At 47.0% G+C, this 288,358-nt stretch overlaps 3 protein-coding genes, 1 long non-coding RNA gene and 1 pseudogene across 6 annotated transcripts; 3 read left to right on the top strand and 2 right to left on the bottom strand.

The window, feature by feature from the left end:
• Positions 1-12,030: 12,030 nt before the first annotated feature.
• On the bottom strand, positions 12,031-96,758 carry B3glct (beta 3-glucosyltransferase). Of its 2 annotated transcripts, none has more exons than XM_085685236.2 (15): positions 96,623-96,758; positions 79,795-79,844; positions 72,805-72,844; positions 65,096-65,205; positions 47,210-47,286; positions 46,172-46,283; positions 42,790-42,926; positions 37,421-37,484; positions 35,659-35,778; positions 31,880-31,949; positions 26,752-26,865; positions 25,768-25,867; positions 22,373-22,492; positions 17,544-17,688; positions 12,031-12,459 (listed from the first exon to the last, which is right to left on the bottom strand). In XM_085685236.2, exons 1-15 carry the CDS (start codon positions 96,663-96,665, stop codon positions 12,292-12,294), a joined length of 1,470 nt encoding a protein of 489 aa, XP_085541362.2. In that variant the 5' UTR covers positions 96,666-96,758; the 3' UTR covers positions 12,031-12,291. The 2 variants fall into 2 exon arrangements, with proteins under 2 accessions (XP_085541362.2, XP_048275019.2); XM_048419062.3 differs by lacking the exon at positions 96,623-96,758 and adding an exon at positions 80,879-80,924.
• Positions 67,068-72,375, top strand: LOC125390374 (large ribosomal subunit protein uL2 pseudogene; annotated as a pseudogene).
• Positions 96,759-124,256: 27,498 nt separating the features above from the next.
• On the top strand, positions 124,257-126,450 carry LOC125390498 (uncharacterized). The gene is made up of 3 exons (XR_007228761.3): positions 124,257-124,641; positions 124,818-124,977; positions 125,799-126,450. It is a non-coding gene; the product is annotated as an uncharacterized LOC125390498 (long non-coding RNA).
• A 6,835-nt stretch (positions 126,451-133,285) lies between these two features.
• Positions 133,286-152,485, top strand: Hsph1 (heat shock protein family H (Hsp110) member 1). 2 transcript variants are annotated; one of them, XM_048419033.3, is made up of 18 exons: positions 133,290-133,576; positions 135,747-135,804; positions 137,401-137,541; positions 138,091-138,213; positions 138,720-138,819; positions 139,146-139,279; positions 139,611-139,855; positions 140,440-140,668; positions 142,258-142,364; positions 142,537-142,670; positions 144,651-144,859; positions 146,250-146,381; positions 148,511-148,648; positions 149,239-149,364; positions 150,177-150,284; positions 150,384-150,503; positions 150,692-150,853; positions 151,595-152,485. In XM_048419033.3, exons 1-18 carry the CDS (start codon positions 133,470-133,472, stop codon positions 151,796-151,798), a joined length of 2,577 nt encoding a protein of 858 aa, XP_048274990.1. In that variant the 5' UTR covers positions 133,290-133,469; the 3' UTR covers positions 151,799-152,485. The 2 variants fall into 2 exon arrangements, with proteins under 2 accessions (XP_048274998.1, XP_048274990.1); XM_048419041.3 differs by lacking the exon at positions 146,250-146,381 and having other exon boundaries at positions 133,286-133,576.
• Positions 152,486-156,514: 4,029 nt separating this feature from the next.
• LOC125390412 (cilia- and flagella-associated protein 337-like) lies at positions 156,515-274,515 on the bottom strand. The gene is made up of 30 exons (XM_087902726.1): positions 274,260-274,515; positions 269,990-270,230; positions 260,522-260,575; positions 260,004-260,087; positions 257,500-257,565; positions 255,975-256,205; positions 254,560-254,642; positions 252,256-252,348; positions 235,500-235,545; positions 228,125-228,171; positions 218,514-218,631; positions 214,981-215,050; positions 200,447-200,690; positions 197,566-197,671; positions 189,012-189,163; positions 184,052-184,154; positions 182,086-182,192; positions 181,925-182,004; positions 181,078-181,132; positions 179,732-179,777; positions 178,287-178,346; positions 175,177-175,342; positions 170,916-171,011; positions 169,728-169,786; positions 169,407-169,548; positions 168,132-168,171; positions 167,270-167,358; positions 165,797-165,990; positions 162,443-162,540; positions 156,515-157,466 (listed from the first exon to the last, which is right to left on the bottom strand). The coding sequence occupies exons 1-30, from the start codon at positions 274,319-274,321 to the stop codon at positions 157,229-157,231; spliced, it is 3,270 nt and encodes a 1,089-aa protein (XP_087758852.1). The 5' UTR covers positions 274,322-274,515; the 3' UTR covers positions 156,515-157,228.
• Positions 274,516-288,358: the final 13,843 nt, after the last annotated feature.

Here is a 288,358-nt window from a genome sequence, read left to right as displayed (position 1 = left end):
GCACCTTGCACCACAAGTCAGATGGGCACGATTAGAGTGAGCAGAGATATGCTGTGGTATGGGAAGGGAGAGAGAGAGAGAGAGAGAGAGAGAGAGAGAGAGAGAGAGAGAGAGAGAGAATGACTCATGTCCTGTGGATGGAGGCATATCTGAAGAGGCTAGAGAGGAAGTTGATTGCCACCCAGGGTCAAGGTGATGTCTGTGCCCAGGCTGCTGCTGGGACCCATATCTGGGCTCCTAGCTTGAAAAGTCACAGTCTCTGTGGATGCCCCTGGCACCGAAAACAGAGAGGATATGGTTGTACAGAGTTGGCCCAGACCCCACTGACTGCAACACTAGGGGAAAATGGTGCCACCCCTTACATAAACGACACAATAAGCTTATCCTGTACTCAGGGTCTTGAGAGCTCGAGATGGACTTAGCTGGTTCCACCTTCCCTCATCTGCAGCGAGGTGGTGGGGATGCGGTAAAGATGCCCTTCGCCCTTGCCCCGACCACCTCCAGCCGGGGAGGGATCTGACCGGCCCCTGTACCAGTTGCCACACTCAGGCAAGTGAGCCCTGCACGTCCTCTGGGCAGCGCAGTAGAGCTGACCCTGTTGATAAGGGCACAAGTGAGCCAACCCTGAGACCAGGAGCATGGGAGACCTAGCCCCACCTCTCTCTCATCCACCATAGAGTGGCAAGGGCTGGGGAGACATGCCCTTCCCCCACACCACCCCCACTCGTCGGTGCCAAAGGCAGGTGGGAGGCCTCCCTGACCCCTGACAGCTGCAACATTCAGGAGAGTGAGCTCTGCACCTTGTCAGGACAGCACAATAGAGCCAGCCCTGTCGGCAGAGGGTGGGGGAGCCAGCCCCGAAGCTGTGAGCCTGGAAGAACTGTTCTGCACCTCATCAGTATTATGGTGGCATGGGCGGAGAAAAATCCTCTCCCCCCTCCATCAATGCCTGAGGTAGGTGGAGGAGCTGGCCCTGGGGTCATAAAAACAGGAAGGCTGTCCCTGCCCCTCACCAGCTGCAGCACCCAGGATTGTGGGCCTCTGCTGTAGAATATTATTTTAAGATATATTACATTTGCTTGTGCTGTGGGGCATTTGTTTAAGGATGCAAGAACATGCTGCATTTTTTGATGGTGCATTTGGTTAACTATGTGAAGCTGTGTTACTATGCCTGTTTAAACCTTGATTGGTCAAATAGAGGGTTGGATGGCCAATAGCAGTGCAGGAGAAGGGATAGGTGGGGCTGGCAGGCAGAGAGAATAAGCAGAAGGAGGAAGAGAGAGAAGAAAGATTGAGTGATAAAGAGGAGGAGATGAAGAAGACTCCAGGGGCTATCACCCAGCCACACAGCATGCCACAGAGAAAGAAGTAAGAAAAGGTATACAGAGGTAGAGAAAGCTAAAAATACAGAGGCAAAAGATCGAATAAATTAAGAAAAGTTGACTAGTAAGAAGGCAAGCTAAGGCCATTTATAAGTAAGAATAAGCCACTGTACATTATTTGGGAGCTGGGTGGCAGGCCACCAAAGGACCAAAGGACCAAAAGAATAAAAAACAGCAGCAACAGGCACCCAGAGCCAAGGCACCTTGTCTAGGCAACACAGTAGAGCTGGCCCTGATGGTGTAGGTCAGGGAGAGCAGACCTTGAGGAAGTGGAAGCAGGAGAGCTGTTCCCCCCACCCCCTCCCTCCTGCTCATTGCTGCGAGGCTGAACTGGTCAGAGCAACGTGGGCGAGCTCCCCCTGGTGGTAAGGACAGGGAAGAGCTGGCTGGCTGACCAACCCTACAGCTGCCTAAGCCCAGAACCAGGTAATGACTTGACCTGCCCCAACATCCACCCCATCTGTGATCTGCTGGAGCACATGAAAGGGCCTAACCCACAAACCCAAAGCTGCAGGATCTCCACGACACAGGGCAACAACAGGCTATCTAAGAAGAGTCTCAGTGAGGTCCCAGCACGCACCGTGTAGAAACCTAAGGTCCGGAACCGGACCAATGACTCTTTGCAATGACCTCTTGCAAGTAAAGACGTACGGGCATAGGGCCTTACTGCATGATTCACTGTGTCATACTGCAGCTTCCATGATGAGATTTTTAATTTTTCCTTTTTTGTCTTAAATTTTGTATTATTTGAGGGGATTCCAGGGGCAGAGGATGCAAAGGGATGGGGGAGTGAATGGGATCACGATACATGATGTGAAAAACACATTGAGTAAATAAAAAGAAAGTAAAAAAAAAAAGAAAAGAGAAAAGAAAAAATATATAGACTTAGAGACCCACTGGGTCACACACTCAGGAAACTTAATAAAAACATTAAACTGTAAGCAATCGTATATATATGTATATATATATATACACACACACACACACACACACAAAGCACTTAAAGGGTAAAAAACAAGAGAGAGGAATATATATATATATATGTATATATATATGATAAATTTTAAAAAAAGAAAAATCCCTGATACGACATTATGAGACAAGGGACCTTCTCCGAAGATGCTGTTGGCTTCATTCTCGGTTGGGCATCTACTACAGGACATTCAGCCTACCTTTAAGAGTAGTTTGTCTTCCCAGTAGAACGTCCTTGGTGAAAATTTCATTTTTCAAGTGCTTATCAATTGGAGACTGCATCTAGGTTAGGGATGCAGGTGTGTGCCCACTTCTACTTTCAGCTCTAGAGTCTCATCTGGCGCAGACCTGTGCAGACCCTGAGCTTGCTACCCCAGTCTCCTTAGATTTGCGTGTGCACCAATCCTATAGATTTAGAGGGCCTTGTTTTCTTGGTGTCCTCCATGCCCTTTGGCTCTTCTGCTTTATCTGCTGCCTGTTATTCAGGGTTCCTTGAGCCCTGCAGGGGTGGGGATTTCATGGAGACATTCCATTTATGGATGAGTGTTCCAAGGTCTCTTACTCTCTGCATACTGTCTGGCTATAGGTCTGTGTATTTATACTCATCTGATACAGAAGGAAGCTTCTCTGATGATAGCTGAGCAAGGTTCTGATCTGTAGGTACAGCAGACTCTCATTAGGAGTCATTTCATTGCTCTGGGTTGTTTGCTTGTTTGTTTGAACAATAGTGCTTGGTTTTACCCTTGGTCTCTGGGCTTTCTTCGGGTTCTTGGTCACCCAAACAGTGTTGGGTATGGGTTCCATCTCATGGAATGAACCTTAAGGGAAATCAGTTATTGATTGGTTAGTCCCACAAGCTTTGTGCCGCCACTGCTCTAAGCTGATCTTGCAAGTAGAACTCCTTTGTAAATCAAAGAGTTTGCGACTGACTTGGTGTTTGTATTTACATTTTTGTTTAGATAGCCTGTCTTTTGGCACGAGTGGGGTATTGACTTCTCCCACAATCAATGTGTGAGGGGTCAGTCTGTAATTTTAAGCTGTAGTAGCGTTTCTTCTCTGAACTTGGGTACCCTTGTGTTTGACGCATAGATGTTAAGAACTGCAATATCTTCTTGTTGGACTTTTCCTGAGTATGTAGTGTCCTTCACTGGTGCGGGAGAATTATCTGTATTCTGTCAATCATATTTTAATAAAACGCTGATTGGCCAGGCAGGCAGTATAGGCGGGAAAGCCAGACAGGAAGTAGGGGTGGAGCAAAGAGACTGGGAGTATTCTGGAAGCAGAAGCTCTCTCTCAGCCACTCCTGCGCAGACCGCCAAAGAGGCAGCATGTAACTTGCCCAGCTGAGAAAAGGTACGGAGCCATTATGGCTAACATAGATGAGAATAATGGGTTAATATAAGTTATAAGAGTTAACAAGAAGCTTAACCTAATGGGCCAATCGGTTTATAACCTTATGGAGTCCTGTGTGTAATTTCTCTTTGGGATTTGCCGGCTGTTGGGGTACCGGGCGGGACGGAAACCCCAACAAGCCGGCCCTCATGTTACACTTCACTAGCTCTTCTGACTAATTTTGATTTGAAGTCTATTCATCAGATACTAAAAGTGGCTACCCCAGACTGCTCCATAGGTTCATCTGCTTAGCACATCATTTTCCATCCTGTCACTCCGAGCTGGTGTCTCTCCTGATGTTGAGCTGTGTTTCTCGGATGCACCCGAAGGATGGATCCTGTTTCACATCCACTTTCTAAGTCTGCGTCTTCACTGGAAAGTCGAGATCCTTGACATTGAGAGAGAACAAGGAACAGTGTTTGCTGATCCCTGTTATGTTGTTGTTGTTGTGGTGGTGGTGGTGGTAGTGTGTGTGTGTGTGTGTGTGTGTGTGTATGTGTCTGTGTGTGTGTCTGTGTTTGTGTTTCCCCTCTTTTGATTTGCTGGTCTGGGATTATTTATTCCTGTGCTTTCTTGGGTGTGGCCAACCTCTTTAGGTTGGAATTTTTTTTCTTCTAGTGCCTTCTTTAGAGCTGAATTTGTAAAATAATATTGCTTAAATTTGGTTTTCTCATGAACTGTCTTATTTCTTTCACCTATGTGACTGACAGTTTTGCTGGGTATAGTAGCCTTGTCTGGCATCTATGATCTCTTAGAGTCTGCAATATATCTGCCCAGGCCCTTCTGGCTTTTAGACTCTCCTTTGAGAAGTCAGGTGCAATTCCAGGAAGTCTACCTTTATATGTCGCTTTGTCTTGTTCCCCTGTGACCTTTAATATTATTTCTTTATTCAGTTTGGAGTTTTGATCATTATATGCTGAGGGAACTTTCTCTTCTGGTCCAGTCTAATGGTGGCAGAGAGTGAGGAGAGGCCACAACAGGTAGTTTACCATAGAGATGAGGATGAGACTGGCATCTTGGTCAGCGTTTCTACTGCTGTGAAGAGATACAGCAACTCTTATTGTTGGAAAGTGTAAGGAAGTGTAAGGAAAGTGTTGGAAGTGTAAGGAAAACACTTAATTGGGGGTGGCTTACAGTTCGGAGGTTTAGTCCATTATTATCATGGTGGGCTATGGTGGTGTGCAGGAAGACATAACGCTGGAGAAGGAGCTGAGAGTCCTACATCTTGCAGGCAATAGGAAGTCGACTGAGACACTATGTGGGATCCTGCGCATAGGAGACCTCAAAGCCCTCCCTAATAGTGGCACACACAATAAGGCTACACCCACTCCAACAAAAGCCACACCTTCTAATAGTACACCTCCCTTTGGGGGCTATTTTCCTTCAAACCACCACACTGGGGGGGGGGGGTTGGATTTGGAGGAGAGGAGGCGGAGTAAAGATCTGAAGCTTGCCTACCCGCTTTCCCTGGCTGGACTTTGTTTACTAGGTATTAAAACTATTTATAAGGTGGAGTGGGTGGAAGGCACCCGAGTGCCCCCTAGGTGGGTGCGTGGGTCCCATTACTATAACCGCCCACTAGGACAAACAAATATGTGATGGAGAGGTGGGAAAGACAGAAAAACAGAGCAGACTATGCACTAGGGAGAGAGGCAGAACTGGAGCCGTCATAGCAGTGACCAGTGAGAGAGGGCAGAGGTCTACACGCTGCCATTACCAAGGAAGATCAGTGGGGTGGTGTGTGCCAGCCTGGGGCTCATGCAGATGCAGATTCAGTCTCGGAAACTGCCACCCAGCCACAGGATCCCCCTGGCTCTGGGCAACGACGGAGTCCCCGAGATGAGGAAAGGTTCACTTTCTGGATTGGACTTCCTTGAAGGACCACCGTGGTTCAAGAGACCACCAGAGGCCATATTGGTGTTGGTGGTCCAGGCTGCTGCCCCAGACCGTGAGGATGTATGTCCTGTGGTGCTGCCCAGTGCCTTGGCGATGTCCTCGGGCTTTACTGCCTTAGGAAGCCATGCTGACGGGAGTGGCTTGTGTCCCTACCTGAGACCATGTTGAGGCTCCAGGTCGTACAGCCATGGTGAGTTATGTGTGGGTCAGTGATCCTGATACAGTCAAGGGCCTTGTTAAATCTGCTGCTCCTGTTACCCTCGAAACCTAAACCTATTTGGATGCCCGAGGTGGTCCTGGCTGCTGCCTGAGGCCATGTTAATGTCCCAGGGCATGGGAGAGCAGGTCCTGCCCCTCGAGGGAGAGCTAGCCCCGCCCAACTCAGCCCACCAGTCAGCGCTCCTCAGCTGCTGGCTTCTGGCATACATACAGATGGAGAAAGATTCATCCTCCTTTGGGGGGCTTGCCACCAGGAATTTGACCATGCTCGAGTGAATATACGGACAATACAAAATTTACTATTTTTTTTTTTTGCAGGAGATGGGGTGGTGTTGGAGGGGTGTTCACTGGAAAGCGGGGCTGACATGGAAAGACTGGGAGGTGAGCTTGATTGGGGTACATGATGTGAGATTCTCAAATAAGAAATAAAAATAAACAAAAAATTATTTCAGAAAAAGAAAGTGGTAGTCCAAATGAGAAATGTCATCTCCCCTCCCCCTCTGTCCATTCCCCCATCCTGTCTTGTCCCTGTGCCCACACCCCCCCCCCCCCACGGCCTTGGCCAGGTCCCAGACTGGTGGCACCGTTTGGCGATTGGAGAAAGGCTTCGCCTTTGCTGTTAAGCATGTGATCTCTTAACTTTTTGCCCTGGCCGCCTGCTGCCATGCTGCCCACACCATGGTGAACTCTCGCTTTGGAGCCGTAAGCCCAGATAAACATCTTCTAGAAAGCACTTTTGGATGTGGGGTTTTATTACAGCAACAGAAAAGTAACTGATGCACACACCAACCTGTTTAACACCCAGAAATGGCATTACCTCTGAGCCCCCTTTGGGTTGTTCGGTGCTTAGCTTTTCTCCCTTTCTTTCCCCTGTGGGCAACCAGCATTTTGAACTCTGTATTTATGTTTTCTCTGTGTTTATGTTTTCTCTACTTTTTGTTTGTACATATGTTATGTATGTGTGTATGTATGTATGTATATGTATATATGTGTATGTATGCATGTATATATATGTATATGTAGATAGATAGATAGATAGATAGATAGATAGATAGATATGCATATGCCACCATGCTCACTTTTTCCATTTTTGTGACTTCAAATTAGGTCACTGAAATCCTATGTAAATCTTATTCTTTGATGGTTTAATGTAGCCTGCATAGTGATGTCTCCATAGGTCACTCATGTGAGTCTGTGAAGATGTGCAGGTGTCACAAAGATAAATTTATTTACCCGCTCTTTAAAAAGCAATAGACACATAGGCTGGATGCAGCTTCCAGCCTGAGAAACAGCCAATGCCACTGTGAATACTTAGGTACCTGGGTCCCGGTGTACACACGTGAGTTCACTAAGGCACACACGGAGTGAAACAGTGACGTCAAGGGGGACAAGCACATTCCCCACCACCAGCGGACTTTTTCCACAGTGGCAGAACGAATGTTTACTACTCTCAAGTAGTTTGCTTCTTATTGTCTTAATCTGACAGCACATAGTAGTCCTACAACTCATTCAATAAATAATCTTATTTTGCTTAGTCTAGTCTAGTCTAGTCTAGCCTTAGTCTAGTCTGTGGGGCTATGATATGGTTAATCTGTGATCTCTTCCTCATCTTCCCATGGATCGGCATTTAGAACTAGGCATACATTCAGTCTGGAAAGTCTACTCGTTCTTGATAGACTGCAGAAGGATTTAAACACAAACCCTCTGCCGCCAAAATGCCTACCTAAGTTCAAAATCTAGCTCTGGGTCTGGAGAGATGGTCCAGTGGTTAGAGCACTGGCTGCTCTCGCAGAGGACCTGGGTTCAGTTCCCAGCAGCCACATGGCAGCTCACAACCAGCTGTGACTCCAGTTCCAGGGGATCTGATGGCCTTCTCAGACACCAGGCACACATGTGGTACACAGATATCCAAGTTAGCAAAATACTCATCTGCACATAAGATAGATATTAATTAAAACCTAGTTCCACCACTTGCTGCTGACTGCATGCCTGTGATATGCAAAGGTATCGCAATATGGGCAGTTTCCCTTGGAGTAACTCAGAAGGCTGCTTTCCACAAAATCACACGTCACAAAGTTAAACACAGCAGAGGCGTGTCTCACATGTGACAGACATGAACAGATGGAACGGTCCACACAGTCACTGCAGGGAGCCTTCCTCTACCTGCTGCCATTCCTCACTGCTCAGTAGATTCTCCTAGGCAGCCAGACCCCAGAAACACAGAGCCATGAATTCCAGCTCCACTCACTGACACAGCCAGGGAAGGCGACCTTACTCTCCATGGCATACTGTCATGGACTTTCCGTCATGAAAGCCAAACTCCACAAACCTCAAGTCCTAAGTCATCTTTGTCCCCTTGACTTTAAACAAACCCAGAACACTCTCTCTCTCTCTCTCTCTCTCTCTCTCTCTCTCTCTCTCTCTATGTGTGTGTGTGTGTGTGTGTGTGTGTGTGTGTGAGAGAGAGAGAGAGAGAGAGAGAGAGAGAGAGAGAGAGAGGTTTACAATTGTTTCCAACTTCAGCTTGTGCTTGCTCCTCATCCTGTCTCACTGTCTGGGAGTAGGCGTGTCCAGTCACTAGTGACTTCCAAGCCACTGACTCACAGTCACTTCTGTCCTCTTAATGGACCTCTTGGCAGCCTGAATGCAAAGGAACATTTGTATCTTGAAATACCTTCCCTGGCTTCCCTTACCACACACCCCTGGCATCCAGCACCCACGTCACAGAAACACAACATGTCTCCTTCCCTGCACTCTGCTTTCTCTGCAGCCTATCCTACCCACGCCTTAGATGGTGAAGCCTTTCAACAGCTCACGGTCTAGCTGGAGACGTGGCTTCGGGGTTAAGTAAGAGCACTAGCTGCTCTTCCAGACAACCCGAGTTCAGTTCCCAGCACTGAAGTCAGGAGGCTCATGACTGTCCGCAATTCTAGCTCCAGGGCATCTAACACCTTTGGCCTTCATGAGCGCTACACTCACACACACATACCCACGTGCAGACACACACTACACATAACTTAAAAAGTAACTTTTAAAATGCTCGTGGTTTTCAACGGCTTCACTGAGCCCAGACTTCCACATCCAACTGAGGGCTGCCATCATCTGCCCTTCATGGCGCGACAATGGTGGCTGAGGAACAGCCCCCGCTTGCTTCCATGTCGGAGGCCTGCACTGTACCTAGTCCCTCTGGCTCCTAACACTATAACCACAAGTGAAATTTCAGCTGCCTTGGTCTTTCGGATCGCTGCTCCAATGTCACCTTCTCAGACAGACCCTCCAACTACCCCTCCCCACAGAACTCCCAAGTCTCACCCAGCCTGCTCAGCTCTCCCACCAGCCCTAGGCAGCGAGGGTGTTCACAGCGATACTATCTCAGAAGCCAGCTTCTTGTCAACAAGCCTTATTCCTGAACATCCTCCTCCCCCGCTTGGAATATCCAAGCCTTTAAAGAGAGAACACAGACCAAACCATACGACAAACAAAGCCTTTTTTATTTTATTCTATAGAACGGAGGAAAAACACATTTCACAGGTGACTTGTTTAGAGGGCTCGGGACGTGAACCATAGCACCTTTTCATGCCAGTCATTCGGAGATGGCAGGAACAAGGCAGTGAGTGGGGGAAAGGGCGCTCCTGCAAGTCTGGTACAGCGTACTTCATGGGGTAGGGATTGATTTTCTTCCGCAGAAATGACATCTTTATGAACACGAGCACCACAGGCATCCTCACAAATGTCTACCGCATTGTGAATCTCTGAGTTCTCTACACGCGTCCATACCAACGAGCGAGGCAGAAGCACTGAACGGCTTCAATTAACTGGGACGCGCAGAGAACACTGGCATTTCCACGCCCCTGCGTAGCATCATTACTCAGGCTGGCACGCGATTATGTTTCCAAGCATTCGACAAAGGTTATTTTTGAGTCTCGACTTCCGATTTAGCTGTAAGACGTAAAAAATCCTACACCGCCGGGCAATGTGTTAGGTCATGAGAAACGGCTTAAAAGGAAAAATGGCCTACCAGGTAATTCACACATAAATCCTCGGTGCTAAATCCTTAGGATAAAAATATCCACTGGTAAAGAAATCCCTAAAGGGAAAAAGAACGTCCAAAAGGATAGTATGTACCCTGAAAAATCCAGGCTCCAGATTAAGGTTGCTTTTTTTTTTGTTAGACATCAATTCTCACTTGGTGCTCAAATAGGGCTTGTCATTTGCTATATATCCAAGCATACTAACTTTATAACTGTTTTTAACTTTGTTGCCTTTTCCTAAAGCGGTTAGCTGGCACTGACTGTCTTACTGATCTGCACGTGCTCCCAATTTCTCAATGCCTGTCCTGCACACTCCTCCCCATTCCCTCTCTGGTCTCAACTAAGAGATAAAATGCAAAATCAGAAGAAGTAAAGTGAAGAGGTTTTATTCATGGTTAGACTTCCAAAGAGGAAAGAAATTTGACCACCTATCTAGAAATACCAGGGAAGGATCTCCAGAGCCAGATGAAGGCACAGGTCACAACAGAGAAGAAAGGCTGACTCAGGTCTTCATGTTCAGACTTGCGGCTTCCGTCCTGTTAAAGGGAACTCTCTTCTCTGGCTGGGGACATTGCATGAGCAGAGGCAGACAGGGGTGGGGAGGACTGAGGACTTCCCTGCACTGAACTGCAGTAGCAGTCAGGTGCCCCAGGGCTAATATTGCAATGTCAAGTACTGTGACAGCAATGGTCACACTCACAGCCGTGATAGCAACGATGCTGGAGCCCTCAACACAACACTCAGAAACACTGATGGTCCTTTATGTTCACACAACTGTCCTCAGTCCACCTGCTGGCTGGACCACAAAGTCGGTTCTCACAGACTGAGCCCAGTGCCTTCCACCTAAGACCAGAAGTAGCAGGTACAGGGCTGCCATACACTAGTCCTGATTCTTAATGATGCTGGGAAGAAGGACAAACACTGTTGAATGAACTTGGACATGAGTCAAAGGTAAGCTACATGGAAAATACACAATATTAAAAAAAAATAAACACACAGGAAGTTTTGGTGGTAAGGCTTTAAACCTGTGGGGTTTCGAAGCCTTCTAAGCAAGGTTAATGAACTGAGGACTGAAAACAGAAAGGAAAGCATTAAAATACACAAAACTTACGTGTTTCAGATCAAATCAATGTGCAAATACCTTCTTATAGCACAGTCATCTCGCTTTAAACGTTAACACGCAGTATTTCTTATACATCCATACTGAATTGTTAAACTACTACATTTTAAAAGGTACGGTTTGGAAATGAGGGCTGCTTCAAAACACTCTATTCCAGTTCATTCTTTAAGAACCCAGGGAAATTGCCAAACCCCATGTTGTCCCTTCCATGAGGTCCGAGCTGCAGCGGCCAGGGTGAACGCTGACTATCCTGAGCCAGAAGCAAGTTAATATGCAAGACTCGGAGAAAAACATGCATTACTACAGCTCTGGGTGCAGCTCACATCCTCGGACTCCCACGGGATCTTCGGACTCCCATGGGATCCTGGGACTCTTGCGGGATCTTCGGACTCCCAGGGTTTGCTGACACAGAAGAGACTGTGGGCCCGGCATCTGAACTCTGGCGATGCTCTACACTCACTACAGCAGAGGACTTCCGGGAGACCGTCAGTAGCTATTCTCGAGTCTCTATTTCTGGGGTGTAACCAGCAGAGGAGGTAACATACAGTAACCATGATTGTACGAGCGAGGGGATTTCACAATGACTTTTACATTTTATGAATCAGCCTCAGTACGTCATTCCTACTGAGTTCCCGGGAACTAATCTCCATCAATAGGACCCTTTAAAGCAGTGGTTCTCAATCTTCCTAATGCTGCGACCCTTTAATATCGTTCCTCTACTGTGGTGATCCCCCCTCAACCATAAAATTATTTTCGTTGCTACATTATAACTGGAATTTTGCTAGTATTTTGAATTGTAATGTAAATATCTGTGTTTTTTCTGATGGTCTTAGGTGACCCCTGTGAAGGGGTCATTTTACCCCCAAAGGGGTCACAACCCACAGGTTGAGAACTGCTGGCTTAAAGGTTCATCCCACTAGCACTATCCATATCAAAAGACTCAATGTTTACATAGCATGACAGTCGGTCACATTCTCGTATTAGAATCCCCGTGACAACGAAGAGAACAGAAAACGACTTCGGGTACCATTTATTTCCCGTGACAGTCACAAAGCTGTGGAGTCACAGCCCAGAAAAAAAGAGGCACAGTAATAACTGTGTTACAATAGTGACATCACTCAAAACAAGGAATTGCCCAGGTTCCCCCAAGTCCACCCATCAAAAAATACCCTATTTCCACGAAGGCTGAGAAGTGTCTGTTTCATGTGGCATACCCAAGCAGCTGGACCACAGCTCAGCGCATGGGGTGACTCTCTGTCGGCTCCTCCCAGGTTCTGTTCTATAACTCTTCTCTTGGATCCTTCTGTGTCTCCTGTGTGGCGCTGTCTTCCTCGCTGGGTGCCAGCCACGTGCGATACACCTTGACCGGGTCAATGTGCCAGTGTTTGTGGAACGATATAGGAATCTGATGGGAGAGGTAGTCCTTGGGGTAATCGACTGGCCGAGCCTGCACAAAGAGCACAGTGTTATGGCTTCCCAGGGATTAAGACTGACGGGCTCATTCCTCCTGCCTGATGGAAACAAGGACAGAGATCCACACTCATTCATGGCACAGCTCCCTCAAATCCCTCCCCCTCGGGGCTCAAAGAATTCTGCAGAACAGGAGGCGGAGAGAGCCAGTGGGAATGGAAGACACCAGAGAAACAAAAAGGCCGTCTACACACAGCAGGACTAAGGCACACAGGAACTCCCAGAGGCTGTGGCCTCACACACAGGAACCTGCTTAGTCTAAGTCAGATGGGGTCCCGCTGCTGAGGGAGGGAGTGGACACAGGCCCCCATCCCTAACCCAGAAGGTATCTCCAACTGGCAACTGCTAGCAAAGGAAAGCTTATTTTTTTCCAATGGAGTCTCACTGGGTACACAAACCACCCTGAAGGGTGAGCCCCATGCTTAGCAGTAGATGGTCAAGACAAAATGAGCCATTGCTATTTTTAGAGGGGTTTTGCTGTTGGGTTTTTTGCTTTATTTTTGTCTCGATGCTTTGTCTGGGTTTTTTTTTTCCTTTACAAGTTTTTTGCTTATGGTTTCAATTTTGTGTTTTTAGGAGACTTCTGTGTGTGCAAACGTGTGTATCTGCATCTGTGCATCTGTTTCTTGTGCTTTCCCTTTGGGTGTTTTTTTTCCTATTTATTCGTTTTGTCCTGTTCTGGTTTGTCTGTTTTCACTTTATCTTTTCATTCGTTTGCTTGTTTCTAGAACCCTGTTGGTTTTCTAAAGAGAGAAAGAAAGGGTGTGGATTAGTGTGGGTGCGGAAGCGGAGAGGACCTGGGAGGAATTGGGAGCTGACTGTACTCAGAATGCATTGTATGAAAAAAATCTATTGTCAGTTTAAAAGGATGACCAGTGGAGGTGCCTGAGGACCTGGATCCGTCTCTCAAGCCCACGCGTTGGAAGGACTGATTCGTGCATCTGGGCATCACATGCACACTGTGAAGGCTCCTGCAGCCACATACACAGTAGGCACACAGAAATCTTTACATTATTATTTCAGAATAACATTTGTTCTGCCTTTTGAGACAGGATGTCTCTACACAGCCCCGACGGGCCTGGAACTTTCTACGGTAGGGCAGGCTGGCCTCGAACTCAAAGATCTGCCTGCCTCCGCCTCCTGAATGCTGGAATTTAAAATGGCTGCCACCACAACTGGCCCAAGAGAAATGCTGTTCCATATCGCGGCTACTTCGCTGTAACATGTGATAGTGACTATGGGACCCTTGAAGTAAGAAGGGACACATTTTCCACTATTTTCTCCTGAATTCCCTATCCATGGCCTTTAATTTCTTTAATTACTTTAATTTCTCAACTGCTCTACCTTCTATGGCTGGCCTGCGTTCCACACCTCCCTTCTGGGAGGCTGTTCCAGCACGGTAATAAACACACAAGGTTTCCTTGATGATTCATTTAAGTCAGCGGTATGTGGTATTTGATTTTTTTTTAAATAAAAAAAAAAGGGAAAAAAGATATTTACTGGGTTTCTTCAGAGAAACTGCCAGGCATGGGTTATACAAGACTGAGGCAAGGTGCTCTCAGGTCCTGGTGCCTCCTGCTCCAGCATATCCTGGTGACAGCTTTTCAAAGAAAACACGAGTTCACTGCAGGGAAAGACAGTGTAATTCTGGTCTAGCTGTACTAAGACAAACGAAAACAAGGACTAAACCTAAGAAAAATCAAAAGGGTTTACTACTATGGCCATTCAAATTCTCTGCTACTCAGAAAATGAAACACAGGCAGAACTAGACACGCCCTCAAACGACAGGGTTAGGGACAAAAGCTACAGCAGTCAAAAGCAAATGGAAACCAGACATCAACCAAAGCATTCAGTTTCTGCCAATGTTCTTAATTTGCCTATAAATTTATACAGCGATTTGTTTTATGTAGTAAATTATTTAGCTTACGATATAAAAATTGTCTCAATTTTGTATATGTAATATACATGTAAATATATGTGTAACACACCCTTTTAGATTCCTTTATGAGTGTTTGTCTGCATGTATGTATGTGCGTCATATGCATGCCTGGTGCCCACAGGGGTGAGAAGACAGCACTGGAGCCCTGCAGTGGGAGTTACAAAGGACTGTGAGTCGGCTGGGAACCGAACCCGGGTCCTCTACGAAAACAGTGAGGTGCTTCTCTGAGGAGAGCTGAGGGACAGCAGTGGAGATGTGGCCTATTTTTGTTTACTCTCTATCAAAACTGACTATTTTGGCTGATAGATTTTATGTTCTCATCTCTTCTTCCCCAAGCCACGTCATCTCTTCTGGAAGCAGAGCTTTTATTTATTCCTGATAAATGCGAGGTACATCAGATAAAAATGATGTTCTCTGTAACCAAGCTGAAAGGGTAGGGAACAGGTAGGATGGGAGTGACTTTGGGCAGGAAGGACTTGTACTCCATTATTCATATTCAAAATGACATATAGCAGGGTTTGTGCTTTTTTTTTGGGAAATCAATGCTTCTCGATCTATTGTTTTTACTGTCCAGAGTCCTGAAATCATTATCTATTTTTACAAATCCTTGTCCAGTTTAATATCTGTATTTTGTGCAGAGTTCAGTGGCCATTGCAGATCCATAGCCACTAGTGAGGTAGGATTTTGGAAGGGGTGATCTAGACATTCCTTAGCGTTCCCTTCCAACACTGACAGAAATAGATGCTGCCCCGAGAATGCCCCAGCCCCCCCCCAATCTCTCGCATAGTGGGGATCTGAGGGTGGCACACCTCTCACATCCTCTCAGCGTGGGTACAGTGTCGAGAGCAGGGTGCCAGCACCGCACATGAAAAGCCCTGCTCGAATCCAGTCACGCTCTAGAAGATGAAGACTGCAGATACAGCAGGGTCAGCTGGGAGAACAGGTGACAGACGCACTCTGTGACTTCACACGGGGCTCAGGTTTGCCACAGGGATTAAGGGAAACACCAGGAGGAACAACACAGAACTCTAAAGAAATCATTTCTGAATTATCTTCCAAAGACTTTCCCTTCAGGGTTATGTTATCTTTCCCTTTCTCTTTCATCATTTTATTGACTAATGTATTTTATCCTAGGAAGAAGGGGTTGAGATAGAAAAATCTAATTAATCTTGATAAATTGCTTTCCTTATACACAAACAGTTTTAATTATTTTTCCATGAGTGAAACACTGTGACATAAAACATCATAACATATCCTCTGAGAGGGAGGGACAGAGAATAATTCACTCTCTGAGTTATCGTAAAGATAGCGTAAGACACAGGCTTACACTGGAAAGACCTCTGGAGGCTGGGGTGCATGTGTGCCTTGGGGGGGGGGCGGCAGCAGCGAGGGTTCCCGTGCTTCATGTGCCTTTCCCCAGGGTCAGGAGTGAGGGTGGAGACAGGGTTCCCTTGAGCTTCCTTTCACAAAGGTTTGCTGTTAGCTTCCCTGTGCGTTCCCTGACACAGGTATGGGTTTCGTCTCTGTTGTTAATGTTTCCACTTCCTTTGCGTTGTTCAAAGTTATTTTTCTATAGTGAAATTCTACCATGCTCAATTTTCTATATTGCTGTGGTAGCATTTGCTACTTACTGAGTTAGAAAAAAGAAAGAGAGACTCAGAGGTAGGGGCCGGAGAGATGGCTCAGTGGTTAAGAGCACTGGCTGCTCTTGCAGAGGGCCTGGGCTCAGTTCCCAGCACCTACATGGTGGCTCACAACCACCTGTAACTCCAGTTCCTGGAGATCCAGTCCCCTCTTCTGGTATCTGAGAGAACTGCATACAGGTAGAGCACAGACACACATGCAGGTAAAACACCCATGTACATTAAGATAGTAAATTTTAAATAATTTAAAAAGCATAGAGGCTCTATTTTGAATATATAGCGGGCCCTTTAATATACATGCATTCATATTCAAATTTCAGAAAGCTTCATATTTCTTAAAAAGGATATGTGTATATTAAATGGATATGAATTACAAATGATATATATGGTATTATTTTTAAAACATTAGTTCTTAAAATATTACTAAGATTAATAGAAATAATTCCCTTTTCCAACTCTGAAATTCATATCAAGAATACATGAAACCCATCACCTCTATAAACATCATCTTATCCTTTTAGTGACTAATGTAATTGTTTTATTGATTATCTGTAATCTGGAAAATACATTTAGACACCACCTTGAAATTTAATGGACTCCAGTCACCTGTTTAAAAGTAATCCCAGAAAAATTCAATAAGCTAAAGTAAAAACTGAGGATCCACAGACATATCTACCCAACGGCCTCAAGCCCATAAAGACACAGGCCCTTTTTCCTATCAAGGTCAGCAGTTTCGGCTGACATCTATGGGTTTTCATTTCTTGTCTCCCAAAATAATATGTCTGTCAATCTTCCCCAAAGAGAAGAGAGGGAAAGGGAGAGAAGGGGGGGGGAGGAGAGGAAGGGAGGAAAGAGAGAAGGAAGGGAGAGGAGAGGAGATAGGAGGGAAGGGAAAAGGGAGAGAAGAAGGGGAAAAAGACAAGAGGGGGAGGGAAAAGAGAAGGGGAGGGAAGAGGAGAGAGGAAGGAAAGGGAGAGAAGACAGGAGAGGAGAGAAAAGACGGGAGGGGAGGGGCGGGAATGTGTGCTTCCTAGTCCTACTTGCAAGGCCTCTGGCCCAGTATGGTTTTCTGGGTGTTGTCGCCTCCTCTTTATGATGCACATGAAAAGTACAAGATCTGGTAAGGCCATCCCTGGAGGAAAGGCCAGAGAGATGGCTCAGTGGTTAAGAGCACCAGCTGCTCTTTCAGAGGACCCAAGTCCTCTGAAGCAGCACCTACATGGTAGCTCCCGACCACCCCTAGCTCCAGATTCATGGACTAGGATGCCCTTTGATGAACTCTGTGGGCACAGACATGTACACAATACACATATATACGCACAGGCAAAACACACATGCATGTGTAAAATATGAAGAGAACATCCCGTATGGAACCTACCCTATTCCTTAAGAATATTTCCGAAACCGGAGAGGAGACAGAAACAGACTCAAAGTGGGAAGGACTCTTCCCCTGAGACAGGAGGAGAATCTTTTCCTCACCTGATGGAAGAGGGGGCTGTGTGTCACGGGAACTCCCAGCCCGCTGAAGCACATGCCCAGGACCATGTCGTCGGGAGCGTCGTTGCTGTAGCATCGGCAGTTGCTGGCAAGAAGTCTCTGGATGGCTTCCCTGCTGAAGACCATGCTGGTGGGAACAGACAGGAAAGGGAGTTAGGAGTGGAGCCGTGGAGCGGTTCACCTGAACCGAGGGCTTCTGCTGAGGGGCTGCAGGCCTGAGAACTGTGCACGTTATTCCATTGACTACACCGGAAATGATGGTATTACACTTCACATGAAAATGAAATCACCTTAGGAGATGTTTACCTACCGAACAGACCATTGCACGCCTATCTCCTATAACCAAACACCATGTGACATCATTTTTCTAACATGACATTTGTTTTGTCACCTTGACAGATACTAGAATCATCTAGAAAAAGAACCTCACCTGAGGAAATGTCTCTATCAGACTGGCCTGCAGGGGAGTCTGTGGGCATTTCCTTGATGAATAATTGCTGTGAGAGGGTTCAGCCCTGTGAGCAATGGCAGCCCTGAGCATGCGGTCCCAGAAAGCCATGGGGAACAAGCCAGCTCTCCTCCATAATCTCGGCTCCAGCTCTTGCCTTGACTTCCCTTTGTGATGGACTACAAGCTATAAGATGAAATCAACCCTTTGCTTCCCAAGTCACTTTTGGTCATAGTGTTTGTCTCAGCAACAGAAAAGTAACGCAAGGGTGAACAGAGCGTGGCCTGTCTTGAACAGTGACACCATCCGACCTGGGATGTGAGGCCTTACTTCCTGGGGGAAGCTCCAGCCCTGTTCTGGCCTTTCTATGCTTTCCTCAGCAGCGTAAGCAGCCAACTCCTTTCATACAACCCTCCTGGACTTCCCTTGACAGCTGGGCCCCTGGTTCATCTGACAGAAGGGGACCTAAGACTGAGGGGAGACAGTTAGCTGCTGCCCCCTCCACCTGTTGGTCTGTGCAGCAGGGGCAGCCACATTCTTAGTGTCTAGGGAGCCATTCCCTAGGTGGTCCTTAAATGGAGTATCTGAGCTTAGAGATCCCCAGCAGCTGTGGGCAGAGTGAAGGCACCCATCCCTGGCCGTAGCAGTTCTCTATGGCTGATGACTGTGACCAATGCTTCTTAAAAGAGAAACAGGTCTCTGGCTTCCTTTCTGGTCCCAGAGCAATAAAAATCCTTCTCAGATCACACAGCCTCAGAGGGGACACAGCTGAACTAGAATCCACACACATCTCCCCACAACCCAGTGCATGCACACAGTAGGCAATCAAACAAGCTCAATGCATAAAACAACCCAGAAAGCTTCCTTTGCAAAGATCTTCCACGGGTCCACCCGACAGGACAGAGCTCTGGAGGAGCAGTCTGAAAATGCTGATTAAAAAATGGTAATTCTCCACCACACGGGGTCTGCTGGATGCAGTGACACACCAGAGCGAAACTTGGGGAACAGTGGTGCAAATGCCCAGGACGACAGTGCAAACACCAGGGATGACGGTGCAAACATCATGGACAACAGTGCAAATGCTGGGGACAGCAGTGCAAACACGAGGATGATGGTGCAAACACTGGGGACGACAGTGCAAACATTGGGGACAGCAGTGCAAACACCAGGGACAATGGTGCGAACACCGGGGAAGACAGTGCAAACACCAGGGACAGCAGTGCAAACATCAGGGGACAACAGTGCAAACACCAGGGACAACAGTGCAAACATCAGGGGACAATAGTGTAAACATCATGGAGAACAGTGCAAACGCCAGGGATGGCGGTGCAAACACCAGGGACAGCGGTGCAAACACCAGGGACAGCGGTGCAAACACCAGGGACAGCAGTGCAAACACCAGGGACGACAGTGCAAACGGGGACGACAGTGCAAACACCAGGAATGACAGTGCAAACGCCAGGGATGGACAGTGCTCCTGGTCTTGCTGAAATGCCAGCTGACTCAACAACAGTGAAAACAGAAGTCCTTTACAGCTGATCTATAAGGAAACACAAATGTACGAAACAAAGGCGGGGAGGTAAAGTTCCTGTCAACTGTACACACACACACACACACACACACACACACACACACACGAAACGGTAAGTTTGCCAACTGGAAAGATCTTTCTTAGAGATTCGACCAGTGAGACCCAGGGCCACGTGCTTTCTGGTCCCCTCAGACGCCAGCACAGTTGGCTAGCTACACTGCCCCACCTCCCAGCCCTGGGGAAGGGGGTTGTGTGAGGGAAAAGCATCCCCCAAATACTTCCTTGTTTTCTTTTGTCAGCTCCAGTAGAATGAGGATAAATAAGGCCTTTCATTGCAGTCGGCTTCTCGAAGACCAACTCCATGGGAAGGTAAAAATCTAAGTTCCCCATTAGCAACCATTTTATACTTTAGCCAACTCACAGGGGAAGTGGCCAATCCCAGCTTGGTAGGGAAGAAGACTTGAGGGTTCTACCTGCCAACTTTTAAATATTAAACACTGCGGGGGCTGGGGAGATGCCTCAGTAGTTATTTTTATTGTTATTCTATGTGTATGTTTGAGTATTTGCCTGCATGTATCTATGTGTACCCGGTGAGGCCAGAAGAGGCCATCATATGCCCAGAACTGAAGTAATAGATCAACCATCACGTGGGTGCTGGGAGCTGACCCGGGTCCTCTGCAGAGCAGCTGGTGCTCTTTCCCGCAGGGCCATCTCTCCAGCCCCTGATCTCATTTACTCTTCAGCCAAGTTGTTAGGAAATCCTAAGCGGCCCTGGACAGAGTACACAATACTGTTTGTATCTTTTATCAAAGATTGACTGAAGGGATTGTCTCACGAAGATTACTTCTGCATCTCAATGAAGGAACTTCAAAAAAAAAAAAAAAACCACGAACTTTACGTGAGTCACGTCAACGATGGGGAAATTAAATGCCAGCACTTATGCATTTCTTTATTTACTTGTTCTCTGTACCTTGAAAAGCAATGAGTCCCTTAGCTACGAAGTGGGGCCATAATGAGAAGGAGGACACAGGTGCTGTCTAGGAATAATTCATAACCTAAGTGGGAAATGGGAGCGTAACTAGGCAATTAGATGGTAATGGATTGCAGAATGTACCGTGCAAATGCACTAGAAAGGCGCCCAACTGTGACTACGGGGGCTAGGTAGGCTGTACCGCTGGCGAACGGCAGTGGCAAATGACAGCAACCAAAGTCTGTAAGGAGAACTGGTGATGTAGGAAGCTGGGGTGGGGAGCAGTGAGGAAAAGTGTTTCCTTTCCTTTCTTTCAGAGAGGAAAGGAAACAAAGTGTTTGTGGGAAATTGCAGCAAGTTCAACATGGATCCATTAGGATGAGAATGCAGACAGACCGGGCTAGAAGGTCCAAAGGACACATGCCAAGCCACAAGGGGCCTCAAGAACCTTGATAAGTGGTAGGCTTTACACTCTTGTCATAGGCCATGGGGAAATCAAGTCAGCATGGAGCAGGAAGCTTCCTCTCCGCTGGCTCCCGGGTTATCAGGAGGGAGAAGTCATCCCTTCGACCCCTCGTTTCCTGTCTCAGCGCAGTTTCTCATGCGTGGGCTCCAGTCACCAGAAGGTTGCCACCAAGGCTGAGCAGAAGTCAGGGCCACACTCTGGACTTCTAACTCTGTGAACTAGAGAACTCTCTTCTTGTTAAAAGTTACTCAGGCTAAAGTCTTTTGTTACAGCGGCAGGTAAAATGGTCTAATACAGAAGCATTCCAAACCCAGGTATTAGAACACAGGAAGGAAAGGCCCTGGTCCAACACTTTATATAATTCTGCGTGGCACATAGTACACATGAATGCCTGTGGCTGATAACCAGCTAATGTCCTCCTTAACACCAAATAGTAAAGACTGCGGCAATAGCAGAAAAGATTAACTGCTTGATTGATTTACCCATAAAAAATCAAATTAAAATCTTTCCCCATAGAGTTCAGGCAGGTGCTTCATTTAAAACGATTGATTTTTTTAGCTATTATTTAAAACCTATGAATCCTACACAAATACTATTTAATTGCCTAAGTCTAAGATTCTATATTCTTCTTTCATCAAGTATGATTTATTAAGCACTAGATAATTTAAAAGTTTAATGACTTTTTCTGGAATTAAAGTCTCTAAGCATTTTTTTGTCCATCTAAAAAGACAGGCAAAACTGGTTAGCTGTCTAGAATCGAGCATCCATTCCAGGGAGATTCCTACCACGTACGCTGACCTGAATTTTACATTACTCCTTCGAAGGATAAGCCACTCTTCACTACGCCTTCTGTTCGCATTTCTCAGATGTAATGTTTACATTTTTGTTATAGGAGCAACCACCATTGAAAGGGCCCACGTGTCAGAACAGGCCTCAGGCACTGCGGACCATTCCTGCCTGTGTGAAAAGAGAACTCTAACATCTACAACGGTTCTCTCCACATCCATGGGCTCCACGGATGAAAAAAACCATTTATTGAGTTTTAGTCTTTTCTTCATCCTGTAAAGAACACACGATAAAACCTACTTCCAGCGAGGCAGAGTGGCACAGGCTTGCAAGTCTATCATCCCCCTGGAGGCAGAGGATGGAGGCCTTCTAGGCTCGCTGAAGCCACACAATCAGATCCTCTCCTCAAAAGAGGAAATTCCATAGCATTTGTGTTGTGGCATGTATTAGAAGTGATCGGGAACAGACTTGAAGGTAACACGCCAATGTCACATTGCCTCTAAAGGCCTTGCACACCTGCAGGGGTTCCTGGACCCCACCCTTCAGGGATTAGCAGAGTTGCAGAGAGACGAGAGATGGCCACATCGGCAGAATCACCCTGCTCACTCACCCGCCGCCTCCTGTGACGTAGCTGTAGCCGCCTGTGCCCAGACCGTAGCCATACCGCTCCCCCAGAAACACCGGGTCACTGGAGTTGTAGCAGCTAAGCAAATGTCGGAGCCTGGAGATGCTGAAATGCAAAGAGAAGGCTTATTTAACTCTAATGTGGCTTCAGAATAAATCATTTTGAGGCAAAATTCAAGTGTAGAATAAATGGATTTTAAAAGACCCCCCCCAAAAAAAAATAAGAACACTGTCCATTAGAAGAGAAGGTCAGACGTCAGAGGTACCCTCCATCCAACCTGAGCTCAGCCCTGCCAGGGACAGGGGCCTCCCTTGGGGCAGTGGGGTGGCAGAGGAATGACTGCTGCAGGTGGTCAGGTGGCTGTAAATCTCCTCTCCCAGGCTCTTTCCACATGAGTGTCACCCAAACCTCATCACTTCTCAAATGGACAAGGTTGTTTTAACTCTTGACGGGCATAAAAGAGTTTCCAGGCAAGCGGGCTTGGGGTTTCCTACCAGGCAGAGGCTAGCAAGCATGTAAGGTTACACGGGTTCCCCCACAAATCCTCGGGTTGTGCTGCCTTCCCTCAACAAGGCTTCCCAGGGAATGGACTAAGGTGTACGTGTGCATCCTTTAAATACTTTGGGGGCCCACCTGTCTTTGCCCAGTGCCGAGGACGGCAGCTGACGAAGGCCAGTGCAGATGCCCACAAACCACAAGCACAGCCACAGTGAGGTGAATAAGCCAGACCATGGGAAACAAAGATATAAAAGTCATTTTTAAGAGCCAGCATACAGGTCGATAGGACAAAGGCCTGCTTTTGAGCATTAGACCATTTTGAGCTGGGTGGGTGGGTCATGCTTTTAATCTCAACAGTTGTGAGCAGGAAATAGGCAGATCTCTTGAGAGTTTGAGGCCAGCCTGGTCTACACAACAAGTTCTAGGTTAGCTAGAGAAGAGAGGAGGGAGGGAGGGAGGGAGGGAGGGAGGGAGGGAGGGAGGGAGGGAGGGAGGGAGGGAGGGAGGGAGGGAGGGAGGGAGGGAGGGAGGAAGAAAAAGAAAAGAAAGGAGGGAGGAAGGGAGGAAGAAAAAGAAAAGAAAATAAAAGAAAGGAGGGAGGGAGGGAGGGAGGAAGGAAGGAAAAGAAAGGAAAAGAGAGGGAAGGAGGGAGGGAGGGAGGGAAAGGAAGAAAGGAAGGAGGGACCTAGGGAAGGAGGGACAGACAGACAAAGATGAGGGGAAAGGGCAAGGAAGAGAAAAGGAAACCAATGATAACATTTAGGAACGCCTTTCAGAGGCCTCCTCTACTTTAGAGATTTCCCGGTCATCTACCATCAAGTCTTAACTGTCCCTTATAACACTGACCAGTGATCCTTAGAACTACTTTCCGAATAGCCTGTAACTTTGGGTTAAAATGTGAAAAGGGCTAAGCTTAAAGATGCCTCCGAGACCCTGATCCATGAGCTCAAGGGCTCCTGGCTGGGTGACACAGGCTCTGGGGGGGACATCCTAACACTGGGACGTGAGTACAGGGGCAGCCGGTGTCCCAGACACGCAGGTCTCGCTAGGGGGAATGGAGGTGACAAGGAGGAGGTCAAACATACAAGAGTGACTGGTCCATCACCCTTTCTAGACACCAAAAAACATAAACAAACAAACAAACAAGAAAATGGTGAAAGAAAGTGCAGGGAACGCGACTTTCCTGATAAAAGCAGCTGCAAGCCCTCCACATGAGTGTGCGCTCCAGGAGCTCACAGGTTGACAGGCAGGTTTAGAATGTCTGGGGACCGAGGGCTTGGCTGACGTTGGCAGTTTCTGAGTGAGTATAAAGCACTATCCTTCCACATTCTGTTTTCCGTCATGAGGGCTACACATCCTAAGCACCTCATTTGGAATCTGACGTGAAAAAGCCGTCTGAAAAATTAATCTGTACAAGAGGCTGACTGTGTTTGCTGATGGAGGATTCATGCTTGGGATTTCCTACGGGTTCAGTTTGTAAAAGACCAAAGTCCCCAAACTTTCTAGGGCAGTACAGGGGTTATTTCTTGAGCTTAAACAGACAGAGGCCTGGAGAGGTGGTTCAGCAGCTGAGCACTGGCTGCTCTTCAGAGACCTAGCTAGACTTGGTTCCCAGCAACCAAATGACGACTCCCAACCACTTAACCCCAGGTCCAGAGGATTCAGCGCCCTCTTCTGACCTTGGCAGGCACTGCATGCATGTGATACACAAACATACATGGGGGCAAAGCGCTCATAGACATAAAATATTTTTTAAATCCTAAAAATTTAAAAAGGGAGAGAGAATTGTTTTTCTCTTCTTCCCACATATTGTGAAATTATCAATTCCACCTACGACATTCAGTATTTTAAGGTTAAAGTAATTTAAGATTTCTCTGGGCTTCCTTTTCTTATACCATGGAGCATCTTCAACATATTGCTGCAAGGCTCGGAGAGCGCAAATGGAGTCTGATAATTATCACCTCTTCGCATTCACTAAAGAGTAAGAACGTGGATGAAGCAGAGAGATTTCAGCTCCATCTATGGGGATTTGGCCCAGGGAAAGCATTGCACTTAACAATCTGTTCCCATTTCAGGCACGGCTGAGTCCTAGACGTGGAGGCAAGCAGCACGCCGGGCTCTCTAGCAAGTACTGCCCGTGCCGGATGAGCACAACTTGGCAGTGCAGGCGAGTTTCACCGGCAGAACACCAACCTCTCAATGCCAGGGAATGCTCCATTCTGGCCTATTATGGTATTGCACTTTATAATTATACAAAAGTTACAAAAACAGGATGAAAGCCTCAAATAGCTTTTCCCCAGATTTGCCAATTATCCCATTTACTCTAGTGTCTCATTCACGGGCTCCTCTGAGAATAGAAAAATCCCAACACACAAACACACATAATATGGGCTTTTTTTTTTTCACTGAAAGTGCGTACGTTAGACCTTCCCCAACCATCCCACCGTATATTTCCTAAGGGCAGAAAAAGTCCTCGACCTCAGGAAATTTAACATTGACAAGATACATTTCTTTAAGAGATCAGCCATTCTGCTCCTACGTGCTTAACCAAGAGAAACGAAAGCAGGACTACACTGTGACTCTGTGTGGAAATACACAGGAGGGGTTAGAGCGACAGCGCAGAGTTAAAAGCACTGGCTGCTCCTACAGAGGACTAGGGTTGAGTCCCAGCACCCACACGGTGATTCACAAACATCTCTAACTACAGTTCCAAGGGATCTGACGCCCTCTTCTGAACTCCATGGGCACTACACACATGTGGTACACATATACAGATACAGGCAAAACACTCGAACATAAAATAAGATAAATAAATCTTTTTAAAAATATATAATAGCTTTAATTATAATAAGTTGAAATCAAGACACTGAGAAGGCTCCTACCTGATCAATGTGTCATCGTCCACAATCACTAACCACTCTATTTTGTCATGGCTGCGATTCAAAAACCTTTCCAAAATGGCAAAAGTTTTTCCACAGTGACCTAGAAGAGGGAAGAAGAAAACTGCAATGTATTATTCGCTCTAAATATGTAGCATACATTTTATTTCTTTATTTTTAGCTTTAAAGTGGTAGAAGAGCCTGATACGCACAGCTATCAGTACTCGATACAACTGATACGTACTTGGAACGTTTCCAGAAATTAGCCTCCCCTAATTCTCATGGAAGCTGAATTAAGCCCTTTCCTCCCTCAGGTGCTCTTGGCCATGGTGTTTTATCACAACAACGGAAACGCTAAGTAAGGCAATGCCTATAATCCTAGCACTTGGGAGGTGGATACAGGAGGATTGTTAATTCAAGACCAGCACAGTGGCTTTAAAGGCCACCCTGGGCTACATGAGACTCTGTCTAAAATGTTTTTCACTAGTGAACTCTCCCGTCTAGGAAGAAAACCTGGTAGAGCCGCGACCCCTTTCTAATCAAAATATTAATACCTATAACACTGCTTACTGTATGTCTGAGCACTACGGAATGTGCCAGGCGCTCTGAGAGTCAAAGTATGAACTAGACCGGAATTTGGGAGGACACAAGCTTTGTGTGAGAAGATGGCAGATTAACTTGGCACCTCCCATTCTCGCCACGATGAACTGTGGGGCTGGGAAACCGCTACTGCTCGACTGTATTGTGACTGCCACGTGCTCGGTGCTAGGGTGCAGCCCAGCCTACCTGAAAGGCGGGGCTTCCGTCTGCACTACAAGTTCCCAGCGAGAGCCAGTACGTATCTACAGGTAAAGGTGCTCCGTGGAGACAGAGAGAAAAAACTAACATAAGAAGCCCCGGTCCTTAGATGTCCGCTTATCCTGACTTGCAGAATTTACACAGCTTGGGGATTGCACACCAAGCGGAGAGTAAGAAGCCAGGACTCACCTCTGTCCGTATTGGGGACTCCCAGGTCCACTGTAGGAATGGCGCTTTCGGCGTGGTCACTGTAGTACTCGAGAAGGCTGGCCTGGGCTGCCCATGTCTTCTTTACGATGGGGACTGAAAGCACAAGAGAGGGGGCTGTCACAGGCATGACACAGAGAGAAAGGAAAGTTCAAAGGGCGGCAGGACCCTACAGAGAAGCAGCCAGGCTTCCTTAGGGTCCCAAGACTTGGTGTCTACTCTGCACGCCATGGAACGTCAGTGCCGTCTGCTGATGACCATGGGACGGGACACTCTGCGTGAAGTACTGATGATGGCTCCTCATGTGCACATCCCATTTCACCTCCGTGCAGCAAAACACTGTCCCATACACTGCTTGGCTCAGATGGATGGTGAATCACTTCTCTTCTCCCAAAAGGCTATTTCATTTACCTCATCCATAAATGGATTTTCGAGATATTTCTGGAAGCTGGAGAGAGGCTCAGTGGTTAAGAGTACTGGCTGTTCTTCTAGAGGACCAGGGTGCAGGTCTCAGCACCTACATGGTGGCTCACAGCTGTCAGGTCTCAGCACCTACATGGTGGCTCATAGCTGTCAGGTCTCAGCACCTACATGGTGGCTCATAGCTGTCAGGTCTCAGCACCTACATGGTGGCTCATAGCTGTCTGTGGCTCTGGTTACAGGAGAGCTGATGCCCTCTTTTTGCCTCCTTGGGCACCAGGACCACATCCATCCATGCAGGCAAAGCACTAACACACATAAAATCAAAGAAAAGGGAAATGTATTTTGTGTATATGTATGTATGTACATGCATGTATATGAGGTTTATCTGTATGCTTGTTCATGCGTGTGTGCATCGGTCAGCCCAGAGGCGAGAGGAGGGCTTGGGGTGCCCTCACCTGTCACTATCTGCCTTATATTTTCTGAGGCAGGCTCTCTCACGGAGCCTGGAGCTCACGCTGTTCAGCTAGGCCACACGTTCAAACACACGAGCCGATGAGGGAACACTGCACATCCAAACTTTGCACTACAGAGTAAAATCATAGTGAATCAGGGAAGCTTGCCATGGAGTTATCTTAAATTGGAACAAGGCAAAGATTTAGTATTCAAAATTTATTATTCAAAAAAAAGAAGAAATCCCAGTAGTCCAGACAGTATAAATCTTCCTAGAGGCAGTGGAAGGCATATCTCACTGTAAGGGACATCAGAATAATCCATTTTACCCCTATGAATTAACTTGCAAAATTGCCTCATGTGACAAGTGACACTGGAACATTTTGTAAGCATTCAATCCATCAGATGTGAACGTGCCACAGAGCCAAGAGGGAAGGGCTGCTCCGATTCTAAGAAATTCACGATTATCAACCAGCAAACGGTTGCTAATTCGCCACTTTCATTCTCCAGGTGCAAGTCAGCGCCCGGCAAAGGTTAGTCCTAGAGGTGTTTTGCTTCCCCGAGGGGGTTAGGGACACACAGGTGTGCCCGTTCTTCAGTTTTGCAGACTTGAGTGGCCCTAAGCTGGAAAGCCATCCCTCCTGGCTGATCAAAAACAGCACCTGGAACATCTCAGCCATTCACAGCCACGCAGAGTCAGACAACACGTGACTCCCCTCAGCCAAGGCATACTTAATCACCTTGTCTGATTGGCATGGCCTTCCATCTGGGGGCATTTTAATGCAAGCCTCACCTCATAAGGAAGCGAGTTTGGTCGCTGTGCCTCCAGCCTCTTTCATGAGAGGTGGCACCCACAACACTGTCTAATAAAGCCACCCCCATTTGCCTCCCCTGGACAAGACCACAGCAGGAAAGACAGCAAATGTTTTGGGGGGGGGTTGTTGTTGTTTTGTTTTGTTTTGTTTTTTAAATCTGAAAGCAATGGTGTTTGTTTTTAAGATCTAGGGAAAGCTGTAAAAAAGATTAATGACTAAGGAAATGGCACTTAACCTTTGTAATTAGAGAGAGCCCACAGGAGGCCATGTCACACCCTAGCTAATGTGATGAACAAAAACTGCCTACTCCAGGAACGCGAGACAAGCAGACTGACAAAGAGAAAACACTTAAGGGCTTCTGACAGCTCACATCTCCCAGTGAAGATCCCTTAACACAAGAGGAAGTCATTGAGATTCACATTAAGACTCAGGGGTCTTTTCCCTACTCACATGCTTCAAATGATGTCAACACGTATTACTCCTTGGAGCCAAAAAAATAAAAAATAAAAAAAAGGAAAATACTTTTTGCTATGTTCCGAGAATTTTCTATCTATTCCTGTCAGAATCCATACAAATTCAATAGCTTTTGCTCTTTTGCAACAGTTAGGGATACAAGTAAAATCATTAGATATTTGAACTTGGTCTTATTATCAGGGAATACCTGGGGCTGGCGAGAATACCTGGGGCTGGAGGGAATACCTTTCTCCAGATGCTGGTGGGAGCCCAAGTGTGCTTTGGCTGGGACTCTGCGTTTCTCACACTTCTAAAGCACCCTCCTGGCATGGCTCCTTGTTCATCGTGTGGCTGACCTCTATGCCCACTCAACTCAAATGCCATGGCCTCTTCACTCTCTCCCACATCCATGAAGACTTAAAGCTTGCCTGCTTTGGAATTTTTCTTTTTAAACGCTTAAGTTTAAGCGGTGAGCTGCTTAAGTCTGTCCTTAAATTCTTTTATTAATGAGATAAGAACCCCAAGAGGGGACCCTGATTGCCCTGGTAACATGTGGTTACTGTAGCAGGACTCCCCACATTTCTGGTAACAAGAGGCCGTGCAATATGGATCGCCTGTCTCTACAAACTCAAGGGTATCACAGCTATTGCCGTAGCATAAGAACTGCCAACAAAAGATCACATTTGGGTGTGGCCATAACACACTCAGAGGTGGGGAGGAGCCATAGCCATTAGAGCATTGTCTACCACTGACACTGACAAGGTCAGTCTGTGAGCCAACTGGTGGTAGACTTTTTAACGAAGTTAGTTTTATTATTTTTAAAGTGTGTGTGTGTGTGTGTGTGTGTGTGTGCCTGAACTGGGTAGGAGTACATGAGTGCCAAGGGTATTGAATCCCGGGGAGCTGGGTGTCTTAGGCGACTGTGAGCTGACTAACATGGGTGCTGGAAACTGGATGTAGGTCCTCTGGGAGAGCAGGACATGCATTTAACCTGAGTCACCTCTCCAGTCCTGGACTAGACGTTTACAGGAGGCTGGGCAGAGCCCAGTGGCCAGGCAGCCCTTGTTTCGAGCCAGCAAAAGGGGGAACCAACACCTCTACAAAACTGTCTTCACAAACCATGGCATGGAGTTTAAAGATAGCACACTACAGAACCCATGTGCGACAGCTTCATGCTTAGGACTTGTGTCTCCGGCACACAGATCCAGAAAAGACTCCTAAGACTTTTATAATTTTAAAAAGTGTTTAAACTCCAAATCCAAGTAGAAAAGAATTTCATAGACATCTGAAAAAATGATCTCAATCTTAAAGAATTAATAAAACGAAATTATTCAAATTCGTAACTGAAAATTAACAAACATTCGTAATCTGTAGATTATGAAAAATATAACAGGTGAGATCTTTAATTTTTGTTTCATTATCATCTGAAAATATGCTTTAAAGCAAACATCACAGTGTCATCTCTTACTAGCCACATTATTCTTAACATCAATATTGCAAAAAAAATCACTATTCTGAGGGCACCTTCAAGATCAACTAAATCAATGTAAATATTTTTTCCAGCAAAACAAAATTTTAAAAAAATCTAGCACATTTATCTATCCCCTTTTCTTCAATTTTTTGAAAGATTTATTTTTAGTGTATGTGTACAAGTATGTCTGTGCATCATGTGTGTGCAGTGCCCATGGAGGCCAGAAGAGGGAGCCGGATTCTCTGGAACTAGAATTACAGATGGTAGTGAATTGCTAAGCAGGTGTCGAAAACTGAATTCGGTCCTAACCACTCCAGCCCCTCAAAGATATTTTTCAAAATTGACTCACAGAACCCTTCCAGATATTAAATTTAGGTTAAATTTATGATAAGTAAAAGTCTTATTTCAGCTCCTTTATTGATTCTTAACAGTACCATGGGCCTCCTTGTATAATAAATAAATGTATTACTCAGTCATATTTAACAGATTTGGGATTTGGCATGACAAATTCAGGCAAGTCTAAAGACATGCCTACTGTCTAAAGACATGACCACTTTTCCTAGTTTTTAACTGGTGATGACGCCATAGGTCACACTGTAAATCACAATTAGTATATTCTTTTATTTAAAAATGTCTTCTCCCTTAAAATATAACTTGTATGGATTGCATCACTGCATAAAAATATGTATGAATTTCCCAAAACTCTAATCCCATGATCATGACGGCTGCATTGGGAAGCTTTCTACATATACATGATACCCTGTGTAGTCTTCATAAAATGCACTAAAATTAGATCATGCAAAGGAATGTTTGCTTCTCAGCATGAGAAAGGGATGATTCAAATGGAACATAATAAGAAGGGTTGTGCCAATTATATTTAGTTTGGCTCTCTCCCTTTAACATGGTCACTGGAACTAGCAAAATTCTATAATGAAACAGCAGAAATGGACAAAGCAATGTTTATCTGCATACCAGTGTTTCCATACATCAGGCCACTGTTTCTTAGGCAAGTTTTTTTTTCAATTTTCCAATATAAATAATCAATGAGCAAACCTGTGGATCGTTATTTAAAAAGTACCAATGCGTACAAGAGAAATAAACTTGTTGGGATTGTATTACCTCGGAAGCCCCTCTGGTAGTGTCCTATGGTTCAGACACTGAGCCTGCATATAGTGGGACCCTTTACGGAGCAGACTATCACCCCCACGCCGTCCCCGAGGCTGCCACAGCTGAGTTCCCCCCACTTTCAATCTAAGGTCCTGATCTCAACAATATTTAGAAGAGCTATAACCACTCACGCATCAATACAAAATTGCCTCTTCTAAGTGATCTCGCAGGGACTGGCGTGGCCCAGCGAGGAGCCCTGATTAAACAGCCACTTTTCCTACGGCATCCGCTATCATAAGCTCCCATCTTGAATTTGCACCTGGCTTGCACTGTCTCAAAGAAAGACATTTCGGATCTTGAAAGTTAAGGGAAATGAACAGCCCCAACATACTTCTATCACCATGAAATTTCTTGCATGTTTTCACTGCAACAAAAATCGCCGCCTTCTCCACCGGTGTTCCCTGAAAGGGTGGGAGAAAGAAAAGAGAAAAATTAAATACATTTGTGGGTCGGCATTACCTAGACTTCATGCTCATAGTAGATCTTACATTTTAGTACAAATTAATCCATGCCATAGCTATCCTATCTATGGTAGTTTTAGAAGGAGAGAGGACATATATGGAAACTGACCGTGACAGCTCTGGAGTCAATCAACATAGAAAGTGCTTCCCAGGTTGGTCCTGGACCTACATGGAGTCCAGCCCTGAACCTTTCTCCCAGTCCAACCCTACGTCTGCATCCCAGCTCAGCCCAGACTCCATACACTAGCTCAGTCCTGAAACTGTACCCCAGATCAACCTTGAGCCCTGAACCTGCACCCCAGCTCAGCCCTGGTCCTGTACCCCAGCTCAGCCCTGGTCCTGCATCCCAGCTCAGCCCTGGTCCTGTACCCCAGCTCAGCCCTGGTCCTGCACCCCAGCTCAGCCCTGGTCCTGTACCCCAGCTCAGCCCTGGTCCTGTACCCCAGCTCAGCCCTGGTCCTGTACACTAGCTCTGCCCTGGTCCTGTACCCCAGCTCAGCCCTGGTCCTGCACCCCAGCTCAGCCCTGGTCCTGCACCCCAGCTCAGCCCTGGTCCTGCACCCCAGCTCAGCCCTGGTCCTGTACACTAGCTCTGCCCTGGTCCTGTACCCCAGCTCAGCCCTGGTCCTGTACACCAGCTCAGTCATGGACCTGTACCCCTAGCTCAGCCCTGTACCCCTACCTCAGCTCAGCCCTGGTCCTGCACCCCAGCTCAGCCCTGGTCCTGTACACCAGCTCAGTTATGGACCTGTACCCCAGCTCAGCTCTGAATCTGTACCCCAGCTTAGCCCTGGGCCTGTACCCTGAGCCAGTCCTAAACCTGTATCCCCAACTCAGCCCTGGTCCTCTAACCCAGCTCAACAGTTGCAGACCACGAGTCATATCAACACACCCCTCAAACTCTCTGAACTTCTGTCTGGCCATTTAGAAAGCAGGACTGAGAAGCATCAGAAGCTGCTGTCAGTACTGGTTGGGGACTGTAGACCCTCAGACCCTGAACTTTTTATGACCTCTTGACTGTCCGAGTAAACAACTTGTCTTCCCTTGCTTGCAGCTGCTCTGAGCACGAGACCCTCATGAGTTTCTGATAACAAGGGAATGGTTTTTGGTGGGCTTACAGGTGAAAAATCCAAGAACTAGGGCATGGCCACTAGTCAGGAAGAGCACTATATAAACTGCCCTGAAACACAATAAAATTGGCATTCTTGCTTCGAGAGTGACTCGTGTCTCTGTGTGTTCTTTAATCCCCAGGCCCTTGCCCGACAGCGGTTCCAGGTGGTGCAGGCGCCACAACTGCTAACTAAGCACATGGCAGATAACTAATGAATGCTAGTTACTCCCCTTTCGCTTTCTCAGCTGGTGGAGATTTTGACAAAGGGAGAAGACGAGAGGATGATTTCATGCAGAAGTGGGAGATAAATGTTTCTCTGGGTCTGGCCATACTTCGTACCAAAGTCATGGCTGACCATTGTCCTCTCAAGTCTGGGCCACGGATGCTCTGTCCTCGCTAAGGAGAGAACGGCTTCAGACCCCTGGTGGGAGGGAGACCACGCAGGTGGGAAGCAAGCCCAGAGGAAGCTGATGACAGTGCACAGGGCAGCTGAGGACTTCGGCTGCTTCCTGGGGGCAGGTGTGCTGACTCCACTTATTGGTTAAACTTTTCATCCGTGTGACACCAACTAGAGTCACCTGGGAAGGAGAGTTCCCAGCTGAGGAATTGCTTCCATCAGATTGGCCCGTGGGACATTCTCTTGATTAAAGATTGATGGGGCAGGGCCCAGTCCACTGAGGGTGGTGTCCTCCCTAGGCAGGCGGCCCTGTGTTCTATAAGAAAGTAGGCTGAGCAGGCCATGGGGAGCAGGCTGGTAGGCAGAGATTCATCATGTTCTCTGCTTCGGTTCCTGCCTCCAGGTTCCCGCTTTGAGTGCCCTCCCTACCATCAATGATGGACTGTGATCAAGACGTGTGAGCCAAATCCACCTTTCCTCCTCAACTTTCTTTTGATCAGAGTTTATCACAGCAACTAAACACCCCCTTGATGGAGAACCTCCTCTAGTCAATGGCCTTTGAGGGGCAGGACCAGCGACTTTGAGTACCAAAAAAGTCGCGGTCCCGCTCCCTCACCCCTCTTCCTCATTCACGCCACACCTGGATGTTGGATCCCGTTCCTATTTCCTCATTGTGATCTGTGAGTTTTCCTTTTAAGAAATAAAAACCTTAGTACACCCTAATCGGAGCTAGTGTGGGATTATTTGATTCGTGTTCCCCCATCTGATGCGTTCTGCTTCACCCCCTCTTATCTGTCTTCAGCCTGTAGTGACAGTCATGGCGATGCCACCACTTTGCAGGTGGGATTGGTTCACAGTGATGTCCCCCAGCTCTGTCCTACTACTCAAGGCACCAAGGGCATCACAGAGCAAACAGGTTTGATGTCTAGAAAGAATAGTTGCCCACTGGGAACTGCAAACACTACAAGTCCCCTCTATTGTTACACTGTGTGTGGGGGGGTGTCCGTGTGTGTCCACATCCATCCATGTCCATGTCTGTGTGTATGTGTGTGTGTGTGTGTGTGTGTGCATAACTTTTGAGAACAACACACACTGTATGAGGGTGTTGAATCTATTTTCCCTGACAAGAAAAGAAATTAACAGTAAGTTTCAGAGTCTTTAGGTTCACAGTAGGCGCACAAATACACACACACACACACACACACACACGTGTGACAATGGAGGAGACTTGTAGTGTTTGCAGGTCCCAACGGCAAATACCCTTTCTAAACATACAACCCGTTAGTTCTGTGATGCTCTTGGTGCTTGAGTAGCAGCCCTTTCCTGACAAAGACCAACTCCACAGCACACATATCTGTCCTGCCCATCGCCCACTGCACCTCCTCTCCCTGCCCATCATCCACTGCACCTCCTCTCCCTGCCCATCATCCACTGCACCTCCTCTCCCTGCCCATCATCCACTGCACCTCCTCTCCCTGCCCATCATCCACTGCACCTCCTCTCCCTGCCCATCATCCACTGCACCTCCTCTCCCTGCCCATCATCCACTGCACCTCCTCTCCCTTCCCATCATCCACTGCACCTCCTCTCCCTGTCCATCATCCACCGCACCTCCTCTCCCTACCCATCATCCACTGCACCTCCTCTTCCTACCCATCATCCACTGCACCTCCTCTTCCTACCCATCATCCACTGCACCTCCTCTCCCTACCCATCGCCCACTGCACCTCCTCTCCCTGCCCATCGCCCACTGCACCTCCTTTTCCTACCAACAAAATCCTCTTTACACATTTGCATTCTGTAAGACAGGTCTCTTTGGGAGACAGCACTTCCCATCTTCCAGTACGCTAGCCCTTGAATAACCCACTTGTTCCCTGTCAGCTCCCATCTCCCCAGCACTGGCTGTCAAGCGTAAGCAGATGGACCAGGTCCAGGACCCTAACTCTCCATGTACCTCTCATCTAAATACAGAAGATGGGAACAGCAACCGTGCTTACCTATCAGGCATATGGCTGTAGCCTTCCCCGGAGCAAAAGCTGATTTATCTTTAAGTAAGTGAACTAGGAAAATGTTATGTCCACAACGTATAAATGTTAGACACACAATATGATCCATGAGGAAGTATTGCTGCTGTTACTTACACAGAGTGGTAGGAAGGAATGGAATGTGGTGGCACAGTGGGAGCCAGCCATGGCTGTACAAAACTCAGGCACAGAAGTGAGAGGAGGTCCTCCGCCCTTGTCCCAGATGTAGAGGGCAATCTGTCGCAAGAGAGTGGCAGAGAGGAGAGAGCTCAACCAAAGCTACAAATACAGGAAGGTACAAAGCGCCTAAGGGCACCAGGATACATCTTCTAAAAAGACCACTAGGTTGAACAATGCCAATATGCTAATATTCAACAGAATTTTCCCCACAGATTTATTTTTAAAAATGATAATGCCACATTAATTGATCTGATCATTTATAAGCAATAAACAGTGAACCAGGAACCACGCCAAAAAAAAAATCACACAGATGACAGGAAGGAGTCTGAGGATGTGCACATTAAGTCATTGCAGAAACTGATACAAGGTGGCACGCGGAAATACCACCACAGTCTGGGGTGAGGAACCGCCAGCAGCTGGCTTGCTGGGAACACCAGTGGTGCAGTGAATGAGAATGCACTCATAAGAACCCACAGGCTGTTATGTTAGGATGCTTGTACCCCAGTGGGTGGAACTGCTTGGGAAGGATTAGGGGGTGTGGTCTTGTTGGAGATGAGCTCCAGGAATCTGCCTGTCTCTGCCTCCAGGCACTGGGATGGCAGCCGGGCTGCTGTGCCAGGCTCTTTATGTGTGTGTGTTGCTGTGCGGGAGATCTGAACTCAATCCACATGCTTATACAATGAACACTTTACCAACTAAACCACCTGCCCAACCTATTAAAAACAAAACAAAACATGTATTGTTTAAAGTAAGTTACAATCATGAGAGTTTTTATATTATCTTGCAATAGAGAAACACTCACAGATGATTGTGGCACATACCAAAAATATTCATAGAAACAATGACTGCCATAGTTAACAACCGGGAGCCACGCAAACACTATAAGAGGGAATAATAGTATGCTAATACAAGAGACCACTATATGGAGCTAGAGAGATGGCTCAGCAGTTTCAAGCACTTTCCGCTTTACAGAGGACCCTGATTCAGTTCACAGCACCCTCACGGTGCCTCAGACCTGCCTGTAGTTCCAGTGCCAGGGGATCTAATGCCCCCTTTTGGCCTCTGTGGGTACTATACACACACAGTGTACATGCATACACACAAACACTATACATAAGGTAAAAATAAATCAGTCTTTAAAAACAAGAGAGACAGAGAGCACCAGAGTGAAATTCTGTTAGCTAGAGCTGTATACACCAACATATATCAATTTCCAGTTACAGCAAGGTTCCTGGTACAATTTCACTGCCACAAAGTCCAGAAGGATGCAAAAGCACTTAAGCACCAAGCAATATAGAGATATTTTCAATGATGTTTTGGCACGCATTTAAACGTTCACCTCCAGACCAATCTACTTACCTAAAAAAGCAAGGACTTTGACTCATGAGAGCCAACCTCCCCCCACCCCCACTTCTTCTCCACCTACTGCTGTGAAATTACCTCAGTGGGGAGAACATGGGTGTGTGTAGGGAAAAGCACTATTAGGGAATATTAAAATAAAAAATCCACAACTGTTAGGGAATATAAAATTTAAAACACAACTTTTGCATACAAATACATGACTATTTTCTCTTTGGTACAGAGTCAGTGGCAACAGTCATGACCTTTCCATCTGGGGTGCATGTGCAATCATTGAACTCCGCCTCCAACAAAAGGGGTGACGTAATGATCACTAAGACTTGGTCAAGTCATGACATACCTCATGCTTTAAATCTATGGTGAAGTCAGACTTCAGGGGCTCGCTCTTTAACCTCTTGGTAAGCCTAGAAAATAGAGACATTGTTTTTTTTTAGAAGTAATCAATTTATAAGACTTTCTAATAGTTGAAAACAGATTTAAAAAAAAACAGATAAAAATTTTAAAATAAGAACGTGTATGGGTTCGGAAGGAAAATACCGGTTTTCTTTCAGGTCACTTTAAAAAACAAACAAAAAAAACCAAAAAACAAACAAACAAACGAAAACCCATCTTCATGATTCCTTTCCTACAAGGAATAAAGTCCCACATTTCTGCCTGGCCTGGGGGGCTCTGCATCCACCAGCATCCAAAGTCTTAATCTCCCCATGCTCCCTGGACCACACCCCTCCCTGCCCCATCCAGTCTGCTATATCCAGCCTTCACTGAGTAACCACTTTATTTTTAAGACCAAGCCTAAGCAACCACCCCTGGAAAGCTATCAGCACAAACACTGCCATGACCCCCGAGTGTGACAGTACCACATCAGAGGGAAAACAAGAATCTTCCTCTTTGCATAATTTAGGCCAAGAGAAAGCCAAATGAATTCTCCATTTTCATTGTCTGTCTGTCTCTAACAAAGGACCTAGTCTACATTTATTCAACATTGCAGGGAAAGGGATGGAGAACATCTCGCCTTAATATTTTAAATTTGTATTTATTTTATTCATACGGATGCTTTGCCAGCAGGTATGTCTGTGTACCACTTGTATGCAGTGCCCATAGAGGCCAGAAGGGGGCATTGAATCCCTTGTAACTGGAATCGCACATGATTATTAGATGCTATGTGGGTGCTGGGACCAAACCAGGGTCCTCTGGAAGAACAGCCAGTGCTCTTAACTAATGAGGCTTCTCCCCAGGGCCTTTAATCAAATTTTACCAGAGTTTATTAGGAAAGAATTTTCTGACCCACAATAGAATGCAACATCACAAACAGATGCTATCAACCTATATCCGCATGCTGCTTCCAACATTTATGATGAACAGCTGTTTCCTTTACAACTGCTTTCAAACTATTAGCTGCTTTCAGTGAGTGATCAACACACACACACGCACACACGCACACACACACACACACACACACACACACACACACACACGTGTGTGTGCGCAAACGTGCACAGAAGGTTGGAAGGGGAGGAAGGGAAGGGAAGGAACAAGCTTTAAAAATAATAGTTTAATAAATCTTGCCACAGATAGTTTTCAATACTAGATGGGGATACATTATCTTTTTTTTTTTTTTTAATTCCTTGTCTGCATCAGGGGGAAGTAAAATAGGACCAGAGTTTGGGTTTGTTGCTGTGGTAGAGTCTACTTTTTTTTTTTTTACTTGATTGTTTTGCTGACAGGAGAAAAGGAGAAAAGGCGGGAGAGGGAAGAGACCATGGTTATGGATGCCAGCTCTCATTTGCTGGTCACTATTCAGTGTGGCAAGGAGCAGATGACACTGAATGCTGAGGTCACCTGGTGCATGTTTCTCCATCTTACCAGCATTACAGGGGCATGCTGGGAGCTTCCTGAACTCTGTGTTAAAAAATATCAGGCTCTTGATCCAAATTCCATCAGCCGTAGTTTACTGCAGCTTCCGATGAACGTTTGTGTCCTTATATTCCTATGTTGAATACATAAAACTCCTCTTAGGAGGAGGAGCTTTCATCTTTGGGGAGGTCAGTAGCCACCACAAAGGGGTTTGTAGCCATCTAAAAGAAGCCCAAGGGAGATGTGTTCTTTGTGGGACCCTCACCCCTTATTCTCAAAGGGACGAGAAGGAATTTCCTAGCAGAATGTTTTAAAATTAAAAACACAGACTAGCCTCATGTTCCCAGAAAGACAGCCCTTTCCTTCCCCCACCTCATCCGGGAGATTCCAAGCGCAAAGACACTCAGCTCAGCCCAGCCAGCCACCTGGTACAGGCTGATAAAGATGGCCTGACTCAGGAACAGGGTGGCCTTGCTCTAAGAACAAAGCATTAGCTGACACAGCAGGATGGGGCAGAGCAAAAGACCTTGTACCCGTGCCCAAAGCAGCTTCTAAAGGCCTCCTTGTAGTTACACCTTTAAAAGCCTACCCCACAGAGGAGCTACAACTCCTCTCTACCTCACTGAAGCATGGGTTAGAGATGGGTTCCAAACTAGTTTGTATTACGCTAAATAAACCTTGCTTATTACAGTCTGGGCCTCTCTGGTGGTCTCTCTGGGGGTCGTAATCTGGGCACAACATTCTATTCTGAGGTCAGAGTGAGGGGTGTTAGCACCAAACTACAGGGCAGACACTGTCAGCTTCTGAAACTATTAATTCTTTCATCATGAACTTCCCAGCCTCCGAATACCATGGAATAATCTTTTTCTACTGTGAAGATGTGTCTTTGCCAAGGCGCCTTCTGATTGGTTTGATAAAGAGCTAAATGGCCAATAGCTAGGCAGGAAGTTAGGTGGGACTTTCGGGAAGAAAGAGAAAGAGAGGAGATTGAGGAGATGCCAGAGGACACAGAGAAGAAACAGGAGGTGCAAGATGGAAGATAGGTAAAAAGCCACAAAGCAAAACATAGATAAAAAATTATAATTAATATAATTAAGTTATAAAAGCTAGTGGGACAAGCCCAAGCTATAGTCTGAGCTTTCATAATTAATAATAAGTTTCCGTGTTGCTTTTTTGGGTGTGTGCACTGGCAGCCCAAAGAAAAATCTGTCTACATCTGAACTTACAGACATATACCTTTCTTTCTTACAAATGACCTGGCTTGTGGTATTCTGTTATAGCAGTCCGGGCCAAGATACTTACACACCCAGCTACTACAATGAAACCCTGAGTTCTCCCCTACCTCTGCAAGACCTGTGCTTACACTTGGCCAGAGGAGGAGACGGGAGACACTCTAGAAGCTGCACTTGGCTGTCTCCCCCATCCACAAATGAGTTCCACGGGCTCCATGTACCCACATGCACATGTGTGTGCACACACAAACACACACTCATTATACACACAAGCAAAACCTTCTAAAAACACAATAAAAAATAAAACAAATAAAAATTAATAATTACGTACTGTTGGCATGCTGTGTCTAGGTGGAAGTGCTGTATGTCTTTGATTGGTGTGCTACCTGCTAGCCCAAGTGAGGAGGGACAAGGTCTTTGTGGCACAGGCCTTGGCAGCCTTGGAATGTGTATCCTCACCCCAGGTTTGGCTCTCAGCCTCAAAAGAGCTCATAGGCAATTAGCCATGCATAGCCTTTGCACCCTCTAGGGACCAGATAGTCCCACGGCACAAAGGAAGGTATGCATAGGCGGAGGGTGTGCAGACACAGCCCTAGCACTCCCAGGGAAGTAGTTGTCCCATTGCACGGGAAGGGTGTGTCTTGCTTTTCTTTTCTTTAATCGGTCCACACATCATGAGGTGGGGACCAGATTGGAAAATAGTTTTGCCTTATTGCTCTTAGTAACAATAGAAGGGGGAACTGTAGGGAGCCACCTGGAGGCACAGGTGGTCCTGCAGTTTGGAGGTATACAAGTCCATACCTGGCTTAGCCACGTGGGGCTGAGAACCCTTGCCTGCACATGCGCAGACTAGCAGAATGGCATCAACCAATCAGCATTCAAGCCTCTCCACCGTTTAAAAGCAGCTGCCTCTGGGCTCTGCTTCCTCTCTGACTCTCTCTGGCCTTTTCTCTAATTTTGCTCTCTCTGTCTCTTCTCTCTCTTCCCTTCCCCCAATTTTCCTCAATCGAGTGCTCCGAATAAAGACGTGATCAGGGAAGGAATTTCTCGTTTTCGTGGTGTTCATTCCTGCTGGTCAGGAAGCGCGCCGCATACTGTAATCATTTAAAAAGCTCAGAAGGGTTTTGAATTCTCTTACCATAAATGATAATATTTTAGAAGACAAATGTGTATGCCCTAGATTATATTAATTTTTACTTTGTGTGTACGAGTATTTTGTGTGCATGGACACTAAGTATACCATGTGTGTACATTGAGTACCTAAGGAGGCCAGAAAAGGGTATTTGATCCCCAGGAACTAGAGTTACAGGCGGTTATGGCCTACATGTGGGTGCTGGGAACCGAACCTGGGTCCTCTGCAAGAGCAGACAGTGCTCTTACCTCCAAACCATCTCCCCAGCCCACAGACAGCCTGACTGAAACACTACACAGCCTCTCCGCGCACTGAAGCGCTGTATGTGGCCATCGGTTTGTATAATGTTATTTGCCACTTAAAAACTAACTGAATTAAAAACCTCTGGTGATAGTCAACAGCAGCTCAGGAACTGCCCACATTACTCCAAAAAGATGGAGAAACACGGTGCCAGATAAGTTTCCACATTCGGTGTCTTCTGTTCTTTGCCACAGTGAAAAGTGGCCAACCAACTCTAATTTAAATTAAAATCGTGCAGGCTGGATAATCGCCCGCCACGGAGCTACACCCCTGTTGAAAGGGGCAGCTGTGGAGTCTATACTGGGACGGGGGAAAGTTACAGTGTGCAAAACTACCAACCGTGAATTGCGTCTCGCAGGTGTTTAGTACAGCTGCGAATTCACATGTATGTGCTCCTCTACAGTGGCCCAAAACACTTTCAAGGACCCAAATCCTAGAAATAGAACATGCAATGAAAAACTAGAGAAACCCTTCCATCTCTGAAGATAACAAGGGCCATTGATGTGTTCCAGTCTTCCATCTTCCAAAGAATAAAAGGCACATAATTAATATAAATTAACAAAGACCTGAAGACAACCACATTTCTCCTTGATTGAATTCAGTCACCTTCGTACTCCATGCCACACTGTGAAGCGTCTCGCTGCAGCGAGGCACACAAACAGCCAGACATGATTGCCCAGGGCGTCTTTGGGAGCTGACCTGAGACGTGATTGCCCAGGGTGTCTTCGGGAGCTGACCTGAGACAAGATTGCCCCGGATGCCTTCGGGAGCTGGCCAGAGCCTGGCCACCCAGCATCTACATATCCGTTCCCTTAATTGGCATCCTCTCTGATCCCTGCAGTCACTGTTTCTTCTTACTGGTGATCAAAGATGCGTGGTCACAAATGAGGTCCCTGCACAAAGGTCATGCTTCCTCCGTGTTCTCTGGCCTTTTGCTGCCCTCCCTTAGTCTCCTGACTTATTAGTCACTCTATTTTGCCAGAAACTACAAAGAAGCAGACAGGAGGGGTGTGGTGTATCAGCAGGGCTTAGTAAGGGACCCAGATGAGGCAAGACCCTACTGTCCTTTGCTTTTTTTTCCCTCCTGTGGAACACCTCCGGCTAAAAAACTCATCTGAGAACCTACGAGTCATCAGTAACAAAACTCGGTGACATAACACACACGCCCCAAAATGACTAATAAGCTCTTACTTATTTACAAGTGGGATGCTAAGGGCCCAGCCAGCAGCGAAGTCGGGATATTTAAAGGCTGTAGGGTTCTCAGAGAAGGCGTAATGGTGAACTATAGTTGATTCCTCATCGTGCAAAGCTTTTCCTAAAAACCACTCCTGTTAAATAAAAAGATAAAACATCATCACTTTTGACAAGCCATTTAATGTTCAGACTGAAAGCAAAGTTATAGCACCTGAATTAGCTAACTAAAACATTAAAGCTGAACTATCTAGTTAACTAAATATCTTGGCAGACAAAGTTAGCATAAATTATGTATTTCTGTAGAGTCCAAATAAAAGTATAATTAACACAAGTATGATAATAAATCTATCACCCTCTTTATAGCAAAAATAACCCAGAATCAGGTCATTGGTGTGAAAACTATTACCATCATTATACTATAAATATAAGATTTTTAATTTTCAAAAACTGTCTTGTTGCCTAAATTTTTGTGGGTATACATGTGTGCCATAAATATGTTTTATTAATTTTAAATTGCCTTATTTATTTAGATTGTGTGTGTGTGTGTGTGTGTGTGTGTGTGTGTGTGTGTACACATGTGGTAATCACAGAACAACTGTGGGTCCTTGCACTCAAACGTAGACAGTCAGTCTTGGCTAGAGGTGCCTTTACCCCTGAGCTGTTTTGCCAGCCTGAGTGGTATAGTATAGGATATCCCGCATACAAATATAAAAGATTTCTTTAGTTTTATTTTATGTGAACAAGTCTTTTGCTTGTGCATTTATTTAGGCCAGAAGAGGGCATCAGATCTCCTAGAACTGGAGTTACAGATGGTTGTGAGCCAGTGGATGCTGGGATTCCAACATGGGTCCTCTGCAAGAACAGACAAAGCTCTTAACCACTGCACCATCTCTCCAGTCCCAACCATAAAGGATTTTCAATAAATCTTTGAAAACTTCCTTCCAGAATCATATTCATCCATTCATTCATTCACTCAACATTTATCAAGAACCCACAACAAGCAGGGATGAACTTGCAGTACAGAAGGGACAGAAATTAGAGAAAGCACAATAACTGATGGGGGAGGGGGCTGCCCTGGAAAGAGAGGGAAACCTCTTAAGACAAACAACAGTGAAATAACATCAAGAAGCCCACGGTAAGAAGAAGAGCCTGAAAAAGAACAGTAAATGTTGTCAGGGTGAAGCCCCTGGAATGACAAGACCCTCCTCCTCCCCACCCGGCTCCGCGTGCTGGACTCGAGCACCTAGAGGAATATTATCGCGTTCAAGAGCGATGAAAAACTCCCACATCCAGCCACAACAGGGTGACCTGGCTCAGACCTCCACAGCCATTGAGAAGACACGCATCCAGCAGATGATGGGATGTGTCGGACAACAGCACTGGCAGGTGGGACAGGAAGAGCCGCTCCCAGACCTGGAGGCCATGCTGTCAGGACCCCCTCCCCACACTGAAGCTGTCGCGACAGGATCTCCATGACAACACGGATGCTTTACGCAAAATATAGCATCATACTTTATCTCCTAATTACAATGCCCAGCTATTACAAAGCACATACGTTAGTCTACTAATATTTTTATTGAGGTGATAAATTATCTTAGGAAGGGCTCAGTGGAGACTATGGAAAGAACCATACATCTTCCTTCCTGGCGAATGGCTCTCTTCGTGGCTTCATGGAAAAGACAATAATAAAAAAGAGAAAACCGGACAGACAACTGATCGTCTTCTGCTAGGATCACTTTCAACCGGCACCATGCCTCTTCGCTGTTAAAAATAAATCAAAGTTAACACGCCTCATCAGCCACACCGATATTAAAGGCATGCTACGGAGCGGAAAAGAAGGGGTTCAAGCAATATAGGGGAGGCACTTTAACGTTAGTAACTATTAAACTTATACATTTAGAACACTGAACAAGACCCTGTGTTTGCATTTGTAAGAATGACTCAGAGATAACAAAGAAAACAGTGCCGGAATCAAAATGCCCAGGCCCCCATGCGCGACAGTTATTTTGATATGGCTTATTTGTGTCGGTATCAGCTTTTTTTTTTTCCTCCAAAGATTTCAAACAGTAGAGGAAAAAAAGCCCCATTGGTTTGAAACGACCTCAACATTATGTCATCTATATTCCGTCATGCTACTTTCAAAAGAAATAAATCTTAGCGTTTTCTTTTCTCCACAATGCAGAGTTCAGAAAGGAAGGGCAAGGTCTCCCTTTGCCTCAGTTCTAAACTTGCTTCTCGTGAACTCACTTTGAACTTTTTCCATTTTTTTGCTCTCATTTTCATTAAAAAGACACTGTGAGTCACCATCTCCCCACGGAATCAGAACCATGGGTCTCCAGGTGATACGAATAGCGGGGAAGAGGCTGGAACCCCAACATTCAAGTCAGGAGGAAACAAAAGTCTCACAGATGGTTTGCGTTTGCAGCGAGGCCCATAGCTGGGGAATAGCATCATTCGGAAGGGCTGAACCAAACATGCTCCTAACCCTTCTCTCCCTTAATAGCCTTCCCGTGCAGGCTTATCCGTGGCTTCTCAGAAATCAACACCAGAAAGAAATCCTAATGGGTCCTTACAACACTTAAAAGCCTCCAAACTCAGTGATTTTCATGGCAGTAATGCACTATGCAGTGTTTGGGAAACCACAAGGCCTGCATTTCCCAGACATTAGGTCCCCACACTCCTGTCTGGAGTGAGCCTCTACGTGGATGGAGCCAGTCCTAAGAATACCAGGAAGGTTCCAAGTCCTCTTACCCCAAGTGATCAGAATGTGAGCTGAGGATGTAGATATCAGACCCAGAACCTTAAGACATCAAAATATTCAGTTTGAGAGTTGGAAAGATCACTTGGTGGTTAAAAGCACTTCTTGCTGCTACAGAGGACCTAGGTTTGGTTCCCAGCACCCACGTGATGTCTCACAACTATCTGTAACTTCAGTCCCAGGGGTTCCAACGCCCTCTTCTGGCCTCTGTGGGCACTGCTTGCACATGGTGCACAGACATACATGCAGACAAAACATCGAACACATAAGATAAAATAAAACATAAATAAATAAAATCCTTCTGTATGTTATGCGTGTGTCCTTTCCTGATGGAGAAAAATAACTTATTAATTATACTCCTACAGAAACTTGGTGGGTAACACTAAAAAGGGGTTGTTGTTTTTAACTTCCTTATTCTGTCAACACACATAAATGTAGATTTTTCACATAAAATGGTTTCTTTTATGTTCTTCATATGCTATAAACCTCAGAGAATTTTACAACACAGCTTTCAGAAATCAAGCTTTTATTTCCAATACCTCTTAACTAAAATTACATTTTCCCTAAATTATTGTCTCCCCCCCCCCCCCGCCGTCAAACATGGTTTCAAAGTTTGCGCACCTTAGATGGATCATATCGCCTGAGTGTTTCTAGGAGTCTGTGGATTTGTATTCTCGTGTCTTCTTCACAGAAGAAGATCCACGCTGAATTCTTGCTATATGTTACAGAAAAGCTGATGGGAAGGAACAGGTTAACGCCCATGGATTCATGGTATATATACTGTAGAGTACACAAAATGAATTACAGTAAGATTTTGTTTGCTTTGTTTTTGTTTTTCAAAACAGGGTTTGTCTGTGTAACAGTCCTAGCTGTCCTGGAACTCACTCTGTAGACCAAGCTGGCCTTGAACTCAGAGATCCACCTGAGTCTGCCTCCCCAGTGCTGGGATAAAAGGCATGTGCCACAACCACCTGGCTCTAGGAAATGAGTGAAGGGGAAGGCAAGGTGTCTAGACTGTTCTGTTCTCTGCACAGTCCCCTTGAATCTTAGCTTTGTGTCTTAGCTTTGACTGCAAGGCAAGCCAGGGACTAAAGGACTCCAGAAGGAGAGAGTGCTTACAATTCCCTCTGCCTATAACAACATCAGTTTAGAGGAACAATTTTAAACATGAATTTGAAGCACTGTATCATTTAAGAAAGAAACACACCCAAAACTAAAAACTATGGGGCTGGAGAGATGGCTCAGCAGTCAAGTGCACTGGTTGCTATGGCAGAGGACCTGGGTTTGAGTCCCAGCATCTACATGGCTGCTCTCAACCATCTGTAAGCCAGCTCCTGGGGATCCAATGCCCTCTTCTGGCGTCTGTGGATACTGCATACAGGTAGTACACATACTCACAAGCAGGCAAACATTCAGACATATAAACTAAAGTGAATAATTTTTGAAAAGAAAATAAGCAAAAACAAACTATGATCAAGAACCAATCATTAAAAAAATCTACTTAATCCAGTGAGCACAAAATAGAAAACTCAAACTTACTTCACTTAGCATCTCAGGAAACATACTACCTTTTAATAATTTGAAAACCTTACTAAAGAGTGCAAGAGTGCGGTGGCCCAGATGCCAATGATTGAAACTGTTTAAGTTAAAGGTACCTACTACGGTAACAAGGGAAGGATGGTCCAAGCACCTTCCTGCTTCGCCAGCTGATGGAGAAGGAGGACTCTGGGAAGATCCTGAAAACATAACAATCAAAGAGGAAAAGTAAGACTACGAGAGCCCTTTGAAAACTGCCAAATGGTGCCGCTGTCCCGAGAGCTGGCATGCTATCCTAAGCAGTATTCTGTTTCCCGCTTTGCTTCAGGGGCTACAGCAGTAATGAGCTTCAGAGATCAACCAACTTACCCCCTCCCCTCCCCCAGACCCCAAGAATGTTCATGGAGCTAACTGAAGATCTGTAAATGTAATCAGAGAGAGAAGCCCCCAGGGTTGTTTGTCAGGGATAACTCAGGGGGCGCAGAAACAAACCTTTACACACACGGAAGCAAAGCACGTCCTGTGAAGGCCTCTGTCTGAGCAAAAGGATGCACTGTCCCATCGATCACAGGCCAGCTTCTCGCTTAAAGTACCCAAAATACCCCCTAAAGATGTTTAGCACCATATAAACACCACTCTAAGTCTAAATACTAGTGATATCAACCTTAATTACTCAGGCAGCAGGAATGGCTAACCGAAATTTCGACTTACAAATTGATAAACACAGACTGAACTAAAAGAGCCTAAAATAACACGCCATGGCTACATAAATAGATGTGGATACAAAGTGTGATGAACGCAGGGCTGCGCATAGTAGCTGGAAATTTCACTATGACCTGCTATGTTTCAAGTAGCTGGGAAAGCCAACAGTCAGAATTTCTTATCTCACAGGCTTGAGCCGTCGCCCCCAGCACACGCTATTGTGTCTCCAATTGTGTATTAGCTGTAAGACGAATTCATGGTGACGCCCAACAGAGACTTTAAGGACGAATTCCTAAATAGCTGGAGTGCTAGGGGGGCAGCTGCACCCACCACTGCAACCACCCATGCACACCGCCCTGGAGACACAGGGCAGCTGCACCCACCACTGCACCACTCATACACGCCGCCCTGGAGATGCAGGGCAGCTGCACCCACCACTGCACCACTCATACACGCCGCCCTGGAGACACAGGGCAGCTGCACCCACCACTGCGTCACTCATACACGCCGCCCTGGAGATGCAGGGCAGCTGCACCCACCACTGCACCACCCATGCACGCCACCCTGGAGACACAGGGCAGCAAAACAATTTCGACTCCACGCCACTCTTCCAATACATATAAATGTATTATTTAAAATAAATTGCTGCCACTGGATATCAAATTCACCTCATTTCCTTCTTCTGTGTAGTATTTGTTTCAATTTTCATGTACAAATTCAAAAACCACAATCAAAAGTCAGATCAGACACATGATATGACATGTTCAGAGAAAAACAAGCCTAACAGCTGAATTAACAGTTACCCAAGACAGAACAAAGTCAATAACTCAGGGTCTATCTTCTGTTGCTTCTGAGTTATGCACAAATTTCCATCGCCTTTTAAAAATTGTAATGTATGCACATATGCATATATATTATTCATATACAAGAGCAAAAATCATGTCTAAACTAATGACATTAATATTTGTATAATACTAAAATAATTATATGTGGATGGTAATGTGAACTAAATAAGAAGTATAGAAATACTGTTATAATCTTGAGCTGGAAAGCAAATGCTAATGAGTCACAAAGTAGTCATTAAAATTATGACAAAAGTTAACCAGTGGTGGCGCACACCTTTAATTCCAGCACTAGGAAAGCAGAGGCAGGTGGATCTCTGAGTTGGAGGCCAGCCTGGTCTGCAGAGTGAGTTCCAGGACAGCTAGGGCTACACAGAGAAACTCTGTCTTGAAAAGCAAAACAAAATAGAGTTATGATACAAGTATTATAACAATGGAAGCATCTTAATGTCAAATAGGAAAACTGGTATGAATCCTACAATAAAGCAACTTCCTGTGTGAGCAGGAATTGAAGGATTCAGGAAGTGACAAAGTTTGTTTTGTAATGTCAGAAGGATGACTTATGTGCTTCCAAAGGCTTCAGTAAACTTGGCATATGATTATGCCTTTTTTGTAAACTGAGATGTGTCTTACTTTTCTATTGCTGTGATAATAATATAACCAAGACAACTTATAAAAGAAAATGCCTAGTTTGGGCTTACAGTATTCAATGGACATGTCTGTGTGGGTTCAAACCCCACTCCTGGCACTGACTTCTGTCTTCATTGCTTTTGTATTGCTATGGTAAGACACCATGGCCAAGGCAACTTATAGAAGAAAGCATTTATTTAGGGCTCACAAATTTTAAAGGGTTAGCATCCACAACAGTCATGGCTGGGAGCGTGGCAGGAAGCAGGAAGGCAAGACACTTGGGCAGCAGTTGAGAGGTCACATCTTGAGACAAAAGCATGAGGCAGAAAAAGCTAACAGGCCGTGGAGTGGGCTTCTGAAACTCAAAGCCACCCTCAGTGTCACACCTCCTCCAACAAGATCACACCTCCTAATCCTTCCCAAAGAGTTCCATCACCTGGAGACCCATTATTCGAATATATGAGCCTATGGGGACCATTCTCATTCAAACCACCAGAGGAACAGACCATTCCTCACATCTTCACTCACAAAAATGATTCCACATTCCGGTTGTGGGACATGCACAATATCAACATGTAGACCCAGGCTTCCCTGCCAATGGCAAGACCACTCTGCTGGTAGAGCCTAGATACCAGCTTGTCAATGACTTCCACCACAATACAAATTCAGCAAGAGTTTGCTCAGCACAAAACAGCAGTCAAATCCTCTTCTGAAACAGATTCTATGGATTAACAGTGAACTAACCCTACTCCTGACTTCATTATTTCTGATTCACTAAATCGTCTGATATGTCTCTTATCTACTTCTATTTGTTCCTGCAAGAAGGGCCAGGCTTCTGTCTTTGTTTTGTGGCTGTGTATCTCTAAGTCATATTTAATAAACATGTGTCTTGTGGATTACAGTCCCTGACTACGCGCTCAAGAGTGACAAGCAGGCTCCAGCTGCCACACTCATAAACCTCATCCTGAGTGCTGAGAGAGCAAGGCAAGCTCATCTTAATTATAAAGAAGTTTGTCTACTCTAGTCAAAAAATCCAGGGGCTTTTATTTTTGTCACATACCCAGCTATATCATCATCATATATGATAGAAGCAGATATACACAGCTTCTAATAATCAAAAGTCACAATAGGGGCTGGTGAGGGAGCTCAGCGGGTAAAGGTGTTTGCTGCGCAATCCTGACAATCAGAATTCAATCCCTAGAATCTATATAAAGGTAGAAGAAAAGAACCAACTCCATGAAATTGGCTGCTGACCTCCACACACACACACATCCTAACACATGTGCTGCCCGCACACACACATAAGCAGGCACAATTATATCAAATGAATTGTTTCAAAAGGTCACAATAAGATTTTCTATCAAATGATTCAATCTGTGTTTAGTCCATCACTACAAGATTTAGACCGCCTTTAAAGGTGGTAGGTCACCAGCTCTAGGCACCTGTAGACACAAAACAAATGGTTTTAATAAGCCACTGAAAAGAGAGCATTGTTTGGAGACAGAGAAACAACAGAAGGGTAGAATGCTTGCCTAGTGTAACCAAGACCCTGGATTTGATCTCCAGCACTGAAAAGTAAAATTAGAAGAAGAAGAAGAAAAATTAAAAAGAGGGGCTAGGGAGAAGGCCTAGTGGGTAAAAGTGCTCACTGAAGAAACATGAGACCCTGATCTTAATTCCACAGCATACACATAAAAGCCGAGTGGGGCTGTGCATGGCTGTCACCCCAACTATGTGTGGAAAGCAGAGAGGAGTCTGCTGCCTATCCAGCCTAGCAGAAGAAACAGCAAGCTCCAGGTTCAGTGAGAGACCCTGTCTCAGAGGAATAAAAGGGGGGGGCAGGACCTCACACCTTCCTTTGGCTTACACAGGTGTGTGTACCCATAAACACACACCCAGACACTCTTAAATGTACACACCCACTCATGTACACAGACCCACAAGCATGCACATTCACACACATATGCACACACATGCTCACAGAAAGAAAAGAAAATTCACTGTTGAGAGCCACTCATGGCTCGTGCCTGCAATCCTAGCTCACAGGAAGCAGAGGCAGGAGGACTACTGCCAATTCCAGCCCAGCCTGGGCTACACTGGGAGTACCAAGTCAATGAGAAGATAAGGAGAAGGGAAAGAGAGGGAGGCAGAAGAGAGTTTCCAAATAAAAAATCAAGAAAAGAAAATGCTGTGTATGGTTATTCTGAGGACAGTAGAGGGGCTCCCACAATCTAACACCACCCGGCCCCTAGCCATGCTGCTATTTCAAATCTAAGAGGCTATGAAAACAGGTGCAGAGAGATGAGGCTCGAACAGAAGCAGCATAAAGGGAGGAGGGACGCCGCTGATCAAATGTGGGTAAGTGAAATGGTAGGGGAACCACAAAGAGACTAATTTTAACCTGTCAATACGATCCCTGCGTTTGAACCAAAGCCCACTTCTGCCTCAGTGGGTGTCACAATCTCTGTGAAGACGGTCCCCAAGATGACGCCGCCACTCTTCCTTCGAACTCATCTGTCTCAAGGAACAGGCTCATGCTTCAAGCAGGTAATGATTACTGAAAGCAAACCCATGTAAAGCCAGGGCTCTAACTCACTGGTGGGTCCCAGGACATACACCTATTCATCTTCCTCATTCGGAAAGGGGCCTTGAGGTCGGTGTCACAATAGAGAAACAACTTTTTTGTCTGCTTGATTTTGTTTGGTGGCACTGGGGATCAGACCTGGGGCTTTGTACATACTGAGCAAATATCCTACCACTAAGCTACATCCACAGTCCAAGACCACTATTCTTAACATAGAGAGGAGCCATGAAGATTCCATATCTAGAGATATTAATGGGACAAATAAAGAGGCTAATATGTGAAAATACATCAAGGCAAATGAAACTTTAAACTGTTGTCAATAATTTTAACCTTTCATAGATTTAGCTTTGTACCACTTCATCTTCCTGCCTCTGTCTGGGAAAAAAAAAGTTCAATGATTTAACTCAATTGCTCATCTCTTCATTCAAAAACTTATTTTCTATGTATCTGTTTGTGCCTACATGCATGTATGTGTGTCATATGCATGCAGGAGACCTCATAGGCCAGAAGAGGGTGTTGGATCCCCTGGAACTGGATGTGAACCCTTGTGTGGATGCTGGGAACTGAACCCAGGTCCTCTGCAACAGTAGCCAATGCTCTTACATGCTGAGCCAGCTTTCCAGCCCCTGGTCTCTCTTTGTCCATAGATATTTCTCAGTCTTTGTGATCTGCCCTTACCTTCCTTTACTGGCCTAAGCTTTGAAGAACAAAACTTTATGGTTTCCTCACCCCACGATGCAGACCTGTGTGCTAGGTCAGACAGCAAACGCCAAGACATTTGTGGGTATTAGGTAAAGAGGCTAAGATCCCAATATCTAACCCCAACTCTCGTATAGCCCTGGGACACTGAACTGAGCTGACAGACCAACGAGTAAACTATAATAAAAATCCACATCTGCTTATTATTATAACTCATTCTGTAAGAGATATATACTCATTGTCATAAGGGGGCTGTATGATATGCTTCTTGGAACATATATGAGACAGATTTATACTCTTTGAAATATAGTGCTCATTTATAGGTTAGAACATTATGAGTGACAGTATACTAATATTCTTTCCAAGAACCCAAGTATATGTATATGTGTGTGAGTGTATATATATATCTCCTCCATATACCTGTCTTAATCATTAAGCGTTTTCCAGAAAGAAGATGTATCATAGCATTATAAATTTTATTTACAAGCCATGTACTTTGAACTGAACTACTAAATATACTTTTATAGCACATATATATTTAACTAATCATTTCCTCATAAAAGCAGTAAACCTTGGTGTTTAAAGACCCAAGTTTTGGAAGTCAAGTATTTCCATCTGAATCTTAGCTTTTTTTCCCTCTCAGCCATGTGACCTTCAGCAAGTTCCCTGTACTAGCTGTGGGCCTGTTGTTTCCTGTGATGAGCTAACATGACAGATGAGGAATAAGTGAGTTATTACATGGAAAACCCTTGATTAACTGTTAATATTGTTGTTTTCTAGTGTATTTTGAGCATCTACTATGCACTAGGTATGCTGGCTTGAATGAGATGAGGATGTCCCTACATGCTGATGTATCTGAACACTTGGTCCCCACTTTTTGGTAGCACTGTTCACTGTTTGGGGAGATCTAGGAGGTGTGGCCTTGCAGGAGGAAGTATGTTACCCCAGGCCAGCTTTAAGGCTTCAAAACCTCTGTATCATTCCCAGTAGTCTGCCTCTGCCTCCATCCATCCATCCCTCTCTCACCCCCCTCTTCTTTTTTGTATTTGTCTTTCAAAATACAAGCTCTCAGCTTGCTGCTTCAGCCACCATGCCTGTTGCCTGCGGCCTGCCATCTGTAGCCACGCTGTCCTCACCATCACGGACTCCCTCTGGAATCACATGCCCATACAGTCTCTTTCTACATAAGTTACTCTGGTTGTGTTGTTGGATCACAGCCCCGAAAGGTAACGAGCGCACCAGGCCTGACTATAAGATTACTATCAAGAGCTCCTAAGAGAGCAACAGAGTCCCTGCCCACCAGGGTCTCACATTCCAGTAAGGGTCAAGCCACTCAGAAACGAATCTACAGGAGAATTACAAGGACCTGTGCTAGGGTATAGCATCCACGTAAAGGGCTGGCCTAAGAGACTGCTGTTCAGTAAGGAACACAGAACGACAGCCATGCAGACCTGCTGACGGGTGTGTCTGGCCTGGTTCCACCACAGATGATACAGGCAGATCCCTCACTTCTCAATAGTGGGCTCCTTTCTGCAAAATGTGGGCTGGCTGGGAGTGAAATGCATGCGCTCCTGCCTGCAAACAGCAGAACACAGCGCGCACCAAGGGCCCAGAACAAGAAGAATGGTGATGTATACCCGGATTCCAGCAGGGTTCCCAGCTGTCTCCATCCCAGGCCTGGCCCTACGCACTAGATGTCTCGTGCCACCTTCTCACACACAAGCTCAGCTCCTCAGCTTGAAGTAGCACATTTGTTTCCTCTTCATCTATGCATACATCCAATCAAACATCTTCTCCTGCTTCCATCCACAGGAGCCCAGCAAGCTTACAAACTCAAGGCTTGCTTCAAATGCCATAACTTTGGCATATCTATCCCAGTGTGGCCAGATGTGTCCTTGCCTGTGTTCTTAGAGTCTGATGTTTGCATAGAGCCTTGTAGCCATTCACCCGGCTGGAGGCATGTGTTCCCCTCAGTATGGCAGGTATCCCTGCCACAGAGCAGGGTACGATACCCAAAGAAATGCATCCAAGAGAGGCCGCCCCTGCCGACATCACCTCATCATCTGCATGTGTACACCCATACGTACTGACTCTTAACCTGGTCCTCCTGTCTCCACTGGTACCAACACTGATGTTACCTCTCGAGGACAGAGTCCTAAAGCAATCTGCTTTCTCAGGGCCCTGACTCCAAACCTGACTCCAAACAGGGCAACATCCCACTGGCCACGCTGGATCACAGGGCGTCTTGCATACTACAGTGGTATTTTGTTGGTGCTTTAGCAAACAAAGCTTGCCTGGAGATCTGAGTGGAGAGCTAGCCATACAAGTTAGCCATAGAGGCCAGGCAATGGTGGCACACACCTTTAATCTCAGTACTTAAGAGACAGAGGCAGATAGATCTCTGTGAGTTCAAGGTTATGCTGGACTACACAAGATTGAATCAGTCTAAAAGAGAAACAGAATCAAGCAATGGTGGCTCACACCTTTAATTCCAGAACTAGGGAGGTGGAGACAGTAAGTGATGTGGCTTGGTGGAGAGAGGAATATAAGGGAGGAGGGGGCAGGAGCTCAGCATTCAGTCTGAGGATTTGTAGGGATAGAATCGCCCTTTGGTCTGAAGAGTTAGTAGAGGGAAGAACTAACGGCTGGCTGCTCTGCTTCTCTGATCCTTCAGCATTAACCACTATATATGACCGACTCTGGGTTTTTGTTATTAAGGCCAATTAAAATTCATGCTATAACATACCTGGAAAAATGGAGCATTTGCCTCCTGTTTCCTTCATGGCCTTTCTCATTAATCTCAGCTGCCACTTTGACATCGCCTAGAGGTCTCTGAGGGAGCCTCAAGGAGGGACTGTCCGGTCAGACTGTCCTACGGTCATGCCCGTAAGAGACTGTCTTGATTGGTTGATGTGGAGGACCCAGTCCACTGTGCACGGCACCAGCCCCAGGTGAGCCTGGGCTGTACAAGGAAGCAGACTGAGCAAGAGCCAGAGAGTGAGCCAGCAAGAGTGGTTCTCCCCGGGTCCTCCTTCAGGTTCCTGCTTCACCTCCTGCCTTGACTTCCCTCAGTGACGGACTGGGAAGCAGAAGCCAAAGAAACCCTGTGTCCTCCTAAGGTGATTTTGGTCACCATATTTAATCCCAACAATAGAACGCAAATGAGAACAATGGCCAAGTCCCAGGCTTCTCCAGACTCACACAGGACCGGTATCTAGGACAGTAAATACTTGAGGTACTGGACATCCAAAAGCAGACAGTCAATATTAACGAGATGGTTTCTCAACCATAAGAAGATGTCACTGTTGCTGGGCAACCCCCACCTTGAGTCACAGGCTTCTATTTCCTGGGCTGCACGGAATGCACTAGGTAAAGGCATGTATGTATACAGATGTTTCTGAGTTGGTAATGGCTGAGCAGGTAAAGGCGCTTGGGCACCAAGCGAGATGGCCTGAAATCGATCCCTGAGATCCACATTATGGAAGGAGGCAACTGAGTCCAGCAAGTTGCCCTCTGAGTCCCATGTGCACACAGCATGGCAGGAATGCATCAGACACAAAGCACAAAATAAATAAATACATAATGACATCTTAAAGCATTAAAATGAATAAAAGATGCCTTTAAGAATTATAGTTGTGAATTTTTAAAAAATATTTTAGTGAATTTATTTTAAAAAAACTATTTTCCTCATAGAATATTTTGCTCAGATACTTGCCGAAGTACTTATTATTAATAATACTTATTATTATATTTTTCATTGTATGTTATTATTACTATATTATTGCATGAAATAAATATTTATTAATATTTATCCATAAACTGAATACTAGATACCCAGCAAATGAAAGGATAGATAATTTCTTATTCAACAGCAGTGTAATAAGTCTCCATTATAATAAAAAAGACCTTATATGACAAATTAATACCCATCAATATCGACCCAAAAGAAAGGGCCCTGAGTAATGAAGCACCCATCTCAAAAGCAAAGTATAGTGACCGCATCAGAAAGCTGAGCCAAACCACGCATGGTGGCGCATGCCTTTAATCCCAGCGCCAAGAGGCAAGGGCAGGTGGGTCTCTGAGTTCAAAGTCAGCCTGGTCTACAGAGTGAGCTCCACACCAGCCAGGACTACACAGAAAAGACTGTATCTAAAGAAGAAGAAAAAAAAAAACAGAAAAAGAAAAAAACTAAGGCAATAAAATTGCACGGCTGATGCTCGACACTAACCTTCTAATGAAGTACTTCACACTGTCTCCCTGCCAATAAAACAAAGTCCTAAACCTCCGGAGTGTGAGGCCAGACTCCACCAGCTCACCCGGCTTGTTTTATGGAGATGGGGTTGTTTCAATCTAATGAGCCACAGCCTGACTTAACACAGCCTCAGAAAATGGCAATTTCCACAACTTTCTGTGAACAGGCAAAAGGAATAATTTACTGGCCAGGCTGAGGTTCTCACAGGTTTTAAATAAGGCTTGGAGTCTCCCCACAATAAAGGCAGTGAAATTAGAAGCTATATGGGGAGGAGTGGAGCAGGGGAGAGGGCTCGAACAGAGCTGGTCCAGACCCGCTGTGGCCCGAAGCAGAATGATCTGCCCGGCCCCAAATAAAGCATCTCTTGCTTGCAGTGTGTTTTCCCTATGGGTAGATTGCCTGGAGAAAGGAAAGTCTACGTTGTGGACGGTTCAACCGTTCTTTAGCCTGTGGCATCGTTCTCGGCTTTGTTTCTGCTCCCCCACCCCCCACTACCCAGTCCTCTTAAAGTCACTAACTTCCTTGACCCCCACCTACAGTGACCTTTTCATTACGATACACGTAACAGACATTCTCATCACAGTGCCTTCCAGGAAGACACATGATGTCATTAAGCTTCACGACTCCTTTCCTTTGCTCTTTCCCCAGTGAAACAAACCCTCCGGTCTCCATCATCTTAGGCAGCTACATTTGGTAACTAGATGCCACATTCTGGAAGGTTAACAAAACGGGGGGGACTCAAGTGACAGCCCTTTTCTGTGTCCCAACATAGCTGGAACAAACAAGAAAAGGAGCCTCGCACAAGCAATTCCTTTGAGAAGGGTAAAGAACCAAAATTCAAATCATAATTGGCACCAGATGCCTCGGACCTAACGTGTATTTAAACAGAAGTCAACTCCGGTCCTGATTTATTGGGAAGGCACCACGTAAGTGCTCCCCCGGGGCCCTTCTTCACTCAGCTCTTCGCCTGCATGCCTCTTGAGAGAGGCAATCTTACCGTTTCACATCCCTTCTCCAGCTGTAGAGCAGGGAAAGAAAAAGAAAAAGAAGAGAAGAGAAATCTGTAGGGGACATGGCATTCCTTCGGAATCTGCATCTGTCTCCCTCATAGCTGGGGACTTCATATTTCATCAGCCATGACCCCCCCACTGCCCCAGCATTCTCCTCCCTCCATTCTAACATAAAAGGATCTGACTTTGACCCCAGCACATGCCTGCTCTGCCCCGCGGACGACTGTACAAATGCCAGAACCCGCGAGGCAGCCCAGAGTAGAGCTTTCTGCAAATCCACGTGGTTCCCTCCCAGATCTGTGATCAAAATCCACATCCTTCGGCTGACTTTCCCTGTCTGCCACCTAATTTCACAGAACTCTCGCCCCTCCATCGGCTCCAACCTCAAGTGCAAAATTGGGACAAACCAACTCACTCTCTACACTGGGCCCTGTTTCCTAAACAGTGTTGCGTGGTAACACAGTTTCCCCAAGCCCGTGGGTGGTCTAACATCTCCTTTTCATATAGACAAGCAGGCCTAATGAAGCTACAAATGCCCGCTACATAGGTAGAGTAGCATGTGTGCTCTATATGCCCAATCTCTACCTAATGACATCATGCACAGTAGGAAACAGTTACCACCTGCCTTAAAAGTAAGTCAAAAATTAGAATGCCCCTTTTATAAGACTCCTCTGTAACCCTCCACACCAGAGCAACCTACAGCTGCAATCAGCAGTAGGCAAAACCTGGTAATTCATTGATTAGACCAGAAAAAAAAAAAAAGATGCTAAAAGTTAGAAACTTCAGCTGGATGGTGGTGGCCCACACCTTTAACCTAGCACTCAGGAGGCAGAGGCAGAGGCAGGTGGATCTCTGTGAGTTCAAGGCCAGTCTCCTCTACAGAGCGAGTTTCAGGACAGCCAGAGCTCCACAGAGAAGCCCTGTCTCAAAAAAAACAAAACAAAACAAAATTTAAAAAAATATTAGAAATGTCAAAGTGACTATAAACTGTACACCATGCTTCAAGCGGGAATATTCTAGAACACGAGGAAAATAGTCTCATCGCTCCAGCAACCGGAAGGAGCACACTACTAAATTTCACAGAGTCAGTGCAGGCGCCTAGTTCTTAGTCACACTGTAATAACGAGAAATGTTTGTGGCTTTAATGAGACCATGTTTCAGCACCTTGAGGCAAAGCCCGACCAGGTAATGGCCCCGCCAACTCAAAGAGAGCGGCGGGACGGGGAGTCGTAATCACAGAGCTGACTCCATTTCTGCGCCTTGATTTTTTTGGCAGGCTTCAGAGCAGCGTGCCTGCCACCTGACAGGAGTGATGAATAAATAAACAGCAGTTCTGGGAATCTGCTACTGCGGGAGGCACAGGTATTTCAAGCTATCAGATAAATATCCAAGTGATAAAAAGTTAACCGCTGATTGCCCCTCCGGGGAGGACATTCAGGAATGATCTCAGAAGGCATTCTGAGAGACTGGTTATGGTAAGCTGAAGGCTTCATGCTCAGGTCCTGGGAGAGTGCCCCCAACCCGTCCATCACAGCAGCCATCACTGTCCTGCACACACTGTGGTCGCCATGGCCCCCTTATCTGCGGCCCTTGCACATCCCGCTTCCCGTCCCAGCTCTGAGGCAGGCTGAGCTGTCAACGCTTTCCCAAAAGTATGTCAATTCCTTGAAACAGTTTCCAGTTTGATTTCGACTAGGGAGCATTCCTGCTTTGTGAGGCGTGGTTTCCTTGCTTGGTTGGTACAGCTCGACAATTAATTCTCAGAAAACGACCTTTCTCAGGTGCTCATTGAGTCCCAGGGCTAAGTATCTCATCAGCGTCCCTGGCTCCACCCCCAGAGCTGTCTACAGATCCGGCACTAGCTGTCAACTATTTTAAAATCTCCGAAGTGCCAGTCGTGGAATTAAACCAAAGTTTTAATCCCGGATGAGAGATAAAAAGCTACATAAGAAGAAAAGGATCCAGGACTAAGCGTAGCTGCAAATTCTGCAATCTTTTGACTAACAAAAGCCTTATTAATCCGCATTTGAACCTGCCAAAGGCACATACAGCACACTCCAGTGCTCCTCAGCAAATTAAATCTGAGCGCTACAAATCTGTCCTCTCGACATTACCCGGGGATGTAATGTCAGGGTAACAGTAACAATTGATCTTATAATTAGGAGGAGGGTCTCTTTATCACTTTAGATTCTATTTTACTACCACAGAAATCAAACGCTGGGGGCCGGGGGTACTTAATGGGCCTTACTTAACTACACCTCTTTAAATGTAAAACCAATATCGCCACCTAGTGGCAACCAGTGTCCTAACTCACTGAGGATGTGAATGAAAAGACAATAAAAACTAAATACAAATTTTAAAACTAAAGAGAAGCAAAGCGCTAAAAGAGTCTAATGCTTCAAACAAATGGGTTTGCTTCCAAGATTTAAAAACTGAGACAACACATCAATGGGAACGTGGTCTCTAATACTGTATTTGGCATGCCAGTAGGTATGCGGTGGTGGGGGGATACACACAAGAAAAGTAGAGGTGGGTCCTGCCTTACTCTGGTATCTGAACACAGGACAGAGAGACACCAGGACAAGAGGTACCATGAAGAGGCCTTGGCGGGATGCCAGTCAGACAGCAGGAACAAAGCATCTACAGGTGAAAATCTCCATCACACTGGACTGAAGTCACTAGCCTCAGCAAACACTGACAGCTATTTTTTCATTTATTCGAATATATATGTGTGGTTTTCCTGGCTGTATGAATCACGTACATGTAGTGTCCACAGAGGCCAGAAGTAGGTGTTGGAACCTCCTGGGATCAGAGTTTCAGGTGGTTGTGAGCCTCCATGTGGGTGGGGAACCAGACCCAGGTCCTCTGGAAGAGCAGTCAGTGCTCTAACCACTGACCCATCTCTCCAGCTCCCAGCCATTCTTCTTGAAAAAAAAAAAAGGAGCCTTAAAAACACGATTAAGTAAAACAAGCCTGTGCCCCTAAAGGACTATTCTTCCAAGACTCTCCCAACCCCTTCTAGGACAGCCATAGCATTTGCATTCAGAGACTGGAAATTAGTTACTGGGGGCTACAGGAAATGGGGAGCAGGGAGATGTGTAGAGTTCACAGTATTGGTTTTATGGAATAATGGGTCTCTGGAGATATACTAACAACAGAAATACACTTAGCTGTGTCCTTGAGACATTCATTTGTGGGCTGGAGAGATGACTCGGCCATTAAGTACACTGGTTGCTCTTGCAGAAGACCCGGGTTTGGTTCCCAGCACCCAAATGGGGGCTCACAACCATCTGTAACTCCAGTTTCCAGGGACCTGACCACCTCTTCTGGCCTCTTCATTGTGTGTAACTGGTGCACAGGCAGACATGTAGACAAAATACTCATACACATCAAGTAAAAGAAATGAGTCCTTTTACAATTGCTTTGAACAGAAAAGAAACACCTATTACAACAGAAAGGAACACAACCCAGAGAAGAGAATGAATCTGGGGAAGTCAGAGCAACCCACACAAACACCGCTTGGTTCTAAGTAATCAATCTCTGCTTTCAAAGTCTGCGGAAGAGAAAGATAAACAGGTAGCAAGCAATAGCACACACTGGGAAGAATCCAACGGGTTTGGACATGATACAGACGCAGGGCCAGGATGGAGGGACTCACAGCCGTGGGGCAAGCTGGACAGAGAATCCAGCCATGGTGGCACCTGCTTGTAATCACAGGACCACCATACCACCAATGTGTGCACATTTGTGATTACGTGCACGCGAGTGCAGCTACCCTCTGGGGCCAGAAGATGGCATCAGATCCCCCTGAAGCTGGAGTTGTTAAAAAATGCTTGTTATTCAAGCAGGAGGACCTGACTTTGGGTCCACAGCATCCAAATAAAAGCTGGGCATGTATGGCAGGATGCATCTAAAACCCCAAGGCCAGGAAGAAGGCTAGGAATGAGTGGATTCTGAGGCTAATGCAGTTAGTTTAGCCTTCTTTGGCCTAATGGATAAGTTCCAGGCCAGTGAGCGATCCTGTTTCAAAAAAGAAAGAAAGGAAAGAAGGGAGGGAAGGAGGGAGGAAGGGAGGTTGGGAGGGAAGAAGGGAAGAAGGCAGGGTGGGAGGGAATCTTGCTTAAGATTTGCACAAAGGTTGTCTACTGGCATACACACATACACAGGCCCATATGTACATACATGCACACACATACACACACATATACACACACCTACATGTATGCACACATATACCCATATATACACATATATGATGTGGGATTCCCCTCTATATGCTATGAACATGTTTTATTACCCAGTGGTAATAAATAAATAAATAAATAAATAAATAAATAAAAGCTGCTTTGGCTTATGACAGGGCAAAATAGAACTAGGCAGGAAAACCAAATTGAATGCAGGGAGAAAGAAGGCAGAGTCAGACCAACTGCCCAAGAAGCAAGATGTAAGGCAACAAACCATGAGCCTCACGGTAAAATTTAAAATAGAGAAATGGGTTAATTTAAGATATAAGAGCTAGCTAGGAATACACTTGAGCCGTTGACCAAACAATGCTGTAATTAATATAGTTTTGTGTGATTATTCAGGTCTGGGTGGCCAGGAAATGAAAGCACAGTCTCCATTTACATAATATATACAGACATACACATATGTACACACACCTATATATACAAACACATATATACACAAACATATATACACACATATACACACAAACATACACACATATATGCACATACCTATATATACATACACATATATACACACATATATACACACATATACACATACTCACTCGCACACACACAGGAACTATTGAAGGTCACCACTGTTCTGCTAAATCCACTCCTTCTCTTCAGAGGAGCTGGGAGTGAAGCTCAGCAGTAGAGCAGGTATGTGTCCCGTGTGCAGGAAGCTAATGCTCAACTCCCAGAAACAAAACAAAACTACTGGAGACACAAAGGGGCACACATTCTCCATTCCTAATCACAACTACTGGGCCTCGCTTTGGTGGGAGTCTCAAACCACCCTCTCCCAGAGCCTAGAATCAGTGTTAAGTATCCAGTAACCAAGGCCCCAAAGGAAACAGGCACAGCCACTCCCAAACAGCACTTTCCATATATGCATGTGTATATATACCATATATATATACACCATACATGTGTGTGTATATATATATGGCATAAAGGAGGAACATTTTACAATTTCTATTGCTTCCCATCAACAAATACCCAGAGGTCTCATCACCATGAGCCTAGTCCGAGGAGCATTGCCCTGCTACAAAGTGCCAAGGAGACTGCCAGATGCACATGTGCGCACATACACACATGCACCCACGGACATGCACACACATCAGGACAAGAAGAGAAATAACAAAAGGGTGGGGTGAACGTACAGAAGAGAAAAATACAGAGTGAATTCAACCACCTAGGCTTGTCTGGCACAGCCTAATGTTTGACAGCCACATGATTGACAAGAACCATAGCACCATTTAAACAGAGAATGATCAGATAAACACATGAAACTGCTTCTATGACGGGGAAGGTAAAGTGTGCCCGTGGTTCCCATGAGAGTAAGCGATTCAGTCTCGGTGTGTCTGAAGTCATCACTAACTACACAAGGTCTCACTGGGGAAGCTCACTCAGGCCATGGTTGCCTGAACCCAAGAGTGATTATTCAGGCCACAAGTGTCCTCTTCTCCCTGTGGTACCCTACACTACATCTCAGCAGCTCCTCCAGTAGAGCAGAGTGGGGCAGACCAAGATAAGAAGCAAGAGAGAGCACAGATGGGAAGTCTTGAGGGCCAAAGCAACAATGCAGACAGAGGACTTGGAGGGGTGTGTACATGTGTGCCTGCATGCACGCATGCATGCATGTGTGTTTCAGGGCTTCTTAAAGAAGAAAATGTCTGCCAGACATGTTGATACATGCCTTTAATCCCAGCAGTCGGGAGGCAGGGGTGTGCAGATTTCTGTGAGTTCAAGACCAGCCTGATCCACATAACAAGTTCCAAGTCAACCATGGCTACATAGTGAGACCCTGTCTCAAGGCAGGAAGAAGGAGAAAAGATAGAAGGAGGAAGAGAAGAAGGAAGAGAGGAAAATGAAGAAGGGGATGAGGTGGGAGATGGAGGAGTAAGGGGAGGAAGAAGGAGAGGAAGAGAAGGAAGTAGGAAAGGAATAGGGGAAAGAAGAGGAGAGAGAGAAAGAAGAAAGCATCCAGAGACAGGACATCAGACTTCCTTATCTTCTGTCTCAGCTCCCCAGGGTCAACTCTGGTTGAAAATACATGAAAAATACCATACATAACTGTCAGCCTTAAAACTGTGTGATATTCTGATACATACAGTAAAATATTGTGTTGTCTCAATGCCCTGCCAGACACCCATCAGGTGTCCAGTACATCCTCACAGTCTATGCTCACCCTGGAGACTATCAGTCACGTGATACAGAGCTGACTACTGTCATTCAAGGGCCCCCTGGTCCTCGTCCAAAGCATCATAGGCAACGGGCAGACAGCTCCATTACAACATACTGTTCGAACTACTCTGCTTTTAGACACTGCTAATCTCTTATTGTGCTTAGTTTATAAATTAATTTTACCTTAGGTAATAAAGGGGTGTGTGTTTGTGTGTGTGTGTGTGTGTGTGTGTGTGTGTGTGTGTGTGTGTAAAACATGGAAAATAAAATCTGGGTTTGTCTGTGGCTTCAGATACCCACGAGGAGGCTTGAACTGTGTCCTCACCAAACAAAGGAAATGACCTACAAGAAGGTAGAGCTTGTTCAAAACACCTACATTATTCAGAAGAACCTGAGATTCAGTTCACACGTCTTTTAAATGTCATTAAAATGTAGCTGTGTGTGTATATTTTTCTCTCCATAATCCTGGGGTATTACACTATAAATCAGATCAAAGGTTCAATTAATAGCATCCAATTAAAAAACCACAGAGGAGGAGACTCATAGAGGGAGCGCTACAGTAAGATTAATGAAAATGTTATTTCAACATGAAATTGCCTTAGAACTTATTGCTGAAAAGTTTGCATGTTAATTACCTCTATGTCTTCCATGACAAAGCCATGGTAGTCCTATAGAATTACAGACCTCTTATAATTAAGTATACACATACCATGAGAGAACATTTTCAGCAATATTCAACATGAGATTGGTACAATGAGTCCAAAGGGTTGTTCTCATCCAAATAAAATTGATTTTCTACAGATTCAGGAAAACCTAACTATCTCAATGCATACATAATGACCCCTATGTACCCCGGATCTTCTCTGCATACCTGTGTCAGATTTGCAGCCTGCTTTAAGATGCTCCTTTTCAGCTCTTCTGCTCTCTTGGCGTGAAAAGAATTACTTTGACTCTGGATGACAAACACAATTTCTTTTAAGTCTAAAATAAACAAACAAAAAGTTCTCAAGTTATTTCTTTTCAATCTTGATTAAAATGAACTTGAACGTAAGTGTAAGAGTACAGTTTAAGCATAAAAGCAACCAACTCTGACGAAAAAATTCTATACTTTTTACATTTTTACGTGTAGAGGTCTTTTGAATGCATGTGTGTATGTGTCCCATGTGCATGCAGTGCCCATAGAGGCCAGAAGGGGGCATCAGATATCCTGCAACAGGAGTTACAGCAGCTGTGAGCTGCCCAGTGGGTGCTGAAAACTGAACCCAGGTCTTCTGCGAGGGCAGCCAGTGAGTCATTTCCCTAGTCCTGGAAACCTTTCATTTATATAACTCTAGAACCAAAATCTTCTCTACTTTTTAAGGCAATATCCGAAACCTCCTTCCTTCAAGTGTCAAACAAACTAGCTCACTGCATTAGATGGAGGCTTAGGGAACAAATAACAACTCTGGATCTGCCAAACAAACCTGCCACACCCACCCTGCCACCCAGGGACCTTCCAGTGGTCCCAACACAACCCTACACTGTGCTATAGCATGAACTTTATCCCTCCAAAAGGCACATGCTGAGTTCTAGACTTCACAAGATGATCCCATTTGGCATTGGGTGTTCAAGAATCATCAGGCCAAACTGCAGCTCCTTACCCAGTATGACTCTGTCCTTACAGAGGAGGGGGAAGGGACACTCACACTGCAGGGGAAAGATGGTGTGAAAACAAAGACAGGGTTATCTGTAAGCCAAGAAAGAACCTGGAGAAGATCTTTGTCCACAGCCCTCAGGAGCCAACATGCAGGCAGCTTCACTGCGGATTTAGCCTCCAAAATTCTGAGATAACAAACTATTTTGTTATATGACAAAAGACAGACACAGGCAATTTATAGAAAGCAGAAGTTTCCTTTGGCTCAAGTTTTGGTGGTCCCCACACATGCTCACTTGGCCTTGTTGATTTTGAGACGGCAGCACGGTGTGTCATGGAAGGGAATGTGGGGTGTGTGGTGCCCGTTGGGATTCAAATTTGGAATGTCCCTCACAGGCTCATTCTGAAAGTTTGGGCCCATCTGCCACAGCTACTGTAAGAGACTGTGGAACCTTCATTTCCATGTGGAGCCTCCTGCAGAAGTAGGTCACTAGGGAGAGCCTTTGACATCCCCATTCCTGGTTCCTGGCTCACACTCTGCTTCCAGATTGGCTGTGACCTGCACAGTTCCAGCACTGTGGACTTTCCCACCTGACTAAAACGCTCTGAAATCTGGAGCCCAGATAAATCTTCCCTCCTATAAGCCATTTCTGCCAGGGACTGTGGTCGCAGGGGCACAAAACAACGAACACTGGGCCTATTTACCTCACAGAAGCCCAGGAAACAGAGAGAGCCATGAAGAAGCCAGGATCCCAATATCCCCTTCAAGGACATTGCCCAGTCACTTGGCTTCTCCCCTCTTCAAGGCATCACCAATTCCAAGTGGTGCTGTGGGCTGGCAACCAAGCCTTCAATATACAGCTTTTGCAAGAACACGTCATATTTAAACTACAGCAGCCTTGGCAAACTAATACGCAATATGTAAGAATGTTCTGGGCGGCCTTTTACTGTGCTATTGAAAAGTGGCGGTCTACATCCCGTCAGGTCACAAGGATTTTCAAATAAGCAAGGCAATAATCCCTACCCTCATTCGCAAGGCACCTAGCCAAGACTGAGTGCTATCTCCAGGAAACTAGCCACGACCAACCCACAGAAACAGGGGCTGGTGGCAGGCACCACACAGGAGAGCATGGCACAGGGAATGCTGAGCGCGCTGAGCACGGCGCACGCTGAGCACTGCGCATGCACAGCATGCTGACAGCATTGCACGATGACGGCGCACAGCACGCTGACGGCAGGACTCAGCACGTTCAGCCTTTACAACAGTGAGCAGGGAGCAAGCCTCCAACTATCTCGGGGAAAGCCCCCAAAACCAATGGGGCTGCTCAGGTCACGTGTCACGGAGGTGGATGAGACCGCCTCAGATTCTGAACTTACAATGAAAAAACAAAGCCGAGACAACAGCACCAGGGTATGGCGAGATGTCACTTGTGGCCTTCAGCCTGGTTTATGGCAAACCGATTTGAGGACCTTCCTCCCACCAGAAGCCTCCATCTTCAACATTTCAGCTCAAGGATGCTAATTGGACTTTAATTGTATTCTATTATGTTTTATTGTTTCATTTGGTTCTGGAGTTCCATTCATTTATTTATTTGTCTAAATAGTCACACAACTGAAAGTTCCACAGTGAGCCATCTAGGTCCTAAAAATAACCAGAAATGCTCTTTGGCTAAATAAAACTCAATAAAAACTTTAAAAGGAAATTCTGGACAACCTACTGAATATGGCCAACCTCCTTTCCCGGTTGGTATGAATGGGAACAGTCCACAGATATACTCTTATTTTAAGCTGGCTTCCTGGCTCCATACACTGAGCACAGGGTAAGGTTTAAAGGGGCATCTCCCGTCTCAGGCAAACACTACCTGTGAGCGGCTCACCCTGAAGCACTGATATAAACCAGTGTTTCTCAACCTTCCCTGACGCTGCAACCCTTTAGCTCGTGCTGTGGTGAGTCCCAACCATAAAATTACGTCTTTGCTACTTCATAACTTTAATGTTGCTGCTGTCATGAATTGCAATGTAATTACCTAATATGAAGGGTATCTGCTATGAGATCTCTGTGAGTGGGTCATTTTGCCCCCACAGGGGTCGCGACCCAAACACGAAATAGAGGCTAGAGATGGCCCAGTGGTTAAGAGCACTTACCACTCTTGCAGAGCTAGGGTTCCGTTCTCAGCACCCACACAGAAGCTCAAAAATATCTGTAACTCTAGCTGTGAGGGATTGGGCCCCTCTTCTGGCCTCTGGAGGTACTAAACACACATGGTGCACAAATACACAGACAGGCAAAACATTCATAAACATAAAATAAATAATTTAAAATAAGTTAAAAATACTAAAAAAGGGAATGGAATAAATAAGCCTAGGAGATAGATATGCTTTCAAATTTTAACTAAATTGAAGATGTATTTTCCTTCTTTTTCTTTTTTTTTTTTTTTTTGGTTTTTTGCTTTTTCAAGACAAAGTTTCTCTGTGGTTTTGGTGCCTATCCTGGAACTAGCTCTCATAGATCAGGCTGGTCTTAAACTCACAGAGCTCTGCCTGCCTCTGCCTCCCGAGTGCTGGGATTAAAGGAGTGTGCCACCATCGCCCTGCAAAGATGTATTTTTCTTAGTGACTCAGAATCCCACCCTTTGAGTCACCCTTAAGAAAGCACGGGGAAAGAAAAAAAATGGAAGCGACCTGACTATCCTCCGGCAATATAAATAAATCAGAATACTATACAGCAATAAAAATTGATTAGCATGGTCTAATTAACTACTACTAATTAATTAAAACAGTAGCTAAGACAACACGTATAAATCAAGATACTGTAGATAAATCTCATAGGTAGAATGCTGTAATACTGACAAGACACAAAAAGAGGAGGAAAAAACTGTATAAATCAGTAATTTACAAAACAGAGCAGAAATATCCATCGAGTAGACAACACTGCTCTGATTTACTCCATTGCTGTGATAGACACCACAACTAAAGACAACCTGCAGAGGAAAGGGTTGATTTGATTGACAGTTACAGACCAGTGTCCAGGGAAGCCAAGGCAGGAACTCAAGGCAGGAGCTGATAGAGAGACCATGGAGGGATGCTGCTTAGTGGGTTGCTCTCCCTAGCCTGTTCGAGCTGGTTTCTTATGCAGTCCAGGTCCACCTGCCTAAGCATGGCACTGCCCACAGTGGGCAAGGCATTCCTCCACCAGTTAGGAGTCAAGAAAAAGCCCCACGTGCCCATGAGCCAAACTGATGAAGGCAATTTCTCAATTGATGTTTATTCTCTCTGTTTGTGCAAAGTTTATAATAAAAACTACCCAGTATTGTGGAGGCCCCAAAATGTGAGCCTCTGTCCACCTTGTCTGAAGGTCAGAGAGTTTGGGATTGTTCAAAATTGTTGACAACAACCAGGGCTAGACATCCTGACCCAGGATGGGGTTACTTGGTTCTTCTGACATTAAGATGGCAAACACAGGTTAGATCCACTCTACCCTGACAGATGGTCAGGATAGGTACTTCTGCTCCTTCTTTTGTAACAGGAGGTTTAACCTGAGGAATGGCTGCCTTCAGTGTCTAGGGTGGCTTCACTGCTTCAACAACAGAATGCTAATGACTTGATGTCTCAAAGTGTTGAAGTAATTAACTGTTTGAGTTGTCCTTTGTACCATGTTAAAGAAGTCTTTTGTTGACTTCTTCCCCCTTTTGTATTAGGGTATAAAAGTGTATGAAAAATTAAACAGGGGCAACTTCGGTATTCACTGGAACGCCCTCGCGATACTATCCTATGGTTTCTGTCTTATTATTTTTACTCGCATTTTCGTATTCTTTACTGATTTTTCTGATCTCCATGCCTTTACCCTGGCAAGTGATATTTTGTCAAGCTGGTTCCCAACACAGTATACACACTATGCCTATGTCACGTAAAAGTGTCAAAGCTTCCACGAGCAATAAACATAACTCGTGATATGGACTCTCAGTAATGTTCTACTTCTTAACCTGAGCTGTGGATACACAGGCATTCCTTGCATTAACCCTCATAGCGCCTCCTAAATTCAGATTGTTTCCTAATGAACTCTTTATTGCAGGAATCCACCTGTCAAAAGGCTAATCCTCTGCTCACCATAGCAAGCAAGACCTGCTGTCTCCGCCCGAGGAGCAAAGCTCCCATGGTTCTCACTAAGACAACAGATCCTCAACACCGGGAAAAGACTACTGCAGAAAATCAAAAGTAAACTCTTCCCCTCTCAGGCATCTTCATCATGTTAGTGGTGTTCGCCCCTTGCTTCTTCACATAGCTGGGATCACACTGGCCCTTCCTTTTCTGTGGACTACAATCACGTAGGCTACACACTCCATCTGCAGACATCATCAGTAACCTGCTCAGAGGCAGTGTGGACGCATCAGAGCCCAGGCCAGTACCAGGACCTGGGAACACCGAACTGGATAGAGAGTCTGAGGCAACCATGGGGTGATGTGGGAACAGGGCAGGCAGTGGGGCTGCTCACAGAGGAGCTGCTGGATTTCTTTGGAAGGGAGGACAGTAGCGGAGAAAGAAGTGGGGTTACCCCAGAGCCCACAGCCGACCCTATCTCTGTAGCTTCTCCATGGAAGCATTCTGTACAAAGACTTATGGCACCCAGGTGATGAAATCAGAGGGTGAGTGGGCTCAGCCAAGGCAGATCGTGAGGGATTTATACACAGGCCAAGACGCTTGGACTATAGACTAACTGCCTTCAAAGTAGAAATGGTACCAGGAGTCAAATAAGACCGGAGGCATCAAGGCCTTTCCACAGAGGGGACTAGAGGAACTGTCCTGGGGACAAGATCCATTTGGTAGAGTTCCCTGGGTCTGGGTGGTAAGGCTGAAGGGAGGATACTGAATGGCAGATTACTGGTGTGCTCCTTGTCCCAACCCACTCCAGAGAAGAACCAGATTAATCTAGTTTGCGGCAGCAAAGAGTGCACAGGTTTACAAGTCTGCTGTTCTTTACACCTGAAATAAGAAAAGTTTTCTACGTGTGACCTCAGTGTTCCCTCTGGAGTCACACTCCAGCTGAGGCCAGAGCTCAAAGTGGACCTCCAAAGACTTCTCGGGCTGGGCGGTGGTGGCGCACACCTTTAATCCCAGCACGTGGGAGGCAGAGGCAGGCGGATCTCTGTGAGTTCAAGGTCAGCCTGGTCTACAGAGTGATTCCAGGACAGGCTCCAAAGCTACAGAGAAACCTTGTCTCGAAAAAAAACAAAACCAAAACCAAAACCAAAAAAAAAAAAAACCAAAAAAAAAAAAAGCCTTCTCGGGCATATTACCCAGTCACCTGACCCTGCTGCCTGGGGACAAAGCTGTGAGGAGTGGATCCCCTTTTCCCTGTACACTGTGGCCACTGTTTTCTCAACTCACTACGCTCTGCCTTCAGCAGACATGCTCAAGGTTCGCAATAACCGACAGGGCTCCTCCTCCGGGAAGGAGCAATAAATGGGTGGACAGGAAGTACTTTACTCGTATCAGAAGTCATACGCCACTCTGAAAAGAGGCCTCCCAAGGTCTCCATGATGACAAGCTTTAGGCTAGTCACAAACAACAGCATATACCTCCTAAGTATCATCAACAAGGGCAAGTTTGCTTTGCTAGACTCTAATTTCCAACAAATTCACATAAATACAGGCTTTAAACATTCCTTGAAGGGGACGGGGATGGCGCACACTCTCAATCCCAGCACTCAGGAAGCAGAAACAAACGAATCTTTGTGAGTTCAGGGACAGCCAGAACTACACAGTGAGCCCATATCTTTTTTTTTTTTTTAATCCCTCTTTTCTGCTGTGCTTGCTGGCAGACTCATCACCGGGAGCCATGTAATCCCAGGACAGAGGAAAGACACCGGTTCTGTGTTCCACACACATAAGGGCACCGTGTGCCCGCGTGCTGTGGATTTTGCTGGGAGGCTCGGCAACATTAAGGGCACTGTAAAGCATATCGTTCGTGATCCTGGCTGTCGCACGGCTTCCCTCATGAAAGCGGTCTTTCATGATCCCTACAGATCTAAGAAGCAGATCGAGCTGCGCATGGCTGCAAAGGGAATCCCCACTGGACACTTAGTGTACTGCAGCAATGTTTGCCTGCGGGCACCATGCCTGAGGGTACCTATTGTGTGCTGTTTGAGGGACAAGCCTGGGACAGGGTCAAGTTGGCACGAGCCTCCAGGAACTATGCCACAGTAATCTCCTACAGCCCACAGACTAAGAAGACCCACATGAAGCTGCCTTCAGGGTCTGAGGTCATGTCGATAGAGCTGTTGTTGGTGTGTCGTCCAGTGGCGGCACAACTGACAAACCTATCTTAAAGGCTGGCAGTGCCTACCACAAGTACACAGCCAAGAGGAAATTCTGGCCACAGGTACGGGATGTGGCCATGAATCCTGTGGCGCAGCCGTCGGAGGTGGGAACCGCCAGCACATTGGCAAACCCTTCACTCTCCAAAGAGATACCCCTGCTGGGTGCAAAGTGGGTCCTGTTGCTGCTGGCCAGACTGGATGATGACAGCAAAACAAAACTGTACAGGAGAAGAACTAGAGCTCAGGAGCTGATGAAGTGTGTCCTTTGGTTAATAAAAAAAAAATCTTTCTTAGAGATGATTCAGAGGAGTAAGGGCAGGCTGAGCAAGTACAGGGCTTCAGTCTGGATCCCCAGAACCCACTTAAAAACGAGACTCATTAGGCAGAGACAGAAAAGCCTGGGGCCAACATAGCCAACTAGGCTTACCCAATCAGTGGAGTTACCAGTTCAGGGAGAGACCCTGTTCCAGTACATAAAAAGGAGAGCAAATGAGAAAGACACAAGATGGCCTCCATCATATGCACACACACATACATGTGCATACACATGTGCACCCATACACATGCAAATATACATATGCATGCTCACCACACCACACATATGTAAAAAGAACAAAAGTTCGTCACTTACCTATGTCATGCTTCCTTGATAGACTATTCTTCTCCAAATCCTGGGTTTAAAATGAAAGAAGCAAAGATGAATTCCATCATTCAACTGAACTAGCAACATGGTGAATAAAGATGAATAATCTGGATTAACACGGGGTGACAAGACTTGAGGATGGAGCTAAATGCTTCCCTAAAGTAAGGAGACTAGGTAGAAGGGGGCAAAGCAGTAACCATGAGCACCTGCATTGCTCTAGAAGTTCTACAACAAGGTTGTGCCTTTGATTGCTTTATCTTTATTTTATATGTGTGAGTGCTTGCACATAGGTATGTGCACCGTGTGTGCAGTACCCACTGGGCCCAGTAGATGCATTAAGATCCCCTAGAATTGAATTACAGATGCTCATGAGCTACCATGCAAGTGCTGAGAATCAAAGCCAGATTCTCTGCAAGAGCAGTCAGTGCTCTTAGCCCCTGAGCCATCTCTCCAGCATGGGCTGTGTTCTTTGCATGTGATCTTAGGCAAGTCATTTATTTGGATTAAAAAACTTATTCCTCCTGTATAAAATTACATTTTGTGAAAAGTTAATTCTAAAGACCTTGTCAACTCCAAAATGCTTTATGAATACCAGATGTAGTCCAAATGGGGGACAGGCTCGCCTCAGGATGGAAAGGGCTCCCCCAGCTATTATCTTTTATTTTTAGTGGGTGCTGAGAATTGAACCCAGGTCTTCTGGAAGAGCAGCCAGTGCTCTAAGCCCCTGAGCCATCCCTCCACCCCCCCCCCAGCTATTATCTTTATCTGTGGAGCTCAGTCATCATGTATGGAGGTTGGAATGAGAATGGTCACCATAGGCTCACATATTTGAAAGCCTGGCCCCCGGTTGGGTGGAACTGCTGGGAAGATGACAAGAGGTTGGCCTTGTTGGAAGAAGTGTGTCACTGTGGATGGCCTTGCAGGGTTCAAAAATCCTGCCTATGTCTCTCTGACTTGTGCTTGTGGACCGGAAGTGAACTCACAGCTACTGCTCCACCACCATGCTGTAACATGAGGGGCTGGCTTGTTGGGGTTTCTGTCCTGCCCAGTACCCCACAGCCAGCAATTCCCAAAGAAAATAGCACAGAATCTACATTAGGTTATAAACTGATTGGCCCATTAGGTCAGGCTACTTATTAGTTCTTATGACTTATCTTAACCCATTATTCTAATCTATTTTAGCCATACGGGTCAGTACCTTTCTCAGCTGGGCAAGTTACATGCTGCCTCTTCAGTGGTCTGCGCAGAAGTGGCAGAGGGACTTCCTCCTTCCTGGAATATTCCTGTTCTCATCGCCCCGCCTCTACTTCCTGTCTGGTTGACCCACCTATACTTCCTGCCTGGCCAAACATGATTGACAGAATACAGATAATTCTCCTGCACCACCACGCCAGCCTGACTGCGGCTGTGCTAGCCACCACGATGGTCAAGGACTCTGGAACCGTGAGTCCCAAATAAAATGCTTTCCTTCATAAGCTGCCTCGATCATGGCGTTTTGTCATCGCATAGAGAAGTATCTAAGACACAATGTCATAAAGAATGTTAATACATGGGGCTGGAGAGATGGCTCAGGGGTTAGGCACACTCACTCTTCTTCCAGAAGACCCAGGTTCAATTCCCAGCACCCACATGGCAGCTCACAGCTGTCTGTAATGCCAGCTCACACAGACATACTTCCAGGCAAAATACCAATGCACACTGAATAAAAATAGTCATCTTTAAAAGACCGTTAACATGGTCTTTCTTGTCTGAGAAGCACCCCTAAGGTCCCCAAAGAGCCTTGGCGGACAGATGGCCACTGCTACAGCTTGAACGTGTCTCTCAAAATGTGTGGAAAATGACATCCCAGGCCAGGCGTGGCGGCACACAAACTTTAGACCCAGCACTAGGGAGGCAGAGGCAGACAGATCTCTGAATTCAAAGACAGCCTGGTCTACAGAGTGAGTCCCAGGACAGCTAGGGCTATAGAGAGAAACCCTGTCTCAAGGAGGAGAAAAAGAAAAGAAAGAAAAGAAAAGGCCATCCCAGAGTCTAGAGAGATGATTCAATTATTAAGAGCATTTGCTGTTCTTGCAGAGGACCCAGGTTCAGTTCCCAGTACCCACGTGGCAGCTCACAATTATCTGTTCAGTCCAGTTTCAAGGGACTTGATGTCCTTGTCTGGACGTCATGGGCACTGCAAGCACACACCACACACACATACAGACATTCGTACACATGAATGAAGGAAGGAAAGAAAGAGAGGGGGAGGGAGGGAGGAAGGAAGGGAAGAAAGGGAGGGGAGGAGAAGGAGGAGAGGAGAGGAGGGGGAGGGGAGGAGGAGAGAAGAGGAGGGGAGGGGAGGGGAGGAGAGAAGAAGGGAGGGGAGGAGGAGAGGAGGGGAGGAAGAGAGGAGGGGAGAGGAAGGGAGGGGAAGGGGAGAGGAGGGAGGGGAGAGGAGGGAAGGGAGAGGAGGAGAGGGGAGGGGAGGGGAGAGGAAGGGAGGAGAGAAAAAGGGAAGGGAAGGGGAGAGGAGGAGGAGGGTAGAGGAGGGGAGGGGAGAGGAAGGGAGAGGAAGGGAGGGGAGGAGAGAAGAAGGGAGGGGAGGAGGAGAGGAGGGGAGGAAGAGAGGAAGGGAGAGGAAGGGAGGGGAAGGGGAGAGGAGGGAGGGGAGAGGAGGGGAAGGGAGAGGAGGAGAGGGGAGGGGAGGGGAGAGGAAGGGAGGAGAGAAAAAGGGAAGGGAAGGGGAGAGGAGGAGGAGGGTAGAGGAGGGGAGGGGAGAGGAAGGGAGAGGAAGGGAGGGGAAGGGGAGAGGAGGAGGAGGGGAGAAGAAGAGAGAGGAAGGGAGGGGAAGGGAGGAGAGGGGAGGGGGAAGGGAAGGGAAGAGAAGGGAAGGAAAGGAAAGGGAAGGGAGGAAATATCGTCCCCAACTCTACAGTGCTGAGGTGCAACCTTCACAAGGTAACGGACGCACCATGCTATTGGGGCAGTGAGTTCACTATCAAGCACGGATCTGTTATACATTCAAGTCCAGCCCTCTCTTTCTGTCAGGCACACCCGCCATGCCCTTCTGCTTTCTGCTCCAGAGTGACCCCACACAAAAGGCCTCCACTCCTATACCTTGGACTCCCAGCCTGTAGAACTATAGGAAATAAGTGCCAGTTCTTTATAAAGCACCCAGTCTCAGGCATTTTGTTACCGTAACACGCAGTCACTAGAACTCCTGGGCACGAAAGGGCGCCTCAGGGCTGGTGAGCCCCACCACACAGATCCAGACATAGGCACAGAGATAACTTGATTCCGAGCCTGGGGAGCTCACTGGAGACCTCACGGCTTCTCTGACAACTCGCTGTGCCAACAGTTCAACCTGCCACCTCCACCACCTTCCCTTCAGACGAGGACAACGTTTTCTTCCGAAGAGTTCGTTTTTTCATCTTTGGCAGCTCTACACTGTAATCACAGCAATTAGCCATAACCAATATCCCTCGATTTTCCTACGGGCTGAAATAAGAAACACGGTTGTGAGCCTTGTCCAACAAAGCTCAGGCAAAGCCACAAAGAGGAAGGTCCTCAAAGGATGCCAAAGGGTCTGTGGGACGAGGCAGCGACAGAGCTGGAGGCAGGGATGTGGCTTGATGGGTTGCATCTTACGAAACTGTCCTTGCCCCGAGAGCAGAAGGGCCGCATGAGTAGAGACTATGCCACCGCTGGACACGGCTCTGTCGGACCCCAGGACAAACGACCACTAAATCCTGATGAAACAATTAACTTTGGAAGAAACCTCTAAGACTGGAAAGTTCGACTCCTTCTCTGAAGGTGTTCTTTCAAGCCGGGTTAGCACGCCAAGCTGGCCTGCGCAGACACTAAGAGGTTGCACCTGATCAGGAGACCCTCCCACAGTGCAGCTGTGCCGGGCACAAGGCCACCAAAGGGTCCTACCAGGTCTGCTCCCTGTCCCCTGCCTAAGGAACCTGAGGTACCTGCTCCTTCTCATTAAAGCCCCAGAGCCAGCTGCTGTGTGGTTCGTGGGAAAACAGAACCTTTTCCTTCATCTAGATGAAGGAAAATCAGAGATGATTACAGCCAATTTTCCCCTCTTCCAAACGAGACAACCATTCCTCTCAGGACACAAAAAGGAACTTCCCAGGGTTCAATAATCCTTGGCCACAAACCCAGGATGAAGGTCTGGGTCTCCTTAGTCCCTTCTTCCCTGCAGCACCAGCCTGCAGGTCTTCAGAAAAACAATCAGTACAACACATATTTATGCATAACCGGAGTCAGCTCCCACACAGGGAGAGATGAAAACCAGCCAGACCCAGGGGCTCCAGTCAGCGTCCTTTCAACAGCCCTGGGCACCTGCTGGACTTGCAACCACGCATCTTTGCGACATCAAAGAAGACCGGCCCGGATCACGGATCTTCTTATTTGGTATTAAGCCCTGTAGCTAGGGGAATGATTAGCTTTCTCAAACAACCCAATGGGTAAACTGTAAAAATAAAATAGGAACCAAAATAGTCCTGAGTAATTTCCCCTTTGAGAAAGGAAATTGGGCTCAATGAAGGAACTGACAGAACATTTAAAACCCTGTCTTCCGCTTTTCCAAGGAGGAAGGCGCAGGGCTTGTTTCATGATCTCAGATGCTACAGGTTTCTGCCGCTATCATTATTAATCAAAAACATGCTTGCTTTAATTAATAAAAAATTAATAAATAATTAATAAAACATGCCGACCGCCAGACAAGAAAGAGACCTGTTATTAGCGCATCTGTACCGACTCAGACATGCCGACGAGACCAAGTCAGCCTTTCTACCGGGGCTTCATTGTCTCACGCCACAGAGGTTTGAACAGTGACGATTCAAATTTGTAAAGCTCAGTTTGCACATTTTTCACACAGGAGAGGCTCAGCAGTGAAGAACACTGGCTGCTCTCGCAGAGGACCAAGCTTTAGTTCCCAGCACCCACATGGCAGCTCCCAATCACCGGTAATTCCAGTACCAGGGTATCAGACACCCTCTTCTGGCCTCTACAGGCACCTGCACACATGTGGTGAAAATACATGCACATAGGCAAAACATTCGTACACATAAAAATAAAATTTAAAAATCATCTTAACGTTTTTAAGTATGCATAATTTCTAAATTCATTAAACAAAATTTTAATTCTCTGCTAATAACCCTTGCATAGCACATTAAACTCTCTAGGAGCAAGCCTCAATCCTGTCCAACACACACATTATAATTAAAATGGAGTACAGGCTGAAAATACAGAACTTAGAACATTTAACTTGAACTTCTAATAATCCCATGTCCTTGGTAAAATCGCATAATTGCTTTCAGGCTAAATTTCCTCTGTTAAACTGGGAATATCTATTTTTTTTTTTTTGCTTAGCAATACCAGCGCCATTGAGAAGATCAAATTAAATAAAATGTGTTCAAATGCTTTTATTAGGCCTAAAGAGTCCTAACATGATAAGAAATGATTAGCATCATTTCCCCTTTGGAGGGATCCCAGGGCACAGTTAGATAATGCTCTGTTGATCAAAGAAATATTCTATTCAAAAGACTTTACACCAATTGTGGAGTAAAATGTCAGCTCAATGGAGCCTTAATTACCATAACAAAATGAGTCGCAGGTTTTAAACATTGTTTCTTGCTCACCTATTAAACTAAGCCCAGGCAAAGCTCAAGTGGAGATTGTGTATGTGTGTGTGTGTGTGTGTGTGTGTGTGTGTGTGTGTGTGTGTGTGTATTTGAAATTCTCCAACATCATCAGTGATCAAAAATGGAGGCTCAGAGATTTTGGAAAAGTACGACCCACTCTGCCCAGCCCCAGGTCTGACTTCGGGTTTTGAGTGTCCAAGGAACCCAGCAGCTTGGTCGCAGGTGGAGTCCTTCATCTAGTCCTCAGGACGCTCCCCACAGGGCTCCATCTTCAAGGCACAGTGATCAGGTTTTGCACTTTCCCCAAGAATCCTTTCATAGACTGGAAGATGAAGCCACGGGGAGGATACCCTGAGACTGGGGCAAAACAAAGCTACCCAGGTAGGGCTCCTCGGAGATCTCTCTCTGTATCAAAAATCCTTTTTCCTAAAATGGTTGGAACTATTAAATCCTACTTTTCGAAACAAATCTGGGGCTGAGTACATGACTCCGTGGGCAAAGCACAGGCATGGTGCTTACAGAGCACAGGTCGCCAGAGGCCACAAAAGCTGGGGGTGCAGCACGGAGAGGAAAAGATAAACCATCCCCAGGGCAAGGTGACTAGTCAGACCAGCTGAAAAGGTGGGCCCTGGGACCAGAGAGAGACCCTGCTCAGTACATACGGTGGAGAGTGATGGAGGAACACACGCACATGTACACACATACATGTGAGCATGCATACAACACACATGTGTCCCCCACACAACAAAAACAATCAAATTTAATCACAGGTTGTTAGGGCATCGAAATCCATACTGATAGCCAGAGAGATGGCTCCGTTGGTAAAGCACTAGTCACACAAGTGTGAGGACCTGAGTTCAAATCTCCAGAAGCTATCTACAGATCCAGGTGTGGGGATGTGCGCCTGTAACCTGAGAGCTGCCAAGGGGCAGAAACAGAAGGATGGCTGGGGCTTGCTGGCTGCCCACCTGGCCCCAGGTTCAGAGAGAGACCCTGTCTCCAAGGAATAAGGTGGGGGCTGACAGAGCAGGACACCTGATGTCCTCAGCTGGCCTCCACATGCATACATGGGGAATAAACACACACACACACACACACACACACACACACACACACACAGAGTGAGCCTAAGGAACAACATACAAAGCTCATCTCTGTCTCCACACTCACAACACTTACACACGTACCCACACACAAGCATATACATGCAGAAACATATATTGAACAATAGCTCACTTCATACAAGAGCAAAAAAAAAAGAAAAGTTAACTGTTAAGGATAAAATCTTTACACTTCTCATTAAATCTGAAAGAATGTCAGGAGAGTGGTCAGACTGTACCTGGGAAGGCTTGGCCTTTTCTTTTATCTCCTCAGACACCACAGCAAAAGCTAGAAGGGAAAAGAGAAACATGGTTCCATTAAAATTAGCAATCTGGGTTCATTCGCACATTTAATAATTCTGCTGAAAGTAAGGGGGGAGGAATATTTTAACAAAACACATTTGCTCACTTTCAAACAGCTGTATCGCCACAAACAAGGATTAAAGGTTTTCTCTATCTTAGACCTGAAATTACTATCTCTGTAAAGTCAATGAGTTCAGGTTACCAAGCAGAAAAAAAAAAAAAGTAAAAACCAGAGCAATTAAAATCTTTACAAACGACCAAAAAACGTAGAAAAAATATTTCCTTAAACTCTTGATTTAGATACCTTCTTAACATAGGAAAATTCCTGAGAATGCAGGGGTTGGTAGTATGAATTTCTACCTCCATCTTCCCTGTCAAAGCAACAGAACTATCTTTGGGGTGCATTTGTTGTTCGGGGCTTCAGGGTTAGAATCGCAGATGCTGCTGTTGACAAGCCAGCGGGAGAAGCCGCGGATCCTACTGAAATTCTAGGGCAGGAGACTGAAGGAATGAAAATCATCCTCTATTCAGAATGACTGAACGTTTCAGTTCAAGTCATAAATAGGCAAAGATCTCCTCAGAGGCACACTTAGGCTGAGCATTAAAAATAATAAAAACGACAATGCAAGACAGCACTGAAAATATGAAGCAAAATGCTAAAGACAACGTGTCAGGAAGGGCAAGGACCAAAACAAGGAGAGCATTGCAGGGTGGGGATTCGGGTCCTCCAAGCAACATTCCTAGAGGAAGTGGGCACTGGACCAGGGCAGGTACATGGCATAGAGTGTTCTAGGACACCAAGACAGTAATGAAGCTTAAGAAGCATCGTGGGAGGGTCCTTGGAGAATGTCACTGACAAGCAGGAGACTGCCCAACCACTCGGGTCCACCCTCCCCCGCCACCTGTCTACTCCTTCCCCTCCCCCACTACACCCCAGACAGACATCCACATCGCCCACTAACATTCGCTCACAGGAAATCGTCTACAACATGGCCACACTAAAAAGTAAATGACTACCACGGTTTAATCGTTTCCATTTCCAGGATGACATTTCAAACGGCAGGGTTGACACTGAAGCACGAGCCAAAGACACCTCAGTGTGCGGAATTTAGATAAGAGCAAACAGCCTACGAGGTCCCGTGACTGCCTCAACGGTACACCCGCCTCAGTCCTCCCCACTCAGCCCGACCATTCATCAGAGAACTCGGCACCAACTGGAAATACATATTTGGGGACCATTACTAATAGACTCTTTTTACAAGCGTCACACACAGAAATATAATTTTATTGACTAACTAAGATACAAATAGCACACTGAGGTATGTGTCGGCCATGGGGTCCCCTCACTGAAAGGCTTACCTTACCAGCAACACCTATCTAATCCAGCGGAAGAGAGTCTATTGTCCATGCCCAGCTATTTTCACCATGTGATCTATTTCCACGCTTCACACATACATGCGTGCATGTGTGTGCGCGCGCACACACACACACCAAGGCTCAAATCATTATAACCCAAATGTCATTTCAGTCCTGTTTCTTGGTACTTAATATTTCAGGTTTGTCTTACTTCATTTGCTCCCAAGAGACTCTCACATTAGAAACAGTGGGAAGGAGACTGGAGAGATGGCTCACCAGTTAAGAGCATTTACTGTTCCTAAAGAGGACACAATACCCAGTACCCATGTCAGAGGGCTCACAACCACCTGTTACTCGGCTTCAAGGGATCTGATGCCCTCTACTGGTCCCCACTGACACAAACCCACACACAGGCACAAACATATACACATAATTAGAAGAAAAATTAAATAATTTAATTAATTAATTAAACTCTCAAGGAGATACCAAACCAGAATTACTAAGTAAGTATAGATGCTGGGAGAGTATGTGCTTTGCATGTACAAAGTCATGGGTCTAACTTAAAATAGGGGAGAAACAAACATCAAGCATGGTGACAAGTTAATATCGGTTGGCAGCACAGGATTCTGGAAAATAAACATTCTGAGAACTTACAGACTAGAAAAACTGTGGTCAAGCCATAGCAGTTTATTTTAAATTGTCCTTTGCTGGGGTATGATGGCATACACCTTTGATCTCAGGATTCAAGGGGAAGAGTAGGGTGGATCTCAGCAAGATTGAGGTCAATATGATCTATATAGAGTTCTAGGCCAGCCAGGACTACATAGGGAGATCCTGGGTAGATGGATGGACAGACAGACAGATGGGTAGTATGGGAGAGGTGGAGAGATAGCTCAGCAGTTAATAGCACTGGCTGCTCTTGCAGAGGACCCAGGTTGAGTTCCCAGCACCCACTTGGCAGCTCACAATCATCTGTAACTCCAACTCCAGGGTGATCTATCGCCCTCTTTTGGCCTCTGCAGGTACTGCATACAAATGAAGCACATACATACATGAAGGCAAACACTCATACACATAAAACAAAATAATCTTTAAAAATTAAAAAATAATCTAGTGCTCTTCTTCTTCTTTTACCTTCCCTCTCCTTAATCCTTTTGTGAAAGGAAGAAAAGTCATCCCTCAAATTCTGACTGATGAAAACAGAGAACAGTCCATGGTGAGCTTACCCCTCCCAAAGAAGAAAAAAGACACAAGATACTAGCCAGCACACAAGCTTCCTTGCCCACTATCTGTTCATAACTCCCTGTCTTGATCCCATAAAAGCTCTCTGCCCCCTTAAACACCTAGAGATGGACATCTGAGGCTGAGAGTTGCCTCTATTTTCTTTAGGATGGGATTTGAACGAGCCTGTTTCCATCCATGAATATCTGTCTCCTGGGCTTTCAGCTGCATGGTGAGCAGTATGGGCCTCACATCCCAGGAGCAATGCCAATGTGCTTTTCCATTCAAAGATCCATCTTGCCGAGGCTGGAGCTCAATTGCAGAATATTTGCCTAACATGCAGAACTCGGCTGATCCCCAGCACTGGAAGAAAAAAAAAAACTCCCTTCCTTCCAATCAGTTCTTATTTCAAACCTAGATCATCAAGGGTCTCTTGGTTAACATTTCCTCTGTTATTAAATATAGTACCTTTCTCATTTAAAAGGTCCAACGGCTCCATCTAACATCTGGAATTTTCTTTCATCTGACTTGCCTGCAAAGCCGAAGGGCTATGACTCATGGGGCTGTGCCAGCTGAGAGCGGGGAGCAGACTGAGGGACGGTCTCTTTCTGTACTGGCTCTAGGAGGCACCAAGGTGGAGCCTCTCCTTTTAAAAGGCAGCTACTACTTCCCAGCGTCACCATGTAAAGGAGATCTACGCACCAAGGAACACACCGCCAATAAGTCAAGAGAGCCCCACGGATGCCGCCTGCAGAGATGGAGATGCCAGGCCTTCATGCAGACAAGGCTTACTGTTCATGTCTATCTCTATCCCAAAATACACAGATCTAGACATTTTTAAAAAATCCTTTAAAAATAAAAACCCTGTCATCGTCTCCATCACTCTACTGTGAAATTAAAATCTTTTTTCCACAGCAAAGATGACACAATATTTAAAGCGACACCGTGAGAATGTCCATCGCTCCCCATCTCTCCCTCATCCTGACTCTCTTCTATCACCTAAACCCAACAAACCTCTCCCTCATCCTGACTCTCCTCTATCACCTAAACCCAACAAACAAAACCATGCAAGCACCAAATGTATTTCATAGGCACATAATAAATCAAAGCACAGAATGATGAGTCATTTGCAGCATTCCTCCCAACAAACCCAGGTTTCTTGGGAAAAGATGATGAAAGAGGGGTGTAAATGGGTAAAAAGAGTCAGAAAACAGAGTAAATAAGGCTTTAAAATCTGTCCATTTATTTCAGCGGTTCTAACAAATACTAACTTTGTCTTACCAAAGCACAGATAATTTCCCAATAACTTAAGTGTAAAAAGCTTAAACTACTTTTTGTCTTAAATTAGATCTTGATATTAATAGAACCCAGCATTACATTTTCACAAGTGAGAAGAGACAGGTCAATGTTTGCTTTTGTTTTTTTCCTTTTTTTTTTATTTTTAATTTCAGCATTTTGACGCACTGCAGATTTGGGGTATGCAAATCAGAGGAGCAAGCAGAATATAAGAAACACAAATATAAACAGAGGCTGAATAATCCACAGTGGGAATGACGGGCTCTGCGCACTGCACGCGGAGTGTGCTGTATTGACGCGGTTCCCTCAAGTTGCTGTCCGGGCTTCGGGTCTACATGAGATGTCCTGTATTTCCAATGTTCACGGTTGACTTGATTTTGATATAATATTAAGGTCTGGTGATCTCAGGGGTGGGGAGGACTGAGAGGAAGAAGAAGATGAGGGACCCTCTCCAACACATACCCTGCCAGCCAAAGGGGTCCCGGGAATGGCCACCTGGGGCTCACTGGCCACTGTTTCCTTCCATACTGATTCCTAGGTTTGGCAGGGGAAAGCATTTCTGAAAATGTGGCGTTAGTGCCTCAAGGTGGAGTTGGAGAAGTACTCCAAGGTAAATCACGCTTTTACATGCCAAACTGCTGTTTAAGAGTCATTTTCTCTCCTGTTTTCAATATGAGTTCTGGTGAACTGAGACAGGGAACTATATTTAAAGTGCAAATCAGGGCAGGCAATAGAAATCAGGCCTTTTCCATGATAACGTTAAATAATTCAAGCCAATGAATGTGTGAGCACACCGATAGCGGAAAGATAAATCGAGATCTTACAAGTAGCCTGGGATGCAGTTTTACGGGCTAGATGAAGCCCTAATGCTTGAGAAACCCGAAGGAGTTAACTGCCGTGTGTGTAGTATGCACCACCTGGCTGGCCTGGTTCCTGGGAGTGGATGGGGGACACTGCCCCCGTGCAGGGAACACGCTTGTGCCCCCTAATTCCCAAGTCTTCCAGAAACGTCCATCAGGGAAACCAAACCAAACTAAAAACCACAGAAAACAGTAACACGCTCTGCGTCCAGTTTCCCACCTCAGGAGGTGCTGAGGAGAAGACAGGGACGCCATTAGGGACCAGTTTGACGCAGAGGAAAAACTCAGGGAAGCTAAACGTGGTGGTGCACACCCATAATCGCAGCATTCAGGAGCTGGAGGCAGGAAGGTCATGAGTTCAAGGTTAGCTTGGGCTACAGAGACACAGTCTCCAAAACAACACAAACAAAAACACCAGGCAACAGTGCAAGTTATGTCGCAAACCAAGAGCAGACTGTCCATCTATCTGTCAGGTGGGTGTGAGTCCTGACCAGAAGCCAGGAGGGAGGCAGAAAATCAGATCCAGTCACCAACATGCCTGGGTTGTTCGCTTCTGTGGTCTTGTGGGAGAAAAAGCCTTGGAGTTTTCTTTCTTTCTTCCCTCTGATCCTACTTACCAAACATTTCCTTTCCCCAGGCAGCTCTGGTCTCTGGGGGCTGACCCTTCCTTCCCCTGAGCTTTCTGAATTTCCCTGCAGGTCCCAGGAGGGAGGGAGCCTTCCACCGCAGGGCCACAGCTCAAGGCCCATTTGCGGTTTGCTCATTTCTAATGAAAGCTTTGAGGGTAACCCACTCCAGCTGAGGGCAGAGAAGCAAATGCAATCCCCAGTCCAGCAGACTCGGCCCAGGGAAAGGCTGTAGGCACAGAGCCCTCCTTTTCCTTATCCTCCCTGGACAGATGCATCAACCCCAGTCGCTGACACATTGGGAAGCAGCTCTAGCCGGCACTGTCAACCCACAGGGTGAAGGGTCTATAACACTGGGGCCAACACAGAACCGGCCCCTGAGGAGCTGAGGCGGTCGTCTTCCGCAAAGGCCCTGGAGCGTGCACAGGTGTCAGCAGCCATCTTCTTCAACCTTACTCGCTCAGACTTTCCTTTGTTCAACAGAAGAGAAGAAGTCTGTCTGTCCGTGCCAGGTTATGCTAAAGATGAAGAAGGCCCTGCCCCCAGAGGAGCCAACAGTCCTGAAGCTTGGAAGTGGCTCTCTGCACCACTCGATTCCACGCCCTGAGGGCATGTGGTAAGGTACCACGGAGGCCTAGAAACAGACTTCACACACACACACACACACACACACACACACACACACACACACACACACTGTACAGGTGCAGACGCCTAGCGTTTGGACACCCAAGGGATGACAGAAAGTGTAGGAGAGAGGCTGGGCAGGGGCACTGAGGGAGGGAATGTCGAGGGCTAGAATGACGAAGGAAAGGGGTAACGGCAGCCAAAACAAACTTGTGAGGGGGGTGACTGGTAGCGGAAGTACTTATGTTGGGGATACCTGGTGACTGCAGAGGAATCACCTATGTGGGGGAACTGACTGGGTGAGGAACTTGGGGTATGACTGAGGTGAAAACACCTGAGGGGGTGACTAGGCATTAGCTGGAGAGGGGACACTTGGCTTAAGGGTGTGGCCAGGCAGAGACACATGGGGTGGGCCTACCTGAGAGGGTAGAGTTAATAGAGTAGGAGCACCTAGGGGTTAATGGCTGGGAAGAGTGAAGTCTGATGGGGGAGCACCTAGAGGGCAGGAGTTAAAGGGTACATGAATACAATGAAGGGGTGCCTTAAGAACCTAGTTTCCTCCCCCCCACCTTGGGCATGAAAGCATCTTGAGGAAGGAAATGCAATATGGAGTTGTATTTTCTAGATAGACTTCTCAAGACAGTAAACGGAGCGACTGTTCAGGGGACAAAACCGGGCACACACGTGCCAGCTGGGAGGCTACTGGCGCAAGGCTATCTCTGGGCCTCAGTCAGGATGGGGGAACTGCAAGCCAGCACCTTAGGCTGTCAGGCTGATCTGTCAAAGATACCTTAGAGGCAGATATGCAAGGGGCTACAGTTGGCAGGGACAAGTCAAAAGGCCGTGTGCAGAAGAACAGAGCACGCGACTCCACCTTCGGGACTTGGCAGGAAGAATAGGCCATGGGGTGAGCAGATAGGAGGGAAGCCCGCTCCTGGACACTGAACGAATTAAGCACATGACTCCGAAAGCAGCTTCCTCTGCATGGAACAGTACACAGCATGGAGTCAGAGAGACTGGCACTGCTGGGGTCTCCACAGTGCAAGGAGACTGAAGCCACAGCCTGCCCACTCAGTACTGGACATGCAGTCAAGACTCTGGTCCCTCCCAGGCAACCCCTGGAACACATATACACACAGACACACACACACACACACACACACGCACGCATGCACGCATGCACGCACATGCGCACACACACATACACAACACACATGCACGCACGCACGCACACACACACATGCACACATAGTGCCCAAGGAGACCCAAAGAAGGCATCAGAATCCCTTGAGTTGATGTTACAGACAATTGTGGGCCTCTGGACATGGATGCTGGGAATTGAACTCAGGTCCTCTGCAAGAGCAGTAAGCGCTCCTAACCATGGAGCCACCTCTCCAGCATCCTTTAAGAGAAATTTTTACAGAGTTCTTTAAAGGATCCATGTCCTTCAAATTGACAAGAGAAAGGAGCTGTGGTAGAGCAGACCTGAGGCCCCAGCATTGCGTGATTATAAAAAGTAGCATGAGACAAGGCTGAAAGACAGCCTGGCCCAGAGACCCTGTGAGCCGGAAGATAATTTTATTTACAAGAACAGCACATGGGACAGAAATGGGAATAACCACATACATTTACACGGCAAGAGAATTCGCTTCTCTGATTTACATCCTGATTAAAGAAGTCAGTCAAGATGGGGGGAAGAAGCAAAAAATTTCACTCCAACGGTTTGAGATTCAAAACCTATCTTTATAAGGATGTCCCATGGTCTGAAACAGAATCCAAAAAAAAATTCCTGCACACACAGCCCTCTCCAAAACACACTGCAGCCGAACACAAAGCAAATATCCAAACACAAGGAAATTAGCTCTTCGTAAAAATGCCTTTAAATAGCAATCATATTGTTGAATGATAACTTCCAGGCTTACTCTAGAAAAACACAATGGGCAATTAACTGATGGGCAGCTTCGCCCTCGCAAGAAAAAGCAGACTGAAAGTCCCCAGCAGCAGCAATCCATGTGGCACACAATCTGAGAGCCTAAGCCCAGAGACTGCCTTGTGTCTGCTCTGCAAGGCTTCCCTAGAACAACTCTCGGCTCCAGTTCTTTTTAAAATCAAGGCAGTCCCTTCAGAAGGACATGAAAATCTGCCAAATTATATACGCTGGTTAGATTGCCATCTGCTTGACCCAAGCTGGAGTCATTTGGGAAGAAGGAACCTCAAATGAGAAAACGCCTCCATCTGACCAGCTTATGGGGCATTTTCTTAATGAATGACCGATGTAGGAGGGCCCAGCTCACTGTGGGTGGGGCCACCCCAGGCAGGAGGCCCTGGGTTGTATAAGAAAGCAGGCTGAGCAAGCCATGGAGAGCAAGTCTGTAAGCAGCATTCCTTCATGCTTTCTGCTTCAGTTCCTGCCTTGAGTTCCCGCCCCCGACTCCATAATGGACAATAACCTGTGCGCCAAACCCTCTCCTCCCCAAGTTGATTTTGGTCATGGTGCTTATCATGGTAACAGGAAGCCAACTGGGACATTGTGCTGGACCCAGAGAAAGACTTCTTGGTCTGAGTTCTGGGGTTTCTACTTCTTTCCTAAATAGAGAAACCCCCTTGACTGATACGAGCTGGGGTTCTGTTCAGTAAAACTTACACAGCTCATCTTCAAGGCAGGGCAGTTCTGAGCATCTCTACATTTTACAGATACTCAAGAAAGCCACCCAGTAATGGTCACAGTTGGTACCTGAGCCTAGGTGGACCAGGAAGAGCTCCCATGTAAATGGACACTTTCTCTGACCACCCGTTCCCAAATACCCAGCAGCTGCTTCCCAAATTACCACACAGAGGTTTATATGAATTATAAATGCTTACCTGATAGCTCAGGCTATCTCTTACACTCAAATTAACCCATTTCTATTAATCTATGTAGCACCACATCACTCATGGCTTTACCTGTCCTCTAGCACGTCTGGCTCCCTAGGTGGCTGGGTGGTGCCTCTTCTGACTCCGCCCTCCTTCCCATCATTCTCGGTTTGACTTTCCCAACTAACTTCCTGTCCAGCTACCGGCCTGGTAGGAAAGTAATACATATTCCTAGTGTAGAAAAGGACTGATCCACGCACTCCCACACCTGGGTGGTGCACACAGATAACCCGGGCCCCTTGATAAAATACACACCTGCAAGCCTCATTTGAAATAGAGCTCAAGAAAATCAGTTTCCTGGAAGGGAGGTTTGGAGAAGGTTGACCTCCAAGGCTAATGCACCGGAGGTTTGGTTGCTGCCCCCATTAGGTTTCTACTGCTCTGATAAAAAGCATGACCAAAAGCAACTTGGGGAGGAAAGGGTTTATTTCAGCTTCTAGTCCATCAACCAGGAACATAGGAACAGGAGCTGATGCAGAGGCCATGGAGGAACACTGCTTACTGGCTTGCTCGGCCTGTTTTCTTACGGCACCCAGGGTGGCACCGCCCACAGTCACCTGGACCCTCCCACATCCATCCATCGCCAACCGAGAAAATGCCCCACAGGCTAGCTCATAAACCTATCTGCTGGGGGCCTTTTCTTAACCGAGGCTCCCTCCTCCCAAATGACTTGGCTTGTGTCAGGTGGACATAAAACTACTAGCGCGTGTACTGGTATAGGAGTTCCTTCTGTGTGTGTGCTGCTTTCATTGGTTAATGAATAAAGAAACTGCCTTGGCCTAGTTGATAGGGCAGAATTTAGGTAGGCGGAGAAAACAGAACTGAATGCTGGGAGGAAGAAGGGCAGAGTCAGAGAAGCCATGGATCTTCTGCCCGATTAGAATCTCTCCCAGTATGCCACTGCCACGTGGTGATACACAAATTAATAGAAATGGGTTAAATCACGATGTGAGAGTTAGCCAAAAAGAGAGTTAGCAAATGGGCCAAGCAGTGTTTTAATTGATACAATTTCTATGTGGTTATTTCGGGGCTAAGCTAGTCGGGCGGCCAGGACGAACAAGCAGCCTCTCTCCTACAACAGTGTACAGTTGCTTATACTCAAACACTGAAGACTGGCGAGGCCTAGTGAGAGACCGTCAGTCAGGAGGCACCCACCGAAGAAGGGGTCAGTACTCCTCACTTGGGAGCAGCCTAGGCCTCCAGGTACTGGATCTGGGTTGAAATGTAACAGGCAACCCCGTATGCCCCTTCCCTACGCGCATGCGCGCACTCCTGCCACACCCACCTCCGGCCACCACCGTTCAGCTTCGAGAGCTGACTTTACCCCAGCCTCCTGTACAAATTATCCTACAGACTAAGTTACCTGGAATCTAAATTTGAACGCATGTAGGCGTTTAGGAATATTGATATGACTATCACGTACACTAAAGCCTGACACACATCGGGACAGACAGCTACCCAGGGACTCAAGGGAGCTAGCGAGCTACGTGGGGCTATTTCCATAGCGACCTTGTCCTTTTCGAATCCTTCCCTTCATTCATTTCATAAACGATACACAAACTCGTGCATAACCGCCCTCAAGGATCTGCAGAAGATAAATTCGACGTGAAGCATGAGAAGCCTTGAGCTTCTCACAGCAAGCAGTAATGTAAACGGCAATAGATCACCTTTTCCCTTCGCCAGCGGATTCTATTAGAAGTGCAGATAAGCCACACCCCTCGGAGAAACCGGTGCTGTCATATCTGATATATGCAAATCCCCTCTAATGAGACTTCTACTCTTTTGCCTAAACCCACAGTTTCGTATTTACAAAGACGGCTTTCTTCCCAAACGTCGAAACGTCGCTAGCATGCATACATTTGAAGCAAAGCACAAAAGAATTATTTTGCCAAAGCCTTTCTTCCTTAAAAAAAAGTTATATATATGCACAAACTGCTCAAAATGCCACCTACAAAAACAGCCCATCACATTCCTCAAGTAGGTGAGCTCCTGACCCAAATTATTTTTTAATGTACGTTTGTGTTTGTTGTTTGTTTGTTTGGAGACAGGGTTTCTCTGTGAGTCCTGGAACTCATAGAGACCACCTGCCTCTGCCTCCAGGGTGCTGGGATTGAAGGCATGCTCTGCTCTGACCCAGATTTCTAACCGTTCGTCTGATCCAAAATCTGAACATGCACCCTAAAATCAACTTATCCAAAACTCATCACCCTCACCTCCCAGCCCCCTGAAAATTAAAAGTCAAGCTATGTAACCCCACAGAACTATATACATATATATAGTTATAATTATAGTTATATAGTTATATATACTATATATATAGGTACTATATATATACTCAATATATACTTAATGGATTTTCTATTATACATACTTAACCATAATTAAAAAAAAACCATTTTAATTCTGGCCCTCCTCTTAACACCCACATCAGCACCCAGACACTAGCCTCTGGTCAGTTTCTTACAGAGAGCGGTATTCAGAGCATGGGTGTCGCTCAGTGATAAAGCGCATGCCTACTATGCACAAAGACCCTGGAATTTTGTTTTAAAAGATTGGAGGTGGGGAGGCTGGAGTTACAGATGGTAGTGAGCTGGCTGACGTGGATGCTGGGAACTGCACTCTGGTCCTCTGGAAGAGCAGCAAGTGCTCTTAAACCCAGAGCCATCTCTCCAGTGTGAAGACCCCGGGGTCTGATCTCCAGGTGAAAAATAAATAAATAAATAAAACAAAAAGATGAAACATAACTTTATGGGGGCAGTGGTTCTTACCCCGCTCTACTCTCAGCCCACTGTTCCAATCAGTCATGGAGTCTGGAAGCTTCTCTTGTTGTTTTAAAAGAGTTTTTAAAATTACCGTACAAAGCAATGTGTCTCATTATGGTGTCTTCATACCCATGTGTCATTACGCCGCTCTCTGCTTACCTTTCCCGAGGTCTACACGACCCTTCGAATCCCTGTCTCACAGAACAGCCAGAACGAACATCATGCACGACAGCCCTTCCACAAGGCCACTCACGAGTCTGCGACCTTATATGCAGGGCCCACCTCACCTGGCCCCAACATCTTTCCGCCTCTTTTCTTAAACTCTCCAGGCTGCTGTTTCTCTACTCGGATCCCCCCCCCCCCCCCCCCCCGCTTTCCTCCCGCTGGCATGCTTGTCTGGTTCTCCTTCCCCTGCAGGGCTGAGCTTACAGTGGCCACCACTTCCTCCTGGGAGCCTTCATGGATCTACCAGTTTCTCAAAGCTCAACACTACTGACATTTGAGCCCATTAACTAAGCTGTCTGATGGCAGCAGGGCGGTCCTATGCCTTTTAGGATGCTTCATAAAAGCAGTTCTCAACCTGTGGGTGGCGACCCCCTTGCGGTCAAAAGACCCTTCACAAGCATCGTCTAAGACCATCAGAACACACAGATATTTACGTTACAATGGGGGGGGTGACCACACATGAGGAACTGTACTAAAGGGCGGCAGCATTAGAAAGGCCGAGAACCACTACTTCACAACATTCCTGGCTATCAGTGCTACATGGGTGACCCAGTGACAACCTTAACAAGTGTTACTCTGTTGCGAACTGCTGTACCTGAGCAGACAGAAGCAAGGACCTCCCGCAACACATTCTCAAAGTGTCAGGAACTTAGCAGGCTGCAGTTCGGTTCTGGTTTAATTACTGAATGTTGCTTTCCCTCCTACACAGCCACCTCCACAAGGGTGGAGCTAGCTGTCTTGTTCCTGAGACAGCTCAGTACCCAACACATAGTAGGTCCTCAAATTTTACCTTTGAATAATGAATGCAGATAGTCTTTCCGTTTAATGATCTTCTTTAAATGATTTTGAAGTCAACTCTATCTAGCAATCCAAGTGTATTCCTCCAGAGAATGTGGTTCCGTTGGGGGCTTGGGAAGAACTTTGACATCACGGTTATAGAGTTTGACTGAGCTACAGGGTCAAGTTCATGACCAAGTAGATTATGCCAACTTGCTAGGGGTGCGTCCCAAATGACAACAAATCTATCTGGAAAATTAAAACCACCGTCATCATGATCTACACGCGGCTTAAGAAACGACAGGGGAATTTGCAAGATCAAAAAGAAAAAAAAAAAAAGCCCACACAGAAAACAACTCAGAGTTAGGTTGACTCCATCTTAAAATTTCTGACTCACCATAATGAGAAGAATCTGAGCAAGACTTGGCTCAGAAGGAAAAAAAAAAATCATTCCAATTTGGCAGGTGCTAAGAAATAGAATCTTGGCCCACTCCGAGAACAGACAGGGATGTGAAAGATAAACGCTAATAGCTATTATTTCACCATTGGTTCAAATCGTCTTCTCCACAGAGGTATCAATTAGGAGTGGGCTCGGCTGCATATAATCTCCCGCGATACAAGGCTGCAAGTAGGTGACAGACAGGGCCGGCGTAGCACTCTGCATCCATCTGGTATCCAGGCTGCTTCCTTCCCTCTACCTGCCTTCCATTTTCGAGGTAATCTCAGGGCCACAACGTGACCTCCAGAGTTCGAGCCATCAAGTCCACTCAAAGTCAATGAGAAGGACAATAATACAAGCCCCAAAGAGCTATACCCTGGCTGCACCGGCCACTTTAAGTGAATGTCTCCATAATCCTCACAGATATCTCCTTGATCACCCCATTTACAAAAGCCACTGAGAAATATCTCATAGCAACATCATTGTCATCCCCCCCCCCCCGCCCTGCCATCCTTTTAAATCCCATGTAATACAAATAAGCCTGGCTAGAGAAAGACGAGCCGCCAACAGCTACATTGTAGACAGTCGTCTCTTCTATGATGGATTCTGTATGTTCAAACTGTAGGAGACAGCAAAATTTCCAGGGGTCTATCAAGTCCATGCCTTGGGTTCTATATAAAATAATGAAGGTTCAAAGCCACTAAAAGCCATACAGCTAATGAATGGCAACCAAGAGGTTGTAAATCTCACTCTGGAACTCATTCCAGACACTAGAACTGAATCTGCTGTGAACTGTCTGCATACACAGAGGTTTAAAATCAAATCTCTATATTGACTTTCCTCAAAAAGAAAAAAAAAACTGTGGTAGTGTGTGAGGAAACTGCCTGTCAGACCACTCCTAAAAGGGTGTGTGTAAACCAGGAGGTGGTGGTGCACACCTTTAATCCCAGCACTCCGGAGGCAGAGGCAGGTGGATCTCTCTGAGTTCGAGGCCAGCCTGGTCTATACAGGGAGTTCCAGGACAGCAAGTATTACACAGAAAAACCCAATCAAGAAAATCAAAAGGAGGGGTGGGGGTGGAATATAATGCACGTCTAAACTACCAGAATTATTCAATGACTCCAGGCGCATGTCACATTTTCTCTTCCAACAGATTCCTAACTGAGGGGCCACATCTTTAGACATTTCGATGTCCCTCCCCTGATAGCAAAGAATAGAACAATAAACACCAGGCCTGAAAGAAAGAATTCTCGCTCCTGTACCAGCTCACAGGAGCCAGCTCACAAGACCCAAGAGTCTCACAGGGACTTTGGTTGTTTTAAGGTTACTTTATTTTTATTACACATATATGAATAATTTGCCTGCGTATTGTATGTATGGGTATCACATGTGTGCCTGGTACCCATGGAGGTCAGAAAAGGGCATCAGAAGTCCAGGAACTGGAGTCACAGATGGTTGTGAGCTGCCATGTGGGTCTGAGAACTGCACTCAGGTCCTCTGCAGGAGCAGCCGGTGCTCTAACCACTGGGCCACCTCTCCAGCCTCCCACAGAAACCTTTTAAGGAAGTTTCCGTTTCCTTTATTGTGCTTATCTAACAACTTCACGAGGTTCGGCGGCATCTCTAAAAATGTGTTGACATTCTAGTTCGTTCGGAATATCCTTTCCTGTATTATCAAATCACATCTTCCCTTAAGGGTATTAAAAAGTAGATGCAAAAATAGCTAGCACAGCTTTCAGCCTATATACTGCATCTGTGAGATACAAATATTACTATTAAATGCATGCCGCAAATAGAAGGCTAATTTCAGTCACCACCCACCCGTTAGGTTAGCTGCAAAACCTTCAGGCGATAAGGCGGACGGCCGCAGTCACCCCGCTTCCCACCCTCCTGCCTGCCCTCTGCCAGGGCTCCATAATGCTTTCTTCAGCTAATGATCTCTGGCCAAATTCCCCATGATCAATTGTCACTTTCTGGGTCCAAGGTGCCCTAACATTTTAAATTACAGTGTTGCCAAACTAATCATGAGTGAACAATTAATTATGAGCTAATCTAGCTCAATTTTTGCACACTTAGTGAGCACCTGAAGAAATGCCAGGGGTATTCAGAAGCAAAACAAAACAACAACAACAAAAAAAAAAAATGTCCCTATTCGGAAAGCATACATCCAAATAAAAACAAGCTGCCAAGGCTCTCATGGACTTTCCCTAAACTGCACTATTCTGCCATTTCTAAAAATCTGAAATTCTGCCTTTTCAGAAACGGGAAGCACAGGCAAGTCAGGGTTAGAGAAAGTATTATAATGACAAGCTGAAGAGTCCTTTTTCTTTTTTACCCACGCTTTCAAACTTGAACAAATATCATAAAAAGTCATTCACAGTGACTTTTTAACTTTTTCTCACATCATCTGAGCTAACACGGGGAGGAAACGCCTTCAGGAAAACGGAAAGAAAGGAATGGGTAGCAGCGGGACTGCCTGAGATCAGTTCTCTGATCTTCCCAGGGTATCCTCCCTGAAGCCCCCAGGCTCAGCAGGGCTCTCCCCTTCCCTCCTCGCCCAAATGTATTAGGAAGAAGGCCGGCTTGGGGGGGGGGGGGGGGAGTCCCAGTTAAATACAGGGGCTAGGGGTACAGGATGGGGGGGGACAGGGGACACAGGGGTCATAGTAGGGTACAGAGTGTGCTAAGGGCTGATTGAAGGTTGTATAAGGTTGGGTGGGGTCGTGAGGAACCCACGGCGGGGCACGTGGAGTACTCAAGGCAGGACAGAATGTGCATGACTGAGGACTTGGTAGGTACATAGTGGGACACAGGTCATGCACAGCTGGGAATCCAGGGTGCACACGGTTGAGTATGGGAAGGGGGATGCCCATGGCCGTGCTCTGGTTGCGCACAACCGGAGGAACGGGGGGCACAGGGCCGGACGCAGGGGGTGAACAAGATGCACACAGTGGAATGCGGGGTGTGTACCGTGAGGCGTTGGCGGGGGAGGGGGGAATGGGGATGAACAGGATCGGGAGGGGTAGAACAAGGTAGGACCCGGGATATGCACGGCGGGGCACCAGGAATACACGGGATGCGGTTGGGCGAAGGGGTACACATCTAGGGGGATGTGGTGCACATTGTAGGGCCCATGAGTGAATAGCTGTGGGGAACGGGAGGTGCACAAGGTGGAAAGCGGGACGCACAAGGTGAGGAGTAGGTGCACATAGTGGGGCGCAGAGTGCCCAAAGCGGGCCGTGGCGTGCAAGCAGTGGGGCGCAAGGTAGATACGGTGGGGTGCGGAGTGCTGCACTCGGAGGGACGCGCGGTGCACATGCCGGGGCGGTGGGGACGCACGGGGCGGGGTGCACTCAGTGGGGCGCGGGGTGTGCACGGCAAAGTGCGCGGGAAGCGGGCAGGGCGGACACCGCGCGACCTCTTGCAAAGTTTCTAGCAGTTGCGCGGAGCAGCCTCCCGACCCGGCCGCGCCCTCCCCACCAGCCCGCCTGGCCCGGCGGAAGAAGGCGGAGACGGAGAGGGCGCGGGCCAGGGGTGGCGCCGCTAGAGGGCGCTGCGGCCGGGACGGGGCGGGACGGGGCGGGCGGCAGCCGGAACTGCGCGGGGGCGGCAGGCAGCCCCAGACTCCCTCCCCACGCCGCGCCCCGACCGCGCGCTACTTACCCGCGGAACAGCTGAGCAGCGCCAGCAGCGCGGGCGGCCGCATCCTGACGGTGGAGGCTGCGCGCCCTTCCCGGAGCCGAGCTGCGCGGACGCCCTGCGCGCCTGACCCTTCTCGCGGTCCCCTCCTCCTTCCCGGCACCGCGCCGGCTCGGGCTGCGCCCTCTGGCGGCCGGGAGCGGGAGCGCCCCAGTGTGCTCTCGCAGCAGCTGTGGTTATAGGTGGTCCGGCTGCTCTGCTGGACCGCGCCCTCCTCAGGGCTTCTGACCTCGGGGCCTCCTTTCTGCCTTCATACACTTCCCTCCCCCGTACTTCCTTCCCCATCACCAGCAACAGATCCCTCACTCCCCTTACTGTGCCCAAAGTGAAGGAGGAAGGATCGTTTGTCCTCCCTGTTAATGGACTATATTCTGTTTTTTATAAAAAGCAAAATCGATAATTCAACTCTTAATATTGTTGGCACCGATGTTCCACTTTGATGAAGGTGATTTTAATCAGCTCAACTAATTTACTTAATATCCTTCGTTTAAGTGTAATTTGATCAATAGCTTTGGCCCGGAGTTTTGCTCTTAATAGATGTTGATGTAAAGCTAATTTTTTATAAATGTAATTTTGAGTGTTCACCATGATGTAAGTGGGGGTACACTTTGATTCAAAATACCTGATGAAAATAAATCAATTAAAAATACAGGAGTGTAGCGATGTGGGAAAGGCTCCCTAAACAGAGTCCCTTCTAGCACAGAACCATGAAGAATCTCCTTCCCGCGTAGGAAGAGTTGCCATGTTACAGGCTTAGCCAGTTACATTGTACTGGGCTGAAGAGGGAAACAATTACATGAGAAAAATTGGAGAACCCTTCCCAGAAACAAGTTTTCTCTTGGGTGTCTAAGGACGTGCCTCCCCGGCTTGAGTTTAGACCGTGCAGGTCTGGAGGCAGGCAGAGTGGTTTTTCAGAGTCTGGTCATAGGACAAATGGGCTCAGTGGACATTCTCTGCATATCACAGGTAGAAAGAGTCTCGGAGGACGCTTCCTCATAAGGACTTCGAGAGCACGTGTTTTAGTTTCAAAGGGTCTGCAACTCAACTCTTGGTGCCTAATGCCAATCTCTTGACTGAGAGCTTACATTTAATGAAGACCAGCACTGGACTTCTTTTCTAAATTCTTGACTGACTTGTTTTGACTCCTTGACCCTTCCTGGGAAGTTCTAAAACATCTAGATTGTTTCCCATTTCCAAAATTGTCTAGCTTTCTCCCCATAAAATCTTCCATCCCTATGTTAGACAGCACACGATATGAACAAGATGTAAATCGAGAGAAGAGTCTAGCAGCTGAGTAATTCAACTGAAGACTCTGCTTTGGTGGTACACAACTTTGAGAGCTTAGTGGAACAGAGTAGCCATCGAAATTGAACCTGAGAGGCTGGAGAGATTGCTCTGTGGATGGACTTCCTCTCGCACCGCCAGCAACATGGAGACTTCTTGTTAATTATGAAAGCTTGGCTTTTAGCTTAGGTTGTCTCAACTAGTTCTTATAACTTAAATTAACCCATTTATAGTAATCTCCGTCTGTCACGTGTCTCTTTTTCATCTTGTACCCCCTATTTCTTCTCCATCTAGTTGGCCACTCTACCCTTCTTCCCAGAGTCCTCTCTGCCCCCAGAATTTCCCCCTAATTTCTTTCTATCTAGTGGCCCTTCAGCTTTTACGATGCCAATCACAGCAAAATATCTCCACACCGTGAACAAATAGCCCACAACATGGCCCAGTGTTTAAGAGCGCGCACTACTCTCCCAGAGTCCCTGAGTTCTGTTCCCAACACCCACATCTGTCGGCTCCTAACGGCCTGTAAGTCAGACTCCGGGATGATCTGATACCTCTGGCTCCACCAGCACGCTCCTACACACGTGCCTACAAACAGACTCCCACAGGTACATATAACTAAAATCAAGAAAATGCAGAATTTTAATTTAAAAACCTAATCGTGATACACCTAATTGTTTTCCAGGACAAGTGTGGGGAATTGGGCCATGAGAACAAGAGAGCATTCCTGAAACATCCTTTAAGAAAAGAACTTGCCCATCCTCTGCCTCCTCACAGAGGACAATGATAAATGGCTCATCGCACAGCTCCATAACTCATGTTTGAAAAAGGATTACCTTTCAGGGACTCTGGTCATGTGATAAATAGACGCCCTGGAAGTCGTCCCTTGATCACTAGTAGAAAGACTCTCAGAGGAAACCCGCTTACAGTGGGAGAAACAGACACATGATGAGGCTTGCTGGTAACAGCCACTGTGAGGGGACAGTTCTCCACGGGAAAAAAATAAATCTCCTGAACTCCACTATAGTGACCTGGAGAAGAGCGAGCCGTAGCCCTGTTGTCTTGGGATTCTCACACCTCCTGCTGTCACCTCCATGCTGGTTTCTGGGCTTGTCCGGCTGTCCTCGTTGGAGGACAGGGTGAGAGACGCAAGCTAGCACAGGCCATCTCTTCTCGAGGACCCTACAGACACATGATTGGAAAAGAGCGATGGTTTGTAAAATAATTAAAATTGAAGTAACTTAAAGCAATCTGTATAAATACCTAAGGAAAATAATGTAAATACATATTGATAAAGTCATTGGTAATCAAAGTTTAATTAAACTGTAAATTACCGATTCTCTCTGGGTAGTTGGTCTCAGAGCAATGCCAGGCTCCTAAGGCAATACTCTTCGTTCAAATGACAGTGTACTATTGGCTGATGGGCCTTTGCTAGGCCCTGAGACATGTACTTGGCACTGAGCCCAAGAACTCCCTAGTCCAGTTAGGGAGACAGAATGTCCGTAACCTGCCTTGCAGAAGATGCTGCCGCACAGGCAGATGGCAGGAACATGCTGGAACACAGAGGGGTAGATGACATCGATCAAGCCCTTTGGAACTGATCATAAAAGCAGAAGTGACTTTTGTGTAACTTCTTAAAGGAGAAATAGCAAGTCTCCAAGCCCAGAGAATGGGGTATTTGGTCCTAGGCAGAGGTACGGCATGCATGCGGCAGATCAATCAAAAGCCATATGATGGACTAGAGGAAAGACTTCCGGCTGGGCTCCCCCCAGTGCCGCCTCTCTCTCCCATGAATCTGATGGGCCCTCAGGCCTCCCACTCCTGTTTGGCAAAGGCCACTGAACAGGTTCAGATTCTTGCTGTTCCCTCCAGGCTTAGTTTCAGGCCTGAAACAAATTAGTAACCGGCACATTCCGGGAGGTCCGCTCCTTTCCCAGACCAGGAAGTGCCTTTCTGAGTTATGAGGGATTATTTCCCAAACGAAAATCAGGCCTGGAATCTGATGGAGGACTGGAAAGGCCAGAAGTAGTTCTTTAGGACTTCAGATCATTAAATCATACCCATAATGCAATACCTTAACCACTGACGAGAGCAGCACTTGTCATCGGGACTGCCAGGCCTCAGATAATGATATGGAGACACTGATAATTATGAAAGTTTGATCTTTAGCTTAGACTTCTCTCGATGAGCTCTTATAACTTAAATTGACCCATTTATACTAACCTACATTCTGCCATGGGGCTCATTACCTCTCTTCCATCTTGCACCTCCTGTTTTCTCTTCATGTCTGGCTGGTGACTTTGCCTTTCTTCTTCCCAGAGTTCTCTCTCTGCCCGAAAGTCCCGCCCATCCCTCCTGCCTAGCTTTGGCTTTCAGCTTTGTATTACACCGACCACAGCAATACATCTTCACGCAGTGTAAAATATATACAAAAATATACAGCTTTCCCCTTTTGACTAAATAAAAAGAAATAGTTTTAACTCTAACACAGCAACACTATATACAATAAGAACAATTATCAAGTAAGAATTACATTCACAATGTCTAGTTCATCTGTATTTGACAAATTTGGAGAAGTTACTTTATTATCTATTGTATCTTGATGAGTCTAAAGTTTTATACCTAAACTAAGTCCTAAACCATTTTTATCATAACTTGTATCACCATCCTAAAAATATCTTTTTAGACCTTAAAACATTTTCTTAAATAAACAACTTAAGCTTTTATGTTTCTCAACCTTATTAACTTTACACCTCTTTTGTGAGTTTCTTTTCTGAATTTGGTAACAAGGAAAACTGTAACTATAACTACCTAGTCTTCAACCCCATCAAAGATCCAAGAATGAGATAATATTGTCTCAGTAAACAGAAAGTGCAGAGCAAGAAATTTCCAAAACTGACAGACATGACAGAAACAGCTAGCTGCCTGGACAGTCACCCAAGGCTCTCTGCATTGTTGGGGTATCTATCTTCAGCCTATAGGCCTAGAATATCTGACAAACTTTTCTGTGAAGCAGGAATTTTGAAGGACTATCTGACCTTGTCTTGGCAAAGTTTGGCAGTCATCTTTTGTTTCCTGCTTGTCCAGTTTGTACAACATACTGTCAGTATTCAAGGCAAGGGCAATTTCTTGCCAGTGGCTAACTTTGCCAGCAAAATGTTTCATCCTGTGAGCACAGCCCACAGCAAGTGCTTATGAAAATTACTTGGATGATCTACAATGATGTCTCCAAACACAAGGGTCTTGTCTCACTTTACTTCAAGTGTCATTTAAAATTCATAGGCCTTCTGCCAAACCAAATACTCAACCAAGATTTTCACCCAAAGAGGTTTCACCAAAGTAGTCTCACAACCTACCAACTCCAAACCAAGAGCCAAGAAATACAACCCAGGTCACCATCTCACCTCTAGAGACATCCCAAACAAGCCCTAGAAATACGAAGCCATTTGACAACTGATTCTCTATTCTCTTGATGTCCCAGAAGTGTAAAGTTGTCTGTCCACAGAGGAGCTTGTTTCTAGGACTTCTCATTAAATGATCTACTTTGCTATGTTGTTCTCCTTCCCAGAGTCAGACCCCCTCCCCATTCCCATGGATATAAAGACCAAGAATCCATCATGAAAGGCAGGAGCATCAGCAAGTGAGGCATGTGGTCCACTTATTCCACAGTCAGTGTGAAATTCGAGGCTATTGCTAGAAAGTAGCTGGCCATTTTATATCAACTGCTTGCAAATGTAGGGTTTTGACTAAATAAGCTGACCAAAATTAGTGGGAAGTATTTCCATGCACCCAGAGACAAACGCTCATGGAGGAACTACATGTTCCAGACTCTCCTATGGCTTGACAGTGGGAGGGGGAAGTTCTGTACTGGTGTATCATACCCCATCAGGAGGACCAAGACACACAGAGTGACCATGAGCTCATGTTTGAGCACACATCTTTTGAGGAGACTGGAAACAGAATGAGATGGAAGAGCAAGAGAGAAGGGAAGTCATGGAGCAAGGGTCAGGGGAAGGGCTTTCATGGATGGCACAGTTTCCAGCAAGTTGTGGCAGATAAAGAAAGGCACTCCAAACAGAGGGGACAAGCAGGCATTGGCCTGTATTCTGGACACTGGAACCATCCAGAGACAGGAGTTGAGTGATCTCTTAAGGAACATCAAAGGGAAGCTGGCTAGGGCCACATCCTGGCTGCCTTGCCAAGGAGGCTGACCTTCATGGAAGGGCATTGAGGCCGTCGGAGAAGCTATATCGGCTGCCAACAAGAACACAGCTTCCACCGTGGGTCCATAGCTCTTGATGCCTGTCTTGTGTCCTAAGCGCAGCCTCTCTCAGAGAAGCGATGACTAAATATTTCATGAGGTGATGAAGTCACAGATGATGCCCATGGGAATGAACAATGCATGAGAAAATCAATTCAGCGGTGATGTTATGGGGGACGAGACCAAGGCTGAAGAGAAAACAGCCTGATACATATGAGAAATAGATGCCACAGGTAAGCACTCTGGAAGTTGTTTTTAAGTATATTATTTCATTTAACCTTTACCCCCTCCAATGAAAATCCCAATCCCAAAGACATAAAGTGATTATTTTTTTTCCTCGAGTTTTCCTTTGAGATGGGGTCTTACTGTGTATGTATTCCAGGCCTGCTGGGAACACTCAGTCCATCTACCTCAGACAGATGTCCATTCTCTAGATTAGTAAATGAATCTCAAGGGGGTCTAACAACAGAAACCAGAGCTGCCTGTGATGGCAGCTGTGAAGTGGAAGGAAGATATCACTGACAGTGTGACAGAGGTCAGACCAATTGTACTTGGGAGTGGATACTGGCTGGCGCTAAGAAAGAGCACACAGAAGGGGTTCGACGGAGCCATTAATTAAAGTGGGTATCTGCCAGACAGATGAGTTTATGGAGAAAAATGAAAGGTTGCAATCAACACCAGCACACAGACAGGATGCCTTCCCAGCATCAGTCGGTGTATGGTGATGCTCCGGGGGCTTCTCTATGCCAGGCAGCAGCCTAAGTGTGTTATGCGTTCTTTTATTAAGCTTTCATTCAATTCTCCGAACATTTTATTACTATTGTCGTATGTTGTCTGAGGTGGGTAGTGTAGTGGTTGGTTTTCATTGTTAAAGTAAACTAGACTCACCAGGGAAGAGAGCCTCTGAGGAAGTGTCCAGGTCAGGGTGGTCTGTGGACAAGCCTGCGGGTGACTGTTGTGGAATATTATTTTAAATGTTTTACATTTGTTTATGTCATGGAACATGTGCTTGATGATGCAAAGCTATAATGCGTTGTTTTGGGTTTTTTAAATTGCATTTGTTTAGCTCTGTGAGGCTGTGCTACTTTGCCTGTCTAAAACACGTGATGGTCTAATGAAGAGCTGAAGAGCCAAAAGCAAGGCAGGAGAAAGGAGAGGCAGGGCCGTCGGGCAGAGAAATTTGGGAGGAGGTATGAAGGAGCAAGACAAGGAGAAGGAAAGGTGGACATCAGGGGCTAGCCACCCAGCTACACAGCCAGCAACAGAGTTAGAAAGAAATAAAGATAGGCAGAAATAGAGAAAGGTAAAAGCCCAGAGACATAAGGTAGATGAAATAATTTAAGTTAAGAAAAGCTGGCTAGAAACAAGCCAAGCTAAGGCTGGACAGTCACAACTAAGAATAAGACTCCTTGTAATTATTTGGGAGCTGGGTGGTAGACGGCCAAAAAATAAAGAGTCAAAACAACCAACAGCAAGTGACTGCCTTGATTACATTAATTGAGGTGGGGACCCAGTTCCCTGTGGGCAGCACCATCCCCGGAGTGTGGGTCATGGACCGTGTAAGAACAGGATGGGGCTTAAGCGCTAGTATGCATGCGTACATTCTCTCTTCTTTTGACTGTGGTTGTCATGTGATGAGTTGCTTCAAGCTTGACCTCCCCACAATGGGGGACCATAACCTGGAACTGTAAGCCAAATAAACTGTTTCCTCCTAAAATGTCAGGGTGTTTTTACCACAGCAACAGAAACAAACCTGGGATGGTTGAATAATTTCCTAAGGGGATTCCTGAGATCACTTCAGAGTATCTGGGTTTGCAACGTGCAAACTATTTTTTTTATATCAATGCAAAATTGTTAGCTTGTTCTATGCAGACTTTCCCAGTAAATGGCACAGAAGCAACCACAAATGAAAGCATTTTGGCCAAGGGAGTGACACCAGGCTGGACCAGGAAAGGGCTGAGGAGCCAAGTTGTAGGTCCTTGACGAGCAGTGGAAATCACCTGGTTTATTAAATTGCACTCCTGAATACACATTTTTTCCCCTTGTAGTTTGGGCAACAAGTTGAGAGGTAAACATGGAAGTCCTCGCATGTCACAGATAACGTGAGGTCCCTTGAAGAAACACTGGCAAGCCTCCTTGAATTACAAGCTCAACTGGCTGCTTATTTCTCGGAAAGTTGGGTACGACTGAGAGAAAGGCCACAAACAGAAGTTGTCTGGGCTTAGGGCCTAGCCAAGCATTTACATGCTCAACAAATAATGTGAGCCTGTCATTGCAAGGAAAACAGTTGGTAAAATTTGTGGCCAGTGATAAAACACAAATCTTGGTGCCAAAGTAGAGCTTCCGAGAAACTTGTGTATCTGCTGCTGAGTATGCAACACCTTCCCAATCCTTAAAGGCCTTGTGATGGGACCAGTGGCTGAGTCAAAAAACCAAACCAACTAAACTATTCATACCACACTGTGAAAAGCATCAACATCTGAACAAACACCATGCTTCAGCGCCGTGTGACTCTGCTCCTAGGGAGGTGTGAATACACTCCTACTCACCCCAGCATTTCAACAATCACAGCACTTCAGTGCTGTGTGACTCTACTCCTAGGGAGGTGTGAACACACTCCTACTCACCCCAGCATTTCAACAATCACAGCGCTTCAATGCTGTGTGACTCTGCTCCTAGGGAGCTGTGAACACACTCCTACTCACCCCATATAGGGAACTCTGGCAGATCAACCAAAGCCCAGCTCGGTGAACCAGTGAGTCTTATTGGGGTTACTTACAGGATACAGGTGAGGTGTTCCTTACAGGAGAAGAAACAACTCAAGGCAGCTGTATCGCCAAAGCCCAACCAAAGACAGATAACAGCAGGAAGCCGGGAGAGCACTGCACAGCCTGCAGGCAGCTCCTCGGGTGGAGACGTAGTATTCAGGTGGCTCAGGTGGCCTGAGGCTCTTGCAGGCTGCTTGGCTGGTCTCTGTCCCTTCCTTCAATTCTGCTGATCTGAGCCTCTAGGCCAGTAATTGTCATCCTTCCTAATGCTTTGACCCTTTCATACAGTTCCTCATGTTGAGGTGATCCCAACGAATCAATTATTTTTGTTACTACTTTATAACTGTAATTTTGCTACTGTTATGAAATATCATAAATGTCCGTTTTCTTTTTAAAAACATTATTAATGATTTATTTATTCTTAGTTTATGTGCACTGGTGTTTTGCTTTCATGTATGTCTGTATGAGGCTGTCAGATCCCCTGGAACTGGAGTTAAAGATAATTGTGAACTGCCATATGGATGCTGGGAACTGAACCCAGGTCCTCTGAAAAAGAGTCAGTGCTCTGAACCTCTGAGTCATCTCTCCAGCTCCCTAATACCCATGTTTTCTATGGTCTTAGGAGATCCTTGTGAAAGGGTCATTCAACCCACAAAGGGATTGTGACCCACAGGTTGAGAACCACTGCTCTAGGCCGTCTGGCTTGTGTAAGGGTTTTCTAGGTAGCTCTCGGCTGGTCCAAAAGTGTCTCTGCAGCAGTACTTGCTGCTTATATGGACTTATGGAGGATCCCTGTGAATCCAGTCCGTTTCAGGAACTTCCTAAAACCTCTAAGTTGTTTACTTCCCAGACTTTACGAGATTCCCTCTAAAATGGAAAGTTTTATCTCAGGGGAAATTTCTCACAATATTTGGTGAAATGCTAATATCCAAATGAGCTATAAAAGCACGCACAGATAAGATTTACATTCAGTTATAAGAGAGATAAATGGACTGTAAGGAAACAACAAAAAATAGTAACAATTTCATACTGTACATTGGAATAAACCTGAGATTTTCAATTGTCTCACGTTTGGATGTCAAATCAAAGGATTCTCATCACCGTAGAAAGATTGAGGAAGCATGTTCAACTTCTCTCAACTGCATGTCTGCACGAATCAGGACTTTTTCTTCGTCTACTTCATCTAAAATAATATAGCACAGCAGGTGAAAGGCCAGTTTGAGAATGTCTAGTAAATCAGACACTGAAGAGAGTTACAAGCTGTAAACCAATGGACTTTCTTGTGGTGATATCTTGTTTGTACTCTAACAAATAAAGCTTGCCTGAAGATCAGACAGTAGAGCCAGCCATAACCATAACCGACAGAACCATCGAGGCCAGGCAGTGGTGGCACCCACCTTTGATGCCAGTATTTGGGATCTTATGCCTTTGATCCCAGTACTTGGGAAGTACTTGCCTTTAATCCCAGCACCAGGGAGGAGGAGACAGGAAGTGATATACTGGGCAGAGAGGGGACTATAAGGTGGGAGGAGACAGGACCTTGTCCCTTGTTTGGTCTGAGGATTTTGTAGAAGTAAGAACTAGTACCTGGCTACTCTGTAATCTTTCAACTTTCACCCCTAATATCTGACTCCCGGTCTTATTACTAAGACCAGCTAGAATTCACACTATACTATCTCACTAACTTTGCCTCTTGAAAGACTATTTTTCATAAAAATAAAATGTACTTATATGATGCATTTGTACATTTAACTTTGGGTGATTTGAAGAACATATTTAAATTTCTGAGTTTTGCATCTAACAGTAAATATTCCCAGAAACAGAACACTTAAGCAAACTCCCTTTAGGAGCCTCAATTTTTTTTTCAGAATATAAAGAGGGTTTTGAGGTGAAAACCTTCTTTATTTGGGGAGGGCCAATTCAGGAGGCATAGTTTAGAAATTGATGAAGTGGATCTGGATCCACTCCAAGGCCTTCCTCTCCCTCACTGAACTGGGCTACACCACACTCCGTTTCAGATCTGTTGTGTTTGAGGGACATGGTTCCCACAAGCTTACTTTGGCTCACGGCCACTCAGTTAAAGTCCCAGTCACCACAGAGTTAAAATAACAGCAAACTGTTAAATGGGCAAAGTTATACCAAGATAACAATCCCACATAACAGAACCTGTCTTGGTCATGCTAAGTCGGCTGCCATGGTGACCTTCTAGCCAACCATCTCCTGTTGTTAGGGACCAGGCTGACGGCCATGCCAGCTGCGTCTTTTGCCATCACTGCGGCATGGAAAGAGGATACTGAAGAGCCAAGCCTCGGCAATCAAAAGCTACCAGTCAGAGTGCCATCGTCACTTCAGACTCCGCTGTCTTGAAGAATGAGCAGGCACTGCCAATAGCCCAGAGTGGCATAGGGGAGCCTGCTGCTGGTGAACACGATACTGCCAATTGCCCACGTCTTCTCTCCCTGCCAAGCAGCGTTAGTCAGTGTTCCTTCGCTCTCCTGAGATCCCTGAGGCAATCCACGGCAAAGATGAAAGCTCATTGGGCTCACAGCTTTCTGAGGCTCCAGAACTCACTGCACCCCATTGCACATGGAAAGGATATGAAGTGACAGAAAAGACAGACAGACAGATGGACTGACAGACCGGGGTGGCTCTTCCAACCTCCTTCAGGAGCATGCCACCAGCGACCTAACTTCCTCCTACCTCTTAAAGACTCGACCACCTTCCAGTGGCTGCATGCTGGGAGTCAAACCTTTCACACACAGGCTTTGGGGCTACACTTAATGTGCAGGGGCTGTGGTTGTAGTTCAGTGGGCAAGCACTTGCCTGGTGATTGTGGGGAAGGCCCTGGCTAGCATCCCTGGCACCAAAACCAAAGTAAACTAATCAAGAACAAAGCCCTAAGAGTACAATTGAAAATGATCGTCTCTCTGAAAAGATACCATGCTAAATAAATCTTGGGGAATAAAACGAGATTGGAAGTGTAGCCTTCAGGAACCCGAAAACACTTGAGAAGATAGAATACCACCTTGTTTGCGAACTATCTCCCTGGTAAACACACAGACGGCTGTCGACAAAGCAGGACTAGGACTCCAGGTGACTTGAACAGCCCTGGGTATTCACAGGAGAAAGAAACCCCCAGACCTAGCAGGACAGTTCCGAGGAGAGCGTGGCATCAGAGCAGAGGTCATCCCATGCCAGGAGCATCCAGACCGGCAGAGAAGAATGACGAGACATGACAGGCCCTGAGGGGAGCGAGATTCGTGAGCCTGTGGCTAGACCAGTGTGGCTGCAATTAGTCACGCCAGAGAAGCACTGCTTGTACTCAGGGGTGATGCTGGGGATGAGAAGGCATCAGCCTGGGGAGGTCCCACATCCCAGCCAGAGGAACAGTATGCAAACAAGTAGACCACAGAGATGGCAGCCACAGGGATCTGACAGCCACTTATTTGTCCACAAGAGAAACATTCGGATGAGAGGTACGGGCATCGTTTATTTTAATTGAAAATTCAAGCCAAAGCTTGCTTTATGTCTTTTTTTTCCTTCTCCTAAAAATGTATTTTCTTCATAATTTCTCAACTTCAATAACAATAAAATAGCTGTGGCATAATAGTCTTACACAAACAAAAACATCATTTTCAGAAATAGCATTTTCTAAGCATTAAGTCAAGCAGATGTTGGAAGCATCTTGCTTAAATCAAATTGTTGTGTGTTTGGTCTCAAGTGGGAGTCGGCATGTCCTCGTCTGTGTGTGTCTGCTTTGTGCATTAATATCTGTCTTTGGAAGAACAGAGGAGAAAGTAGAAAGGAAAACCTAAATGTTGGGCCACACGTTATATGTCCATTTGGGAAAGTCACCACAATTTATTGAAGGGTGTGGGGTCAAAAACGAAAAGAAAGAAGCCAGTCTGGCGAGAGGCTCAGGGGCGATGGTACTTGCCACCAAGCACATTGAGCTGCGATAGAACCCTTGGGAGGACAAGCCTAAGAGAAGGAACTTGGATCTCTGGGGGTGTGCTCTCCAAGGGGATTGGAGAACCCTGATATTTCCTCTTCTGCATCATGTCCGTGAGATGAGCGGTTTTGCTCCCCCATGCCCTGAGGTCATCCAGAGTAGCCAGGCCAGTGGAATGTGGATTGTAATTTCCAACACGTGGACCCAAGTAAGCCTCAACGGTAAGGGGACTGTCTCCGCCATTTGTTACAACGATGGAAAGCTGACTGCCGCCATGCTTTGAGAGCAGAACACCCACGAAAGCATGCCCTCATGAAGACTCTGAGGCAGAGTGCAGATCGCGCCAGGAAAAAGTCTAGTCAGATGCCTGTTAGCCTGGCCTGTGCCTACTGCAACAGCCCGAGAAGTTGCATAAGCCAACAAGGAGTTGAACTAAAGTGGTGCATACAGCATTAGAGAAACACATTCACGGCAAAGATCAATGACATCACACAGGATTAACCAGGAAGGACTAAGAGGCAGCTTAGCTATGTAAGGGAAGTGGTCTGCCTTTCTGTGTTGGACAACTGCATTTGGAGTGAAGGTGGAGCATCTGGGTGTAAGTATTCAGGAATTGGGGCGACTTAGGACCACAGCATGGTGAAGAGTAAATGGATCACAGGTTTGACATTACCCGTGAAAGAACAGGAAAAGAAACTATGGCAAACAGCGGGGATTAAAAAAGAATGGTGCAGGGCTGGAGAGTTGGCTCAGTGGTTAAGAGCACTGTCTGCTCTTCCAGAGGGCATGAGTTCAGATCCCAGCACCCAGTCAGGTGGCTCACAGCTACCTGTAACTCCCGTTCCAGGGAATCTGGTGCCTCCTCTGGCCTCTGCAGGTACCGCATGCAAGCGGTGCACTTAAACTAATACATACATGTAAGTAAAAACTATGGTTTTAAGGGGGGAGGTGGAGGAAGAGGAGTTAGGGAAAGACAGAATGACAGAGAGGGGGAAGAAAAGAGTTGCAAGTGTGTTGGGGCTGATGGACTTTGTTCGGTTTTGTTTTCCTTTTTACAGCTAATATTTGATATTTATTCCATCATTTCTCCAACTCTCTGACACAAACTGGGTATTTAACGATTCAAAGTAATCCTGACGTCATCTGAGTTAACATCAGATCCTACAGATGACACAGCTCAGTCCTATACTAATGCCATTCCTAAGTCCCAGGTCACCTGCAGTTCTCACAGTGGCTATAACTTGGGAATTCCCAACACCCTCTCCTCTGGTTCAATAATTTCAAAGAATGCCCCAGGGGCCCAGGCAGGCACTTTGATTTGTGCTTATTGTTTTACCATGAACTGCCAGGGCAAACAGTGTACAGAGTGGGGTCCAGCAGAGTCCTGAGTAGAGAAACCATGTCCCCATCGAGTCGGCATATGCTGTCCTCCAGGCTGCAAATCAAGAAAAACACAAAGAAATTCGAGCTGAAACCAAGGAAATCTAGATTTATTTGGTAGCAGCACTGCAGTGGGAACAACACGGCATTGCAACAAGAATATAGATGCTGTGGTGAACTGAGGGTGTCGTCCAAGACATGGAGACCAGGGGAAGTCTTTAGAGAGCGTAGTCAGAATCAGACACGTACTTTGGAAGGTAGCTGTGCATGCCACTCGCTGAATCACCAGCACTGCACCTATGCAGTGTATTTTGAAACAAGCTCCGGTCCCAGTAGTGCATTCAGGATTGATGTCAGGCCGAGGCTGAGCAGGCAGGTGGTAAAGAAGCACTCTCGGAGGCTTTTTCTGGCCAGGGCTGCTGGGAATTTTATGCTCGGCGGGTCCGTGTTGCTGGTGGCCTGTTGCGACAGTTACTATCAGGCAACCATGCACCAAAGGCCTCCTTTAAAAATTTATTGGCTTTATTTATTTAATAAATGTTGACCCAAGCAACGCCATCTTGACACTAGGAAGTTTTACGCCGCATGTGGATGTGTTTGCCATCTCGGACGCTCTCCAAACCCCATCCTTTCATCACCCCTTAGGCAGAGTTGATTAAATAATTGGTCACTGATGGTTAACTCATCTTTCCTCCTTCTCCCCTCATCAGAGAGCATGGGGACAGGCTGCAAGGCCTAAGCTTTTAATCGAGCCTGGTCTTCCTGGTTTACCAGCCTTCATCCTGAAGCTATCTATCCGGAGGCCCACCATGAATGGCCTCATTAGAACCAAATTGGGCTCTCAAGACCAATATCACTCCAGAATTTTCAAGGATTTGGGGAGCGCTGCGCTAGGAATGAGAAACACAGCCTGAGTACCACTCTGTGTTGTCCTGGGTACTATTCTAGCAAGGAAAAGAAGCCGGGAGAAAAGCTAGTAGAATGGTGTGGGGAGCCAGGACCAGCAGTGCCATGGGAATCGGGCAGGAGCAGCTCAGAGGAGTGCATTTTAACTTTCTCTTTGGACCTCAATATCTGAGACTTGTTGCTAGTTTAGAGAATTCCCTGTCTTATTAGGCAGAAACTGATAACTTTCCCAGCCCCACCTGCAGTCAAGCAGCAGTGGCAGAGACTTTGGCAATCAGTGCAAGTGCTCTGGTTCTGAGGCAGAAGCAAAGGATGCTACAGGGTACACCCTTCCCCCTCCCCCCAAGTGATGACAGCAGGAACAGGTGCCCCCAACCACGTATGCTCCAACCTGAAGGGCTGGCAGAAGATCCCCTGGATCTATCCTTACAGTGATTTGTAGTTTTCTCCTTAGTTTTCTGGGTTCCAGCTGGCCAAACTCCGTGCCTACCACCCCAGATTATCAGAACTGGGTCAAACCTTTCATTTTCTTTCCTGCATAAAGCAGCTAGTCATTTCTGTTGTTCGCCACCTCTGTCCAGGCTGTCAATCATGGGAAGCAATGGACCATTTGTTTTGGCAGTTTCTTTAGTTGTGACTCTAGGCAGGTGTCTAGCAGCTGGAACAAACTCATACCTGGGGTAGGAAGGAAAGCCAATTCAAAACCTGTCTAATCACATGTCTAAAATTAATCCAGCACCAAGCAACACTAAAGATTTGATAGCAGGTGCAGAAAGGCTATTTATAAATGATTTATTTAAAATTGTGAGGACCTGGGACTGGGGAGATGGCTCGGTCGGTAGTTAAGAGCACTGGCTGCTCTTGCAGAGGACTTGGGCTCAAGTCCCAGAACCCATGTGCTAGCTCAGTGTCATCTCTACTTACAGTTCCAGGGGATAATGACACCCTCTTCTGGCCTTCTCAGGCACTGCGTGTCTATGGTGCACACACATGCAAGAAAAATACCCATACATACAAAATTTAAAAATAGCTGAGTGAGGTAGCATACACCTTTAACCCCAGAACTCGGGAGCAGAGGCAGGCAGAACTCTGTGAGTCTGAGGTCAGCCTGGTCTACAGAACTAGATCTATGACAATCAAGGCTACATAGAGAAACCCTGTCTTGAAAAAACAAAAACAGCAACAAAAAAATTAAAAATCTTTTTAAAACAAGAGGGCTGTCTTGCTGTTAATTCTTTGTTCTTGCTCTAACAGACAGAAGAACTCCTCTAAGTATCAGACAAATGACAGTAGAGAGGTACAGTAAGCCACAAGCCCACCATGTTCTTCTGCAGTCCCCTCCCCTGCCCCATCCAGAGGAATAAAATGTGTGTGACAAGCCAAATTCCTTACTCCCATTAGCTCTACCTCTTTTGTTCTTCACGTGCCCCACCAGGGCTTCAGGACTCTCTGGGCACACATGTGTCAGTCTTCTTGCCCATGGGAAAAATAGTGCAGGGTTTTTATTTTTGCCATGTAGCCCTTTATCTGTGGGGAATACAATCCAAAGTGCCCCCACCAGAGGTATCAAAAACCCTGTGTAATACCAACTCCAATGTAGTATGTTGTTCATCTATTCTATTACGTATGAAAAAATATGTAACAAAGAGATTAACATAACTAACAATAAAATAGATGAGGATAATGATACGATGTTAAGAAAATTGCTAGTATGCTGGGTATAGTTGCATATGCCTGTGATCCCAGTACTTGAGGCTAAGGTAAGGAGATCATAAGACTGAGGTCACCCTGGGCTATATGGTAAGTTCAAGGCCAATCTGGTGTATATGGGGAGACACCATCTCAAATAAAATAGGCAGGGAGAAGGATAGGAAAAGGGAAAAAATTGTGAGCATCACTACTGTGGTGTGAGACTTTGGAGACATTTTACAGTAAAATATGTTTTACTTGGACGTAAGTCTGCAATGTCACGGAGATGGCTATGAACTGACCATGAGGTCATTGGCCCGAATAGTGTGCATATGTTAGACAAAAGGATGCTTCACATCCAGGTGGACAGAACACAGTGGTAGATACTTCATCATAATCTCAGAGTGATATGCAATGCAACATTAGCTGTTTTTCTGGAATTTTCCACTTAATGTGCTTGAACTGTTGAGGTCAGATAATTGATCTTCTCACTAGTAGGGGGTGTCACTATGTTATGGTTTCTGATTCTGTTCAGCAATACTTTCTAGACCAGCCATTCTCAAAATGTGGGTTGCAACCCCTTTGGGGGTCGAATAACCCTCTTATAGGGGTCACCTAAAGTCATTGGGAAGCACAGATATCTACATTACGAATCATAACAGTAGCAAAATTACATTTACAAAGTCGCAACAAAAATAATTTTTCAATACCACAACATAAAAAACTGTACTTAAGGATCACCGCATTAGGATGGTTGAGAACCACAGCTCTAGACTGTGGGATATGGACAACATCTACTTATATCTAACTACATGTCATAAATATGTTGTTGTATTAATTGTCTATACATAAAAGCACACAGAAAAAGAAGGCGAGGCAAACAGTATAAAGAAGTCTAATTTTTTTTCTACTTGAAGTTAGGTACACTCACTCTGTATCTATCTGTCATGTTTGTGGCATCGCTCACAACCATGATGTTCCTGTGTCAGTACGCTAATTTGTCTTTGTATCTGACTGCCTAACACATGTGGGGGTCGCCATTCCACGCCACCCACCTCCCATGAGTTCCATATTGTCCTAGGGGTTAAAACACAAGGCACACACACACAGATACAGAGTTCCAGTCATCCTCAAGAAGAGAATGCCCAATTTATTCAACTTAATCCAGGGTTAAATACTTTTGGTCCCAGTAAAGAAAAACTCCTCCCACCCAGAGGGGGCTGGGGAAACTGACGTCTGTGGGAGCTTCTCTGCAGGCAGGTGGTCGAGGGTGCAAGGCAATGTCAGACAGGTTAGATGGGCCTTGGCGCCTGAGCTTCTTTCAGGCAGGTTGAGAAATTACCATTTTAAAGTAAACTAGACCCCTCAGGCTAATGTACCAGGCTGTAGCAGAAGCAAGGATGGAACTTAGCAGGAAGCTTAGCTGGTTAGCATAAACATTACTTGCATCCTGTGTTTTGGCCTCAAGGAACAGGGAGGACAGGGCCTCACATGCACACCGTGCTTTTAGAGACTTTTTATGTACACTAGTATTTTGTCTGCATGCCTGTATGTGCACCACTTGAGTGCAGTGCTCAAGGAGGCCAGAAGAGGGCATTGGGTCTCCTGAAACTGGAGTTATAGGTGGCTGTGAGCTGCCATGTGGGTGCTTGGAACCAAACCTGGGTCCACTGGAAGAGTAGCGAGTGTGTTTAACTGCAGAACCACCTCTGCTGCTCTGGAACACGCTTTCACATAAAACCAGCTTATGGAACATTAGAAATAGGGAATATATATATATATATTCAAAACGTAGTGATTTTTTTCTCAGTAATGAGGAACTCAGGACTTGGTGTTCTGGGCTGCCTCATCTGAAGAAATGAAGTTTCAAAGTCAAGTGAATGACGTTAATCTCTCCATGCTCACCAGTTCTTCCTTTTCTCTTTTAGTCTCAGTTTGACTCACGAAGGCATAAATGAATTACAAACTCTATCCACAACCTAAGGTTATAGTCGAGGTTCATATAGAGGTTCTAATAGACAATCTAAGGTTCTAAGATTAAAATAGGGAGATACTGTTTTTCCAAACAACACATTTGAATATTACCTAAGACTGAGCCATTCATTTCTACACTTGAAAGTATTTTCCCCAAATAAACCAAAAGCCCAGTTATGTGTGTAGGTCTCGACGCAGGGCAGGGAGAACAATAGAAATATACTTTAAATGCTCACAATTCCCACTTCTGAAAATTCTATTCAGTTTGGCCATTCAAGGCTCAGTGGTTTTGCTTATGAGAATTATCCAACTGTGCAATTCTACAGAAAATAGAATCTCTAAAAAGTACCGTGTGTTGAGGTCCCCTGCAATGTCCCCTGTACTTGCTGAAGTTGTTTGGTGGCAGAACTATGGGGGTGCAATGCATTATGTCGATAATTAGCTGGGCGCGCGCTCTAATGGTGGCCGTATCTGCCTGCTCACAGTGTCGCAGTGTGGTGCTGGTGCGCTGATGGTGAGGTGGAGGGGCACTCTGTGCTGACTCTGTGTGATGCTTTGTAGTTTCGTCAGTTTCATCTCCCTCCTAGGTTTCTCAAACGTAACCTTTTGAATTTGAAAGCAAAACTAGTTTGGAGGAGATCCGCCAAGGGTCTTGACCTCGTGTTTAATTCTTTGTGTTGTTTTCCAGTTACTCGCTCCCGAGGACAGCATTGAATTTCTGCCACAGTCTAGCGGAGGAAGACAACCTGGGTAGGTCCAGGGGCTGCGGTCCAGATGCCGCTTTGCTTTGGTGGACGTGGATGGACAGATTAAATGCGGTTAAAGCCTTATGGCCCAGAAAGGAACGCTCCAAAGAAGCAATGATGTGGACATCAAAGGAAGGGTCCAGGGACGAGCAGATGCAGAGGAAGGCTCCTCTGGGTTCTCTTATCTACCTAAAGACCAGATGCACTCAGGAGAGCCCGATTGCTGTTTCAATCTTCTAGCTGAAATTTCATTAATGGAGGAAGATTAAATTTATCTCACTGAAGAAGAGACTGAAAATCCAACATGACACTGGAGCCCGAGGGACCTTTCCCTCAGGCCATTGTGTGGTCTCCAGACTCATTCATCCTCAAATCGTTTTCCATACCCTCCACAGCAATGGCTCTCAACCTTCCTGAGGTTGCGACCCTTTAATACAGTTCCTCAGGTTGTGGTGACCCCCAACCACAAAATGATTTTCCTTGCTATTTCATGGCTTTAATTTTGCTACTGTTCCGTTAATAGTAATGTAAATATCTGATATGCAGGATATCTGGCATGTGACCCCCAAAGGGATGACGACCCACAGGTTGAGAACCGCGCTGCTCTAAACCTACCCTTCTCTGTCTCTAGGAAGAGGGTATGTAGGCTTCATCCATCTGGTCCCCCTTTTGACTTTTTGTGTATGAAATGGTTCTTGGGTGTCCTCGTCAGAATTTCTTTAGCTCTGATGAAACACCAAGACTAAAAGCAAGTTGGGAAGGAAAGGGCTTATTCAGCTTATTTATTTTTTCAGTTTATTTATTATTACACTTCCACATCACAGCCCATCACTGAAAGAAGGCAGGAACTTGGAGGCAGGAGCTGATGCAGAGCCCATGGAGGAGTACTGCTTGCTGGCATGCTCCCCAAGGCTCGCTCAGCCTGCTTTCTTACAGAACACGGGACCCCCAGCCCAGAGATGGTCCCACCCACCATGGACTGGGCCCTCCCCCATTGATCACTCATTGAGAAAATGCTCTACAGCCTGATCTTATGGAATAATAATCTCAGTTGAGGCTCCCTCTCCTCTGATGCTCTAGTTTGTGTCAAGTTGACGTAAAACCACCCAGCACAGTGTGCGTAAACTAGTTCTTACTTCTCCTGTGAAGCTGTCTAGTTAGCTAATGGAAAAAGATTGAGACTTCAGAGGGGACGTCTGAACTCTCTTATGAGATGAGGCTCGAAGGGTTTTCGGGAAATGAAACCACTCGTTTGTCCTTCCATATAGGATATATTCCTAAACGTCATGCATCTACAGACAGGGACAGTAGCCGTTGTACTACTAACTACCCACAATGCTTGTCTAGGACGTTGCAGGAGTACCATTGGCTCTTAAAGATGGCCTCTTGCTTTCTGCTTCTTCCTTCCAGGTCTGAGCACGCTGACTATAGAGAGCAGCGCCCACGCACCTCCTAGAAAATCAAACAGCGAGGAGCAATAGGCGTCCTTAGCAGTGGATTGTGGCGCTGCCCCTGTTGGTTCCGACCTCTTAGACAGGCTGAAGGACCTGGGTCAGCAGACTTCTCGAGGCTAATTAGTCATGACAAAAATGAGTGAGTGAGAAACAGATGGGCCAACATATTCCTCCCACGGAAGGGAGAGGACTCTAGATGATACAAAGGTCTAATGGTGTGTTTTCTCCTTTAATAGTGGTATTTGATTCTGGGGTTTATTTGGGACTTTGAAATCATGTGGACTTGAAGCTGTGCTATGTATCTGTCTACACTGTGATGATAAACGATCCCTAAGTGCCCAAGGGCTTCCATAATAAGGCTTTGTTTCTGTCTTCCACGGTATGCCTGTTAAGAACGTAGCTCTTCACTCTCAGACCCATTAGAATGCCAGAGAAGCCTCTTCCTGGGACTTTAAAACTTGTCCTGGAGAGGGAAGAACCCCTGAACAACCACACACCATTTTCATATTATTTCACCGTTCAAATCATTTGCACAACCAAGTATAATTTCAGCAGAAAGAGTGTTTCATCCCATCATTGCATTAGAATACAGCTTAGTGTCTAACCTGCTGTTTTGTTTGTTTTTTATCTAGACGTATTTCCTCACATTTCCGGAAGCGGGGGATCCGAGTGTGTGATGATAGCATGTGGTTCAGCCATGACAAGTCTTTCTGCTGCTCCATGATTAACACGGCAGAGGGCATCACATGCCACGACAGAGTGATCTTGCTGTCTCAAGTCTCCCTTAAGACACTTCATCACATCTTTACAGGTCCAGGAGTACCAGACAGCTTGCTTGGGAACCCCAGAAGATACCACCTTAGAGCCTGCTCCCAGCGACTCACTTCCGCTGCCTCCGATACCACCCATAGCCTCTCAAAAGGCGCTACCAACTGGTGACCAAGGTGTTCTACAGAGGCCACTTCACGTTCACACTCTAAGAGGGACTTAGTTTCTCAGACATGAACTTTTAGGGAACACATTCAAACCAAAGCTGGAGGGGGGGGGTGTTGCATCTTCTAGGTGGTAACAAACAGGGTCCCTACCATGAATAAACAATATTAGAATCTGGCTCATTCTGTCACAGCCTTGGGTTTCAGTTTGACCTCTAAGAACTTAGAGAAGTGAAACATGAGAATTACCTGAACCTGAAGAAACGAAGCAAGTATACGTGCCAGTAGGCAATGCCCATTATAAGATAACCCTTAAAATGTTGAAAGAAAGGAGGGAGGGAGGGGGGAGACAAGGAGGGAGGGAGAGGAAAGAAAGTAAGCAAGGGAGCTGGCAGGCTCATTTTGTTCCCTGTAATTGTCTTTTCAGGCCATCAGGAGGCGCTGTTCCAACACCCTCATAGACACAGACTCCTGCCTCTACCATCGCTGACCTAAGGGACCCACAGCCGGCAGAGTAAAGAAAGCTGCATACCCAGTGTCTTCAAGACTATTGCCATGAGGAGACACAGAATACTTCCACTCTCATTCTGTGCTACCTAAAGCAGGTTACGGGGTAATGCACAAATTAAAAAGCAAATGCTCTATCTACCAATTTACAGGGGAGTTAACCAAGATTTTCGACGTGTTGCTTAAGGTGAAGGGACAGCCAGCTCAGGAATAAACGATCCAGAATCTACCAGGCCCCTGACACAGAGTGAGTGTGTACACTAAAAGAAAAGGAAGCAAACACGTGAAAGAATACGTACGTCTCAGAGTTTTCCATACCAGTACAAAGTGTTACTTTTCTATTGCTGGGATAAAATGCCACAACCAAGAACACATATGGAAGGAAGTGTTCATTGGGTTTATGATTTCCAAGAGAGATTCCATAACAATTGGGGGGACACATGGCAGCAGGCAGCTGGAAAAGCTGGAAAAGGAAGCCGAGAGATCACTTTTAACTACAGAGTAAAACAGAAGTGGGGTGAGGCTATAAATACTCAAAGCTCACTGCCAGTGACATACTTCATCCAGCAAGGCCACTTCCCAAACAGCATCACCAGCCAGGGACCAAACATCCAAATACCTGAGTGTCTGGGGGACATTGCTCATCCAAACTACCAAGCCTGCTATCTGCCATAGAAACTTGCCAGATTCACTTGGTTGGGTTTTGAAAGACATTACTGGTGACACGCAGCCTACTGTAGAGTATGACATTCAGTATTATGATGAATGTCCTTTCTTGGAGGCCTGTGGAGACACATCTAACATTCATAAAGGCTTTGGGAGGCTCAGACAACCATCTTACTGATTATTGAAGAGGGAGAAAGGGTAGATAGAATAATCCTATGGTGGAGCAAGGGACAAATTCCCCCATTAAACCCAACAGTGTTTAGGGCTCACAGTACTTTTTAGGGGGCTAATGACATTATTTTGTATTTCCTTAAAATCAGGAGGAAAACTTTGTTGGAGAAAAAAATTAAATATGCTATTAATATATTCATCTTTGGCCTACATACATGTGTGAATATGTGTGTGCTTTTGTTTTATTGCTGTTCTTTGTGTGGTGGGAGGAAGGGGGTATGGAGGCAGGAGTAGCTAAGGCCCTAAAGTCTCACAGCATCCTTCCCCTCGGAAAGGCAAAGGAAAGATGGCTGACTTTTCCTTACTCATCAGAAACACAGCGCTTCCAAGGCCAGAACAGAGAAAACTCTGACTTCCGGGGACAGATGGCACTCCCTCAGGCCCCCACCCCAGGATGCCCTGGGCAAGAGCATTGGTAAAGATAGCCAAGTTTTACGTAAGAATTTGGGGTGGAGAGGTAGAGGAAGCTTCTGGGTGCTCGAGGGGCTTCCTAAGTATCTCAGGAACCTCCAGGGTTCTGATCTAGTCTCCCAAATGTTGGGAAGCTCCTAGGTTCTGTGGGGAGGGTAGTGGGGTGGCCGGTTTCTAGGTGCTAGGAAAACCTATAGGATGTCAGGAAAGGCTCCCAGGTGCTGGGGAAATGTGTATGGTGCAAGGGAAGACTCCTGGATGCTGGAGAAACCTTGAGGATGCTAGGGAAGGCTCCTGGATGCTGGAGAAACCTTGAAGATTCCAGGGGAGGCTCCTGGATGCTGGAGAAAACTTGAGGATGCCAGGGAACGCTCCTGGATGCTGGAGAAACCTTGAAGACGCAGGGGAAGGCTGCTGGATGCTGGAGAAACCTTGAGGATTCCAAGGAAGGCTCCTGGATGCTGGAGAAACCTTGACGATGCTGGGGAAGGCTCCTGGATGCTGGAGAAACCTTGAGGATGCTAGGGGAGGCTCCTGGATGCTGGGAAAACCTTGAGAATGCTAGGGAAGGCTGCTGGATGCTGACAGAGCTTTCTGGGCACTGGGTGGGGACATTATCAGGACAGTTTTAAGCACTAGCAAAGTCAGGAAGAGATTTCCATCAGGATTATTTTCTTTCAAGCAACTGTCCTGTGGAGCCTGGAATAATTCTCCTTTGAGGTTTCCATTCCCTCAGGAAGCTGAAGTGAGTCAGTCCACAATTCCACACTGGACATTAGCAGACACCATGCTTCTGGGTCAGCCCTCCCCGTGCTACTTCTGCCCCAGCCTTGCCTTGCCTTGTCATTCTAAACACTTCTGAGAACATTCTCCCCGCTGACCTCCCTTCCACCTTCCCCCTACAGTGTGGACCTGTTCCGTACATAAGCACACAGAACGCTTATGATGCTCTACAAAACGAAAATACACAGCTTTCAAGAATGTCGTGTATTTAAAACGATACACAAACCCATACCATAATAACTTAGATTGCTTTGAGCTGTTACCAACTTAGATATATTAAGTTAGCTCAAATATACTTATTCTCCCATTTCTTTTTCCTTTTAATGCAACAAATAGAAAATAGGGTTTGCAGGGGGATTGGTGAATAGTTTTTTTGCTTCTGTTTTTTGTATGTTTGTTTTCTTTTTTGAGACAGGGTCTCACTACATAGACTTGGCTGGCCTGGAACTCACAGAGATCCACTTGTCCCTGCCTACTGAGTGCTGGCATTAAAGACATGTGCCATCATACCCAGTTTTAAAAAATAAATGACATACATGATTCACACTTAAGGCTCATTGTATGTGTATGTGTGTGTGTATGTGTGTGTGTGTGTGTGTTTGTGTAAGATGTGTGTGGTGGTTTGAATGAGAATGACCCCCGTAGGCACATATATGTGAATACTGGATCATCAGTTGGTGGAACCATTTGGGAAGGATTAGGGGGTGTGTCCTTGTTGGAGGAGGTATCACTGGGGGGCAGACTTAGTTTTCAAAAACCTTCACCATTCTCAGCTATATTCTATCTCTCTCCATCTCTTCCTCCCCACATCACATCCCAACCCACCCTGCCCCCTGCTAATGGATCAAGATGTAAGCTCTCAGCTACTGCCCCAGCACCATGTCTACCTACCTGCCACTATGCTCCCCATCATGACAGTCATAGACTCAAACCCGCTGAAAGTGTAAGCCTCCAATAAACTCTACTAGGAGTTTCCTTGATCATGGTGTCCTAGCACAGCAATAAAAAAGGAACTGAGATAAAGTGTGTGTGCATGCCTATGTACAGAGGCCAGAGGTTAACAGCAAACATCTTCATCCATTGCTCCACACGATGTCTTTTGAGGCAGGGTCTCTCACTGAAGCTGGAGCTCACTGAGTTGGGTGGTCTTGAGCCCAGCAAGTCCAGGGATCCTCCTGCCTCTACCTCCCCAGTGCTGGGACTGCAGGCCTGAGTCACTCCACCTGTCTTCCCATGGGAGTGTTGGGGACTTGAACTCATGTTCCACACTTATGCAGCAAGCCCTTTACCGACTGAGCTATCTCTCTGGCCCTCAAATTATGTTTCCATCAGCCATTGCTCCTCAAGACTTTGTGCAAGCCAGGCATGGTGGTATACATAGGTGGCACACACCTTTAATCCTAGTATTGAGAGGCAGAGGCTAGTGAAGCTCTCAGGTCAGCTTGGTCTACAGCATGAGTTCCAGGCCAGCCAGCTCCACAGAGTGAAACCCTGTCTCAAAAAACAAATTGACAAACAAACAAACCAAAGACTTCATGCAGGATTGGCGCCTTTAAGAATCATGTCATGTTACGCTTCTGTTCAAGGCCCTCCAATGGCTTGGCATTTTACTCATAGGCAAATAAAATATCTTATTGTGGGGTCCGTCGGGCCTCCAATGACTTAGATGATCCTAGGTGCCTCCCTAACCCATCCCGTATCACCAGTGCGGTTGCCTCTCTTTGCAGAGCAGACCGACCTTGCTAGTGGGGAAATGCCACATCATCAGGCCTTTGAGTGGTTCCTTAATGCTAAGACTTCCTTTCTTTAGATACCAGGGCATCATCCCCTCACTTCCTCAGGTCTCTGCTCGTTTGATACCTCCTTATTTAAAGCAGGGAGTGCACACACTGATACATACACACGTGTACACACACACACACACACACACACACACACACACACTTCCCCATTATTCCACTTTAGTTTCTTCACAACACTTACCATAAGCTGTTCCTTCATTTTTCTGTAATATTCGCTAGGGCAAACATTTTGTCTGCACTGTTTACCACTAGAGAGCCAATTCATAGAACAATGCCTGGCACTGAGCAGGCACATTCTGGACACTCAATGACTGTGACGTGCCGATGGGAGAGCCGTAAACGCTTGCAGATGCAAAGGCAAGAAGCCTCCTGGTCTGCTGCTAACCTAGGTAGGACCCCCTTGACTGCTGTCCAAGACATCCACTCTGCAATCCAAAGTAACAGTCTCACAGAATGGAGTGCTGTTGCCTAACTTTGCTCTCCATGGAAACTAACAGAGGTGGCTGTGCCAAGGCCGGACTATGGGGTGCTTGGTGCCACCAAAAAGCCATCAACCCTATACAATTTATAAAAGTCATTTAACTACCTTTTCTTTGTATTCTCTTTATAACAGCTGAAGCAGTGTTTGATATTTCAAAATTCTTAGGCAAAACCCAAAGACACCTAAGGCATTACAAACAGCATAAAAGCAATTTCCATGGAGCCAGGCTATGGTCCTCCAAGAACTAGAGTCAAGTCAGAGATGGATTAAATTTTTATGAGTGAGGCCAGGGTTCCTCTGGCTGCGGCTTCTGTCTGTCTCCAGGTCGCACGGACTCACTGTTAGCTCATTTCCCATGCACAGGTGCCCTGGAACATTCTCCTCCGTTCACGGAGAATCTGGGACACCAGCTTTCTTGTTGCAGTCCCTCGTTTTCCAGAGCCCTTTAGCTCATGGCTTCTAATCAAACACTAAGAACAGTGAACTGCTTTCCTCCCGGCTAATCCGGCTCCTCCATCCCAGCTGCCTTCTAAGCTATCTGTGCTAAGCCCCTGTCCCCACGGAACTCTGTACAATCCCCTGTAAGGGTTACTAACTTGATCTAATTAACAGGGAGCATGAGGAATGAGACTAAAGCCACCAGTGGAAAAGGAGCCTCCTGGGATTGGATTTATCTTCTGAGAGCTGCCTCCAGGCCACTCTTAGGGCTGTCTCCCTACCCCACCCAGACTCAAAGTTTTATCCTCTATCAGCCCCACTACTTTCTGATGCTAATGCAAACCTAAGCGCCACCATGTCCTTCTGAATTTACCTGTCCAGAACCAGGGGCTTAAGTATGCCTAAAGATAGGGTAACCGGTCCTCAAAGGCACTTCCTCTCACTCCCCACACCTGCCTGCCCCAGTCCTCACCCACTCTCTCCCTCCCCTTTGATCAAGCGCGGGCTTCAGAGTTCAAATTTGACTCAACCTCTTGCCCGGATTTCTGAAGCTCTTCACTCTCAGATATAAAACAGAGTTGAGCATGGCAGGCAGCTGTCTACGAGGGCTCCTGAACGGAGAGCTGAAAACGCAGGCTTGGTACCCAGCAGTGGGCTGAGATGCTACCGTTTCTCCCACCTCGGTCACCCAGGGCTTTATTCTCTACATCTGTGACACCACTCCTACCCATTCTGCAGGAGTCCTGAGGTCCTCTGGGGTTAACACTCCTGCACCCACAGAGGCCAAGTGCCCCTGCCTGTGGCGGAATATTTGTATGTTGTGTGAAGATGTACTTCCTGTGACTGGTATAATAAAAAGCTGAAAGGCCAGTACCTAGGCAGGAAGATGTTAGGTGGGACTTCCAGAGACAGAGAGGACTCTGGGAAGAAGAAAGGCAGGGACGCCAGGAGACACGGAGAGGAAACAGGAGGTGCAAGATGGAAGAGAGGTAAAAAGTCACGTGTTACAACATAGATGAATATAAATTGGTTAATTTAAGTTAGAGCTAGTTAAGAACAAGCCTAAGATATAGGCTGAGCTTTCATAATAAAAAAGAGGTCTCCGTCATTATTTGGGAGCTGGCTGGAAGGACACACGAGGGAGGCAGATGACACCCGCTTGGTCCTGTCTTCCCGGCTATAAGGGTGTTACCCTGGAGATCTCGGGGATGGACCCAGCAAAGCAGACCTCAGAGAAGTGGACACAGTGAGAGCCGAGCAAGCCCTGAGCCCCTGGAGAGCCAAGGCCGAGAATAAACCACCAGCTCCCTGGGAGCTCCTGGTGTGTGAATGAATGCCTTTCCTTTTCTATCGTCATGGTTTTTGTTGTTGTTATTGCTAGTGTTGCATTTTGCTTTGTTCTGTTTCTTTGCTTGCTTGGTTTTTTGTTTTTTTCTTTATCGCCTGTGACTGAGTCCAAAGCGAAACACTGCTTCTCCCCACCCGCCTCTTTGGCAGATTGTGCATGATGTTCATGAGTCTCTGGCTCCCCTGAGTGGCAAAGAAAATAAATTCACGTCTCCAGGATTCCAGCTCTCTGCACAAGGATGATCATTTCCACTATTTATTTACTCCCCTGCTCTCCAGTCTCCGGAGGAACCAAGTCTATCCTCAGCCCGTAAGTGCTTTGACAGAAATCTGTTCTCAGTTGTGGTTGGGGGTCCTTCCAAACTGGTCACAGCTTCTCCCTGTTCTTGCTTTGGGGTGGTCACTGGGTGTGGGTCAGAGGTATGGCAAGTGGCTTGAAGCTGGGGACAGTGGGTCACCCTTCTCCAGAGGCAGTTGAAAAGAAAAAAAAAAGCACCATGTTGGCATGACAACAAGGTTGGGCCAGCCAACCAGACACCAGCCCAGACTCCAACAGGGGAACAGACTCCTTCTAGATTACTCTGAGGAGGAACTGACTAATTAGAAAAAAAAGAGAAAGGAAGGAAGGAAGGAAGGAAGGAAGGAGGGAGGGAGGGAAGGAGGGAGGGAGGGAGAGAGGGAAGGAAGGAAGAATTTTAAGCTTCTTCATGGTATAATCTTTCAGGGCTGTTTGAAATAAAGGCTTGTCCATATTCCTTGTGTCTTGTTGGCTTTACGTTATTGTGGTTATTCCGTGGGGATTTCCTGCCCATGCAAAGAGACCCTCGGGACCCCTACACACCCTTAAACACTCAGGGATAATCTCCTGCCTGGAGGCCTTAGAGCGCTGGGGTAAGGATTTTTTTAAAGGAGCCCAAGTAAATGGCAGTGGCGTGTACCTAGGACAAAGTGGACCTGGCTGGATGAGGGAGGAAGCGCCCTTTAGAGCTGAAAATGATGGAAGTGAGTCAGACTCCATCAGAGCTAGCTGACCTCTCTAGTCCCTGGGCCACCAGCTTCCCTGGTATCTACTCATAAGTTCGCTCGTTATCTGATGATGCTACCTTTTTTTTTTTTTTTTTTTTGCTGCAGGGGATCAAGCCTACAGCCTCCTGACGTGCCGCTAAGTCCTCTACCACCATGTCACCCCCCAGCTCTACACTGCATCTCTCTATCTCTTACTCCAGCAGGCAGCCTACTTTAAGTGTTGACAATGATGACCTTTGGATGGCTGCTAACACTTTTTCAGAGTGCCTGTTCGTGGGAGGAATTCCACAGGCATTAGCTCTGTGAATGCATGAATGCATCAACTCAGGAAACTTCCAGGGCTGGCTGATCAGAGAGGGTGGCTGGCTCATTCATGCATGATACTACAACATTCTTTTGGAAAATTTATGATGTCAGTGTAGCTGTTCATCCACAGGGCACATGCATAATGAATGTGTTTTATTTTGTTTTGTTTTTATTCCCAGAGACAAGGTTTGTCTGTGTAGCTCTGACTGTCCTGGAAATCACTCTATAGACCAGGCTGGCCTTGAACTCACTGAGATCCTCCTGCTTCTGCCTGCCAAGTACTGGGATTAAAGGTGTGCCACCACTGCCCAGCTACATAATGCCTTTTAAGATAATACTGAAAATAGGGCCATAAGAGCAATGTCATTAAAACAAAGGCAGAGGGTAAAGATAACTCTTTACCTGCTAAAACCTGAGTTATGCAGAATTTGCTTGGTAATCTTGTGCAACAGAAGGTGTTTAGAATTATGTGCAACACAGTAAAACAGACACGTCCTTTTAAAAGGTTTATTTTATTCTATGTGTATGTGTGTGTGCCTGAGTGCCCAGTGTGGACAGTACCATTACCGGCCAGGTGATTGTGGCTGAGTGAGTCACGGGGAGCAAGCCAGTAGCAGCATTCCTCTGTGACCTCTGCTTCAGTTCCTGCATCCAGCTCCCCACCTTGAGTTCCTGCCTCGACTTCCCTTTTAAAGGGACTATAGTACTAAGATGAAACAAACCCTCTCTTCCCCAGGTTGCGTTTGGTCACGGTGTTCACCATATCAATAGAAAGCCAACTAGGCCAGCCCTTCATCATAGAATTCTAGACACAAGGTCATGCCAGGTGTGCTAGCAGTCTGGGGGTGAGGCAGGTGGGGAACAGCAAGTTCAAGGCCAACCTGGGCTACACAGTGAGTGTGAGGCCAGAATGGGCTACAGGGAGGGACTCTGACTCAAAAAAAAATGAAACAAAACTAAAAAGGCAAAACAAAGCCAAGGTTAGCAAGTGCTTTTACCTACCGAGCCATCTCCTAAGCACACCTCTTTCTCGCTGGGACCACCAGCCCCCAAATAATGACACAGAGACTTATTATTAATTAGGAAAGCTGGGCCTTTAGCTTAGGCTTTTCTCCAACTAGCTCTTATAACTTAATTAACCCGTATCTTTAGTCTGCATTCTGCCACATAGCTCTTTATCTTTCCTTAGTGTGCCACGTCCGACTTGCTCTGAGTCTGCAGGCAAAATCCGTGTGCCTAGATTCTTCTCCCTGAGTTCCCCCTTTCCTGGAAATCCTGCCTATTCTCTCCTGTTTAGCTATTGGACATTCAGCTCTTTATTAAACCAATCATAAGGCACCTTAGGCAGAGGCACATCTTTACAGTGTATATAAAGATTATTCCACATATGTGTGTGTGTGTATACAGACACACATACATATATACATATGTGTGAGAGAGAGGTATTTTGATTATTAACAAAAACAGACTAATACAGTTTGTTAGGAAAAAACATTTCAAATTGAAGGTGAAAATTACACAGATGAATTGGAAGTCATAAAAGTTTGACTACATTGATATTGTTATGACGAATTTCGTGGAGCTCTGCAATGCTGAGGTTTGCGTATGAAATGCCTCCACAGGTGCTGTTTGAGAAGGCTGAGGAATCCTTAGGTGGCGGAGGCTCACTGTAGGAACTTAACCAGAGTGGCAAGAGTTCTTAAACCACTGTGCCATCTAAGGGCCCCTCAAGTCTTCTTTTTTTTTCCCTTGTGTTTTTGAGGCAGGGTTTCTCAGGGTAGCCTGGGCTGTCCTGGAACTCGTGCTGTAGACCAGGCTGGCCTCGAACTCTAGAGATCCGCCTGGCTCTGCCTCCTGAGTGCTGAGATTAAAGGCATGTGCCACCACTGCCCCACGATCAACTCTTCATTCTTCAAAGCAGCCTCATTATCGACACCACCACTGCTCTGAGCTGCTCTGAGCATCATAATCTTATATGTATCAGCACTCACACTGAGCACTGTGCGCTGGGTTGCACAAAGAACATGTCTTTTTGCACACATCTTTATACTGGTTTATATTTGAGTTGGGACCTCATATAGCTGAGACTGGTTTAGAACTCTCTATGCAGTTGGGGATAACCTTGAACAGGTCCTCCTGCTTCTACCATCCAGGTGCGGGGATTACAGGCATGTGCCACTGCACCTGGCCTGGTAACTTTGCCCAGGTTGAAGATGTGCATGCATAGCCAAGCTTTATTCCTCTCGATTGGCTTCCTTTCAATGCTACTCTTTCCTGATGCAAAACGCAGCCAAAAGGCACTCGTACCTATCTTAGAGCGCCACACCATTCCAGATTGGCAAGAAATTCCCTGTGTGCTATTTTCCCTTTGACCCATGGACTTAATATAGAATTTTGATTTGTGTGGCTTGATGTCACTTCTTTCTCACCTTATTCTAGCCATGTTCCATTCGACAAGTAACGGTGATTGCATCCATCCTTGCCTGCCCAAACGGGGCTCTCCCCGCAGGCGGTTAGGTCTCTCGAGTGTCTGGAAGGAAGAATTTTATTTTTCTTGGTACAAATAAGGTAAAAACAGCCAGATGTGCTGGATAAGAACAGATCTTGGCTGTGAGGTAGCCCCTGTCACCACTGGCCGGAGTTGATCCGGCTGGCTGGGAGTTGTCCCCTTCCTCCCTCACCACTCCCAAAGCTGCACACTGGGTCAAAGAGAGTAGACAGAGCACTCCTCTTTGGTCCAAGGTGTGTGAGTAGCTGCACTCTTCTGTGGGACAGTGGAGGCCCAGCTTCAAGACTCCAGGGGCATCCATGCTGCGTGCATGTGGCAGTCTGCTTTCCTCTTGAAAAATAAACCCCCAAGGTGTTTCTCTTTTAAATTCTAACACTCCCATTTTCCTGTGTGAATGATTAATTTGGTTGGGGAAGTGAACATGCCCTTTCTTCAGAGCACACAACATACCACCCCAACAAAGGTGTCTGTACATGGCTGCGAACATCTGTAGTTAGAGGACAAATCCCATCCCAGACCCGCACCCTATCATAACAAGCCCAACAACACTCCAAGAGTCTGCCTGCGTACAAGGGTTTTCAATTTGCCAAAAGAATTCAGAAAAGACCCAGGCCACTCACTCTCCTGTCTGCTCCTTTTTTCTCACACGCGCTGGTGAAACAAAGCAAAGAGAAGAAGAGCCTCTATTTCTGGTGTGTGGAGTTAGTCCTCAGGGAGGAAACCCAGAATAGTATGTAAGGCACAAATGATCCTGCCCCCCCTATACTTTCTCTTCAAGTGACTGACCAGTAAAGAGCTGGCATTGAATTCTGCCCCTCACTTTCTTACTGATGAAATGCCATGCAGGTGTCCAAATGACTATTGAGAAGTAAGAAAGCAAAGAACACAATTCCACACTCTTGCCTTGGAATGGGTTGGGGATATCTTCACAACTGTGGGCATGTCTTGGGACCAAATGAGACATGGTGGGAGGTTCAGGGTGCAGCTGTCTGGCTTGTCACCTCTTTCCACCTCCGTGGTCCAGACAGCAAGCCTGGCTCTTTTCTCTACACATATGTCTTAATGTCACGCCATTTTGTCAATCAAACTATCCAGACTGAGGCAAGGAGTCTCGGGCACAGCAAATGTGCCTCCAGGACATTCAGCAGTATCTGGGACAGTTTTGGCTGTCGTGGTGCAGCTAATTTCCTATGGGTAGTGACCTGGGATGAACTAAAACTTGTAACACACACAACAAAGCATTGTCCAGCCAAAGATGTCCACAGCTGACTATAGAAGGAGCATACCATCCTGCCCGTGATGTATGCTGTGAATATGTTTTATCACCATTGGGTAGTAAAGAAGCTACTTTGGCCTATGGCAGGGCAGAATATAGCAAGAATATAGTAAGGCGGGAAATCCAAGCAGAGATAGAGGAGGAAAGAAGGCGGAGTCAGGGAGACGCCATGTAGCTGCCTAAGAAGCATGTGAGGTAACAAGTCATGAACCTTGTGGTAAAATATAAAATAATAAAAATAGGTTAATTTAAGATGTAAGAGCTAGCTAGGCATATGCCTGAGCTGTTGGCCAAACAGTTGTAATTAATGTAATTTTTGTGTGATTATTCAGGTCTGGGCAGCCAGGCAACGAAAGCACAGTCTCCCTCTACAGGGCCAAGGTTTATAAGCTTGGCTTAGACCAGTGGTTCTGAACCTTCCTGTTGTTATGACCTTCTAATACAGTTCCTCATACTGTTGTGAACCCCAACCATAAAATTATTTTCATTGCTACTTCATAACTGTAATTTTGCAACCGTTATGAATTATAATGTAAATACCTGTTTCCCAATGGCCTAAGGTGATGCTCTATTATATTTTTCCTATGTCCGCATTGCTAGAGTATAAAATAAAGTGCCTTAATTTTTAAAAAATATTTATTTATTTATTATGTATACAATATTCTGTCTGTGTGTATGCCTTCAGGCCAGAAGAGGGCACCAGACCCCATTACAGATGGTTGTGAGCCACCATGTGGTTGCTGGGAGTTGAACTCAGAACCTTTGGAAGAGCAGGCAATGCTCTTAACCTCTGAGCCATCTCTCCAGCCCCAAAGTGCTTTAATTTTAAAAAGTTCTATGATTTTATGTATTTTTATGTGTTTGAGTGTTTGCCTGCATCATTTATGTGCACCACATGTGTGCAGTACCAGTGAAGGTCAGAAGAGGGCATCAGATCCCCTGGAACTGCAGGTACAATGGTTGTGAGCTGCCATATGGGTACTGGGGAACTAAAACCAGGGTCCTCTACGATAGTAACAAGTGTTCTTAACCACTGAGACATCTCTCCAACAGGGTTTGCTTTATTTGATTAAGTTTCCACCTAAAATTTTTAAAGCTAGGGGGCTGGAGAGATGGCTCAGTGGTTAAGAGCGCTGACTGTTCTTTCAGAGGTCCTGAGTTCAATTCCCAGCAACCACATGGTTGCTCACAATCATCAGTAATGAGATCTGGTGTCCTCTTCTGGCCTGCAGGCATATATGCAGGCAGAACACTGTATACACAATAAATAAATAAATATTAAAAAAAATTTCTAAAGCTATATCCAAAATAGAATGGGGAATTACATAATTTAAAAAAAGAATGAAAACTTAAGTAAAACAGAATGAAGCTAGCAGAAAATGACAAGTGTTTAAATTTAAAAAAAAGGGGGGGATGTCTAATGGCCTCTCGTGATTGGAATCATTCTGTATATAAGCAGATAAGGGAGCTGGCTAAATCAAAGGAAGGCAGGATGATGGCACCTCTCTGCTTCCAAAGCAATTGGAGTTGAGACTTCAGTTCTGGCATAAAACTAGCTTCAACAATTTTTCTTACAACAATCTACTGAATCTCATTAGTACACTACATGTCTTATTAATTACATCTACTCCTTCCAAAAACCCAGCAAGAATGGGTGGTATTGGCATTTTATGGGTGTGCCCAGGATTACAGACATTAAGCACGAATACATGATAATTATATGGTTGGTGCTTTGTGTAAGTTTTTGATCATGACAAAATCCTGTGAGGGAGTACACAAGAAGGGCTGGTAATAGCAAGTTCACACAGCTCACAAACTAATAAGGACAGTCAGAACACAAGTCTGTGAAGTCCAAATGTGGGTGCTGTTTTTTATGTAATACATATCAGTGCTAAGATTTGAACCTGGCCCAGATCTGTCCAGGTCCACATCTCTCTGCAGTTTCTCATATACAGTCTGAGAGGTAGAGCAAAAAATTTATAGGTCCTCTTTGTTAAAAATAGCTACGATCCTGTCGAGTTTAATAAAAGTTTTCATATACTAAAAAAAAAAAAAAAAAGTTAGGGTGTGTAAGTTTCGGAGATGTATAACAAAAAATAATTACATTAAATGGGTTTCAAATTTAAAAATGCAGCCGCCCCGAGATAACTATGACTCTTCTCCCATTTAAAATACGACAGCTTAGTGTGACAGGTGCAGTAACTAAAGTGACAGGTTAACCGAGCACCGCGAAGCATTACTGACTCTGTAGTTTGTATGTAAAGCCTCCGATTTAAACAGCCGCACTTGTCTTGCTGGAGGAAGTTTTTTAACCTTGGGTGCCAACTCTTTATTCAATTACACACTTACTTAGCAGCACGCATTTGAACTGCCTTTATTTCCATATTCTGGGTGTCAAAGTACACACGGGGTTCTCAGGCAAACTTTTAAGTGTTTAAGTAAACGATACATAAGAATTGAAAGCAAGCAGGACCCGTCTTCCTCAGTCTCTTTATGGAACCAAAGCTCACTTTCCAAGGGAAGAAAACAGGAGCTTAAACAAGGCTTAAACCACACTGATTTATATTAATAAGGTTAGCGGTGGCAGGTTAAACAATGGCGGCATAAACTAGTACCCAAAATAAGCTAAAGCGACACCACCAGCAGTCTCCCAAATTGCACAGCAATCAAAAGCTGCTTACATTAAAAGAAAGAAAGAAAGAGAAGAAAAGAAAAACCTCTGGTGTTTTATTCTGCAAGAATCTTGTCAGCAGATACAAACCGTGCTGCTTACACTCGGCATAAAACTGACACTTCTAAACCGGAATTCATCAGTTGCCTAAAGAACTGACAAGGACAGAACACAGTACAAAGCCAGGGAAAGCGCGCGAATAGGCAGCATCAAGCTGGGCCTTCATCTGAGTCCTCAAGACAAAGGCGGGTCCCAGTACGCACCGCGGTCTAGACTACATATCCCAGCATGCAAAGCGCCCAGGCATCCACGCTGGACTTCACTCCCCGGCATGCAAGGCGCTCTGGTCTCCCGGCCAAACTACGCTTCCCGGCATGCTCTCTTCCGATAGCATGTCGGCAGCCCGAGAGGCCTGGAGTCTCGGAGCAGTGGGTTTTATCTTCCTCCGTTCAGTAGTTCTTCGGCGTCTGGGAGCCGGACACTGCCGCTCGGTGTCATTTCATGAGCGACAGTAGTTTTCGGTCCGTTATTCATCGTCAGAATCAACTGGAGCGCAAATTGCCCCCGGGGTGGGGAGGGCGGGATGGAGGGTGGGCAAGCTCGGTCTGCGGCAGCCAATGGCGTCCGAGCGGCTGCCCTGTCACCATGGCGACGCAGGCCGCCCGCGGGGGCGACCATCCTTCCATTGGGTAGAATCTTTCTCGAAGGCTCGAGAAGAAGGAAGCGGAAGTGGCACGTGGAGGCGCCGGTGAGTAAATGCCGCAGATTCTGGAAAGTTCTCCTCAGTAGGCTACATAAGGCTGAGCGATTGGGACCTCCCCTTTTGGATTGGTAGCTGAGCGGCGGCGGCGGCGGCGGCGGCGGCGGCGGCGGCTGCGTGCGAGAAAGGCGAGCTGCGAGCGGTGGCAGAGGCTGAGCGCAGTCTCGCGGGGTAAAGCCTGAAGCATCTTCCCGGCCGGTCGGGAGCAGGAGGCGCACGCAGCAGACCCGAGGCGGAGGCTGACCGGGCCAGCCATGTCGGTGGTGGGACTAGACGTGGGCTCACAGAGCTGCTACATCGCGGTGGCGCGGGCCGGGGGCATCGAGACCATCGCCAACGAGTTCAGCGACCGCTGCACCCCGTAAGTAGGAGCCTGGGTGGCCGGGGAGGGCTCGAGCTCGCCGCTTCTCGTGGGAGATGGTGGCCCGGGGATTCGGAGAACCGTGACACCCGGCGACCACCTGGCCTGGCTTGGCCTTTCCCGGGTCTTCCCCCCCCCCCCCCATCCAGCTCCCCACCCAGCTTCTTCCAATCTGGCACCGGTTCCCACCTCGGCAGGAATCTCTACGGAGCCTGAGCTGCCGAGCCTTTTCCGCATGGTGAATCTCCAAATGACCTAGAAGGTTCCAGAGCCTGTGCGCTGCTGCTTGCCTAGGGAGCGGGTGGACTGTTGTTAGCGACCACAGAAACACTATGGTAGAGGAATCCACCGCCTCTGTTTTCATCGACTCTCGATTTGCTAATATTGCCCTAGTGCCCTGAATCGTTTTTTGGAAGAGTCCTTTTTAAAGCTTATCGTGAAAGCCGTTCGTGAGTTTCCAGACCGAATGTTTGTTTATTTTTGGCAAGGTTTAGAAAAAGCAGTACAAATTTCACGTTGTTGTTGCTAGCACGTTGCTGTGCAAAAACCTCGTTGGGGAAAGTGGATTTTTGTCTCTGAATTAAATATTCTGCAGTACCGTGGGTGGGCAAACGGAAGCATGGCAAAGAGCAACTTTTTGAGGGGGTTAGTTTCTGAAGGTTATGTAGGCAAATAGACCTGCGTGTGCAGTCAGTGACTACAGCTATTTGCTTTTATAGGCAGTTATTGTAGGTTTTTTTCCTCAAGTGCAGAGTCCAAAATTATTAAAACCTGAAGGTAAAATCATTCTGACCTTAGATGATTTATGTGCAGAGGAACATTTATGAGAGTGAATAGGAAATAAGCCTTGCTGGTAACTCACTCTCTGAGCAACGCAGTGTGATACTCTGTCTACCTCTTTACAAAGCCGTGGTCGTCTTTTCTTTGGCGGCTAGTAGGAAAGATGCCAGCCTTTTGCTGTGCCTCTCTTCTGTGAGTGCTTCTGTGCTTCTACAGGCTCTGGATTTTATTTATTTATTTTTTTAAAGTGGCTCAGAGGAAAGCAGGGGAAATGCTCGAGTCAGTGTTGACCAGCATTTTCGACTGGTGTATTATATTACTGTTAAGCTACAGGGCTAACAATTGGATTGGCTACCGATTCTTATTACAGTGGGTTAGTTGATTTGGAAAATGAGAAGATCGAATGTCTAGTCTCTCTGAGCTCAGAATCCCAGGATTTGTAGACTGCACCTTAAAAGACCCAGCCATTGCTCGAGGATCCCTGACTTTTAGGGTGACATTTGGTGTACCTGCTTAGACCACTAGGTCCAGGCTGTTTCTGACCTAGCAAACTTAACCATTCTCAGCATAGTTCCATTTTACTCAGCTCATTTACCCACGTAGGCGCGCGGAACTGAACCAAAATTAGATTGGGTTTGGATTAGTAATGCACAACGGGTTACTCCTCTAATCCAAAACCTTAATCACTGCCTCCTCCACACAGCCCTCTCCATCTTGTCCCTGTTACTACGCGTTCCCTCTCCATCGCTGAGAAAGCTGTCTCCTTGCAGGTCGCTCCTCATCTTGTCAGAGCAGGCTTAGGTGACTGACTGGTCATACTCCTTTCCCTCTGCATTTGTGCTTCAGACTGCAGTAACTTTGGCTGTAGCTTTTTCTTGCCTGACCTCCTTATGGGAGCCTCATCCGTATGCTCTAAACTCTACAGGCAATGCCATAGACCTCTTAAGAGTTACATAAAACCTTTTAAATTCTAAAGCAGGTGGTAGATCGGGACAAAAATAAGTGACAGTGACATTTAGGGTTGTATGAAGCTGATGACAGAGGTACAGTTATGTGCATAATGCCAAGTTTAATAATACTCTAAATTGAGAGCTTGCAGAATTAATGTTGTTCCATGTTCTCTGTGACCTGGTGACACTGTCTTAGCACTCGAGGTATTGAGCAACAATGCCTGAGCTACCAGTAGACTAGCAGACTTGGGGTGAGCAGGGCTAGCAGTTGTCAGACCTGTGGCTTTCAATTATTAATATCCCCAGACTAAGTTTGGAGTATCGGGGAAAGCTAGAAGCTGCAAAACTGGGCTTCGTTTCTGTTGGAGTTTCCTCCTGTCGGTTTGGAAACGGTTCCGTGTGCTTTTGGACAAACGTGGACCGTTTGTGTTCTGTTCTAGGTCAGTCATATCATTTGGACCAAAAAACAGAACAATCGGAGTTGCAGCCAAAAATCAGGTATGTTCCTGAAGAGAATGCCCATTTGGCTTAAAGGGAAATCCCGGCAGCACCAATCCCAGAATGATGCACCAACGTTTACTACAGTTTTGGTTTTAAGCCGTAAGTCAGCTGGAGAAATGGCTTAGTCAGTCAGAGAGAGCACTTGTTGCTCTTACAGGTTTGACTCCCAGCGCCCTTTTGGTGGCTCATAACTGCCTGTAACTACTTCTTACATCCTCTCTGGCCTCCATGGGAACCAGGCACACATTGCCACACATCCATGCAGACACTCCTATGTGCACACTACAGATGAAAATGGTAGCTCTTTAAGATACGGTGTCAGGTGTTCATTTGGAACCTTTGGGTGATTGCTTCATCATTCCCACCCTTGTCCCTTTTCTCTTGTTTCTGTTCTTAGGTTTTTATTGGCAGCCTTAATTAGGGTAACTTCATTGCCTGTGTGTGTGTGTGTGTGTGTGTGTGTACATACATACATACATATGTGAATGAATGAGGCTTCTTAGCCGCTGCCTCCTAAGTACTGGGATTAAAGGGACATGACGCCATGCTTGGCTTTAAAATGTCTTAAATGACAGACACTTTATTAAAAAAAAAAAAACCTGGCTAGTGAGGCTCCTCGGTGGGCAGAGGCACCTGCACCTGCTGCCAAACCTGACAACACGAGTTCCATCCCTGGGACCCACGTGGTAGTGGGAGAGGAGAGGACCCGCTCCCACAGAGGTTTGTCTCTGTTTTACAAGCTTATTGAATGAGCACACCCGCTGGTGCTGAGCCTCGGGCACTGCCCAGCTGTAGAAGATGAAAAAATAGTAGTTCCCTTGGTGCTTCTGAGTTTAAGTGACTTCGTTGTTAGTGAGGAGCCTACGTTTGAGTGACGTGTTCTCTGAAGTAGGTTGACCCAAGCAGTAGATGAAGAAAACACCTTCTCAGAACAAGTTGACACATTTCCATCTTGTTTTCCTGAATGTCATGCCCCTTCTTAGCATGTGTGCCTGAGAGCAAGACCACATCCCAGGGAACAGGTTACTGAAGTACTGTTTGTAACAGGCACGTCCAGCAGTGTGAGATGGGTGTGGAGCTGGCGATAGGATCTGTGTATTACTTCCCCCACCTCCCATAGTCATTAGAAACTTTTGAGATGACCCTCACCTCATCTACCTCTGGCATAGGCCAGTTTCTAGGCAGACGTGCGTACGGTCCTTAACCTGGCAGTGCCCCGAGTCTGACTTCAGTGGACAGTGAGCTTGGGCTTATTTGGGGGAGAAGATGGGGTGCAGCAGTGCAGTTGCTGAAGCATTGAGAGCTTTGGAGACAGTTGCACCGTCTTTTCCTTTATCTTGCAGATTTTGAGATCTGCCCCAAGGTCTGATGACACCATTGCCTTTCACCATTGCCTTTCCTTCTGGCATTTTCCATAGAAGAAAGTACAGTAGGAGCTATGTATGCTTTCATGGAAAATCGAGGAGTCTGAGGGAAAGTTAGGTATTACCCCCAGAGTTGGTCTGAGTGGCACAGGTGACGGGCTGAAGCTGCTGTAGGCACTGCTAGGTTGTGAAGTTAGAGAGAAGTCTAAGTCTTCCCTTTGTTTTGCAGCAAATCACTCATGCAAACAATACAGTGTCTAGCTTTAAGAGGTTTCACGGCAGAGCGTTCAGTGACCCCTTCATTCAGAAGGAAAAGGCAAGCCTGAGCTATGACTTGGTCTCAATGAAGAATGGTGGCGTTGGAATCAAGGTAATGCAACTGATTGTCTGGGCTCTGACGAAAGCGTCTCTAGAGGGGAGTGCTCAGCTTACTATCTTAACCCGAGTTGACTGAACAGAGTGGGGTCTTTCCCTCATATCTGGCTCCTTTTCAAGTATTGTTAATAGAAGCTGTCTCTTGAGCATTACTTAGCCAATAATACATACTTACATAGATTATTTGGTGTTCCTTCTAACTTTCTAGTAATTTTTTGGTTGCTTTGGTATTTTTTTTAAGAAAAGAAATTCAAGTAATGTTGATGGCTCAGACATGGTCAGAGAGCCTTTGGGAGCCTCTGAGAGCAGCGGAGTGCCAGCCAGAGGGCTGACAGAACTGCTGTCTGTGGGCAGCCCACACTGGTGACTCAGCCCTAGCTTTTCCCTCCTTTTCATCTCTAGGGAAAAGTTCTTCCTTCTTTTCCTCCCTTTCCTTTTTAGTTCCTTTTTTCTTGCAAAACCAATAAACTCAAATTATGTGGAAGCAGGATCCGTGCTAACAGTGAAGTGTTGGAGTATGTCAGCATGTCCCACTGTGTCGTAGGTCATGTACATGGATGAAGAGCACCTCTTTAGCGTGGAGCAGATAACAGCCATGTTGCTGACTAAGTTAAAGGAAACTGCAGAGAACAACCTCAAGAAGCCAGTAACAGATTGTGTCATTTCAGTAAGTAGAACCCAGCCAGGCAGTGTGTGTGCTTGCAGCTTGCCTTTCTTTGCTGCAGTATTGCATATATGCATGCTCTTTCCTTCCAAGGTATTCTTAGCTGAGTGTTCAGGAGCATTTCAAAGTAAGCTCGAGTGTTAATTTTAGCCAGAAGCTGCAAGGGTTCTTTACTATAGTGGGGTCTCCTGTGGAGCTTTCTGAAAATACAGGTTAACTGGCTGCATCTGGGTTTTCTCTGGGGCAGTTGGCTGCTGTAATACCAGGGGTTGTTGTTCTGAAGAGCTTCTCACAGTGAAGGATTCCTTTTCTTTTCTGAAAACCAATGCTTTGGGAATTAGTTTTGTTTGTTTGTTTGTCTTTTAAGGCAACTCTGAAAGCCAAGGAAATCACTAGAAACAAAAGTCTAGATTTATGTTTGTGTTTTGGGGGACTGGCCAGGCCACCCACTGTGACTTTATGCTGGCTTGCGAAGGTCCTGTGTCTAGAGTTGCCCCTCTCCTTTGCAGGTCCCCTCCTTCTTCACAGACGCTGAGAGGAGGTCTGTCCTGGATGCAGCGCAGATTGTGGGCTTGAACTGCTTACGGCTCATGAACGACATGACAGCTGGTAGGAGACAGCCCCTAGTGGTGTGTTCTTTACCGGTGCCTCTTAAAGGCGGCTGTGATTTAGATCTGCATCTGTGTTGACTGAGCACTTTCTCAGTTAAGGAAAACTAAGTTTGGATAACCAGTCTCCTAGCAGGCTTGGTAGTGTATATAGTCTGATGTTTGTGACTTTTGCTTTATCATATCTAACGTTGAAGAGTGGTGGGGCATTGACCGACAGGAAGAAAGGAGCAACTGGTTCTTTGTAACGTGGGGTCTTCCTGTGACAGTAAATCCCTGAGAAAATGGCCTGGGCATCTCGTGATCACCTTCTTGTTTCCCTTGCAGTTGCTTTGAATTACGGCATTTATAAGCAGGACCTGCCGGGCGCGGATGAGAAGCCTCGGGTGGTGGTGTTTGTGGACATGGGGCACTCCTCCTTCCAGGTGTCTGCCTGCGCCTTCAACAAAGGGAAACTGAAGGTAAAGTGGAAACTCCTGCGCTGGATCATAGTGTGTGAGCCGTGAAGCTGCTTCTTGAAGATGGAGCTCCCTCTTGGCAAACTCTGGAGGGGGTTGGTGGTCTTTTGTGTTTAAGAAAAATAATGTTAAGGTTCTCTTCAGCACAGATGGTAAGAGTAGGCAATACCATAAGAGACTTGCAGAGACTGGCGTTCCTTCAGTTGTGTGCCTCCTGACCTGGATTTACGTAGCTCTGAGCCTATTAGCCTTTTGTTTGAATAGGACTATCTAAGAGTCTAATTGAAGTGTGATCGAAAGTAACCTGATTCTCTTTTTTTTTAAACAACCTTAGGTTCTGGGCACAGCGTTTGACCCCTTCTTAGGAGGGAAGAACTTTGATGAGAAGCTGGTGGAGCATTTTTGTGCTGAGTTTAAAACCAAGTACAAGTTAGATGCAAAATCCAAAATCCGAGCCCTCCTTCGTCTGCATCAGGAGTGTGAGAAATTGAAAAAGCTCATGAGCTCCAACAGCACAGACTTGCCACTGAACATTGAATGCTTCATGAATGACAAAGACGTCTCTGGGAAGATGAACAGGTACTTGTGTCTGGATTTGTACACATGAAGTGGGCAAAAGGTTTAGCCCAGTAGTCTTTGTTACCCTGTCTTGGCGCATGTTTTACCATATGGCTATTGACTGTAAACACCATTGTATATAACTTAGAATTTAGGGATATGACTGTGAAGGATGCTTTTTGTAAATGTGCGTGTGTGTGTGTGTGTGTGTGTGCACGCACATGTGCACTAGCTCACGTGTTCCTGCCATGGTGCACATGGGGAACTCATAGGACAACTCTCAGGAGTCAGTTTTCTCCACCTGGGTTGTCAGACTTGGCAGCAAGTGCCTTTGCCGGCTGCGTCATCTCATCAGCCTGTGGGACTTTGAGAAGTACCTTTCCTCAGTGTGATTAGCTTTTTCTATGTTAATCAACAGGATTTTCTCCCCATCCTCTTTATGCTGTGACATGTATGTATTTACATATATACGTGTGATATATACATTTTATATAAAGCCAATAATGTGGCCCGTGTGGGATTTAGGGTGCTGAGGAAAAGGCTGGATGAGTTGGTTGGTAAAAACTCATAGTAATGGTTGCCACTGGCTCCTTTCATTTCCTAAGGTCCCAGTTTGAGGAACTGTGTGCAGAACTCCTGCAAAAAATAGAGGTCCCCCTTCATTCTCTGATGGAACAGACGCACCTCAAGGCCGAAGATGTGAGTGCCATTGAGATAGTTGGAGGTGCCACGAGAATTCCAGCTGTAAAAGAAAGAATTGCCAAATTCTTTGGAAAAGATGTCAGCACCACACTCAATGCGGACGAAGCTGTGGCTAGAGGATGTGCCCTGCAGGTGAGGTTCTGCTGGGCTTCCTCCTGGGGTTCACACATGTGGAGCCCCGTGCCTGCTTCCCTTCCGGAGGAAGTTCCTTTAGGTGACCCAGTAAGCTTAGCAGACTTGGGGTACTGCTGTGGAGGTGAGAAAGGGGAAGGCACAAAGGACTGCCCAGCTGATGCTGTTTTTGGTGGTTTTTTTGTTTGTTTGTTTTCTTTTGGTTTATTTATTAGGTTGGTTTTTTGGTTTGGTTCTGTTTTTTGAGACAGGGTTTCTCTGTGACTTTAGAGCTTGTCCTGGAACTAGCTCTTGTAGATCAGGCTGGCCTCAAACTCAGAGATATCCTCCTCCTTCTGCCTCTTGAGTGCTGGGATTAAAGGCGTGTGCCGCCTCCACCACCACCAGGCCCCAGCTGGTGTTCTGAGACGATGACTAGAAATGGGCCTGGTTGGGAGATGGCAGAAAACAGCTGACGAACGCTCGTCAGTGTGTGGTGCCGGCAACTCCTGACTTCAGGCACAGGAGGGAATAGACTATTAATCAGCTGTAATGATTGTTTTGATGAGGAAGAACATGTGTAGGGGTTAGGAGTATTAGTTACCAGGTGGTTCTAGAAAATAGTTTTTTCCACCCCCAAATGAAGCTGAAGGGTTACGCTGATGACACAGAAGCACCAAATGTAGATGTTGGTAGAGAACAGAGGATGTCTGACAGTCGTTCACATGTAAAGGAGTCTGTGAACGAAGGTCTCTAGAGAACTTGCCTTGTATGACACAGAAGAGAGTGGGCAGTCTTGCCCATCGTCTTATCATGGCCTAGGCTGGCTTTGGGGTTTATTAATGTTGGTTAATTGTACAGAGTAGTGGGCTTCCTTATAACATTGTCGTGTGTCTATCGGTACATGTAGAGTGTTTGACCCTTGTTGCCCGAGCTAATCTCTTCCCATGGGTCATTTACTCCCTAGTAGCCCTTTGTAGGGAGGGCTTTGTTCTTGTTCCTCCACAGTGGAGTGTGCGCCTTTATCTCTGCTTCCCCAGATGGAGGAAATTCCGAGTTCCTGAAAGGGAGCTCATTCTGGCCTCTGCTTTGAAGGAGACCACTGATGAGATCTCCTTGTGGGTCTGTGTGCTTTCTTCATTTAATTAGTTTTGTGTGTCCTGTGTAGACAGGCTGTCCTGTCCCAGTTTTGATTTGACAAATGATATTGAGAATGTACACATTTTGAGTTTTACCCCTTTTGGTTCTTTGCCATGTGAAAACAATAAAGCAGAACTTCTCGTGAGTGTTCACATCTCAGAGAGAATCAGCTTATAATTGGAAATGCCACCAGCAAGGCATTTCTGGGAAAACCTGTGTTTTCAGTCTGTGAAACTTGGAAGTCAGGATTGCTGGTCTCAAGACTCATGATTTGTCTTTGGTTGGTGATTAGCATAATGCTAGGATGACACATTCTTTATTCTTTTTTTTTTTCCACATTCTTTATTCTTAAGGTGACAACATGCTGCAAGCAGTTTAGATCTGCCCATCCAAGTAGAATTGTCATAGTGAAAGGTGTATGGAAATACTGTGCTGATATTTCTAACGTTTGAATACTTTGTCTTTTCTAGTGTGCGATTCTCTCCCCGGCATTTAAAGTCCGAGAGTTCTCCGTCACAGATGCTGTTCCTTTTCCAATTTCTCTGGTCTGGAACCACGACTCAGAAGAGACCGAAGGGTATGTAGCCACAGATAGCTTTCTGATACTGTCTTCAAATAAGAGTTGAATGACTGAGGAATTTTCAGGGGCCAAACCTTTCCGCCTTTGCATTTGGTTATTGTGAACGACAGGCAGAATCAGTAAGGTTGTCAAGTCTGAGCTGTGGATGTCTTTGCTGCCTTCCTCCTAGTGTTCATGAGGTGTTCAGTCGGAACCATGCTGCTCCTTTCTCCAAAGTTCTCACCTTCCTGAGAAGGGGACCTTTCGAGCTGGAAGCGTTCTATTCGGACCCTCAAGGAGTTCCCTATCCAGAAGCCAAAATAGGTAAGTCGTGTGTGCACCTGCCCTGGGACTTAGAGCTGCGGCTCGTTGTTAGCGTTGGAACTGCTTCTGTAGAAGAGTCGTGAGGAGTCTTTCTTTCATTGGACGCCTTGACCTGGACTTGCTGGCCTAGCTGCATTGTTGCAATAGAGTCTGTATTTGCAGAATACTGGCCACTAACTGACCTCCCAGCAGGATTAAGTGTTGTTGGCAAGGTGTTACTTCAGATCCCACAGCAGGGCGGCACTTGCCAGGCCGTCTTGTGTACTTCACCCTCTCTGAAGGGGCGCCTTCAGGTGCATTTTCCACGGGGAGGCTTGTCATTGTCCCTCTGCTTTTATCTTAGTATTACTAACTTCGTGGTTTTTATATTGGAAAAGCTGCTGATACTGCCAGGCCTCTAAGAGAAAGCATTAGGAGGATTCGAGTCTGGCCAACTGAGTTTTCTTCTGCAGACTAAGGTGTTGTGGCCCATCACCTGTTCACAGTGTGGCAGGAGAGCGGCTGGAGAAGCTGTTGACTGCGGCCTGAGGTTGTCAGGGTTGGGCTCGGCACATCTGTCCCCTTCCCAGAGATGAGCTGTTGTTACATAAGTGTCGGTGTTCTGCTCACTGATGACAAGCTGTCCGTCACGTGCACTTTCACATTCCATACTCATGAGTGGCGTGCCCAGAAGGGTTTCTGTAAAGGACCATTTGGCAGTTACTTCCTGACTTAGTGGTTTGTGCCAGCCGCCATGCTTGACTGACCTAGAAGTTAAATCTAGCTGTATGTGCTGTGTGGACGGCTCCTAGGTTAGTGTTGCCTTCCATGTACCTCTTGAGTATAACTGGTTCGAACACTTACTTGTGGAGACCAGGTCTGTCTCTAGTCCTGGCTATTCTGGTGCTTACTATGTATTCCTGAGTGCTGGTACTAAAGGCATGTGCCATCATGCCCAGAAAAGTACACATTTTTAGACTATTATTTGTGTGAGAGTACATGTATGGAGGTCACAGGAATTCTGGGAGTTGGTTTTCTTCTTGTAATGTGGGCTCTAGATTTGAACTTGGGTCACCATACTTGCACAGCAAGTCCTGAGCTGCTGAGCCGCTTAGCAGCCCTCGAGAGACTCATGATTTAGTGGGGGATGACTGTTGACACTTGACTCTGCAGTAAGTGCTCATTAAAAGTGGCTCTCCAGAGCAGTGATCCTCATCCTTCCTAACTCTGTGACCCTTTAATACAGTTTCTCATTGTGGTGACCCCAGCCAGAAAATTAATTTTGTTGTTACTTCATATCTGTAATTTCACTATTGTTGTGAACCATAACGTAAATATTTGTGTTTCCCAGTATTTTTAGGCCACCCCTATGAAAGGGTTGTTCGACCCCGGAGGGAGTAGCAGTCTACAGGTTGAGAACGCTGCTCTAGACTGGTTCACAACAGCATTCTCTGTGTTACTCCACGAGGCTGTAGGACTACCCTAGCAATGCGCTGCTCTAGACTGGTTCACAGCGGCATTCTCTGTGTTACTCTGCGAGGCTGTAGGACTACCCTAGCAGTGCGGGCTTTGATGTGTGCTGCTGCTCATGTCCCTATTTAAAACATGACTTAAATAATTTTGATTATTCCATCAGAGGATTAGTATTTCCTAAAAGACTAAAAATTTAGCATGTGCTTGGTCCCCTGTCTTAGATTTGCTCACAGATTCTCGTGTCTGGTGTGTGCTCATCCACCTGGAGATGAGGAGGAGGCAAAAACTGTTTTGCAGTAGTTCCTGCCCCTGGTGTTTGCCCAGTGGGTATTACCAGAGGAGTGTGCTTCCTTCCAAAAGTTTAATGGCATGAGTTGTAATAGACTCCCTAAGTGTCTGCTTACGGGACTTGAAGTTGGTTGGGGATGGAGAAACAGTTTCGGCTTGATTTCTTAGCCTTGTGTTTTCTTGGCTGTCTTTGTAGAGATAAAAGTTCATCTCTAAACTGGCAGTTTCTTTTTGCTCTAGGCCGTTTTGTCGTTCAGAATGTTTCTGCACAAAAAGATGGAGAAAAGTCTAAAGTGAAAGTCAAAGTGCGTGTGAACACACATGGTATCTTCACCATCTCCACGGCATCCATGGTGGAAAAGGTCCCAACTGAGGAGGACGACGGGTCTTCTGTCGAGGCAGACATGGAGTGTCCAAACCAGAAACCCGCGGAAAGCTCGGATGTGGATGTAAGTGGTTGGAGTGATTGTCAGTTCAGAAGTAAAATTGACTTCATTCTGAGCCATAGAAGGGGGAAAGGTTAAATATGTTTTAATAACATAGCATTGATCAGAAGTTGTGTAATGATAATCGGTCCTGCCAATTAATGGCAGGATATTAGAACATGATACATTGTGACTGAAGTGCATGACTTCTTGAAGAAACTGGTCTATAACTAAGACAAGCTGCCTTTTCTTTTCTTGCTATGTTAAATCAGATGTTGACTGGCTAAAAACAACTATAAAAATTGAAATGGAAATGGTTTTGTTTTATTTTCATTGTATGGCAAAAATTGGTCTTGGTATTCCAGCCCCCAGTTTTAGTAGCATAGCTTTGTGGGTTGGGAGAGTCAAGAAGAACAATGTCACAGATAATGGTGGCGTTGTGACTGCTGAGCTCACACTTGCAGTTGATTTCTGGGAGCAAGCAGAAGTGGCTTACAAGAAGAGGCAGGCAGACAGTGCAGTGTCGATGTAACGCTTTGGTATCCACTGGTCTCAAACACTGAAGGACCATTAGAATCACAGGAACCTTAGCTTGTTCTCATCTGGACACTGTCACAGAGTGAGTGGCTAGTGCTTCATCCTCTCAGGGTCATAGTGCCTTGGATGTGAGTAATGACTTACCTCGGTGCTTGCCTTAAGTTCTAGAAGCTGTAGGTGGAAAATGTGGAAGACCTGAGAGGCTTGGACAGGGAATAGAGTAGTTCAGCCTTGGTTCTCTAGCCGTGGGGAAAGGTTATAGCAGCACAGACTTGCTGGGAACTGAGGGGGCTACCAAAGAGCTTCAGGGGTAATTTCCTTCCCCTTTCGTCTTGAAGCCATATTTTTAGGCAGGATTGCTAGTTGGCGTGTAGTAGTTATTCTTTGTTCTGAGATCCCTTGAGGTAAGATAGCTGAGTCATGCAGCTGGGGGTGATGAGCCCTGGGATACGCCATAGTTGTCGTTTCTGTAACTCTTGAGTGATGCCATTGAGGTACGTGCTGCCGCTGCTGCTCGAGTTCAGACACTGGTTTTGGAAAGAGCCTGGGCTAGTAGCCGGCCCATTTCCTGTGCTGACGAGAGTCAGATCGTAATGTACAGGGTTAGGAGAAAGGCTCTTCAGGGGACTCTGGGTTGTCACCATCGGGCACAGTCCCTATCGATTATGTAACTGGTTATAACACTGTCATTCATAAAATTTCTTACAGGTTTGAAATGTCTAAAGTTTCACAAACTTGTTTTATTTTTATCTAGTACCTTTTCTGCCCACCTACTAAGATTTCAGAAATTGAGAGTACTGTCTTTGGTGCCCTGTAACTTTCAATTCATACAGTACACCTGCTTTCTACATCCTTTGTGCCTGGGCTTTCATTTCAGAAAAATAGCCAGCAAGACAACAGTGAAGCTGGAACACAGCCCCAGGTACAAACTGATGCTCAGCAAACCTCACAGTCTCCCCCTTCACCTGAACTTACCTCAGAAGAAAACAAAATCCCAGATGCTGACAAAGTGAGTGACTCTTCCAGTTCCTTCCATTAGACAATGGTGCAGCATGTGATGGTTAATGGTGTAGGCCTGGGGTTTCGAGAGGAATCCATGCGACTGTGGGCTGCAGGGTTTGTTCTCTGTTCGTTTTCTGCACATTACTTGGCTAAAGAGCCGTGAGGAGTACTCGGACTTACGCTGGGAACCAATGTTTTCCTTTAAATCTCAAAGCCTCTGATAATGCCACTCCAAGATGAGCCTAAAGCAAAAGTCTGCTAAAGGCAGAAGTACCTGCTGATGCCAGAAACAGAAAGATGCATCCCAGCACTGCAAGAGTTACTAAAGAGTTGATTGATTAATTAGCTAATTCATGGATTTTAGGAGTTGGTCAGCTTTTTCTCCTTTCAACTTACTCTCAATTTTGAGTTAATTTGATGGTCTGCTAATAGCTGGCTATATATTTCCAAGTGCTTGTTCCTTTACCTTGCTTCCAGTATTGGAAGCTAAATAAAACTAATGTGTCCCTTGGAAAATGGCAGCTTGTAATCAGACCTTTCAAAGTAGTGGTCCTGTTGGTAATGAGAAGCCCGAAGCCCCCATTGTTTCCAGCGCAAGCTGTGCTTTGGCGTTCACATCTCTGCAGGCTTCCTATAAGTGATTAACTGTCCATCACAGTCTGGTTTCCTCTCGCCTTCTGAGGATACCTTCCCCCACTCAGGCAAGTTACAGAAGGGAAGGACTGCTGGAGGCCACAGAAGATTCTCGGCCAGGTTTTCGTTTGCCTCTGTCCTGAATAATTCTGCAGCCTTTAGCATTGTCCTGTGTCCTGACTGAGTTTTGAAAGCTGCTTTCATTTTTTTCCCCTTACTAGAAAAGAATTGAGGTGGTAACATTTGTTTAGAAAACGGGTCCTCACGTTTCAATATCTTCCCCTTGATTTAGAGTTACATGTCAGCAGACTTCTGCAGATAGTCTCAGTACCTTTCTAGAAAATGACACTGGGTTGGCTCTCAGCCCTTGAACATGTCTTGGAGGGTTTCTCATCTGGGTTGGAATGCCACTTTGTGGTTGTGTTGGTTTGGCCAGGGGTTGGTTGAATTTTGTACTCCTTCTGTTTCTGTTAACTGCCGTAGACAACAGCTTACTTTGATCCTGGATCAGTTGCACTCCCGTGTCTCGCCAGCGATAAGCAGTGGGTTGGCTTTTCTCTGTTGGGGTTCAGGGCGTTGTGCATTGTCACTGCAGGCCGACTGCGTGGTCCACAACAGTTAGCTGAGGTGTGTCTGGCCCTGGTAGGTTGTTCTGCACACATAGCTTAAGTCTACCCTGTAACTGTGTCTCCTCAGCAGTGTGTCATTTGGGGCAGAAAGCATGGTAAGAATCTGAAGACAGTGTTTGGAAAATTGAAGGCCACCTCTAGAATTGTATTCCTATCATGTGCGTAATCTAGAGTAAATACACTGTGACTAGCTAGCCTTTCTCCAAAATATTTGCTGGTAATGTTTGAGTTAATTTTCCTTTTGGTAGTCACATACACACAGTGATACATCTTAAGGTTAGGATGTCAAGCGCTTGTTTTTTATACTCCTTGCATAGTCCAAAGCTACTTTCCTGTACTGCTTTTGTTTGTAAGACCCTTTCATCTCCATCTATGGCCCAAGCTGGCCTCAAAGACATAGCTACAGGCTCCTGAGTGCTGAGGCGGCAGGTATGACCACTGTGCCTGGCTGTCTTGAGAGTTCCAAATGAGAAGTGATACGGCCGAAAGGCAGGTCGTACCTCTGCACGTGATACACAGACTTGTAGAGGCGCTCTGGCACTAATTCTGATGGGAACAGGTACTGTGCTGGGCTGGAGGGAGTAAGATAGTCGCTTCAGCACTGACTGAAGTCTAGCATCTCCAGTGGTGTTGTGAGTGTGTGTGACAGTGTCGTCCGGCTCTAGACTTAGAGACTGGTGAGAATAGAGAAGGTGGTGGTGACGCAGGAAGACGATGCACACAGCTACTGCCGTGGTCTGTGGTGGGCGGTGGGCGCAGATGCTTTTCCACAGTTCCAGCCTGAGAATTAGAGATCTGTACATGAAGCATCAGTCAATGTGGTAAGTGTTTGTTTTCCAAGGATTAAGAATTTTTATTTTTCTTAACCCTCAAGGCAAATGAAAAGAAAGTTGATCAGCCTCCAGAAGCCAAAAAACCTAAAATAAAAGTGGTAAACGTTGAGCTGCCTGTGGAAGCCAACTTGGTCTGGCAGCTGGGGAGAGACCTTCTTAACATGTACATTGAGACAGAGGTAAGCGTTTTTATTGGGTATTTCTGTTTGTTTCTGCATACTGCATGGGATGAGTGACTAATCCTCACCAGGAGTGAAGTTTAACTGAGTTCAGAGAGCAGAGAGAGGCAAAGGGATCTGGTCTTCCCGATGAAGCTATATGGAGTTTGTTGGGTATGGACGCTGTGGAGGTCTGTGCTTCGGTAGTTGTGTTTGGTTGAGAATAGCTCTGCTGTTTGACATAATGTGGACAACCTGAGCATAGGCACTGTAGGAAGCAGGCCATAGGATTACCCTCTTAAAATACCTATGCATCACAGGTGTGCAGTCATAGTCCCAAAGTCAGGAAACTGAGGGGAATCACTGCATTTAAAAACTATAAAAAATTACCCTTTTGTAAATTGAAGAGTATATTGAAAAGCAGGACGGCCTAACGTTACACTAGAAAACAACTTCTCCGTGTGTGTTTCTAAGTCGAAGGACCATGGCATTCTGTAGAAATGTTTCATGAGGTGCAGATTAGAGTAAAATGGTTTTATGTGGTCATCGTGCCAACATGTTGAGGTGTGGCTTGAGTCGCTGGAAGTCGGCTGACCTCTGCTTCCTTACAGGGGAAGATGATAATGCAGGACAAACTGGAGAAGGAGAGAAACGACGCTAAAAACGCAGTGGAGGAGTGTGTGTACGAGTTCAGGGACAAGCTGTGTGGACCATACGAGAAATTCATATGCGAGCAGGTACGCTTAGGGCTCTCTTACCAGGTAGGCCCAGGATGTTTAGCACTGAGCCCTCTGTGCTTGTGGTCACTTGAGTGTTCTGAAAACAAAAGTTTGAGAGCAGAACTGAACAGAGGTCAGTCGCCACGCGTGTCGCCTGTCACTCGAGTAGTCTTCATGCAAACATCTGCTCTGGACACACGCATGGCATCGAGGCAGGAAAGATGAATAGGAACCCTTAGCCTGTATGATGGTGTTCTCTGGGCAGCCGTCTGGTGCTGTCACCTGTGCGGCATATGTTCAGCACTGTTACTGTCACTAAGCCCTTCGCCCCTTCCTTACCTAACTGAAGCTCTGGGTAGATCCAGAAGCACAACTGTGTGTCAGGTGGAACTTGGAAAAAAGACTGGCCGGACTGTGTAGGGATCAACTCTTAAAGATGGTTTACCCTTGAGGTAGCCTCTTCCCCACCTGCAATCCTTGACCCCTGAGCTGCCCTACAGTGTACTTTGATTGTATCTGTGCCAGGCATAATTGAGACAGTTGCTTTGGAGAGTAGGGACATAATCGCTCTTCCATCACCCAAGCATGACCTGGAGCTGGGTTTCTTGGGTACAGCATTGTGAGGCAGAAGTGGTGTTAAAATCATGTAATAAGACAAAAGCCCCAATGCCTGTGCCTCACGTGACACCATAGGACTCTAGTTAATGTGAGGGGAACCCAGTGTGTCCTGTCCCCCTCGGGTGAGCTGCTGGGGTCATTGCCTAAGATGCCTACTTGGGTTAAGAACCTCTGAGGTAAGGCTGCCACTAACCTTTATCTTTCATATAAAGGAACATGAAAAGTTCCTGAGGCTTCTCACGGAGACAGAAGACTGGCTGTATGAGGAAGGAGAGGACCAGGCCAAGCAAGCATATATTGACAAGTTGGAAGAGCTGATGGTGAGCTCTTTGCCCTGACAGGTGCAGCTTGCTTTGTAAGCCGTAGACGGTTACTAAAGTGTGAGGTTGGCAATTGTTAACCCCTCTCTTACACTTTAGAAAATGGGTACTCCTGTCAAAGTCCGGTTTCAAGAAGCTGAGGAACGGCCGAAAGTATTGGAGGAGCTGGGGCAGCGGCTGCAGCACTATGCCAAGATTGCAGCAGACTTCAGGGGCAAGGTAGGCGCTGCTGTTACCCCGATGAGTGACCTGGACCTAGCCAGCACGTGACCTCGGGATCTCTAGCCTAATCAGTGTTGAGTGAGGAGTAGTGGTGTTTCACACCAAGGTGGATTTGAACTTAGGGAAAGTGGGTCAGAGTAGATGTGTCTGTTCAGAACTCTCTAGTGTCTGTATTTTCTGTCCAGGATGAGAAATACAACCATATTGATGAATCTGAAATGAAGAAGGTTGAGAAGTCTGTTAATGAGGTGATGGAGTGGATGAATAATGTCATGAATGCTCAGGCTAAAAGGAGTCTTGACCAGGACCCTGTTGTGCGCACTCAGGAGATAAGAGCGAAAGTCAAGGTGAGTGTGTCAGCTTTTGTCTTGACACATGGCGTTTTACCTATAAAACTTTGACCTCATCTGTACCAGTACTGGCTTCCCTAATGCATTATTGCCATTACATACATTTTTCCTAGTTGGCTGCAGGCAGTACATTGAACCCCTACATGTCCCAGCAGGTGCTGTTTGTCCTTCTTTTGAGGAAACAGACACCATTGAGGGCAGTCAGTCCTGCCCCCCATGGAGGGGAGACCAGCAACATGCGTCAGGTGTCAGCATTAATCTTGTAGGAGAAAAGTACAGTGGGACGAACTGGGTCAGGATGCTCAGCTGTGGAGAGCAGCAGGTTGGGCATTTGACCAGGGACACCTTTCACGGTGCTAAAGTCCCGAGTAGAAAACAAAGGGCTTGTCTGGGTAACGTGAGGAAGTCCGGGGAAAATTGGCCATTTCAGCCACTTCGTAGTTCTGAGCTATAAACCACATCTTGAAGTGACTTAACCTCGAGTCCCTTCCATATTATGGAATTCATGATTCCTACATTTTATGTTGCAGCCATAAGATAGCGTTTATAGCCCACCTAGCAAGTCCCCAGGAAACCCTGGGAGCTAGTCACTTTGATGAGGCTTGTCACTATGATTGTACAGGTTTGATGACACAGATGAAATTAGGTAAGAAAAGCCTGAATCAGGAGTTTGAGGAAGTAGTTGAGTGAACTGGGTGGATCAGAGCTAAAACCTAATGGCGAATTTTGTCTTCTCAGGAATTGAACAGCGTTTGTGAGCCTGTTGTAACTCAACCCAAACCAAAAATTGAATCACCTAAACTGGAGAGAACTCCCAATGGCCCAAATCTTGACAAGAAAGATGATTTAGAAGGCAAAGATAATTTTGGTGCTGAAACCCCGCATCAGAATGGTGAATGCCACCCTAACGAAAAGGGCTCTGTCAACATGGACCTGGACTAGGCTCTGCACAGCTTCCCCTCCAAGTCATGAAATGTTTGCCATAGTATGTGACTCTGTACAACAGACTGAGTATTTATATTTTCTTTTTTTTTAAGACTGTCTAGAAATTTTGTGTATTATATGGGGGAAAGGAAAAGCTTGAGTCTGTAGTCTTTGACCCTAAGGGAGAATGACCTTGGTGACAGAGTCCTGTGGCAGTGTGACCCACACTGAACGCTGTGCAGTATTGCTGCTTGGACTGCTGAGGAGTTGTTTCTTTTGAGGAGACAGACTCTGCCTGCTTGTTCCAGCGCTCCGTGATTGGAATCTCGGAGCAGTGCTTCTCGCCAAGGTGGTGTTTTTTTTTGTTTTGTTTTTATTTTTGTTTTTGTTTTTGTTTTTGCATTTTACTCTCCATTTCCGCATGTGTGTGGCTGTGGGTGTTTATAAATGAGATTAAGTCTGATTTGTAAGGGCTTTCAAAAATTAAGTCTGCCCCATAGAGTGATTTTGCTTCCATTATTACACATTCAGCGAGTGCAACTCAGCTAGTGACCCGTAGCAGCATGCAGAGCAAGGCTGTAACCATCACCACAGTGCACTGTCCCGTGGAGGTACGACAGACACGGGAGACGTATGGATCATGTGATCATTGTGACCACGTCTTGAGCTTTAGAATAAAGTTCACCCTGTGGTGTCATTTCTAAATGGCTCGCTTTGTCACTGACTCAGAATGGTATTGGCGGACAAGTACATCTTAAAACATGGCACCTGCTGAAAACCCCACCCTGGAAGACCCTGCTGGCGTCCATGACTGTCCCCTTGTTCTCTGGTGACTGACCAGCTGTGGGTGGGTTGGCGAGTCATTACCCACCCGGGGTTTCTCTATAGCTATAAGCCCAGATGGTTCCTGTAAGTGTTGCCCAATATTAAAAATTCACAGCTGTGGTGAATTCTGGTCTGAAGCCAGCTTCAAATATTTTAGCCAAATCCCACCTTGGGTGGGTTTGAGTGTTCTTTAGATGTTCTGTTGTCCTTCAAGGTTTTGCTACGTAGAGTTCTTTGAACTCAGGGTGGCATGGCTCCCTCGGGCAGGGAATCAAGGATGGTTGTCAGCAAGTGGCAGAGGAAAATTCTTCACCTGCTGTCAGTCGGGAAGCCCAGAAAAAACAGATTTGGTCAGTATCACCTTCAAAGGCACACCTTCCAGCAAGGCCCTATCCTGTCTCCTCAGCCGGCTGCCACAGCTGGAGACGTCACTCAAATGCAAGCCTGTGTATTTGTGTGTGTGTGTCTGTCTGTCTGTCTGTCTGTCTGTCTGAAATCTGATTTTGGTGTTGGGAAACTTAACACCTAACATGCACAGACACTACCCTGGAGCTCTCCTGCCATATTGGTTGAGTTTTGGTGTCTGGTGTATGTACATTGTAAGCAGATCCATTTTGGAAGCTGAAATAGAATTAGCCCAGGACTAGCTCTGGAAAATTTCCTGATTGCATTCCAGAATGGTGATGTATCACTACTGTGTAAGGAGCTGGGGAGACTGGCTCCTTCTCTGACGATCCTCTCTGCAGAGCTAAGTGTAGCCCCCTGTATGCCTACCAACTCCTGAGAGCAGCACCTCTGGCAACTTCACACTTGGCTCTGATATTTAGGATTTTTGAAAATGACAAGTGAATTTAAGGGCATGTGCTTATCCATAGAGGCTAGTAGAGGGCATTCGAGCCCCTAGATTTAGGCTGAGCCACCATGAGGGTGCTGGCAACTGAATGAACTCTGGTCCTCTGCAAGAGCAGCAAATGTTATTAATTGCTGAGCCATCTCTCCAGCCCATAGCACTTAGCATCTTCAACATCTGTACTATTTGTTGCTTGTGGCTTGACACAATTCCTTTTGGATTCTGACAGCTTTCACACAAATGTAAGAAAAACTCCCTTAAATAGTAAATTAGCGCTTATTACCGTAAGGCTCTCATCTTTATATGGTAGTAAACACTGCAGTGGCCAGTCACTCTCAGGCTCAACACATCTTCCCATGCACTTCTCATAGGGGCCTCTTTATCCTGACACAGTTGTATCATTGGGTCCCATTCTCCCAAAATGTCATTTACAACTATTCCTTGGATTTGAGATCCATTCAAAGGGTTAGCCCAATCAACCTAATATTTTGTGATTTAAGTTTTGCTTAAGAATTTTGAATGCTTTCCTCCTACCAGACTAAAGTGTTTAACCAGGTGTGTGGGGGGGTGGAGGGTGGCTTTAAAAGAGAAATTAGCAGCAGATAGACTACTTCAGAGCCACTGAGCAAGTAATCGTAGTCCACTGAAAAAGGTGGACTTGTTAGGTAGAAAGCGTTTGGCACCTGACAGTTAAAGCTACTGGGGCAACTGATTAAAGTCCTATTTGTCCCTGTTGAATGGCACGTATCGCCTGTCAAATGATTCCTGAGCTTACCCGCCCTGAGAATAAAGCCTGTGGTGGTCCCTCTCAGCAGCACATGCATAGACAGCAAAGCATGTCCATTCTGCAGTCCTGAGCTGGTGTGTTTCTCGAGGGTCCCTAGCCATTTGGGATTTCTCTGTGTAGGTTTGAAACCTGGCCCTCAGGGAGGAGGAGGCAGCTTACTCTACGGGACTGGCCACTAGCTGTGCGGGGAAAGAAACCCCAGCTGAAGTGTGTGCTCTGAAGAGTGGGCCATAGAAAGAACGGTGGTCAAGCAATTCAATGCAGCAGGGTTCTGGACGCGAAACTCAGAAGGTCCAGCTGAAGCAGACCAAACAGTGGTTCAGGTGGCAGGGGTGGGTACTCGGATGCGGTCCACAGGAACCCAAGAGGAACCTGGGTTATACAGACTCTCTCAGGTGGAGGAGTGTGGCAGCCTTCTTCGTTTTGGTAGAGTCATTTGTTGAATGACTAATAGAGTGAGTCCATACAAAAACCTTCAGAAGGCTAGTAGTGAGGATGTCAGGAGACACCAAAGGACCGGCCAGACTAGAAGGGAGAGCAGCCTGTGAGGACACACGGGGCACTGAACGGGAATACCATAGAACATGCCCTGGTGATTTCTGCAAACGGTTACAGTGTCAGTCACTGCTGCATTCCAAACACAATGGACAGGCAGAATTCGGAAAGCAAGTGGTCACCTGGGGGCAGTAAATGACCTCCAGAGTCCATGTGGAGCCTGGGGTGGGGGTGGAAGGCTAGGTCTGATGATTTCTCTTAGCTCAATTTATCAAGGAATTGTACTTGCCTTTTGCCCATTGAATCAGCAAGACCTGGACGTCAGAGACGTTAACACCACAAACTCAAGGAGCCTTTGAGTGCCCTGTGTCTCTCTGTCCATCTGGCCTCCCCCAGGTCTTGCTCTCTGTTTCCTACTTGGTACCTTCTGGAAGGATCAGTGGCAGCCAAGAGCTGACGTCATCCCTGATGCACTTACTACACAGCTGTCTCATCACAAAGCATTTCAAACTCCATTCCTCAGAGAAACAGGAAAATTGTGTGACAAAGACCTAATGGGTTGGCCCGGAGAGATGGCTCAGCGGTTAAGGGCTGCTCTTCCAGAGGTCCTGAGTTCAATTCCCAGCAACCACATGGTGACTCACAACCATCTATAATGGGATCTGATGCCCTCTTCTGTCAAATACTCTCTTCCATCATGCAGACATACAAGCAAATAGAGCATGCATATACATAAAATTCATAAATAAAAAAAAGACCAAACTGAAGTCTGTGCCGGCCCAGCCCACCAGTATGGTAGGTAGCATTTTGGTTGCTTCCTGGAGACAGGGAGGGCATAGCCAGGACTGGGGCCGCCTCTGGTGAGAGAGCGCACACCTGTGGGCCAAGGCCTGTTGGTAACAAAGCTAGCAGCTTTGCAGAATCACATTCTCACTGTGGTACCATTTCCTTCCTGAGTTAGTCCCACCCCCTCCGCCCCCGCTGCCCATGTTTACGAGAAGTGGCTGGGTACTCTCCTCTTACAAATGGTAAGAGACCTGGGCTGGCTGAAGAGGGTCCTTAAATGGGGAAGAGAATGAGGAGGCATTAAGGGAAGGCTGAGGCTTTGGTGAGAAGGGCCATAGTGCACCCCAAATTCTATTTCCTTGGCATGGTGACCCTGCCTTTCCCCATTTACCCTCCTACCTCAAATGTACATACGTATATTCCCCCCCACACACACACATACACACATGCACACTAGTTTGTGGATGTGTAGCTCCACACAAGGATGGCCCAGGAGTGGTCAGCATTATGGGAGGACAACCTTTACCTCTTTATCACCCCCCTGCTCAGGATCCCCTTTCCCAGCCCCCATCCCCTGGGCCGCGCCCCCACCCCTTGTTCACAGTGATGTGCATCTCTATGCCACCAGGCTGTGTGCTCTTCTGTTTGTGTCCCCGGAGCGTGCCAGGGGCCTGACATGGCATGAAATGTGAACTGCTTGGGAGTAAAATGCATTTCCGCATTGGCTATGCTCCATGTGCCTCAGGGAACTCTGCCTTCCTTCTAGAAAGCATAGTATTTGTGTTAGGTTTCTGGGCCTGCCGCTGATACACAGTAGCCATAGGCTGCCTTCAAACACACGTTTATTCTCACAGCTCTGGAGACCAGAAGTATGAGACCAAGGTGTGGGCAGAACGTGCTCCAGAGGTTATCTCTGGGTATCCTGTCTCCAGCCTCTGGGGGCCACCCTACCTCCCTTCTCCTCTTCCACCTCTCTCCCATGTATCTCTTTTTGTTTTTTTGTAAGGACCCCAGAAATATCCACAGTGACCTATCATCTCAAGACCAGGAGCATAATTTAATCTGCAGAACTCTCACTGGTAGCCCAGGTGTGGTCAGGGTTAAAGAGGACAGAATAGCCACCAGCGCCTTTGATCTGCCACCTGTACTGGTCAGAGGGACCGGTTCCCCCTCCCCAGCTCCTAGGAGCCACACCTAGCCTGAGTATTGGGGTGGAGGAAAGGCCAAGCCCCTCTTGCTAGAGCTCATCTCTTACAGCAATCGACTTCAGGAAGCCTCCATTTCCTCCTTGGTTAAGGCGGCTAACAGTGTCTATTCCCGGGGAACTGTTAGGAATGGATGGGAGACCACATCTGTCCGAAAGCAGGCCTCCTTGCAAAAAGCACACTGTTTCCCAGCAACCTCCCTGCTCTGCCCTACCCTCAGCCTCCTCAGAGGTGGTCGGTGGAGGAGCTGTTCGGGGGCCACTGGCTGTGACCACCTGCTTTGGCTTTTCTCCATCCAGTGAGACATTGACTTCCCAGAAAGAGCGCTGTGATGGCTTGTTCTCTGAGATTTCAGCTCTAATTGCTTCGGGAGGAGCCCACCTGGGCTGAGATCATTTCTTCATTTTGTCCTTCGTTGCTCCCACAGGGCAAAGCTTAATCTCAGTTAGACCTTTTCCATTACACAGGAAAGAACTGGCCAAGCAAGGAAGGCAAGGTCCTTAGCACTCAGGAAAGAAACTGCCCCAGGGTGAGTGTTCCTTCCTTCCCTGCAGCTCCGCTTCTCTTTCCTGGCCGCAGAAACTGTCGGTGAACACGTCGGAGCCAATGACGGACAGATCTGGCTTCTCCCCGAGAGCAGACACACAGGGGACCTCGTGGCACCGGAGGGCCTGGTAAATGCTGGGCCATGTGAGCTCGGGCAGCTTCCAGCGAGGCTTTCTTTGTGCTGGTAGCAGCCTGGGGGAGGAGGACAAGGGTGAGGATTCTTTGGGTGTCTGGAGACTGGCCGCTACAACAGCCCCAGCTGAGCACCCCAGCATCCCTTCCCCTTGGCCATCGGTCACCAGCTTTTTGCTTCTGGTCATTTCTAGTACCGTGGAAGGCCAACTGCTCCCACCTGTTATGATTCTTCTCTAGTTCCAGCCACTCCCCCACCCCGACACCATTTCAGTCACACTGAACTCGAGCGCAGGACTTGTCCCTTGCTCTTCCTTTAGGATTTTGTTCTTCCGTATTCTTACTGCTTCTCTTTTTAATTTCTTGAAAAACACTTTTGTTTCATGCGTATGGGTGTTTTGCCTGCATGTGTGTCTGTGCACCATGTATGTGTAGTGCCTGTGGAGGCCAGGAGAAGGCATCATATCCCTGGAACTGGAGTCACAGATGGCTGTGAGCTGTTGTGTGGGTGGTGGGAACTGAACCTGGGTCCTCTGGAAGAGCAGCAAGTGCTTTTAACCAGAGTCATCTTTCCGGTCCCCTGGTTCTTTATTTTTAATTGTGGTATAAAACACATTGTATAAGTTGGCCACCTGAACCAAATACATATTTAGTACATGCATACTGCTATAAGGCGGGCCACCGTCAGCATCCATTTCCAGAACTTTGTTTTTCTTTTAGTTTTCTGAGACAGGGTCCCTATGCAGCCTAAGGCTGGTCCCTGGCCTTTTAAACTCCCTATAGCTGAGTGTGACCTTGAACTCGGATTTTTCTGCATCCACCTCCCAAGTGCCAGGACTGTATCTACATTCCACCATATTTAGTTCCCAAACTCATCCACCTTACAAAACAGAACACACACATTAAACAACATCCCCCATCCTCCGGTCCAGACAGCAGCCATCCTGCTTTGACTCTAACGAGTCTGATTGTTCTGAGTACCCCGTGCCTTGGAATCAAACAATGTTTGTGATTTTGTGGCCGGTTGTTTCATTTAGCACAGTATCCGTAGGTTCATCCACGTGGTAATGCCTCTGTCTCCTGTTAAGCCCCTTTCAAATGGTCACATCCTAGTGTTTGCCCTAATATCACTTGGGCATCAGCATGAATTCTCTCTCTCCCAGCATCCCATGTACCAGTGTTCCCACAGTGCTTCACGCTCCTCCCATTGTGCAAGAGCCAAATGATGAAGCCTTGGAGGCTGAAGACCTGTCTTTCCCTCTTCTGGACAGACTCCTCTCAGCTTATGGATGTGTCCCCGTTTTGGATTGCAGTATGGTGTAGGCACAGAGCGGTGCCCAACAGATCCAGTGAAGCCAGTGTCTGACAGGCTTTCCCCAAAGGCGCTCAGGGATGACTTAAAAACAAATCTGAATGTTGAGGGAAACGAGGGGTATGAAACCCTGCTTCCTGCAGCATGGTTTGTCTCTGAACTCTGCTGCCATCTTGGTCCCTCGTTCTCTGGCCTGTCCTTTAGTCTCTGCCAAAAGCTAGTCTCTTCCTCCCTGCACTCCATGTGCGCACGTCCTCTCGGGCCATCTGGTCCTGGTACCATCGCTTTGGAAAGGATTCCCAGTCATTTTCTCGTGCCTCGGCTCACGCTGCTGAGCCCGGGAAGCACCCTCCCCCAGACATCGTCCCACCATTCTGTTTCAACTTTAAAGGGACCCCAGGCAGCAGGTGTATCAGCGAGTTGCTTGAGTGCCACTGCTGGGGCTGCGGTCTGTAAGCGATGGATGTTTGATTCGTAATTATCTGCCACTTGCCCAAGGCATCCCCATGTTTAGAGCAGGTGCGTCTCTGTCTTGCTTTTTTTATGTTCACCTAAAAGCCCAAGGCTTGGTCTCAGAGGAGAGCTGTAGGGGAGCTAAAGAGCAGCGAGGCCTTACCCATGCCTGGCCAGCTACCAGTGATTTAACTTCAGATAAACAGCACGGCTCCAAGCCTCAGTTTCCTTTTCTGTGGAGATCACCAATTGGGTGTTCTCCGGGGATATAATGAGGACGGAACAAAGTCCTTGTTGTGGAGTAGTCCTTTACACTGTGTGAAGATGTGTCACTGTGATTGGTCTGATAAAAAGCCAAATGGCCATTAGCTAGGCAGGATTTTCAAGGCAGAGAGAATGCTGGTAAGAAGAAGGGTGGAGACGCCAGGAGTTGAGAGCCAGACTCAAAGGAAACATGGCCTGTAGGCGACGCCAGAAACATAGAGCAAACAGCATGGGCATCACAAAGGAAACCGAGCCACGTGAAAGAGCGTAGATTAAAAGATATGGGTTAACTTAAGTTATAACAGCTAGTTAAGAACAAGCCTAAGTGGGGCTGGAGAAATGGCTCAGTGGTTAAGAGCACTGACTGGTCTTCCAGAGGACCCGGTTCAATTCCCAGCACCCACATGGCAGCTCACAACTGTCTGAAAATCCAGTTTCAGGGGATCTGACACCTTCACACCAATGCACATAAAATAAAAATAAATAAATCATATTTTTTTTTAAAAAAGAACAAGCCTAAGTGACGGCCCAAGCTTTCATAATTAATAAGTCTCTGTTGTTGTTTTTGAGAGCTGGTGACCCAAAGAAAAACCCATCTATAAGTCTTATTGAATTTAACGTCTGAGATGGCCTCTGGTGGGCGACCCTCCACACGTGGGCCTCAGTAAGTCAGTTATGAGGAGCACCTTGTCCTATGAGCTACAGATGAAGTCCTCCTACCCCACCCCCCAGCCTGTGATCTCTCCGGCTTTCTGTGTATAGCCAAACTACCCCTGGAAACTTGATTTGACTTCCAGGGAAACTGCTGTGTAGAGGATCAGTGCAGTAGACGCTTGCTCAAAGGAAGTGGTGGTCTGAGCAACTTCATCAAGACCCACCCTTCCAGCGCTCCCAGCTCTGCGAACGCTCCCGTGTGCTAGACAGCAACAGTAGCCTTCTGCCTGAATGGGGAGAGCCGTGTGCTTCCTACCCAGAGTGAGCTGTGTCTATTTCTAAACCTGCCTATGCCTCTTGGACACCTGGTTATGATTATAAATGTATCTGAACAGAGTGAAAATTGTATGAATGGGAAAATAACGGGAAGAGCAAAGAAGTTTCTGTGAAAGCTGCGGAGGGGGCTTTGGGATGAGTAGCTGGCAGATGACGGAATCGAGGACAAACGGCTGTCGTAGTCTGGGGAACTTCTAGACCCTGGGAAGGACACTGCAGCTCCATGCTTTGCAAGCAACTCCACCTTCCAGCTTTGCTTTTGTAAAAGCAGAACTTGAAACTCATTCATGGTGCAGTGGGCATTCAAAGACGGGCGAATCAACGTACATTCTTCACATTGCAAGCTGAAGTAAAAGTTTGGTGGAATGTGTGTTTCATTTCTAAAGTTTCCTGCCTTAAAAGGCAAACATGTTAAAATGTGCCCAACAGCCACCAGTGTTGATGGGGTAGGACCCACCCAACAAACTCAGCGCCCCCCTTTTCCTCTACCACTTCCTCGCACTTCACATTCTGTTCTTTTATCCTTGCCATAAGCAAACACGGAGAAGCAAATTTAGAGCTAACTCCGCTTTGCCATTCTGTGCTGCCACTGTTTGAACCCAAGAGTCAACTAACACCTACCGTTGTGGCCTTTGGCTGCACTTGCTCTTAATGACATTGGGAACCTTTGCCCACCTCATCTCCCTACACCTCTCTCTTTGAGGAGAGAGGCAGCTGGAGGCAAAGAGAGCCTGTAGATGTGTATAAAGATCGCCCTACAGCTGCTGGCTCCCTGCTAACCGCATCAGTCAAGGGTGGAGATGCTCACAGTGTCAGTGGACAGGGAAGGAACCTCCATTTCCAATCTCTAACTCCAACACACCATCATCATGTCCGCTGTCTTGGTGTACCCCATACTTTCTTGGGAGATCACCAAGTATACAAATAGGAGGTTGAAATGACTTACAGTCACATTAACTACAGCCCAGGCCTTTGTAGTTTTACCACAGGCTAGCTATTTGTTCCAGTCAAACTTTGGATTCGTGGCTTCCAGACACATTCTGGGATGCTATGCACGGTGGGTGGAGCTTCCATGTGACAGTCCCTTTAATTCTGACAGCCTCCAAAGCATTTTTACATTTTTAGCATCTGGGCCAGAGCTTGTTAGTTGTCTACCAAAAGCCCCTTCTCGCCCTTCGTGCCTTGCTTTGTCTTTCATGGCCTCTGTTGTGACTACCCGTGGTCATGTGCCTAAGGGCTGCCTGTTAAGAAGTAAGCAGAAACTCCTAGAATATTCCATAAAGAATTACCCAGCTGGAATGCCCTGGACCCCCACTCTTATGCCTCTGTTTGCAGTTTTGCTGTATAGGTGGAAGGCAAGGGGTTCCTGTAGCTGTCTTCACTGTTGACCAACTGTAGAGATGGAAACAGGCCACACAGGGAAGGAGCCTGAACTCTTGACGACTGTCACACATGGTGAGGATGGAGCCATCACTCACCAGGCTCTAAACCTAGATTCTACAGGGAGAGGACACTGAAGAAGCTATTTCCCTGGGTCTGCTGGCAGCTGGGACCTCGAGAAGAATGCCTCAGGGAACCGGAGGGAGCATCACTCACTCTACTTCTCCTGCCAGAGTGCATGCAGGGCTTTAAGGTGGCCTGGGATTTGCAACTTTGGGAGCTCTGGGGCCTTCCTCTTCACCCCATGTTCTCAGGGAGCCAGAAGGGCTATACAGGGCATCCGTGTGAGAGAGGGTAAGGCCAGCAACACCAGCTACAGGGCTGGCGGCAAAGATGGATGGATGTGTGGGCCTTGGCCATGTGTAGCAGTCAGATAAAATAGGGATGGGGGCATTAAATCACATCGATAAGACACACAATGGGTGACACTTTGGTAGTGATCCCACAGACTGGGGGAGCTTAGGGACAAGGCCCCCATGCAGGGAACAGAGAGGGCTAGCAGGCCTCAGCCAGGAATGGCTGCAGCCGTATTCTTCCCAGGGTGGCTTCTTGGACCGGCCTGATTTTCCAAACTGACCTGCCCTGGCAAAATGCAGACCAGCGGCTTTTATCTTCTTTCGTCTCTGCTTCACCAGTGGGACCTCCTGGGGAGGGAAGGTTCTGGGTCTTTGCAGTCTGGAGGAAGAAGACAGGGATGTGAGATGTGAGGACAGGAACTGTGACCTCTCCGGTAACTGGGACTAAGAGCCACCTGTGCAGCACGTGGCTTTCCTGTGTTACAAGACTCAGGCTGGCTGAACTGTCCGGATGACAAGAGAACTTTCCGCGGAGCTTTAGTGCCGTGTCCCGGCACCAGTTAGCAGGCAGCATTTCCCCGTGAGCTCTTCTTCTCAGCATCTAGCCAGGTTACTTTGGCTGGGCAGATACTTTCCAGTGTCTTGCCATCTTGGAAGAGGAACTACCCACATTTAGAGTCCAGTGAACACATTAGGTTTCTCCTTAACAGAGATTTAGACAAGCACACATTTTTTTAAAAAAAAAATTTATTTATTAATTATGTATACAGTATTCTGTCTGCATGTCTGCTGCAGGCCAGAAGAGGGCACCAGATCTCATTACAGATGGTTGTGAGCCACCCCGTGGTTACTGGGAATTGAACTCAGGACCTCCGGAAGAACCTCCGGAAGAGCAGTCAGTGCTCTTAACCTCTGAGCCATCTCTCCAGCCCCCAAGCATACAATTTTTAAGGCTGGAAAGAAACTTCTAGATCATCTAAACCCACCCTTCGTTTTATAGCTCAGTAGAAGGGACTACTGGAGATCACATGACTAACGAATCAGTTTGAGATTCGAACTCAGGGATCCCTCTCTCAGGAACAGCAATAAAACACCTTATTCTGCAATTTTAGCCTTTCGATTTCTGGTCCAAATATACTGTACAAGGGCTCAGGGGTTTGTTTTCTGCTTTTTATCTAAGAAGTAACTTTGTGGTGTTTTGAATGATAAGTTTTGGGCATTTGAATACTTGGTTCTTGTCTTAGTTATAGTTTCTATTGCTGCAGTGAGACACCATGACCAAAAAGCAGTTGAGGAGGAAAGGGTTTATTTGGCTCACACTTTCATATCACTGTTCATCATTAAAGGAAGTCAGGATAGGAACTCAAGCAGGGCAGAAACCTGGACGCAGGAGACTGAAGGCAGGAGCCGATGCAGAGGCCATGGAGGGATGCTGCTTACTGGCTTGCTCCTCATGGCTTGCTCAGCCTGTTTTCTTACAGATCCCAGGACCACCAGCCCAGGGAGGGCACCACCCACAATGGGCTGGGCCCTCCCCAATCAATCACTAACTGAGAAAATGGTCTATAGCTGCAATTATGGAGGCATTTTTTTGTTTTCAATTGAGGGTCACTTCTTTCAGACGATTTTAGCTTGCGTCAAGTTCAAGTTGTTCTAAAGATAACCAGGACAGTCCACCATTGGCATGCTGCTTGGAAGGCTTAGCAGCCGCGCCCTTGTCGAAGGAATTGTGTCATTGGAGGTGGCATCTGAGACTTTGAAGACTGGTACCATTTCTCATGTACTCTCTTGGCTTGGTGGAGTCTTGTTGCTCACTTTTCTTCTTCTTCTTCTTCTTCTTCTTCTTCTTCTTCTTCTTCTTCTTCTTCTTCTTTTTCTTCTTCTTCTTCCTCCTCCTCCTCCGTCTTCTTCCTCTTCCTCTTAGTCTTCCTCCCCCTCCCCCTAACCTCTTCTTCTTTCTTTCTTTTTTTTTTTCTGGAGCTTGCATTGTAGACCAGGCTGGCCTCGAACTCACAGAGATCCGCCTGCCTCTGCCTCCCAAGTGCTATGATTAAAGGCGTGCACCACCACACCTGGCTTCACTGCTCACTCCTGGTGTTAGGACGTGAGCACCCAGTTCTGCTCCAGTTGTCACGTCATTGGCTGCCATGTCTCCCTGGCATGATGAACTCTTATCCCTCTGAAACCAGTAGCCAAAAAAAAAAAAAAAAAAAAAAACCAACTTCTGCAAGTTGCCTTGGTCATGTGTTTTTATCACAGCAGTGGAAAAGTAACTAATATGAACTTTTGACTGGTTTTCCAAGTACCTGCTGCAGTCCGACTGATCGGAATGATATTTTCTTAGACAAGATCAAGATCCCTCAGGAAGACTTTGCTTGCCCTGGAGAGCAAGCACACTGCGATTATTTTGTCACACTGAGCACTGAGCATCCTCCTCCCTCCTCCCTCCTCCATCCCTCTTCCTGCTGCCCCCTCTCTCCTGCCTTTTCCCTCCTTGTCCTCCTTGTCCGCCAGGACCTACACCCTCATGCCCATCCATCCCCCCACACCGCCCTTGAACCTGAAGTTTGACTTCTCCCTAGGTCTGCCTCTGAGCACAAGAACTGGCTGGGGCATTGTCTTTTTTCTGCCTGTCTTTCTTTCTCTCTTTCTTTTATTTTTTTTTCTTTTTCTCCTTTCTCTCTTCCCACCTCCTTCTGAGCTTTTGTTTTCTAAATTGCGGGCCTATCAGCATTAATGAAGACATTAGCATGCTCCATATTGAACACCAGCTGAAATGACTGTTTCTAAATCAGCCAACAATGCCAGCAGCATTCTAAGTCTCCCCAGACTGCCACGGTGTGGATAGCCTTGAGAAGGCGATTGGAGCAGTGCTCCAGGTGAGGCGGAGGCTACTCCAGTGTGCTGGCCTGGATCCTTTGTTTCTATTTTGAACACCTCTGGGCCTCTAAGCTGGAGTCAGTGGCTGGGTTATACTGGGGAGTCTGTATTCTGTGAGGCTGCCGAGGAAAACCCGAGTCCGTGATTCTGCCGGCAGAGCAGGTGTCCTGCTTTGAGCTGTGACGGAGCTGGCAAGCAGTCGCTCATGAAATGACCTTCTTTTCAATTTATGAAAGGGCAGGCATTTCTTGGAGAGCCATATATTTCATGGGAGCTCTAAATCAAGGCTGCATCAGCCAGGGCCCTCTCCAACCCTCTTGCTCCAATGGTGACTCTCATAGGCTGGTAACTCACATAACGCTGATCAGCGCTTCCTCTCAGTTATTAGGAGCCCCTGCTTTTAAACACATCTCAGCATAAAGTATGGGCTGTGTGTGCAGGGTCTGCCCTTCTCCGATGTGGCCCTGGGGTTGAGCATGCTGCTGTGTCTCCTGTGTTCTAAAGCCAGGGACAGCTGCCTTTCTACAGGCAAACAGAGGAAAGTGCTGGGAGAGCCTCTCCTTCCTCCCACAGAGGGGTAGTATGCCCTCCTGGTCCATATCAGTGCCACTGCCCAGGATGGAGGGGACACGCCCTCCTTCCCCTGTTGCCTAGGTTCACCAGATCGTACTTAGATTCTCTTAGCTCATGTGTGCACCCCGCTGACCAGCAGAGAACCCATGAGGAGAATACAGGTGGCTGGTTCAGGCACTAACCTCAAACAGGACCTTCTCCTCCTTCACACTGTGTTGCTCCTGGTGTCCTCCCGGGCACCCGGCGGGAATATCTGTTTCCAGTACTGGGTGGGTGGGCATGCTTTGAGGGTCTGTCAAAATCTCAAAGGGGACTCTTGGGTGACTCCAGGAGGCAGGGGTGAAAACATCCCAGGGGCGACTCTGCCCAAAGGTCCCTGGAGGAATAAAGATAAAAGTAAATACCAAGCAAATGACAACGGGTAACCTGTCTCCTAACCAGAGCGGAGCTTACTGCTCATGGGGGTAGACTGCCTCAAGACTGGCAAGGCCACCTCAATCTGGCTAAGCCATGCCCTGGCAGTTTCATAGGAAACAAACATAGGACAACTAACCCTCCAAAGAGAATCCGAGAAGGCCTCCTGCCATCTAGGTGTGCAGTCTACTCAGTAATATACTAAGAACTTGAAAGATAAACTCAATCAGTTGAGACACCGTACTCAGACAGACCACAGTCTCTCTAAGCGGCAGACTAGGCTATTCTTGGTACCATGGTCAATATATGCCAGGCATTTGCCCACCAGACAGCTTGATGTCCCTGCCTAGATATGATTCTCATGACAAAACAGTCAGTTCCTTCCCAAAGTGACGACGTTCAGCCCACTGATTTCAGTGAGTTCAAAGGTCCTTGATTTTTGTCTTTCTAATTTTGGAGACAGGAATCTAATGTTACAGTATAGACCAAATCACATCACCCCAAAACGTGTATGTTGAAGCCCTAGCCCCCAAGGTGACTACATTTGGAAACAGGGACCCTGGTGAGGTAATTAACTTTAAATAAAGTCATAATAACTAATAGCATTAGTGTTCTTGTGGAAGCACAGTTAATAAAAGCTCAGAGAGAGACTTATGCTGGGGTTCAACCTGAAGACCCAAAAAGCAAAGCAGGCAGTCACTGGTTTTTATGTTGACCTCAGTCTGAAAATGGCAATCCTGCCTCCAGGAACTCAGAATGAGACTGTATCTGAGAGCTGCCTCCTTCCCATTTTATAATCCTCTCTGGGGCTGAGATTAAAGGTGTGCACCACTACTATCTGGTTTCTAAGGCAAGCTAGTGTCTACTGGGATTAAAGGTGTGTGTTATTGCTGCCTGCTCTATAAGGCTGGCCAGTGTGGCTGTTTTGCTTTTCTGATCCTCAGGCAAGTTTTACTTATTAAAATACAAGTTAAATGCCACTACATCTTGTTGTAAGAGACAATAGAGAGCTGCTCCCATCATGTGTGGATCAAGAGACCAGTGCTCTGATACCCAAGATTCCTCTCCAGAACCTGGCCATGTACAGACAACCATCCTGGACTTCAAAAGCCCAGAGCTGAGAGGAAATTGTGAGCTGCCCAGTCTAGGGGTACTCTGTTTATGGCAGCCTCAACAGAAGAGCTATGACTCCGTGGAGGCGTGGCTCCTTTGGCTCCAAGCGAGCAGAGGTGGAACCTTACCTATGTATGCACCATCTTTGCTCCAGAGGCGCACAGTGCGGTCAAGGGAGGAAGACAGTAAGATGCTATCATCCTCTGTCAGCTCCAGACTAGCAAGATAAAGGGGGAGAAGAGGGTCAAGGGTCAATAAAGGGGTCAAGGCTGCTCCGCAAGAGGGCGAGGGACGTTGGGTCCAGTAGAGTAGAAGAGAAAAGCCAGATTAGTTTTTTATAATTATTTATTTTTATCTCATGTGTGTTGGTGTTTGGCTTGCATGTATGTCTGTGTGAAGGTGTTGGATCTCCTGGAATTGGAGTTACAGACAGTTGTGAGCTGCCATGTGGGTGCTGGGAATTGAACTCGGGTCCTCTGAAAGAGCAACCAGTGCTGGTAACCACTGAGCCATCTCTCTAGCCCTGTCAGATTAATTTTTAAACGCCATTCTTTCCCCCACTTCCTCCCACACCACGTGCCCTCCAAAATCCCCAGTCCACTTCCAAGACATCAAGTGGGATCCATATGGGAAATCACCTTGCAGGTGATCAGGTGGGTGGAAGAGCAAGCGGTCAAAAAGAATGGTCTAGCAAGTTTGGCCTCTTTCTCAGCACGGACTCCAAACCCACTAAGGTCATAAACTTGCGGTAGACTACCAGGTCAATACAGGGAGAACCGCCCATGGACAAGAAAAACAATGACTTGGAACCTCTTCCTTCGTCTCCATGTGGACCACATTCATCTTACTTCATTGGGAGCAGAATGAAAATGCAGTTTTTCTCCTTCGACAAGCTCACGGGGATTTTGAGAGGACTGCGTTGATCAAAACTTAAACAACTATTTTCCTTCCTATAGAGATTACTGAGTCCTTCAAAGGGATGGTACTCACGATGTCACCATGCTGACGTGAGCCCTCCAGGATGTCACCGCTAAGTGAAAACAAAGAAGACATCTGAGTATAACCCTGCAGGAAGAAGTCCAGCACGGATGTGTGCCCAGAAGGAAGTGGCACTGATGGGCTGTTAGTAATCTTTCTGCTTTGGTGAAGACCAAGCGCCTACTATGTGCAAGCCCCCCGCCACACCAGCTCAGTGTATGAATAGGACCAGTGTAACACACTAACACCATGATTTTCCTTGGTGATTTTTATGTCGTGCATGTATGTACATGCTGTGCTTGCATGTTTGCAAGAATGTATACAGATGTGTGTGTGGTGTGTGCACACATGTGTACAGATGTGAAGACTCCAGGCCGATGTTGGGTGTCTTGCTCTATTGCTCTTCATTTAACTGAGGCAGGGTTCATCGACGAGTCTGATCTAGCTAGCTGGCTTGCCCCGGGGTCCTCGGTCTCTGGTTCCTGAGTGCTGGGATGGCAGGTGGGCCATTATGCCCACCATCCTCTTAGGAGAGAAGGGATGCACGGGTGTGTGTGCCTGGCTTTTAAGCGAGGGTTGCAAATACAAAGTGCTGCGGGAGTATCTTCCGCTGCTTCAGCGAATAGTCGCTGAAGCACGAGCCCACGGTGCTGTGGGAGCGCCTTCCGCTCCGTCAGCCAATAGCCGCTGAAATACCAGCCCACTGGGGTGTGGTATATTTCTCTTTTAAAAAGAGCCACAGAGCTCGGCTCGGGCCTCTTGGTTCCGGCGCTTGGTCCCGGCTCCTGCTCCAGGCTCCTGCTCCAGCTACTAGGCTCCCTTCCTGATGGTTTATGGTGTATGTTTTACCCCCCAAAATAAATAACCCCTTAAAACATAACTGGTGTGGGATTGATTCGCCGTTAACAAACTATGGTCCTTGTATGAGCATTCTGTCTCTCTGATAAGTAATGTGTTGTTGTGCAATCTTGCAAGCAAATCTCTGTGCACGCTTGTCATTTCCTTCACTAGAAGCAGAGCTGCCATTTGCAGCACTAGACACGGGTGGTCAACGCGCCCCTCAGTCACCATCCAGCAATCACCCCTTGTTCGATGCTATCCGATGCCCCCTTCCCTGCATTCTTGCTGGCATCAAATGCTCTCAGGAAACTCTCTGTGAATCTGCTTTCCAAGGGCTTTAAGAGTAATCCCTCCCCCATGGGGACAACATAATTTCCCCACAAGACCACCACATGAAAACCAAAGCAATCTTTTCTGAGGCTTAACATGAAGAAATTCACTGCCTACTCTTGGGAGCCTGCAGCTCTGGTCCCCGGAGGCCGTACTCCTGAATGTCATAGACACGCACAAAGCCCTGCTGGTCGGCCAGGTAGGTGAGGGTGTCTCCTGCCGTCACCGCGATGCTGCTCACCTGGGCTTTCCCTTTGGACTGAGACACATCGAAGGCAAAGATAATAAGGGGAGAAATGTCAGGAGGATATCAAAGCGAAGCATTAGAACCCGGCCGACAATCCCGACTTACAGGCTAGTGTCAGGGACCGACAAACAACAGTAGCAACAACAAAAAACCCGGAGTCAGGAAGTTACCCAGTTGTTCCCCCGACTTACCGGAGTGAAGTTTGCAATGAGGCCAGCCCCACTAAAGAGCTTCCAGAAAGTGACAGAACCTGAGTAGGAGGGAAGCTGTAAGAGGTGGGCTGCCCAGCCAGCCAAGGGTTCTGAGCGGGTACCGGGCAATATTTGTTTAGCCAGGTAAAGATGCTGCATTTGTTAACCACGTAAAGCTGAGCTGCATTTTCTTTCGTTAATTAAATCAAGTTAACCTGGGCTCAGAGAGGTGCCTTTAGCAACTGGTTGGCAGGCAGTCGCAGGGAGGAGTTTAGCATGGGTTTTTTTAGGTAGGGGCGGTGTGGAAGGAGCCGTTCCAGGATGCCAGCAAAGGGAGGGTGGTAGCCAGTTGCTATTTTAACTCTCTGAGCTCACAGGTTTTCACTCTAGCCTTTGAATCTGAGTTTTATTAGAGCGATAGAGATTTGGTTAGTTTGAATTTGAGTTTTATTAGAAGCAGAGTGATTTGGTTTCGTGGTAGTAACAGCCATTGTGGGGGGGGGGGGGGTAAGAAAACTCCTCCAGGCTATGTACCACCTTAGCACGACAAGCCACTAGCAGTTTCAAGTGCAGCCATCACAATGCAGGTAAAATGGCACCTGGTGGTCTCACACCCGGGAGGGGGGGCAAACATCTCTTCCTTCTTTGGTTTATTTTCTTCTGTTAGAACTGTATTAGGGAGGGGTTTTGATTTTGGTGATTCGGTGGTGTCTCCTCCACTAATCAGCGTGGCCTCCTTGGCAGAGGAGGGCTCCATCTTTGGCTGGTAAGGATGGGGCAGTATGTGCCAGGCTGGGAATTAGTGTGTGGGAGTGCGTGCACTATTTTAATTAGTTACTTGTTAGAATGGACCTGGTCCAGTGACCACATTTTGTGCCTGTGGTTTATGTGTGGGTTTAGGTAGCCAGGCTCTGTGAAGTGGGGGCCCCATGCAGGCCACCTCCTCTTCTCTTAGGAGAGAGGGGGCCGCACTCCCACAGGTAAAGCAGAAAGGATGAAGATGACTCAGGAAGGAGTCAGAGACAGCTTCCCCCTGCGCATCCTCTCTCCTCTCTGCAACAACACCTGATGCCAAAAAGAGCTACAGCAATGAGATAGCAGAGGAAGCCTGAGGTGGAGTGGCACTCAGGGGCCTAACTCACCCATCCTGGACCAGGGATGACCTTATCTTGGAAGTGAGAGGCTTACCTCCAGGCCCATTGCTGATGAGGGAAGCAGCTGTTGAGTCCAGCTTCCTTGCCCGAGTCTTTAGGAAGGCCAGTCGGGAGACACTTCTGTCTGGGCCTGGAAATGAAAGTTTCTTTCTCTTTGGCTTATTTCACAGTCTCCCTGCCTTAACGTTCTCCCCCCACCACCATTGTAGCTCCCCTATCGATTATGTGAGTGTGCCTGTGTTCTTCTCCCTTTCCTTCCACGCTCCTCCCCCCGTCTCTTTCTCTCTGCCTTTTGCTCACTTACTCACCCTCACTGACACATATATTCAGCTCTCTTGCACATAGCTGCCCCGACAGCATTTGGAAAGCAAACAGAGAAAGGTGGCCCTCCTGGCTAGGAACCAGTCAGAAACAGAAGGATGGTGGCTCCGGCAGTCTATGGATACTCCAATCCTTCCTCCCCCAGCCCCCAGGACTTCTAGAGAAAGAATAGGAAAGTGACATAAGATACAAGAACAGATTGAGAGATCTGAGAAGCCCAGGCAAGCACCCTGGGGTCAGGGTAGGCATTAGCCCAGGATGCCCAGATACTTTCCCCAAAACGCCCTTGGCTGAGTAACTTTGAGGACACCTGTTGTTAAGCAGAGACCTTCACCTCACAGTGGGCTGTGTCAGGAGAACAGATTCCCAGTTAAGCGAATGGAAAGATTTGTTCCTGACCTGAAGATCCCCATCACCCCTTCCTGTTTCTTTTCCACCTACATCTAAGCAGGTCTTAACAGTTACAGCCTGTGCTGGATGTGGGACAAGCGGGAACAGAGACCCAGAAGGAAACTAACAAAAACTCCCAAGAAATGAACGAAACCCAGTTGGCTCATGCAGGAGGGGACAGAGCTGGGGGAGCTGTCTCCAGTGGGCTGTGTTGCCTCTGACCCTTGGAAGATGGCCTAGGCAGCAAAGACACTGTGAAGGGGACAGGTGCCAAACCTGGACTCAACAGACACTACCAATTCCCAAATAAATCAGCCCAGGTCTACATTCCCAGAGCTCCCTCCTCTGCCAGAGTCTGGGACTCTCTATCTCTAGTCTTCTGTGTCCCTTAGGATGAGAAGCTCAAATATTTGCCATTGAATAAAAATCTTAGGAATCCACCCCAATCCCTGCCTCCAAGAAACATAAATAAGACTGTGGAAAGGGATCATGGGCAACACATGGTCCTTGTATGACCTTCTCTGGGCCAGGCCAGGGTGGGGACCCCAGAGAGGAAATGGGGAGCGACATATAAATAAGGGGCTGCTAGGTACCACATGCTTACAGCCACCAATGTTCAATATAAGGGTATTTGGAAGTGGGTCTTTGGGAGGTCCAAAGGTGAAGTCCATTCACCTGCCCACATCTGTCCCAGGGATGGTGGCATAGGAACACAGTGTGGTCAGGATGCCAGCCTCTTTCTTTCCCATGTGAAGTCCAGGGATGTGTTTCACCTCCTGGCACCTCAGCTGGGTCTATCTGCCACATGGAGACACCCTTCTCCTTCACAGGGTGGACTACATGAGACCCTTATATGGCCTTGCTGTGAAGGCTGAAGGGATTAACGGCCCCAAAGTGCCGCTCTCCGAGTTGCTCAACCCAGGCGGCTGTTAATGACGATTACCCTTTAACACTCAAGTGTTGGGGTCCCGTCGTTGAAAGCAGATAAATAAGCTTGTGGGAAGCTGGCTGAAGACAGAGCTAACCCCTAGGTATTGGTGGCCTCCCTACAGAAAAAAAACTCCTCCATCTCAGAGGCGACAACGTTCCTAAACTTTGGCCTGGTTGGAATCCCCGGGTCTCTCTCACAATCAACTTCTTTTTGATGTGGACGAGGAATCAACAGCTGAAACATTAGTGATTTCATCTAGTCCAGCTTTGCCTTGAGACCACTGCGAGCCCCTTTCCCGAGAAGAACTACAGTTTTCCATACACGATGACATCCTCCTCGCCAATCCCACGTGAGAAAGACCACTGCGCTTTGGGATGCTTGTTAAGAAGCCGCCAGGCTGCTCCTTCGTGGAAGGGAATGTGTGTGAGAGAGAGAGAAACAGAGAGAGAGAAAGAGAGAGAGAGAGTGTACACATGAAAGTGTGTGAGAGTATGTATGTACATGCATGTGTGTGAGTGTGGGTGTCGGTGTGAGCATGTGTGTGAGTGTGTGTGTCGGTGGATGCACATGTGTGAGTGAGAGTGTGTGTGCGCGCGCGCGTGTGTGGTGTGTGCGTGTGTGCGTGCATGTGTGTGTGCCTGTAAAAACTCTGCCTTGCAGAAGTGGCAATAGCTGGATTTGTATTTCTGTACCAGAAGGGATTCTCAAACAGCGACTGCTTACAATGTACAGCCTCATGGTAACTTGGAGCAGGGATTGCTACTGTGAACAGGGCTTTTGCATCAGAATTGCTTCCTGAAACGTCAGCATCACATCCTTGGCCAGTGACTTTAATTTCATTTTAATGGCAAAGAAAATAAACTTCTGGAATGCAATGAATGTCATCTTTTTCCTCCCAGACGATTAAAAACAACAACAACAACAAAACTCCAAAAGGGATGGGCTAGGTGGTTAGATGTTCTCGAGCTTTTGTTTGTTTGTTGGCCATGGCTGTCCTGGAACTCACTCTGAGGACCCCTGGCCTCGAACTCACAGAGATCCACCCGCCTCTGCTCTCTAGTGCTGGGACTAAAGGCATGTGCCACCTCCACCCGGCTGAGAATAATCTTTTTAAATACATAGAGAGATGGGGTTAGGAACTAACTTGGTGATGAGGCTGCAGGTAAGAATTCCCTGTTGTCCAGGTTGCCAGAGGCTTTAGCGACTTTTCTAGATGGTGCTCAAGCCGACCACATGACTTAACTGCTATTTTTAACTGGCGGTGTACCCACAGCTCGTCTCTGCCTTCAGACCAGGAGCTCCCTGATTTTACTTCTCAGAGTGTTCTGCCTCTTCGAGCAGCTCAGAAGTGTTTTCCGACTGAATGACTCAGAGACTTTCTTTTCCTCCCTTCCTTTCTTTTTTCCCTCTTTCTTTCTTTCCTTCCTTCTTTCTTTTTCTTTCTTTCTTTTTGTAATAGTTACTAAGGTACCAGATGCTTAAAGCAGGGATCTAATATTCACTCATGGTTCTCTAAGGATTTGTGGGTTAGACCTCAGAAAATGAAGACCCTTCATAATTCTATGTGCAAACAATGAACTTCCTGCATCTCCTCCTCTCCCTGTGGCTCCACAGCAGACAACTGCTCCTGGGGAAGAGTTTCCCTTGGCTGTTAGGCTTCCTCCTGCCCCTCCCCACCTATCTGGCTATCAGCTATAGCCTGTTTCCCACCTTGCACTCACAGAAGTAAAACTGGTAGACAACCCAGTTTGTGCATTGTACACCATGCATGATTAATAACAGGTTCCGGACTCAGGAGAGGACTGTAATTTTTAGCACCAGACCAGGCACATGGCAGGTGTTCCTCATCATTGCTTTGATGACTACAGAAAAATGAAGCCATGATCGTTAGCAGACAGAGAGGAGCCTGAAGAAATGGAACCAGGCTAGCCGGGTGGTGGTGGCACACATGTTTAGTTCCAGCACTTGGGAGGCAGAGGCAGGTGGATCTCTGTGAGTTTGAGGCTAGTCTGGTCTACAGAGTGAATCCCAAGGACAATCAGGGCTACACAGAGAAACCCTGTCTCAAACCAAACCAAAAACAAACAAACAAATAAACAAAAAAAGCACCACGCAAACAAATCCAGCACATGTGGGTGAAGTTTTGCAATCAAATACTCAAGCAATAAGGTCGGATTGAGGTAGGAGATCTGTGGGTCAGGGGCCACCAGAGGAGGCAGGGGATGGGGACAGTATGGAAGGAAGCCTGAAATGTTGAGGGGGCGGTGCCTGGGCTGGCCGTGGGGAACAGGCTTATGAGCTGGGTGGAAGAAGCATGTGTCAGGGAGACGATAACAGAGAGAAGGGGAGGAGAAAGGATGGTGGCAGCAACGCTGGCGAGCTCAGTGGGAGCATTCTTCAGGTTGGGAACAGATAAACCAAACCACAAAGAGACTATGAGACAGACTTCGACAGACAAGCATCCAGAGACAGTGCCTGGATCTTTGAACTCTTAAGCTTTCTCCCAGCTTTGGGGGGGGGGGGGGAAACGTGACTCAAGGCCAATCCCTCCCGAGCAGGAAGTGGCCCCCAAATGGAGACTCCTTCAGTTTGCCGAGTTCAAGCTGATGGGGCGGTCTGTGCACACAGGCTATGGTGCCTGCCCCGTCCCTACCTTCTCCGTGGTCCTGGCCATCCACGGGACTGGGAGCGTTCAGCTTGCAGTACATGTGGCCCGAGACGACATTCCAAACTATTATCTCTCCATCATAACTGGAGGTGGCCAGAAGACACGGGGGACACTGGGCCACACAAAGGATGTCCTCTTTGTGCCCGTGGTTCTAAGAAAGAAAGACAGATCTGAGAAACGAGATCCCAGCTCACATAAGGCAACTTTAGGGAACTTAAAATCAGTCGCACAGGGGTTCTCTGGGACCTCTGTTTCTTCAGTCAGTCTCTGTGCATCAGTCTCTGTGTTGCTGTGTTTCCCTGTTGGGCCATCGCCTCTAGGGCCCCAGCTTTCTAAGGGAAGTAGCATGTCCTGAGTTCATCATCCCGCCAGCGTGCAAGTTGTTGACAAGGTGCATGTCAGGTTGTATGTGGGCAAGAGAACCAAGCTAGGGGCTAAGGAGGTCTGGTTCCCGCCAGCCAGAAACCCACAGGCCAGAGGAGAGAGGAGCCCACGACTCCCACCTGCCCTCCTGAGGTGAAACTGTCAACGGGAGTTGAAGCTATGGGCTTCTCTCAAAAGAAGGCGCCTGGCACAGGTGCCTCTGCTGAAGACGAGAACCCAAAGCTGGTGTGGGGAGACCAGCGCTGCAGCGTTCCCGGGCCCCTGGCCATGTACGTTTCCCATTTCCCACTGTGAGAGCTTACTATGTCACGGCATTGGGTGGCACTCAGCCGCATTAAGATATCCTTCTATCTTTGTTCTTGTGTACTGGCCACAAGGTATCCCTTGAGGACTTGACTTGATGGCCTAAGAGGCTCTGTCTGCTTGAACACAGATTATAATGTGAGACTTGGGAAAAAGAAGACAAATAGCTATCTCCTTCCCATGATCCTCTACTGCTAGATTTCTACTCCTGCCTACCCTATTATTCCACAATGTGTGCTGAGCACTTGGGTCTGGGCTTTTCCATGTCCTGCCCCAACTCTAGAGAGACTATTGGTGCCAGATGAGCTCATGAGGATGTGGTCCCCATGTTGGGATTAGGGTTCGTCTAAGAACAGGAAGAACACTGCTCATGCTCTCTCTGTTGTCTGAGGACATGGCAAAGAGTTGCTGACAGCCGCCACTCTCTATCCGTGAGCCAGAAAGAGAGTCCTCACCAGAACCTGGCCAAGCTGGCACCCCGACCTCAGGACTAGCCCTCACCAGAACCTGACCAAGCTGGCACCCCGACCTCAGGACCAGCTCTCACCAGAACCTGACCAAGCTGGCACCCCGACCTCAGGACTAGCCCTCACCAGAACCTGACCAAGCTGGCACCCCGACCTCAGGACCAGAACCCAGGGAAATAGATTTCTGCTGTTTAAGCTTTGTAGCATGCACGTTCTGTTGAGGCATCTCATTAGCATATCTTCCCTCCCACTTCTAATGTGCTAGCCAATCAGATTCTCCACAGTCCTTCCGGCTGCCACACTTCTATACTTCCATACCGCGCTCAAGCGTCTCCTCTCCGTCCTCATAAAGTCTATCTTTCCCTCCTGAAAAAGCCCTTGTGATCTTTAATCTCCCAGATACGGTGCAGCAAAGCTCGTGGCACTGGAAACGTGGCCGTTTATCACTTATCATCATTTTGTTTGTTAGGTTCCATGCTTCCTCTCTCCTCCATGCCTCGCCTGTCTGCGAGCATCTCGAGAATCATAGTTGTCTCTTTTATGCCTGCCTACTAAGTGCATGAGCAGGCCAGTGCTCATCAAATATGTGTGCAGGATGGAGGACTGGATACATGTGCACTTCACTGACCCACGTGTGATATCCAAATGCCATGGCTCCCCTGGGGACCTGGCATATAACTTCATTACTTCCACCATGCCCACTAAACTGTAAGCTCTGTGAAGGTAAGGCCACGCTTGCTCACCATTGCAACTCCCAGAAACAAGAGTGCCCACAAGAGGCATTCAGTGGATAATGAATGAATGAAAACATCGTCACTGGGCAATTATTATAAACTGGGCACTGGGTAAAGTTTTTCAGACCACGGAGGCTTAGTTACATGGATGAACTGGTTAGCTTTATGTCAGTTTGACACAAGCTAGATTCATCAGAGAGGAGCAAGCTTCAGTTGAAAAAAAAATGCTCTAATAAGATCAGGCAGTAGGCAAGCCTGTGGGACACTTTTTTCAATTAGTGATTGATGGGGAGGTCCCAACCCATTATGGGTGGTGCCATCCCTGAGCTGGTGGTCCTGGATTCTATAAGAAAGCAGGCTGAATAAGCCATATGAGGAAGCCAGTAAGCAGCACCCTCCACGGTCTCTCCATCAGCTCCTGTTGCCAGGATCCTGCCTTGTTTGAGTTCCTGTCCTAACTTCCTCCAATGGTAAACAGGGATGTGGAAGTGCAAGCCAAACAAACCCTCTTCTCCTCAAGTGTCTGGTCAAAGTGTTTCATCACAGCAATAATAACCCTGACTAAGACAATGAGGTAATGTATTCTAGTGACGTGTGCCCTCTGGAATATTTGTAGGGCACAGAAGGTAGGTGGGGCCGTGACAGACAGCTGGGCGGAGTGGCCTTGTTTTCTGGACGTTTGTCTTATTGCCTAGGCACCCAGACAGTTTTGAAGGAAGTCATTCATCCCTGGGAAGCTGTAGGGCACCCAGAACGTTCTGATCTCTAACAAGCATTGCCAGCCATCCCCCAGCTCCGGGCCTCTAACCAGCTACAGCGAGTCAGGAACATCATGACGTCAGGAATAGAATTTGGCTCACCAGGAAGAAATGAATGCTTCTTTGGCAAAAACCCACACCCTCCCCACCTTGAGCTTCCTGCACACGGGCACTCCCAGCAGGCCTCACAGAGAGCAACTTGGAACCTTGCCCTCTGGCTCCACACCACAACTTGAACATGGGGGCCATCACCTTTCCCAGAGAGGAGGCAGCTGCTTGCACCTCAGTGCACCTTGTTCTACACGGGCGGGAATCTTGCCATACATAGCAGAGGCTTCTGGGAAACTGAGCGTGTGTGGCAGGTTCAGGAAATGCAGGGTAGCCCCTTGAGTGAAGGAGATCTCCACTGTGTGCTACTGTGTGGATTGAGGGCCAAACAGTGGGCTCACCAGGTCATCCTGCCAGCGGGGTTGAGGCTTCCAGAAATGATGAAAATCACGAGGTGTGTCCTGTATCCAAAGCCAAACAGGACACATTGTGCGAGCCATAAAGTGAGCTGCCAACACACTCACAACTTCAGAGAGAAGGTGTTGGCACGTTTCATAACCCTACCCCTCACCCCATGGCTGATGCAGATTTTTGAAATGTCAAAGCAAATTCCCCAAGTGCCAGTGGGAAGAAAAAGCAATCCACTCCTGACGTCTGGATGATTGCATTTCAGCAAATCATATGTCAACTGACAAGCTCTTCTTGGATCCACCGCATAACTTTGCCTTCATAATAAGACCCAGAGCCATTTCACGGGCTAAACCCAAAGCCATCAGCCTCGAAAGCTGTAATACCAAAGGACAAATTCAGTGCTGAAACTTCCCAGCTATTCATCTCTCAAATCACTCTCAGGATGCAAGGCTCAGACTGTGAAATATAGTGAACTTTCAAATGAATGAGGAGCCCGGACAGCGTTTAAATGCATTCGGAAATCCAGGACCGCCTAGCATAGCAAGCAGGGCAATAAAATGTCACAGGTAGACTTAAAACTTAGGTTGGGGCAGTACTTTAAACTTCAGTCTCTTAAGCCCCTCCATAAAGAGGGTTTTCGTGTCTGTAGAGATGCCTATGGGTGGCCTTTCATTTCCTCTTCCTGATTGGAGGGGCTCTAGGAAGCTTTAAAGACAGGCCTGGAGGAAGAAAGGAAGAAAGAGTCAGCCTTTCCCTAAGACCTGTGTCTTTGCAAGCCGAGCTGGGAAACCCCTCAGGCTGGGGAGGAGTGGCCGAGTAGGAGCTGTAGGTGGGGGAGGCAGGAGAAAGAGTGAGTCATCCTTAGAACTCAAGACCTGTGAAGGCATCTCCAGGCTCCCAGGAACCCCAGATCCTGACAACTTTCCTAGCTGGTACGTCCTCTCAACGGAACACTGGGAAGATTGTGTGTGTGTGTGTGTGTGTGTGTGTGTATTTCAAAAGAAATGAAGGGAGGAAAGAATAAAGAGAAATAAGAGAGAGAATCCTGTGTGTGTCACTTGTTTTATACCAGGCAGCAAAAGCATTCTCAAATCTTCTCTTAAATGAGAGGCAGGGCGCTGGAGAGATGGCTCGGAGGTGAAGAGAGTGAAGAGCACTCCCTGGCTGCTCTTCCAGAGGACCCGAGTTCGGGTCTCAGCACTTAAGCCAGGCAACTCTCAAATGTCTCTAGCTCCAGCTCTAGAGGATCCAATGCCTCTGGCTTCTGTGGACACCTACACATTCATGCATATACCTATATGCGGGGACACACACACATAATTAAAAAATAATAAAAATACACTAAAAAATGAGAGGGAGGGAGGAGGGAAGAGATAGGAAAGTCAACCCGAGGGGATGGGTTTTGAACCATCTTCATTAGTTACATTTCACTTACAAAATACACATTTATTCTTCTGTCCCATCCAACAGTCACGACACACCTAAGACAGCAACAAGATGTTACATTGTATCACTTCAACTTCCATCCATTTACCTTTATATAGAATTAACTGTATGGTTTAACTCTGCCCTATCCACATGATAAATAAAAAGATATGAACTTTTCCAATGCCTATGAAGAACAATGGGAAATATAATTTGATGAATTAGGGTTCGTTGTTCGAGCATCAGGAGACAGAAACAGACCATCCCATCATTTCTGAGGTCTATAGATCCTCTGTGGGAAGCTGCCTTCCTGGGAATTACTTGATCTTTAGAGCATGTCTGAATCCCCAAGGCAAGACTACTCACAGAAATGGTCCAAGGATTGCTTCATTCTCCCAGTGTTCAGGAAGGAATTACTGTGTTTTCATTCTTTGATTTATGGTGGTTGAAGTTATTTTTTCCGCTCTGATTTGCTACTTTGGATTTTTAAAAATTTTACTAGTATTGTTTTATCTTACGAATGTGGGGTGTTATGCTTGCATCTATATGTGCACCACGTGCATCTCTGGTGCCAGAGGAGCCCAGAACTGGGGCCTCTGCAAGAACAGTCTTAACTGTTGAGCCTATGGCTCACACAGTGGTCATCACACAGTGACCATCAGACGGTGGCCATCAGACGGTGGCCATCATACTGTGACCATCACATAGTGACCATCAGACAGTGACCATCAGACAGTGACCATCTCATGGTGGCCATCACACGGTGACCATCACATGGTGGCCATCACATGGTGACTATCACTCAGTGATCATCACAGTTAAGAGCACTGACTGTTCTTGCCGAGGACCCAGTAGGTTCCCAGCACCCATATCAGGTGGGTCCCAAATGTCTGTAACTCCAGTGCCAGGGCATCCTTCTTAGGCCCTCTGGCCTCCATGGACACCTGCACAAATGAACTCCATATAAACTCATGCAGGCATGCATACACATGCATAATACGTAAGTCTTCTAAAGAAGAAAAAGAGGAGGGTTTTAGTTGGAGGAAGTAGGCCACAGGAAGGCTTTATCTTCTGGCTGGTTTTGTGTCTGTCTCCCTTCTCTTCAGGGTGACCACGAGGTGAGCATCCTTCCTTTACCATTGCTCTCCTACCAGGATGTTTTCACCCTGCCGCAGACCTCGGCTGATGACGGACTTAGAGCCCAGGAACTATGAGCCAAAATACGCCCTCCTGCACCTTATCTCAGGTACTTTTTCACAGTGATGAAAAGTTAACTAGTACAACGGTTTTCCCCGCAACTACGGTAGGAAAAAGAAGGGTCCTATGTAAACACAGCTCCAGCTGAATGGAACTCACCTCGTTTGGTTCACCTCCATGTAGGCACAGTCACAGACCTCACTTTGGTTTCCATCTAGAATACATTATCACCTTACGTCACACATTTTTCTGTATTAACTCCTGCTTAATTTAGCTTTCGCATGGTGTCCTCCTGTGTCTGATGACCTGAACAGATGTTGTCATTTACTTTCTAGGTTTCAGCCCAGGGTCAGCTGTCACCCGGATCATTAAAGCATCGTTCATCTGTGGCCACCTTCCCTCCATGTCTGAGTCTGCCCTTGATTGGCTACAGGAAGAGGTCTGGTTTCTTCTTATTGGACCCACTAGCACAGGACACTGAGTGAGTGAACAGGCAGACCATCCTGCTTCTTTCACCTTGACTTGATTTATGTATTCCCTTTTAATAGTTAAAGAGTGTGCATCTTATCTGCTCTGTTAGCAGTTGACAGGCCAGAATCAGGGATTTTTTTCCCCCCACTGTACGACCTATTTCAGTGTCAATAGCCTACAGGCACAGAGGCTGGGCAATGGTTAGGAGCCAGTTTGCTGTAGCATGGGACAGTATGAGAGGGATTTTTTTTTAAAAAAAAAAAACCAAGAATAAATATAGCAAATGAATGAATGATTAGCCTGGGGCAGTTCAGGAGATTTCTAAGAGACTGGCATTTAGTTTCTGTGATTGTACCCCCATGAAATGCAAGCTCAGAAACATTAAATAACGTGAAATACAGAGAAAGGAGAAGTGGAGATGCCACACGCATTGTAGCCTCTCTCTCACTGGGTTCCTTCCCATCTATGGTAAATGCCCGCTTGTGCATCAGTACATCGTGGGGACCACCTGCTGGAGTCCCCCAGCCTCACTTGCCGTGCTGCAGGGTGTGGAGACAGTTTCCGTTGTTGTAGCTCCATATCTTCAGACTGCCATCTCTGCCCCCCGTAACGAGCCTAGGAAAAGATTACCCCGCTCGGATGACACGATCCAGGTCACCCTGCTGAAAGGTCCATGACACTAGAGAAAAGGCGTACCTTCTTCCGCTGGAGTCAAAAGTCAGACAGGTGACGCTGGCATTGCCGTGACACCCAATAAACTCAGACACCTGTCTTCCTGTTTCAAAGTCCCACACTTTCACTACCTGTATAAAAAGTTGAAAGGAAGATGGCTTAGAGGTAATGGCTCTCAAATCAACGGAAATTTGCACTGAGAAGTCTGGCGACATAAATATCAAAGAGGACCCGCTTAGAGGAGCTGGAGAGATGGCTTAGACGGTGAGGGGTTCCATTCCCAGCACCCACATGGCAGCTCACGACCATCTGTAACTCCAGTTCCCGGGGATCCAGCACCCTCTTCTGGCCTCTGCAGACCGTACACACATGGGACACAGAGCTCCATGCAGGCAAACACCCAAACATATTAAATCAAAATAAATACATCTTAAAAATAAATGTTTACCTAGAAAGTATCTGTACTCCCGGATTGAGTGTATTCATCTGCTAGCACAGCCATAGCAGATAGAAATGACTAGATTGCTTCAACAATTGAAATGTTTGCTTTCACAGTCGGCAGGTTCAGTGTCCAGAGTCAAGGTGTTGGTAGGTGTCATACTGTTGACTGTCAGCTTGACACAATGTAGACGCCCCAGGGAAAGGAGTTTCAGTGAGGGAGTGTCAAGACTTAGGCTGGCCTGTGGGCATGCTTGCAGGGATTTTCTTAAGCTTGGGTTAATTGAGGTAGGAAGAAAGCCCACCCTGAATGTGAGAGGCACAGGTTTTTGCATTGGTGCTGAACTGAGTGAAGAGAGCCAGACTCATGCTCCTGGATGTGGGAACAGTGTGGCCTAAGTTCACACTTCAGGACTGTGGATGTGATTTACCTAAGTTCACACTTCTTGACTGTGGATGTGATTTACCCAAGTTCACACTTCAGGACTGTGGATGTGGGAACAGTGTGGCCTAAGTTCACACTTCAGGACTGTGGATGTGATTTACCTAAGTTCACACTTCAGGATTGTGGATGTGATTTACCTAAGTTCACACTTTTGGACTGTGGATGTGATTTACCTAAGTTCACACTTCTGGACTGTGGAGGCAATGGGATCTGAGCTCACATCTGTGGATGTGGATATGGTGTGAACTACACTCACACTTCTGGACTGCAGATGAGATGTGTGTGACCTAGGCTCACACTTCTGGACTGTGAAGGGAAGGCAGTGTGAACTATGCTCACACTTCTGGACTGTGGAGGCAGTGACCCGTGACCCACTGTCTGCAGCTTCTGCTGTGTCGACTTCCTGGCAACAATGGGTTGTAACTGAAATACCCACCCCCTCACCTCCCCACCTCCTCACCTCCCCACCCCCTCAGTCCCCACCCCCTCAGCCCCCCACCCCGGTCCCTGAAGTTGCATTTGTCAGGCTATTTTATTGAAGCTACTGGAAAAGAACCTGTGACAGTGGGGTCCATTTCCTGTGCCTTCTAAACTCCCAGTCCTCAGGTCTCCCTCAGCACCATTGCTCTTGATTCTAGTCTCTTCCAGGCCCATCCTGGAATGAGATGTCTTGGATGAGAGTCCTCCCCCAGGGAGTCCAATATCCTCTGTCCTGATGGCTGAAGTCAGTCCCCACCCCAGGGACGGCTCCTCTGAGGTAGGCTTAGAGCCTCTTCCCCAAGTCCTCTGAGCAGATTAGCGTTTCAAACAATCCGAGAGAAGTATTTGCTTTAGAACACACAAGATAATCTCAAGGATATAATACTCTCAGGATAGATGGTCCTCCCAAAGAACTCCTACTGGGACCCACTGGGGAGACAGCAGGCTCTTCCACTTGACTCTGAGCGAAGACTGTCTGAAAGATCTGGGATCATTAACAGAGCAGAACTGAATGTCCACCCCACTGTTGATTCCGAGAAACACACTGCTCCGCTTTAACGGGAAGGTGGAGGGGCAAGGCAACTCCACAAGTGTGTCGATGCTAAGACATCACGAGCGAGTACTTACGGATGCTTCACAGCAGCTGACCACGTGCCTGAAGGTTGGGTTGTACCTGCAACACACCACAGGCTCTTGGTGGGAACGCACCAGGTGGGGCTCTGGGACAGATCTTGCTCATGAAAAACAGAGACAAGGAAGAGCTGAGGTGACTGCATGCCAGGGACACCCAGCAGGGGCCTTGTCTACGGCTCCATTATATAGTGACCATCAGGAGAGACTTGGGGCTCAAATGATGGATCTAGGGACCTGGGGATACTGCCTAACTGCTCAAAGTTCCACTCTCTAACCTACAATTTAGGGGTAGTAACGCTGCCTTAAAGTATAACAGGGTGTGCTGGCTGGTTCTTATGTCTGCTAGACACCGGCTAGAGTCATCAAAGAGCAAGGATTGCTCAACTGAGAAACTGCCTCCATAGATCAGGCTGTAGGCAAGCCTCTTGGGCATTTCCTTAGTGATTGATGGGGGAGGGACCAGGCCATTGTGGGGGAGACCATCCCTGGGCGAGTGGTCCTGGGTTCTATAACAAAGTAGGCTGAGCAAGTATGATATGGGGAGCAAGCCAGTAAGCAGCACCCTTCCGTGGCCTGCCTCTGCATCAGCTCCTGCCTCCAGGGTCCTACCCTGCTTGAGTTCCTGTTGATGATGAACAGTGATGTGGACGTGTAAGACACATAAACCCTTTCCTCCCCAAGCTGCATTGGTCATAGAGTTTCGTCACATCAATAGTAGCCCTAACTAGGACACAGAGAATAGGAATAGGAAGAGAGACGTGACATCCTTTTAGAACAGCGCACATAGGATAAGGCACTCTCAGAACACGTGATTGACACACGGTGAGCTTTAATGACTGCTAAAGAAGAAAACAGAGAGCATGCACTTCCGACCGCTTGCCTGATTGCTTGATTGATTGAGACTGGCTCTCCTGTAGCTCAGGCTGACCTCAAACTCAAGATCCTTCTGATTCTGTCTCCTGAGCAAGAACAGCACCACAGGTGTGTGCCGCCACACAGGGCTATGTGTCTCTTCTTAAGGCCAGGGGTGTGGCTGGATGACTTGTGGAATGCTCTGGAGTGCTGAGAATTTAGATTTCCTCCCAAACGCACATCAACGAATTAGCACACTATGAATCCGTGTGCCCAGACGGCCCCGCTTCTTAATCACTGCAGTGATGAGGCCAATCAGGCCGCAGCTGGCCCTCTGCTGTGAGGCTGTGGGTACTCAGGTGCACAGCAGCACAACCAGAGTCTGCTTCCCTACACTGCCTCTGGGAGGCCAGCCCTCAAGAGCAATCCAAGCTCCGTGGCCTGATTTCCTCATCTGCAAAATCCAATCTTTTCTGGAAATGTGAGGAATAATTATGAGGGAAGGGATATAACTGTTGGCATGTGGTGGATGTAATACCAAGCGTTAATTCCATGTGCGGTCTCCCTGCCACCTCCCGACCTCTTCTGCAGTGACTCTACAAGCGTCTCGGGCATGATGCTCAGACTACTCTCTAAGGAGAAGCAGCCTGTCCTGAGGCTTTAGGAGGGGTGTGTGTGGCAGGCAGCGGGAGGAAGGGGGCGTCTGACCCAGACTGGAGGAGCAAGAAGTCCACAGAATGGAGGAACAAAGGAAAAGAAGGGAAAACTCAGAGCCAGGCTGCTGACCTGACCCCTTTCCCAGTTGCTGTGGGAGGTGCTTAGGCAAAGGAGGGTTAGGTAACTCTGGGTTGCACAGCTCTTGAGTGACAGCAGGGATGGGGTGGGCTAGGACAGGGTCACAACCGGGCAGCTACGTGTTAGCACTCGAGATTGAGTCGACCACGAAGCAGACTTCCCATCACGGCATCGCATTCCAAAAGAAATCAATCAAGCGGGCTGTTTGTTCTACACAATTCTGTCATGCAGAACAATCAGCAATTTGATTGGCAGAAGGTTCCCCTGGAAGCAGGCTGTTTTGGCATCCTGAGTGAAACACTCCAGAGCGCTCGGGAGCCTGGCTGTCCCAACCATTTTGCTGTGGCTCTATTTGAGTTTTCTGAGCCATTCTAGCTGGCTGCATGGCGTCACTGAGGTTAGAAAGAGAGTGGATGGCCGAGACCAAGGCCACTCGCGATAATGTGATGTGTGTTTGCTTTTCCACAAAGTTACTTTAAAAGCTATTTTTATTTATGTGTATGTGGGTATCCGTGTGTGGGCTTATGTACACAAGTACAGGTGCCTGTAGGGGCCAGAGGGGTCAGGTCCTTTAGCACTAGTGTTTCAAGCAGTTGTGAACCACGCAGTGTGGATACTAGAAATTGAACTTGAGTCTTTTGCAAGAGCAATGCATCCTCTTGACCACTGAGCCACCTCCAGCTCTCTTGAAATGAGCTCTTCACATTTGCAGTTTGGCTTTTGAGGTATAACAAATGGATTAAGAACCCCGACCTCCGTGCCTCTGTTCCATCAAGAGAAAACAAGGGGAAGGCAAAAAGTCTTGATTTGGGGCACAGGAATCCAGTCACCACTGTGAGACAGTATCTGAAATCCGCGGGCTGTGACAGTCACTGTAAGGATTTTCTGCATCCTGCTCTCGGGCAGTGAATTCTGGCTTTGGATTCTCAGAACTGCTGAACGCTGGTAAAAGCAGGACAAAATGAAAACGTGGCAGGGAGGAGGAGGGTGTGGTGTGAAGCCAGGGGGAATAACAGGATTAAGAGTGGGCCATGTGGGGCTGGAGAGATGGCTCAGAGGTGAAAAGCACTGGCTGTTCTTCCAGATAACCTGGGTTTGATTCCCATTGTCCACACAAACATAACAAACGAAGAATGAGCCACGCTTAGGCTAGGCCGACTGTGACGAGGGCCAAGTGTTTGGATTACAGAGAACCTTGCAGTACTGAAAGCATATGTCAAGCACCCAACCACTCACATATGCAAATCAGGGACAGCTCCTTCTCCACAGAAGGGTGTGGCTTATTCCATAGCCTCTGGGGCTCTTAGTGCAGGCATGGAGGATGCTTTCTTACAGACTGTGGGAATGGGTATCAGAAAGTGCATTTCTTTTTGTTTGTTTGAGATTAATTAATGAATGAATTAAATGTATCTGAGTGATCTGGCTGCACGCATGTATGTGCATCACATGGGTGCCTCGTGTTTACAGAAGAGGATCCCCTGGAACTGGAGTTACAGGTAGCCATGAGCCATGGAGACACAATGCGGATGCTGGAAACTTATCCTGAGTCCTCTGCAGGAGTAGCAAGTGCTCTTAACTGTTGGACCACCTCCCTGGCCTCTTGTGCTTTTTTAATTGTTTGTTTGTTTGAATTTTTTTCATGCAAAGTATTCTGATTGTGGTTCTCCCTTGCCCCAGCTCTTCCAAGCTCCTCCTAGGTCTTCCCCACCTCCCCATCCACCCAAATCCACATCCTTTCCTACCCTCTCATTAGAAAACAAACAGGCATCTAAGAAAATAAGTAAACAAAATTGAATGGGACAAAGCATGCAAAAAATAAACAGAAAAACAAACAACCAAAGGAAAAGTACAAGAAACAATATATAGATGTAGAGACAGACAAATTGGCACACGCAGAAATCCCCTAGAGACACAATACACTCCCATGAGAAGGAACCCATCCCTCATACTGCTAGATGGCCAAGAAACTAGGGACCTAGGGGAAAGCAAATACCACAGCTCTGCTAAAGGAACAGGGCAACAGAACGACTCCTAATGACATTCTGCAATGCTCGTAGATCAGAAGCGTCCTCCTGCAGTAGATGGGAATAAATATGGGGACCACAGCTGGACGGTGTGCAGAGAGCGAGAGGCCTTGGAACGCCCCTAAATGAGATGTCTCCATCAAATCCCTCCTCTCGCAGATCAAGGGGTTCTGTGGAAGAGGAACTGGAGGGATGGAGAACCGGCAGGAAATCAGGCCTTCTAAGCGCACCAGGACTGACGCCTGGAGGATCACAGAGACTGTGCAGCCTGCACAGGACCTGACGGGATCCCAGCGCTGAGCCCACATCCCTACCCCAGGAGCTGTCTCTGATTGATAACCAAGTGAAAACTTAGTTTTCTCTAAAGAAGTTTCACTTGGTATATGAACCACTGTTCAGGCCAGGGCCCGTCCATGTCCAGCAGAAGATGGCCAGCCCAAAACAAACTCAGTGGCGTCTCTGTCCCACAACGCTTTGTCTGGGCATTTTTCTTTCTTTTTTCTTACCCTGCAGGTCTTTTGTTTTTATTTTATAGTTTTCATTTTTTTCTTTTTGTTTCTAGGGAATTTCTGTGTGAGCCAATCTGTGTGTCTCTATGTCTGTGTGTGTTCTGTTTTATAACGTAGGGTTTCATTTCTCCTTTGATTCATCTCATCAGGGGGAAGGAGCACGGAGAAGCCAGAAGACTGCCCTCCCCCAGAGGAAAGTGGCCACTAGATTCTTTGTCAAGGATGCAATGACACTATAGCTGGGGGTTGGGTGGGGTTTTGGGGTGTCAAGGAAGCTAGAAAACATGTGGAATCCAGGAGACTCTACCCTCAAGGCATTACTGGCCCAGGCACCAGGGAAGAGAATCCTCAGAGGTCCCCATTCCAGCCCTGGCTTGTCACTTGGGTGTGTGCTCCCTGTATGGCTGGATTGTTTAATGGGTGGTGGGGGTCTAAGACATGGGGCAGGGCAGAAGCAACAGTATTGTGGGAATACCAGACCCCCCGGTCTCTGTCTGCTCAGCTTCTGTCCCCATGTAACAAATCTTTATGTACTGTACACTTAAGGCTGGTGGGTGGGATAGGCCCAGGGCGAAATCACTTCTGAATAGTCCAGGTTACTCCAGTGTGGGAGTTCAAAGGGCCTCACCAAATATAAGCTAAAGGTCAGAGGCCTGGGGCTGCAGGTTCAGAGCCTGGGACCTGAATGGTAGAGCATTGACCATGGCACTGGAATTCTCTAGCACCCTCTAGAACATTCTGCAAACAAAGCCCAGAGGACAGAGAGCTCCATACCCCACTTTCAGGTGAAGAAAAGCCAGGGTATCTGTGGCCACGCACAGGGTTCTAGGTCCAGGGAGGTAGAGGCAGGCTGTGAGTTCTCCCTTGATGCCACTGGCTTTGGAAGATGCCGTACAGCAGCAGCCATGGGTCTCCAGATCCCAGATCTGTGGAGGAGATGGGGGAGAGAAATAGGTTTTCTTCTTTTTCCTAGCTAGGATCTCCCTGCATAGCCCAGGCTGGCCTCGGACTCTAAATCCTGTGTGTGCCACACGCTCAGCTAGTGGTACTCTTTGCACGTCTGCTGTGCTTCCGCAGCTGTCGCCTGCCGTGGGGTCCGGCTTGACTTGGCCAAGCTGAACCTCTACCCCATGTCCACCCCTGCCGAAAGTCGAAATGCTGGCAGGAGTCCAACTCCACCGTTGTGGAGAAGACAGCGAGGCCTACAGCCCTGGTTCCCCCTCAATCACGGGAGTGTGAAAGGCGATCAGAGAGAAGGGACCATCGTGACCATGAGTCTTGAGGCTCTATTCTTCCCATAAGGACATGGCCAGTCACCCCCCTTCTCCATGGACCCAGCTTTCAGGAGGCTCTGATGTCATGGGTCTGATTTGTGGTAGCCCAGTAACCAAACCTGTTCCCAGTTTTCTTTCTTCCTTCCTTCCTTCCTTCCTTCCTTCCTTCCTTTCTTTCTTTCTTTCTTTCTTTCTTTCTTTCTTCCCTTTCCTCCCTCCCTTCCTTCCTTCCTTCCTTCCTTCTTTCTTTCTTTCTTCCTTCTTTCTTTCTTTCTTTCTTTCTTTCTTTCTTTCTTCCTTCCTTCCTTCCTTCTTTCCTTCTTTTTTTCCTCCCTCCCTTCCTTCCTTCCTTCCTTCCTTCCTTCCTTCCTTCCTTCCTTCCTCCTTCCTTCCTTCCTCACGTCTTTCTTTCTTTCTTTCTTTCTTTCTTTATTTCTTCCTTCCTTCCTTCCTTCCTTTTTTATGTGCATTGGTGTTTTGCCTGTATGAGAGTGTCAGGTGTCCTGGAACTGAAGTTACAGACAACTATGAGGTGCCACGTGGGTGCTGGGAAGTAAACCCAGGTCCTCTGGAAGAACAGCCAATGCTCTTAACCACTGAGTCATCTCTCCAGTCCTCTGTGCCCAGTTCCTAATACAAGAATACACCACCAACCCAGTTGTTGGGCAGATATTTGGAGGATGCATGGAACAGACTCCTGTGTGACTGTTGTTTGAGGACGCGGCAGCCTAGAGTCCCTTTACCTGTGCTGGAAACCAAGTGGTCCCCCCTAGTGCCTGGGTAGCCTCACACAATTTCCTAACTCTTCCACTCAGTGTTGTTAGTAAAACAGGGAGACAAAAATGCTGCCTATTTTATAGTGTTGATTAGAGAAATTTAGAAACTTGACTAAAGAACGGAGTGTTTAGAGAAGTGGGTAAAATATTATATTGGTATAGCATGGCGAGAATAATACTGCTGTCAATCATTGTTATGCTTGTAAATTAGGCCATGGCACTGGCATTCTGTTAGCAGACTGTGAGATGGTGAGGGCTGCATGGTTGGGCCAAACACAAAACTGGGGAGACCATGACCATCAGAGAGGCAATGGTCGCCCTATGAGCTGACAGGCGCCCACAGTGTGTTAACTGCTCTGAGTCCTGGTTCCCTTCACTTGTTGTTATGGGTAAACGACTAACCTCCCTGCATATGCAAATAACCCCAGTTACTCAGGATGGGGCTCAATTTGGAAATGGGTTGTTGAGCTACAAGTAGTGGTTGAGGATGAGGCCATCCCGGAGCACGCTGGACTCCAATACAACATGTGACTCTGCAAGAGCAGGAGAGTGAGAGAGAGACAATGGGAAGCCAGCACATGAAGATGATGGGAGAGCTTGGGGCAGTACATCCACAACCGAATACCAGGACTGCCAGAAGCCTACCAGGAGGTAGTCAGGGGCCTGGGTCCAACCCCCTTCACAGCCCTCCAAAGGACCCAACCCGCCCAACACCTTGATCTTGGACTCTTAGCCTCCAAACTAAAAGCTGTTGTAATCTGCTGGCTTGGTCTGTCAGCTGGGTACCCTGTTCCTTTAAGAGACAAGCTTCACCGACTTCCCCTACCCTTCCACCAAGCAAGTGAGCAAGCGGATCTCCCATCTACTCTCCAATCCTCCCTCTCTGTCTGTCTGTCTGTCTGTCTGTCTGTCTGCCCTTCTTCTGGAGAGGCAGCTTCTGCCTTTCTCTCTCCTCTCCGCATCCCCCACTTATCCCCTTCCATTCCCCCTCCATAACCCACTAAATAAACTCTGTACCCTCAACTCTCTCTGCATGGCGTATCTGCACTGCGTATACCGCAGTCTCCCACACAAGGGGACCCACCGAGGCCTGGGGTCACCCGCCGCCGCTGTACAGTCTCTCCCACCTGCCAGGGGACTGCACACCCACTTATATAAATGACAACATAAGCTAGTACATTTCTGCTATTTAACCCACTCTGCCTCTGGTGCTTTGCTATAGTTACCCGTGTGAGTCAGCTTTTCCATCACTATTATGAACACCTTCAAAACTAAACTTAGATAGAGGAAAGGGTGCAGCACGGATTCTAATTGATCTTAATACTAAAAACCCAGAGTCAGATACAGGGGCTAATGCTGAACGATCAGAGGAGCAGAGCAGCCAGCCACTAGAGAGTTCTTACCCCTACCGATGCTCAGACAAAAGGGGCGATCCTGCCTCTACAAAGCCTCAGACTGCTGCTGTCTCTGTGAAACCTCAAGACTGCATCTCAGACGGAATCCTCAGACTGAGCTCTTGCCTCCTCTCATGCTAGATTCCTCTCTCCCAGCCGTATTCCTCCTGTCTCCACCTCCCTAGTGCTGGGATTAAAGGCATGTGACCCCAAGTGCTGGGATCACCTTTGTGTGGGATCTATTTCTCGGTTAGACAGATACAATTTCATGTAGCCCAGGGCGGCCTTGAACTCACAGAGCTCCATCTGCCTCTGTCTTCTGAGTGTTGGGATTAAAGGTGTGTGCTGCCACTTCCTGGCCTCTATGCCTAACTAGTGGCTTAGCTCTGCACTCTGATCTTCAGGGAAGCTTTATTTGTTAGATCGTAAACAAAATATCACTACTGAAAGGTTTCTTTTGACTCATATGTCCAGAGAATCTAATCTATAGTCATGGTGGCCTTGCTGCTTTTAGGCCTGTGGCAGGGGCATGGGAGGGGGGGAAGGGCACAGGAACCTGCTCACCCTACGGCCAGGTAGCAAGAGAACAAGGAGGGGGACAAGGTCTCACTGTCCCCTTCCAGACCAGGCTCCCAACAACCTGAAGAGTTCCCACTAGGCCCCACTTCTTAGAGGTTCCACCACCTCCCAATAGTTCTGTGCCGGTGACTAGGCCTCTACATGAACATGTGCACATGTCTATGTATGTGCATGTTCCTAGGTTAGAGGCACCCCCTGGAGCTGAAGTTACAAGCCGTTGTAAGCTACCTGATGTAGATGCTGGGAACTGAACTTAGATCCTCTGCATGAACAATACACGTCCCTAACCACTGAGCCATCTCTCCGGCCTCACACTAGTGCTCTCGTAAGCCAGCTTTGGGAGGCAGATGTTATCCGTTGGCTCCAAGCAAAGTTCTGAATTTACAGGCTAAGAAGTAGCCAAGACGGGGAAATCTAACAAGAGTGAGCTCATGAGCCTGGGCAGGGCAGAGCTTTGTCTTCTCCTTGGCTCAGCTCCCAAACACTAGCCCTTTGAAGTCTTTGTCTTGTAAGCTGCACTCTAAGTCTTTGAATTGCATGCTGCTTATTTTCCACTTGCTCTCTGAGCTCTTAGCAAACTGGTCGTGCCTGGATCCGCGTGGGTCTGTAACTCCTGTGAAGTCAGCGTGGGCCCCAGCATTGACGCCCCACGAAAAGGGCGATCCCAAGAGTGGCTTGCAGAAGGGGCAGCCCTTCCCCTCTCTCATCTTGCTGGCTGGAAAGTTAACCCGCACAGTTGTTTCGAGCTCTCCTGTTGCCCGAAGACTTGGCTCATTGATCTCTTCTCACTTCCTGGCCTGAGGTGCCATGATTTGAACATGCTTCCCAAAGTCTCTACTGCAAGCTCAGCCCCTAAGTTTTTATGTTCAGAGTATCTAAAGGTAGGCAGTTGGGATTCGGTGAGGTCATGTGGATAGGGCTCCCAGAATGGAGTCAGTGGCTCCATGAGAAGAGAAAGGCAGAACTAGGGGGTATAGCTTGGTGGTACCTGCCTAGCGTGTGCAGGACCATGGGCTCCCTGCTGGGCACCTAAACTGTATCGGAAAGTAAAGAGGGAGACCCAAGCTGGCATATTTGCCTTGCCTGACCATGTGCTGCTTCTTACGATACTGACACAGCAAGAAGACCACAATTAGATGCCAGTGTCTTGCTCTTGGGTTTCCTAGCCTTAGAACCGTGAACTGAACTAACCTGGGCTCTTTGGTAAATTGGTTTGTCTCGGGTATTTTGTTAGAGCACTAGGAAATGGTTCCCAAGGGGGACAAAGGAAATTCTGGAATCTGGGAAAAAGTCATCTCAGGTAGGATGAGTGGGTGCCTAAGACCCATGAAGGAAAGGTGCCGAGACACTTGTTCCGTAGACATATAGACTGAGTCATCGAATTGCCATCGAATTCCCCAACTAAAAACAGCCACTGCCAGCGCAGGTGACATCGGAAGGAGAACAGCTCTCTGCCGTGAGCAGGGCCTCAGGAGGAGGTCAGCATCTACTGCTGCTTACCCGTTCACCCAGTGACGACCTCTGCGGCCAACAAGCCCTCCATGGCGCTTACCCTGCTGACTTCCACCCATGTCTCTTGGGCTGACATCAGTCTCACAGAATAAACCACTGTGCACTGAGCCCCGTCTATGCGTGGCTTTTAAGAAGGACAATTACTCTACACGGTAATTGTCAATTACTCTACACTCCTTCCCATCTTGGGAAAGAGTAAACCACTCCAGACCTCAGTCATTTCAGGAGGACTGAGTGGTTTGCTCCAAGTACCTGGCTTGTGATTTCTGAGTTTAAACTCCGGGTTGTCTCCGAAGCTTTCTGTCACCTGCCCACTCCCAAATCCGCACATCTTCGTCCACTTGCAGAATTGTTGCTGGCAGGAGAGCAGCCAACTGAGACATGCGCCACTGCCCACTAGCCCATCATGGCCGTGAACTTGGCACAGAGTGTGAGAAGAGGTGGTTGAAGTTGCAGGTGGCAGGTCCCTCTTTATCTACCTGCCTCTTGACATTGGATGAAGAGGCTGGTCCCCTAACCGGGGAGATGCCAGCCCTCAAATGGGAGCGGTTGCTTACAGAATCGCGGGCGCTGGGTTAAAATGGACAGAAAGAAACTTATCTTAGCCTGGAGAAAACCTGGGATGTGCTTAAGAGAGCTTTCCATGTTATGCTAGCTAGCACGCCACGCTACCTTCCTTAGAAAAATTAACTTTCCCTGAATTCTAATTCCAGTTGACGAACGGCAGCCCTGTTTGTGGCTTATGGAGGATTTTATAGAGAATTCCAAATGAAAAAGGCAATCTGAATCTGCCACTTTATTCCCCGTTAGAGAATGCCAGAAGCCAGCAGCCTCCTGAAATGTTTGTATGTCCCCATGATTTGGAGGAGTAAAATATTTGGGCTGAAAAATAATTCAAAGAATGAAGACTATCTGCTCAGCATGCTGGGAATCGAGCTATTTGGCGCCTAGTTGATTAGCTGTTATTCGATAGGAATAGTGCAGTCTGAAATAACTTACGCACCATATTTCCAAGATGGGATTTCAATATATTTTAAACACACATTGGGAAGCTATTCAATATGCCTGACTCATCACCGGCGAGATGCTAATCTTGTAATCACAAGTTGAGATTGGAAGAAAACGGAAAGAGGATGGGGAAAGAAAATAGGACGGAAGACATGTCCCCACATACAAAATTATGATTCTCCAAGAGCTGCAAGATTCAACAGGGAGAAAGAAAAGCTCACTAAAAACTCGGAGTCCTCCACGCGGGGACTTTGGATGAAGCCTTCAGGTGAATTTGATTTTCAAAATAAATCAAACAGTGGAGTTCATAAATCTCCTCACTTTAATCAAGTTTGCTCAGAGAACTGAATGGCTTGCACTAGGGCCCCAGATAAAGCACTGGCTGTAGTCTCCACGCCTCGTTGTGTAGATACCCACTGTCTGTCTCTCTGCGGGACGGACCCTGCTCACTGTGTGAGGGCCATCTTGGACCACATCACTGGCCTGGCACACCATCTTCGGCAGAGTTTTGCTTTCTCTGCTCGTTCCTCCTTACTCTTGTCCTCTTACTCGGTCCAGAGCTGAAGATTCTATCTAACTGCTAACAATGCCCCCTTTTATACCACCAGTCCTGGCCACACCCCTAAGCTTGGGTAGACCCTGTCCAACACATCCAAAGCCGTGTTCCTGGTCTTAAGGCCCCTTGTTTGACACATTCCCTGTCTCTGAGCTTGGCTTGGATTCCAAACCTTGGTGTCACTCTTGAGTCTTCTCTGGCCTCACTCCCTTAAAAACTTCTTTATTGAAACGGGACTCGTCTATCACAAAATTCACACTTTGAATGTTCAGGGGGTTTCAGCACAGCCACAGAGTTTCAGAGCCATGACCAGGGTACAGCCAGGCTATCCCATCAGCCCCTTCAGGACCTCCATGCCCACTGTCAGCCTTTCTGTATTCTGTCCACACTTCGGTTCCTGGTTTCTTCTGGACGGTTCATACAAATAGAAGAAGCAGGACAACATGTGGCTTTGATGACTTTTATCTAACATCACACCTCTAAGGTTCATCCATGTCACAATGTGGACAGGGATTCATTCTTTTGCTCCCACATGCACTGCTTTCATTTCATTTTTTTTTTTTACCATTTATTAGTTGCTGAACACTTGAGTTGCATCTATCTTTTCACTATGACAAATAAAGCTATTATATGCACTGATAAGGACATTTTTGAGGAATGCATGCTTTTAGTTCTCTTGGGGTGGGAGCTCTGAGTCATATGTTAACTATTTACCACTCAAGAACTGATAAGATGATTTTTTTTTAAAAAAAATAGCATTTTTTGATACGAATAGATAGAGGTTTCAATTTCTTCTCATTCTGTCAGTATACCATGTTGGCCTCTGCTATTTTTTTTAAAAAAATTTTACCCATCCTCATGAGTGTGAAGTGATATCTTCCTGTGGTTTTGGTCTCCATTTCCCTGTAACTATGATGTTAAGCGCCGTATGCCGTGATTGGCCACTTTTGAGGAAGTGTCTACTCAAATCTTCTGTCCATGTTTCAATTGGCTCTCAGTATTTTTGCTACTAAGCTCTAAAAGTTCTTTCCATTCTTGATGCAAGTTCCTTATCAGTATGTGGTATGCAATATCCCCTCCATTGTGCAAGTTAATCTATTTCTCATATTAATGATGCCCTATGAAGCACAGATGTTTCTAATTTTACAAAACCTAATCTAATTTCTTTTGTTTCTTGAACTTCTGGTGTCATTTCTTAGAAACTAATGCCTAACCCAAGGTCATAAAGCTATTCCTCTCTTTCTCCTTTTCTCCCTCTCTCTCTCCCCCTTCTTTCCTCCCTCCTTTTTTCTCTCTGGACAAGATCCCCCACCTCCTACTAATTTAGTTCAAATTCCTACCCTGTGGCCCCCAACAGCCCAGTAGGCAGATGGGCTATGAAGCCTGGCCTTATCCTCTGAAGAAACAAGAGTAATGATGGAGGAAGGGAGCCAGTCAGACTGCTTTTTGCATTAAAACAAAACAAAACAAAACAAAAAGCACCCAGCACACTACAGAGGTCACAGGATGACCGAGTCTTAGATGTAGACAGGATGTTCAGTATATGAAGGCAAACAAAGCCAAACCATGATGTCACTGCCTCCATCTAGGTCAGAAATGTTTAAGTTCTGAGGCTCATGGGTAGCATTTCAGGAAGGCACATGTCCAGCGTGCATTGCAAAATAAGAGGTAGCCACTGATGGCCAGGGGCAGAATTCCCAGTTCTACTTATCTGTCTTCCAGACACGCAGGGAAGTGATTGGGACAAGGAGCTCTCTGGACTGTGTACGGACAGGGGCCCACATGCTGGAAGGGCTACATACGGCCCTGTGCACCAACATGGACAGTTTACAACAACTGCTTGTGCACGTGTGCACAGACTCAGACACAGACACACATCCACAAATACCCAAACACACACATGTACATGCATATATATACAGAAACATACACACAAGCACAGGGACACACACAGACACTTATGTAGACTCACAGAGACATACACACATATACACACCCCTCCTGAAGCAAATGCACACATCTAAACCCTGCGTGAACCTTTGCCAAGGCAGAACCCCTCACATTGCCAAAGATGGAGACAAGCGAATTGCTTGGGAGGTTAAGGCAGGGAGAGTTCCAGGCCATTCTGGACCATGGTGGGAGACCATATTTCAAAAATAAGCAAACAAGCAAACAAATGAATAAAACCTGCCTGAAGGATGCATGCATCAAAGCGGGGGAGGGACAGACCTTGACAGTGTTGTCAGCAGACATGGAAAACACTTTATTTTCTTCCAAAGATACGTGGACATATACCACAGCAGCCGTGTGGCCTCTCAGCACACCTGTTGGTTTTCTAGAAAGAAAAGAACAAATGAACACAAAGCCAGTCTATCTGCTGTTTTTGTTTCTCTTTTTAAAATGCAACTCAGCTTGGCCTGGATCTGGCAGTTCTATTCAGCCTGGAGGAGGCTTCTGCTTCCCTCTGATATTACACAAGTATGTATTTCGGGTAATAAAAGGATTGAGGCAAAATAATAAGCGGTTTTAGCAACAGACCTCGGGGTGAGCGGAAGCCTGGGGCTCCATTTCTCCAGATGCTAACAACAGCTGCATAAAAGGAACAGGCAAGGAAGGGTCTGTAGACCCTTTATTAAAATATGATTGACAGAATACAGACAATTCTCCCACACCATTTCCCTCTTTTTTTTTTTTAAACAAAGGAAAATACCCATAGTCCATTTGTTGGGAATGTGGGCGTAGTATTTCAGGCTACTTCCTGCTGGTTGGGGGCGCTGATAACCTTATGGGGACCCAAAGAAAATTTAGACTTATAATCAAGTCCTGACTGGATGCCGGGACACACGGGCACTTTCTACAGGCCCATCTGAGGGAACAGCGTTCAAATCTGGGCTCTGCAATAAAAAGCTATTTTAAAGCGACCTTGAGGGACATCATGGCTGGGTCCTCTGGGAGGGTCAGGAGATAGAGAGAAAAGAAGCCTGGCTGAGGCTAAGGCAGAGAGCACACACCTGCTTCTGACCATAACAGACGCAGGCAGAAAACTGCCTTTCACTTTTATGATGGCTCTTGCTTTGCTCTCAGCCTTGTTATTTTTTTTTTATCTTTGTTATTACCCCAGAGGGTGAGAATCTTGTCACCATTATACATGGGAAAATCGAGTCTGTTGCAGGTGGTTAGGAGAAGCTCCTGGCTGGGGAGTCACAGAGGCACAGCCAGGTTCTATATGCTTGCCCACTGTGCCTTATAGTCCTGGCTATCACCTGTGCCATGGATGGGAACAGGGTCACCTTGTGGATCTCCACAGATGCCAAAGAGAGTGACCCAGACAGCAACCTGGGCATAGCCGACGTGATTTGTGCTCACCCGAACCCAAAGATCAAGTAGGTGCCCTACTTCCCTGTTCGCAGCATGTCTCTGGGAAATGACAGGCCTGCCTGTGGGACTCTGACTCTGTTCTTGCTTCTCTGGGCTCCGGGGGCTTCACTGATGAGTGGACTTGATGCAAGGGCCAGCAAGGACAGATGCTGGATGGATTACAGATGATGCACTACACAGTAGGTCTCAATATATAATCAAGAAGGTAGAACTGGGGAGAACTCAGTGGATACAGCACTTGCTGTGCAAGCAGCAGGCATGACTAATGGAGTTCAGATCCCCAAACCCACAGAAATGTTGGATGGGAGTGGCAGCCTGCTTGTAATTCTAGCACTCAGAGGGCAGAGACAGAGGATCCCCCCAAATAAGCTCGTTAGCTGGGCCAGTGGTAACCACAGTCTCTGGGTTTGACTGAGAGACTCTGCTGTTATGAAGAAGGTAGATGGTGGCTGAAGAGAAGACCCATGTCTTGGCTTTCTGGCGCTGTGATAAGCATAGCAGCCAAAAGTAACTTGGGGAGGAAAGGGCTTATTTCGGCTTACAGCTCCCAGGTCACGCACTCCATCACCGATGGAGGCATTTTCTCCACCGGGGTTCCTTTTCCGCAGGTGACTCTAGTTTATGTCGAGGTGACAAAAATCTAAATCAGCACAAGCCTCAGTGTCAGCCCAGGTGACCACACACACGTGCACGGGCACTCATAAGAGACACGCCAACAAGCATACGCAGGAGTGCACACCGCACACATATGACAATAATAAAGTAAACAAAAAGCTGGAGTGTTTCTGGGGGCCTGCTCAGAAGGGCCTACTGTGTGAAGGGCAGCATATGACAGTGTCCCACTGAGGGGGTGATAGCCGTGGACAGTCAGTGGACCCAATCCCAGCTCCTTACAGGCCAGTTGTGACTTTCTGTGATGTCAGTTACACCTGTTCTCTTACGGTAACTCTGTATGGTTTACAGAGGCATGAGAGAGTTATTCAGTCTGATGGGACTAAAGCCCATGCCCCTCAGGAGGACACTGGGCCACTGCTGTGAGGCCACACGAAGCATGCACTCATTGCATGTAAAATCTCCAGTTACTCTGCCCCTGATCATGGTCCCTTAAAGGCAGGATGCTGTCAGACAAGAGGGAGTCACACTGAGATCTGGGTGAATGACATCCCGTAGTCTCTGTGTCATTGGAAAGTATTTACATTTGTTTTGTTTTGCTTTGTTTTGTTTGAGACACAGTCTCTCTACGTAGTTCAGGCTGGCCGTAACCTTGAGGTCATGATTCACTTTCCCAAGTGCTGGCTTTGCAGGCATAGCCACTGTGTCCTGCTGGGATTTACATTTCACAACAGTTACAATGAAAAAGTTTTAAATATTTTTTTCGCATATGGATGCTTTATCTGAACGTATATCTGTGCACCATGTATGTGAAGCCCAGAAGAGGGAGCTGGATCCCATGGGACAGGAGTTATAGATGACTTTGAGCAATCATGTGGGTGCTAGGAATTGAACCCAGGTCCTCTGGACAAGTAGCCAGTGCTCTTAACCACCGAGCCATCTTTCTAGCAGCCTCTATAGGGAACTTTTAGAGGCTTAGAAGCAGAAACGTCCCAGACTCTGTGTGGGAGAGCCTAATTTTGGACAGGGACTTTTCAGAGATCCTCACAGGAACCCGCAGTCACATTCCCATTTACTTGGCTACACCACGGGCATCCCTAGTAGGAGAAAGACAACTTACCCAGGCAGATAAGGATTCCAGACCCTGACGAGTCGATCCATCCCTCCCGTCACCAGCAGGTTTTTTTCCCTACAGAAGGAGAACGCTTTGACTCCCTTATGGATGCTGAACACAGTGTGATCGCATTCTGTTCGCCTTCGGGGCAGAGCAAGCGATGCTGAGCTTTTCCCTTTCTTGACAGTCTTCCCAACATTCCTTATTTCTTCTAGCTTTTCCTTGACGTTTGTCGCTCCCATTGCGAACCCTAAAAATATTCACAGGAAAACAAGACACAGTCTCTTAATGCAATCGCTCAATTCCCTGACGGCCTGCTGTTTTTGTTAAGGCCCCAGACTTGGTCTCAGTAATGACGCTGGTATTCTCTTTCATCTCCAGGGTTAAATTCCAGACAGCCTGAAAGTAAAAGCGACGTTGAGTAAGAAAAGACTCTTCTCGCTTTTCTAAAAAGGGACATGAAGCACACCTGGGATGGCAGAGGCAGCTTGAAGGCCATTTGCCTTCTAGGCTTTCATTGCCCGTGGCACGGCCCTGCCAGCAATACTTTTATTTGAGTCTTTCAGAAATTCAGTGATGCAAGCACACCCGTCCCCACCTTCTTGTGAGAAATCTTGTCTAGAAAGCACAGAACACCTGCCATCCAGAAAACATGGAGCTGTCCTGGAGAGATGGCTCAGCACCTAAGAGCACTGGCTGCTCTTCCAGAGGACCAGAGTATGATTCCCAGCACCCGCGTTGCCTTGGAGACCCCAAGATGTTGGGAGATGCCAGAACCGTGGGACACCTACTAGCAAGTGCTACTAACAGGGAGTGGAACCAGCCCGAGAGAAAGAAGTGTGCTGCAGTCAAACAAAGCTGAAAGGAGTTGGAGAGCTGAAGAACGTTTTGACATCAGGCATGGAGATGCAGAGTTTGGGGTTTGCCCTGCTGGATTTTGGCCTTGCTTTGGTCCAGAATTTCCCCACTATGCTCTGCTCCCTACATTTTGGAATGGTAATGTATATCTTGTGCCATTATATGTTGGAAGCATGTGATCTTCTTTTTGATTTTGATTTTTACAGGTGATTAGGATTACAGTTAAGAGATTACATGAATCTCAGAAGAGACTTTGAACTTTAGATTTTTAAATAAGTTTGAGACTCGCATAGACTATGGGGATTTTGAGGTTGAACTGAACGCGTTTTTGCAAGATGATGTGGCTACGTGCCTTTGGGGACCAAGGAGTGGAATGTGGCAGTTTGAAAAAAAAAAATGGCTCCTAAAAGGAGTGGCACTCTTAGGAGCTGTGGCCTTGTTGAAGTAGGTGTGGCCTTGTTGGAGGAAGTGTGTCACTGTGGCGGTGGGCTTTGAGCTATCTTTTGCTCAAGTTTCGCTCAGTATGGCAGTCTACTTTCCGCTGACTGCAGATCAATGCAGAGCAGAGCCTTCTCCAGCAGTGTCTGTCTGCACACTGCCATGTCCCACTGTGATGATAAGGGACTGATCCTCTGAAGCTTTAAACTGCCACCTCAATTAAATGTCTCCCTTTGTAAGAGCTGCTGTGGTCGGGGTGTCTTTCCACAGCGATAGAAACCCTAACTGAGACAGTGCCTCATGATCACCTGGAGCTCCGGTTCCAGGACTCTAATGCCCTCTCCGACCTCCACAGGACATGAGAGGAACATGGCGCACATATACTAGGTAGATAAAACACCCACCTACGTAAAAACTAATTTAAAAAATCACAACGAAAACGGCAGAAGGAAGCATTGAGCTCAGGACGGTCTGAAGCTAACACTAGTGCCCTGAGTGTCCATTGGCTCCATCAGGAAACCATGGAATTGCTTCCTACACTGATTTGGGCAGATACGTTCATCTGGATGATTGGTTGATATAAGAATCTCTTCAACAATAGGATCCAAATGGTGACATCAACGTCCTCCTGTGGGTTTCCAGCCAGAGTCTGACCTGAGGATGAAGAAAGAGGGTCCTCAATACACTCAGCAGGGTCCCTGCTCCCTGCAACCTGGATTCCCCTTCATCGCCACTGTGTTCCACGTGACTCAGAAGAACTTTGGAGAAAGCAGGCTGGAGAATAACACTCAGCTCCCCACTCCCCGCTCACTGCTGGTGACTCCATTGGGCTAGGGTTAAGCTGTCTGAGTGTTGTGTCCGTTACTATGACTTCCAAGGTCAACACTTTCCCGAGAAAGAAGGATGTACCATTCTGGAATGCTCCATCGGTCTGATGCAGGCTCCATCTTCAAGGGCATGGACCACTCCTCTCAGCAGACCATGCTCAGGTACAACTCTGCCACAGGCTTTCTGAGTCCTCAGGAGAACCGGGAAGTCTCTGTGGCGGAAACCTGTTGTTTTCAACGTTGCCGCTACTCTGCCTCTTGGCATCGCTAGTTTGAGGAAACAACCCCGCAATGGAGTTCAGAAATGTTCTAAACATGTAGACAGGGCATCCTCCGTTTTCCTCCTCACGTCTCTGGAGCTCTTTTATTTGGCCTGGCCCAAAGCCTCAAAGTTGAGAACGCCAGCCATCCATTCTAGGAGTCCTGCGAGAGAACTCGGAGAAGCGCTGGGCAGCTTGTATATGACCTCCATATGCTTCACGGCTGTCACCCACGTCTGGGGCCACCTTTGGTGATTTATTGACAGAAAGCTAAGATGAGGGTCATGTGTGCCCTTCCATAATAGTGAAAGCCTGCCCTGGGTAGAGAAGTTGTCTACCCCTCCCGCCTTGTAAGATGGCAGAACTAATCAGAGGCTCTGGGTGAGCACTTTAAGTGTCAAAGACACACGGTGCACCTGCCTCAAACAGCAGCTTGACACCTTTGTTGCTCACCCTCCTTGTTGTGAAGCCAGTTCTGAAACTTCTGAGCAGGTGTGGTACTTTATTTGAATTTTACTTTATTTCCCAAGGAAAAAGGGATTAATCCAAGTTCATTTGCATGAACTCTAGCGACTCTCTTCCAATAGAGCCAGACAAGGATACCCGTTTAAGTGGTTGCCATGGGAACCAGAGAGCATAACTCTTCTCCAAGGTCTGAAGGAAAGATGATGAAAAGTTTAAGTGGTCGCCATGGAAACCGAGAACGAATCCAGTGCCGGTTCAGATCTCCTGGCGCATTAGCTAGCAGGCAAGTCTTCAGGGACAAGGGTGCTGGAGGAAGTGAGACTGATTTTCCTCTGTGCCCTTCGCGTCAGGCTGACCCCACGTGCTGCTGCCACAGCTGCAGGCTCACTGTGGCGCCAGCAGCCAGGCGAACGTGCTCCAGGTCAGCCCTTGCCTCCTCCGAGTCCAGCTGCATTTTGAGGCTTCTTTTACGTACCCTGCCCAGTGTTTCGCCCCTTGCTCTTCAAGACTTTCCTCACCACATCAGGTACCCCACGGATGTGGAGGTTACAAATCAGAGCCCTGGTCCTGTTTGTCAGAGACAAGACACTCCTGAGCAATCTAGCTCTGTGTTCCCTGTGGCCTTAGCCAAGATATGCTTCCCTTTGCATATTCATTAACGACAGAAATGAGGCTAGGCATTCCTGCTTTAAATAAACAGCAATATGGACGGCGCTAGAGGCTTGACAGTTAACTGAGGTACTCACAGGCAGTTGCTTTCCTCTGTTACAGTATTCCTTTTTCATAAGGTCCGTCTCCCTGGGAATACATAGTTGACCATAAGGCAAGCTTCAACACCTCCCTCCCACCCCAAGGAAGGACCTTCAGGCTCTGTCCAAGACCTCTTTGCCTAAAGGGGTAACAGGAAGTCTTAGGAATGGAAGAGTTTCCTCTGTGATGAGGCTGTGACTGTCTGTCTGCTACCAAGGAGCAAAGGCTGGTACCAGGTGTGTGTGTGTGTGCACATCATACACTCACACACAGTAGCAGTCTGCAGGCACTGTGAAGTGCATGGATAGCCTGGAGTTTGGGGAGGTGGGGTGCTGTGGGGACAATGACACGTGAGAAAGACATGAGACATGATTGCCCGGGTGCACGACGCTTCAGAGCACGGGATGAGATACAGACGTGGTTTTGAATTCTGGCTGTGCAAATGCACCCACTTGACAAATACTTGCTGAGCACCTGTTTGTTAGAAGCCAGACGCCATCCTTAGCCCTTGGGTGCTAATGATGGATGAAACAGTCGAGAAATCCTGGCACTAAGGGGAGATAGACTATCAAGAGCACAAACAGTATATCCGAAAGGGACTAGTAGATCCATGTATGCAAACAAGGGAAGATGCTGTGGAATAATCAGTCCTCTTGTACACTGTAAAGATTCGTCACTCGAACTGGTTCAATAAAACCCTGATTGGCCAGTAGCCAATTGGGAAGAATAGGTGGGGTGACCAAACTAAGGATGCTGGGTTGAAGAAGGGCAAGCCAGGGGAGTTACTGGGAGATGCAGAGAGAAGCAAGATGGGAATGCCGTACTGGAAAAAGGTACCAAGCCATGTGGCAAAGCATAGATAAGAAATAGGAGTTAATTTAAATGTAAGAGTTAGCTAGCTATGAACCTGAGCTATCGGCCAAGCATATATAAGTAATATTAAGTTTCTGTGTTGGTTATTTGGGAAGCAAAACACAGAAAAACTCCATCTACAGGAAGACCAAGGCCAGTGTAATAGTGAATGTCATTGGCCCCCATAAGCTCCTAGGGAGTGGTGCTATTGGGAAGTGTGACTTAGTTGGAGTGAGTGTGGCCTTGTTGGAGGATATGTGTCATTGTGGGAGTAGGGTGTGAGGTTTCCTATACCCAAGATACTGCCCAGTGTCTGAGTGCCCTTCCTGTTGCCTTCTGGCCAAGATGTAGGCTGCACCATATCATCTGGCATGCTCCCTGACAGGGTGATAATGGACTAAACCTCTGAAACCATAAATGGCCACCTCAATTAAATATTTTCCTTTATAAGAGTCACTGAGGTCATGGTGTCTCTTCACAGCAATAGAAACCCTAACTAAGACAGCAAGGAAGGCTGGGAGAAGGAGGATAGGCAGGTCCCATTTATGACAAAGTGACAGATGAGCCAGGAGTTGAGGGATGTGGAACGAGCTAGGTGAGACTTTGTAGGATCTCCTAGGAAGAGGAAAACATAGTACCAAACGCTGTCAAGAGAGTCAGTGTGGCTGCCAGAGGGAGTACAGAATGGAAATAGACGTAACTAGAGGGTAAGGGTTTGGATTCAGTCACACAGAGCCCTACAAACTCTGGCTTTCATTCTACATGAGATGGAGGTTCACCAGTTACACTGATTGTGGCCAACTTGCCACAAGCTATAGTCATTTGGATAGAGGAAAACTCAGTCGTGAAAATGCTCCTGGAAGATTGGCCTGTAGGCATTTTCTTATTGATGATTGACGTAGGAGGTTCCAATTGGCTACGGGTGGTGCCACTCCTGGGCTGGTGGCCCTGGGTTCTATAAGAAAGCAGGCTGAGTAAGCCATGAAGAGCAAACTAGCAAGTAGTACCCATCCATGGTCTCTGCTTCAGTTCCTGCCTCTAAGTTCCAGCCCTGCTTGAGTTCCTATTACTTCTATCAGTGATGGACTTTAATCAGGACATATAAGCCAAATAAATCCTTTTTTTCCACAAGTTACTTTTGGTCATGGCATTTCATCATAGAAATAACGAGAAAAGGAATGAATCAAGGGACCTCAGGGGATCTGGCAGCTTGTTTTGCCAGTGCATCTTTCCCACCTCAGTTAGGGCTAAACCTGTCTTTCAAGATGCTCATGTCAAGAAACAAATAGTCACCCATGAGTCTTCTTTCTTACAGCTAACATCTGACCTGTTGACACTATGCGCTGGAGGCACCAGGATGTAATCACCTTCCACCAGGGTCATCTCTTGCTTCCACTAGGGATGGCTGTCTTCGCTCTCTGAGTGGCTTGAAGCACCTCATAGCTAGTGTCCTTGCTTCCAGCTTGTACCCCAGCACCATATAATTCTATCCACCACATACCAGAGGTTTATTTACATCACAGTTTTGAAGGTTTAATGTCTAGGATCAGGTAACCCATCCATTCAGTCTCTGGTGAGGGCTCTCTTAGGTCTGATCTGGTTAGCTGGGGTTTTTTTGTTTGTTTGTTTGTTTTTTTATTCAACTTGGCATGAGCTAGAATCATGTGGGAAGAGGCAACCTCAACTGAGAATAACACTTTCCATCAGATTGACCTAGGGGTTAAAGGCTGTGAGGCATTTTCTTGATTAATAATTGATGCAGGAGGGCCCAATGTGCACTGTGGGCGGTGCCATCCTTGGGCAGGGGATTCTGGGTTGTAGGAGAAAGGTAGCCAAATGTCTTAGCTTGGGTTTCTAATTGCTGTAAAGAGACATTGTGACCAGGGCAACTCTTACAAAGAAAGCATATAAGTGGCCCGCTTATAGTTTCAGAGGTTCAGTCCATTGTCATCAGAATGGAGAGCATTGGGGGTGAAGGCAGGTGTGGTGCTGGAGCTGAGAGTGCTGCATTGCAGGCAACAGGAAGGTAACTGAAAAGTCACACTGAGGGAAACTTGAGCAAAAGAGACCTCAAAGGCCACCTCACAGTGACACACTTCCTCCAACAAGGCCACACCTCCTCATAGTGCCACTCCCTTTAGGAGGTCATTTTCTTTCAAATCACCACACCGAATATGAGAATCTGAGCCTGAAGAGCGAGCCAGTAAGCAAGGCTCCTGCATGATTCTGTGTCAGTTGCTGCCTCTAGGCTCCTGTTTGAGTTCCTGATCTATCACATGTCCCTTTGTGATGGACTGTAAGCTGTAACGTGAAGTAAACCTTTTTGTCCCCAAGTTGCTTTTGATCATGGTGTTTCATTACAGCAATAGAAATCTAACTATGGCAGGTACACTACAACACGAGGGATGCCATGGTGGTAGAAGCGTGTGGGGGGGGGAGGGGTGTGGAGGTAGAGGGAGAGGTGATCGTAAAGGGCTAGGAACATGAGAAGATCCAAATAAGAATAAGGAGCTTGAGCAGGAGGAGAGGCTAATCTCTCTCTCTCTCTCTCTCATATACCACACACACACACACACACACACACACACACACACACACACACACACTACTCTGGAACTATCCACGGTCTCAGAAGAACTACATTAATTCCTTCCAAATATGATGCCCCTGACGACCTCACCACCTTCCATTTGACCCCACTTCAAAGAACCTCCAATCTCTTAATGCGACCGTTTTGGTGACCCTGTCTCCAGCACTGGAACCTTTGGGAGACACATTCAAATGAAATCTGAACCACATCATTTATTTAACTATAGACAAGCGAGGCCCCATGCCACTGCTGTGTTAGCAGCAGAGTCAGGGCCAGGACTCACTGATCCTTCTTCTGGAACAATTGCTTTTGATCTTCCCAAACAAACACTGCGTTCTGAGCTGCTGCAGCCTCCAAAGCTTAAGTCTGGGCTTCTTAGAATTCAGACCCACTAGCATTCTAGAGAACAAGCTTTTCTAGTTCCAAGAAAAACCAATCCAAGTTCCCAAGAAAATCAACCACGGCACATTTCTTCCTAAGCCTCTGAAGCTTTAGATGTCAGGGGATCAGAAATCTACAGAAAGGAGGAACTTCCTGGAGAGGAAGCAACCCCCCCCCTTGCCCCAGTCTATGAATCAGGGGGCTGGAAGAGGCACCTGATGGTTTCTATCAAGGAAGCAGCGAGAGAATGTTCACAGGAGGCCAAGGCCCTGCCACAGTCTTATTGATTTTTCACAATTCACCGTGGCAAGTGGAATTAGCTTTCTGAAGATAAAAGGGGGGAAATGGGGAAGTCCATTTTCCCACGGGCTCACAAATGCTCAGGTCTCGCTAGACTGATAGCACGTGGGTGGCTTGGCTGAGTTGCTGCAAAGGTTTGACGTATTCTATGCATTACAAATGGGTTGCATGGTGAGTTCACTCTAAACCCTTCTAGTGGGAGGGGCAGGTTTCAGGTGGAACAAGGAGGGGAAGGGGAAGGGAAAACAGAATTCAAAGAAGAACTTCTTCCTCTGACCAACAGAGTCAAAATCTCTGAGAGTATAGGGCAGGTAACCTGATTTTATAAAGTCCCCTAGAGTACCCCACCTGAAACTGGGGACCATTGACAAGTATAAAACTTTGTCTAAACCTTGAAAGTGATTCTGATCAGTATCAACATGGAAAGGTAAAAGTGATCCCAGTGTCACTGAATAACTGGAAGGAATTTTCCAATATGGTGTTAAGAGTGTTACAAAATAATTGTGCAGCAAAAATGTGAGGACTGAGGATGTCTGCAAGGGAATCGGTATTAAAAGACCAGTACATTACCAGGGCCAAAGAGTAAGTGCTTCCTGTATTTTGACATGCGTGAATTTTGACATGTATTTTGACATCAAGTGATTTAGCAGCAGATCCATGCCATAGCTCTAGGGTGGGACCTCCACGCTAGTCAGCTTCCCTTTCCTGGGACAAAAAACTTCACGGAGGAAGATTCACTTTGGCTCAGTGTCAGGGCTTTCAGTTGGCCGCATGGCTTCCAGGGTGTGGGTAAACACGGTGCAGCAGAGAGCTCACCTGCTGGTGAGGAAGCAAAGGGAGAAAAGTGTGGTGCCAGGGACAAAATAAAAAAAATAAACCTGCTGAATGAAAGCTAGACCCTTAGAATGGCCGCTGCAAGAATGGTTGAGGAAAAGGTTTATTGTGGGTATGAGGGAGAGCACAGCCAGAGGAATCGGGAATGATCCAGACTGAACTGTGCCATAAGAGGAGAGAGAAGAAAGGGGAAGGAGAAGGAAGAGAGGTGAGAGGAGGAAGCCAAGGAGCTACAAGACCAAGAAAGTACATAGGCAAAATGGCTGGATTATGTAAGAGAGAGAGACTGGGGGAAGAGAAACAGAAGCCCAGCCTTTAGGAGGAAGAGGTTTTGGGTAGGGGGCTGGGTAAAAAATGTTGGGAGGAGCCATGGGTACTGATTAAGACTGGTCCAAGGTTTATTTTATTTTTTGTTATGTTTTGGGTTTTTGGGTTTTTTTTTTTGAGACCTAACATCTTTTAAGGGGGTGCCTTCTACCTCCACGTTCCTGCCTTGAGTTCTAAACTTGGCATCTCTTCATGGTGGAAGGTATTCTGTAAAGTGAAATAAGCCCTTTCCTCCCCAAGCTGCTTTTGGTCAGTCCTTGCTCACAGAAATAGAGAAGCAAAGAGAAGAGAGAGAGAGAGAGAGAGAGAGAGAGAGAGAGAGAGAGAGAGAGAGAGTTTGTCTTTCCGTTAGATGTGCGACTGTACAGCGATCATTTCCCCAACTTCCCCCCATTAGTATATCTCTCCTCCACGCCCCACTTCTGGAAAGTGCACACTAGTGGGTGAGCTCCTGCAATTTAAACAGGTATGGTCAGGTTTGTTATGGTTTGCTGACCTGCCTGTCACCTGTGTACCCTGTTCCTTTAAGAGACAAGCACCGCCCTCTCCCAACCCCTCCCCTTCTGCCTAGGGAAGCCAATATCTGCCTCATCCAGCCTGTGCTCTCTCTTTCCCTCTCTCTCCAAAGAGGTAATCTCTCTCTCTCTCTCTCTCTCCCTCTCTCCCTCTCTCTCTCCCTCTCTCTCTCCCTCTCTCTCTCCCTCTCTCTCTCCCTCTCTCCATCCCCGTTTCTCTCTCTCCCTCCTTCCCTCCCTTCCTTTCTCCCTCTCACCTCTACCCCTCTTCTCCTCTCCCCCTTTCTCTCTCTCTTTCTCCCCCTCTGTTTCTCTCCCTTCCTCCCTCTCTCTACCTTCCCCTTTCCCCTTCCCTCCATAACCCACTAAATAAACTATACCCACTTTCTCTGCATAACATCTATTGGTCTCTTACCCCCTGCTGCTCCTCGTGGGACTGGCTGTCCCCCTGACTGGAGGTGTCTCACCCACCGACACCTCCCACCTGCCTGGGACCCACAGAGGCCTCTGGGGTGGACCAGGCTGCCCCTTGGGGAACTGCACAGCTTTTATCTAAACTTTGGAACTTTTCATGTCAGTCAATGTTTCTGCGGCCCAAACAAAAAGAGCCAAGACCACAACTTAAGGAAAGAAGGAGAGAAGGCTTGGTTTTGTTTCCAGTTTAAACGCATGATAGTGTGGCAGATGAAGTTAGGTTTTAAGTTAAAATGACTGCGCTGAGGAGGTCTATGCAAGCCGCCCTCCAAACTCCCCTTTTTGCTTAACTCACTTTGAATTTTATTTTCTTCGGTGTAGAAAAAAGAAAATTGTTCAGGGACTCACTTATAAAATGATTGAAATAGTGAATGCATACCATACCATTGTCAAAGATACTAAGGAAGTGGACTGGACACACTTAAGGTATTTAGTGCTGACCTTGACATTTAAGGAAGTGTTCCAGCTAGAGGAAGCTCCAGGGTCAGGCAGAGGGGCAGTACTCAAGACACTCAAACTACATTATTAGTTCAAATCTAGACCAATGTGACCTCTTGATGTCCACCCAAATGTCACGGTGCATAGTCTGTCTCAGGTTTGCCCATGCCTCCACAGCAGAGTCTACCACTCCACAGAATCACGTGGAATATTCCTTTACACTGTGTGAATATATGTCTCCGTGATTGGTTTAATAAAGAAGCTGACTGGCCAATGGCTGAACAGAATAAGGTTATGCTGGAAAGCCAAACTGAGAATGCTGGGAGGAAGAAGGGCGGAGTCTGAGGAGTTGCCAGCAGATGCAAAGAGAAGCAATATGGGTATGTTGTACTGAGAAAAGGTACCAAGCCACGTGGCAGACTATAGGTAAGAAATATGGGTTAGTTTGAATGTAAGAGTTAGCCAGTCACAAGCCTGTGCTATTGGCTGAGAATTTGTAATTAATATTAAGCCTCTGTGTGGTTATTTGGGAGCAGGTTGTGGGACAGAAACGTTCAAGATCAGGTTGCGGAAATCCATTGCTAGTCTTAGCCATACACTGAGTTCATGAGTTAAGAACCTTAATTCTCAGTGCAGCAGTGCTGGGAGAAGAACGGACGGAGGCATATGGGCCACGAGGGCTTCACTCTCTCAGACAGAAGCAGTTTTCTTGGGAATGGGCTAATCTCACTGGAGCTTATGAATGTTCCCTCTTGCCCATCTGTGTTTCTACCACGGGGCGATGCAGCAGGAAAGGAAGATGCTGCCTCCAGAATTGCAAGCCAAAGCAACTTGTTTTCTTCTGAAGTTATAACTTTCCACCCGTGGTGTTTTAATACAGCACTGTAAACCAGTAAACTGGTGAGAGCCCCTGAACACCAACTCTAGTGTCATCGGTGTGACATGACATATGTCATTATGCCGGACAGGAGCTACGTGTCCTATGGGACCAGGCTCCCTGGACGTCAATGGCAGACGACCCGGTATTGGCCGCCCTTGGGGCATAGACGGGTTTCTCGATTAGCTGGCTATTCAGGATATGGACTTTGCACAATCTCTTTTATAATAATGATAGTCTTTATATATACAAGACAAGGATTACCTCTTCAGGAACAGCTCTAGCATAGGGAAGCACAGTATGGGAATGTATAAGACTACAGCAGAACCTTTGTCATACACGGGGTGTATGATGAGCAAGGGAATAGATGGGTTAGTGTTGATGGACAAAGAGTTTTATATTATACTTTGAACTTTATGAATAGGCTTGCTAGATCCCAAACCCCATGGTGTCCGCTGCATAAGAAGGTACAAGAAAGCATATTTCAGCAGGTGCAGAGAGCTGATTAGGCATATTTGGTCACTAGATGAGATAAAGAAAGGGTTAGAAAGAGGAAGGGCCATGATAGTGGTAATGAGACAGAAACTTTCTATTCATAAGATGAGACCACTTGTCTGAGGTTTGTGTTCCCAAGGACAAGATTTCCTCTTCTAAGGATGCTTTATGTCTAACACCTGTCCCTGATAATATGTTTTTCTTATAATATCGCTGATGTGACTAAAAGAAGCTTTCATACTGTGCCAACCAATGATACATGCATGACCTTCCGATTTGTTCTTTGTTTGAATACAATATAATGAAAACATGAATTCAGTAAAATCGCAGCAGATTCCAACCACTCTCTTGTGTGTTGTGTCTGTCTGTCATTCGCCAAACTTGTGCCTTCCTGTGTACCAAGACCCTGCTTCTCCTATGGTCTGAGTGGCTCCCCTGAGCAGGTCCGTGACAAGCACCCATAACACTTAGAGGTGTGCTGGGAACTAGATCCCCTGCTTGACCTTTCTTGGAATTCTGTAGTTGGGTTTTTTTTTTCTTTCTACTCTTTGCTCTTTGGGGACACCCAGTTCCCAAATAAATACATGGAGGCTTATTCTTACTTATGAATTCCTGGACTTAGCATGACTTGTTTCTAGACAGCTTTTCTCAAATTATCCCATCTACCTTTTACTTCTTTCCTGCCTAGCCATTGGCCATTCAGCTCTTTATTAGACCAATCAGATATTTTAGACAGGCAAAGTAACAGTTTCACAGAGTTAAGCAAAGTTAAGAGTTAGCATAAAAGAACGCAACACATCTCTGCATCATTAAACAAACAAATGTTCCACAGCATAAATGAATGTAACACATCTTCAGCCAGGTGATGGTGGCACACCCCTTTAATCCCAGCACTCGAGAGGTAGAGGCAGGAGGATCTCTGTGAGTTTGAGGCCAGCCTGATCTACAAGAGCTAGTTCCACGACAGCTAGGGGTGTTACACAGAGAAACCCAGTCTCGGGGAAAAAAAAAAAAGCTAACACATCTTCAACTAATATTCAATTTAAAAATACTGATTAATTTATTTTTGTTGTTGTTATAACCAAAGTGGGTCCTCCAAAATGGCAGTGCTGGTGACAATGTCCTAAACAGAAGGGCTCTGACTGGGTAATAGAAGGCTTGGTATTATGTGAACAGAATTCGAAATTCAGTATTCCTCAGGAATCCTAGAAAGCAGACTGCAGATTATGACCTCCCTTAAAGGTCAGCTGCCTCAGGCAAGGGCATCTAGCTCAACCTTCATCAGGTCAAAGACAGTTGTCACCTAAAATCTGCTGGCTTTTTTTACCTTTTGCTTCTCTCTGCACCCCCTCCCCGAAAATAGCCTTGGTAGTGTGATATCACCTCAATAAACCTCTCTTCCTACCTGTTTGTAGTTGAGTAGTGGTGAGCATGAACCGCAGTGTATGACAAACCCACATGGAAGTGGGGTGAGTACAGGGGGTCGTGTGGGGCCTGCCTCGGAAAAGGAAGGGGTGAAGAGAGCAAGGAATGGACAGAGCCTGTTTTTAAAGGGGCCTTGGCGCATGCATACAGAGACATTCTGCAGTCATGTTGTGCATGTGCGTAGATTACATAGTGACTTACGTAGAGCCCTGGACTGACTAAGCACTTGCCTAAACACTGACAACGCATGTGCTGGCGACGTGATGCTGGAAATGCTCACACCACCCATGAACAGAACGTTGGTTGATTTCAGCAGTTTCACTGTGCCCTACGTTACAATTTGATGTGCACGGGTGTTTTGTCGGCACGTAAGTGTACCCTGTGTGTGCAGTCCGTGCAGAGGCCAAGAGTGGACTCAGCCCCTGGAACTGGAGTTGGAGACAGGTGTGAGCCACCAGGTAGGTGTTGGAAGCCAAGCCCCTTCTTCACTGCTGAGCTGTCTCTCCAGCCCTGCTTTTGGAATTCTTGTAAGTTCCTGCTCCTGGCTTCATGCCAGCGCCCCATTACCCGCTGTTTCTTATCTACGTTCCCACACATGTAAAATATGTAGTGTGTGATGTGGAGTGCTCAGATGGGAAGCCTGGCATTGCTGTAAATAGATTTTGCTCATATTTTAACAGAATGCATATCGATTGAGCAGATTCTCTCATGCCACCTCCCCAGCAGCCTCCTGATGTGAGTCTTAGGAACCGAAGAACTAAACAACAGAGGAGGTTCAGCAGCAGCCCAAGGAGTTCTGTGAGAGCCAAAATTACATTGGAAGTTTTACTTCCTATGCCTTAGAGATCCGGGAAACGCAAATGCCTCTGACCTGCAAGCCTCTTGCCCAAGGACGGACAGTTCCTGAAATGCTGTAGACCGTTGTTTATGGGAGATAACAAGCCACGTGTTTTCACTCCCCTAAACAAGTTTGTTTGACCCGTCTGCACCGGATGTGCTTGATCACATGTGGACAGGATGTATGGAGGTAGGAACTATCAGGATGTATGCTTGCCCCTGATTGGGTGCAGGCTGGAGGTGTGTCAGGATGTATGCTTGCCCCTGATTGGGTGCAGGCTGGAGGTATGTCAGGATGTATGCTTGCTCCTGATTGGATGTGATGGGAAATGCAGTGAATTAGGGGTTTTCCTTTTTAAGTCCGTGCAAAGCTGGATTTGCGGGCCATTTTTCTGAGGAACCAGAGTTCGATATCTGGCCAGAGCCCATTCACCTGGCCAGTATTTAATCAAAGCTTGCTTCAAATTTGGCTTTAAACTGTGGTAGTGGCCTTATTCTCGATTGGTGGGATTAACATTTTCCCTCAGGTTATAGAATGTCTGTCAGTGCAGCCCTAAAAGTGGGAGACCCTACCCGCGGTAAGAGTAGACACCGTACCTATTACTAAAGCTGTGGGCTCGTGATTGGAACTGGAAATGACAGCGTTTATAGAGTCATAGTAGTTCAGCTGGAAAGAAAAAAATGAGAAAAAAAGCAATTATTAGAGAGATCAACCACAAGGTGAAATAACAGTGTTCTTACATCATCCCCCCTGCCCCAGAGATCTCAGGGGGGAGAAAGGATCCGCATTACCAGGAATAGAAATGACCTTTCAAATACCCATGTTAGTGGGCAGATATGTAGGTGGCCTGGCAAGTCTTCAGTTCTTCCTTCCTTCACAGTGTTGGGAGCTAATGCCAACGCAATGCTCCCCGGGCATTCTCCGGCTGACAGAGCAGCAGCAGCTTCTACCGTCTAGTTTAGCTCGTTCTGAGAAAACCTGAACGCTGTATGCAGTCTTCAGAGAAAACGATTCTCCTCCTTGGAAACCACCTCTCTATCAGAAGAGACACAAGCAGCATCCTGGGGGAGCGAGACTCCTTGACTCCTTTACTTTTCCTGATTTTGAAGACTGAGCTGCACTTTGGACAGGTGTGTGGGGATTGGACATTCAGGATTTGGGGGCAGGACTCTGAGGGAGGGAGCGAGCCAGTCTCAGATGAAAGGAACCAGATGTGACTGAGTCTGAGTTCCTTGTCTCACTTCCCTTTCTTCCCAAAGAAAGCCATTAGCCCCAGGCTGGATATTGGATCAAGCTGTAATGCTGTTAGAAGACCCATTGTGATCTACAAGATCCATAGACTGTCTTATCATTTGGTCTTTGTAGGCAGGGTGCTAAACTCAGAAGTGGCTGCAAGAAAGACAGTCTTTGTTTCTGATCCTCATGGGGCCCAGAGGCCAGAGACTCAAAGGGACAGAAAGAAGAAAGTAAGCTTTTAGTGCAGAGAGAGCATGGAGCCTGGAACCCTGGGTAATAGGTCAGCATGGCCACAGGACCAGCTACCAAACTAGCATGGCAAGGGCCAGGAGTGCCTGCACCTATTCACTGCAGTGAGTCTTCTTAGAAACAAGGTCAACAATACCCCCCACTCCAGGGCAGGACAGCTGGGCAGCAGGGCCCAGAGAACTCTTACTGTATAGTTCCTTCTGGTCCAGGTCTTAAGCAGCAAGGCGGTGCTAGGCTTTGATGCCTTATTTTGGCATAGGCCCTGCCTTCCCAACCCAGCCCTCTGCAGGTCGCCTCTTCTACTGCCCTAAACCTGTATCTGAGAATTGTTCTGTTGACTTTCAGGGCCTCAAAGGACCGAAGAGGGATAGACAGAGTGGGAAGCTAAAAGATAAGCCTGCCTCTTCCTTCTTAGGCTTAAGAGTCATCTTATAGTAAAGACAAGCTAGGCTCATTTTATGATTAAATTTCTGTTTCTCAAGGATTGGGTATTATTCTTTTTTAAAGATATGGTGGGGGTAAGGCTGGTCCCACGAGGGGGCCACAGCAGGTCACCCAAGGCCTCCGTGGGACTGTGGTGGGTGGGAGACTGAAGTGGGTGAGAGATAGACAGGCCATGCAGAGAGAGTTTGGGTATAAGAGTTTATTTAGTGGGTCATGGAGGGGAAAGGGAAGAGGGGAAAGGGAGAAGCAGGAAGAAGAGAGAGAGGCAGAGAGAGAGAAAGAGAAGGGGGAGAAGAGAAAGAGGCAGAGAGAGAGAGAGAGAGAGAGAGAGAGAGAGAGAGAGAGAGGCAGCAACCACCTCTTTAGAAGAGGGACAGAAAGAGAGATCGAGTACAGGCTGGAGAAAGTGGGAGGTCTGCTTGCCTCAGCGGAAGGGGGGCTTGAAAGTGGGCAGGGCTTGTCTCTTAAAGGGACAGAGTAGCCAGGTGATAGGCCAGCAGATCATAGCATTGGGCTATGCCCCATCTGTCACTTAACTACAAATGGTTTTGTCTTGCCTGTTGCAGGAAACAGCAACCATGCCTTTGTTTCAAAAAGTTCTTATACTCATCCTACAACCCTACCGTTGTTTCAAAAGGTTGTTATGACAGCCTGTTGTTATGACTACCTTGCTATGATCACTTTGCAGTCATGTCTTTGTTTCAGGAGGATGTTATGACCAACCTGTTATGCTTATATTCTATTCCTTTAACCTGACCTGTCTTGCCCACCAAATCCTCCATTCTGAACCCCCTATCCTTGAGCTATAAAACCCTTGTGTTTCTCAAGCCCAATGCTGATCTCTTGAACTCTTAGGGAGAGAAAGCCCATGTACACAAATAAAAACACTTGCTTTAATTAATTTGACCATGGTGATTTGGGTCAGTGGTTTTTCTCCTCTAATCTTTGGGGTTAACATTGTCGCACAGTAGACAGCTGGTAGCAAGGAATCCGAGTTGTCACACTCTATAAGAAGTTTGGCTCCAATTGCACTAACTGAAAAAAACCAGGCAAGAAGGGCACGTGCATAGTGTGACATGTTTCTTCGTTGTTGTTGTTTTCTGTTTTTAACATAAAATAGGCTACGAGTGACAACCTAAATGACATAAATATAGAGTAATGATTGAGTGGGAGTGAGAGCTATCTGATCTCGTGGGGTGATAGAAAGGTTCTGTCTGTTGCAAGATCGGTATTTTCTTTCCTTAATTTGTGTTTGAAGTTTTGTTGGTTTTTAGGTTGAAGAAAAATGATCTTGATCTAACCTTCCCTTCCCTTTAATTTGCCTTTTTATTTACCAAGTTAGTTAGGTGTCTTCCTGATTTTCTTTCTTTTGCTCAACATTATTTCTTCAAAAAAATTTATTACATTTATTCATTTGAGTGTATATATGTGTGCATGGGTGTGAACGTGTATGTGTGTGCACACACACAGCATGGCACATACGTGAAGGTCAGAGGACAGCTTATAGGATTCGGTTCTCTCCTTCCACTTTGTGTGTCCTAGGGATGGAACTCAGGTCCACAAGTTTGGCAGCAGGGAACTTTTACCAGCTGAGCCATCTTGCCAGCCCTCAGTAATATTTTTTTAGCATTCGTTTCTTGCACAAACATTTCTGTCTGGCTTAAGCCAGTGTGTTCAGTGAGAACAGGCATGGTGTGAGATTGCATGCCTTGTGTATCCCCAGGGTTCCTCATGTCCCCCACACACTGCTCTGCACTGAGCTGTAGACTTTCTTAGTACAAAAGGCAGTGCTTGCTTTCCTGTGCACTTGAGTACCCGAAAAGCAAAGGCTTAGGTTCTCAGGGCCAGAGGAGAGCTCAGGGACTCAATCCTACATTGATAACCCCATGATTATCCTAATGCATTCTGGCCAGGTAAGTTGAGTTACTTTTAGCCCTAAAGAGCAAGGGGAAGATATCCACAATCTTCAGACCCGAGGACGCTGGGCAAGGACCAGTCCCACCAGGAGGTTCATTTCACTAGACCAGCTAATTTTCATTCTTATGGCAGTCTCTGAATTTTATGTGACATGGATTTGTTTGCAGTTAGGTTTGCAAAGTCACCTTAGGAGCAGTGCTGGCTTACTAAGCGGTACAGAGGGATCTTACCTGAGCACAGAGAGGGTAGCCTGCAAGCTCCAGTTTGTTTCCTCTGTTTTTACCTGAGTGACACAGTCTCCGTGCACCTTCCAGCGGGTGTACTCTGCATTTGGAGAGGCTGCAGCGCTGTGAATGGCGATGCTCGGCATGTCCTCAACTTTAGGCATCTTCTTCCAAGTTCTAAGGGCAAGAATAGAAGAATCTCCAGAAGCCTCCAATCTTTCAGTTGGAGGCTGCACCTGCCTCCATCCTTGTCCATTCTCCCAGCCCTCAGTACTCTGTCAGCGGGGAGCTCTCTGAATGGGCCATACCCCTTGAGCGCTTCCTTTTCTAGAGTCCAGGAAAAAAAAGTCAGTGTGTGACTGCCACAAGTAATATGTATGGTGCTCCTTTTTTTTTTTTTTTTTAAAAAATGAGATGTTTGTACAAGCTGAAGACAAAGGTATTCGCGTTAGGGCCCTCTAAGTTTCTGTAGGGAGCAAGGAATTAAAAAAAAATCTAGTAGAGCATTCTTTGCAAGAAGAGGAAATAGAAGCACAAAAGATAAAGAACTTGCCAAAGTCAGTACATAGCAACATCAGAATCCCAGCTTGGGCAACCTGGATTTCAGTAGTTGCGAACGGATTGACTACCTGTCAACAATTGCACATGATGGTGGTCTCGTGGTTCAAATATAATATTCCAGTAAGTGTACCCAGAATGGAGATGTCAGGTTGCTGAGGAATAATTCCTTTGTCCACTGTGAAGATTTGTCACTGTGGTTGGGTTAATAAACAAACTGACTGGCCAATAGCTGAACAGAATTAGGTTAGGTGGGAAAGCCAAACTGAGAATGTTGGAAAGGAGAAAGGAGGAGTCAGGAGATGCCAGCCAGCTGCCAAGCAAGCAGGACTTGTAGAAAAGGAGGTAACAAGTTACGACATGTGGCAAAGTATTAATAGATATATGGGTTAATTTAAATCTAAGAGTTAGCTAGTAACAAGCCTGAGCTACTGGCCAAGCATTTATAAATAATATTCAGTCTCTGGTAACTGGGAAGCAGCCACTGGGACAGGGAGTGGGCTGTCAGGACAGGAAATTCCGCCTACACTAGGTCACTGAGACTCTGCAGTTCCTATACTCCCAAGTGATGCCCTGGCTACAGGTCCAAGATTAAAAGCACAGGTTTGGGGGACCAATCCTGATTACAGGGCTTGGTCTCCTATTCTGAAGTATATTTGATTAAATGTCTTGGGAGTTGGCAAGAGAGAACTTTTCAGTGTGCTGAAACATGGAAACTTAATACTTAAAGTACAAAGTTAGTCAAAGGACTGTGCATCTATGTATGTGGATGACTGAAATGTCTAAGGGAAATATTTCTATGATATTCTCAATAAGAAAGAACAGTTACCACAGACTGAACATCCCAGAAATGTCCTCCAATTCCAAAGACCACAAGAGGCAAATCTCATACTTGACCTTACAAGGCAATTGTAACTAAATGCAGGTACCTTGACAGCATTGCATAAAATCTTCTTCAGGGATATGGAGAATATGATCAAACGACATTCTCAAATAATTACTAAAATGTTTGTGAACAATCTGCTCTGATTATGACATGAATAGCCAGTGTCTTGCAACTTCTCTCAAGGTAAGAGAAAATATGCTCCAAGACTCACCGTGATAACATTAGAAACAAATGAATTAGAGGCATTCAGGCATGAATGACTTCTCATGTCCAGAGAGAATCCTCTCCAGTACGCTGCCAGGCATAAATCAGCCACTTTTAGCTGAATGATGCATGTGACAGAGGTTAAAAGGGACAGGAGAGTCTAACAAAACTGAAGTCAAGAGTGCAAATGGCTAACTTAAAAGTGTGTGGAAGACAAGAAAGCATTTCTGAAGTTATGTTTGGTCATTGGGCCAGTAAGACTTTGTTTATCGAAATCCCCTCCTTTTAACTTGATTAAAAAAAAGCAGTCACCACGGGTAACGGATGAGTCCATATGCTTCCAGCTTCCCAGGCAGACTCCTTCAGCCAGCCCCCAGTAACAGAGAAGAAAATGCTAAGCTGTTAGATCTGAACATTTACAAGTGCCTAACTAATTATAAACTAAAAATAGAATGCCTTGAATTCAAGATCAGATTAGAGAGCCAGCATCAATCCACCCAGTACCCACCCTCCGTCTTCCTTCCATCCACTCTCTATCCATTCTTCATTTGTCTGTCAATCCATCCATCCATCCATCCATCCATCCATCCATCCATCCATCCACTAATCCACCCATCTATCCACCCATTCAACTATCTATCACCCACCCACTCACCCATCCATCCATCCATCCATCCATCCATCCATCCATCCATCCATCCATCCATCCATCTATTCATCCATCCATTCATCCAAAGCCTACCAGAACTCCTAAATAAAACTTCTAATTTCTATGCTATAGGAGTTCCAGACTAGTGACAGACTGTGAACAAGACACTCTGGTGTAGCACTGTAGTGCCAGTCAGTGAAGTCTACCCAAACTATGTGGAGGATGTATGATGCAGAGAGAAGAAGGCTTCCTAAGAAAAAATGCTTCATGGAGGCCCTGAGAGGGGCTATGAGCAGGCGGAGGAAGTCACCAAGACAGACACAAAGAGACATGACAGAAGAGGATGCTTGCTAGAAGTCCACTTGCTTCAAACCATGGGGGCTCACTGGGGCTTGCAGGCGTCATGAAGAAATGCACAGGGGAAATTAAGCAGGGTCTCCAACAATCACATTTTGTGGGTTACACGAAACACTCCAGAAAGATTTTAGAGAGAAGAGAGACACCCATCACCTCTCACCATCTCCTCTTCCACTTCTTGACAACACCATGACAGAGACCTATCAATACAGAAGTCACAATACGTACACAGTGATGGACTATGACAAGGCCTCCATCCATCTTGACCTCCATAATGCTCTGACCTCATGTCCCCCACACCTGCAGGTCACGGATCCTGATGTAGTCATTCTAGCATGGCTGCTCTTGTTCAAGTTCTCCAGATATGGCCCACCCATGGGCCCATCTCTGGCATTTCTTCAACAACAACACTCTCCCTTCCCCTAGACAACAGTACCCACCCCTCCACAGCTCCCTCCTCCCCCTCACTCCTTCTCCTTCCTCCCCCCCTTTGATTCTCAAAATCTTTCAATGGGGCCCATCCCGGCTACCTCACCAAACACTGCACTCTTGAGTGTGTGCACCCATTCATATGCATGTGGGTATCGGGCATTGGAACTCTTTTTATTTTTTACATTTATCAGCTTCACAAATATCGTCTAACTTATTATATCTGTTTCATTTTACTCCCACTAGATTTTAACTCCACAAGGGGCAAGACCTCTGCTTTGTTCACTGAGTAAACACTAACGACAAAGGCTGGCCGTAGTAGAGGCTCAGTCAGTGTTTGATGAGTGAATGTAAGATTGGATGTATTCCCCCACCCCAAACCATCCAAATGAAATAAGGGATCAGAAATGAGGGCTAGAGGGGCCAGAGAGAAATTTGTGTCAGTGATAATGAGGACCGATTTGAGCGAGGACCGTGGTCACTGTGAGGTGGCTGTAGGTCAGAGCTATTGCAGATATTACAAGTCAGAACTTGGTGGACGGTATCCGAGCATGAGAGATAAACAAACAAGGATGATTCTTCATATATAAGGAATTAAAAAAAAACTGTCATGATTGACATAAGAAACATCTCCCTCAGGCTCATGTTGTGAATGCTTGGTCAAAGCTGGTGCCACTAAATGTGAAGGGCTTGTGTTGGGCGGGCCTCATGAGGACAGGGCGTGAGGCCCAGTGTAACTTCCTGAGCCTAACTTGAGTTTGGAGAGGATTGACTCTGCACAACCCAACCTAGGCCCACCTCTGCCCAGTCACCAGTGATGTGGCAGGATATTATTGGCCCTTATTCCTTACTCCACCTCACCTCATCCCAAGACTCCTGCCCCCTACCTCAGCCCTGTATAAGTTCCTGCCCTGATGCAATAAAGTGAGTTCCTGCTTCAACAGACTCCTGGCTCAGTGTGTGTTTCTCCCCTCTCCCCGGTGGCCAGGGGGAGGTCTGGGTCATCAACACTCACCATCCCGCTCAGCCCCAGGGAGAGACAAGCGGGACCAGCTCTGCCTCAGCCCTATCTGCTGGAGAACTCGGCAGTCTTGGAAACTTTAGATGTGGAACATGCCTGAAGAAAGTATATCACCTTGGGGAGGATTCTTGGGGACATATTATCGCTGGCTCCTTCTTGTCACACTGGTCGCTGTATGTCAAGAAGTAAGACTGTCTCTCACTACATGCCGCCACCATGGTGCTCTGCCCAGGAGACAATCTGCCATGGGGTGACCCTCTGAAACAGTAGTGGTCAAAAGACCTTCTTTCCTATGTTTATCTGCCAGGTATGCTGGTCATGGTGACGTGTAACCCAAGAAGATTCCAACTAAGCAAGTGCCAAGTATTTATATTCATTCTTTATTTTCCCACTGACATCTGGAGAGCATGTGTTCTGTCCCGGTACGTCCCCAGAAACCTTCTGATGCCCCCTAAAACCAGGGTGTCCTTGACTAGTTCACTGCAGACAGGAACAGTTTCCCAGCAAACTAAACTTGGTGGGGGAAACACCAGATTTGTGAGTGGTCCCACGAGTCCGGCTTCTCTCCAGCTGTGGAAGGCTGGAAACTCCTTCCTCATGATAAGCGGCACCCACTCGCTGGAAATTCTCCCTGTTCTCACGACTCCCAGATGGGGCCCAGCTGCCCAGGGCTATTTCTTGTGTTCCGAGCCTTTTAGCGGGCCACTTGCTTTTCTCTTTTATCCCTTCTGTCTGTCCCCTCCTCCCTCTGCCGCCCACTTTCTAGGCTCTGTTTGAGCGGACCTAGTTTTGAAGGGTAGCTTGAAGACATCTTATTGAGGCATGGCCTCCGGGTTTTTTGTTTGTTTAAATTCTGTAATTTTCGGATCACGGGGCTGTACAGAGCAGACGGGCAGCTGTCTCGGAGGCATGCGCGGCTGTTCCCTGAAACCGCTTTTGCGAATTTTCTCTGCTCCCTTTTCTCAAAAATTCTGACAAAAGAGATGCCTAGCTACCTGCCTCTACCTGGACCGGTCAGAATGATGGGCCCCTGTCTCTGAGTGCTTTCCCGTTCTGTTCCTCTACGTGCTGGAGTATTGGACCTTAATCGCCGTCGTTCACGATAAATGGATGGCAGTGGTGTTCTAGCTCCCCCCTGGAAGACTGAACACTGTAGACGGGAGCCGGTTGTCTGTGGCTGCATGTGAGCATCTGTCAGGCCAGGGAGTGTTCATCTGTGTCCGCCTGGGTTTGAAGGGAGTGTTTCTCTAAAGCCCCCAGCAGTTTCTGTGAGTTCTGCTTGCGGTGGGGCCATTGTCATGGAGGAGGGGCTATTGTGATCACTGTATCCTGTCTGCGCCTGCGTGTGCACAGGAGCCTGTACCACAGGAGCTCCTCAGCCTCTCTCTTTCTCTCATTTGGAGAAGCAGTGTGAGTGACAGGTGTGTGCTTGTGTTTCGGGCACGGTGAGGTTTGGGGGGATTGCAGTGTAATTATGTCTTGCGTTGTGTGAGGATCAGGAGTCTTTATGGGATGTCTTCAAGCAGGGTATCTGCTCTGTGGTCCGTGCCCGTGGAGTGCGTGCACGTGGAGTGTATTTGTGTGTGTGGTGGGAGCTAGAAGCTGTATCTGAACTTGTGACAAAGGGGAATCTGTGGAGCATGTGTGTTAGAGATGCCCTCCAGGGCACTGGGGATATGCTTTGAGACTTTTTTTTTTTTTTGAAGGATGTGGGGATTGGGGCACATGTTAAAGTCTCTGGGGTGGATGTCCACGGAGTATCTTGAGTGATTCTGTGTGATATACGGGATCTTTGGGGGTGACTGTGGGACATCTGTACTATCTGGGCTTCCAGGACCCGGTTCCTAGGGGCTCTGCAGCACTCTCCATGACTCTGTGTGGGGAATCTGCCCCATAGCTTTCCTTGGTCCCAGGCAATTCTCTGCCTCTCTGGAGCTTCAAGCTAGCGGTGAGTACCAGCAGATGCCCCTGGTGACACGAGAAGGCTTTGGCTGAGAGCTGAATGCAAGTGGTAGTTCCCTCCCTGTGGCCGTGAGAAGAGGTGGTATTGATCGTGCGTGCATGTGTGTATGCATGTGTGTTTGTATGTGAGACCTTGTGCACTTGTGGTCAAGCAGTGGCCACACCCATCCCTAGGTCACCTACTAACACTGATGCCTAGTCCGCAAAGGCACATACTCCTGTCTCCAGAGTTACTCAGGGGGAGACTGAAGAGGTAGTATGTCAAGGGCCCTCCCTGCCTGCCAATCTACCGGACTCCAGAAGACCAGGAGCAAGGGATAGACTTGGACTTTTGTGCACTGTTTCCAGAGGAAGTCCGAAAAGCAGATGCTCCCCAGAGGATACCAGACAAGCACATTTCCATCCAGAAGAGTCTCAGATCTCCTCACCAAGAGGCCACTGTAGGACACTAATGTCTCCATCAACTCTGTAATCTATAATTATGATCTGTAGCCTATGGTCTCGTATCCCCCAGCACGTCCAGGCCGCAGCTGGAAGCTAAGCTGAGGAAGCTCACCCTCTGACCCAAGCTTCCACGTGGGATAGGTTCACAGAGCTGCCCGTCACTGTGGGCGATCCCTGCCTCCCCTCCCGTCCAGGCAGCTTGAGCAACATTCCAGAAGCCAGCCAGAGACCCCAGCTTTAAAAGCTGAGAGTGAGGTTATCAAGGCCTGAGCTGAAAACTGCAGGTTCCACATCTCTGGTTAAGCCAACCGAGCATCACACATGCACAGACCAAACCGAACTGCGTCTATCTTGGGTGTATACAGACTTCTTTCTTGACACTGCTCCCTATAAAGCACAGTATGACAGCCGGCTGGTTACGAATCATCTGCGTTCTGTCAGGTCGTACACATCACCGGACAGTTTAGAGCACCAAGGAGGGCGTATGCAGGCTCTATCAAACACTGTGTGTAATTTTAACTGAAGCACTTGAGGGCTTACACATGTTGGTATAGAATGTCCTGGAACCCAGAATACTGGGGGGCAGGGAGCTTACCCTTAGGTCAGCTACCAGTACAGTTAAAGGAGAGATTGAATTGTGGCTCTGTAGTGAATTCTGGCCATCTTTTCTTTTTGTTTGAAAAGGGCACCTAGCTAACTTTGAAGCCAAGCTCATTCCTGACTTCACTTTCTGAGTCACTCCATGAGACCAGAAGTAGTTCCTGCGGCCACACAGCCCTCATAGTCCAACAGTTTGTTCCTCTCCAGGACAGGCACGGCTTTGTCACCCAAGTCCTGACGTCAGGACGCCCTGGGCTACCCCGTCAGTTGTGTTGATCTTTCCTCCTGGGTGAGTCTGAATTACTTTCCCCCACTGTCACTGGCTCTGCGTGGGCGCTCATGTTTTCCAGGTAATCTCCCAAGACTCAGAGGCAGGGGGCGTCCCTCCTGGGAACCACACCTTTGGGCCAGTGTGCCATAGCTTCTCATTACTATAGCTTGGATGGAGAGTGTCCCCACAGGCCTAATGTATTGACAACTTTGTCCAACTAGTGGGAGGTGACAGAACCTTGAAAAGGTGAGGCCTAGAGGGAGGAAGTTAGGTCATTGGAAGGATGCTCTTGAAGGGATATTGGGATCCTGGCCCCTCCTCTTCCTGTCTCCATGGCTGGTAGGCCACCGTGAGATAGCCTCTTCTACCACATACTCCACCACGAGGGACTATGTCCCTGTGGGCAAAAGACAACAGGGCCAAACCCCAGCTGGGCCAAATGATCAAGGGCTGGAATCTCAGAAACTCAGCAAAAAGAACTCCCGTTCTCTTTAAAGTTGTCTATCTTGGGTCTGTTGTCATGGTGATAGGAAGCCGACGCACCCTATCCCTTTGCAGCTGTGAATTGAGAGACCATCAAAGGACAGGTGCTCTCCTTCCTGACAGCACATTTGATGGCAAGAAAGGTGCTGGGTGTGACTCGTGCCAAGGGCATTGCAGAGGGAGGACTATGAACTGTGATTGCCGGAGGAAAGAATTCAGGATGGTGGGGTGGTAGGCCCTGTGACTGGCCTTTGGACTACAGGCAGTGGTGCTTTCAATGGGAAGTGCACCCTATAGGCTCAGGTAGTTGAACTCTGGGTCTCCAGTTGGTGGCGCTGTCTGGGGAGGTGATGCAGCCTTGCTGGGGGAAGCACATGGCTGGAGGTGGGCTTTGAGAGTTGGTAACTTCACCCTACTTACAGTTTGCTCTCTCGGTTTCCTGTCTGCTGTTTAAGATGTGACCTCTCAGCCTGCTGTGATGCCTCCCCCACCATTACGGAACTCACCCCTCTTCCCCAGAACTGTAAGCTGAAATAAACTCTCTCTTTTAGGTCACGGTGTTTGTCATAGCAACAGAAAGGGACTGATACATTAGGCAGGAGTGGCATGCAGCATATACAGGGGACTTGGAAAACTCCTCTGTGGGACCCCTTTCTTTGTGTTTTCCCCACTTTGTTGTTTGGGCATTGGGAAAGCTGGGTGCCTGAATCACCACACAGAGGCTGCCCACCAAATATGTCTATTACTGGGATAATTACTTGAACTGCTACTTGCATAGCAGGTAAGTTTCTGTTGTGAAAACCCACTGAACTTGGTGGACATTTGTTAAAGTGTCTTAGTCATGTTCTATTGCTGTGGAGAGACACCATGGCCATGCCAACTCTTATAAAGGGAAGCATCTAACTTGGGTTGACTTACAGTTCAGAAATTTAATCCATTGTCATTATGGCGGGAAGCATGGTGGTGCACAGGCAGACATGGTGCTGGAGAAGGAGCTGAGAATCTTCCATCTGGATTCTCAGGCAGCAGAGAGAGAGAAGACACTGGACCTGGCTTGAACATTTGAACCCTCAAAGGCCACCCCCAGTGACACACTTCTTCTATCAAGGGCACACCTCCTAATCCCTGTCACGTAGCGCCACTCTCTAATGGCCAAGTATTCAAATCCATGATACTACGGCAGGGGGATGGGGGTGGGGATTCCTATTCTGACCACCACATCCAGCGTGCTCACCTGAATTACAACAGCTGGATATTTTTATGCTTCCCTGAAATATCCATTTTGATCTTTTGTATTACTGATTTTATTATCATCTGCTTTGTTGTACTGAGAACTGTTTCTTGGATGAATGAATAGATTCAGCTTCAGAGGTACAGAGCGGTGTTGTAGTCACGGCAGGAGGATGAGGCCAAAGCTGAGTGAGGACTGTATCATGGAGCAGGGTTGTGAAGTGGAGTCTGAATAAGGAGATTAGAAAGCAGAAGAAAAAGCAAAGCGCCAAGCCATTAAGCTAGCCTACTACAGAGATTCACCTGTCTCCACTCCAGCCCTCCCCCTATTGGGGGTACTGGTGTGCAGCACCCAGATTTTACATGTGTGCTGGGCATCTGAACTGAGGTCCTCATCTTTGGACAATAAGCACTTTCCAGATGGAGCCATATCCCCAGACCCCTTGGCCATCTTCAGAACATTTGGTTGAATCTTTTACCCTATTGCAATACATATATAAAATACTATGAAAAAAATTTACTTAAAAACATATGGCTCCACCTCTTCTGCAATTGCATTTAAACTTTAACATTTACCTTAATAGTTCACCTACAGATGCCAAAACCAGAATGTTCACGCATCCCTGCAACCAATTGAAAAAGAAAAGAAATAAAAACCGAGTGAAAACCCGGCAGGTCCCACTTGTTCCCCGCGTGCTGAAAGTGTGCATTCTCTCAGCAGAAAGAGCGAACGGCATTTCTCCCTGCGAGACCAGTGGGTGACTTTTCAGACAGCCCTACCCCTCCCCAACCAGGTGGAATGTCACGTGCAGAGACACTGGGGCTTCCATGACCTTGAGGGGGCCATCAACTCAGCCACACTGCACTTGTCCAAGTGATAGGTCTCAGAGTCACAGGGCACTCCCCTGTGGCACACGGAGGACCTTGATGCTGCCAGCTCACAGTGAGTTGTGTTCGGAATTGCATTTGATATGGCAGAACACACCGGCGTAATAGCTTGGTGTATATAATAATGGTCTGACGTTATTTTAATTAAAAAAGAAAACAAAGCAACAAAAAAATCCTTGCTGCCATGAGGTGCCTTATAGATTCTGTCACTCTCTTGGTGTCCTAGGGACCTATGTTTGGAGCAAGCTAAGCTAGAATGGTGGGGGAAGCAGCCAGCTTTGTTGTCCCACGAGGTTACATTCTCTTTCCTTTCCCTTCTTCCGCCTGCCTGGTGCGCATGTGGGCGTCAGGTCTGTCTGCTTTGAAAAGGAACCCCAGCTTTATTACCTCCCATTCGTCCCCTGGCTCCCTCTACTGAACTCCTCATCCATCTAACCTGGGGTGCTATCTGGCTTTGGACCCCATCTTCCAGCCTTGCACTTCCCCACTGATCTATCTCGTACCAACCCACAGACAGATTCCACTCTGTTGTTCTCCTGTAAGAAACCGAGATGGCAGCCTGCTCCCTGTTAGATTAAGTTGAGACCCTTTAAAGCCCTCAGCCTTCAAGCCTCCATCAATGGGGGCCCCCCATCATTCATCATTTCTACTTCTGGGGTCTGAGTTAAGCCTTCCTCCAGGCCACCTGGCTCCCACTTCCGTCCCTGCCCACCATCTCCATGTCATGTTTACAGGGGGCCATTCACTGGCTATGCTCTCCCTACCTGGAGCTGGTACTTGTGGAGTATGGAGCTGGCTCAAGAAGGTCTCCTCCCTTGCCCCAGTCCAAAGACTATTTTCTCTGATCAGTCCTGAAGATCCCTGTCTCCTGCCTGCCGTTAGCAGGATTGTGGAGCTCTTACTATATGTAAGCACTGCTTCAGTCCTTCTAAAAGGGATTTAAAGAGGTCCGTGTCCCTTTCCTTTCGAGATGAGGAGACTAAATCTCAGAGACCTTGACCCAAACCTCAGCGGCACTTGACACCAAAGTCTGCGTCTTTACTAGCCACTAACCAGACCTGCTTGTATCTGATTGTCTTCTGAAAGGCTTTGATGGCAAAGCGCATTTATTCTGCTATTTTTCCTTTTTTCTTCCCCCTCCAATGAGCCGAGTTAAGTGCTGAGCACATATGCCTTTGACACACTCACGGATTTGAGTGTCTGCTTTCCAGATTTAATAATAACATGGCCTCAGATGAGCAATGAATGGAAGCCATGGTCACTGAGATCGTTTGTCTTGGTAAATGACAGCTGATAATCCATATCAGACAAAGTGACCGGCAACGTTCTGATAAGAAACCGGCTCAACCTCCGTGGGATCCTTTCTTCTCTTTCCTCTTTTGGAAAAAGAAAATCCAGATCCGGCACTTGAGAACTCATTGCTATTCTGAAGTCATGTTGCATCCGATCCTTCTTCAGACCACCCCAGGGGCCTTGTGACATTACCTGCTAATGCTTCTAACTCATCTTCCCAAACAAAGGGGCACCAGCCTGTCAACCCATACCCTTCCCTCTGCAGAGAGCTGAGGTTCTCTCCAGACTGGCAGGGTGGCTAAGTACTCACCGCGGAGCCAGCCCCCCAGTTAGGCCCCTGGGTGCATATCTGTGGTGTGATATTTACAGTGCAGGATGGCTGGGCCCTGTGGCACTCGATGGGATTCTTATTAAAGGCAGGCTTCATTAAGACAGAGAGCACGGGCGACGCACCCTTGCTTTGGAGGAGAGGACAAGCCAGCACAAGACGGATGCTCTCCCTTGGCTTGGAAATCATGCGGGTCAAGTGCCTTGTCACGCATTAACAGCCCTTTAAGTTGCTAGGCAGACTGAGAGGAGCGACACAGATAAACCGAGGCGGAGGAATTATGCGATTGATCCATCCCGGGCGCATAAATGCTGCCACACAGACGCCGCCTTGAAACAAAGTGATTTGCTAAATGAGAGGCTGGCGATTTTCCAGATGGCCAATGTGACACAGGCTTGGATGAATCCTTTCTTCAATCCCGCAGTTGTCTGGACTGAAACATGAAAGGCCAGGTTGCAGCCACTGCAGTGGCTGCAGCAGCTTCAAAGCCCTTCCATAAAAGCCTCCTGGTGTGGCCAGCGAGGCAGCTGGAGCGGATACCCTGGCATGGCGCTAGGGATGCCACAAGGACAGCTGCTTCTTAGACGGATGCCAGACAGCTCGGAACAGGGCTTTCTGGGCCTACTGCGCCACTTCACACACTACCAGGTCCCTGGATCTTAGTCCCAGATGAAGCTGTAGTAGAGGCTAAGAAACAGAAACACCACTGTGTCCTACGCCATCATTTTAAATATGAATTATTATACATGATTTTAAAATCATTTGCATAGGTTTTGTCTCCCCCACCCCCCCACCCCCCGCCCAGTTCTGGGAACTGAACCCAGGACCATGTATATGTTAGGTAAGCGTTGTAACCCTGAGGCACACAGCCAGACCCTTGAGGTCAGTTTGGAAATCAGCAAGGTAGATGGAAAAAGCCATCTCAATTTGAATACACTATTTAAGGAAAATTTTAATTTTTAAGCCCGGCCTCTCTCTGCTGTGCCTTCCTCCCAGTAAATTTTTAACTCGGCTCGAGGACTTTGCTAGAGACGACGATGATCATTTCGTCCTGGGACCTCAGGGTTTCACGAAGAATAATTGAAATGTTGGAAACAACAAGGCGGTGTCACCCCACCTGTCATATAGTGGGCAACAACAGGAACAAGAACAACAAAAACCCCACAAAAAAAACCAGCTTTATTGACTGGGTCCACTGTGCCAGGCTGCACCCCCAGACAAGTCTGATTTGGATCGATGGGGTGCTTCATCAGTTCCCAGGATTTCTGTTCAGTTGTTAAAGAGTCCAGTTCCACCCCACCAGAGACCCCACCGCCCAGGCGGAGCCTCCGCGTTAGTTCCTTTCTGAGTCAAGAGGCAAAGTTTAACAGGCTGAGTCATCGGTGGAAGCTTCCGTGGTATGCAGGGGAAAACTACTTGCTTGCTGAGGAAGAACCCCGAAGTGGTTTCAGATCTAACATCCGGTGGAAAATTTTGTCGACTGAGTTCTATTTCCTGTGTGCACACAAATGCTTTCTCACTGATGGGGACTTCTCTTAGGAGTTTCCGATCATGGGGGCTAACTGACCCACAGTCAGCCTGATGTAAACAAGTGCACTGAAGAGCTGTTGGGCAGTGGATACCATGGTCCTCTGACTGTCTCGACCGGGTACCATGGTTTCTGTCCATATCACCCCGACCATACGCGAACTCTTCAGATACCATCCTTGCCCTGACTCTTCTGCGGCCGACTTCCTCAACGAACTCACAAGTCCCCTCACGTTATCTACAGGATAATTTCTCAAAGCACCCGCCGTAAGGACAGGTGAAAACTGACTTGCACACAGCGTCGCCTTAGGGTGTGCTTGGCCAAGACCTTCTCATGGAGGTCTGGGTGGCAACAGTCCCAGTCACTAGAAAGGACTTGGTACCGTCCCAGAGCTCCAGGGAAGAAGGACAAGAAAGGCATTAACTCTGACATAGTTCCATTTGTTTTTTTTTAAAAAAAGACCTAACAATAAGAAAATGACATAGAAACTGTAGACGTTGTGTATTGATGAGCTGAGTGCACTGGCCCAGGGGTTAAGAGCGCTCACTCTTCCAGAGGACCCAGGTTCAGGTCTCTGCACCCACATGGCGGTTTTCAGCTGTCTGCAACTCCAGCCTCAGGGGATCCAACACCCTCCTCTGGCCTCCACGGGCACTGCATGCGTGTGTACACTGAAACATATCAGGCGAAACACCACACAAATACAATGAATAGTAAGCTTTTTTTTTTTTTTTTTAAAGCTATGTGCTGGTTTAAATGAGCTGGCTCGGCATGCTAAGGCAGTTGCCACGAGCACATGGTCTGAGTTTTGATCTCTGTGCCCCGTATGGTGGAAGGAGAGGACTGACTTGGGTAAACTGACTGTCCTCGGACCTCCTCATGTTTGTATACGCACACACTCAAGATTAATAAAAGCGTAGTAAAGAGAAGTAGATTTTAGGGGATCCAACTTTGGTTCCCAGCACCCACACCAGGCAGCTCACAACCACCTGTAATTCCAGCTCAAGGCGATCTGACGCCCTCTGCTGACCTCTGTGGGGACCTGCCCTCGTGTGTCCATGCACACACAGACACACATAATTACAAATCGCAAATTAAGGCTTCCAAGAAGAAATAGATCCCTTAATCAGCCTCCCGAGACACCACCCAGCATTGCTGGAAGCCATCTTTTAAGGCGCCAGGAGGCTTCGCTCAGGCTGCAGACATCTCAAGGACAGTCACTCTGGAGCAGTCTTCACAAGGCTCATGACAAACAAGGTCCCCTGTCACAAACGTAGCTTCCCCCCCCCCCCCCCCCCGGTGTCGGGGATAAAGAACAATAAAGAACGGTTAGGAGACAGATTAGATGGCAAAGCGGGGCCCAGTTAGTGCTGCTGTCCTACAAATAATCTTGTTTCTCTGTCGCATAACCCCGCAGCTTAGCGAAATGCCACCCTGAGATATTTAACACTACATTCATTTTAAACCTTTTCCCAGACTAAGGAGAAAAAAAAAATCTTTTTTGAAATGATCGTCAAACGAGGTCTTAAATATGGTTTGAAAATGCCACGACTTTTTAACATTCAAATACAGCTCTCAAAGTCACCCGTGACTGAAATTTTATCCCATCTCAGAGCTGTTAATTAAGAAGCTCAGATATGAGCAGCAGAGATGAAATCAACAGAAGCTGCAAGCCATTCTTAAAATAAACCGCAACCCCGATTTGCTTCGATCCTGAAGCAGCACACCCTGGGTGCCTATCATGCCATTCACATGGAGTCCACTAGGGGGCAGTGGATGATTGCATCTGAAGCAGGAGGGTTTTCAGGCGCCCGAAGTGTGGCAGGCGCTTCACACAATGATCAGAGCTGCAGTGGTGACAGGTAGGGAGCAACCAGTCATCGCTCCCAGCGCGTCTGTCAGAAGGATAAGGTGAGATGGGTCATTTGCATTTTCAGCAATGAGCTTGCATTCTAATGAGCAGCCAGTGCTGCCTGGACCTGTCCTGGCTTCCCTCTTCCGCTTGCGCAGGAAAGCAGTAACCAGGACAGACCATACCCAGGAAAGCATCCAAGAAGAGGCAGAGGCAAGGAAGTCCAGCCACAGGGGCTGGCTGCCACTGGACACCGCGGGCATAGAGAGGCTTCCCTCTGCCATGAAGTCCCTGCCAGTTTCCACTTGGGGAATTCCATTCTGAAGGCTGTGTGGCGCAAATTCAAGACACCACCGTTCCTGTATTAGTCTGTATGAAGGGCACCCCCTAGAGTGGAGCAACACATTGCTTGTGCTCTCTTCCTGCCCGCGGGCTGTGGGCTGTGGATCTCTGTAGGGTTAGATGCTTGCTTCTGGGATCTCTCCTATGAAAACCTGCGCATGAAAACATTTCAAGAAGCACAGAGGGACAAGCCCCTGAGTGCGATAGGGAAGGGAGGCCAGATGCAGTTCTAGGCGAGCGCCGTTCCCTCCTGTCTAAACTAGGGAGAGGATGGACTATCCTGTCACCAGCTCACAGTTCATGCTTGCGTCACTCAGTCTCCTCTGCTGGGGGAATCCGCATTTAAGCCTTATTTCTACTTGTGAACTAAATGCAGGAGAAGAATTTCTCCATCTTGGCCTGGTGAAGACCCTCCACCTTTCCCTAGCTTGTCTCCAGGGATCCCACTCAGGGGCTTCTATTCCTAGCCCATGTCGTCACACATCTGTTTCCCATGGACATTTTTGTTTGTTTACTTGGTCATCCTTAAAGCCCAGAGCCAAGGGCATAGACTAGTCACCCAGCTCAGGAACACAGAACCTTGGGCACACTGTGCTGCTCCACTGTCCCTCAGTTCTGCTCCCCTCCCACCCCCCACCCCCACCCCCGAGATAGGATTCCTGTGTGTAACAGCAATGGCTGTCCTAGAACTCACTCTGTAGACCAGGCTGGCCTCAAACTCACAGAGATCCTCCTGCTTCTGCCTCACAAGTGCTGGGATTAATGGTGTGCGCCACCACCGCCCAGACGGTTTCTTCATTTTCATAAGGAGTCATGGTAACCTCTACCTTTGTGGGGTGTAGTGATGTGAATAAATAGTGCTTCAGGCTTGTTAGTAAACCCGATTTTTATGTTAGTGAGTACCAAACACACTAGAGAGTACCACAGTCATGTTATGGAGCAACACGTGCAAGTTAGGGAAAACCATATGCATTACTGAGCACCAATTACATATTAGGGAGGACCACACACATTACTGAGCACCACTTACATGTTAGGGAGGATCACACACATTAGTGAGCACCACTCACACGCTAGGGAGGCTCACACACATTAGTAAGCACCATTCACAAGCTAGGGAGGCTCACATACATTACTGAGCACCACTCACATGTAAGGGAGGATTACACACATTACTGAGCACCACTCACATGTAAGGGAGGATCTCACACATTACTGAGCACCACTTACATATTAGGGAGGACCACACACATTACTGAGCACCACTCACATGTAAGGGAGGATCACACACATTACTGAGCACCACTTACATGTTAGGGAGGATCACACACATTACTGAGCACCACTCACATGTTAGGGAGGATCACACACATTAGTGAGCACCACTTACATGCTAGGGAGGCTCACATATATTACTGAGCATCACTCACATGTTAGGGAGGATCATACACATTAGTGAGCACCACTCACATGTTAGGGAGGACTATACACATTAGTGAGCACCACTCACATGCTAGGGATGATCACACACATTAGTGAGCACCACTTGCATTTTCTCTGAATGTTCTTGTGTGTTGTTTCTCTTTCCATTTTCCTTCTTCTGGGTTTGTCTCAGGCTCAGGACACAGATGCCCCCCTTCCATGGAAGTACCCCACCTCACCCCTGGAAAGCACAGTAAACATCATTCTGGTAGTTGACTCAGTGGCAGCCCATACCTACCTGGTCATCGCCATAGAGGATCAGGCACTTGTCATGCTCCACTGAGCTAAAGCAAAGACATAAACACAGAAACATCATCTTCAGACAGGACACGGAGAGCAGGAGCCGCCTAGGCCTCCCCATCGAGCCCCGCTTGTCACAGTTTTTGGAACACACTTGCGTGCCTGGATGAGGAGTGTTTTCTATCACTCTTTAATCATCTTCCACTGTGCAGATTCACGATCAAAATAAAAACAAACAAGCAAACAAAAAACCCAGCGCAGTGTGGGAGCTGAGAGACCTGTAGGGAGATGTCTAGGCCAAGAGTCTTTCTGAAAGTCGGCTATGTACCGTTTGAGTGGCCAGGAAGGAGTCTTAAGGACTCCCCTGACATGGCCACTCATCCATCCATCTGTCCCATCTGAAGAAAAGTGGAAAGGGAAGGGAAAAACTCCCATTTGAGTGGCTGTCTGGCTTTGAATATCATTGCTTGTTGGGAGCAACTAGAGACTGAGGGAGCGATTCTCCTAATGGAGAAAGATTTGAGTAGGGTGGGGCTGGCGTGGGGGCAGACAGGACAGGCAGATGGGACAGGCAGATAAGGCAGAGGCTTAGAAAAGAAGAGAGAGTGGGAACCTCGTGGGAAGACACTGAGTGGCGTGACAAGCCCCAGGACTGTGTATCCAACTCCCATAATGCTTGAAGTGACTGGATCCAAGGATGCAAACGCACCAGCTGCATCCGGGAGTCACGCCTACAACCAGTGCAAGCTGGGTGGCCATGTGTGGCTCCACCAAATGGCCCTGGATAATGCATCACTGACTGTCAGCTTTATTCGGTTCCAGAAGGAAAGGAATAAATGAATGCATTTCTTCCTTGGGTCAGCATCAGAGAACTGCCTGTCTTTGAAGCACTGTAGTTACCTCTAAATACCACCCAAACCTTACACTGGATGATGTTTCTGTATGTTTCTGGAAATCTGGGCAGCTCAAGAAGAAAGATGGTGCTGGTTTCATAAGAGTGTTGAGAGTATTAAGGGCTATATTTCATTTATTGATTTTCAGCTTCATGTGTATATTTTAGTCTTGTCTCTATTCATGAATGTGTGTGTTAGAATCCTGTGGTACACTCTCTTCCATGTTCATCACTGTAAACATCTCTGATCCCACTTTTGAGCAATGGGGTGCTTAATAATCAACACCACAAAGAACTGCATTTTGCCTACCTGTGCTCTGGCACCTTAGCCTTTTATTGCATAAAATTAAACAGCCTGAAGTTCTTCCATTGTGAACTCTGTTTCTCACATCTGTCTCCTGTTCCTGCTCTTGCAAACATTTTTTTCTCAGCCCACCAAGAAGAAGGAAGTCTCCTGACCAACCATGGTATCATGGTGCACTCAGGAGAAGTGGCAGGGGGATCTCTGTGAGTTCGAGGCCAGCCTAGTCCATAGAGCAAGTATCAGGCTGGCCAGGAATACACGCAGAGAAACCCTGTCTTAAAAACAAAATAAATAAAAGGTCAGGTGGTGGTGGCACACACCTTTAATACCAGCACTGAGGAGGCAGAGGCAGGAGGATCTCAGTGAGTTTGAGGCCAGACTGGTCTACAGAGTGAGTTCCAGGACAGCCAGAGCTACAGAGTGAGTTCCAGGATAGCCAAGGGTACACAGAGAAACTCTGTCTCAAAACAACAACAAAAACAAAAAAAATAAAAAGAAATTTTTGTGTATTATCTTCAAGAATGTAGCTTAGAAACTTTTATACCTTTGCTTTACTTGGACTTTTTATTTTTTATAATCATGCAAATATTAGGTTTTGGAATTTTTTCCAAACAAATAGCTTTTGTTGCTTTTCTTTCCTCCTCCTCCTCCCTCCTCCCCCTCCTTCCTTTGACCTTTCACCCTCCCTCCTTTGGCCTTTCTGCTTCCAGGTCACCCGTGCCTGTACTTTATTTTCATACATAACACACGGGTTTACTGTCTTTCCTAGATGAAAAGTATTCTAGTTTGCTTCTTTGCTGTCGCAATAAAACGCCGACCAAAAGTGCTTGGCTTTATCTCAGCTTACAGGTCATAGTCCACCATCCAGGGAAGCTGGGGGCAGGAGCTGATGCAGAGGCCGTGGAGGGGTGCTGCTTCCTGGCTTGTTCCTCATGGCTAGCTCAGTCAGCCTGCTTTCTTAGATAACTCAGGGTCACCTGCCCAGGGATGGCACTGCCCACAGCGAGCAGGGCCCTTCTACATGAATTAGCAATCAAGAGAATGCTCCATAAACACACCCACGGGGTGTTCTGATGAAGTCAATTCCTCTAATTAGGTTTCCTCTCCCAAGATTGCACTCTAGGTTTGTGTCAAGTTGACCACCGGCGCTAACTGTGGCAGCAAACGGTGGTTATTTGCTGTGCAGCTCTCCCACTAATTTGGGATCTGGATTTTAGCACAGTCTGTCTCTGCACCGCTCGCTCTCCCTTGCTCCTACATCCATGGCTCTCGCTGACTTTAACTTAATGGTAGGGTTGGGCAGCTCTAATTGAGTCCTTCCTCCTCATTCTTTTCAACATTTTCTTAGCCTCCCCTCAAATGTGCTCTTCCAAATGGACCAAGACCAGAACGATCTCATAGAGGCTGATTGGATGCCGGACTGAGCTTTGGTGTTTGAGCATCTTGACAATGTTGAATTTTCTATCAGGGACCATGGAAACTTCCTATATATACACACACTTTTTTTTTTTTATGTCTTTGAGAGATCATCGTTAAGGTTTTTGCTGGGCACATGTAATGTGCCAATCCACGCCTTTAGGCAAAAAAGGGAGTGAGCCGGATTGTGGAGTGATGAGTCTCTGCTGTCCGAGACCCTGCCGTGCTCTCCCGCAGAGACCGGGTGGACCCTCCAGTAAAGGTGCATTCGGTCACATGGGACAGCAACAATATTTGCTCAGAGTGCTTGGATGCTTGAGTCAGCAGTAAGGACAGACTATCATTCACATCTGTTAAGAAGGTTCTCGGCAAGGGTGTGGAGAAATGGCCCAGCAAATGAACGTTCAGTTCCCAGCACCCAAATGATGGCTCACAGCCCTCCATGACTCCAGTCCCAGGGGAGCTGCCATCCTCTTCTGATCTCTGAGGGCACCAGGCACACACACACACACACACACACACACACACACACACACACACACTGTGCACATATACACATGCAGGCAAATGCGCTCATATATACAAAATATAATAAATAGATCTGGAAGAAGAATAGGAAGAAGGAAGTAGGCGAAGAAGGAGGAAGAGGAGGAAAAGAAGAGCCAAGAGGGCTTTTTGTACCAGGAAACTGTTTTTTTCTATAGCTCACATTCCTACTGAAGAGTTTCAACAGAGTTTAGCCCCTTGTGCCCTGCAGTCAGGGCTAATGTCAGCTGTCAACTCGACACAGCCTGGAGTCACCAGTGAAGGGGGTCTCAATGCAAGGATTGCCCAGAGCAGAACAGCCTGAAGGGATGCCTTTGAGGGGCCTTGGCTGTGAATATATATGGGAGAGCTCTGCCCACGGTAGGGAGCAGGTGACCCAGGGCTGGCTGGAGAAGCTAGCCAAGCAAAGGAATGCAAGAGCAACAACAGCCTTCCTCCATGGCTTCTGCCTGACTTTTGACTCCCCCCTCTCCAGCCCGCCCCAGTGATGGGTTGTAATCTTTCCCTCCTCTGGGTAACCTTGGTCCTGGAATTTGTCCCAGCAGCAGAATGAAACTGAAAATACTCGCCTATATTTCTTGATTTTAGTATCAGCTTTGAACTATTCTTCTAGGCTCCCAGTCTTTCGTTTCCTTAATCTCTTGTCTCCACATAGCCTTGCCTTCTGCTCTAATTCGGTCACTGTCATTGTTTTAACTTTGTCATTGATGGTAACTGGGACATCTCCCTTTACATTACCCAGATCTGATCCTGCGTGTGACACCAATACTAACACGCTTCCTGGTTGCTGACGCTCGTGGTACACACACACACACACACACACGTGCGCGCACACACACACACACACTAACACACTTCCTGATTGCTAATGCTCGTGGTACACACATACACACACACGCGTGCGCACGCACACACATACACACACTAACATGCTTCCTGGTCGCTGACACTCGTGGTACACACAAACACACAAACACACAAACACACACACACACACACACACACACACACACACACACACACCACCTGCCTTAAGTCCCACAGCCCCGCAGAGTGAGCCTCTTGCTCCCTTTTCTTGTTTGTCTATGCTTAGCCCTTTGCTTAGGGAAGCTGCTCTCTAGGGTAAGCCTGGCTTGACTAGCCTTCGTCCATTTGCAAATGTGGCTGGAGACAGACCACAGAACTGACTGAGAGGTTTGACATCAGACTCACGGCCACAAACCACTAATGGGTTCTGAGCGCTCCGGGCAGCTGGTCCTCATCTTTCATTCTGTGAGACCACTTCCCTTCTCCCTTCCTCTGCGAATCCACAGGACCTCATCCCAGTGCCCACGCTCGGACAGCAGCGGTCCTAGCGTGCGTCTCTGTTGCTCTGATCAAACACTGACCTGAAGAGATGGTGGGGAGGAGATGGTTTATCGTATCTTACAGGTTCCTGTGGACTATCAAGAGAAGTCAAGGGTGAGAACTCAAGGCAGCAGCCAGGAGGCAGGGTTGAAAGCAGAGGTCATGGAGGAACGCCTGCTAACTGGCTTGTCCCACCTGCCTAGGGGTGGGACCGCCCACACTAGGCTGATCCCTCACGCGACAATCAGCAATCAGGAAAATGTCCCACAGACATTGCCACGGTCTGACGGAGCCAATCCTTGAACTGAGGTTCCCTCTTCCCAGGTGACACAAACTAACCAGGGCAGGAACTTTCCAGGGGGCGGAAGGACCCTCCTCCATTTCCTATCGCACAGACACACAGTGTGTTTGGACCCACGTACCAGTTCAGCCTTCCCTCCAGTCCCCCCAGATAAGCTAGCCATAGTCCCCCAGAAACCAGTCCTGACTCCCGCCTTGAGTCCTTTCCCATTTTACCCAAGGTTTGAGCTCAGTGTCTTTCTCTTCTACGTTGTCCACTTTCCAGTTTGTTTTTTTTTCTGGATGCATCCCTCTAGCACACACACACACCTGGTTTCTCCCACTGGGGACGAGAGAGGAGGCTTTGTAATACTGTTCCTGTCATCCCTTCAGCTCCCGCACAGCTGCCCCGCAGTCAGCAGTGGTCTCCATGCCGACAACGCCCACAGAGAGGTTGGGCCTTCTTCTTCCCAGCAGTTGTCTGCGCCCATGATCTCTCCGGCTCAAGTACCTGACCCTCGTCCTCACTTGGCACATTTGAGCCACTGGTAAGAACAACTGTCAATCACATGGCCAGGAAGTAGAACAGAAAGGGCCCCCGGGCAAGATGGAACCCCAAAGTCATGTCTCTACTTCCTTTCTTCTCCAGCGAGGCCCTCTCACCCACCTCCTTCTACCCGTCCCACCTATGAATCAGTCAAGGGGTCAAATTATCCATTGGATGAGAGTCCTTATACTCTCAGGGTCTCTGGAAACTTCCATAGACACACGCAGAGGGAGCTTTACTAATTGACAGAGCGTTTTTTGATCCAATCAAGCTGTCAATCAAATTAGCCATCGACCTTGCTTCCAATTAAGGGAATATGGCATTTAGCACAGGGCCTGGCATATTCTGGGCCCTCTTCCAAATCCATCCTCTCTTGATTCTAGAACCTTGGGGCACAATGGATTAGCTCTTTTCCTGTCATGACACTTATGATTCAATGGGGGTGGGGCAGATAATAAAAATAGTTGAGCCTAATATCCGTGTGTCACGTGATGGAAAGCGCCACGGAGGTGGAGGAAGCAAGTGAGGGTCGCACGCCGTTCTGGGTCCAGTGGTGGGAGAGGCCTCTCCTAGCAGGGCACTGAGTGAGGAGTGCAAAGGGTGTGTGTGGAGGGGGTTCTTCCTGAAGGAGATAATGAGGACTACAAAGGCTCGGGAATACCGGGGACTATGGGGGTGCTGGAAGAACACAGGAGTGAGTGTCCCGCAGTAAAGTGGTAAGCAAGGGCCAGGGAGAACCAGGATGTAGTGGCATGGCAGGAGGGCACGGAGGAAAGATTTTCCTTAGAGTAAACCAGCCCTCAAAGCTGTGGGGAAATTAGGCAAAGAAGAATTTCAGGAGAAGAGGAGACAGAAGGCTGTGAGTGTACGGTGGGGAGGAAGGCAGTGACCACCCAAAGTGGAGGTGACCATAGGCACACTGGGATGTAAAGTGCTGTTTTGTATGTGAAATGACCCTCGCGGGCTCCCGTATTGGCTGCTGGTGCTGTTGGGGAGGTATAGAATCTATACAAGGAGGGTCTGACTAGAGTAAGTCACTGGGAGTGTGCTTCTGAAGGCTACATAGACCTAGTGGCTTCCTGTCCACCTCGCGTGAGCACCTTCCCCTGCACAGCTACCTGCCACCATGATATGTAGCCTCGTCTCAGGTTCACAGTAATGGACCACGCTGGCCAGTAGCCAAGGCCTCTGAAACCATGACCTGAGGTGTGACAGAGAGCTAAGGACACAGAGAGGGAGGCAGAGGCTGCTGGCATGGGTTACTGTATGCAGAACCTTGAGATGATGCAAGGCCCAGAGCCCTGTCACACAGAGACAGACAGAGGCTGCTGGCATGGGTCACTGTATGCAGAACCTTGAGATTGACCCAGGTGCAGAGAGCATGCTCCCTTCCCAAGGTGGCACTGTCAGGTGATAATGGGACCTTCTGAGGTGAGCTTTCCAGGAAGTCTTTAGACCACTGGGGATTTGACCCTGAAAGGGTCTCAAGGCCTGTAGTGTCTTCTTCTCTTGGCTTTATTCAACTCTACACTGTAATGCATTATGTCACCACTGGCCCATAACAGCAGGGCCAATATTAACATCTCTAAAACTGCCATATAGCAGGCATGGTCAATCGATAGAATAAACAGACCAATACTATATAAAAGATTTAGCTTTTAATAAAAAAAGGGGAAAACTTACAAGACCCGGAATCCCAAGAACACGAATGGAACCGGAAAACCGAAGGGGCCGGAAACAAGGCACTTCGATCTTTTATAGCCCGAATGGCCACACCTTAGGCCGAATGTGATTGGCTGAGATTCCCCATCAGGACCAGAATAAGCATTTTCTTTTTATAAGTTGATTATCCCAAGTACTGTGTTATGGTGACAGAAAGCTGGCTAATATACCCCATGTGGGCAACTCCTTAAGAACAGATGGTGTCCTATATCACAAGGCCCTTGAAGTAAGTCTTTACTGAGGAAACCTTTAAGGGGCTGATATTATTCTCAGTGGTAGGAACCCAAACTAGGGATAAAATTGAGGTTTGGAGAATAGGGTATATCCTACAGATTGATCCGTACTTGCCACAGTACCCTTGGGGCACGCAAACAAGGCACGACATGAAGTGGGGTCTTGATCCTGGATGCCAATGTGTTTTCACTGAAAAGTCTTGGAAAAAAAAACCCTGGAAAACATAGCCTGAAGTGGAGCTTTCTACTCATCCCCCAAAGAGTCTCTAACTCTACTTCAAAGAATAAAATGACCGAGTGCTTTAAGAGAGACAGACTTCAATGATGGTTTGCTCTCACAGCCCAGCAATGAATCCATCTCTGTAAAAAGAGCCCAGAAATTGTCCTCATTGCTCCGAAGCGCTGGCAAGAAACCAGGTCGCAGGAATTCGGACCGTCTGTGAGTGTCGTTGGCCCCGCAGTAACAGTGCCCCTCACAGATAGCAACCATGCTAGATTTCCTTTTAAGGTTAATTGGAGGAGGCCAAATTTAGGCCTGGAAGTCCCTGCAGGGGTTTCTCACCTGTAGCCACTAGGCCACATGCACTACCAACCTTCTAGGAAGCAGAGGGAGCCCTCTCATTGGGGAGTTAAGGCTGGCAAAGGTGAGGGATGGACAAGACGGCTTCAGCCCCGCAGACACCCTGAGTTCCTGTCCAGCCATCAGGACAGGGCAAGCCCGCCACCAGGCCACTGGGGAGAAAGGAGGACTGAGGTACTGCAGATGCCTAGCCGCGTTTGGACAAACTCCAGCTTCTGTCTCTTTGAACTTTTTGGAATCGCCGGGAATGCCAAGGAAAGCAATTTCTGACACATCTCAGTATTGGAAATCCCGATGACCTCCGCACTGGAACTGCTTTTGATTTTCAAAGAGCCTTTCTTCTCCCCCTACCCCATGGGATGCAGAAGGATGAATTGCTGCCCCCGTCAACCCTCCCATGAGATGCAGAAGGATGAATTGCAGAACAAATCTGGTTTTCCTCTTCAGGATCGAGGGAATCATTGACTCACGTTATGAAAGGTGAAGGGGAGACGGAGGTGGATTAAAAACCGTCTACACGGGGCCGTTCAGAGAATATGAAAGGGAGAGAGCACACTCTGATTACAGCTCACACTGAGGTGTCTCTAGTTGATGCTGTTAGATCTTTTCTGGACTCCCGGAAATAACAATCCCACACGTAACCCGACTAAGGAAAGACGGGAGGTCATCTCTGGCTTGATGTGTGCTTGTTAGAGAACAAAATTAATGGCACCACAGCCTTGAAAGGCAGCCAGGGTCAGGTCAGTCAGGTGCTGTGACTCATTTTGGCGAATCACTGGGATTGTCACGTCTTGAGAGGGACCAGCCAATGTCTTAAATTCCACTTGGATGAAAACCAGAACCCATTAGACATGCTGATCACATTTGCATTTCAGAGACGCTAGGAGAGAGTGCAGCCTGCACACTGAGCCGCAGCCAGCACAAAGGCTTGCTGCATGGGAGCCAAAGCCTACTGCATCTGCGGAAGGCTGCTGAGCAAAGTGTAATCAGACCCACCCAGAGTCTGGGCTCGGTTAGAAAGAGAGGCTAGAGGGAGACCTATCAACCGGCCTGGGTAAGAAAGGATGAGGTCTCAGGAGAAGGCAGTGTGAGCAGAAATGAGGGGACAGGTGAGACAGAGTTAAAGGTGGAGGAGATGCAACCCCGGGAAATCCAAGGTCAAAACTGAATGATGAAGTGGAGGTGAAACTAACCGTCACACACTACACAAGTAAGGTGTGTGTGTGTGTGTGTGTGTGTGTGTGTGTGTTTGTGTGTGTACACATACATGTGGAGGCAGAGGTCAATGTGGGGTGTCTTTCTCAGTTCTGAGCCATCTTCCCAGCCCCTGGCATTTATAGTTCATTGTCAATCTTCTCCTCCAACTCAGATGGTCACTCCTTAAAGGACACAAAGATCCCATGTCCAGAGAGGTGTCTGGCCCACCATGGCCCCACCATGGTCTTTGTTGAGTGACTGCTAATGGCTGTGGTACAAGACACTAGAGGTAAAAATGAAATACCCAGGGGCTCAGAGGAGGAGAAATTAATTTCGGTTCAGAGGATTACAAAGGCTTGGAGGGGGGAGATGGCATCTGAGTCGGATTTGGGCACTGGCAGGATGTCAGTGGTCAGAAGCAGATGGCTAACATGTGGGCAGGGAGAGAGGACGCTGAACAGGATGCTGAGCGGACACTACTCACTGGCAGGGAAAGGCAACTGACCCAGAGGGCTGGAACCTGAGCCTTAGGAGCGGTGCAGGCTGGAACCTGAGCCTTAGGAGCGGTGTGTGTGTGTGTGTGTGTGTGTGTGTGTGTGTGTGTGTGATGGCAAAGTGTAAACAGTGAGGTGTGCTCAGTCACTGTCATAGCGTTTGGGTACCTCTGCCAGATTTCACAGTGAGGGAAGCTGTGGACTGAGAGGGTATTTGACTATATGAGGCAGAAATTTAGGGGTGATCTTTGCTAGTTAGAGACACAGCCTTGGGAGTCATGAGCATTGTAGCAGTATTTTAAACAAGACTAGAGAAGATGGCCAAGGGGAGGAGTGCAGAGGACCCGCAATAAGAAGTGAGCATGCTCCAAGGGTGTGAGGTCTGGAAGAAGGGGAGGAGCTAGAGAAGGGGGTTGAGAAAGGATGCCAGAAAGACAGAAGAAAACGGGGAGTGGAGTGTCTGGAGACGGAGGTGAAGAAAGTCTATCAAGAATCAGATTGACTCTTAGTTACTTTTCCAGCGCTGTGATAAGACACCATGACTAAGGCATGGAGAAGGAAGGCTTTGCTTCCTTTATGGTTCCAGAGGATTAGAGTCTGTGGTGGTTTGAGAGAAAATGACCCCCAAAGGGAGTGGCACTATTAGGAGGTGTGGCTTTGTTGGAGTAGGTATGGCCTTATTGGAGAAAGTATGTCATGGTAGAGATGGGCTTTAAGGTCTCATATATGCTTAAGATACAGCCCAGTGTCTCAGCTCACTTCCTGTTGCCTGCAAGATGTAGAACTCATCTACCTCTCTGGCACCATGTGCCTGCGCTACCCCAAGTCCTATCATAATGATAATGTGTAACATTAGGGGGCCTGCTTGTTGGGGTTTCTGTTCCTCCTGGTACCCCAACAAGTTGGCAAGCCCCAAAGAAAATCACACAGAGGTCTCCATAAGATTATAAACTGATTGGCCCATTAGCTCAGGCTACTTATTAGCTCTTATAATTTACATTAGCCCATTATTTTTATCTATACTAGCCACATGGCTCAGTACCTTTCTCAGCGTGGCAGCTCACATGTTGCTTCTTCAGTTATCTGGGCAGGACTGGGAGGAATCAGCTTCCTCCTTCACAGAATTCTCCTGTTCTCATTGCATCACCTCTACTTCCTGTCTGGTTTTCCCGCCTATACTTCCTGCCTGGCCAATGAGCGTTTATTTAAAACATAATTGACAGAATACAGATAATTCTCCCGCACCAATAATGGATTGAACTATGGTCTGTTGGAGTGGTGGCTCAGTGGTTAAGAGTACTGGTTGCTCTTCCAGAGGCCACAGGCTCCATTCCCAGCACCCATGTGACAGCTCACACTTGTCTATAACTCCAGTCCTTGCATTTCTGACACCCTCACACAGACAAAACACCAATGAACCTAAAATAAATTAAAAAGAGAAAAGAGTTGTCGTGGGCACGGTGTCTCTGCACAGCAATAGAAACTCTGACTATGACAGTAACCATCATGACAGGGAAGCATGAGAGCAAGGCACAGACAGGCTGGCTGGAGCAGAAGCTGAGAGCGCACACACACTGAGGCAGAAAGGCACACAGGAAATGATACCAGTCTTTTGAAATCTCCAAGTCTACCCCTAGTTATACACCCTCTCCAACAAGGCTGCCTCCTAGCCCTTCCCAAACAATTCCACCTGCTGGGTCCAAGTATTCAAACCTATGAGATGATGGGTTTCATTTTCATTCAAACTAGCACAATGGCTGAAGTGTCAAGTCAGATGAACTCAAGAACTGATGGAGGATGTTCAGTGCAAGCACTGGTGGTACCCAGGGAAGAGCAGCTTGATGCACTCAAGGCAGGGGAGAACCTGGTTGCTGTAGATTGGAGACTATAACTAGGGCTAATCTATCATTTATCTACCATCTATCTATCTATCTATCTGTCTATCTATCTATCCATCCATCTATCATCTATCTATTTCTCTATGAACTATTATCAATAATCTATCTATCTGCCTATCTATCCATTCATTTATCATCTATCAATCATCTATTTCTCTATGAACTTTTATCAATCATCTATCTATCTATCTCTATCCATTCATCTATCATCTATCAATCATCTATTTCTCTATGAACTATTATCAATCATCCATCCATCCATCCATCCATCCATCCATCCATCCATCCATCCATCCATCTATCTATCTATCTATCTATCTATCTATCTATCTATCTATCTATCTTTCCAATTTATTATCTATTTACCTACTCACCCATTTGAGACCTGGCTTCACTGTGTAGCCCCAGCCCAGCTTAGAACTCCATATACAGTCCAGACAGTCTTAAAACCTCAGCTTTCAGTCACGGCTTCCCCAGCACTCCAATTACCAGCCTGCACCATTCTGTCCAGCCCCCTTTGGATTCTTCTGAGGAGTGCTGCTGTAAGTGAGGTACATGGCTTGGTTTGAATGTGTTGTTCCCTCTCTGCATTCATGGGTTGGAAATTTAACCCCCAAATTGATATGTTAATTGTGTTTGGAGGGCTAGCCTTTGGGAGCTAATTAGGCTTGAATGAGATAATGACAGTAGGGGACTCTGATGGCTGTCCTGGCTTCACAGGTAGAGCTGCACGCTTGCACTGTGCCCTGTGATGCTCCCTGCCACACCGGGATGCAGGAGGAGGGCCTTCTCAGATGCTGAGTGAGACTCTATTCTTCATAAACTACCCAGTCTCAGATACCCTAACAACAGAAATCGGACTGAGATAGGGTATGAACTAGCAGAGCAATTGGAATTTAGACAGAGGAATTGCTTCCCCCCCCCCACTTTTGCTTCTTTTTCCAATACATGAAAACAATGACACTTTTATTAGCAGATTGGCTAGATCCAGTGGGGGATGAAGAGTTCATGGAAGATGAGGGAGGGGAGATTGCTTTAGGAATCACAGCCTTGGGCACCAAGCCTACCTGGAGAAGTTAGCAGAGGAGTGAGGCAAGCTTGTCTGGCTATGGAGAAGGCAGAGCCCCGGTCTTGGTGCTGGCCTCCCAGGAAGCTCTACTTTCATTCTCTCCTCCCTGGTCTCCTATGCCCTTGTTGCAACCTCTGTTGGCTTCAGCACCACCCACTGGAGAATCGCAATGATAAGGGCTGCTGGTGTATGCTGCGTGCCATTCAATAGTTAAAAAGCTGATGCATGAAACAGAGCCCGGTTTACAAGTGAGGGACCCAAGACAGCTGCAAATGCTCTCCCGCTGATTTCTCCAGCCCCTCACTAACACCCTCCTCCAGTATGTCCCCAGAGTGTATTCCTTTAATAGCTACTTAAAATATCCATGCTGAGGCTGGAAAGATGGTTCAACTGTTAAGAGCCCTGGGTGCTCTTCCAGGGGACCTGGGTTAGATCCCCAGAGCCCATATGGTGACTCTGAACTATCTGTAACTCCAGTTCTAGAGGGCCTGGTGCCTTCTTCTGGCCTCTGCGAACACACTAGGCATACATGTATATATGCAAACAAATCATATATTCCATACACTTATAAATAACATATTTAAAACAGACATGTTCTTAGGATCCAAGACAAAATTCCTAGCAGGGCAGAGTTACCAAGCCTGACCATGTTGGCTGACCTCTGTCTGTTTCTTTCCTTCCAATGGGCTCTCCAATCCTATCCATTGACTTCTCTGAAGAATCCAAGTCCTCGCTACTCCTTCACTCTCCTGCCATTCTTTGTGCTCTGCAGACTGAAATAAATGTACCCTGTACTTCCCTTCCTTGCCCTTCAACTCAAAGACTTTGGGCTGAGCCCTGTCTCTCCAGCAGCCCAAAATACTCTCCCGCTGATTTCTCCAGCCCCTCACTAACACCCTCCCCACCCCAAGTCCTTGATCCCCAGTTGTAAGATGAGATGGGTGTAAATCTGAAGGGGTAAGCCCCCTTCTGGGTCTTTGACTCCCACTTGTAAGGGCTATGTGTCTGCCTCTCCCCCAAGAGTGCAAACAAAGGCAAAGCTGAATTTTAAAAAATGTGTATGTTAGAGCCTATTTCTTGGAAAGTTAGCTTCAAGACTCAAGGACCTCTCATATGCAGAACAGAATTAGAAGCCCTGGGGAGTGTGAGGCCAATGTGTGTTCTCTCTGCTACGCTGTTGTAGCAAGAGGTTTTGAAGTAGTATTTTATGTCTTGTTCAAGAAATCCAGAGTGTAGGTTGACATCTCGATCCCTAGTTTTAAATAGATTTTTATTTATTTATTTATTGCCTCTTGTTCAGCATACAAAGAGACCAGCATCTTTCTCCAGGTGAACATATGACTTAATAATAGGCCAGGCTGGAAAAATAAAAATTGTTGCTAAATATATTTATTCATGTTGTCAAAAGTAGCTCTTGTATGTCTTCTGCCATCTGCAGACTCTGTGAGCTAGGCATTTGTCTCATTAGCAATATTTCTGTTGGGGATCTAGCTCAGGGGTCGAGTGCTTGCCTGGCGTGCTTGCAGACTCGGGTTCCATCTTAGAAAAAAAAATTCTCCCACCTCCTTCTGCTTTAAGTTTGTATATAGATGTTTCCTGGCTGAGGTGTGCCTCTGAGTATGTCTGCAGTGGGGCGAACACAACAACACAGACGCGGTAGTACATTTGAAATCATGCATTATAGGTAATGATAGAGTGGGCCCTGAACGTGGTAATTAGCTTACAATGTGCTCCCATGAAAATACCCGCACGCCGTGATTAACGTTCCACCAAGCAGCCAGCCCCTGGAAGTAACTACCATTGTACTTCCCAGAACTTCACTCTCCCGGAATATTAGGATAAATACCACGTTGGGTCTCGGGGTTGGGCTGAGTGATTAGGTCTGGGTGTGAGAGGGTGTCGAGAGGAAACGGAGATAAAGTCCAAGTGTTTGCTTGTCTGTTCTGCTGGAAAGAAAGAGCCAGCCAGCCATAGGGGGAAGGGTGTTTCGGAGTCCAAGGGTTTAATCTGCAGCCCTCCTGGTTCCTGCTTCGTCTGTGAGATGAAACACTTCTCTTGGCTATGCCTGGAAGCTAGACAACCCAAAGAGGAAAGAGGGGTCCTCTTCAGAGCAGAGAAGCACTGAATTTCACTTTGAGACTCTTGGAACAACCTTTCCTTCTCACAGGCCTCTGGACCACAGACTGGCTTTCAGATGATGACATTGTCAGCAGGCAGTCCTATTGGTTTCTGGGTCTGTCTCTGTCCCAGATGAGCCTTCTGGATTGTGGTACTGAACAGCCCAAGGCAGGACATACAGCTACAAGTCAATGCTTGTGCTCAACTTGGGGATCCTGTGACAGGGAGTCTGAACGGTTTGGAGGGCAAGGACTATCTTGCCCTGTCTCTGTTCTCAGAGCATGTGTGAGCCGGAAGAGGAGACATTCCCGGTGGGAAGTGCTGGCTGCTGTGTGCTGCTGTTAGGGGCTTTATTACAGGCAGGCTTTGATCTGCTCTGTGGTTGTGGATAAAGATGTCACCTGTCTCCAGAGATAAAGAGGCTGAGGGTGTGACTCACGGTCTCTGTGTGTCTCCACCACCTAACCCAGCTTCCCCAGAGCCCTGGAGGTACCTGAGGTAGAAGAGTCACCTAGGAGTGGCCATCCCAGCAGGATGTGTCCTTAAGAGTTTTCTATATGACCCTTCCTCAAAGCAACATTAAGACCCGATGTCATTTCAGAAAACTAAGTGAACACATTTTTTTTTTGTTTATTTGTTTTGTTTTTTAAATCCATCAATACCAACCACTCACCAAGGAGAGGAAACTCCTTCTAGGCTGGGAGCCTGGTCACCAAGCTGCGAGTGTTTGGTGTGCCCCTCCCTCTGGCCTCCCTGTAGACTGCTGGTGGAGAGGAATGGGTGCATCTATTGGGTGGAGGACAGGCCCCCCTGAACGGGAGCTTTGTGTGCAAGGCTCCTCACTACTAGTATATGCCAGTGTAGGAGCCAGAAAGTAGCACCAGAGGCCAAGGTGCTACTGTCACCCGTGAGTCACCCTGGCTAGGTGCAGGGACAGCACAGTCAGGAGCCAGGGCAGCTCCTTGGGGCTCAGGGGAGTTTTCACAGGGATAAAACGTGAGCTGTGGAGAATGGCAGAATTTCAGGGGAGCCACCTGCTCAGAGAACAGTCGGCCTTGTGAGAGCCAACTCTTGTTTATGCGTATGCCCCGCCCCCATATCCCACAATGTGGGCCCACAGTGAGCGCTCAGCAAACACCGTGGGCAGGATGGTTGGAGGAAGAAGCGGCCCTGGGAGGAGTGTGAGGAGACCCTGTCTGGCAAGCGCTGGGGGAGTCCTGTTCTCTAGGTTGTATCCACGGCACAAAGTGCTGCCGGATTGGAGGTTGGAGAGTCGGAAGACACTGGGATGCCATCTGCTGTAGCCTGAATATTTGTATTCCCCACTGAAACTCACGCGGGGGCTTGTCCCCACCGTCGCAGTGCTGTGGGGTGGGAACTGTTGGGTGTGGGGGGTCATGTGGGTCAAGCCTGGCTGAGTTGCTGCGCGATGCGTGTTACAGAACAAGCCCAGTCCTTCCATATCACGCACTTCCCTTCCCGCTGTGAGTTAGAGCATCAGAAAGATGGTTCCAGAAGCAGAGCCGATGCTGGTACCACACTGGGATGCTTCCTCGACCCCAGAACCTCAAGTCTAAATAAACCTCTTGCCCATTCTTAGGCATTCTATCACTGAAAACTATAACAGGAAACTAAGACCCCATCCCGCCGGCGTCAGTATGGTTGGACGGGGAGTCGGCAGATAGGAAAAGTGAGGCGCTATGATCAGAGTTGTCTCCACATCTAAAATACCATCGACAGCCGCATGGCTCAGAAATTAGCTTCAGCTCTTTCAGAGACAGGGTTTCTCTGTGTAGCCCTGGCTGTCCTGGATCTCACTCTGTGGACCAGGCTGGCCTCGAACTCACAGAGCTCCGCCTGCCTCTGCCTCCCACATGCTGGGCTTAAAGGCGTGCGGCACCACTGCCCAGTTCAGTTTCCCTTCTTTGGTGGTCATCTCTTTGCTCGGTAAAGGATGACCCCTCAGCTAAGCATAACGGGGCTGTGTGACATGGTGGCAGGGGGCTGTATGGAGCCCTAGCATGCGCTGCCTGAGCAGTCACTCAAGGATCAATTCCTTGTGCTTGGTGGTGAGCCACCCCCAGGCAGCCGCCCTAGAATGGCCGTTCTTACCTGTAGTCCAGTTTCAGGGGGACAGCTTCCAGACCACCAATCTGACAGTAAGGCTCCAAGTTCGAGAGCTCATACAGCTGCAACGCCCGGCTCCTGTTCAAGGCAAGCATTGCCGGTGGGAACTGAGAACTCCTCATTCCGTTTCTGGTGACCCCCAACCCGTGACAATCCCGCTCTGTGGGGCCCGAGTTCCCGCCCTCCTGAAGCTCTCTAGGTGGCGATATCTCTTCAGCTGGATGCTAAGCCCAAAGCTGGGTGGTCTGCCCTTTGCCACCAGGGCCTGGCGGCCCCAGTTTTCTGCTGCCCGGGCTCAGGAGCGCATCACTGAGTTAGTTCCTTTCTCTGTCAAATATGGTCCTAACGATGTCTCTGTTAGTGACGAGTTACTGAGAGCCACTGAGACACCATGAGAGAGTGGCTGGTCCAAAGCCTGGGGACTGTTGAGAATGTAGGGCTTCAGTGTGGGGACATCGGGGCATCAGATTGGAAGAGGAGGGTGAAGGGCTCTTCACTAACCTGGTCTCGCCACCTTTCCCCCTTCCCTAGATCATTGCAACTAGTACCTGGACCCGATTCTCCTTGTGCTAGATGTCACTTCCTCTCACTTCCTTTCTCACAGTTCCAGTGTGGTTCCCCGGCCCCTGGGGGAGTCTGCTCTGTGCCCTTTCCATCCATTAGCTGGCTCAGAGTGTTTCATATGCTACCATAGCGGCCTCTGAACTGTGGGGACACTGCACACAGCAAGGTTGTTAAGTGTCTTTTTTTTTAAAAAAAAAATCAAACTGGGGGGCAGACACCCTGTCCAGTGAAATATGCCACAGAAAGAAAAGAAGGGCATCGTGTGTCCTCATTGCTGGAACTGACACACGTGGACCTCACGGAACCTAGCTGAGTAAGGGCCACTAGAGATGGGAAGACCAGTGGAAAAGGGGGTGCAGAGGAGGGTGGGAAGTCTTTAAATTAGGAACACCGAACACAAGGAGGAGTAATTCTTATGTCTGCAGCACACTAGGGGTAGCTATTGTTTGAAATAAATTATAATATCTTTCATTTTCTCAGTGACTAGAAATTTCCAACATATAAAATGATTAGCATTTGATTGATGATTAATCAAAGTAAATATCACCACGATTTGATCATTACCTGCAGTGTCCACATATCAGATTAATATATTGTATCCAATAAAGGTATGCAAATGTTATGATTTTTTTTTAAAAAAGGAATAGGGACTGGCAAGAGGGCTCAACTTGATGCTCAATACCCAGCACCCACACCAAGTGGTTCACAGCTACCTATAACTCCAGTTCCAGTGGACATGATGCCCTCTTCTGACCTCCCTGGGTATTGCACTCACATGCATGTACACACACACACACACACACACACACACTCGTGCACACACACAAATCAATCTTCTTAAAAATGATGATAAAAAGTAGTATGATAAAAAAATTAAAAATCAAGCTGAATTTATAAACTTAAATTTGTTGTTTAATAGTTAGCATAATATTAAATTGATTATATTAATTATATTGGTATTTTAATAAATGTATTTGGTAATGATGAGTTAATAATTATAGAACGTATTAAAGCAGCATGAACAATTATATCTAATAAAATAACTGGGATAGGCTGGGACTGGGTTAACTATGAGGTCATGCAAGTCTTCAAAGTAGTTAAGGCCTAGAGCCCCGGTGACCCGTGGAAGGGAACTGTGAAGAGGGCTTCTTTGCATGAGGTGTCTATATGGTAGGCAGAGCTGTGGGGCCCCATCAACCCACTCCTTAGCTGGAGCCACCCACCAAAGTCCACTCAAGCTGCCTTCAGCTCCCACCCTCCCTCTACCATCTTAGTTCACACTCCTGGGGGGCTGGAGCCTTCAAGACCTTGCTCTGCAGCCTCAGCAGTGAATGACAGCAGCGAGGGCACCTTTGTTTGCACGGTGTAATTTACCCTTTGAATTAATTCCGTGCACTCAAGACTCAATTTAGATGGATGAGAAAACAAATACACCATTTAATCTAAATAAAGTATGCTTAAGAATTACTCCAACTAATATTTTCCTCATGGGGCCCCTTTCTTGGTTCCAGAAGAATTTCCTCCAAGAGGGCGCCTCTGAGACAATGCTATCACTGCATGAAGCCACACAAAGTCTATCTCTGCCCAGACATATGGGTCCTAATATTTTAAAGACTCTCGCTTTAGCCTCGTGCTGCAAATGTATATGTTTGTGTACCTCAGACATGGCTATGCAGCTCATCAAACCCGGACCACTCCCTTTGGGCTGCAACTTCCCATACTTACCCAGTCCCAACGATTAGCTTGTTATACTGAGGCATGCTGACAATGTCTGTCACCCACTGGGACTTCCGGCTGGTGGATTTGCCCTGCAGGATTGAAAAGTGAAAATAAACAAATGTATGTGCCTTTTTAAAAAGACTGTATTTATTTAAATTCATTTCATTTTTTGTTGAAAAGATGTTACCCTTATTTTACGTGCATGCGTGTTTGTCTGCATGCACGTGTGGGCTCTAGTTTTGTGCCTGGTGCTCTCAGAGGCCAGGAAAGGGCAACAGTTCCCCTGAAAATGGATTCACAGATGGCTGGGAACCTCCAGGTGGGTGCTGGGAATTGAACTCAGGTCCTCTGGAAGAGCATCCAATGCTCTTAACCCCAGAGCCATTTCTCCAGCCCCTGTAGTTTTCTTTCATTGATTTTTTCCTTCAAGGGGAGGAACATGTTACTGACTCAGTCTCCTCCCCTGAGAGGTTAAGCTGGTAACTTCTGGTTCTAAGTCACCTAGGGGCAGAGACAGAGCTTTCTATCTCCAGCACCCAGCATACCCAGCACTCAGCACCCAGCATCCAGCACACCTAGCACCCAGCACTCAGCACCCAGCACACCCAGCACCCAAGCACACCCAGTACCCAGCACACCCAGCACCCAACACAACCAGCACTCAGCACCCAGCACAACCAGCACCCAGCACCCAGCATCCAGCACACCTAGCAACCAGCACTCAGCACCCAGCATACCCAGTACCCAGCAACCCAGCACCCAGCACACCCAGCACCCAACACAACCAGCACTCAGCATCCAGCACTCAGCACCCAGCACTCAGCACCCAGCACACCCAGCACCCAGCACAACCAGCACTCAGTACCCAGCAGAACCAGCACCCAGGAAACTCAGCACCCAGCACCCAGGACACCCAGCACCCAGCACAACCAGCACCCAGCACAGAGTCTGTTTCATCACAAGAGCTCAAATATTTGTTGAATGAGAAGGGGGGAGGGAGCAGAGATGGGCCTGGCATTCTTTCTCCTAATTACACTTCCCAAATGCACGTTGGCTTCTGAATTTCTGATCAGTGATTCAGAAAAAAACCTAGCAGAACCGCCTCGCAGGCATAGCCACAAAGAGGGGGAAGGGCGGGGATTCCATTCCATTTGTCATTCAGTAAGACACATGATGAATTACATGACAGAAGCATGTGTAATTCATCATTTCATCTGATGTTAGAAGCAAAACGAAGCATTATCTTGTACTCCACGTGGGGCTCATGTTTTATTTGCATTCCACAGACTCACAAAAGCTGCCACGAATACATATATTCAAGGGCACAATTTATGTAATCACGCCACTTAAGGAGCAGTTTAAAATAGCAAATAAAATCAAACTGTAGCACTCAGCATCCTTATCAAATGAAAATCACATACGAAAATTGGCTTTTTTCTTTTCAGCGTCAGCTGCGGAGACCAGAAATAAATAGCCCCATCTTCCCGAATGGTGATTAAGGTGTCATCAGGCATAGAGAGGATGCGCAGCATGGGCCTCCCGTAGGACAGCCTCTGCTGGACAGCAGGCAGCAGGAGGGCGGCCTCTGCCCTCCGAGCGGCAGCCTTGGCTTGCTCGGAGTACTCTAGCTGCAGGTATGTGCAGAAGCCGTCCTGGAGAGCAAAGAAAAACTGGTTAAGCCGTGCTGTCTTCTGGGCTTTCAGAAACGCACTTTCCCATCAGGGAATGGATAAAACGCTTTTCTTGGGCATGGATAGAATTGTTAGCACACACTGCCAACTTGGGGAGCGGCAACTGTGGAGTACCTTCAGCTGGGCCTAGAGGTCTGTTGCCCAGCTGTCTGCTGTCCTTCCTATACTTCCTTCCTTCCTGTATGTCTTGCCCTCTTCCTCTAAAGGTGGTTTGGGAGTCAAGTGGGCTTCTCAGCAATGGCGATGGTTGTTTCTAGCCAAGTATGATGCATGACCTCCACATCATGGCCCTTCACCTCAATTCTCATAGGAATTCAGTTTACCCTTTTTTACACATTGAAAGACTTAAGTGTGGAAAAGCCCAGTGCCTCACTTCAGAGCGAATACTTAAGAAACGGCTGGCCAGGGGCTTGTGGCCCTATCTACCTGGCTTCACAGTTCTGTGCCTCCCTTGGGATCTTAGCAGTATACCCACAGAAAGATACTTCAATCTTAAGAAAAGAAAGGTGAAAAAAAGAAAGAAAGAAAAAAGGAAGGTGGCCTTTGAACCTGAGACACGGGGTGGGTAGTTTTGGACTCCAGGCATTTTAATTTCCTATCGATTTCTCCCAAGCCACCACCTTGCTAGAATCTTTCTTTCTGCCCACCGGAACCTTGAGTGATCCCTTTAAAACCAGACGACAGTTGAAAGCATTGACATCTGCAGCTCTTGGTGAATTGGCCAAAGGTCTGAACAGGGATGGCTTACTGCTCAATTTGTCCATTTTTAAACTTAATGCATCCCCAGATAGTGGAAGGCTGTGGATGGGCTCGGTGACCAAGAACGGTCAAAGCTGAAGTCTCTCTTACCCCTTCATCATCACACATTGGAAACTGAGGGACATGATGACGGTGTGATATTGGTGGAAGACTTAGTCTGTGACAGTTCTGGCTCTAGCACCCTCTGCAGGTGCTCGCAGCCTCGGCCACCAGCAGCCGTTGCATCCAAGGGATTTCTCGCTTCCTATTTTCCCTTGGCAATTAGGTGAAGGGGTGGACGTGGCTCCGACTTTTGGGTTTAGGGTGGCCTGTGTGGAGTCTACCCGAGCTACTGAGACTCCCAGGTAAGCTCCTTCGCAGACAGATGTGAGAGCGGCAAGCAAGCACTTCTCTCTGGTTCCGCTTTGATTGGCCAAAGGGACAAAGCCAGCCTCCAAATAATGTGCCATATGCATCCCTTCCCAGCTGTAAGATGGAGTTACAGAATGTAACTTACCCACTGGATGCTCCCCACCGCCTCATAGTCTATTTTCATGAAAAGTTGCTCTATTTGTCCAATACTCTGGGGAGAAAAAAAAAAATGGGTTTGTAGGCTTCGCTAGATTATTGAAGAGGGAGGTACCGATGTGGCGGACTTCAGACAATACCACAGATGCAGGTTTAATGAGGTTTTTGGAATAGATGTCTAAATAACCCCTTTTACCCTGAGGGATGGCCTCATAAAAGCCTGAGATCAGAGATGAACCAGAAAACAGAAAACTCAGGGTGATAGTCACCACGACCTGGATACAGCCTGCCTGTCCAGATCACAGTGGAGCCTGGGAGCTCCACTGGGGGTAGGGTCCCTCTCCCGGCTCTGGGGGAGGTGGCAGAAGCAAGGGCGGTGCAGAATTATGAGTCATGTTGTAGGATGTGAGCCAGCAAGATTCAGCCTGCTACCCTGTAGGTGTGGCGGGAGTGACTTTCCTGGGTTGGGGGTACACCTCTTACCGAAATGAATAGGCCTGGTCCCATGGGCTGCTTGGGGAAACTGAGCTACTCCCTTCTTAAGTTAATCCACTCACTGAGAAACCCATAATGAGCCCCAAAGGATGTGTTAAACTCTGGGAGAGATTAACCGTCAGAGCTGAAAGGTAAAGAGGCAAAAGCCCTGTGTCTCACACGGGCCTTGTGGGCTGAGGGCTTTCTGTCATCGCAGCTAAAACTTGAACCAACACATATGGTTTTCCTTATGACAAGATGAGTTACACATGATGGAGGACAAGCTGTCTGTCAAGATTTCATAATAGTCTCTCCTTGAACAACATTCAACTTGAAGCTCTAAGGTGTGGGTTTGAGGGCTGGCTCAGAGGTTAAGAGAGCCTGCTGCTCTTCCAAAGGAGTCAAGTTCAGTTTTAGGAAGCCACCTTAAGTGGCTCACAGCCACCTATAACTCCAGCTCCAGGGGATCAATACCATCTTTTGGCTTCCTTGGTTACTGCATGCACATAGTGCGCACATACACACATACACACACACACACACACACACACACACACACACACACACACACACACAATGAGGGAGCAGGGAACTTAAAAATATTGCTGCCTCACACAGGGGAATTCATGACAGATATTGCACTATCTACAGCCATTTATGCCGAGTAAAATGTGGCCTGGAACATCACAGAGGAGCCATGAAGTCCTTTATCACTTACTTAACAAAGAGTCATTGATTTCTGGCTGTCTACTCTGCGTTTTATTCCATCAGACCCCGGAGTGGCAGAGCAGCGGCATCTCCCTCCCACATCACCACTGAAAAGAGCGGCTTAGAGATTCCGAGTCACTCCCCTGAAGTCCCTGACCCAGAAATAGTTTTGAGTGTAACAGCGCTCAGTGCCTCCAGCCCTGGATCTTAGCACTCCATGTTGACTTTTCTTCTCTAACAAGAGACTATTATGAAGTCTTGGTGGACAGCACCTAAACAGCACAGATAACTTACATCATGAGTAAAATCTTAGGTGTGTGGTCTATGTGGGAACACATGTTCAGGCGTGCAAGATCATATGTGCCCACACATACAGAGGGCAAAGGTAGGCACCAGGCATCTCCCTCTGTTGCTGTCCGCCTTACTTTCCAAGACATTGTCTTTCTCTGAGCCTGAAGCTCACCAACTCAGTTAGACTGACCGGCCCTCAGGCTCCCATCATTCATCCTCCTGCCCCCACTCCAGTTACAGGTGTGCGCCACTGCTCCTGGCTCTGCACTACATGTACGCCAGGGGCCTAAACTCTGATCCTAGGCTTCCTGCTTTAGCAACTGAGGATTGTGCTCCCCCGCCATCCCTAAAGTATTGCCCACTAAGACTTTGTACTCTACTGAGCTGCCCATGCTTCAGAAAACAGAAGACGGCCCCACCCGTGTTCATGGAAGCCGTTCTCGTTAAGTTCAGGGGGCCACAAAACAACAACCAAACAACAGCAGCCGCAAAGCCAGGAAAGTAGGAGGAGAGCTGTTGGGAACAGAGAGGGTTTAGTAGGAATAGAGGAGGAACAAGGAAAGTGTGGAAAATGACCAAAACACGTTATACACGTTATATGTGTATATGAAATTGTCAAAGACTACAAAGGAAAATTTGAAGAACAATAAGTAAGAAAACATTTTGTATTCTGAGCTAACCAAGAGGATGGAGAATGAGTAAACCATTTGATTCCAGCTGCCAGGGGGGTTGGCAGAAGACTTAAGAGAAATAAGTGGCTGTCTTTGGAATAAAAGCATATATACAATTAGGCAATAATCTAGTAAGAGTATTGTTTTCCTCCTAAGAAAAGTCTCTAACTGTTTCATGGCTCTAGTCTTCCAAGTTGTTTAAAAGCCTTTCCCAAGAAGCTGTCCAGTAAATCCGGCAGGTCTCAGTAGAGAGGTGAGCCATCTACAGAGGTGCTGGGATCTAATTGGCTTGTGCAGCTACAGCATTGACTACACACTCCATGAGCTGATATTTTTAAAGCCGGCTTACTTGTCTGTGCAACCTCATGCTCTGCCTCATTATGCGCTTGAACGTCTCCATACCCAGCAGATGGCTTCCTCTCTCCCCATGTTCCTACAAGTGGAAGAGAAAGAAAGATAAACCATCAGCTGGGAATTTACAGGTGCCATGTTGTGTTGAGTCTAGGAGCTAAAGTCCAAAGAATTGGAGGTCTCATTAGACTCACCTAATCACTGCTGATTTCCAATAGGATTTCTGTGTTGTGTTAACCAGTTAAATCAGTTAAAAATTAAGCAAAATAGAAATAAATTAAATGGGAAAAATCAAAGCAATTTGTTTTTAGTAACAAATTTAATTGTTAATTTTATTAAAATTAAAATTAAATTTAATTTTAATTTGATTGTTAAGAAGTAACAATCAAAAAGTTATTCTTCGTAGTTATTTTATAGAAATTTTAAAAGTTTGTACTTTGTAATGCAAAATCAAATATCAAGAAAAGAATCAAATCATCCAGATAGGCATTTCAAAGTTTACCTGGCTGTGCCTACCTGAAAGAGTGCATTCAAGTGCTGTAGTTCTTCCAAGGTCACTTGATGCTCAATCTCATCAAAAGAAAAGAAAACGAATTATCATCAAGAATGCGAAAAACAGCACCCACTAAATGGAATTTCTGGTCACTGATAATTTCTTTTCCCATAAGGCAGTGGCAGAGCTGAGCTGCTGGTTCTGTTCAGCGCCCAGCCCCAGATTCTGGCATCAGGTTGGGTGGTCTGGGCTGGGACAGGAAGGACAGGGGATGTGAGAGAGGATGAGTGTAGGAAACAAAAGAAGAAAGAAAGATCAGAAGCTGAACTGGAAGGAGAAAGGAGAGAAGGAGAACACTTTGCCTTGCTTCTAAGAACCTGTTCAGTGACCACACCACGACCCAGGATCCCTGCACATTCCGTCTTTCAGGGCTAAGGCAAGTTGTTCTGGGGAGAATAGTTCCGCCATCTTTTCCTGGGCTAAACATTTTGGCGGGAAAGAGCAGGTTTTCTCTTGGTCCGCTTCCCTCAGCTCAGCACACAGATCACCAGCGTACATTTCTCACTCCTGGTCTCTTATCTGCTATACCAAATTTTGTCTTTTGGTTAGTACAGACCCCCCAAACTTCCAGCTTAGAATGAAAGGCAGTGGGTCGGGATGAATTAAATTGCAGTGTAACTTCCCCCAACAGGATCATCTGAAATCCATGTGTGCCTGCCCCCAAAGTGGTGTCCCCCACTAAAAAAAAAAAAAAAAAAAAAAAAACACCTCAGGCTGACCCCAAAGCTATTTTGTAAGTCACTATCATAATAAAATACAAATATCTTTCAAATTCTATCTTGAATGATCCATGGCTATTTTTAAATTTGTTTTCATGGAGGAGCAAAATTGGGAACCCAACTCTCTGAAGATATCCCTGTAGGGGTCTTCCAGCAAAACACAAACCCAGGAGCAGCGACCAACCAGCAGGAGGGAGGATCTGGACAGAGTTTAAAAACACACAGAAGATGATCCCGACAATCTGAGGGGGTGTTTCCATGATCTCAGAAAAGACATTTCAAGGGAGCTAATTTGGTGTTTTCTTCAACCAAATTTTGCCCAGCATCAATTCACAAAAGCTAGTGTGACTTTTCCAGACTCATGGGTCACACAAATGAAATATACAAGCTGAGTTTCACAGGAAGACGAAGCCTTGGGAGGACCAGGTAACTACAGGTTTGAACATATGTGTACACACACACACACACACACACACACACACACACACAGACATTGAAATGACTGGGAATATTGGTGCATGCCTATAATCCCAGCTATTCAACTGGATGAGGCAAGAGGATCACTTGAGTCCAAGAGTTCAAAACCAGACTCAGCAACACAAATAGACCCTGTTTCAGAAGGAAAGCTCAGAGTGTCCATGTGTTACTCTAACACAAACTTCCATCTTTCAAATGCCCAGAGAAACTTTTCCTGTCTTTATTAGTTCCTTAAAGTTTACATTGTCATAACATAATAGGTAGAGAATTGGTCTTTCGCCTTCCTGGATCTCCCATTCCAGAATAAAAGAGCAATTAAAAATAGCAAAATACGGCCCTGCCTCCCAGGAGAGGGCACCCTGGTCTGGAAAGACACCAACTTCCATGCGCTCTACAGATGTGTTAGAAAAACTCTGAGAAAGAGGAGTGAAAGTCTTCATTAATAACAGTAACAGTGGGCAGGATATGCAAGCCAGTGTGACTGCATAATTTATCAAGGACTCTATAGTAATTTTTATTTATGGATAAGATGTGACCCTTCCCATCTAGTCCCCAGAGTCAGCCCCTGCAACGACAGCCTACCGCGGCCACCTCCAGTATCCAAGGAGGATACACTGGCAGCCATTTGGTGTCGGGCAGGGTGTGTGTTCACGGTGCCCTCCAGGTGTTTCTGTGTCTCTTTGCTTCCTGACTATGTGCAACACGCAAACCTTCCCGCCTGCTTCTTCCACCTCCCGTGCAAAGAAGGGACAGGGTGAAGGTAACTAGAGGAGCTTTGTCTGTCCTTGTCAGCTCGCGTTAACGGAATTCCCATTGCCCTTCAGGAAACCGTCTTTAGCTCTCAGAGACCTCATCAAATTTTCATCTGTGACCGAGGAAAGTGAAAATCTAGTGATCGTTAGCCAAGTTCTTTTTGGGAAAAAAAAGGCAGCAATAAACATACGTTTTTGAAAAAACACCACAACAAAATAGGGCCATTATTGTGATGTTCCTTGAAAATATAAATCAGGCTTTCCTGTAATTGCATGTTTTTAAGGCAAATTTGGAACACGAAGCAGAGGAAACATATGTCCCTTCTGGGTGCTCCTGTGCTTGGCAGGGCCCGGAACTTCCTAACTGCCATTGCCAGCGAGTCACATTCGATCACTAAGACACTTGAATGACGTGTTTTCCTACAAATAAAAAACAGGGGGAAATGCCTGACGATTTTATATCCAAACTATTGCGGCTATACAATGATTATCGTAAATAAGTCAGTCTGCAGTCGTGGATGGGACTTTTAGAGACACCAGCCACTGCCAAGCAACGCATTTGCTCCGTTCAAATGCAATTTCGCAGAAAACTACCTGCGTCCTTCCCTGGGAGGCCCTATTAGAGGGAGTTCTAGGAGCCCTGACTCTGCAGTCTCCCCAAGGCAGGCAGGTTTAGATTAGAGTGGTTTTCCCAGAAGGGTTCATTTGCCTGCTGGTTGCTCATTTGCATTGCAAATGAGCTCTTCTATTGTTAACAGCCAAGCATCATTTTGTTCCTTGCAGTAAGAGTCTCCTCTGTCAGTGTGGTTTACGGATAATTTCTCTTCTACGACAGGGGAATTGACTAATTAATTGAATAAAGTATCCCTTTGAAAATCTATTTCTTCCTACTGGGCCTTCCTGCTCCCTGCCTCTGTCTCAGGATAGCTTCCCTTTTGAAAATTAAGTATTATAGGAGTGGGGAGGAGGGACGGGTGGATGGATGGATGGAAAGAAGAAAGGCAGGCAGGCCAGCCTGTGTCATGAGTGTCTGTCCCTACAGTTTCAGAACGTAAACAGGACCCGGAAGTCCTAAGAGTCAGAGAGGAGGACTCCAGAAGGGCAGGGAGACGGTCCCGAGGGGAATGAGCTTCATGCAGTTATGATTAGTCCTATAAACTGAATCTGAAGTAGTTCCCAAAGGCTCAGGGATCAGTCTTGATTCCAAGCCCATGACACTCTTGGGAGGTGGTGCTGGCATCTAAGGGGCGGGGCTTAGTGGGCGGAAGTTAAGACCTTAGGAATGTTTAAGAAATATTGAGAATCTGCATTTGCCTCCCAGCAGCCATGAGGTGACTGGGACTCCTTTGCCACAGCCCTCTCCTCAGTGGACTGCGATGCCACAGACCCAAAGCAACAGGCAGGGCACGTTTCCCGTGGACTGGAACTTCGGACGCGGGACTGAGTCGCGATAAACCTTCGTTCCTCGGAAGTCGTTTGCCCTGGGCACTGTGGCAGCAATGGGAAGCTGGCACAGCTGTGAGAACACTTTTTAAAGAAGAGAAATCGCCATATGAGTGAGGGGGAAAGGCAACAAGTGGTCTGGAGTATTGTATCTAAGGCCTTTCCGAATCGCAAGGATAGGAAGCCTTTACAAAGACTGTCTTGGGGCCCGGAGAGGTGGAGAGGTGGGTTAGTGGTTACCAGTCCTTGTTCTTACAGAGTACCTGGGTTTGATTTCCAGAACCCACATCGTAGCTCGCAAACATTTTGTAGCATAGTTCTAGAGGATCCAGTAGGCACATACGTGGTACACATACTCGCATGCTGACGAACATTCTTAAACATAAAATAACATTTTTTGAAAAAAATCTAAAAAATAAAAATAAAAAAAGTACTGTCTTGCTTTAGGAAGGTTGAGACTGGAGGGTCAGGAGGTGTTCAAGACCAGCCCGGGGCTACACAAAAACAAACAAATCATTCAAAAACATTAAGCCAAAATCATCATTTTTTTTAAAGATCTATTAGGTGTCAGAAGATCAGTAAAGTGACTTCAATGTTAAAATAATTCACACAGGCTCAGGCATTCCTTCTGCTATGGTGTAACTGTCACTGAGTTTCGTGTGCATTTTACGTGATGGTGGCAATTACTAGCGTATCTGGCCTCCAGCACATGTCACACACACAGCAGGTCAGATTGCCCCAGCCACCCCTGCCACATTCATCTTAGATCAGCGAGTAGTTTTGCTGTTTCCCAAATATGTGAGCCCAGCCTTTCACAGTGAGCAGAGCTCTCTGACCGACTCTGGCGTCGCTGACTCTGGTGAGAAACCAGAGCTCCTTGAGCCCTTGGGATTTTGTGGTTGTTATACAGCATTACCCGGGCAATAGATAGCTGATACACTATCTATTAATGCATGCCAATACTTGATTGCATCCCAGACCTGGAATATCACTCCCACTAGAGGTATGTATGCATGGACACACAGATACAACATTTGTGAAATGCATTTGTCTTAAATATGTGTAAGGCCCTGTGCGATTTTGCTCCCATTTAATTTTGCGTTTTTTCCCCTAAGTTGGGATCCTTGATCTACTAAACTGATGTCATAGTCCAGTGGTGGGCCAGAACCTGCAGTTTGGAAGCCACAGGATGCTCTGTAAGAAGACTTTGTTCTGTTAGCAGGTGGGACTCAGTTATCACGGAGCTCTCAGCTGTAAATCAGGGGCACAGCGGGCACTTAACTAATGTGTGAGACAAGCTTACAGCTACAGGCATCCTGAGTTTGCCTCCATACCCCCTCCTCCACCTCCAGGATTGGACCGTCCCCTTTCAGGACTTCAGAGGTACCACTATGACGTCTCCTTCAAGGACATTTTATGAGTCATTATTCCTGGCTGCAACTAATGAATGAATCCTTGGTAGTGCCGGCCGTGATAGTGGCTGCCTGGCTGCCCCCCCTCCCCCCCGTCCCTGACAGACCTACCCCCAGAAACAGGAATGTCCAGAGTCTGCAAGACTGTCTGAGTGAGGCCCAGAAGGAGGTCAGGAACCTCACATATCAGGGATGGGGTCTGCTATGCATAGGTGCCCAAAAACCATCTGAACAAACTACAAGATCTCATGCTTCTGGATGAACTAATTGACAAGATCTCACACTTCTGGTTTTTATTTTATCTCCAAGGGAAGGAAATTCAACTTGATTCTTTCTACCTTTAAAAGTCTAGCCCCACGCGTCACCAATCACGTCCCCAATCAAACTGACGGACTGCAGAAGAGGACACTGTGGTCTGGGTGTGGTCTTCACATCAGAGGTTCCCAGTGTGGCAGTGTTAGGCTGTGAGACCTTTAAGAGGCGGGGCCTGGCGGAGAGTAAGGAGGTAGAGGAGTGCTCACGTGATCTGATCCGTTCTAGAGAGAGAGGAATCATATCTTCTGCATGCTGCCTGCTGCCTGCTGCTTCTTCCCTGCCACAGTAGAATACAACCCACTTGGTCCTCTCCAGACACAGGGAGGGGAGGGCTTCTGGTGCCACAAGAACCACGAGCCAAACAAACCTCTTTATGTATGGCACAATGTCAGACGTTTTGTTATAGTAACACAAGCAGGCTGGGGCAGTGGAATTCCACGCTGCGTGTGCTTCAATGGCATCAAGAATGGTCCCCACCTTAATGGCTCTCCCCGCTGACTGAAACAGATATCCCAGTTGCCACCACACTTCTAGCTATTTAGCTACTCAGCCTTCTCGGACAACAGCAGTGTCTTCAAAGGACTGAGAGTGAACTGTCTAGAAATGTCGTGGGAACAAGAAGAGGGGAAGGATGAAGTACAATAGGAAGAAGCCAGCCTAGGGTGGTGTGAGCAAGTTTGGGCTCCGCAGAGATGAAAGGAATCTGGTATTCCTAGTCATAAGTGGAGGACCAGTTCACACGTGGGCAGGTCCTAGTCACAAACCCAGGCCAGTTCACACGTGAGCAGGTCCTAGTCACAAACCCGGGCCACTTCACACGTGGACAGGTCCTAGTCACAAACCCGGACCAGTTCACACGTGGGCAGGTCCTAGTCACAAACCCAGGCCACTTCACACGTGGGCAGGTCCTAGTCACAAACCCAGGCCACTTAACACGTAGGCAGGTCCTAGTCACAAAACCCCGGGGCCAGGTCCTCCTGCCTACTTTCTTCCTGGGCTCTTTGCTGCCATCTGTCAGTGAAGGCAGGAGTCTGACGATGTCTTCATTTCCTACATCCAAAGCCAATATTCTGCCCCACGGACAACTCCGGCTCTTGTCTGTTCCAACATAAAATTAAAATAGCTCCTGCGTGCTTGTTTTCCCACAGGGAATTTAAATCCACTCCATTTTTAGGCTGTCTCTCTTGTTTGGCAATGACATCATCTGACAGTCCTCTGCACTCCCGGCTATGTGCCCGCTCCCACACCCCCACCCTGGGAGTTTCTGATCCTATCATATTTCTGACATGGAAAAAAAAAAGCAACCAGACCCAGTGTGGTCCTAAGCAATACTTCCCAGGGAGGTACAGATCTCAGACAAAATCCAGGCTATGCCATCTCCATCTCTCAGTTACGCTCAAATGGTTCTGTATTCGCAGGGATTCATCTTTCTCTTTAGAAACATCCTCCAATTCCTTTGGGGTGGGATCTCTGGACCTTATAGTGTTTCTCATCTTAGCTTTTTAAAGGACCATCCATGAAGCTGCCATCCCAAAAGATGAGCTGGTTTTAGGAATCTGCTGTGTGGTACGGTATAGTGGCCAGAAGCATACTGGACTGTGCACTTAAAATTTACCTAATAGGGTGGGCCTCTAGCTGTGGTTAGCTCAGTTGGTAGAATGTCCCCTACCATGCACGGGACCCTGGGTTTGATCCCCAGCATCTCATAAAAGAGGTGTGGTAGAACATGCCCATAATCTTGCACAAAGGATGTGGAGATGGAAGAATCAGAAAGTCAAGGTCATGCTGGGCTACATGGGGAATTTGGGGACAGCCAGAGTTATGTGAGAGCTTTTAAACAAACAAACAAACAAACAAATGAACAAGTGAAGTGAGACTCATGGTTAGGGAATGCTCCTAATCCGTACACAGAAGGGTTTCTGGGGACTTTTAGGGTTGATGGATATCTGTTAGCCTGACTGTGGGGAGAGTTTCACAAGCCCCAGTTTATGTTCAGATTCATCAACCGTGTGTGCTGGACGTGTACAGTTTACTGTACTATTGTACTACACGTAAATCACACCACAGTAAAGCTGTCTAGAGAGAGGAGACTGTAAGCGGCAGCTATGTGAGTCAACTGGAAAGGGGACCACAGATTCCCAGGAGGCCCCCACAGCTGGGAGTCTCAGCGTGAGGCAGTTGGTCACAGGTGTTTTTACCGTGTGCATTTCACACTCTGACTCAGCACTCATATAGAGAGCCGACGTCCCATGATGCACTGCCTGTGTTTACGCTGGAAGACACACTCAGATGCTGCCTGCCATGTGGAGTTAGTTTTGATGGCCACCATAACCCACTCAATCAATTTCCTGACCCGCTGGTCTTACCCACGGTTTGATGACCCTGCACACAAGAAAGCTCCTCTTGATGCATTATCCATTATGACGATGACAGAAAGAACCAACCCCAGTGTTTATCTCCTTCCCTTTCCAACCCTACCACTCAGCACAGGCCCCGTTTCTGCTCCTCAGCTGCTGTGGGCCGTAGTCACTTGTGTTCTTTCCTCTGTTTCCCAGAGTCATAAGAAACTTCTACCCATGCCTCAAGCCCCATCTCCAGTGTTGCCTTCCCTACAGAAGTTTTCTCTGGGTCTCTTGGTCATTTTCTGCTCTTTGGGAGCATGTATATGATTTTCAAATACCTGACTTCTTGCTTCCTAAAAACTGGCTGGAGTCCATCATCTGCACAGATCTTGGTATTTCTGAGTTGTTTCCCAGATGTTTATCTTTAAATGGTCTCGGTTGAAGATAGTATGGAAACTACTATCCTCCTTGGACTCATTCTAAACCAGAGTAATCGTGAGACCTGGTTACGATGTGCTTATTATCACCCCGGCGGACAGTCTCGGTCTGCATTCTGCTGCTGCGATAAGCACCAGAACCAAAAGAGCTTGGGGAGGAGAGGGTTTCTCCGGCTTACAGCTCCCAATCGCATTCTTTGAGCAGAGTCAGGGCAGGAGCTCAAGAAAGCAACCGAGGGGCAGAAATGGAGGCAAAAGCCACAGAGAAACACCGTTTACTGGCTTGCTTTCCTTGGCTGGCTTACTCGGCCTGACTTCTTATATAACCGAAGACCATCTACCTAAGGGTGGCACCATCCACAGTGGCCTGGACCCTCCCATATCAATCATAAATTAATTAAGAAAATGTTCTACTGGTTTGTCTACGGTCAATCTAATGGAGGCATCTTCTCAACTGAAGTTCCTTCTTCCCAGATGACTCTAACTTATGTCAAGTTAACAACAACAACAACAAAAGCCACAAGGACATAAACACTGACAAAAACACCTCTACCTCTCTTTTGTTCCTTCTGTCTTTGCTCAGGACCAAACCAAAGACCTTGTGTTTGCTAGACAAGTGCTGTACCATTAAACCAAAACCCATGTTTATTTCTTAAAACCTTACCATGCTGCCACCTAAAACCACCTTTGAGGCAAAACTGTACTAGCCAGGTCAAGTTCTGGGATAGAGTCTGTTAAGTGTGGTTTTCTCCAGGGCTCAGCTTATGTGCCCTCTGTATCAGTGTTTGGGACTTGGGTCACTGGAATTTATTTAAACATGGATAGTATCAGCATGGCTATAATTTATCCAAGGATCTAAGAAAAAAAATGGAGCTGGGCCTTGGAAAGGACAGAATAGAGAGCTGGTCCTTGGAAAGTTGTGAGTGGGGGTAGTGGTTTAAATGGGTATGGCCCCCATAGACTCATGTGTTTCAATGCTTGGCCCATAGTGAGTGAAATTATTAGGAGGTATGACCTTGTCGGAGGAAGTGTGTCACTGTGGAGGCGGGCTTTGAGGTCTTATATGCTCAGGTTACACCCAGTGTGACACACAGTTGCTTCTGCTGCCTGCAGATCAAGATGCAGAACTCTCAGCTCCTTCTCCAGTACCATGTTTGCCTGCACACCTCCATGTCCTGCATGATGGTAATTGACTGAACCTCTGAAACCGTAAGCCAGTCCCAAATAAATGTTTTCCTTTATAAGAGTTGCTGTGGTCATGGTGTCTCTTCACAGGAATAGAAACACTAAGACTGGGTATGTGAAGGAGAGAGAAGAGAGGCGTAGAGGGTAGCCAGGCCCTGGGGAGCACCTAGAGGTGTTCTTATAGCCAAGGGGTAGGCACCAAGCAGATGCAGAGGGATCTGATTATGGCCCCGGGTTTTCACTGTGTCGCTGCAATGGGTGAATTCCTGATATGCCTAGGGGCCCAGCCCCAAGCTCTGCTAGAGATTGCCCTGGGGATGAGCGTCCAGTCCATTGGCTCCTTTCTTACCTTTTCAGCCCTCAGACTCTGGGTCAGGTCTGCATGGTGCAGAGGTGTCTTCCTGAGTGTAGGCTCCTGAGTGCTGACCGAGTGGCTGCGCATCCTTTCTCCAGTGAGGCAGGCCCGCAGCAGCCAGGCAGGGGGCTCCACACTCTGATGGCCGGACTCCCCTGAAGGCTGAGGCCTTGTGGGAGATGTCTGAGCTCGAAGCATCACAGGCTCCCCCAGGATGGCTGCTGGTATCAGGATGCTGCACAGACACCAGACAGATAGAGTTCCTTTAGGGGCCTCTGAAGGACTGAGACTCACCTGACCTGGAAGGTGTGTGCATTACTCTGGGCAGCCTAGAGAGCCATGACTTTAGATAGGACTCTCAAATTCAGAAAAGGCCTTTAGGGGTGTGAGGGGCAGAGTCTCTATCTTAAGGGATCAAGAGGGGAGGCATAAATTGAGCCCTTCTCATTGTGGGAAGAAAGGGAAGAAGAGCAGGAGGAAGGGTTGATCCTAATACCTATGTGTTCATAAGTAGTTTCCATTCCAAACAGAAAATAGCAAGGAAGCAAGGATGCATCCAGGCAAAATCTGTGCAAGTGAAGGATCGTAATTAAATAAAGTCAACAACAAAGTGAATCTGACACCTATTTCACGATCATTTTTATTGTAGTACATGGTAATTAGATATAAACGATGGGACGTTTAAACAATAATCCTAATTACAGTTCATTTTGCCACAGTGTCATGGAATCCCTCGTGCGGCCTGGAGTGGCTGTTTCACCCAGAGAGGGTTTACATCACACAGAAACAGAGACGGTGATGGCTTGTAGACTTCTCTTCTGAAGCCCGGAGACCATCAGGTATTTGCCCCTAGGGTGGCATCCGCTAGTCCCCTGCTAAAACTACAATGCAAAAGTCTTGCTTGCTTGATCTTCTGATAAACATAGACCAGAGAGAAACTCCCCTCTTTGGTGGCCCAACAAGGCAAAAGGAGCTTGTAATCCCATTTCTCCTTGTCTTAGGAGTCAACAGATGAATTATTCCATGGAGAGGCTTTGCTGAGGGCTGTCAGCCATACCACGGTCTCCTCTGGCCCCGCATTCCAGTTAGCCACCAGCCCACCGAGTTGAGTTCTGTCTTAGGCTGCACTGAGCACCTACACCATTCCTTTTCTACCTGGTCTCAACACCCGCTAACCCCCCCACCCCCAGCGCCGGCATCTACTCTCTGCACATGCCCAGTCCACAGAGACACAGGAAGTATGTCAAAGAAAGCTGGTGTGAGAAGGAGCTTAAAGAGCGCTGAGCAGTTCAGACAAGAGCTAATCCAAACCATCACAGGGGTGCGTTTGTACGGCAGTCAGATCAGAGCCAACACGGGCGCCCCGGGCTCCCTAGAATTCTGTCTGCCAAATGTGCTTGCAAGGCTGGGAGACAGCAGCCTGCTTCAGATCATGAGCTGGCATGCCCTGGTTGCCCATGGCAACCCAGCTGTACTGGCGTGCTAGCGTTTGTAAACGTGTGTGGGCTTAAAATGGTATTATTGATTCTGTCTGAAAGACGATAGTCTGATTTGTGTATAGCTCGGAATAAATTAATCGTTATCCTTTACAGCCAGCGGAGTATGACTTTCCTTCTTCCCCACCTCGCCATTTTTAGTTGAGAGACAGCAAATTGCAACAGCAGATGCGAGATGAAATGTTTCCCATAACAACCACAGTAGAGGAATCAACATCCAGAGGACCCTCCTGGAGAGCCGTCCAGGCGTCGCTGAATAAATAACAAAACGGAAGGGAGTGGGAGGGAGCCAGCGCTGGGGCAGCCTATTCTAAACGGACTGCAGGGTGTAGAGTGAACGACAATGAGATGCAGCTGTGGAGAGAGAGAAACGATGGGTCTGCCCTGGGCACCCTGGCTCCGCACTTGCTGGGCGTTTTCCTTCTGTTGTCTTTAACATGCTGAATATCCCTGGGCAGACTGAGGTACCCCTGCTCCAATTCTCTGTCCGTGCCCCCTCCCAGGAACTCTGCACATCCTCCCATGAAAGCCATCCTGCATTGTCCTTGGCCATGGCCTTGGTTTTGTAGCTTGCTTTGACTAATTTGACGAAGTGGCAGAGAGCCAGTTCTGAGATGAGACTTTAAAGGGCGTTGAGAGTTGTCCTGCTATGCTTCTGTTGTCCCCATGAGAAGAGCCTGCCTGGGGAACCTCTGCGCCCATCAATGGGAATGCAAATGAACACATGGTGGACAGCCACTATCCCCACCAAATTCAGCCACCAGACCTCAGCTTGGAGAGCTTCCCAGTCAGTCACTCCAGCCAAGCTGCAGATACACACCCAGTGCTGAATGCAACCGAGGTTTTGCGGATGCTTCTTAAGAAGCCGTAGCTGACTAAAATTGCCCTTCATCTGTCTCCAATACCATGGTCATCAGTGATGTCATTTGATTATGGTTTGCCCACAAAGACCCACTGTGATCAAAAGTCCCATTTGCAGGGTGGCAGTGATGGGAAATGTGGTCATCAGAGGCATGAGGTGGTTCACAGGCGAGTTCTTTAGAGAGCCCTCTGGAAAGGAGCAAGTCTGGCCCTTGTTCTCTGCTCCCGGTTTGAGGTATAAGGCTTGGCTTGGCCCTATGCACACTTTTGGTGTTATCTTTTAGAGCTGGAGGAGGTGAGGCCAAGGGGTGATCTTTGTTGAGCCAGCACCATTGTTGAGCCTCACACGGCTGCGAATGAAATTTCATGCATTATTAGAATCTCAAGTCACACCGGGTGTTGACTGTGCACTGCACCCTGAGACACAGCTGTCACTGCTGGAGCACTGTGGAGACCAGTGACTGCGAGAGGCTCCAAGAGACCCACAAGAGTCTCAACTACCTTCTTCTGTGCTTAGGGAAGCCACCCAGAGATGAGTGGTGAGAATGGATGGCTTCATCCCCCTCAGAAGGTCCTGTGAACACTGCCCTCTGTCCAGCCCAAAATGACCGCTGTCCTCCGTCCTTCCCACTTCTCGGTGGCTCATTTCAGACGTGACCGCACGACTCGACTTTGACCGCTTACATTTGAGTCGATGCCTACAGAGTCGCTTTTTGGACAAGATTGCTGTGTCTGAGACAAAAAGAAGAAATTTTCTCTTCACTGAATCTTGGTGGAAATGCCCTTCTTCCACCTTGCAGCTGGGAAAGCTCCATCCCCAGGTTGATGTTGGGAAATAGGTACTTTTCTGGATGTTTCGGCATGGTGAGTCCAAAGCTGGTTCTTGTGGCTCCGCAAGATTAGGGGATGTTTAGGCCATAATTCAACGGTTCATTTAATCTTATTTGAGGAAATTGCAATTGTTCGCTGCCTCAGGCACACTGGTGGTGGTCTTATCACTAACTTAATATTATGGTTGCAACAGTCAAGAAGAACACACCTTTTTCTTCCATAGAGAGAGCATGTCACCTTAGAAGATTCAGGTCGGGCTTTTTTTTATTTTGAAATCAGGATCTTGGATAGGTCAAACTGGCCTCAGTCTCTAGATGCTCTTACCCCTGGAGTGTTAGAATTGCGGGCATGTGCAACCAGGTGCCTGCACACGTTTGGCAAGCATTTTGTCAACCCTTGGCAAGTGAGGAGGGGGCTGGGGGCTTGTGCATATTCTAGAATTTATTTTCCTGTGAATGTGGAAGAGACTCATGGTAGGGCACGAGAGAAGAAAAAAAATAGAATCATTGTGGTCAGGAGAAGATTAGAAACTGACACAGAAAAGAAAAGAATCCAGGGTGACCATTTGTCCCTTGAGCAAGCGGCTTCTGAGGCCATGACTGCTGCGTCTGTGAAGGGTTCGGGACAGCCTTCCACTTCTCTGGATGGTCCTCTCTTTATCCAATTAATGCTTTGGAAAGAGCTTTAATTCAGCATTAATCAAAAGCTCTCTTATTTTCAGGATTGACTCCAGTTCAAGTGTGTGTGTGTGTGTGTGTGTGTGTGTGTGTGTGTGTGTAATCAAGTTTTCAGGGCAGAGGGTCTGATTATGAGAAAAATTTCCATAGCAACAGCCAGTTAAAACACAGAGCTGGAGCCATCTCTGGGCATGTTGATCTTTCCAGGCTCAGGGGGAGCTGGTCACCGTGAGTGAGACAACCTCCCTCCATCTTCCTTGACAACATAAACAGTTACCTTCCTTACGTAGCCTGCTTTTACAGTAAACAGATCCAGGCCTATACCCCAAGCTAAAAACATTTTATGAGAGTTTTCTTTTTCTTTTTCTTCAACACAAGCAGAAGTAACTTCTCCCTTACCTGTTATCCTGGGAAGTTTCTAACCTTCCCAGAGCAGAGCATGGTCTCAGTCTCCAGTTCATGGTAGCAGGTAGCAAGGGTTCCCAGGACCCCTTCACTGAAGCTGTGCCCACTCAGCTCCTTGGAAGTTTTAGCTGACCAGAGGGATGTTGCATGTAGAAAACTGTGCTTTCTCGCTGGGAGCAGCCCACGTTGATGAAGTCTGCCCAGGAAAGAGGCTCCGGTGCCCACTGTCTGTGCCAGGATCTGTAACAGAAGGACCCGCAGGCTGTAGGTCCCTCCTTCTTCCACTCCTCCCCGGTAATCCCTTCACAGGTGTCAGCAACTGATAGCCATGTGACACTGTGGGACAGGAGGGACGTGAGGGAGGGAACAGCTCTGACACACGTGGCACCTCAGTCCAAGTGTGCTCAACGTGAGCGTGACACACAAGGTACCATCTCGCCGCCCAAGACTGGACCCTGCTTATCAACCCTCCTCTCCCCCAACTTCCCCATCTCCCATATCAAACCTCAGTCTGGAGGCGGCTTGGGATAGAAACTCCGCAATCACCCGAAGCCCTCTTCCTCCCACTATAGACAGCCAGCCCCCCATTATGTCCTGATGGCTTTACCTCTACTGCAGACCCATCCACACCCCCAGTCCTCTCAGGCTGGCAAACCCTCCTCGACTCACGTGGACTTTGGCACAGACTCCAATGACTCTTGCCGTCTGTCTACTTCTCTTCCTGATAGAACAGATGCGATTTCTTGAGGCGGATATGACGTGATGGCAATCCTCTCAAACTCTGCCATACTTTTCATCTCATTGGAGGAAAAATTCTAAGACTTTACCTTACTATGGCCCCAGAGGCACCTCCGTCCTGTCTGGCCCCTCCCCTTCCCCTTCTCTCTGCGCTCATTCCCCAGCCAGGAGACTCTTTTCCCCCATAGCAAGAGTCTCCCCTCCTCAGCCACAGCCACCAGTGACAAACTCAATGCCGCTTCCTCGCACCCTTAACCCCCTTCCAAGGGAACAGTTGTCCCTTTAGCCCGTTTGATGTTTTTCCCCCTCCAGAGTTCCTCGCTGTATTGAGAGTTCATGGCACACTGTGCATGTATCTTAGACACGTGTGTGTTTTCTGTCCTTCCTTTGCTGTCACATACAGTACTTATTTAGTCGTCGTTTCCCCCTTCACAGCATAAGAGCCATGAACATGAATTTATCTTTTCATAATGAGTCCCCAGAACCTAGGATTATGCGTGTACGGCATAGTTGAATAAATGAGCAAGCAAGGCAGGGAGTGAGCGAGCAAGCGAGTGATGTTTTCCAGTTTGCCAACAGCTTCCGAAAACTACGAAACCCTTACAATAATCCTGAAGTGTTGCTCTCACTCCAGAGGAAGAAAGAAGCCCAGAGGGGGGTGGCTCACTTCAGCTTCAGTGGTCCCTGTGGTAGGATCCTTCCTGTTTGGGATGGGCTGGCTGAGCTCAAACCTGGCTGTGGGCTCCTTTGACCTGTTCCACACCTCTGTCACTGATGGCCTCCCACAAACTCCTATAGAAAGGGTAGGGATGCACTAAACGTTTTTATTTAGATTTTTAAGGTCTTGAGTTTCATATATGAGTGCTGTATTTACAACATTTCCAGACCCCCTATATCCACTCCCTCTCTGATCCATGACCTCTATTGTTTCGCATACATGCGCGCGCACACACACACACACACACACACACACACGCACACACACACACACACAGACGCACACGTCTGCTCAGTGTTGGTCATATGTACATGTGTTTAGGACTGATCATTTGAGGTTGGATAACCTATCAGGGAGCTCGGTCCCGGAGCACACGCATTCTCCCTCAGCAGCTGTTGAACGCCTGTAGCTCTTCACGCAGAGGCGGGGCCTTGTGAGGTTCTCCCCCACTCTGCCCACCCCGGATGCCACCTGGTGTTGCCACTATGCAGGCAACCATAAGCTTGAGATTTCGTGGGCATAGCTTTCCTGTCAGGTCTGGAAGCCACCATAGCTGCCGCTGTCCCGGCCCTCTAAATCTTATAATCTTTCTACCCCCTCTTCTGCTCTTTTTAAAATCTTAGGTGCTATAAATTCATCCTTACCCAGTACAGAGCTCTGTTAAGGCCAGGTTTGCTGTGGTGACTTCTGCTTTGAGTTAGCTGTGTTTCCCCTGTGCCTCAGAGGAATGTTCTCCTGTCCAAAGCCCATTCCATTCCAGGTAGAAAGAGGAGCATGGGCTTCACTGACTGTGTGTGTGTGTGTGTGTGTGTTCCTGCAATAGCACTTTGATTAGCAGTGCCAATAAATTAGTTTTACATCTCTCCCATTTAAAGAGCTCCTTAGCGTGAGCTTACAAAAGTGTTATCTTGAGCAGACTGCCAGACGGCCGAGCAACAAGAAAGTAGGTTAGAAAATGGCGAGATCCCATTTCTAAGAAACGTTTGACAAATTAGCTAACAGTGGTGGTGCCTCTGCGTCCCCCGTCCCCATAGTAACCAGCACCGCTTTGAAGTTGTCTACTAGCGTTTTGGATTGAGATTTTCTAGCCTACTCTTTCACTTAGCAAGGTGGCAGGACTGTTTCTAGGTCAGTGCCAACCGAAATGTGCGCGTGACTTCCCATTCTGAGGTCACTGCCTCCATCAGTTCCTTTCCTGTTGCAGCGATTCAAATGCCACAACCATGGCAGCTTACAGAAGGGAGAGTTTCTTCTGACTTCAGTTCCACAGGCTAGGGTCTGTGACGGCTGAGTAGAGGCAGCAGGTAGGCATAGCAGCTGGAACAGGGACAGTCACAAACACACAGAGGACGGGGGCGGTGGGAGCGGAGGCTGGAAAAGGCCAGATTTGAACTCTCAAAGCCCACTCCCACATGACCTACTTCCTCCAGCAAGGCCACCTCCTACACCTCCCCAAACAGTGCCACTAACTGGGGACCTATCCCTCAAGTCTTAGCCTATGAGGACCATTCTTACTTGAACTGCCACACTAAAGGCCCTTGCTTGATGGACAGAAAACTTTTTGACACTTTCTTTCATCTCAACTGTCAATTTGATGAACGCAGGTGGTAAACTTTAAATGTAAAATTTCCAGCTAAATGAGGAACTCATTAACAAGAAATTAATCAAAGTAGGTAGCATCGTAGAAGGACTGTCCTCAATAGTTGAGCATGGATGGAATTGATACGGATTGACACAAAGAAAGATGGCTGCGGAAAGATGCAGACACACGGGTGCACGTGTAACACTGGCGTTGAGGTTGGAGGGACCAATCTGAGATCACTAGAAGCCAGAAGAAGCAGGGACGGTGCCTGACAGGCTTGGGAAGGACATCGCCAGGTGTGGCGGCTTAAATAGGTATGGCCCCTATAGACCCCTGGGTTTGCATGCTTGGTCCAGAGTGAGCGACACTCTTAGGAGGTGTGGCCTTTTTGGAGTAGGTGTGGCCTTGTCGGAGGAAGTGTGTCACGGTGGGGTGGGCTTTGAGGTCTCATATACTCAAGCTACACACAATTGCTTTTGCTGCCTGCAGATCAAGACATAGAACTCTCCTCCGGCACCATGTTTGTCTGCACATCGTCATGAAGAACAGGGACCGCACCTCTGAGCTGTAAGTCAGCCCCAATTAAATGGTTTCCTTTATAAGAGCTGCTGTGATCATGGGGTCTCTTCACAGCAAGAGAAACCTTAATGAAGACACCCAACTCACACCTTGATTTTTACCTCCAGTACCCAATATTACAAGACTACATTTTTTTTTTATTTTGCTTAAAGCCATTTAGCTCATGGTACGTGGTTATTACCCTAGAAGACATATTCCAGCCATCATGAGGTCCCCTCCCCAATACTGTTTGGTTCATCTCTGCCAATATGGCAAATCTTTGCCTAAGTTTCCTTGGAGATGATTTAAATTCTTATTTATTTATTTATTTTAAGATTTATTTATTTATCCATACATACAGTATCCTGCCTGTAGGCCAGAAAAGGGCACCAGATCTCATTATAGGTGGTTGTGAGCCACTGTGTGGTTGCTGGGAATTGAACTCAGGACCTCTGGAAGAGCAGTCAGTGCTCTTAACCACTGAGCCATCTCTCCAGCCCAAATTCTTAGAAGAAGTATTTAAAAATGGTCCATTGGGCTTTGCTATAGCTGATGTAAATAGCTCATTGTCCCTTTGTCTCTTAAATATTTATATGACAGAGAATTTTTTTGAGACTAGACACTGTTTTAAGTTTGTTTTGACCATAGTGAAGGTTTTATGTCTTAGAAAGACAGATTTAACAGTCTCTAAGTTTTTGAATTTTACATGCTTAGTTAGAAAAGACTTCCTTAGCCACAGACTTAAAAAAACAAGCCAACAAAAAAGAAATTCTTCGAGAAGCTGAATCATTTTTCATTTCTTAAAAAAAAAAAAAAGTGACATTTGAACAAAGAAGATGGCAGAATGGAGTGGCGAGGGCTGAAAGAAGCAGAACAGGTGCGGAAGCGCGGCGGCTGCCTGCCGAGACAAAGTTGCTGAGTGGACTTGGTTCTTACTGGGGCTCCCACCGCAGGCCCTGACCAAGGCATGCCCCCCTCCCTCCGCTGCTGTGGCCACTCTGCTGCGGTGAGAAGAGCAGGGGACTGCCGCACTGCCCCAAGGCTGCAAACACAATGGTCATGCTGGTGGTGCCCCCTCCCCCGACATGCTGCCCAACCATAGGATCACCCTGACTCAATATCCAAGATAAAGAATGGTTCGTTTTCTGGATTAAGGACTTCCGTGGTCTGAGATGCTGCTGGAAGCCATGTTGGTGTCTGCGGTTCCTGCTGCCACCAGAAACCACGCTCATGTCCATGATCCACGCTGCTATCAGCTACTATGGACAAGGAAACTTCTTTTGCAGTGGTATCGATGACTGCAGACTCGTAAACGAGAATGAGAGACATTAAAGGCGACAACCTCCCCCACAACCCTTGCATCTCCCGAAAAAAAAAATAGTCCAGATATGAAGTCCTTACAATTGTGATCAAGATGCTGAAGAATAGCTCTTCACAGTTGATGGCTTCGGGAGTTTAACCATGCAATAATCCTGGACTTGTTATTTTTTCCTTTTCTATTTTTTTTGGGGGGGGGGAGTGCAAGGTTGGGAGGTTGGATCTGGGAGGAATGGGAAGTGAGTGTGATGGGGTGCATTGTATGAAATTCCCAAATAATTAATAAGACATTTGCTAGGGAAAATTGACACTATGTCAATATAAAGAATAAGTATATTTATTGTATATTATTATTCACCTCTCTGGCATTTGTTTTTTTTGATGAGTAATATATAATAAGTACATCTTTTCCCTGAAAGGGTTAGCTTCTGTGGTAATTTATTCAATAAACCAGTCTCTATGCAGCTTTTTATTGGCACCTTTATTAAATATCAAGCTCTCTCACATACATGTAATTTATATATTAATATCTATAATTTATGTCTTTTTCTAGACTGTTTTTGTGTCATTAGCCTCATCTCGCCTTGCACCTGTAGCACAGTTCTGAATGACTTTCAACACATTTTAGTATTTATGAGGGAGATGCTGCTGTTTACCTGTCTCTCCATCGTAAATCCTCTGACCTTTCTGGATATGTACTCTGTTCAAATGAGTTCTCAATGTTTTCTCTTCGAGTTCTGTGCACAGCCAGGCAGCAGCCGTGCAATGACTATCGTTGGAAATGTGCTGAAATACTGATGCCAATTCAGGAAGCCCTGGCTTATGTGACCGCTTCTCATCCTGCCTGAGATACCAGCTGCCTAGCAGTTCCTCAAGGCCGGCTTTGTGAACCAAGTGAGTCTCAGGAAGCTTCCTCGCATAGGTTCTGTACACTTCCAGAGAAACGTTATATATCTTATGGGCTTGCACACGTATGCATCTGTAATAAAAGTTAAATAAAAACTGAAAAAGAATAAAAATCCCTTCATGATGAATTATTGAATAATAGATTCTTCCCATCAATCAAGGAAACAAACAAAGGCAAATCCAGGGAGGCTGTGCTGCAACAGGGTCTCCTGCAGTTTGGTTTCATGAACCTACAGAAATCTCAGAGGGACACCCAAGGGCCATTTCCATTCCAGACTTTGTTGAAAATGTAAAATAAAAGGCCTAAAACCATCTATCACGCCTGTCGCCGTTCCTGCTTGGATATCTAGAGAGCTGGGAATAATGTCACTTCCATACTTTCAGGAACAACAGAAAACAGGGACAAGTGTCAAGTTCACAGCTGTCATTCTGGGTCATTCAGGAAGCTGAATTCCCTTCCCAGGGCAAGCAGAACTAAGGAGACATGGCAGTGGGGAGAAGGAAGATGCTTGTTAGCTGACTTAGGAGAGAAGCCATAGACTCTACAAAGAACCCAGCAAAAGAATGACTGTGGGCTTTACCCCAAAATTAGCTTCTTTCCCCACCTCAGAATATTGGGATCTGCAGGAATTTAAGTAAAAATGCCCCCCCCATTGGCTCATAAGGAGGGGCACTAGTAGGAGGTGTGGCCTTGGTGGAGTGGGTGTGGCTTTGCTGGGAGAAGTATGTCACTGGGGGCGGGCTTTCAGGTTCCGGTTGTTCATGTCAGGCCCAGGGGCTCACTCTCTTCCTGCTGCCTGCTGATCCAGATGGAAAACTCTCAGCTTCTTCTCCAGATCCATGCCTGTCTGCCTGCTGCCAGGCTTCCTGCCGTGACACAGAGGTCTAAACCTCTAAATTGCAAAGGATGCTTCATCTTCCCACAGAGACACATGCTCAATCATGCTCATTGCTGCTCTATTGACAACACTCAAAACTTGGAAACAACCTAGATGTCCGTCAACAGAAGAATGGCTAGAGAAAATGTACATTTATACAGAACAGTATTAGTCAGCTGTTTAAAAAAGTGACATCATGAAACTTGCAGACAAATGGATAGAATTAGAAAAAGAGTCATCCTAACTGAGGTATCCCAGACCAAGAAAGACAACTATGATCTGTACTTGCTTATCTGTGGGTATTTGCTCTTAAGTCAATGATAACCAAACTACAACCCACAGAACCACAGAGGGTATGTATAGAGTAAGGGACTAGAGGTAACAGGTAGATCTCATTAGGAAAGGGAAACAGAATATTTATGGATAGATGCGGTGGGTTCTGGAATTGATCAAAGTAAGAGGGAAGAGATGTGGGAGGGGAAAAAAGGGAGGGAATATGGGGATAGTAAAAATCAAAGGGAATTTGAGGGTTAGTATGGAAACCTGACATAGTAGAACCCTCCTAAATATTGTGGAGGCACTCTAAAGGCCCCATTTGGCATCTCTTGTCACCAAATGAAGTTTCTAGTACTGGGCTAGGGTTACATTTAATTGAGTTATTGTCCAAAGGGATCCCATGGGAATCCCCAAACAACCAGAGCTATTAAGACTATATAGGTTGTGGGCTGGAGAGATGGCTCAAAGGACCTGAGTTCAATTTCCAGCAACCACATGCTGGCTCACAACCATCTATGATGAGATTTGGTGTCCTCTTCTGACCTGCAGGCATAAATGCAGGCAGAACACTGTATACAAAATTAAAAAAAAAATGAAGGGGGAAAAAAAGCCAGGCAGTGGTGGCACGTGACTTTAATCCCAGCACTTGGGAGGCAGAGGCAGGCTGTGAGTTTGAGGCCAACCTAGTCAACAGAGTGAGTTCCAGGGCAAGCTTCAAATCTACAAAGAGAAACTGTCTCAAAAAACAAAAAACAAAACAAAACAAAACAAAAAGGTCTGGAGAGATGGCTCAGCTGTTAAGAGCACTGACTGCTCTTCCAGAGGACCCGGGTTCAATACCCAGTACCCACATGGCAGCTCACAGATGTCTGAAAATGCAGTTCCATGAGATCTGACACCTTCACACCAATACACATAAAAAATAAAGTTAGATAAATCATTACCATCCCCCCCCCAAAAAAACCAAAACAATAAAAGACTATAGGTTGCTCTCTACAAACAGAAAGGTCCTGAAATTATCTGGCACGAGTGAGAAGGAAACATGGAACACGCAACAAACCCACTGAGGAGTTTATTGGGAGGGGGGTGGTGGTAAACAGGCCTGGTGAAGGTCGGTGTGCAGAGAGAGAGAGAGGGTAGAGGGCTGATGATGGCGCCTCCATCTTTTAAGTGCTACCTAGCGCATGCACACAGGGTATGGCATAGTTACATCATACGCAGATGACAGAGCTCACGCATATGCACAAGGGTTCACGCAGCTGCGTCATACATAGATGATGCAACCATGCTGCAGGTGGGTCTCGCAGGGTCCTTTAAGATTCCTGGAGCCATTAGATACTTCCGCCTGAGGGCTTGTCCTCACATGTGTGGCCCTGGAACCCGGAAGTGTCAGCAATGTTGTTTGGCTGAGTCATTACAGGCCCCATTGCGGAAGACAACACTGACACAATTCATTGAGCATGGAAGTGTTGAACTGGTGGCTACATAGAGCCTTCAGCCCTACATTCCAGTGTCTTTGTTACAGGAAATGTTATGAGTCTGTAAGGACAAACAAGTCCAGGAGTATTAAGAGAAAATATTAAGTGACACACAAAATGAAACTAAAAAGTATGAAGCAATGTGTGCAGTGGTGATAAGAGTTTGAGTTGAATGAACAAGTGTGACGTAACTATATGATAAGCAGACATGCGTGCTAATCTAGAAGTTAGGAGGCAAGGCAGCCAGGAACAGTATAAAACTTGAGGCTCACGGCCAGAAGACATTCTCAAAATGACTGGCTAGACACGCTGTCAGAAGCAGTCATAGAGAATCCAACGAACCAGCAACTTGACAGCTGAGATCTTCCAAGAGCCAGAGAACTCGCTCTTGCCAGCAGATCAAGACTTGCTGATCCAGAGGTCTACATCAAGCCATCGAGAGCCACGAACCATTATCAGGTCATATACACCAATGCCTCAGTAAGATAGGGTAGAAGACCTTGCCTAAGGCATAGGAATCCTTGCTGAATCTGTGATGTGATTGAATGTGTGATGTGATTGATTGGCTAAGGATTGTTATAGTTTTGATGTTTGCTTATATCTGCTTTGATGTTTGACTATCTGCAATAGTCAAATTGGAGATTTGACTATTGGCATAATAAACTTGTTCCTAGAACAAAGACTGTGGTCATCCTGAGTATTTACTCGCAGACCTCGAAGTAAGGGCAGAAGGCCTGCTCAGGAATAGGGCTCTTGACAGGAAGATACTCTGCCTGCTATCGAAAGAGATAATACCACTTGTAGATACCAAGCCAGCCACAAACCCTTTACCTACAATGGTGTCCCGTTTGCAAGATTATGCTAGTGCGATGGCACAGAGCTTGTGGGAGTAACCACCCAACAACTAATCAGACCTAAGGCTTGCTCACAAGATGGAGTCCACACCCAACACTGCTTGGGTGACCAAGGACCTGGGATTAGATAGCTCAGAGACCTAGGGCAAAACTAAATAATATTTGTCTCAAAAAGAAAAAAAAAGAAGTGTGGTGATAGATGGCTCCTAATGATAGTCTGCTAAACTCGTAGATCAGCGCCTTATTCAACCATCATCTGAGAAGCCTCCTCCTGCAGCAGATGGGAACCGGTGTGGAGAGACCCACAGGCAGGCCTTGCACAGACAGTGAGAGACCTTGGCACACCCATTTTTAAACAGGATGTCTCCATGCCTCCATCGGAGCCTTCTGCTCAGAGTTCAGGGAATCCTAAGGTAGAGGAGGCAGAGAGTGTAAGAACCAGAAGGGATGGAGGATACCAGGAGAGCAAGGCCTTCTAGGCCAACAGGAGCCTGGAGCCTGCATGCATCTCCACCAGGTCCTCTGCATGTGTATTGTGGCTTCCATTTAGTGTCTTTATGGGATTTCCGAGTAAGAGAGCAAGTGGGCCTCTGACGCCTGTGCCTTCTCGTGGGCTCTGTCCTTCTGTAGGTTCTTCTGGTCCACCTTCGATGTGCTAGCTTTAGTTTTATCTTATGATATTTTATTTTGCTAAATTAAAAAAAATGAATGAGTAAATGAATGTAAACCTAGACATTAGGATAAAGGTTAACACAGAACTGACGCTTGTTCTGGTTCCAAATAACTGTCATTGTTTGATTAGAATTTGGTATTTTTTTTTCTTTTTGGATGTTACTATATTTTGTTTTCTAGGTTTTATTCTTGAAGTGGGTTTTGGGGTTGTTTTAAAACAGTAGCTAAAAGTTGGGTGACTAGGGAGGAGAAGAGGGTCTGAATGGACTGGTGGGGAGGGGAAGAATATCATCAAAATATATCTAAATTTAAATATTATTTAAAATAATAAAAAAGAACTTGAAAAAGATCAAGCAGGGAAGGGTATTTGAGAAAGGATGGAGGATAGAGAATGAAGTGGGAAGTGAAAATGCAATCTAAAATTTACAAATAATTAAAAAATAATTTTGCATGATTTTTTTTTAAAAATAAAGAGAAACCCTCTGAAAGCTAGTCACTCCCTAAAGAATACCTGCTGTTTGGTGAGTGCATTGAGGGAGTGCTCCCATCTGAAAGTGTGTGCTCTCCTTCCTTTGTTGAAATCCTTGCCCCAGGTGCGGCATTAGGTGGTGGGGCCCTTAGGAGGTGGTTACAAATGATTTTCATGTCTTTATGAAACAGGCCCAAGGGAACAAGGAACCTTTCGGCCACACAGCAAGGTGTCATGGATGAGTCAGGAGCCAGCCCTCACCCAATTTGAACCAGCTTGTACCTCATCTTGGTATATGCCCTAGGCTGTTTACAAACCACAGTGAGCAGGGCAGATGGTTCTATCAGTTCTATCAGATGGTTCTATAGTCCAAGACACATTGTCACAGCAAATGTCCACTCAATTTAACTTCTGATACTAACCTGTGTCGACATGCCCACTATCAGGCACAAAAAACTACCGCAGCCTCTACCATCCTACACTACCAAAATTAGCTGCATGTAAAATTCAGCAGCATTTTTTTCTTCTGGCAATGGAGACTGTGAACACTGGGAGGGGTTCTGGTGGTTGTCCCTGGCCTTGGGAGCCAGAATCAGGCTGTGCTTTGCAGTCCAGTGCTGGCAGAGCCAAGAGGCAGTGCCACCTGTGGCTGGCTGTTGCAGCACTGAAGAGCACAGTCTTGCACACATTCAACCAGTTTGGGCACCAAACTGTTGACACTCTTTCCCGAGGAGACTGGAGCTAGCATAGCCAGCATTCTTTTACAAAGAATTCCATCTGCAGGCCTTTGGCAGACCAGCCTGGCTTCCCGCATCACTTGCTGTCAGGGACGAGAAATTGGAAAAGCGGTTCATTAAATTCGTGATCAACTGAGTCCAAGAAAGATGGGACCCTTCTACCTGGCACCCTTTTGACCACTTCAGACTCCACAGACACCCAGGAAAATCTGTTCCTTCTCCGGAGTCTCTCAGTTTGGGAACCCTGTCTTTAACTGTTCTTTGCCCCATCCAATAGTGCGTGGTGGGGAGAAAAGAGTCTGGATTTTCCCCTTACTCAAGACTTAGAATTTTTCTTGTTTGCTCAGCCAAAGGGAAGGCAAGAAGGATTTTCCCAGGAAAAGAGAAACGACTTCATGGGGCCTTAAGATAAATTGTCCCAGCACTGAATAACATAGTTAACCGCCCAGGGGCACGTTCCATCAGCCCCTGATCGCTGAGTTGGAAAGGAAGGTGTTTGTGAAAGAACACAGACAGCTGTGGTCTGCAAACCTCCAGGGAAGGATGGTGTGGTGGGAAAAGGCAGTTTAGGGGTGGGGAGCAAGGCCCATTCCTGTCTTTGTGTTTTCCCTTGAAAGCCTGGAGCTCAGCCTCCCACTGAAGTTTCTGCAAGGCCAGAAGGCCATTCGCACTACAGGAGAGCTCCTTCTCCAGATGCAAGGAATGGCTTGGATGGGAGCTTGAACAGCTTCCTCTGTTTAGTGTTAGGAGGCAAAACACAAAACCGCACTGTCTTCTTTCTGAGGACTCGGGCAATCGGGACCCGGGCAATCGGGCTGCTGGGTATCTGTTCTGAAGGCTCATATGAAGATTTGTTGTGTGGGGGTGTGGGGGTTTTAGGTAAGAAAACCCTGTAGTTTGAGGGCGCTGTTGTTAGCATGCAGCCCTTCCCGTGTGTGAAAACAGCAGGCTGTGGGTGTGACCGGAAACAAGAACAACACACTGAGGCACAAAGACATGGACACAGAAACAGACATGGCACAGTTAATTAAATTTAATTTTCAACATTTTAGATTGCTTTCTATTTTACATGTATGGGTGTCTTGCTTGCATGTGTGTATGTGTATAATATGAATGCAGTGCCAGCGGAGGCCAGAAGAGGGAGCTGGATCTCTGGTACTGGAGTTACAGATGACTGTGATCTGCCCTGTGGGTGCTGGGAACTGAACGCTGGTCCTCTGCCAGAGCAGTCAGTGCCGCTAAACCCTGAGCCATCTCTTCAGCCCCAGTGGTTACATTTTTAATGAATTCTGATTAAAATACTGATTTCTCCAATGAAAACACAGACAACATGTAATACCTAATGTATTTCAGTAGAGCTGGAACACACAGAAAAACAGGCACAGAAATGTCCATCATGAAAATATAGCAAATATAGCAACAGAGATGAAGAACCCCTCAGAAGGCTGAAGAGTAGACTTGACTCAAATAAGAGAAGAACCAGTGACCATGGTAGACATTCCGTGGTTGCCACTCTCAATAGATGCACCAACAGAAGTCAGCTGAAGTATAAAGGGTAAATATCACTCAGGGGAAAAGCACTCCAGAATTGTGTAAGAGCATCAAATGAAACAGGCCGGAGACATATTTGAAGACACAGTGGCTAGGAGCTTTCCAAAGTCAATGACAGGGACTATTGTTTTAGGAAGCTCAGGGACCAAAGCCAGCCAAAGAGAGAAACCACTTTATAGCATATTCAAAATGCTGGAAACAAAAGATGGAAATTTAGAAGGGCAACAGGAGAAGACAGACGCATGGAGGAAGCAAGTCCAGAACACTCTGTTTTAGAAGAGACACCAGCAATAGAACAATTTTCAGTGGCTGAAAAACCTGTTGGAAAAGAATTCTGTACCTGGAAGGATTACTTTACATGAACTAAGGAGAAATGGCGTTTTTAGGCAAACACAGTGAGGGAGGAAAGTGTGAACCCCAACTAATCTTAGACTCACCCCGTATTCGGACTGGGTTAATGTCACCGCAGGAGGGGTCTATCAGGAAGAGAAGCTATGAAAATGGTACAGAATCTTCCAACAGACAAACTCATATCAACAGACAGAAGGGAAGAGGGCTGGAAGGGTGGCAAACGTAAGCACTGGAAATACATAAAATACCTGTCTCTGCTCAAAGTATCTGTCTGAAATCCACAGCAATGTGTGTTTCTACTCCCATTAAAAAAATAAAATACACATAACTTTAGCAAAAGACCAAGGATGGTGGTACTGGGTACAGACAGGTAAAGGACCTTGAAATGCTTTCGAGGAAATGTTTGGTACAAAATCTAATTAATTCAAGATGTATACTGGAAAAACCATGACAACCAATAACTAGATAAGCAACATAATAAATTGATAGTGAAGATGATATAATAAAAAATAACATGGGTTCACCTAAAGAAACATACAGAGGGAAAAAGAGAAATATAATAAAATAATAATAAATATAAAATATAATAAAATATAAACTGGGCATGGTTGGCACATGCCCTTAATCCCAGCACTCCAGAGGCAGAGGCAGATGGGTCTCTGAGTTCTAGGTTGTGCTTGAATAAGTAAAGATTAGGATAATATGGGAGGTTTTCCCTCCAAATGAGTGTAAATCCATGAGTGGAGCTTGCGGCAAAGAGAAATAAGGAGGTGCAGGGTATAACAGATCATATTGGTAAGTGATTGACAAAACATAAAATGCCCATGACTTTAATGTGAAACAGAGAAAAATCTCTTATAAAACAAATTCTGAACTACTTCAGTATCTAAACAGGAGGGGATGGTGAGCTCCTGCTATGTGTGAAAGGGATGGAATTAGAGGCAAAAAACAAAATGGAAAAATGACATGTATTTTCCTCAGTAAACAGGGAGAGGTAAGGAGCTAAAG

This window comes from Myodes glareolus, chromosome 2 (assembly GCF_982192425.1).
Source record: "Myodes glareolus chromosome 2, mMyoGla1.1, whole genome shotgun sequence".
NCBI classification, from domain to species: Eukaryota; Metazoa; Chordata; class Mammalia; order Rodentia; family Cricetidae; genus Myodes; species Myodes glareolus.
This window is presented reverse-complemented; position numbering and strand designations above follow the sequence as displayed.

Excerpts from the sequence above, each read along its gene's own strand:
- B3glct (XM_085685236.2), bottom strand. The coding sequence starts at position 96,665 with ATGCGGCCGCCCGCGCTGCTGGCGCTGCTCAGCTGTTCCGCGG. Across the intron at positions 42,927-46,171 it reads GGCGATATGATCCATCTAAG|GAGTGGTTTTTAGGAAAAGC; the intron begins GTGCGCAAACTT and ends TTTATTTAACAG. Across the intron at positions 35,779-37,420 it reads CCATAGATTTAAAGCATGAG|ATTGCCCTCTACATCTGGGA; the intron begins GTATGTCATGAC and ends CTCTTGCGACAG.
- Hsph1 (XM_048419033.3), top strand. The coding sequence starts at position 133,470 with ATGTCGGTGGTGGGACTAGACGTGGGCTCACAGAGCTGCTACATCGCG. Across the intron at positions 139,280-139,610 it reads TCAACAAAGGGAAACTGAAG|GTTCTGGGCACAGCGTTTGA; the intron begins GTAAAGTGGAAA and ends AAACAACCTTAG. Across the intron at positions 150,854-151,594 it reads AGATAAGAGCGAAAGTCAAG|GAATTGAACAGCGTTTGTGA; the intron begins GTGAGTGTGTCA and ends TTGTCTTCTCAG.
- LOC125390412 (XM_087902726.1), bottom strand. The coding sequence starts at position 274,321 with ATGAACTGGAGACTGAGACCATGCTCTGCTCTGGGAAGGTTAGAAACT. Across the intron at positions 257,566-260,003 it reads GCATGAGGTTGCACAGACAA|AGTATTGGACAAATAGAGCA; the intron begins GTAAGCCGGCTT and ends TTTTCTCCCCAG. Across the intron at positions 179,778-181,077 it reads ATGGAGGTGAACCAAACGAG|GTGTGTCGTGACTGTTGGAT; the intron begins GTGAGTTCCATT and ends TTGCTGTCTTAG.